Source organism: Lepidochelys olivacea (genome assembly GCF_965140295.1).
Source record: "Lepidochelys olivacea isolate rLepOli2 genome assembly, chromosome: 9".
In the NCBI taxonomy this organism is placed as follows: Eukaryota; Metazoa; Chordata; order Testudines; family Cheloniidae; genus Lepidochelys; species Lepidochelys olivacea.
The window spans coordinates 80,770,820-81,040,360 of record NC_140419.1 but is presented as its reverse complement, the minus strand read 5'-3'; the positions used below and the strand labels follow the sequence as shown (position 1 = coordinate 81,040,360).

Sequence of the window (269,541 nt, the reverse complement as noted above, 5' to 3'; positions counted from 1 at the left end):
AGTTGGCTGAGAAGTTACTTCAGGAAGAATAACCTTGTATCTATCCTACATATCCTGAAATGGTTACATCAAATGTGAAATTAGCAACTCTTCTGATCAATGAGCCAGCTGAGTTGAAAGATTTAGAAGCAAAAAACTTCAGGTTTTTGTTTGTTTGTTTTGTTTTTTGTTATTGTTGGGTTTTGGTATTTTTATGCACCTTTGGAAAGTGGGTAAAGGACTGAATTTTTCTACTTCCTCACTGCTTTTGCTATGCATGAATCTAAGTCACAGGTGATTTAATTAAAGGAGAAATGCTGAAATACCATATAATTTTCCAGTTTCTCTGACTAAAACAGATAGGAACCCCTGCAATTGTAATCTACCTTATTTATCTGGCAACCTAGCTGTGAGAGGTGTGGGGTGGGGGAAGGTGAGCATACTGATGTTCCAACAGGGAAAATACATTAAGCCAAATTAATCTCTGGTGTAATTTCCTTGGCTTCAGTGATGAATGTGAACCATTATCTCCCATCTCCTCTTGCTTCTCTGGGTTTTGGAAATGGTGCTGTAGATCAATCCAAATCTATTTTTGCTATACCCAATCCTGAGCTTTGTGGTGGTGTTATCTTTTATCATTATTAATAATAAACATTTGTACTAATGCCACTTAAATTCTGCAACCAGGCTGGTCCCTATTGTGCTAGGTACTCTACAAAAACATATAAATTTCAGTCTCTGTCCCAAGAAGTTTACAACCTAAAAGATGAGACATTACAAGAGAATGAGACACACAAGCAGACTGGGATGGGTAGCAGAGGAAATAGGTTACAAATATCACAGAATGGGCACATTTCTTAGCCAGTCAGCAGCAGTTATCACATCTCACCACCTGCCTATTCATTATCAGGTTGTAGAGGTGAGTTTGGGGGAAGGATTTATAGGAGGACAAAGTGATGGCTTTATGAATTCTGACTGGGAGCTTTTTCCCACTAGTGTGTAGTGGCATGGGAGAAAACACAAAGGTGGCTGATCATGGCTGACATCACTGGCAAAACGAGATGAGAAGAAGGAGATTACAGTGTCAATGTGTGAGATGACCAGGGGTTAGACAAAATATTATCTTGACACAGTGACTCACCTGTGGCTTCGCTAGTTTGCTAGAAAGCCAGGCTTTCAAGGAGTTGATCAAACTCATTGCTGAGGTAAGGCTGAGCTATGTTTCTTAAGATTAACCTGAGATCTAATCTGCATTAAATCCATCATAGCACTGGCTCACTAAGGAGGAATAATGTGAATGTTGAGATGAACTGGAGGCATGATCATGAAAGAAATAGTTGGAGTTTCAGGGTGCCTGCCAGAAAAGTTATTTTTAGAACAAGAGTTATGCTTAGTTGAGGCCTCCTGGTTCCAAGCAGGGCCATTGTGCTGTTGGAGCAAAGGGAGACATGCCACCTCAATATATCCTCCGCCAAAAAAGGGCTGCAATGTCACAGTAGAACAGAAATCATTTTAAGGTGTGTCTAAGGGTCCAGTCCTGCACACACTTAAGTCAATTGCAAAACTAGCTTCAATGGGTGTTTTGCCTGGGGAAGACTGTCATACATGACCTAAATAATTGAGCCTCATGATCCAGTGAGATAAGTACTATAACTTCCATTTTACAGATGGGGAAACCAAGATCGAGCAGCTAAGTGACTTGGCCGTGGCCACAGAGAGAGTCAGTATCAGAATCGTGATTCGACCTTCTTGATAGCCAGTCCTGTGCTCAGACCATAGCATCTTCAAACACAAATCCTTCCCTTCTCCCTTAAGGCTTCATTCATGCTTTGTGCTGTGAAATCACCATTGCATGCTATTTGCATCCTAGGAAAGACCTGCAAAGTCTTCATATGGGACTGATATTTTTATTTTAATCCTGCATTTCACATTATTAATCCTTGACTTCCACAGAGTTACAACAGGGATGAATTTGGCCTTAAGAATAGATCAAGATAACCTTTCCTAGGAGTCTTTATGTTTGCATTTTTTGAATAACTGAAATGGTTTTCTATGGCCATTCCACATTCTGGCATTCAGTCTGACTATCTCTGTTTTACTATGGGGGTAAGCTTGGAATTAATTTTGGCTACAGTATGTTACTCTCCAGTGAAATGCCTGTAACCTCATTTTCAATGTACATGCCCATACTTTGGGAATCTTATAAGCAAAAGCTAAGCTTTGCTACATACACTAGCCAAATGCCCATCAGTATAACAGTCAGGTTTGGGGTAATTGGACCAGTTACGTTTTGTGCAGGAGACACTCAGGAAGCATTTTATGATGCCATTTTTATGGAGTACAAAACAAGAGGGTAGTTTTCAGACATCTATTTCTTCAGACTCCTGTAAAGCATGTCCAAGTAGCTGCTGACAAAAGGAGCCTGATTTAACACTGGTAGCAGGAGCAAGTTGCCAAAAATACTGACATCAAGACAATGTGCTTAGATGGGATTAAAGAAACAATTTCAGAGAAAATGGTCTGAGTGCTGAGGAGATGCTGGGTTCTGTAGCTTTGCAAGTGGACAGCACATTGCAAAAACTGCTCTTGATGTGAAACAAAATTCCCCAGCTAATTGATTCTGCCTGGCTGATCCTGGTATTGCAGCCACATGCATTTTTGAAATGCCATTCTGAAAGACACTCATTTCAGAAATGAACCAAGTGCATGAAACATGATCTGTACTAACAATATGACACACTTTGTGTATTTAGGAGCCAACTTCATTACAGGTGCAATGACAGTTAATTCAGTGGAATGGCTAGGGTTGCCAGGTGTCTGGTTTTTGACCAGAATGCCTGCTTGAAAAGGGATCCTGGTGGCTCTGGTCAATGCCGCTGATCGGGCCATTAAAAGTCCGGTTAGCAGCAAAGTGGAGCTCAGGCAGGCCCCCTGCCTACCCTGTCTCTGCGCAATTCCCGGAAGTGACCAGCATGTCTCATGTAGGTGCAGGGGCCAGGGAGACTTCACATGCTGCCCCCGCCCTGAGAGGCAGGCAGCACACAGAGCCGCCTGGCCGCACCTCCACCTAGGGGCCACAGGGACATGCCGGCCACTTCTGGGAGCCGCCTAAGGTAAGCACTCCCTGGGGTCTGCGCTCTGAACTCCCTCTCATACCCTAGTTCCCTGATCCATCCCTGAGCCCCTTCCCACAACCAAACTCCCTTCCAGAGCCCACATCCCACCCTGTACTCTGAACCCAGCCCCAGCCCGGAGCCCCCTCCTGCACCCCAACCCCCTACCCGAGCCTGAAGCCCCCTCCCACACTCTGAACCCCTCGGCCCCATCCCCCAGCCCAGAGCCTTCTCCTGCACCCCACATCTCTGATCCCCCACTCCCCCCCAGAGTTCGCACCCCAAGTCAGAGCCCCCACCTCCTTCCGCACCCAACCCCCTTGCCCTAGCCCAGTGAAAATGAGCAAGGGTGGGTGAGAGCTAGTGAGGGAGGGAGGAGGGATGGAGTGAGCAGGGGCGGAGCCATGGAGATGGGGCGGGGCAGGGGAAGGGCCTCAGGGAAGGGCGGGGCAGAGCAAGGGTGTTCAGTTTTCTGCAATCAGAAAGTTGGCAACCCTAGGAATGGCACCAGGGATGAATTTGGCCCTAGATTTTTTCCCCCACTTTAATGACACTCAAGAAATATCTGTCTTTCCAGGAGATTTAAGTGCCTCAGGGGACAAAGTAATCTGGATATTTTCCTCATATTTTAGGATTTTGACTGTCACACATATATTCTTACATAGTTTCCCAGAGGAGAAAATTTCTTAAAAGGAAGTAGCCCAATCCAGGAAACCTGAGGCCACCCAGGAGCATGAAGGTAGACCTGGGTATAAATACCTGTAAACGCTGTGACCTCAGGAGTTCCCATTATTCTAAAGGGATCTTTGGTGGAAGCAGGTTTTAAAAAGGCATGAGCTTTAACAGGTGCCAGAGCTCTGTTTTGATGAGGCTTTGTATGATTTCAGGGCAGCCCTCCACAAAAGACACCTATTGCTATTTAACTTCTGGGAATCCTCTAAAGAAAAGCCCCCTCCCCCCGGTGCCCCTGAAGCTTTAAGTGGATCAATAGTGTGAGGAAAACCTTGCAATGTTTGTCCCTCTGTTTTGCTGGCTGGCCACTTCCTTAGTACAAGATGGCCGCATCAATTGCAGTGGCTCCAAAGACCTTCTACTGGCTGATGGGACTGAGATTCTGATTTTCATAAATGAAGTCTCGTGACATTAAGGGTTACCTTTTCCAAAACATGATGCTGGGTTGTAGGTCACTTCTCATTAATTTAAGGAGTCACACATCTAACATAGCATGCTCTGCTTATCTGAGATTTTATCCCTAAAGACACTCAATAATTGTGCTGTTTAAATAGAGCCCTATGCAGGCCCGACTCCCACCTTCAAACTGTTTCACTCAGCAGAAGAGGTTGCAAATGTAGACAAATGCGTAACACGCAATACTGCATGAAAAGACCACCCCTTTGCTAAATGCAGCACAGTCAAATGAGGAGGCTCAGGTGTTCATGGTATTTTTAGACTCCCCAATTACTTTTCTTCAGACTGATAATCTGCTAGACATGATGTGATGGGGCTGCGGCACAGCACCTCCAACCTGCTCAGAGTCAGAGGATTTTCAGCTAAATAAGGCATTGCTTGCAGAGACTGAAAATCACTAGGGGCTATCAGGGAGGAAAATGTTCAGATGAGGGTATTTAGTTTTATAGCTGCTGTGGCTAGGTATTTTTAATGGAAAGAAAACAAAAGACATCAATAGCCACTCAGATGAAATCTCCTGGTACTTGATCCACTTCCAGCAGAGTTTAGGAAGCTAATTGGTGAACCCTTTGTTTGTGATCTATTTTTATCTAGTTTGTTGCACTTGGAGCTAAGTGAATAATTTTATAATGGATAGTTTATTCAGTGAAGTTTCTACCCTTTTCCTATGAAGATCTGCAAATAGATTGTGATTTTCTTAGGTTCATTGGTTATTCAAAATTATTCCATAAAATTTTCAAAAAGGTGGTTAACTCTGTGTTTTACTAATCAAAATTTGAGCTGTGTTGCTTAGTTGTGAATTGTCAGACCCTCAGAACAGTTATTCTGGGTCAGATCAATGATCCATCTAGCCCAGTATCCTGTCTCTGACAGTGGCCAGTGTCAGATGTTTCAGAGGGATTGAAGAGAACAGGGAAATTATCGAGTGATCCATCCCTGTCCACCAGTCCCAGCTTTTGGCAGTTGGAGGTTTAGGGACACCCAGAGCATTGGCTTGTGTACCTGCCTATCCTGGCTAGTAGCCACTGATGGACCTGTCCTCCGTGAACTTATCTAATTCTTTTTTGAATCCAGTCAGACGTTTGGTCTTCTCAACTTTCCAAGGCAACGAGTTCCACAATTGCTGTGTGAAGAAGTATGTCCTTTTGTTTGTTTTAAACCGGCTACCTATTAATTTCATTAGGTGACCCCTACCTAGTTCTTGTGTTATGTGAAGTGGTCAGTAACATTTCCCTATTCACTTTCTCCACACTGTTCATGATTTTATCGACCTCTATCATATCCCTCCTCTTTTCTAAGATGAGCAGTCCCAATCTTTTTAATCACTCCTCATATATAAGCTGTTTCATAACCCTAATCATTTTAATTGCCTTTTTCAGCACCTTTTCCAATTCTAATATATATTTCTGATATCCCATATATTACATGGTATTGTTTCTATTTCCTGAATAGATTCACTTTCCAGGAGCATTATCAGGCATGCTCATATGAAATGCACTCTTTGCAAACGTTCAAGCTACTAAAACTCAGTTTCAGGAACCTTCATGGAATGGAAATGGAAAAGAAGTTTGAGGAAGGCCAGAGTGCACACATTTATGATTTCAAACAAATTTCTACAGAAAATGTTTTGCAATGGTTTCCCACCTCTAAGTTCACAAACCCCACAGATCATGGATTTTCCCTGGGGATGCCCATCTATCCTCTCTGGTCCCTATGGCTTTGGTGGGGTTTATGTGTATATGGTTTCTTTGGAACCCTTCCTTAAAGGAGATTCCATAGTGCAGAGGTATTCTGCTCTCATTAACCTCTGAATGAATTTCCTGTGAGTTAAGAGATGATTTGTGTTCCTTTTAGCACTGCCATTGGTTGCACTCGGGTAGGTAAAGGCTGAATTTGGCTCACAATTTTTAGTTACATCTGAAAACAGAGAGGTAACACTTATGGGTAAAGGACTCTCCAGAGCCATTTTACAGCAGTGGATAAAGGAGATCATGTTGCATTGGACCTAAAACAAGTAGGCACTTCCATATTGATCTGGCAGGTCACTCTTTGTGATTTTTCTCTAGCATAAATGACCATCTAACCAATGAGAAGAGGTTCAGTGCTTAAGAAACAAGATGTTGTAGAGAGACTGTCTCAAATACAATAGCTTTTTCAATATCAACAAGCTTTACACTAGTAAGCTGCTTGTTCCAATAATCAAAACTGTGACCTAAAAGAGTTTGTCAGCAGTGGCAGTTTTATTATTAACTTTATTTTTCATTGGGTGAATATGGAGTTGTACTTTTTCCAAAGGCAGGACTCAATCCACACTGACAAAGGATGGATTATCTGCCTCTCGGCAAGCTACTGAAACTTATCAAAAGTGAATTCTGATGTGAGTTTAGGGAAGCTATTGAAAACATGCCAAAGATTGCACTGTGTCGTGAAGAGGTGCGGGTATTGAAATGCAGTATTATATTAGAACACTGGCATCATTTGGAGAACTGAGTCAGAGACTGTTTGACGAAGGTACAGAAGGGTACATAATTCAGGACTACAGCCAAACACTAGCTTTATGTGGCTGGAAACAGAATTTCCTCTTGGGTTTTGCCCTGCCACATTCAGATAATTGGTCTTTCTTTTTCTGTAATGAAGCTTAAATTCCAGAATGGCTTCCAGGTGTGGTATCTTCTCTAGTGGGAGTGCTACCAGAGACCCAGACCTCATCCCGAGCTGAACAAGAGGACTGCTGGAGATGGCAGCTTGTTAAAGACTAAATCAAGGGGGATTTCTCTTGTGCCTACAATGCAAAAGGCACTATGGAACTGTTGTATACTAGACTCCAGACTCTCTCTCTCTATGGTGTGCATATCTGTGAACCTGGTTCTGTTTACTAGTTACATTTGTAGCCATCATTACTCACATTTCATTTCCGATTGTAAACAAAGAGAATTATAGGCTACAGTTTACCCATTTTTTCCTCTTCAGGTGGCTGCATAAATTTCTCTCTCCTTTTTTTTTAAGTGATTGATTATTTCATTGGCAAGTGATGTGTTTGCCCAGGGAGCCTTATTGAGTAGAAGCCTTCCATTGTTACAGAAGACACCTTAGGGCACAAAGATAAACAACTGCAGGTCATTTATCATCAACACCGGGCAGTATGCTCAGAACATATGAAGTGACGTAAAATACTGTGCTGTATAGTCAAGATGTGAAAGTGACATAAAGCAGTGATGTTGGAGTCCAGGTGCATAGTTCCCTTCCCCTCCCAGGCAGCTGTGCACAAAGGGCCCAATCCTGCTTCTACTGAAGTCATGGCAAAGTTCAAAGAAAGAAGAATCCGACTTATACTTGTTTTGTCTTGCATCTCACGGGCCATTCAGCAGATATGATCTCTCCGGTGGGGTCTCTAGTCTTCATGAAGTCAGTCACCAGAATGCCACATGCTCCTATTCCTGCATGCAACATTTCTTAAAGATACATGGTCAGATTTGGTGTCACACTCCCAGGAGGCACAGCACAGAACCTTTATGCCCCCTTTATGTCCTCCCACTCTGGGCTGCTGCAGGGGCCAAAACTGCCTGCAGCATCATTTAGGCAAGGTAGGGGGCTGCTCTAAGCTGCACATTTAAAAGGGGGACAAATTCCACTAGAGGCACGGAAAATCCCCCATTTCTCACCTATCCACCCCACCCCTCATCACACACTTCATTTTTAATACTGAATTTCAGCTACTACACTAAACAACAAGCCTATAGAAGATTGTACAGAACAGAATAGGACTAGATCCCAAGTGGGGTAGGGCTTACCTGAATATCAACACATACCACCCTGCTATTTATCAGTCTGGTACTTGGATTATATTTTTAGAAAAATCAGAACTGCTGATCACTTCCCATATTAAATACTTCAAGAGAGTGCAAACATGGCCATGCCAGTTGTTATCCCACATCAATGGAGGCAATGTAAGCAGGAGGTAAAGCATCTGACTAGGCAAGTGTAAGAAAACATTGTCAAAGTATAATGATAGGTTTCAGAGTAGCAGCCGTGTTAGTCTGTATTCGCAAAAAAGAAAAAGAGTCCTTGTGGCACCTTAGAGACTAACAAATTTGTTAGTCTGTAAAGTGCCACAAGTACTCCTTTTCTTATTGTCAAAGTAGACACATAAAGCCAAATTCCCCTCTCCTGAGGTTATTGGCATAACGGAATTTGTCCTGACACTTGAAGCTAGAATCTTTCTTCACTGTACTTTATAAATCAGTGGAACTACAGCTTTGCAATGCTGGTGAGATCATAGACTTTCTAGAAGAAGCCAGAGACCATTATGAGGTCTTGGAAAACAGAATACAGCTAGCACTCAGACCTTAATTATCTTTTTATATATCAGGTGCCCATATTCGACCCAGTACTGCCGAGCAAATGCTTCCCCGTTGGTCTTCACTGCAGATATTCTTCATTCTGTTTTCTCTGTTTCATTGCCTTTTGTGAACCTGAGCTAGATCTTTAAATGCCAAAGCCATTCAATTTCCCATCTGCAAAGGAGGCAAGAAAGTCTGCTGCTTGCCTTTAATTTTCCTGGACAGAACACGTTGCCCTTTTTGACTTAAAGGATATAGGCAAATCTGCAAGATTTAATTAAAAAAGAAAAGGATGTAGCAGGGCGATGGAAAAAATTACCTTTTAGCCCATGGGCGAGGGCTTTTTAATAACTAAAGATAATAAAATGTGCGTGGGGGCGGGGACTAATAAAGTCTATTGTTCATAGGAACTAAAACTGTTTCTTGTTTTAGTCAAAGTGTAGGTTTTATAAAAGAAAGGGCAATTTATCACATACTTGTTTCATTCAACTCTGTCACTCTCTATGGGCCCAGAAGAGGTATCAGGGCTGACTAGCAGTTTAAAAAAAAATGAATCAAGCAAAGGACGGTCCTGTTTAAAAGGCAATTCTAGCCCTCTGCTAGTGCATCAGATATGGTGCAATGTATGGCAAACCCTCCTTGGGGAACTGAATTCACTGGAGAAACAGTAGGAGGAATTTGGCTATTTCAGAAATAAAGCTGAACTGGGAGGCAAAAATAATCCACAATCCCTAAATCCTCTTACCAAGATGACCAAAATCATTTGTGACACTGACAGTTTTGCTTCCCTTTTCCCGAGGTCCATTCAGTTTGTGCATTAACCAGGCCTTCTCCTTTTTCTGCCCCTTATTTGTGAAGTGTGTAACCAACTCCCTGATAGCCTCTCCTCCCCACTCTCTAGTACCAGGGAGATCTTGGGCATAGGAGAAAATCTGCCGCTTTGTGGCTCTGTGTAACTGTTTCAATATCATCTAATTCTGAGACTTCCACCTGCAGAGAGAACTCAATATTTCTCATTCAATGATATTTTTGATAACTTTTGTAATTTTTCTGCCAATAATTCTGTATTTTGGAGCAATACCAAATGATTATCATGATCCTGCAAAGTCATCAACCTATCCAGAGCCCTATGTCTGTGTAAAATCCCATTTATTTCAGTGGGACACTTCCAGGACTGCTCAGGATTATCTCTTTACAGGATCAAGGGTTGTTTGTTCTAAGGACCGTTCTCCATTGCAGTTTCTCCAGCACCACTTGTGTCATCTCATGGACAATAGCCTGTACAACTGAATCCATATAATTTATGTTGAGCTCCCCTCAAGCTGTAGGTGGGGTCCTGCTGCTGGTATATTATATTATCTCATTCCATTCTTCCTCTTCCAAATGGAAATCAAAAGCTTTCCCCTCTCTTATCTGTATAAATTATTTTGTTAATTTTATTCAGATTGTGTACATTTTTATATATTCCATCTATAATCCTGTTCCATTGAGAATCCAGGAATGAAATTGTCTAAGTCAATTAATCTTTTATTTATTTATTTATATATTTCGTGGCAAAACTCCATAACTGAAAAAGTAGAAAGGGTAATTATGAAGTTTTTTCAATTTCTTATGTTATGATCTTTTGTAAAAAATTCTCCATCCTCAAAGCAGGTTCTGGAACAATTTGTGCTGCTTTCCAATTATTTAAACCCTCAGAAGCAAACAAATTAATTAAGTAATTAGAGTAAATGGAGTTGCCTTATTTGATATTACCAATTAGTCAAGTCCATCTCTCCAATGTTGCCATAATAAAGGCCCCCCCCAGTCCTGCAACTGTCAGTATGTGGGTGGACTGCTGCATCTGGACAGAGACCAATTCCTGTTCATCCACATGCTGTTAATGGCAGGATCAGGGTTTAAGTGTGTATTTCCAGTCTTGGCCTCTAGAGGAGAATAGGAAGACTTAATTTGGACCCATCTCTTTTTCCATCTGAATTTCACAAAAATTCTGTTTTCCATTATTCCAAGCCTCTCAATAATAGCTAGCCTTTTCTGAGGGTAACTGTACAATATTATTTTTAATTTGAGGGTTAAAGGCCTGCAATAATTGAACCTCAGGCTTTCCTAGCTTTATAAAAAAAAAATTGGATAACTTTATTGAGAGCATATAGAAATGGTGAAAGACATGAGGCAGCCAGTTCATACATATAGGAAATCATCTACCTACCAAAGTTGCATAGATTTATTTCAGGCTCTGGTTTCTCTTGGAATTTTTGCAGTCAAGGAGAGAAGTTAGCCCTGTGAAGTGAATCTAGAGTCTCCTGAGTTCTGTTGCATGTTCTCCTGCTATTTAGCTGTGTAATCACTTCGTGTAAGTCACTTATCTTCTGTGTGCATCAGTTTTCCTGTCTGTAAAATGGGGATAATAAATTATCATTACCTACATCTGAAAGGATGGACAGAGATTTGAGTGGGGGCCTGGGATAGCCCAAGATTAACGTAGCTAGAGGAGCCCAGAATTTTAAGGCTAACACTGCCTGTAGCAATCCTGTTATTCTTGTTTATGAGAATAATTTCTTACCTTCTTTTTACTCTCCAACTATATATTTGTTTTTTACTATGCATTCTTGCAAATTTTATCACTTGATTGATTTTGGCCATAGGAGCCCAAACCAGACCTACTTGGGGAGTGAGGGGAAGGAAATCAGATTAAAAACGTTGGACAATTGCATGTTAGTGTAGACCTGTGTTTGAGTGATGATGATTCAATGTGTGTGATCTGTGTGAGGCTGAGTTTCCATCCAGTTTGTAGAACCACTAACAAGGATTCCAGAGAGACTACCAGATATGTCAGTATTAGGTTGACCAATAACCCATATGTTACAGTCTGGAAGTCAATAAATACAACAGTTCTTCTGATTCACTGTACATATCAAACTTCATCCATCTTGCATGGAATTACAGGCAAAGCATTGGACATTATACTGTAGGAAACAATCCTACTCTGGAAGAGAGATGACCCAATAGGCCTTTCTGTCTGTAGTTTTTCTGACTGTATGATGTGATTCTATTTTATTGATCCCTATCCTCTGCCATGCCCAAGAAGGAGTGTGCTTTAAATCAACCTTTGCACTTCCCTAATCCTGGGCTGGTTGCGCTCCAACCAGTCCCCCACTGTAAGTTAGAGTAGCCTGAAGGCTGCTGTAAATTGCCTCAGCTACCAATTGCCCCCAAAGGACTGTCATGACAGCAACGCTTGACACAGGGAAACCCAGCCATGCTCTAGCAGGAGGAGGTAGTATAGGAACCACTACGACAGCTCTAAAATTGGGTGATCTTTTTCTGGCTACTCTGGCTTTCGGGCTACCCTGTGTACACCACAAAGCAACTTTAATGCAGGGTGATACTGGAGCATTAGGGTTACCTATTCCTCTGTCCTTCGATTTCCCTTTGTCCTGTCATGTCTGCCACCCTGGGTCCCATTATGTGAGACAAATTATCAGTGACATGTTTTTATTTAGTAAAACTGCAGGAAGTTCCAAGTTCAGTTTATCCACCTGAGTTGAAAAAAGGACTTGGCAAGATTTGGTTTTCAAACACCCGATGTTCATGTTAGAAACATCCTCAGAGTTATTAGCAATACAGTCAAATGTTGTGCTCTGTGTCACAGTAAGGCAATGTGCAAGTTGCCCCAACACAGCTCTGCCAATACAATTCCATCCTGATCTGCAACAACCCTTATTCCAGTCCTGAGCCTCAACAGTGCATTTTAGTCCTGACCTACAACATCACCTGCTACTGCAGCCAGGACTTCTCCTGTTTCGTCTGCCAACTGTTGATGAACTGTTCCAATTTACTGACACTTTTATGTTTTGGGAAAACATCAACTGAGACTCAAAACTTAGTTTCCATGTGACCTATGTGGCTATGCCTCATTTAAACTGTGTCTCCCATAGATTAAAACTGATTCTTTAGGACCATGATACCAGTTATCTCTGCCATTTCTCCCTATCTCATACCCTGGTAGATTGTCTATAAAGCAGTTATAGTGTAACCATATTTCCCAAAGGGAAAACAGGACACTGTGAGGGGCTAGCGTGAGCCCTCCCCCTCCCCCCACATGGGGCTGACCCGAGCCGCTCACCCATGCCCCCTCCGTACACCAGCTGCTCACTCAAGCCGCCCCCCTCCCCCAGTGCACAGTGGTGGCTTAGCTCCCTCCCCAATGCAGGGTTGGTGTTGCTGCTTGCCCGAGCCCTGTGTGAGCCCAGCCTCCTCCCCTGCACAGAGCTGGCATCACTGCTCGCCCCCATGCACATTCCTCTGCATCCCACTGATCAAGTTGGCAAGAGCAAACAGGACAAATGCCCACTTTTGCCAAATAAGTTGGGACATCTGGGACAGGGCTTTAAAAAGGGACTGTCCTGGCCAAAACAGGATGTCATATGGTCACCCAAAGCAATTATTTCAGAAGAGTAATGCAGAAGATCTGATTAAGATTCTGAAGTGCAATTCCACTCTGAAAAGTAACTTTGTCAAAACAAAAAAACAAAGAACTTCATCACGGAGTTACTCGTACATTGTGTCTCAATAATTCTATATCACACTTGCCAGTTAGCAAGTAAAAGGGTATTTGTTTCCTACCTGCTAGTCCTGCACACCCTGCCTGAACTTTTGCAGTCAATCTGGGTTCTTTCCTGCACATAGATCCTCACTAGTAAACATATGCAGGCCAAATAGTGCCATCCATTACACATGGGGAACCCTACTGCTTTTAGTGAGAGAGCGCAAGTGTAAACTGGTGGCTGGATTTGAAGACAAGGGGACTGCACAAGTTGCTTTGCAACTAGAATTTGAGCCTTTGCCATTCTAGCTATGCTGGCAGAGCCCCCTAGTGCAGACGCAGCAAAAGCTGACATAAGGAGTTCTGCACGCATAGCTAAACCACATCTCTGAATGACATTAGCTAAGTCAACAGAAGTACTCTTCGGTCAGCTCGTTGCATTTACACCATGGGGTTTGCTGGCATAGCTATTTTACACTCCTATATGACATCAGAAGTGGCCCTAGCCATTTTGGTTGGCCAGGGCAGAAAACATTTTCAGCATGCTCTCCCTCCCCACACACCCCCACATGCCCCTTGAGCAGCAGAGCAAAACCAAAAACCAAACGCCCCATACAATCAGCCATTCAACAGAAGGGGGAAAAAACCCAAGCAGTACAGGCTTCTGGCACCCCCTGGAAGTTGTCTCCCAGGGCAACTGCCCTGCTCACCTGTCCCTCGAACAAGCCCCAGCTGCAATAGATATGCAAACAAAACTTGGTAGTGTAGACTAAGCCTTAGTTAACATATCTGTTCAAAATGCACAAGCCAAAATAGACTCTAGCTCATTCTCCCAAAGCTGTTTTGGCTCAGAATGGCTAGCAGGAATAAAAAGTAGTAAAAACATGCCTTTGTCACTAAGCCAAGCAGGTGTGATTTTGAATATACAAGCAAAATAAATATGGCAAGTGAAAAGGTGCCACTTTTATATATGCTTTCAGAGTGGCCATCTGGCCAGATCCTCATCTGAGGTAAATCAGATTATACAGATTTACTCAAGATGAGGATCTGGCCCTTTAATTTTAATTTTTTCCCAGGGCACTGCAAAAAAGACCCAGTGGAACCTTTAATTTCTAATAATTCAGCGGGACCTGAACAGATTCATTGGGGGTGGATTCCCACATGACAGATGTGAACTGTGGAGTCCTAAAATACACCCGAGGACTGTTCTCCAGCTCACTCAATCACAAATATGGAGCTGCAGCCCCTGGAAACTAATGATTTGGACAGAACAGAGACCCAAGCCAGCTGTTCCTCTTGAATGGCTCTGTGACTGCTTTGGTATTTTATGGTCAAAGCCAGTGAACTCAGCCAACAAGCAATTTCTCTCCTCGTAGTGAGGAAGCTGTAAATATAAACAACTATTATGGCTGTTTTTTTATCATCAGGTTTTTTTATTTTGGAAGCTTGTGAACATATGAGTCACAGCCCAAGTCTCTTGGCAAGCTACTGCTGTGGTCCCCAGTCTCTCAATCAATGGCTCCCCCTGGTGGATCACAACACCCGCAGGATTTCATTGTTGAAATGCGTGATGAGAAAGAGCCTTGTCTGGAAGGAAAGGTTTGGACTAAGAAAAGGCAGATCTTGCTGAACTCCTACTGTGTTGTTACTGACCAACCAGCAGATATATCAGTTTTACTTTCTACAGCCTTCCCTATTTACCCTAAGGTTCTGCTGTCTTGTGTCTGTTTCAGGAGATTTATAAGATAATGAGACTTGGGAGTTTACTGGTTCTGTATTAATCCAAGAGAAAGATTAAAGTCTAGCTTCTCCTCAGTATATGCCTAACCCTTGTTGATGCTAATGGGAGCGGACATACACGTATTGAGAGGAGAACAGACATCTTTATAAGAGAGGGCTCAGCAGGGACTGAGGCCCCAAAACTGCAAAAAGCTTTGCAGCTTTGGCTGCTGGGCCCCTGTGCAGGGGAGAGGGAATTTGCTGAAGGTTCTGCATAATTAAGGATGCATTGTTCACACCTCTGCCCCTCCCTTATTTCCAACACCTGGGCATATGCTACTGTAGATGAACTGATGGCGCCTCCGGAAGAGCATATCTCTGCAGCTTGCAGAGGCTGTGGATGCCTTACATCTGTACAGGCTTTCTCCCATCGGGCTGCCAGGCTGTGCCAGCTCCATTGTCATTTGAGCAGTATGTGTCCCTAGCAGGTGGGGATGGGTTGCAGGATTTGCACTATTAAGAGTAAAATGCGGGGGAGGGATAGCTCAGTGGTTTGAGCATTGGCCTGCTAAACCCAGGGTTGTGAGCTCAATCCTTGAGGGGGCCGCTTAGGGATCGGGGGCAAAAATAAGGGATGGTACTTGATCCTGCTGTGAAGGCAGGGGACTGTACTCGATGACCTTTCAAGGTCCCTTCCAGCTCTATGAGTTAGGTATATCTCCATATTAAATTAAAAAAAAAATCCTTAAAAGAGGGAGAGGTGGATCACTAAAAGCAGTAAGGTTCCCCATGTGTAATGGATCATGGATTGCCACCTACAACTCAGAGTTATCTATAGCAGTCATTGTCAACTACACCAATTACATGTAAAAGGTTAGGGGGGGAGGGTGTTTGACAGTAGGATAACTAACACTTGTTACCTATCCTGCTGTAAAATCCCAATGGAGAACTGCAGTGTTTACAGCAAGGTAGCTAGGCTAGGTCAACACTGCAGGCCCCATGTGACGCTAAGACTTCTGGGGGCACATCCCATGATTCTTTGTACTGCAGTAAGCTGAACTGCTCTATGATTCTTTCCCAGCGAAAGTGTGGGAGAACTTGACTGTCTTTCTGAGAACACAGGGCATTGTGGGAAGGCATTGGAGGACAATCAACACCTCCATAGTTTAGCCCGAGTCCTCATTGCCAAGTGGGTGGGTTACAAACCCAAATGAAAGTGACTCACTCCCTAGCTCTAGCTTATCCAGCCAGGCCAGCAAGCTTGGGTTTAAAGCACCATCAAACCCAAATGAGATGTTTTTTGTGTGTGGATGGGAAGGGGGTTAGGGGTGACGCCCAAGTTAACTCTGCAGTGAAGACACATCCCAAGATGCTAGAAAAGGAAGAACAGTGGTAAGGGAACTGGGACTGAGCTTTCAAAAGAGCAGTTTAAATTGCTCACTTTTTTTGGCTCACAGATTATTTTGCATTATATCTGAGATCAGTCGGGGAGAAGAAGAGAGAGGCTTTGAGAATAAGACCAAAGTAACACATGACAGAACTCTTCGGCATTTTAATGTCTGGTGGATTTAGTCTCTTATCTCTGATACCAGCTGTGGAGGAAAATTAAAACATCACTTATAAGAAATAATGGTCAAACTGGAAAAGGATCTGAGGTCAGGTTGGTTTTCATTAAGCACCCAAAAGTGAGGATGCTTCTCTGAATGGACCAAACCTCTTGGTTCTATTCGGGGAATGGAAATCAAATTTCTAGAGTAATTTTCACTACCTCCTGCTTTTGCACAGGTGAGAAATATGAGACCAACTAAATGTTGGCACTTTTGCTTCCCATCCTAGCTGGAAGCCATTTGTATTGATTTTGTTACTCTACAAATGATTATTAGTCATGATTTTTACTGTGCCCATTCAGTGAAAAGCAAAAATAGTGAAAATAAGGTTACTAAACTATTCCAAACCTCTGGAAAGGTTTAGTTCATATGGGATAGTTGAATTTAGGGCAACAGTTTGGATCAATGTTTATTTCATACAAATCACTCTCCCAGCCCAAATCACAAATGCTCTGTTTTAATCTAGATGTTTTTGCTTGCAATTTAATACTGTTCCCAGCTGGCAGCCCTTTCCTTGCTCTACCATCTTGAATTGTTCCTCACCACAGAATTATGTGACTAGAACTGTGCAAAACTCACTGATTTTAGTTCATGTGGGTTTTGTCAGCATTTTAAAGCAATTTGTGCCAAATTCATCCCACGTGTAACTCTGGGGAAGTCAATGGAATTGCAGCCGGAAGGAATTTAGTCTTTTCTGCTCACATGGTTTTGTATCATGGTGAGTTTTGCTTTCGTCTAAACCCATCTGGTGAAGCTATAACTCAACACTGAAGAAGTGAGTTTCATTCAGCTTCACTGGTTTTGCTCAGAAGTAACTCTGGGTCCGTCTGAACTGGTGACGTAGAGGTGTAAGGTTCTATAGACCATATTCCATGCACTATTCTCTGAGTCTTCCAGTCACTCTGACCACATGCCCCTTTTGGTTTCTTTTATTACAGACTAAAGCCTTCATTGTAGTCAACACAGGCTAAGCTTTGTGCTGTGATAAATCTTATCAGGGAAATCATTAAAAAGGAATTAAAATGATGGATTATGACAAGTGGTCACAAAAACACAAGCAAATGAGGATACAGCTGAACTCCATAGTGAATCTATGAGTGGAGCATTATCTGACAGTAAATTCAAAACCGTTATAAGGTGACTGATTGGCGTGCAAAGTAGCTCTCAAACAAGCAATTCCAGAACTGCCAAGTAGATCACAACCTGTGTCTGCAGCATGTAAGAAAATGTCATGCAAAAAGATCTCAGGAGACACCAAATTCATTTCAAGAGAGAAAAAAAGCAGTAAACAGAAAGCACAATGAAGACTCACACCAAGAAACATCAGTTTGAGGTTTGCAACTGACATCTGCTAAATCACTGCTTCATTCAAGCCCCTGTGGGCTGAGTGCTTCACTGCAGCATCTGTCCATAAGCAGTACTGTCCTGGGTCAGTCACCAAGTACATCAACTCCGTTCTGGTGAATGCTTCTGCAATAACTCAGACAATATCATTGTTTAAAGACACTGACCCTCTGCGTTTTGAATTCTTGTCGTCTGGCTATCAAACCTAGACCATGTGTCAGGAGCTGCTCTCCCTTTCACCAGGGCTGAACGAGACCTAGAATCTGTGGATGGCAAGTCCCAAAGCTCCATTTACTTCATCCCATTGCCCTGTAGATGGTGTATCTCATAGAATCATAGACAATAGAGATGGAAAAGACCTATTAGGGCACCCACTCTCACCTCCCCAGAAAACAGTGCAGGATTGGTCCCTACATTATGTTTTCTAGTGCTTTCTCTAACTTAGTTTTCAATGTCTCGTGTGATGGGGCTTCCACCAGTATTCTTAGGGGAAGCTCTTGTTCAGGGTCTCCTCATCTCATGTATCAGTTACTGCAACACCTTTTCTCTGGCTTTGACAAATGCAATCTTGCCCCACACATACGCAATCAGAATGTCACTGCAAACATCGTTTTCCTAGCCCATCCTTTTGGCTGTGTCACCCCTCTTTTTGAATCCTTTGCTGGCCTCCCCTTCTGTATTGCACTAAATATAAATGGTTTGTCTTCACTTTCAAGGCCCTTCATGTCCTATCCCCACCCTAACTAACTTCTCATTGACCATTAAGATGTCAACTCCTGCCGCCAGTCAGCCCTTGCCCACTTGTTAAATTTTCAAACAAGCACCTTGGTGCTTTCTCCTTGCCTCCCTCACAGTTAAGAGGAGCACCCTATAAACATCTGCAAAGCTACCTCATTATCCTCCTTCAAACTCTCCTTTTTGTGATGCCTCTGAAAAACCAGACAATGGTGGCTAGCATACAGTGATCACAGCCTGGCACCCTGACCAGTATAGTCTCATTGTTTCCTCCATCGGTCTGCAGAGACGACTCGTGCCTGCCGATACTGGGGAGGGGCACAATGAAAAGGTGGGGGCCACCGCACTCTCCCCACCACAGTTACCTGTGGGATGGGGGAGAGCTTTGTCCATCTCCTGCTGCTACAAGGAAGACATGATGTGTATTGCAAAAAAGCTCCAAGCCTATGGTATCTCAGTGACTCCACATCAGGGCTCTCTGTTCTTAATGTCTGAATGTGGTCCCTGCTCTGGCATTATTATCCACAATTGCACCGATGAAACACAGCCAGGCACCAGCAAAAGGCAGCTCACCTAGACACACAACAGTGAAGCCAGCCAGGAGGTGTCTAATAAGGGATTAATGTAAGGGTATAAAACAAGCAGGAAATCGTGTCCCACTTCCATGCTATCCCCTTTTCCCAAACTAATAACCTTATCAGCCTGCTCTCACTCTGCTTCTGATCCAAGAGTCACACTGGCAGATATTGTGTCTTGTTGATTCTCTGATCCACTTTTACCTGGTTCTTGACTGAGGCATTTACAGAATAAACAAAGTCTGTTCCTTGCTGAGGGATTTTTTTTCCAGTGTAAGAATAGCTTGGCACCATATGCAGTGAGCTCCAGGGGAGGGGGCGGAAATTGGGACACAGAGACATAAGCAAATCAGACAACATGATTGGATCCATTTCTTCAGAGAATGGCACATGCTGCCTCCTCCTCCTCTACATTACATGGAGCAAGGAAGCGATTATCAGCTTATCCTGTGGCTTCTTCATTAAAGGAGCAGCACTTGGGCTCTGCTAAATTACTATCCACAGCACGCCTCCTTCTCCTAAGATGAAGCCCCTTCACTAATCAACCTCAGCTAATGATCTGCAGAAAGAGGTGTATACCTGCCTGTTGTCTCATCAGATGGGGCTCCTGGGTTTTAGCTTGCATTGTTATTATTTTATGCAGTGCAGTTGTAACTGTGTTAGTTCCAGGATATTAGAGGGCCAAGGTGGGTGAGGTGATATCTTTTATTGGACCAACTTCTGCTGGTGAGAGAGACAAGTTCTCAAGCTACACAGAGCTCTTTGTCAGGCCTGGGAAATAAAGAAGAGCTCTTTGAGGCTCGAAAGCTTGTCTCTCTCACCAACAGAAGTTGGTTCAATAAACACTATTACTTCACCCACCTTGCCTCTTTGTTATTGTTTATTTGCCAGCATCCTTTCCTTGAATAATAATGTCATAAGCACCATCCTCATCATTAATACTCTGACACCTACGTTAACTGACCCAACCTTGCCCAAAGCAATGACCCTGACTTGTCCTCAAGCATTTTACAGTGTGATAATTAAGATAATTAAGAATACTGATTCTTCACTTGCTTAGACCACTGTAAATCAGGAGTAGTTCCAATCAGCTGAGTTGCTCAACTGTAAATGAGTGAGAACCAGGCCCCAACTCTCTAATGAGACCAGAAACTGCTCAGAACTGATTTTAGATACAATAGCTTGAAGGCCAGCTAGACAGCTTTGCTCTTCAGGGCCCATAAAGCACACACACTGGACACACCCATGGTGAAAACCTTGCCTAACCAATCCCAGTCTCCACCTCATGGGCTCTGCATTCCCATCCCAGACTCTTTGCATGGCCAGCCCCGGTCTCCCATCCAGGCTACCCATCCAAGTCCCAGTCTTTCCTCAACCTTGGCTCCCCGTGCCAGTTTCCTTGTCCAGCTAGTCCCAGTCTCCCCCTGGGCTCCTTATCCAATCTCAATCTCCCCACTTCCCCCTCCCTCTCCAGGCACCTTGTCCCATTCTCCCCAACTCATGTTCCTCATGCAATCTCAGTCATCACCCATCTTTGTCCCAGTCTTCCCCCTCCCCCATACCCCCGCCAGGCTCCTTGTCCAGTCTCTGTCTCACCATCCCCACTCGCTCCAGTTCCTATTCTTGCCCCAGTAATTAAACCTGGACTCTGAACTAGCCCCTCATCTCATGGGTTGACCCCTCAACATGAGTTAAGGAGTACTGGCAGATCAGTGAAGAAGAAACCTGCGGTATTTCCACTTGTTCTTTAGCTAAGCAAAAAAATCCAGTGTCCCAGGCAGTCAAGGCAGCACTTTCACCAACACTAAATCTCAACTCCTCAGAAAGGATGGCGGTGTTGCAGCATAGTGAAGTATACCAGTGAGTTGTAGCGAGGGCCCCGCCTGGTGGTTAGCAAGTGAGGCAGATGACATTAATGGTGCACAGCCGGGGTGAAAGTAAGTTGAGTGACTTACCGGTATGCTGGGGCCAACTCTGGCCCCTGGAAGGGGCAGGGTGGAGGGGGTCAGAGCCCACCATGTAAGGTAAGTGCCCCTGTCATAAATATAAAGGGAAGGGTAAATCCCTTTGAAATCCCTCCTGGCCAGGGGAAAGCTCCTCTCACCTGTAAAGGGTTAAGAAGCTAAAGGTAACCTCGCTGGCACCTGACCAAAATGACCAATGAGGAGACAAGATACTTTCAAAAGCTGGGAGGAGGGAGAGAAACAAAGGGTCTGTGTCTGTCTGTATGCTGGGTCTTTGCCGGGGATAGACCAGGAATGGAGTCTTAGAACTTTTAGTAAGTAATCTAGCTAGGTATGTGTTAGATTATGATTTCTTTAAATGGCTGAGAAAAGAATTGTGCTGAATAGAATAACTATTTCTGTCTGTGTATCTTTTTTGTAACTTAAGGTTTTGCCTAGAGGGGTTCTCTATGTTTTTGAATCTAATTACCCTGTAAGATATCTACCATCCTGATTTTACAGGGGGATTTCTTTATTTCTATCTACTTCTATTTTTTATTAAAAGTCTTCTTGTAAAAAACTGAATGCTTTTTCATTGTTCTCAGATCCAAAGGTTTGGGTCTGTGGTCACCTATGCAAATTGGTGAGGCTTTTTATCCAACATTTCCCAGGAAAGGGGGGGGTGCAAGTGTTGGGAGGATTGTTCATTGTTCTTAAGATCCAAGGGTCTGGGTCTGTAGTCACCTAGGCAAATTGGTGAGGCTTTTTACCAAACCTTGTCCAGGAAGTGGGGTGCAAGGTTTTGGGAAGTATTTTGGGGGGAAGGACGTGTCCAAACAGCTCTTCCCCAGTAACCAGTATTACTTTGGTGGTGGTAGCGGCCAGTCCAAGGACAACGGGGGGAATATTTTGTACCTTGGGGAAGTTTTGACCTAAGCTGGTAAAGATAAGCTTAGGAGGTTTTTCATGCAGGTCCCCACATCTGTACCCTAGAGTTCAGAGTGGGGGAGGAACCTTGACAGCCCCCACCTCGCTGGGATAGCAGCAGCAGCCCGGGGCTCCAGGGGCTATTTAAAGGGCCCAGGGCTCCCCTCTTCTACTGCCCTGCCCCTTTAAATAGCTGCCGGAGCCCTGGGGAAGTGGGGTGGGGGTCCAGCAGCTATTTAAAGGACTGGGGCGGCAGAGGCAGTTGGAGCCCCCGCTACTCCAGGGGCTATTTAAAGGACCCGCGGCTCCCCTGCTTCTACCATCCCGGTTCTTTAAATAGCCCCAGAGCCCTGGAGTAGTGGCGGTGGGGCTCCGACGGCTATTTAAAGGGCTGGGGTGGTAGAAGCAGGGGAGCCCCGGGCTCTTTAAATAGCTGCCGGCGCCCTGCAGCCGCTACCCCAGGACTCCAGCAGCGGGGCTCTGGAGGCAATTTAAAGGGCCTGGGGCTCCAGCTACTGCTTGGAGCCCCAGGTCCTTTAAATTGCCCCCTGGGGAAGCCAGGCTGCCCCAGTACGGTGCACCGGCTCTTGCCAGTACACCGTACCAGGGCGTACTGGCTTAGTTTCACCTCTGTGCACAGCCAACATGGGATGGGACGAGATGGGCTGAATTACAGTGTGTGCATATACAGATACACATGGTGGTATGTGACTGGTTAGCTGTAATTGAATTTTGTATAATTTCTCATTGGCAAAATGTATTCAATAACTGCACTCATGAAATGTAAAGAGCTCAGTGACTACAGGGCACCAAAGACATTTCCCAAAGTATTTGAATGGGAATTAGCGAGACAGTTCTCCGTAGGCACAAGTTCTTAGGGGCATTTTGTCAAAACACATTTCATTGCTGCTGCAGGACAACTGCTAATAGAGAATGTTCTTATTAATGTACTTATTATGCTTCATGCAGTACCATGTATTTATTATGGGCCCAATCCTGAATGTTGTGAGTGACTGTTTTCAGGGAATTAGAATGGAATAGAATAGAATGGAAACTATTATCATTTCACATTTACTACAGCTACTTGCAACCAGCACCCCAGTCTGTCTGTATAGAGCTTTTCAGGTGCAAGGATCCCAAAGTAGTTCACAAGTTACATATGCACATACAATCTTTGGTCCATCCACACCACGTCTGTGGTGCAGCCGGCTCTATGGCAGCAGCCAGGTGGACAATGAGAGCACAGTCCACTGCACAACCATGTGAAGAGGGGAGATTTTGGACAAGGGCACTACAGCAGCCCCCTGAATTTATAAAAAATGCTCTGGGATGTTCATGTCCATGCAGAGCATATGTGAGCTCAGGTTTTAAGGATTTACCTGTTCACTGAATGAGGCAGGGGACCTGAGGAAAAAAAGTAATACATGACCATGTACTTAATGACTGTCATAATGCACATGGGGGTTGAACCAAGGTTGCACAGACAACCTTAATTCAGGCATTTCCTAACTTCAGAGTGCTTGATTTTGCAACCTCAATAGTGTACTTTCAATGTAACAGGTGTAGGGGGTTAATTTGATTATTATTATTGATGTTTATTTTATTGTGACAAACCCTAAGAAGTGCTGAGCACCTTCCCAGAGCCTCTCAGCATTTACTCTGTTCTTAATCATTAATAATAAAGATGGAAGTTAGTTTGGTTTAATATAGCTAGGGGTCTATGCCTAAATAAACCATCATTTGCTTTAAGACAAATCTGACAGCTTGTGACTGGACAGAATATAAAGCATCTTCCCAGTTGTTTATGGGACCAGTCCTGCAAGGTGCTGTGCTCACTCACCTCCCATTGTCTTCAGACTCTGTTCTGTACCTTGTAGGAGGGTGCTCAGCACTTTGCAGGATGAGGTCCTTTGCAAATCAGTCAACCTGTCTCTTGCAAAGCTAAGATGCAGCAGGGCAGAAAGTATATCTCCGTTCACTGAGCAGCGTTTGGAAATATCTCAAAAAGAAAAGGAGGACTTGTGGCACCTTAGAGACTAACCAATTTATTTGAGCATAAGCTTTTGTGAGCTACAGCTCACTTCATCGGATGGTGAGCTGTAGCTCACGAAAGCTTATGTTCAAATAAATTGGTTAGTCTCTAAGGTGCCACAAGTACTCCTTTTCTTTTTGCGAATACAGACTAACACGGCTGTTACTCTGAAAACTGAAATCTAAATAGAGTTTTCATTTAACATTTTGAACAGACAAGAGGAATCTCCATAAACATGTTTGCCAAAGAGCCAATTAAACAGTGATGCATGAAAGGTGACAGACTGCCAGAGGTGATGAGAGCTGAAATCTTTGGCAGATTGGAAATATGACTCAGTTGAATCTATGAAATTGTCAATACAGCATAAATGTGCATGCCGGTCTGTAAAGTTATAACAGGAGTAATCAGAGGGGAGATCATTTTGTGCTGTATTTCTGTGCGTTTGCAGAACTGGACTCTGTTCTGTATCCACTATCTGTAATTAATGGCAAAATTCCCTTTAAACTTAATGAGAACAGGGTCAAGCTTTTATGTGCATTAATGAATGCTGCATTCGTAATGAGCTTTACATCCTGGAATCTTAAAGCAATTGGCAAACACTGGTGCCAATTGTTCTGATCAGGGTGTGAAAGATGTTGCCTTACCAGCTGATTTTCTCAGGTGATAAGCACCACAGCCATAGGTACGGGAACTAGAGGTACGGGGGATGCTTCAGTACCCCCTGGCTCTGCGCCCAGCCCCATAAGCAGGGGCCCAGCTCCTGGGTCCACGCCCGGGCTCTGCTCCTGGCTGTGCACACGGGGGCCCAGCTCCTGGCCCCACTCCTGGGGCTCTCCTGCCGCCAGCTCTGCACCTGGGGATCCCGACTGCCGGCCCTAGCCTCGGCCCCCTTACCCCGTCTAGGTCCCCTCCTCCCAGAGACACGGCCCTGCTCCCAGCCCCAGCTCGGGGAATGGTGGGCGGGGGAGAGGGGCTGGCTTTTCAGCTCCACTATTAAAAATGTTCCAGCACCACTGACCACAACTTCCACTGAGGTCAATGGGAACTGTAGGTGCTCAGGATCTTGGCCCCATCTAGTTCCCTCCTCACCTATGACCATGTGTTTAAGTGTTTGCAGGATCAGGGCCTTGAAGTTTTGCAGGGCTTTAGCACTGTTCAAGAACATAGATCTTGTCTACGCTGTTTAAGTGGGATCTACAAATGTATTCAAATCAATGGACGTTAGGAGCCTAAATACCTTTTCGGATTTGGGCCTTTCCTACAAATGTAATTGCAGGGACAATGGCAAACACAAGAGGTTTACACCCATGCTCTATACCAGGGTTTGCTCTAGTAGAGCTACATCAGTGTAGCGCCACCGGACGCTAAAATCCCAATGACGACATGCCAGAAGCAAAGCCTGGTCTTTTCCTATTGACAATGAAAGACAGTGTCAGGCACTCCTCTGTTGTAAAAGGGTCTTGGCAACACAGTGACTTTTCCTATGTAAATATGACCACGGGCTTCTTAAAATATGCATCTTGTTCCCTTGAATGTGCTTTTGGATTCATGGATTGCTCTGAGCTTTGTGAGGCAGATTTGTGGCAGGCTCTTTGCAAGTTTCAGCCTCCACACCTTTAACTATGCGCAGAAAACAGCACTGCTTGGGTAGTATTCGGAAATATAGGCCTCTCAAGATGTATTTTGCCAAAACTTTTACACCAAAATCCTGTTCTGTATACTTACATACTTGATTATCCATGTTAAACAAGGCAAACAGTGGCTTTTCTTCCATTGTGTTATACAAATGTCCCTTAGCAATTTGTAGCAATTATACTAAAGAGCCCTCTGGAAGCTGGCAGTAGATGTGCTTTCCTTCTGCTTGTGAAATTTAATTTCTCACTTGTCATCATGCATTGTTTTTGCTCATTCCCCAGCTGCCCCCCTCTGACACCTCAGCTCATCTGCCTGCCCCTAAGGGAATGGATCTTTGGTACCAGGCTAGCCCTGTGCTTGCTGCATCCCATGCTCTTAAGTGTTGGCTAATTGTGCCCTTGTTCGGGACAGTGGCTAATCAAGTGTTTGAGATGTGCCGTCTCCAGCAGGAATCAGAGGCTCTTCCCTGCTGGAGTTTAGGATGGGTAATGAGGGGGTGAGAGAGGTTTCAAATTGAGTGGTTCCTTGTTTGTTGTTGGGAGGGAGGGGGAGAGAGAATTGGAGGCAGGTCACTGGACAGGGGATAAAACCTCCTGAGCCCTGAGCTGAGCAGAGCTTTACACCAGGGCCAGTGGGAAGGCAGTAGAAACAGCTCACAGACTGGCAGGAGGAGGAGGTGGCAGCCATACATCCTGGTGGGCTGATTGCAGGTGCAGAGGTACCCTGGTGGCTAATAGAATCGAGAGGGAGCCTGGTCTGAGCTGCTAGGGGGTGCCGTAAGCGACTGGGGAGTTCAGAGCACGTGGACTAACTAAGTGACAGGCTAGGGGGGTCTCCAGTCTGAGCCCTGTGAAGGAGGGGGGCAAAAGGCAGGAACGCCGAAAGTGTCTGTGCCATGGAGAGGGGGCCATTGTGTGTCCTGGTGCTGCTGCTGACTCCGGGGGGCACTTCTGGGCAGGATGGAGAGTACTGCCATGGCTGGGCGGACAGCTCACAGCTCGGGCACAGGGGCTTTCGGTGCCCGGAGCACTATGACAGCCCAGAGGCTACTCTGTGCTGCGGCAACTGCAACCTGCGCTACTGCTGCTCAACCAGAGAGGCCCGGCTGGACCAAGGCTTGTGTCCTAGTGACCATCACCAGACCAGTCCCAAGCCTCCATCAGGTAACAGGCTCCTTCTGCACCTGCAGGATATGGGGTGGACTTCATCAGAGACCTGGGTTCTGCTGTGCACTGTAGGGGGCTGGGGTGATTTTAGATCCATCACCCCAAAACTCTCCCTTTACAGTTCCACATCTTACCCAACCAGCCCATGCCTCCCTCTGCAGCTCCACATCTAATCCCCCCATTCACCACCTTCAAAGCTCCAGCTGCTCAACTCAAGCCTGCTCCCCCTTTAGAGCTCTAGACATCTTGACCCACAGTGGGACCCTGTTTGAAGGGGAGTGAGTAAAGAAGAGTATTTCTGGGCTCCCCTCCCCTATTGTCTTAAAATGGAAGTCTAGTTCCCTTGTAGAATGCAAAGTGGCCCATAGCTGGTATTGGCAGAAAACTGCCTCGGCATTAGGCTCTGCTAATTAAGGGCTGGTCCATTCATGGAGTTATTCCTGGTTAACTGCTCCTGACTAACTCTAAACTCTGTGTGCGGACACACTTATTCTGGAATGAGTGCCTTGTTTCTGTTCAGATTAACCCAAACTCCCTGGAATCATTCAGGAATAGCCATTGCACTTTAAATTCAGACCTTGCTTTAATCAGAAACACCTTCCAACTGCAGACAAGCCCTAAGGTACTGTCGGGGAAGGAGAAGGGAAATGGGTGATCTATCAGCAGAGCTGAGTGTGACATAACCAGGATGCCTTAGACTAAATTCTAGTGATGCAGGCCAGAGCCAATGGACGATGTGGGGTGGAAACCAGGCTTCAGCTGAGGTTCTTCTTATTTAGCATTTGGGGGCTTAATGTAAATGCGAAGGACTGATCAGGCACCATTGAGCCACAGCTCTAGGATTTATGTTCCAAGGTGAAGGAAGCATAATGTGGGCTGCTGTGACTGCTAATGTGCTGGGTGCTCAGAGGCCTCTGGTTCCTTACAAGTTTCCTAAAATGGTGAATTTTGAGTTTGTAAAAATTGGGATTGCAAGATCTAGAGCTGCTTAGCGACCATATCTAGACTCCTGTCCTGTAAAGGTAGATTCTACACGGCATTTATCACTAATTCTATAAAGTAAACAAGTTATGGGCTCAATTCTCTGGTCCTTTGCATCTTGTATTGTCGCTTGTACCTGAAAACAATAGGTGCGAAATGCTACCAGATCAGAATACTAGTCTCAAAAGCACTCTGCATAGGTGTAAATGACTATCATAATTTGGAAAGGGAATGGCGCCCACGTCTAACCGTCTACCTGGGCTTAGTCCAAGACTTCATTCTAGTTTCTCATTGGCAAGAGTCCATCTTGGTCTGCTATTCATTTGGAGAGTTAATGGGTAGGGTGCAAGACTTTGTGGTGATGCTTTAAAGGTTTAGTGAAACTGCTCGGTATGAGACATGATATAGCTAGGGAAACATCTGTAAATGATGACCTTAGTAAATACTAAATGACTGACTTATCTCTCTGTATTCTCCATTTCCAGTGCCCATGTACTTACCCTTCCTCCTTGTTGGGTCCATATTTGTGGCTTTTGTTGTCATTGGGGCCTTCATTGGTATTTGCTGCTGTAGATGCCTGAAATCCCAGGATGAAGAGCAGCAACATGGGCCTGCACCAGTCCAGAGTCGGCTGCTGGAAGCTGCTGCTCCTCCTTGGTTCTCCAGTTCCAGCTCCAGTTCAGCCACCAGATGCTCCTTGGGTAGTCTTCCTCAGACTAGTAACATCTGCCTGAGCATGGCTCCACCTTTTCCCATCATAGGTTCCTCTCAAGGAGCCCAGTTCTTGCCTCCTACATTAACCAATGGACCCCTTTTGCAGCCTGCATGTACTAATTACGGAATACCAGCTGATCATACTATCATAACAACTCCAGCATCTTTCCTTAATAGAGCAGTCTATGGACAAACTTCTTACTATAATTTTCCTGTAAGTGCCATGCATGGTGACCAAACAATGTACTCAGGCATTCATGTCTAAGATGACCTGTAACTGCAGAACTCCATATTGTAAAAATGTAAGGTGCTTTTTGGACAAAGTTAACAAACAGGAAGTAATACAAACTTCTGAAATCATTAGCATGTGTGAAATGAGAATCCGGTCTTGATATCTATTTGGGAAAAATAGGTCTTATTTTAATTGTTTAACCAGCTAATTTAGTACATACTGTACTACCTTGGGGCTCAGGTTCAGTCTCCATGGTTCATTCATTTCTTGGCATGTTTTCTCATGGCAGGGCTAATCTTGGTGGGGGTTTTAACTGTGGACAGCTGCCCACTGGGAACTGGAGCAATATTGCCATATTCCTTCTTATAGGCAGTGAACAGCCAGCAGATCTTGGCACTCCTGGTCAATTACTAGCTTAGGTTGAATTTGAACCCAGCTACCTAAAGGTTTTTCTTGCCCATTACCAAATGCCTTAGCCATTCCGCAATCCTAATAAGACTAATTTTGCATTATATTTTAAATGGCTTGTAGAGTACTTTCTCTGCTTAAAAACTTGTGGTTTTAACTTAAAGGGACATTGTCAAATCATGTCTTTGCCTGAATTTTTATCTACATCTGACTGTTACAAAACAAGCTTATTCTAAGCAAAAGGGATCAGAGGGGATAATGGAAAGTCTTGTTTTTCTCTCTTACTGTGACTATACTATGCATTTATTAGCATCATGCATAGTCAGTTTCACTGTTGTTTGTGTGGGCCCATACTGACAGGGAACAAAATAACATTCAGAAAATGTGAATGACTGTAAAAGCAAAAGTTGGCAGAGGGACTAGGGGGCAGGTGGAGTATCTGAAACTACTTTTTACTTTTTTTTTCCCCCCCAAATTGCCTGGATGTCAAGTTGATGGTGACTCTAAGACTGAACATGCTGCTGACGAGGTGTCAGTTAAGTGCTGCTACAGGAGCAGCTTTTAGGCCAAAACTTTTTGTAAAACGTACTTTGTATCTGTGCAGATTATTGGAGAAAATAACTTTGCGATGGCGTATTTGTTGCTCCCTGTCTTGTAATGGTTTAGTGTAGCTCTCGCTATGCAACATCGACAAAAAGAGACCTGCAGACTGATTACAAGACATCATGAAAAGGATTTTTTATAACTGGGTGGGGAAAAGGAGTGAAACGTGGCGAGAACCGCCACCTGTATAACACTACTTCCTTTTTCTTTAGCTTCTCGTAGAGAAGAAAATCCTATCTATTTTGACTTAAAACACTGTTTACACTCTCAACAAGGAATTATCTTCAGATGTGCATTGCCTAATTGCAGCCATCCTTCACAGCAGGAGTTAACAGCAGGATGCTAATGTGAAGAGGTTGACAAAATATGGTGATCCCGGCTGCTGGAGTGTCGAACACTTCCTTTGGTCAAAGAAACCAGAGAATAATTACACCAGAGGCACATTAAAATAACTCCACAGACATTGCCAGTAGGAGCAGGTGCCAAGGATTAAAGTTGTGTGTGTAAAAGAACAAGAACTTAATCTTCAGCTGATTGGTCAGGATCTTAAAATCTGCATAATAAAGAGGCTTTGATGACTTCCCTGGGAAGCAGATGGGGCTAAATAATCCATTCGGTAAACATAAAATCCATCAGAATATTTGTATTCTTATTGTATTGATGTGGAGGCATCTCACATCTAATGCTATTGTGTAATGTGTCCCATCATATAGATGCTAAAAAGGGCACACATTTCTTAGTATCCTGGCTTGTAGTAGGGGAAGCAATGCACCCTGGTAAAATAATAGGCTCAATTTTCTGCTCATTTGCACTGGTGTAAATCAAGAGTATTTCCATTAAAATTAATGGATTTACAGTAGTGTAAGAGAAGGGGAAATTGGTCCCAATATATCAAAGTTTGCTGTCAGGGATGTAACTTTGGGCCAATCTGTGTGCTGCACAGGGAAAGAAGTAATACATATTTACGTGACATGAAGCATTTTGAATTTATTCAAAATTAGTTATCTGATTTTTTTTTAAGTGAGGATGAAGACGGGAGACCACCAATGTAAAGTACCAACCAAAGCTTAACTGTGCTGAGGGAGACTGAGCCTAGTTTGTCATGTCACTCAATGCCCTGTCACTGAAAGTAATTGAGGACCTATTTATACTATGGATTGGATTTCACAGCACCCAGAGCTGGTGTGATAAGAATGGTAACAGGTAGCTGTGCATTTGCTTTAACTAAATGCCTATTTTTAGAGGAACTGTTGTCTAAGGTCCCACATTTTGGTGAATTTCATGTCCTTTTTCTTAATAAAAAGATCAGATAAGGACTAACACCCATGAGGACAGAACCTAAATCCAGTTATTTATGGAGTATTTCTGCCCTGTTCCTTCCTGTTTAGAGATACAAAGGTACGTTGCAATGAAAATGGATGTTACAGCTCTAGTTTTAGGGTCCAGATCCATTTTGTGAAGTGTTAACAGAATGCATAGCTTACAGGGGTGTTAAACAGCACCTTATTGGCAGCAAGCATTACTACCAGTCACTGCAAGGGAGCATAGATTGTATTTACCTTTCTAATTTGATCAAGTGTGTACATGCCAGACATTTGTTTTAAGCTGGTGATATTATATACCCTGCCTCCTTCGATTATAACTTAATTTTAGTCAATTAGTATTGCTAACCCTCAAACATTTAAAAATATGAGTCAGTCCCATCACAAGATTGATTTAAAGATCATGAGACTTTAAAAAAAATAAAGTGGGTTCTCTATTTGCCTGCCGACTCTTGAGCTTTCAGGGTACGGGTGGTTCATGTTTTCAAGATTTAGTTCAAAAAGCACGAGGGCTAGACATTTTTTCTTTTTACTGAAAGCTGAGATTCTACTGTGATCACTTGACTCCAGAAACTGAGGCTATAAGAAAAACAATGAATATTGGAAGATGTACAACACAGCTGTATGTTCTCAATTATAATATTGCCCTGAAACAACAAACCTTGTTTCTGAAGGCAGTTCCCAATAGCAAATGATCTCTCTAAGAAGAGAGGGACAAGAGTCTTGGATGATTTGATTTCTGTTCCTAGCTCTGCCACAAACTTGGTCAAGTTTTTCATTTGCAAAGTGAGGATAGTCCCTCCTTCAAAGGTCTGGGATGAGGCTTCATGCACTAATATTCATGAAGTGCTTTGCCATCATTGGGATGATGCTGGGAGTGCAACCTACAGTAGAAGTTATTAAAAAAATTAAGTAAACGTCTTATTTTTTCACTATCAACTTTAAAATGTTGCTGCTGTATTTTCCCCCACAAGTTTGCTTCTGCAGTTTCATAACTTTCACATATTTCCAGGACATCCTTTGTGTTAACAAGTTTGAGGTCAGTCTGGAAATGAGAACAAAAGAGACTAAAAATGAAAGACCCTTTGAAGACACTGGAAACTAACGGAAATCAAAGTTCGCCACACTTTCAGCGACACAGAAAAGGTTTAACAGCAGTTTTTTGGTCTTTGGAGGCTGGAAAAAAATCAAAGCATGCAGGGAAGCCAAGAAAGCAAAAACAAATGCTGATCCAAGTGTGGACATGCAAAAGTGATTTAAATTGTACGTCAACACTATTTAGGTTGACTTAATGTTGTAGCATGGACTTGCCCTTAGTATTTGTTATGTATAAATCACTTTGCAAACATTACCTAATTAATCCTCATTTAGGATTACCAAGGCAGCAGGTAAGTGTCACTATCAGTTTCACAGATAGGGAAACTGAGGCACAGAGCATCAAAGTGATTTACCCAAGAATACACAAATAATCACTGTTGGAGCTGGGATTAGAAGTCAGGAGTGTCTGACTCCTGACTACAATGCTTCCTCCATAATGATGGGGTATCATTATTTCTACATTATGGAGCCTATGTTGATGCAGAATGAGGTTTTCTGTCAGCGCAGGAATACTGCCTCTCTGAATAATGTCAGCTACATTGATAGCAGCGCTCTTCCATTGACGTAGCGGCATCTACCCTGGGGATTTTGGCATAGCTACGTTAGTCATAGTTGTGGTTGTCTCACTGCCCTGACCAATGCAGGGATACCAATATAACTTTTTAAGGTTAGACCAAGTCTTATAGACATCTAATGCGACTCCAGTGTTCAGTGTCATTTACTAGTACCGAGCAGAAAATGCTAGGAAGAGGAAAGACAATAACCAAATAGGAAGGAAAAAATAGATAACAAGCAGAAAATAAAATGCTTTGTACGTTCTTGAAAAGGCCCCATGAATAGTAATCAGCCGGACACACATTTGTTGGTCAGCAGAGTTAGTACAACACAGCAGAGGCAAATGCTTGGTTTGAACAAATTGATCGCTTCTAATAGTTCTATTTAAAAAATTACACCCCAGGAGAGAGAACAAGGGAAGCAAATGTCATTTCTTTTTCTCTGAAGACTGAGGAGATGCAGTGGTGCTGGAATTAGGGGTGCTGGAGGTGCTGCCATAACAACAATATATATATGGTTTCCATCATCTGCACCCCCACTATAAAAATTGTTCCAGCACCCTGAGGAGATGTATTTTCCAAGAGACAAGGCGGGCAGGATAATATCTTTTATTGGATTAGCTTCTGTTGGTGAAAGAGACAAGCTTTTGAGGTACCCTGAGAGCTCTTCGAGTCCGGGAAAGGGACTCAGAGTGTAAGTCTACACTGCAATAAAAAACCCGTGGCAACGAGTCACAGAGCCCAGGTCAGCTGACTCAAGTGCATGGTGCTTGGGATGTGGGGCTATAAAATTGCAGTATAGATATTCTGGTCTGCGCTACACTACAATCCAGTATCTGTATAACGACGTCGCTCATGGGGTGTGAAAAATCCATACCCTTGAGCGACGTAGTTATACCAACCTAACCCCGCCATGTATACAGCGCTGTCGGTGGGAGAGCTTCTCCTGTCGACATAACTACTGCATCCTGGGGAGGTGGATTAACTACACAGCCGGTAAAGCTCTCTCCCATCGGCATAGGGTGTCTTCATTAAAGCACTACAGCGGCACAGCTTGGGGCAGGTGCACCAATGCAGCATTTTAAGTGTAGACTTGCCCTTGGCCTGGAGCCCAGGCTTTGAAACTCCTCAGGGTCCAGGCAGAGCCTGAATGGCTACACTACAGTTTTATAGCCCCACAGCCTGTGAGCCCAAGTCAGCTGACCTAGCCCAGCTGCAGCCGCCCCTGTGGACTTTTATTGCAGTGTAAACATACCCAATGTGTGGAACAGACTGTTTAGCATGAGTAGTTAACACATATGTTAAGGGACCATTCAAGGTGAAGTGCCCATTAACACCTCTGCAGTGATGGGGGCGGGGGACAAAAGAACCTGCTTCAATATAGAAAATAAAACCTCCCTTACCGCACACCCCTAGTTGTCATCTATCACGCCACACCGGAACCTATATGGGGTATCATTAAACAATTGCAACCCATACTTGAAAGAAATCTTTCCCGGACCCCCTCTTCTGGCCTTCAAACAACATCCTAAACTCACCAAGCTCATCATCTGAAGCAAACTCCCCACAGATCAGGACCCACCAACTCAAAGCAGCACCAGGCCCTGCCATAACAACAGATGCAAAACTTGCAGACATAGCTCCATTGCTACAATGATCAGCACCCCCCACAACACACCTTTCATGATCCATGAGTCATACACATGCCAATCACGACATGTGGTGTGCTACGTGCTCCAATAACAACTATGTGGGTGAAACCAGACAATCACTACGCTCTCGAATGAAGTCGCACAGAAAAATTATAAAAGACAAAAACACCGTATCGCTCTTGGGTGAACACTTTTCACAAAAGATCACTCCATATCTGACCTTTCAGACCTCATCCTCAAAGGAAACCTGCACATCACCTTCAAAAGACGAGCCTGAGCTTAAATTCATAACTTTGCTAGACACTAAAAGAAATGGTCTTAATAAAGACACTGGATGGCTTTATTACAACATTCTATAACCCACTAGTCCCTCCACCCACCCCTACTTTGGCCTATGACTGCAAGAGTGTTAACCAGCCACTTCACCTTAAATTGTCCCATAGACTACATGTTAACTATTTATGCTAAACAATCTGTAATTAGCTGTGACTCTACTGAAGAAAAGCTTTCTGGAGCTCAGAAGCTTGCCTCTTTCACTAACAGGAGTTGGTCCAATAAAAGATAGTACCTCACTCACCTTGTCTTGCTAATACCCTGGGATCAACACTGATACCACAACATTTTCCTATAGACAATTTACTTTTAAAAATCCTCTACCAAGCAGCCTTGTAAACTGTGGCATGGTTCTGTGACCCAATTAGCATTTGCATTAAAAATGGATCAAATCATGAGGCTTGGAGAAAGAAACATAAGTGTCTTTTGTGGAGATTCCACCCCTTACTAATTTTGGAAGTCTTGCTGTTCGGCTTAGCATATCCTTAGAAAGCTGGGATATCTAATTGTCTATTTGCCACCTATCGCACCAAAGTGCTTTCTATTGTTTGACTAATGATAACTCCACCCCTTCCCCCAAATTCTAGTTTAGAATCAATTTAGGGTATGTCTACACTTACATTTTATCGTGCTTTAACTTGCTGGCTCAGGGGTGTGAAAAATCACCCCCCTGAGCGCAGCAAGTCTGAGCGCTTTAAAGGGCTAGTATGGACAGGCTCCGAGCACTGGGAGCAGCGCTCCTAGTGCTCAGAGCTAATCCCCTTGTGGAGGTGGATTACCAGGAGCGCTAGGAGATCTCTCTCCCAGCGCTCGTGCACGAACACTCTCGCACTTCAAAGCCCTCTGAAGTTTCCAGTGTAGACATACTTACACTATTTCCACCTTAATCTTCACTGATTACATGGGTGGCTTTTCTTGTTGGATTCTTTCTAAACACAAGAATTGAACTGAGCTAATAAAGAATAGAGCCTTATCTTCCAAACCCTTATACCAGTGGGTCTTAGGGTAGAACCCCTACATTTAAGTATAGGCCTTGTCTACACACACAATTGCACTGCTTTAGTTAAACCAGCTTAGTTAAACTGGTGCAACCCCCTCTGTGGACATTTATTTCAGTTGAAGAGGCTTATTTTGATTTATCTAAACTGACAGAAGATAAAGAACAATAAGCCTGGGTTAAACCAAAATAAGAGTGTCCACTTGCTTGTCTACACTTGAATGCTACACTTCAGTGTAGACACTACCTATGCTAAGAGGACGGGGTCTGACAATCAGCACAGAGTAATCCACCTCTCTGAGGCCTCACTCAGTGGTGTGGATTTTTTACTCCCCTGAGCGATGTAGCTGGGTTGACCTAACTTTTTAGCGTAGACCAAGCCTCAGCTTTTTGCACCAGTTTCACTAAATTGGTATAAAAATAAACCATTATCTTAAACCAGTGCAATTATGTGTGGGGCCAAGTAAATCCATAGCGTATAACTAACTCGTTCCTTTTGTGTATTCGATCATGGTATAGAAACAATGCAGGGCACTAACCAATCAATTCTTTATTAATAAAACCTATAATAATATTAATGTTCACTTTCGTTCCTATAATCCAAAGGTTTCACAATGCTTCCAAACCCCACAACCCCCTTGTGTGGGAGGTAAGTATTATCAACATTTTGCAGCTGGAGAAACTGAGTCCCAGAGAGGTTAAGTAACTCTCCCAAGACCACACAGGATGTCAGTGGCAGAACTGGGGAGAGAAACCAGGAGTCCTGGCTCCATATTCTAAACATTAGAGAGCACCCTCCTTATTGGTATAAACAGTATAATAAATTCCACTTGCTATAAACAGCTATTGGTATCTGCCTAGTATTAAGTTGTTTGCGTTTTACTTTTTTTTAAAATTTTTTTTGACAGCTTCACTTTTATTCATCATTACTTCAATTCTTTACATGTCACACAGTAAAGCGGCAGAGCTGAATGCTGCTGATGCCATATCTGTCTTTTCATGTTGACATTCAGTGTTTCAAAGGGGTACCATCTGCACCAATTTGTCTTAATCAAGTCGGTTCAAACATCAGCTGAAATGAGACATCTCCCTTATTTTCCTGGGAAAACTTCCTTGATTCACTTTTCATCAGCGCCTGGTTTTCTGGCAAAGGGTCAAAGGCCGTCAGAGTGGGAAAGCTCATCAGCACTGCAGACTTTTATCCACTCTGAACCAAGCGGTAACAATACATAGCCCACAGACAACATGGCACCTGGCACAGGTGCCGGCTTTTCCCTTTGCCCGGGGGTGCTCAACCCTTGCTCAGTCCCAGGCTCCACCCCCACTCCACTCCTTCTCCCAAACCCCCACCCCACCTTTTCCCCTCCCAGTTCCGTCCCCTCCCCCGAGAGTACCCCATCCCCACTCCTTCCCCCTCCCTCCCAGCACCTCCTGCCCGCTGCGGAACAGCTAATTGTAGCAGGCAGGAGGCCCTGGGAGGGAGGGGAGAGCTGCTGCCTGTGGGTGCTAAGCACCCATTAATTTTTTTCCAGGTGTGCTCCAGCCCTGGAACACCCACGGAGTTGACACCCATGGCACCTGGTTCCTAAGGCCCTTTCTGAAATACAGCAGACCTGGTTACAATATAGTTAAAAGCTGTAGTGTAAATCAGAATTAGCCACATCTTTTTAATGCTGTTTAGAGTCATAGAATGTCAGGGTTGGAAGGGACCTCAGGAGGTCATCTAGTCCAAGGTCCCATCTACACCACAACTTTTAACTGTGTTGCAACCGGGTCACCTAACTTGGTTATAGTAGTATGACAGATGGCTCCTAAACAAGGACTATTTTACACTAGAAAAGGTTTGCCAGCATAACTGTGCAGATGCAGCTTATACTGGCAAAAGAGTGTAGCTTGCACTGGTTCCCAGAGCAAAATAAAATATACCAGCAAATGGACTTTTATGCTGGTATAATTGCATGAAGGCTAGGGTGTGTGACAGCATCGGAACGTCATACAACCCCCCCCCCCCCACATACTCCTAACCAACGTTACTATACCAGCAAAAGTGTCTACTGTAGACCTGGTGCACGTGGGAGTGCCATAGGTTAACACCGCTCATGAACAGGGCAAATGTCAGGTTGTATCAGGTTCTCACACTACCCTTCTGCTGAAGGTCATCATCTAACCATGCCTCTGTAACTGGGTTAGGCAGTGTTCTTGCCTCCTACGTGTCTGTGCAGAAGTACATCCCAAAGGATTTGCCCCATGTGAAAAATACCCCCAGCCCTCTGACCTCAAAGCACTATGGGATAGCTGCCCAGTTTTCACCAGAATACACTGATGCAAACACAGGCATGGCCAGGAACCCTGCTGCTGTGGGTAGGTGCTGGATTCTGCTGGCTGTGGCCAAGCATCAGAGAACGGTTACAATGGACACGGCTCTATCTGTAGTACAAATAGGGCTGGACAGAGACTGCAAGCTGAGCTAATGGAGTGAGTTTCCATGAAAATAAATGGGACTCCATAGGCTGAAGACTGACGCCGATGTTCTGATATGGGATTTGTTGGGATGGACGGATAAGGATCAGAACACAGGTGGAAGGCTCTCTCACTATCATTTCAATTGCTGATTATTTCGGTGCACAGACACCACACCCATCTCTTCCTCCAGAACTGTTCAGGTCTCCACTGCCTGAATAGAAATGTCTCAGCCTGAAGCAGCTGTACACAGAGATAATGATGCTGCATTTTACTAAGCCAGGTTTTTATTTTGTCAGATGCCATCAAAATGTTGGTATTTAAAGTATTTGAAAGGAATGGATTTATCTGCCACTCAAATGCTAAAGCCCAGAAATGCAGGGGTCCATGTTTATTATTATTTCTATTGCTGTAAGCTCTAGGAGCCCCAGTCATGGACCGAAACCTGTTTATGCTAGGTTCTGTACAAACCCAGAACAAAACAATGGTCTGTGCCCCAAGGAGCTTATGTTCTCTTTGCCTGTATGGATCTGACAGTGCACTTAATCCAAGAGGTTTTCTCTCAGGCCACCTGATAGATTAACAATGTTTGAGGGCATGGGCTAAACTCCATCTGATGTGGCTGATAATTCCAGTTCCTTTGTACTTCATCTTTAGGTATCTGGGGAACACTGTTGGTGAGATAGCACCAGGATCCAATATTCATCTCATGGACATGCCACTATAGCTGGAGATAATTGTTTCAGCCTAGAGAGGGGTCTTCTGACCCAAATGCATCCCAAGTTTTGAAGAAGTTTGGATCCAGATCTGAACTTCACAAATAGCCCTTGGATTGTGTGCTGTCATGTAACTGTCACACCTGGGGCTCTCTACACGGCCCTGTGCCAGGTTGGACATTCACTTGGCAGCCCCTCACAGCCAGAGTTCACTCCGTGGTGCCTGCTACCCATTTCTCTCCTCTGCAGGGCCCCTGAATAACTCACCATCCACAGGCAATTAAAACATTCCCCTCCTGGGGTCCTATTTATTCAGTCCTTACATCCAGGTGCCAACCCCAGTTCAGTTGCTCTCTCCCTTTAGGCAGGGAATCTCCAGCCCCTCTTCCCATTTCAGCGTCTCTCAGGCCCTACCTGGCTGGAGCTCAGCCGTATGCCTTCCAGACCCCCAACCCCTTCTCCCACTTAGGGTCTCTAGTAGGAACTGGGCCCAGTACTCCCAGGCTTTACCTGGACAAAACTCAACATGCTCCCTGCTTCATTGCAATCTCCTGCAGCTCTTTATAGGGGAAGCGGTCTGCTCTGTCCCTGGCGTGGCTCATTCTGAATCACAGTTGGCAAGCCCCAGTCTTTCAGCTATGACCACCCTGTTACATTCCCCTTTAACCTCAAAACTCTGCTGTTTGCAGACATGCCAGCAGCTGTTTTGTAATTTGTTCAATACAGACTGTCACACAAGAGACTGGGACACTACTTGCTCTGTAATGGAGACTTTACTTTTGTTCTTTCATGTTTTGCTGGTCTCAATCTATCATGCAAGCCATTCAGAGTGAAACTATATGGTTGCTACTTGTATATGGGGAAAAAACAGCTCCTCTCTCTACAATTGGCTACCTCCCTTCCCCCAGTAAAAAACATCTCTGATGTTCAAGCCCATCTCCAACTTGCAATGGACATATGCCATGCTCATCTTTTAAGCTTTTCTTTCCATCCCCTCATCTCCTTAATATAAACAACGCCTTCTAATCAGGATTCCAAGCAGGCTATTACATAAAGAGCCTGCATGATGAGCTTCCATTTGAAGAGCCTAAGATTCTTTGCATATGCTGCTGCCCTAACCATTGAGAAAATTAATCCAAAATCTTTGCAGTGCCCACTTCTGTGATCCTATCACACTTGGGGCTCAGAGATAAATTAAGATAAAGGAAAGGCAGATTTAGAAACAAATTCATGTTGTTTTTGTCAAAATCTCTTTGCCTCACAGACCTAGAATGAACCTGCTGGATGGGGTGTTTTTTGGTGGGGTTTTGTGCCTCTTTAAAAAAATGCGTAGATAAAAGTAAAGACATTTCTCCTAAGGTTTCATGGATAATTTTTAATTAACTGCATTAAAGAAGATTTTCTTAATTTCCCTGGGTTGTTCGCTCACATTTTCTGGCTATCAGATTAATCTTTCACCTGAAGATATAATTTTCATGTCTGCTACACAAGTGCAACACTGAAAAGAAAGAGAGAGAGAGCTGAGAGAGCAATGCATGGAAGAATATGCATCAGAGCTCCAGAGCATTAGAATAATGACAGCAGAATTGCAAAGACTTTTTTTTTTTTCCTTTTTTTAGCTGTAGAATGTTTTGTGTCTATCAGTCAAGGTAGCTGACCCGTTCTGTGGTACAGAGTGTAGTAAGAGGAGTTGAATGTACTTAGGGCTTATATGATACTTTATTGCCAGGTTCTCTCCTCTGCCCGAGCACCATTCACAGCTCCCAGATTGCGAATTACATCCCTGGCCCTGAAACCACTTCGAGCTGCTACTTTTTGTGCCACTGACATAAGAACATTAATGGCTCCTGTGCCAGTTGAGGAGCTCTGCCTAGCCCCCTCCTTACTCGTCACTCAGCTCCTATGCCCTGGGGCAGACATTAATTATTCCTCACAAAATTCCTGTTAAGCACAGCACAGAGGTCACCATTAAAAAAATCAACATGTGCAAACAGATCATGCTTATTTCCTTCACTACACACAGAGGAAACTGTTGTAACTGGTGGCAAATGCTGATCTGTTTATGATGACCACTGTTAATATCTGTACCCCTGTTTAATGGATGGGGAAAGTCAGGCAGAGAGATCAAGGACCAAATTTTCAGACATGGCTACTGATATTTGGGGGTCTCCATTTTCGGATGCCCAACTTGAAATGCCTGGGGTCTGATTATCAGAGATGCTGAGCACTCACAACTCCAGCTGAAGTGAATGGGAGCTGTTGGTGTCCAGTGCCTCTGAAAGTCAGGTGCTAGGTGTTTCAGATTGGACACCCAAAAATAGAGACTCTGAAAATCAGAAGCCACTTATGAAAATTGGGTCTTAAGTGAGTTGCCAGGTAGAGGGTCCATTTCAGATTTCCGATTAGAACTCAGCAGTCCTCTATTGGGGCCATACCACCCCTTAATTTAGGTAAGCTAACAAATGAAAAGACTGGACTACAAGTGAAGCCCTTCGTGATGCTTTGGAAATTATATTGTTGGTTTTAGTAGGAATAAACATGCTCACCTTGAGAATTTTTATAAGTACAATAATCTAAACAAATGTATTTTGCAGTTTGGTATGCAGTGACCATACTCAAGGTTTGAACTAAAAAACCCACAGTCTCCACACCAAGCTTTTCCAGTGGGAAAGAATTTCTGCAGGGGGTTAACTGAATAAATTGTGAAAAGACTCCTATCACTTTGTGAGGAATCTGCACTTGTGGGAGCTTTTTTTCTCTCTCTCTTTGATAGGAGTGGTGTATGGATTCCTAAAACGCTAAAGTATTGTGCCTCAGGCAACCAGGTGGACAGGTAGCTGTCTAGCACTGCATCATGTACAAAAAATACACTGAAGTCTGTATAAAAGATCACCCTTATTAGGCATCTTCTCATCTTATTAGAACACACAAGAGCAGTGGTTCTCAAAGCCAGTCCGCCGCTTGTTCAGGGAAAGCCCCTGCCGGGCCGGACCAGTCTGTTTACCTGCTGTGTCCGCAGGTTCAGCCCATCGCGACTCCCACTGGCCGCGGTTCGCCGCTCCAGGCCAATGGGGGCTGTGGGAAGGGCGGCCAGCACGTCCCTTGGCCCGCGCCGCTTCCCACAGCCCCCATTGGCCTGGAGCGGCGAACTGCAGTCAGTGGGAGCCGTGATCAGCCGAACCTGCAGACACGGCAGATAAACAGACCGGTCCTGCCCGCCAGGGGCTTTCCCTGAACAAGTGGCGGACTGGCTTTGAGAACCACTGCACTAGAGAATCCCCTACCTGACTTAATACAATTTTGCTTCACTTGCAGTAGAAAATCTGCCTCTGTCAAGCAGCTAATTTTTTGTCAGCCCCTTTAGATAGTTTTCAGTGTAGGTCTGGTAGTTTGTAAGTAGATGGTACATCCCACCTAATGCATTAAAAGCCATTGGTTAACAATGCAGAAAGGTAGGGGATATTAAGTGGCATTGAAAAAAACTGATGCAAACAGGAAGAGCAAGTAGCCAGCTGATCACCAATGAAGGCCTCCGATGGACATCCACATGAAGAAAGTTTCCCAGAGTGACCCTTGCTGTTGTGTGAGCTTCAGCCCAAAGCACAAGTATAATCTGAGTGTTCTCCATTATATTGGTGGGACACAGGGGGATAGTCCTGCAAGTAACTTGGCCCTAGATAATGACTTTGTACATCAACAATGTGACCTTGTGGTAAAGCCATTGAATGACTGGTAGCCTGTGCAGGTCAGAGGGAGAACACAGCCACTTCCAATAGTCCTATGCTGAGGATTTTATTTCAAATAACCACCTTTTTTGTAATTTGACAGATGCCTAGTTACTCTGGAGCTTGGGGCTCTGTAAATACCTAAGATGGATAGAAAGGAGCAATCATACAGCTGGGTTCCTGACAATACTGCAGCTTCCTATCGACTTTAAGAGAAGCCTCAGAAGGAGAGGAAGCCAATAACCTGTACAATATATATCCCATCTAATTAAAAGTGCAGAGAAAGTACCCTAGAAAATATAGCTTGGTAGGTATTTCATAGGACTAAACCTGAAAGTAGAATTGTAAAAAGTGAAGGCCTACAGCTCTCATGCTGTATGCCCCTGTTGTTATAAGTTACATATAGATTGCCTCGGAGGGCAGCAGCAACAAAATATATTGTCTAGGGTTTTAAAATACTTCCCTATTGTCTGAAGCTGAAACTACATCATCTTTGGAGATGTGAAAAATACTGAGCCAGATCCTTGACCATGCTCCATCCCCTTTGTGCCAGAGAGAAAATTGGCTAAAACAGTCAGCTGCAGATGCCCCTTGTGCAGTCGCCCCTCCAAGTAGTGTAAAGCTATCTGATCCTGGCCCCACTTGGTGTAGGGGCATCTCCCCACAGAGAGATGTCGGGAACACAAAAGGAGCTGACTAAAGGGGGCTGTGCTTTAACAATACTGAGCTGGTAGAAAAGGTTAGGGCTAGAGCCCTTAGGCTGGGGTACCCACCCTACCTGCTCCTAGGATCAAGGAAGGTGGGGAAATGGGAGACAGACATCTGTGCTTTCCCTTTCTCACAAGCCATCAGATATGCCAAGTGCTGCTCACGTGCTGTCATAAATATAAAGGGAAGGGTAAACCCCTTTGAAATCCCTCCTGGCCAGGGGAAAGCTCCTCTCACCTGTAAAGGGTTAAGAAGCTAAAGGTAACCTCGCTGGCACCTGACCAAAATGACCAATGAGGAGACAAGATACTTTCAAAAGCTGGGAGGAGGGAGAGAAACAAAGGGTCTGTGGGTCTGTCTATATGCTGGGGTTTCTGCCGGGATAGACAAGGAATGGAGTCTTAGAACTTTTAGTAAGTAATCTAGCTAGGTATGTGTTAGATTATGATTTCTTTAAATGGCTGAGAAAAGAATTGTGCTGAATAGAATAACTATTTCTGTCTGTGTATCTTTTTTGTAACTTAAGGTTTTGCCTAGAGGGGTTCTCTATGTTTTTGAATCTAATTACCCTGTAAGATATCTACCATCCTGATTTTACAGGGGGATTTCTTTATTTCTATCTACTTCTATTTTTATTAAAAGTCTTCTTGTAAGAAAACTGAATGCTTTTTCATAGTTCTCAGATCCAAGGGTTTGGGTCTGTGGTCACCTATGCAAATTGGTGAGGCTTTTTACCAAACCTTGTCCAGGAAGTGGGGTGCAAGGTTTTGGGAAGTATTTTGGGGGGAAAGACACGTCCAAACAGCTCTTCCGCAGTAACCAGTATTAGTTTGGTGGTGGTAGCGGCCAATCCAAGGACAAAGGGTGGAATATTTTGTACCTTGGGGAAGTTTTGACCTAAGCTGGTAAAGATAAGCTTAGGAGGTTTTTCATGCAGGTCCCCACATCTGTACCCTAGAGTTCAGAGTGTGGGAGGAACCTTGACAAATACAAAAAGCTATTTGGGGAGCATTGTGTTTTCATTCACGGGAGCCTTGTGTCCTCATGTCCTATGCAAAGTGAGTGGTAGATTCTGGGTTAGAGCATTGCACACCCATTCTGCACAGGTGAAATAATAAAACCAGGAGTGAGGCAGTGAAGAATCAGGCCCGATGTGTTTCCTTAACTTTCTTCCCTGGGAGTCTGAGCCCTGAAGAAGCTGCAGGGGGATACAGCTGTTGCGGTTCAGTGATGAGACAGAACACAGCTTTATGCAAGCAAACAGGCTGGTCAGCGGAGATGGGCTGTTCTGCCCCCCCTGCCTTCCACCTTCTCCTTTTATTATATTTCTCCCCCTAGGCATTACACACTGCTACACAAAGGAATGTATGACGTTGATTCATATGCTTAGTTACCATCCTCTATCTACTACAATCCTGGTTCTCAGGCCTTGAGCCCAGGCTAAAGAAACCTCCCACAGTTGCTGTCCAAACAATCAAGTTCTCAGGGTTCATATCTAGCCCTTGTCCTTGGATAGAGCAATGTGTGCATTGCTCCTAGGAAACAGTCAGGGTGTGCCCCGCCTGCTTCCAGGTGGAATAGCTAGACATTAACCCTTCATACAGCTATGCTGGACAGGGCTCCTGATCCTTGAGTTTCACAAAACAAGAGGTAAATTGATCCTGACAGGGTTAGCATCCACTTACCTGCTGTCTCAGGGACAGGGAATGGTGCTACAGAGAATAGCCACCTCCTCCCACCAGCCTCTCTCTTCCTCCCACAGCATTGAGTCTGGTTGCTACAGAGCCCCAGATAAGCTATAGGTTTCAGAGTAGCGGCCGTGTTAGTCTGTATCAGCAAAAAGAACAGGAGTACTTGTGGCACCTTAGTTACTAACAAATTTATTAGAGCATAAGCTTTGTGTAGCCCAGGAAAGCTTATGCTCTAATAAATTTGTTAATCTCTAAAGTGCCAGAAGTACTTCTATTCTTTTTGCAGATAAGCTATAGAATCTGTGCATAGACTGATCATTTACAAATACATGTTATAACAAAATGCTTGAAAATGGCTTCCTGCTGTGTTTGCCTGCCCAGTGCTGAGTTCAGGGCTGAAGCTCCAGGGAGGACTGCATAGGATTCTGCCAACTTTTCGAAGGATGAATGAGCCCAAGACCTGTCTGTTTCTATCATGAATACAGATTATATTTTGGATGCAATGTAAAACCAAGGTCCTGAATCATTCCCATTAAAGATCCCACAGAACTTTTCATAAGAGTTGGGGATCTTAGCCCCAGTATCCTAGCCAAACAGCAACTAGGGTCATTTACAATCTGTCTCCCTAAACAGCTTTTTGGTATACAGTGTTCTTTGCTTCATTGTCTGCCCTAAACTGTTGTGTGGTATTGCTAAGGGGTGTTAAAGTTGTCACTATCCACCCAAAAGATGGTTGAACTATGGTGATGGGCAAAGCTACGAATCCTTGCTTAGATACTATGGTGAGTTGTGCCACAGTAAAACCTAAGTCTTATGGATAACTTAGGTAGCTCTTCCCTCTAATTTGCAGAATGGCTGAGGTCATTCAGAATAAAAGGGGCTATTGTACTGGTCTTTTTGTGGATTAATTTAAAGTGGCAACCACTGACAAATGTAGGCCTCATTTGTGCAGTCCCCTGGAATGATCACAGCATTTTAATGGAGATTAGCTACAGAATCCAAGAATATCTGCTTTGGGATTAGGTTTAGTGACCATTCCTGTAAATGGTCTCACTGACAATGTACTGCATCCTCTTTATATTTTTTTCCTTGGGAGCTACAATGGAATTGACAGTACATTGCTGTGAATCATAGAATATCGGGGTTGGAAGGGACCTCAGGAGATCATCTAGTCCAACTCCCTGCTCAAAGCAGGACCAATCCCCAATTTTTGCCCCAGATTCCTGAATGGCCCCCTCAAGGATTGAACTCACAACCCCGGGTTTAGCAGGCCAATCCGAGCCACAAGATTTATCACTGTAGGAAGGGGAGTCAAAAGCATCTTGAAGGAAGCAGAGATTTTCAGCAACATCTCTCAGAAGTATAACTGATGAGAGACAGTCCTGTAGTTGGAGGCAGTAGGGTTCACTAATCGGTGAGATAGTTTGCTTCTGTTTTACAGAGGCAAAGCATATGTGATTACTCAGTTCTAACCCCAGATGAGTTCTATAGCAGCGATACCCAAACCATAATCCTCATATACACACACAAGTCCCATCGGGCAGTAATAACATTTATTTAAGTGCCTTGACTACAAAAAACATAAATAGAGGCATAATACGTATGAAATGCATTTTGTCAAATAAAGTGTGATGCATCTCCTGGGACAACATTAGTAATTTTTCCTCACTGTTTCCCTGGCTTCTTTTGCTGAAAACAAGCACAAGTGATTTCCCTTCTCCAGATGATCTGTCCAAGCAAATCATCTTTTCATTTATTTTTCCTTGCCCAGGAGGACATTTTTCATTTCTATTAAAAGATTGTGGCATGGGAATTCTAGTCAATGGGCTATGAAATGAGAGAGAGAGAGAGAAATTCTCTGCTGATAATTTAGATAAAGAAGATATATTTTCTCCCCGTACTCCCATTAAGGCATGTTCCCAATTTGTCCTCATTGTAACAATCATTTCACAAACATAATGGTAACAACATTGTAGTTGCAATGGTATGTGTATATATGCACAACTTTCCTCTGCTGGATTGAATCAGAACTGTTCAGATGTGTGTCAGAGGTCCTATATTGATAAGAACTAATGGAGAGTCTCCTGTAGCGCAGGTGTTAAGGACCTGTGTTTTAGATGCAGAGGATACAAATTCCAGCACCATAAAGTTCTGAGTAGCCTCAGGTTCAGAGTAGCAGCCATGTTAGTCTGTATCCGCAAAAAGAAAAAGGTATTTTCCACTGCATGCATCTGATGAAGTGAGCTGTAGCTCACGAAAGCTTATGCTCAAATAAATTTGTTAGTCTCTAAGGTGCCACAAGTACTCCTTTTCTTTTCAAGTAGCCTCAGTATACAGCATAGTGACAACCATAAAGTGCCCAGGTGACTGCAGGTTTGTTCCAACGTAAATCAATGTTTTAAGGGGGAAAACGTTATGTAACACTAAACACATCTAATCCTTATTGTCTATTGTTGTTTTATTAGATTATAAACTCTTTGGAATGGGTGCTTTGTTTACTCCAGGTTCTGTACATTACCAGAGCTCCAAAAATAAGAATAAATCTATTCTCGGCACAACTTGCCCCATATCTGGTCTCATAAGATATTTAACACCTTTTAGCCAAGAGTTTTGAAAAGGATTATCAATTTTGGGTGTCCAACTTTTAACACATTTAAAGGGAGTTGAGTTTCAGAAAGTGCTGAGAACCCAGCGCTCTGAAAGCAGGACCCTTTAAGGTGTCTCTGGTTGTGTCCCTAGAAATTGAGGCACCCCAAGTGACTTGTTATACCTGAAAATCTTGGGCCATGTATACATCTGCCCCAGGCTAGCGGTGGTTGTGGGATTGCTTCTTTACCCTAGCTTGTGATCTATTCATGCCCTGAAGCAGCAGGTTTGATGGCATGTGTACTTTTATCCTACCTATTGTCACTGTAGAGGCTCTTCTTATTCATATAATTGTTTAATCCTTATTTGAAAGTTCCTAAACTATTTGCCTCAACAGTATTATTTTTATTCATATTCTGAGGTGTGTGGGAACAGAGCACAGTGTCCTGCAAGAAAAATACAAATGATGTTTTTCTCCCCTGGAATTTAATCTTTTCTAACTGATGCCTCTTTTCCCTAGTGCTTTGCTTACCAGAGCTTAGCTCTCCAGTGCTGTGTATGTATGTAGGAATGCAAATCTGCAAAAGTGTGGTGGTTCATCTAAAATAGTGCTAAAGGAATAGAACCTTCCATCTGAAGAGCACATGGTGCCCATTATTGTAGTGTCTCAGTGCCTCCCAAGCTTATGAAATGCTCATGTAACAGAATATTTCTCTTCCTTCCTTCCAGACAGCAGGGACTGGTCTTACTTTTCTTTTCAGAGGCGTTAGCGTGGACAGGCTCCTCAAAGAAGTAGGATTTGCATTTTGCTCTGAAGATGCTGCTTAAGTTCATGGTGATCCTGATGTCTGTGGGAGTGAATTCCAGACCCGGGGGCCAAGCATTCTCAAAGCAGTTTAGAACCATTATGATTAAGAATCATGGCCCTCCTGAAGGAAGCAAGGTGAAGGTACAGATGGAGAGATGGGGGTAAAGTGATTTATCCAAGGTCACTCAGTAAGGCAATGGCAGAGCTCAGAGTGCTGCCCAGGTCTCCTAATTCCAAGTCTGATTTAGTGGCCTGATTATTCTTCCAGATACAACTGTCAGAAAGAAAGGAAAACAACCAAACCTGCCAAGCACATCAGAGTGAATGGAGGTGGAAGCAGGTGGAAAGCACCAGTGGCTCCATGAAATAGAAACATTTACAATTAATAGGGCCAGGAAGGAGATGGACCATGGGTCTGTCCCCTCTCTCTATACCAGCCAGCAGCAGGGATGAGCCATTGCTTCATCCTCCAAAAGGGATATAGCAGGAATTGCACTTCCATCACTTGGAACATGGGCCTATGTCATGATGGTACAATCTGGCTTCAATTCTGCAGACCCAAGAGAAATAGAGAAGGTCAGGTAGAATATTTGAATTTTGGGGTCACATCTGAACCAAACCATCAAATTACCACTACGGTGCCTGGCTTCCTGATGTGAGGGATCCTGCAGTGCAAGTTAAGAACTGCCCTTCTCCTTCTCCACTGTTGTCAGAGTATGAACAGCCAATAATATTTTAAGGTAAATTTTAGATCTGAATAGAGTACTCTTCCCAAAAGGCTTCACTCACATAATTGAAAATACCTTTTGTTCTTGCAAAACCTCATAACTCCAACCTGCAGTGATTAAACTGAAATTCCCATCCCTGAACCATTGGAACATGAGTCATTAATAATAACTGCTGTGTCGCAACATCGCATCCAGCCATCCTAGTAAACTCTTTTAAGAAGCATCTGCAATCACGTTATTAAACCAGGAAAGGCCAGAGAGGATTTGTTGGTCTTGGACAGGGATTTTACTTAAAATAACAAAGTTCATGTCATCAGAATTAAAAACCCAGCAACAAGATAACATCCGTATTGTAAATCCCAGATACAGTAATAAACAGAAGCTCTGCGTTTTGTGTCTCTTTAATGCATGACCAGGTTACATTCAAATTACTCAGCAATCAAAGAGAAATTGGACGGGGATTTTTTCCTCTACTATATGCTGCAATACTAGTTTAGATCCAATGCATTATTCAAAAGAGAAAGCATTGCTTCAGGTTTATCTTGGTGAGACTAAACTCCTCTTCTGTGGCAAGATTCAACTAATACAATATGGGCCCCCATGTTATGAAGCAGTACAAAAAAAAATATTCCTAAGGAGTGACGAATGAGTAACTCTGCAGCACATTGCTCCTATGGGAGGACACCACAAAATCAGGATCAGGCATTTGAGAAAGTCAGGGTTTTCGTTTTTAATGAATCAGAGGGAGAAGTCAAGTTTTGAAGACAAACTTGCTGAGCATTTTCAGACGGCTAAGCAGAGAGTCCCTTATGTTATAAACCACACGTGGATAAATAGAAAGAGGATTCAGTTCATGCTCTTGACAATGTTGTAATATATGTAGAGGTTTCCATTCCTTTAGCAAAGCAAAAGCCCCCTTGGAAGAGCGCTATAATGACATTTGTTAACTAGGATCAATTTATGTGGGGTACTGATGCCCAGGCTTGAGGTCACAGATTGATCTCCAGCTTGTGTCAGTTCCAGCTTCCTCTTCTCTTCAGTGAACAGTTACTGCCCAGTGGGGTTTATTCTGGAGGTGAAGCAGGTGCTAGCTGCTTCAAAGAAGCCGTAAGCACATGTCACTGTCCAAGAATACCAGATTACTGATCTGTTTCAGCATGGCAATTTTAAAATATGTATAGATAACAGAACCTCATTGTTCCATTAATGTTCAACAAAACTCTCCCTTTGCTCCTACAGTGTAAAACTGTGTGGGACTATCATCCTGCAGAATTGGCATCTGGTGACTGGCACCAGATTCTGAGCACCTGCATTAGACTAACCTAGATGTCAGTAGCCACATTCCAATGCCCTGCCTCAGTAACTGTGTCCTCACTGGTGCTAAACTCCCCTGTGTGTGTCGCTAGAACTTCTGGAGTCTCTGTGTTACACTAAGCTGAGTTATAGGAGTCTTTTGAATTGTGGGAGAACTTGTTTGCTCGACTGGGCACCCTGGGCTGGAGGGAATTGTGGAAAGGCATTGGAAGAGTGGCTAGCCTGTGTTCTCACTGCAAAATGAGTGGGTTACCAACCCAAATGAAAGTTGAGTCCGGTCTCTAACCCAACCCCCGCAGCAGGCCAGCTAGCCTGAGCTGGAAGCACTATTTAACTCAGGTAACAGGTTTTGGTGTGGGTAGAAAGGGAATTAGGGGCAATAGCCTAGTAAGAGCCTGGGATAACTGCAGTGAAGACATACCCTAAAGGCCTGGTCTACACTAGAAAATTACGTCAGTTTAACTACATTAGTCAAGGGTGTGAAAAATCCATACCTGTCAGTGGTGTAATTAAGCTGACCTAAGACCCCATGTAGACTGCCTCTTGGGGAGATGGATTATCTCCGCCGCCAGGAGAATCCCTCCCGTCAGCATAAGCAGTGTCTACACTGAAGCGGCGCAGCAGTGCAGCTGTGCCACAGTAGCATTTTAAGTGTAGACAGCTCCTGCATCAACTCCATTCCCATAATGGAGCCTGAGAGAGTTGTGGATCAAGTTTCAATCTCCTGTGATGGCATCATCCAAGTCTTCCATAGATCTTACCTAAGTCCTCCTAAAAGACAGGGATCATTCCCCTTTTTTTTTTTTTTTTATAAAGTAATTTTTTAAAATCCTCCTGGGCTTTACAATTTCACTTTTATACATGATCAAGAAGCACAAACACATTTTTGTGTGTGTTTTGAAGTTTACCTTTGAAGAACCAAATCACGCAAAATGGCCTATATTTCTTTTCACATTGAGGTTGGTAGCTAGGCATTTAACCTCCATCATGATTGCTTTTCTTCCTTTTGATTACTTGTTGAAGTTACAGTAAGCACAGGGACTAGGTCAATAGGTCAGCGTCGTGTTTTGTTATACGGTTTCTGATAAATTACTCTCATTAAGTCTGCCGTTTCTTATTCTACAATGTCCTAAGGATAAGGAAGGCTTCAACTGTGAGATAATTAAAGAAGGGCTGCAGCCTACTTTCTGAAGGACTGAATTTAACATCTTTATTTTTCAGTAGTATATACAAACACACACACACACACCTCTCAATCAATTCTCACACAGCACTATCTACGGTTCTGTGCAGCAAAGAACACCAAGACATTAGTGTTAGGAAATCTTAATAGTCTCTGACACAACTGGGTGGGCCATCCATTAGCACCGTCAAATCCTTTAAAAACAAATATCAGTTCAAAGAATTAAGCTGTTAAAAATATGAACTGCCTAGGCACCAAGTGGGACATGATAAACTGACCTATTTGGGAAAGACCTACAAAAAGAATTGTTTGTCTTGTGTAGCTATTATTACTTCTATTTATCCAGTGCCATCTCCATTTAAGTTGTGCTGTGTTTGTCACGGATTTCCACGTTGATTGGCTGATGGTGACAGCAGTTGACAGGAGCTAAATTGCTATCTATTACAATTCTGACCTTCAGACATTTCTGTCATGTCATTCTCTGCTATTCAGTGCTACCCTGTGCGAGAATATCATACCACTTCCTTAGCCATGGAGAACTCTATCTGCAACTAGGAGCAGGGGTTTGAATAAAGTCCCTTTATTAAAAGAAACTTGCTGCTGTCTACTATCCAGGTAAGATGTGAAGAAGTTGAAAGCTTCAGCATAAAGATATAGATGTTCTAATAGGATTGCCTGGTCAGCACAGCATCAAAAGAAGTTCTCAAATCCACCAGCATGAATATTCATCCAGAACCTGGGTTAATATACAAGGAGTTTGCTGCTCTGATAGGAGTTGATCCTGCACAGTAAAGTACTCAGAAAAGTCAGGTGCTTTTTAAATTGTGGATATGCTATCCACAGATATTCAGTCTTCTACCCTTGCAAAGTTTGCGAGGGCGATGAGACACATGCATCTTCCTGTGGTTTGATACTTAGCACTGTATTATACCCAAGAGCAATACTCTTGCTAGTTTGCTCTGCATTTGCTTTCTTTCTCATAGTATAACAGATGCACGTGACACTATATTGGAGGAGTGGCCAAACTTACTGACCCTCCAAGCCACACACCACAGTCTTCAGAATTTCAAGAGCTGAAGCACAGCTGTCAGGGCTCAGGGCTTCAGCCCCACAGGAGGCACCTGCCAGATTGTGGGGCTTTAACCCCACTCCTGCTGAAGCCCCGAGTCCCGCCAGGCATGCCCTGTGAGGCTAAAACCCCAAGACCCCCCTCTCTGCTGGGCAGAAGCCCCCACCCCACCACTCTGCTGCAAGGCAGAGGTCACAAGCTCCTCCCTTCCCCACCAGAGTCTGGTAGGTGAGGACGTGCAGAGCTCCAAGAGTCACATTTTAATACTAAAGGAGCCACATGTAGCTCACAAGCCACAGTTTGGCCACCCTTGCTATATTGCATGATTTATAGTTTAATGAGTATCAGAGTTGGCACCACATTTCGAATTACACTTGAATACTTGAAAGCCTAAACAATTGATGGCCACTGGTAATGCGAATACTTCATCATGTGTTGACTTAAATAAGTTCTAACGCAGCAAGTCTGTTGGTCATTGTGCGCAGGGATGTGAATTGTGTTTCCCACATTTAGTGCCAAACTCCCTGTATCAGCAGCATTCAGCGCGCTCACTGCTTTTCACTTCTCCCAGATAACCCAGTGATCAGCCCTCCTCATCTGACCATCTCATTGTGGAGCCTTTGAGGACATGGAGGAAAAATTAGATGAAGAATCCAGGGACTCTTGGAAGCCCACCTAAAAGCAGATGCTAGTCAAGGTACCTAACAGAGGAACGGTTATAATAAGAATGCCCAAATGATGACTAGAGCTGCTCGAATAGTCAAATTCATTGTCTGTGAGGATTAATTTTTAAACTGTCAAGCAACCAAATTATTCACTATCTCTTCCCTGTCAATCATTGAACAAACTATTTGCTAATAATTCAACCAGACCCCTGAAACCATAGGTGAAATCGGAGGCCTAATTGCAGATGAAGGGGAAATTACTATTCTAAGGACATACAGCAAGATCTCGCACTTCTGACAATTTAGGATCTCATATGTCACCATCACCACATCTCAAGAACCCCACATTATACATGGTATAACTGAATATAAATGGGGAATGGTTGGATCTCTCTGTCATGAGCTGGTGTATGGACTACATAAACTTGCAGTTCACTCAGTCCACAAAATAGCCTTTTTTTCCTGACAGGGACTGTAAGATGGTGCAGTAGTGATGCCTCAATATGTAAGGAAATTTTAAAAATCTGCATTAAGCGTATTAGACTATGCAAATTAAATAATAAACAGGCATCTGAGGCCATTGAGGCTGCTGTCCAGAAGCAGCACTTCACGCAGTGATTTTTCTGGATTTTTGATCTTTTGACACTATCTTTTTTTCTACTTTGTAACTAAAAATACACATCTTAGTGTGCAGGAGTGACACTTAGGCTGCATTGTTGTAACAGTGTAAAAATGCCTGGAAAAGGAAGTGGTAACAGGTATGATATGCTTGCATAGACTAGCACTAAATGTCAGGATACGTGCCTTACTGATGGCTGTGAAGATCAGAATTGCCACAGATGGCAACTGTGCTCCTGTAAACAGCTGCTACAGTCAGCCAGTCACATGGAAATCCCTGACAAACACAGGACAACTTAAATGGAAATAGCACTACATAAATTATAGGGGGCCAGTCTCCAGACACTGGAAATAAATGGAGTTCTCAGTTATTTCAAGTTGCATCCAAATTAGAAAACAGTTCATATTTACCATTAAAAAATTATTTATTTTCTTTTAAAAAAATTATATAGGAAGTTTAGTGCTGGAAAAAGCTGACAGCCTAGGACAGAGCCGGGAAACCCTGCATCTATCACCAGATTAGGCAATGGCTGTGCAAGCTTTGCTTCCTGCCATCTAATGGGCTTCAACCCTAACATGATTCATGACCCTCTAGGGATGAAAGGGAATTTCAGTCTCCATGGCTCATTCAGTCCTTGGCCTCTCTGCAGAAACTGCCCACAGGAGGGCTAGTTAGTGATGGTTTCTGTGATGCAAACCTAGTAGTGTGCCTCATAGTAAGGAAAGAACTGGACTTGGTTGTAATGAATATGAAGGAGATTCTTCACTGAAGTTGCTGGACCCAGGCACTGTGGCTGCCTAATGTCACCACAAAATGTCTTCTAAATTCATAGCTTAGACTAATCACTTATGGAAGGGACTGGCCGCAGACCACCAATTCATTCCACTTCTACAAGTGAACCAGTAACAGTATTACATGGTAGTGGCTTTAGGTTACTACAGCTTTGACATGGATTCGCAACCCAAAGGGGAAAAGTTCCATACTCCATTACTGCATCTCATAAGCCCATGCACACACTGCAATAACAGAGGAGCTGGAACCAAACTTTCCCAAAGTTAGGAATTGTACAGAACTGGAGGGGTTTGGTTCAAGCCCACAGGGAGTCCAGGGCAATAAGACAGCTCTGGTAATTCAGCCAGTTGGTCCCTGTTTTCCAATCCACTCCAAATGTACATGGTGCCCCAAGTTCAGACAACTGAATTTTAAGTCTAGGATACTATCTACCCCACACACCCCTTTTGATGTAGTATAGTGGTAGCACTGAAACCTGTTGCACAGAGATCAGTATGGTGCCATGTCACAAAGACTATAATGCTTAAGAAGCATCTAAAAACGGAGAAAGATGATGAATCTCTCCAGTTGACATAACAAGACATTAACTGCATTTAATGGGATTTGTGAGCTGATCTTTAGGTATGCTGAAAATTTGCTTCCATGCACAGACATTGGCAACCCCCAGTGCACATCATCATTTAACTTGTCTGCCAACTGACTATTGGCTTTCTGCCATCTCCATCTTCCTGTAGGTGGTTCTGAGACCCAGTAAAGTGAAAGACATGCAATTATTCTTCAGAAATATCCATCATATTACATTGTGAGAAATAGTATAAGATATATATATTAGAGGGCTTATCCTGCTATGTACTCAAGAACTCTATGGTATGGTGATTCACCCTGCATGATAATGTATCCAACGTGAAAGGAATAAGAAAACCAGAAATGGGAATGTATTTTTATGATGAGATTAGGAATGTTATGAAGGATCTGTGTCTTGTCATAGCAAGGGATGAGGAGTCAGGACTCCTGGATTCTATTTCTGAGTGAACTTGGGTAAATAATTTAACCTCTGTGCTTCAGTGTCTAACTTACATGTTTTGTGAGAATTTAATTAATGTTTCAAATATGCTTTGAGATTCTGTGATGACTCAATGCAGAATTTGGCCCAATATCTATACATTGTACATAAAAAAGCAACCAATCTGCTCAGAACAATACATGACAGTATGCATCACATGAACTCTGCCTAAACCGTAAGAAATTAGATATTTTAATAAATTTATATATATTCCATAATCAAGCTACATGAATTTGAAATTCCTGGTGCTAATGGGAACTCACTTAAAGTTATTTTTTCCCCCAACTATCTCAATTTTTCCTACAATCAATTAAAATGCATCTGAGGGAATGACAACTCTGCTTGGTGGTTGCAATACCATTCAATTAACAGCCATTAATGTGTGCGCAAGAGAGGAGCTGGAGGTATCTTATTGATATCTGATGGCCGCAGCTAGCTATCAAAAAGGAGCTGGTAGCATCAGCTCAGTTTCTAGTGAACTACCATTCATATCACGAGAGAGAAGGATAAGTGAACAGATAATATAGTAATGAATACAGAGCTAGACAGACATACAGACAGAATATCAGATGTCTGGAATGTTTGCCTTAGTCTATCACCCAAAAATAAAAATATATCAGGAGTTTATTGCCTGTTCCCTGACATGCCCCCTATAGGGTGTGTATATGTACTGACATACACACACACTAACTCAGGGGTGGGCAAACTTTTTGGCCCAAGGCCCACATCTAGGTATGGAAATTGTATGACGGGCCATGAATGCTCATGAAATTGGGGGTTGGGGTGTAGGAGGGGATGAGGGCTCCGGCTGGGGATGAGGAGTTGGGGGTGCAGGAGGGTGCTCCGGGCTGGGACTGAGAGGTTCGGAGGGCAGGAGGGGGATCAGGGCTGGGGCAGGGGGTTGGGGTACAGGAGGGGGTCGGGGTGCAGGCTCTTGGCAGCACTTACCTCAAGCAGCTCCCAGAAGCAGCAGCATGTCCCCATTCTGGCTCCTAAGCCGAGGCACGGCCAGGCAGCTCTGCATGCTGCCCTGTCTGCAGGTGCCACCCCTGCAGCTCCCATTGGCCATGGTTCCCAGCCAATGGGAGCTGCAGAGGCAGTGCCTGGGGTGTGGGCAGCATGCGGAGCGGAGCCCCTTGGCTGCCCCTACACGTAGGAGCTGGAGGTGGGCCATGCCGCTGCTTCCGGGAACCATGTGGAGCCACAGCATGTGCGAAGCGGGGCAAGCCCCGACCCCACTCCCCGGCTGGCGTGCTGGAGCAGGGCAAACTCTGCACTTCTCCCTGCCCCCCCAGTGGGAGCTTGAGGGCCGGATTAAAACGTCTGAAGGGCCAGATGTGGCCCCCAGGCCGTAGTTTGCCCGCTCCTGCTCTAACTAAAGAAAACGTCCATCTGCTTGTGACCAGATGCCAAATTCAAGGTTCTGGTGCCACTTTTCAAAGCCTTGATGGGATAAGCCCGAGCTACCTAAAAAATTGCCTCTTCCTCCACAACTATGACCATCTGTAATAGCTAGTCTGTTCCTCTGGAACAGGGGTGCCCAAACTTGGTTTGTGGCTTGTTCAGGGTAAACCCTCGGCGGGCCGCGAAATGCTTTGTTTACCCGAGCGTCCGCAAGTACGGCCGCTTGCACCTCCCAGTGGTGGCCAGGCCACCACTTCCCGCAGCTCCTCTGGAACAATGGAATGCTGAACCACAAGGGTGAGACTCATGCTCACAGAAGACTTCTCAGAAACTGGACTGTGATTGTGTTCTTCATTTAAACAAGAGATTAGAAAGACCATGACTCTCAATGTCTTTGAAATAACATACAAAGTCACTTCTTCAGCTTGGATTTCTCTAATAACGATAGTATCCAATCAACAGAGGGATTGGAAGAGAGAAACAGAGATCCTTGCTAATGCTTTTAGAATCTGTAAAAAATTCTTAGATAACACGGTGATAAGCATGATATAAAAACCTAGTTAAATATTGTGTTTAAATGGTAGAGCGATAAGTTAAAACACAGTGTTTCCGTGGAAAGGTTTCAATTTCTAATAGGAGGTATTTACTGAAGTGTCAAAATGGCTCATCATTTTGAAACAGAGTCTGACAGAGTCCAAAAGGGAGCCAACCTATTATTGAGGAAAGCTGATTAGCTGCTTCCAGTTCTGATCTGAGCGAAGCCTGTGTTGAGTTCTGCTTTCCCTTGAAAAGCTCTCCCTGGAGAAGCAGGCTGGGAGTGCTTCAGAAAAGTCCATGGAAAAATGCCGAGTGAAAATAATAAAAAAAAGGGAGAAAACTCAAGCATTTACTATATATGTTCTGGATTCACTTCTCTTTCAAACTCTGACTAATTTCAAGGATACACACAACCCGCCTAAAGAAACATAACTACAGATGCACTATATTAAAGCACCTTGATATGCAAAGAATCTCCAAAAAAGCATTTGCGATATTTGCAAACTAACTATTTTGCACTGGGAAGAAATGCACATTACCTTGCAAACAGGTACACATGAAGGCAACTGGTTAAAAATCCACATGCTAATTAAAGCACTCTGTATTTGGGAAGAAATCTAAAAATGATGAAAATGGGAAGACAGACAATAAGATAAAGATAGAGGGCTGATTTTGTTCTCCCATTGGTGTAAATGAGGAGCAGGGCCGTCCTTACCCATACGCAAAGTAAGCAGCTGTGTGGGGCACCAAATTTCCTGGTGCCTTACGCAGCTGCATGCTGCTCCAGCCCCTGCTCTGGCTCTTCCCCAGGGCCCCTGCTACATCCCACCTCTTCCCCGCCCCCACTCCCCTGAGCTCTGCAGCAGGGCCGGGCCTGCACTCACTGGTGGCGGAAAGTGCAGCGAGCCGGCCCCAGCCACGTTGCCGGTGAGTGCTCGGGGGTGGTTCCACCCTGGCCCCCCACTCAGAAGACTGCCTCCTCGCCCCCCCATGCAGGGGGGCTGTGTAGGGCCCCAGAATAGCTAGGGACAGCTCCGATGAGGAGTGTCACATTTCAGAGCAATTGCACCTGTATTTCCCCTCAGTGGTCCTGTAAGGGAATCCACTCTCAGGCTTCCGGATTCCATGGCCATTTCCTTTCTTGGGTTGAGACCAACATCTCTCTCCCTTCTGACCAGGGTATTTCCAGGTTGTACAGTTCCCTGCCTTCACTGTGTTATCCCCAGCAAACGACAGTTTGCCTGAGCAGGCCTGCTTGTTTTTTATTCTGACGTGGTTAACCACACACTTCTTTCTAAGCACGGCTATTTTATCTTAAGGTAAAAGCATTAAGAGAAAACATGTTAAAAACAATAAAATAACCTACATGCGTGCAAATAAGCCTACCAGAGATCACCCCAACCCTAACATGGACTCTGGCAGGAGCAGTCCTTCCAAACCCCACCCAAAAGGGTTTCCTTGGGGTTCCAAGTATCTCACAACTTCAGCTCAGAACAAGCATACAGTCTTATATGGCCTCAGTAGGGCCAGTCCTTCCAACACTTCCCTAAAGATTGGGGCCCTCTGTGCTGGATCAAGAAGAAGGACCTGAGCCTGTATAAAACCAGGCTATTTATCCAAAAATCCTTTCTTTGTCGGTTGGTCCTTGGAGAATTGAGTTTAAACTAGTATGTGTGAACCTCTCCAGGGGCTGGCTTCAAAGGCACTGATAACCAGAGCCATTTGTATTAGCATCCCCCTCCTTCTAGAGGAGTTACATACAATCCACAACAACACATACACAATTGCATTTTTAATATAATGGACGCCAAAGGTATTAAACCTAATTCAATAAGGTTTAATTTAATTCAGTAAAGTTTATCTTAATTCCATAAGATTTGTCCAGGATGTTGCAGAATATTGTTCAGTCTGTCACAAGCAGTAACTCTTTTGAATTTAGTGGAATTATACCAGTGTAAGGTAGAGAAGACTCAAACCTAAGGAACCCAAGGACATGGAGGTGCAGGCAGAGACAATTATTTTGAAGACAGCTTAATACTGGAACAGGGAACTCACTGTGCTTTGTTATTGACCCAGTTTGGTTGCCAGTTGCTGCTTGATAAACAGATGACATATAGATTTCAATTGAACTTGCCAGAGAAATTGATACAATGTATAGCATGAACATCATGAATTTAGCTATGCAATTTCCAAAAGAAGAAGGCATCATACTCTCCGGAAATGTTTGGGATGCTGAAAAATCACTGACATTGCATTACATATTCTTGAGCTCACAAGCGTTACCATTAAAATCACTCTCTGAAAAACATCCTTTTTCAGATGTTGTTCCCCCCGCCCATTATTTTCCCATCAAGGTTTAAAAAAAAAAATTGTTTGATGGTGTGTTTATGTTTCCTCATCCAGAAAGGCGAGTCTATCATCATTTTGGAGTGCTGGTGGGAGGAAGTGGCTGCACTTTCCTATGGATTTTAATGAGCTCCTCAAACCAATTTTAGGACTGTCTTATTTGAATTATGATCTGCTTTGTGTCTCATATTTTGTTTAATTACACTGTAATCATAAGATGAGAAGGATCCAAAAGCATCTTACAGTCTATATATGCCCTTCCCATTGAAATGTAGCCAACTGTGAGGATGAACATGTGTGTCAGCTGTTTAACAGCATATAGGACATTAGGACAAAAAGTAAATAATATATCCACTTGAAAGTGCAAATTAAAATTAGGAAAGCACGATATAATTACTCAGCTTGGAATCTGGGGCTACTCACCAAGCCTAATACCCAAATCCTTGTAAAAACAGACTTGGGATCCTTAGTGATCAAAGTGGTAAAGTATCTTATTGTTTTAAGTCTCATCTAAAGTCAACGCTTTCAGCAGCTTAATGTCCTCTAGCACCACATGGAGGCAACAGATTTGTACTGACATGGAGCAAAAAATGCTAATTACTTGATCTATCACTTCCTTCAGGACCAGTGCTTTCCTTGGAAGTCTCTCATCCACATACTTACCAAGACTGATCTAACTTTGCCTATTGTCAAGGTTCCTTCCCCACTCTGAACTCTAGGGTACAGATGTGGGGACCTGCATGAAAACCCCCCTAAGCCTATTTTTACCAGCTTAGGTTGAAAATTCCCCAAGGTACAAACTATTTTACCTTTTGCCCTTGGACTTTATTGCTGCCACCACCAAGCACCTAACAAGGAAAGAGCCTGCTTGGAAACGTCTTTCCCCCCCAAAATCCTCCCAAACCCTACACCCCCTTTCCTGGGGAAGGCTCGATAAAAATCCTCACCAATTTGCATAGGTGAACACAGACCCAAACCCTTGGATCTTAAGAACAATGAAAAAGCAATCAGGTTCTTAAAAGAAGAATTTTAATTGAAGAAAAAACAAAAAGAATCACCTCTGTAAAATCAGGATGGTAAATACCTTACAGGGTAATCAGATTCAAAACATAGAGAATCCCTCTAGGCAAAACCTTAAGTTACAAAAAGACACAAAACATAGAAATATCCATTCATTCAGCACAACTTATTTTATCAGCCATTTATACAAAACAGAATCTAACGCATATCTAGCTAGATTACTTACTAAGTTCTAAGACTCCATTCCTTTTCTGTTCCTGGCAAAAGCCTCACACAGACAGAGAGAACCTTTGTTTCTCCCCCCCTCCAGCTTTGAAAGTATCTTGTCTCCTCATTGGTCATTTTGGTCAGGTGCCAGCGAGGTTATCCTAGCTTCTTAACCCTTTACAGGTGAAAGGGTCTTTCCTCTGGCCAGGAGGGATTTAAAGGTGTTTACCCTTCCCTTTATATTTATGACACCTATAAAAGCTGGCACGATCACAATACAAGACAGTAAGGCTGCTTCTAAAAAGGAAGTTTACCTTTTTCACAAAGTATTGTAGCCCCTCCCCCATCCCATTCTCTAGCTCAGTGGTTCCCAAACTTGTTCTGCCGCTTGTGCGGGGAAAGCCTCTGGCGGGCTGGGCCGCATCCGCAGGTTCGGCCGATCGCGGCTCCCAGTGGCCGCAGTTCGCTGCTCCAGGCCAATGGGAGTGGGTGGAAGCGGCGGCCAGTACGTCCCTCGGCCCGCGCCACTTCCAGCAGCTCCCGTTGGCCGGGAGCCGCGATTGGCCGAACCTGCAGATGCAGCAGGTAAACAAACCAGCCCAGCGCACCAGGGGCTTTCCCTGCACAAGCAGCAGAACAGTTTGGGAACCACTGCTCTAGCTCAATGGAAATAGCACCCTACTGTGTCTTCTTTCTGCCAGGCAGAGCATAATTAAAAACAGACACCTGCTAGTCACTCCATTACTTTTACTGTAATAAAATGATTCTTTTTTTATGTGCAGTGGCTCATGACTGGAGTTCTAAATATTTTTTACCATGGAGTCCCTATTCCCTTCTGCCTGGCACCAAATACTTATGCAATTAAGTCACTTAATTTTAACAAGGAGCATGTCCTTCAGCCAAATAGTCCAGCCAAGATGACATAAACTGCATGTTTCTATAGCCTCCAGAATATGAATAATTCCTTATTTTCAAGATTTAAATAATTCTATAAAATTCAATGTTTACCCATTAGAAAAATTCTTCAGTTTCTCACAAACACCAATCTGTAAAATTTTTGTTCCATTTCATCTTGCGGCACCATTTAATTCCTGTCTACTGAAACCTGTATAATAATGATGGCTATTAATATTTCATTTGTGTGCACAACTTCTGATCCGCCATGGACAACTGCCAGTCTCAAACAGCACTAAGCCGCAGACCAGTCCATTTCCTAATTGAAGATATGGATTAATGGGAATTGAAACCACCATTTTCAAATGCAGCAAGCCCTCTGCAGTAACCCCTCAGAGAGGGACATATTCCATATCATTTTCTGGGCAATATTTTTAAGTTAAGCATTCTGTTCAATGATTTACAGAGTCTGGGTGCTACTTGGCAGCACTTTCAATGTCTGTGCTGATAAAGAAAAAAGTATTGATATTTTTAACTCTAAACACTTATTTCTCAGATTTCAAATATTTGAGTTCTAAAGTTTCTGGGTGAAAACACCTGCATATATTTCATTAATGAGTTACATAAATTTTACCCATCATCAGAGTATGGTATAAGGCCAGTCCACCACTGGGTAATGAATTTCATTATGAGAGCCCAATTAGTTCTATCCACAAAGTTAACTGGATTACAGTTACCTAGGAATTGCACACACCTATCAAGTATGGATTCATATGCAGCCCTATGGTTAAAAGGGATATTGCAGTTTTAATGGATAGAGACATCAGAAAGCATTTACCTGTACTAAGACATTCAACAATTGTGTTAAATTTAAACATAACGTATGATGAAGAGATGAGCTGCAGTAAAAGCCTGTCAACGTTTCTCACACAACACTATTTATGGTTCTGTATAGAAACAACTCCAGTACATTAGTGGTAGCAAATCTTAATATCCTCTGACACAACTGGGTTGGGCTATCTATTAGCATCTTCAAATCCTTTAGAAACAAATACTAGTTCAAATAATATGCTGTTCAAAATATGAACTTCCTAGGCATCAAATGGTACATTACAATGATAAACTGACCTGTTTAAGAAAGACAAAAAAAATATTAAATAAATAAAAATTTGTACCCTGGACTTCAAACCATGTGAAGACCATACTTTCCCTGAATAAATGTCAAAGGAATAAACCTGTGAGAGTAATATATTTCATGCACCAAAATTATGAATTTAAAAGGGATTGGGTAGATCAGGAGATTGAAATGAAACTTCAGAATCTTTCATCTCTAGGAAATCAATTCAAATTCTGACCAAGTTAGTAACCTAAAGTCATTACCTATTTTTATAAAAATAGGTAATGATCAGTGAGAAAGTGTTGAATTGTGGGGGACAGTGTTTAGTGGTGAACTGCAAGGATCTATCAGTTTTTGTTTTATTTGACATCTTAATTAGTGATCTGGAAGAAACTGTGAAGAGGTTGGCCTAAGCTGGTGATGATTTATGTCCCAGAGCAAGAAAACAGGAAGCCTATCTTAAATTATTCCAGATTGTGTTCTTATTCATTTTGGAATCTTGCTATGCTCTTAGCTTCACTAAACTCCTGAGATGGAAAAACAATAAATAATAGTTGAATCTTTGGATTAGAGATGTATTAGCTCATGGTACAAATTTTCTTCATATAGATGGCAGACCTTTCTGAAATATATTATATATATTTTCTCATTTTCTCATAGTGGACCACAATTATGTGTGTGTTCTCCTTTCACTGTCACACCACCAACTTTCATTTTCTGTCACGTGGATTATTTCCCCTCCCATTCACAATCACACAAAATCTCTGTAGCATCTTTAGCAATTTCACAAATGGAAAATAATACGACGAAAGTATGTAATGTAGGTGTCGCTTTTTTGATTTGGCAGGCTGAGTGGAAAGGAGAAGGGCCAGCACAGTGTGAGCAGCCAGCTTCTCTGTACATGCCAACAAATGCTCTGCAGTCCCACAGCCTGAGAACCACTGCTCCAAAGCATTTCCCATCCATCTCCATCTTGCTCTTTACTGTCTCTCTCCAATTATGCAGTCATTAGCCACACTGCGTATCCTCATCTACAGTGGCTAACCTGTCTTTTCTACATTACTCTTTTGTATTACAGCCATGCCCAGAAGCTTCCTTCAGGATCAGGGCCCCAGGGCGCTAAAAGATGCCCAAGGCGAGACAAACATGGGCGAAGGCGAGGTCCCTACTTTGAGGATCTCAATCTAAACGTGACCCCAACCGCGCAAGCCAAACGCAGCGTGAAGCGTAGAAGGCCAGGCCCCCCCCAGAAATCCAGCATCTGGGGGTGTATTTTGTCCCACCCCAACCTCCTGGCCCGCACTCCTCTGCTTTGTCTTGACTAAAGCTACGTGCAAACCAAGGGCGGGTTTTCACGGTCAGCCAACTCCAGGGAGCCCGGCGCTGTCAGGCCTGTGCGGACGCGGCCCCGGAGCCAGCGGGGGCAGACGGAGGCCGAGCTCCATCCGCTGAGGCAGCCGGGGCCCGCGCCCCGCCAGGCCGCCCCAGGCGCTTTCTCCGTGCGTCGCCGGCCGGCTCGGCGTCCGGGGGGCCCCCTTGCCCCGCAGCAGCAGCGGGAGCGGAGCCAGTCGGGCGGCTGGAGAACCGCGGGCAGCGGCAGCGCTCGGAACCCAAGTGCGGGCTGTGGGGAGGCGCCGCCGCCGCCGCCGCACCCGGGGCGGGGAGAGCGGCCGGGCCTCGCTGCCGGGGCAACGGGAGCGGCCTGCAGGAGGAGGTGAGGCCGGGGCTTCCCAGTTCGGAGTCTCGTCCCCCAGACCGGCTCTCCCCGTGCGGGGGCGGGGGGACCCAAAGCCCCTCCCCTCCCCGGGTTCTGGGGGCTTCCTCTGCTAGTGGAGGGGGGATTTTCCTGCAGGAGCCTTTGCAATAACATTGGATGCCTCTTTGCCGCAGTACGTGCTGGCCTTTTACATCTCTCATGCCCGGTGGGATCAAGCCTGGCTTAGAACTCAAATGGGAGGTGGGCAAGGCAACACTCCAGTTTGCAGGAAGTTGGGTTAGCACTTGGCAGTTCCCTGCGGTATTGTCCTTCACTGTGTCCTTCTAGAAGTGCTGCTATGGAAGGGGGTGTGAGCGGGTTGGGATGTGCACAAGAGGATTAATGCAAAGCTTGAGTACACACTGCTGGTCTAAGTCCAGCAGTGGATGAGAGCAGCAGGCCACATTCATTATTTCTTCCTTACTCCTGCACTCTGAAGCAACTGGATGTAGGCTGCTTGGTTACATGGACAGAGGAGGCTCTGAAGTTTATCCTGAGCTTGAGAATTCCTGTCCTCGGCCTTGCTGTACTTCACTGTATTTTCCACAAGCAAAGTGCTTTCTTTGTGCTTTTCTCCAATTTTCAGGAATATTTATGCTATATAAAGATCCTTCAGCTCATTTAGGAAGAATTGGGATGGAAACAGCAATGTATTCCTGATCAATTTCCAATTTGGGTCACTGCATTCTGCCTCCCTGTATTTTCCCTTCACTTTCAATTGAGTACAGTGTTTATCACTTCATGTCCTAAAATGTTGGATAATTTAGCTGTGAATTGCCCTATCCCACCCCAGAGTCGGCTGCTTTTTCAGTCATGGGGCAAACGATCCCCTTATAGTTTGCTCTGAGATCCTGGAGAAAGTATATATTATGCACTGAAATTTTCAATTTGCTTTTCTCCTAATGGCACATCTTTTCCTTCCCTTTTTAATAGCTGCCTTTTTATTTCTAATAAGAACTACAGCTAGAATTTGAATAATCAGAATTATAGATCCCTAATATGTATTTTTCAGTGACAATTTAGTAGCTGTTATTACATGCAAATATATGGGTTGTTTTCCCCTGCACACACAGGATAAAAAAAATATTTGAAACATCATTATCTGTCAGATTACAGGAGTGTCTAGGAAACACCCCCACGTGACATGCCCTCAACTCTGTTCTTCCCCTCTCTCAGCTGCCAAACCTTCTTACAATGCCTAATGTAATTACCTCTCAACCATCTCCGCACTGCCAAACAGTTCTGCAGCCCTTATTCAGCCCAGGGGTACTAAACATTTCTGCAACACTTAATGACAAACACCCCCTAAATCCAGTATATTTTTGATGGTAACTTACAACACCAACTTAACCAGTAGAAAGCATCCCCATTCCTGACGGCCATACTACCAAATCCTGACACGTCCAAGTCCTCCTGATCACAAGCAGCCTCCTCTGCTCTTTGTCACCGTCTTTTTTCTATTGGGGTGTTTAGAATTGTACACGATATCCTAGGTGCAATGTTACCAATATCACACAAGGAAAAACTATGGCCTCCATAACTCACCACGTGGTACCTCTGCATTGTGTTTTGGTTTTTTTAAAGAACATCTTAATGCACAATGAGTTGCCAGTTTTCCATGTCTTTGTGAACTTATGTGATGAGCTCTTATTTCTATGTGTGACATAAGCCTAATTAACAAAAATGTGATCTTTGTAAAACCTTCCTTTGCTATAAAATTAGGGAGTGTTTTGAAAGAAGATGTCACTACTAGAATTCCAAGGGAAAAGAGAGCGCAGTCAAAAAAAGCTAACAATACTAGGAACCACTAGGAAAGGGATAGATAATAAGACAGAAAATATTATATAAATCCATGGTACACCCACACCTTAAATACTGTGTGCAATTCTGGTCACTCCATCTCAAAGAAGATATATTGGAATTAGAAAAAGTACAGAGAAGGCCAACAAAAATGATAGAGGTATGAAACAGCTTCCATAGGAGGAGAGATTAAAAAGACGGACCTTTCAGCTTAGAGAAAAGTAAGGGGGGATATGATATAGGTCTATAAAATCATGATTCATGTCAAGAATGTGAATAAGGAAGTGTTATTTACCCCTTCATATAACATAGCAACTAGCAGTCACCCAATGAAATTAATAGGCAGCAGGTTTAAAACAAACATACAGAAATACTTCACACAATATACAGTCAACCTGTGCAACTTGTTGCCATGAAATGTTATGAAGGTCAAAAGTACGTTCAAGAAAGAATTAGATAAATTCATGGAGATTAGGTCCATCAGTGGCTATTAGCCAAGATGGTCAGGGATGTAACCCCAAGTTCTGGGTGTCCCTAAGCCTTGGACTTCCAGAAACTGGGACTAGCTGGCGGGGAGTGGATCTCTCAATAAATAGCCCTGTTCCGTTCCTAGCCTCTGAAGCAGCTGGCTCTGATCACTGTTGGAAGACAGGATACTGCGCTAAATGGACCATTGTTCTGACCTAGTATGGCCATTCTTATATTCTTAGGAAGTAGACTGAAATGAGTGATGTAAATTTTGTTCCCTTCCATCCAACAAGTTACATACCCTGCAAGCAGAACACACTTAGGCCATGTCTACACTAGTGAGCTTACATCGGCACAGCTGTGCAATTGCTCATGTAGCTGCTCCGTACAGATGGGAGAGAGCTCTCCTGTTGACATAATTAAGATACCACCAGTGAGTGGCAGTGGCTATGTTGGCAGGAGAGCTTCTCCCGCCGAGATAGAAAACCCAGCGTGGGCAACACTGATGGTGTAACTTATGTCGCTCAGAGGGGTGTTTTTTCACACCCGTCGGCGACATAAGTGATACCGCCAAAAGTTCTAGTGCAGACATAGCCTTAGTCTATGACTGTGCAAGTTAATTTGCTGACAGTAGTTCATCATTGGAAACGTGCTGCCACTAAGACTGCAAGTGGTCCCGGTGCTGGTGCCAACAGAACAGTGTTGCTAAGAGATGTCCAGAGTAGTGCTGGGTGGTAAACAGTTTTCCTATTCTACATAGGAATGAACTTGAAATCTTTAGAAGCTTTTTGTGAAAAACAAGAACAAGAAACCCTCCTTCACTCATTAGCTAATAGCTCACTGGTTAAGGAACTACTTATTTGGTATGTGGGAGACCCTGGTTCAAATCCCTGCTCTGCTTGGGTCAAGTCCTGCTCTAAATTACACGGAGCAGAGATTTGAATCAGGGTCTTCCTCACCCTGGGTGAGTACCCCCATTCACTAGACAATTGGCTATTCTGGGGTTAAATTCCATCCTGGACCTGAAAAACCTTTCCTGATGAGTGTTTCATTGAAGCTGGTACATTCCTGCAAGAAAAATTTGATTTCAACAAATCAATATTTTTCAGTTAAAAACACTAAATCAAAAATTTCCTGAAGAGCTCTAGTTCAGAACATGTGGTTTGTGAAATGCATTTCCAAATGAGAAATATACTAATTATAGTATCATAGTTTGTGATAGAGCTTTAAAAAAATAGTTCTTCCTGCACAGGAATTCAGGAACGACAGGTCTTTGAATGTTTCTTTTTCTTTATTTCAAACACTAATCTACATAGCAAACAGTTTCTTCCCTGATTTTACTTGCTAGTGCTTTAAATAGTTTGAGAATGTGCTGGCCCATTTGTAGTGTGTATTACTGCCTGAGAAGAGAGCACCTCTTTTCCTCGGGGTTTCCTCTAGAATCCTTCCCATATTCTTTGGCCTCATGTTACAACACCTTTTATTGTCACTTCTGTAGCTGGCCAAGGGAGTTACTACAGAGCAGTTCAAACCATATCACCTCCATGATTCCTTCCTCCCAAAGCCCTTAATAGAGAATTGAGCCTGCTGTTTGCAAAAGCGAGTATATATCTGCTACATCCTCATTATACTACACAAGACCTGCTGTAGTAGGAGCACATTTACTTTGGTCTGAAGTCTGTTTAGCTGTAATTTCGGCTTTCCAGTATATTCCAGCCTTGTGTGAAAGGTTGCTGCTAATACTTAATTCAACTTGTTTAGTAACTTACCACTTTGTATTGTAAAGACAAGGTGATGTTGGTTACATCTGATGTTATGAAGTGATTCCAGCTCAGCCAATCCATCATTATGCTGTATTCCTCCAGTTCCTTCCCCTTCTACCTTCTATGCCCGCTGTGGCTGAAGCTTCTCTTAACACCAAGATATTAGGTAAGTGTGTGTGTTAGAGTACTAATTGACTTCCAGCTTGCATTTCTTATTGTTATCCTCCCGTGGTCTTGAACTCAATAACCAGTTTCAATCCTGCATTAATGCTGCGGTAACAAGCAGAAGAATTACATTAATGTGTATTAGACGTTTAGATCAGAAAGTTCTTTTGATTGTTGGACCAGCCTAAAAGCAAAATAGAAACCCTTTTACAATCTGACATTGAGACCCTATCCTATTGCCTTCATAACCTATTCATCATTATGGCAGCCACTAACAGATCCAGTAGATAATAGGCTGTGAAACACTAATTTGCACTTCCATAAGTAGCTCTTAAAGCTTAATTCATTACAAACCATCCTAAATTGAGCCTCACAACCTCCATATGTGATATTTTACAGATAGGCAGGCCAAAGCCTAGGGCTTAATTTCAGAGGTGCTGAATACTGGCAGTTTCTGTCAAAGTTAGTTGGAGTTGAAATAGAGCATCTTTGAAAATCTGCCCATAAAGGCCATACATTCAAAAGTATTTAGGTGCTTTAATACCCAATTAAGTGCCTAAGTGGGATTTTCAAAAGCACCTAAGAAGATTAAGTATCTAACATCAGTGGAAATTAATACTAGTTTGGTGCCTACGTTGCTTTGGCACTTCTAAAAATCCCACTGCATCTTTATGTGCTTAGATGCCTTAGAAATTCTGGCTTTTACCAAGCTTACAGTGAGTCGAGCATACAGAACTGCAAATAGAACCCAGGAGTCCTACTCTAGACACTAGGGCCCACAATGGGACTTAGGCAATGTAGCACTCAGCATCTTGGTGCCTAAAAGCTAGAAACTCACAGAAACAGCACTAAGAAAAGGAGTACTTGTGGCACCTTAGAGACTAACCAATTTATTTGAGCATAAGCTTTCGTGAGCTACAGCTCACTTCATTGGATGCATGCTGTGGAAAGTGTAGAAGATCTTTTTATACACACAAAGCATGAAAAAATACCTCCCCCCACCCCGCTCTTCTGCTGGTAATAGCTTATCTAAAGTGATCACTCTCCTTACAATGTGTATGATAATCAAGTTGGGCCATTTCCAGCACAAATCCAGGTTTTCTCAACCCCCCCCCCCACACACACACACACAAACCCACTCTCCTGCTGGTAATAGCTTATTTAAAGTGACCACTCTCCTTACAATGTGTATGATAATCAAGGTGGGCCATTTCCAGCACAAATCCAGGGACAGCACTGTGATCCACAAAGCTTGAGTTAGGTGCCTTGGCTTCCTGCTCACCAGGCTACAGAGGATACGTCTACACTGCAATAAAAATATCTGCGGCACCGTGTCTCAGAGCCTGGGTCAGTTGACTTGGGCACAAAGGACTCTGGTTGGAGCCTTGGCTCTGAAACCCCATGAGAGGGTAGCGTTTCAGAGCCTGAGTTCCAATCTGAGCCCAAATGTCTATACTGCTATTTTTAGCCTGCAGCTCCAGTCAATTGACCCTAGTTCTGGGCTGCGATGCCTTGAGTTTTTTATTGCAGTGTAGCCATACCCAGAGGCATTCTCACTTTCTTTCTCTCTGGTCTAATGACTATTAAAGTATTTATCTACAGTGGAACAGTCACTGGAGCAGAGAGAGATTGACTCTGTAGCCTAGAAGTGAGGGCAGCCAAATGGGAAATGGGAGACCAAAGTCCAGTCCCTAATCCCCCTTCTCCAGTCTCTCTTTCTTTAGAGACATTGGAACAGTGTCAATAGGAGAGATTGAGGGAGTCCCCACATCAGAATACCATATAGTCAGTGGTTAGAGTATTCACCTAAGAGGAAATCCCTCTTCAAATCCTTACTTCCCCAGTTAGTGGATTTCTCTGGGGCTTAGGCAGGAGATAGGCATCCAGACACCAAGAGCAATGCAGCAGCATGCATGTCCAGAGAGAGAAACTTAGGTGTTGAGTGAATTTAGGCACCTTCAAAGTTTGGCAAGAGTTTTGTGGATTGCAGTAGACCTTAAAAGTGGGACTAAGGTGCATAAACCTCAAATTTAGGCATGTAAATCCAGGGTTTGTGGATTGGGACCTACTGTCAGGAGCCACGGCATGGGAAATCATGTCCAATGGTTAGAGCCATAGGCTGTCAAGCCTGAGGGGTCAAGCCAGAATCAGTAACCAGGATCCAGAGCCAAGGGTCCAGTTGGAGTCAATAGCCAGGAATCATAGCCCAGTGTCCAGCCAGAGTCAAATAGCCAGGAATCAGAGAGCTGACTGAGGAGGTAGGAACAAGGGGATCTATTTCAGTAGCAGATCAGAGATTTGCCTTGATGCACAGACTGTTTCTTGGTATTCTCTCCAGGCCTAAATAGTAGATCTGGGCGAATCAGAGGTGACAGGAGGAGCTGCCAGTTATCTCTACCATTGGTGGTACTTCCCTGGATGTATGGTGCATTGACAGTAGCATTGCTGAGTCTGCCTGTTAGCAGGTGGAAGCACTGCCCCCCGAAGCCCTGTAGACCCATGGTTAAGTCCGACAAATCCCCACACCTAGATCATACTACTTCTCTGTTGATTTTTAATTTTAAAAGGAAGCAAACAAAATATTTCAGCAAAATTAAAACAACATTTAGAGTTTAGGGAAAGATATTTCTTGCCATATGAACTTTCAAGAGTCCCATATTGAGCTAATATAAGAACTGTTTTGACTGCTAAAATAATGTTTGGGGATAGTATCTCAGGAATTTATTGTCTATGGGTTTAGAACTATTTTTGCATTATTAGCTCATTCAGATTTGACAGTAGAAATAATGACAGACATGGCTGCAGGAGGTGGACATTTGTGTTCTGAAGTATGGGGGAACAGGAGCAGCAGCTATTATTGATCAGATCATCATTCAGGGACACATACCATAAACCAGTGCAATGCCATTGAAGTCAGTGTGTTCCCAAGTGGCAGAAATTGGCCCTTAGTGATATGTAGGGTTTGTTTAATTAGGTACTACAGAAAATTCTTTCCTGGGTGTCTGGCTGGTGAGTCTTGCCCACATGCTCAGGGTTTAGCTCAGGGATCGGCAACCTTTGGCACATGACCCACCGGGTAAGCCCCCTGGCAGGCTGGGCCAATTTGTTTACCTGCCGTGTCCACAGGGTCAGCCGATTGCGCCTCCCAGTGGCTGTGGTTTGTTGTTCCAGGCCAATGGGGGCTGCGGGAAGCAGTGCAGGCTGAGGGATGTGCTGGCCATGGCTTCCCGCAGCCCCCATTGGCCTGGAGCGGCGAACCACGGCCAGTGGGAGCCGCGATCGGCTGAACCTGTGGATGTGGCAGGTAAACAAACCGTCCCGGCCCTCCAGGGGGCTTACCCAGGCGGGCCGCATGCCAAAGGTTGCCGATTCCTGGTTTAGCTGATCACCATATTTGGGGTCTGGAAGGAATTTTCCTCCAGGGCAGATTGGCAGAGGCCCTGGGGGTTTTTCGCCTTCCTCTGGAGTGTGGGGCATGAGTCACTTGCTAGAGGATTCTCTACACCTTGAAGTCTTTAAACCATGATTTGAGGACTTCAGTAGTTAGACATGGGTTGGGGTTTATTACAGGAGTGGGTGGGTGAGATTCTGTGGCCTGCGTTGTGCAGGAGGTCAGACTAGATGATCATAATGGTCCCTTCTGACCTTAAAGTCTATGAGTCGAGGTAGACTCGTATATGTTTACTTTGGCAAGCTGATGATATTAGCTAATACCTGGATGTGACTTGGTATCAGGTCAGGTACTTTCTTATGTATGTTGTAACTGTATACTTAGGATTGAGGACAGATGAAAGAATCCTAGAGGATTTACATCACAAAGATTATTATCCAGCTTGTCTCAAACAAAATGCCATAGGTGATGTTATCAATACACCGTTCCGATAAGTTTTTTTTTTTGGTTTTTTTTTACATAAACTGTTCAAGGTACATGATAACATTGACAGAGGTAACACTTTTAGAGAGGTATTAAGTCTCTGATCTTGTACCCATAGGCTTGCAACATGACCCATATAAGATGGATTTACAAATATATTTCTGTTTAGAAATTACAAATGCCTGTATCTAGACGAGGTTGAGATTAATGTGTCACACCATTCAGCCAACTATAATATATCCTTTTTTTTTTTTTGCCCTGATCCTCTGCTATGGAACTCAGTGGGAGTTTTGCCATTAGCTTCAGTGAGAACAAGATCAAGCCCTTTGTATTCTGGTCTTCTGTTCAATGTTAGCTGAAGTTTAGGAGTATACTTAGAATATTGAATGCAACACATAATTTGGAAATTAAATCTCTATGTTGCAGACTTTTGCTTTATGGCATTGGGAGGGTATGTATTCAGCAGGGTTTACTAAGATCACTTTAGTTTTATAATTGTCAATGGGAAAAAAGAGTGAGCTATTGATTACGTGGGGTCTGATCCTGCAGTCCTTATGCAGGGAAAATTTCCATTGAGGTCAAAGATGGCAGTTACATGTGTGTCTGAATGCAAAGTTAAATAATATGGGTGAAATCCTGTCACAGTTACAGTCAGTGGCAAAACTCCTATTGGCTTTAATGGATCCAGGATTTCACCTTATGTACGTACTGCAAACTGAAGCATTCTAATTAGCTGTGTGTCACTGTGTTAGTTGTGTATCCGTGTTTTGCTCTCTTATTGTACCAACTTAATGTTTGTATGTAGTGTAGAGTTTAAGTGTAGGCCCTGATCCTGTAAATACCAATGCTAGTGCATAAATTTAAGCACCTGAATAGTCCTGGTGACTTAAAAAAAAAAAAGTGTCAAAAGAAAACAGCACTTATATACATAATTGGTCAAGGATACATTTTAAAAACTTGATCTTGCTTATTTTATCCTCTTCCACTAGGATAGTGACCTACCCACTATTTCCTTATTCATGAAAATCTTTGCTCCAGTATATATTTTGGGTACTCCGTGAGACTACTCATGCTTAACATTTAAGCACCTGCAAATTTGCAGGATTAGGGCCTTAGTCATTCATTCCAGCATTCTTCCTTTACAGGAGTTATTTTTTGTGAATCTGTTTTCAAATGTTGCCATCATTATAAAGACTTTGTTCACAGAATAAATCATTTTAACATGGGAGTACCTGTCCTCAGAACCTTTAGCCTCAGATAAAGAAAAATAATGACTTTCTCTCCAAGGAACAATTGTTTTGTTAAATTATAATCTTTTTTTCAATAAGAGTTTGAGCTGTATTTAAATAGAGATTTGCCTTTTTTTTTTATTTGACTTGGCCATTTGAAGTTTGGAACTGATCTGTTTTACATGAATGAACAAGAAATGTAAATTGGATCTAGAATGGATGGCAATTTTTATTGCTCAAGAAATGTGGGATTAATATTTTATTAAACAACCTAAATTAAAGACTAGGGAAGGAAGAGTACCTGTAAGTACTTTATCATGTGGAGACATTTGTAGGCATAAAAATACTCTGATCAGGCTGCTTCTAATTCCCTGTTTGCTATGCTATAACAGTACCTAAATTGAGCAGAGCGTTTCCATGATTAGAATAGAGGAAATGATGGTAAATACATAATCCTAATGAAAGAGGATAAAGTAAGCACATTTGATACTTTAAAATGTATCAATGACCAATTATGTATGTGAGTATTGTTTTCTTCCTGCAGTTTGGGTTTTTGGGTTAGTTTTTCTGTTTGTTCATTTTCTTTTTTCAGATCTGGAATAAATCCCCATTAATTTGAGTGTATCAAGAGTTAGTTTGAGTGTGTCAAGCAGTTGATGTCTTTAATGTTTTCTTTCTGATTTTCAAAACATAAAGCTGAGTAGTCCAAGGAAGCTTTGTATTTCTGAGTGGCCAGTGAGAGGGAGAAAAATTCACACAGCAACATAATTTCAATTTCTTGGTCACTTTTTCATATTCATATGAAAAAATATTACCCACAATTTAGTGTAAATTCTTAACATTAATTCTTAATACCACGGTTGCATGGTTTCTTTTTAAAGTCCTGTTATGAAAGCTAAACTATCATAAATTATGCTAGAGAAGGCAGTCATCATAAAGGGTGATAGCCTGAATTTCTTACTTAGGGCTACAACCTTGTTTACATTGAGTAATACATTACTCCAGGAATAGCGCTTCTATGAGTAAGGTTGGTAAAATGTGGTTTTCTGTTTCTACTCAGGCAAAATGTCTATTGATTTCAGTGGGAATTTTGCCTAAGTAAGGAATTCATAATTTGGCCTAAGTCTATTCAGATGCCTGTGAAAAGTATTAAAAATAGAAATCTAGCTAATTTGACAAATTGTCTGGTTCTGCACATTTTTAGAAATTAAATGGCATTTTCTTATGGTAGTTTTGATACCAATAGACTTCAAGTATATAGTTTAATCTTTTGTGAGCAACTACAGCGATAAGCCACATTTTGTACAGTTATGGCTAAAGTAATGAGCTGTACTTATCTGCAGTAGTAGGTTAAAGGGTAATGTACATCTGCAATGATGTTAAAATAAAATCACTTAAATTTTGATATATTGCAAATTCCTGAAATAACTATTTCAGACTCATATTTTGAGACTGAACTATACCTTGTGCACGCACACACACACAGAGAAGACTGTAACAACTATTTGTAACTTGACTGAGTAAATTGCACAGATGATTTACAGACCAGTAGTCCAGTTGAATCTTTCTAAGAGCCATGTGTTACCAAATCTGTTATGGGTTTTTCTTATTATTATTATTTTTAGTATTCCACTTTGGTGACCATCCGGATTGAATACTCAGTGCTTTGAAGAGGAGTACATGGACTCAGGCCAGAGTTACAGCACTACTCTTTCAGATTATTCTGAGGATACATTTGAATCCTTCAGTGAGGAGGAGGAGGAGGAGGAGGAGGAGGAGGAGGAAGCCTGCAGGCAATATGAGAGTGAACCGTTTGAATCTTATTATTCCACAGTGGAGTTGGAGTGGCCTGCTGCTGTGTCAGATATATCTGAAAGCGCAAGGCAGTCAGCAAGCCAGGATGATGAAGGTATGCAAGGTTTCTGTGCATTTGAGTCAGTCCTCCATTCAATTTTGAAATTACACAGAAGGGCTCAGATCAGGAAAAATAAAATTAAAAAATTAAAATTACATCCAATTTTCTTGCTGTGCACAGCAACAGAAGCTTCAAAACATTGGCTTCCTCAGCCAGATCTGTAAATTTTGCTGAAACAAGACTTAATCAAGGTGTATATGAGGAGGTATAATGTACCAAATTGGTTGTTTAGGTATGGAAGCCCTTATTCAATCTTTCTGTGTGCTGGAGTATTATTGGTAGGATAAATCAGTCTTAAAGATACCTTGACTGAATTTCCGTATCAGAAAAATAGCTAGACTGTAAAATAGTTTCCCAAGAGAATTATGGAAGCTCCATCACTAGGGACACTTAAAAGTAGACTGGAGGAAGACCTGAAAATGTACTGTTGTTGTAACCATGTTGGTCCTAGGATATGAGAGAGACAGGGTGGTTGAGATAATATATTTTATTGGACCAATTTCTGGTGGTGGAGCAGAGAAGCTTTCGAACTTTACAGAACTCTTCTTCAGGTCTGATCTAGAGAAGAGCTCTGTGTAGCTCGAAAGCTTCTCTCTTCCACCATGAGAAGTTAGTCCAATAAAATATATTACCTCATCTACCTTGTCACTCTAAAACTATATGTAACATTAACAAACCTACAGCAGGTAAGGGTAAAAGAAGCAGAGGGAGGGGGATAAAACAACTGAGCTAATAGGGGTGTCTTCCCTCTTTGACATTTTGGTAGTGTTCCCCATCCTCTTGCAGTCTCCTTTTCTACCCTTTTGTTTAGTCTTGGAGATACAATGATGACTTCAAGCCATTGATCAGCTGCTATTTTTAAACCTGTCACATTCTCTTGGTGTAAGGGTTTGTCCACTCTAAGATAAATAATTTTTTTTAAAAATGTGTTAGCTAAAGTGGTTTAACTAACATCTTTTAAAAACTAATATAGACAGAGTAAGTTGCTTTTTAACTTGTAGTTATTTATGTCATAACCCAGCCTCCCACTTTGGGTTCACCTTGTCCGGCTAACAAATGTTAAAATATCGTTAACCCTGTCTGAACTAGAATTTTAAAGTGTGTGAGTTTAAAACATTAGCTAACATATGCCTTTTATCCTAGTGCTCCTTAAGGTACGTCTACACTGCAATAAAAGATCCAGGGCACAGCCATGGCTGGCGTGGGTCAGCTGGCTTGGGCTTGGGGGACGCAGGCTGCAAGGCTAAAAATTGAAGTGTAGACGTACAAGCTGGGGCTGAGGTTAGAGCCTGGGCTTTGAAACCCCTAGAGAGGGTGAGTCTCAGAGCCCAGGCTCCAACCCAAGCCCGACCATCTACACTACAATTTTTAGCCCTGTAAACTTGAGTCAGTTGATCCGGGCTCTGAGACTTGGGGGTTTTTTTGACTACGGGTTTGTTATTGCAGTATAGACGTACCCTTAGTGTCTTTCCTTCCCTCCCTGACCCAACAATACGTTTGACCTTTCTCTTTACAAAAGTAATTTGCACTGCTACAGTTAAGGATCCAGCATAAAAATTATTTAGGCATGAAAGCTCCTTACTATAGGCCAATTATTGCCCTTGGATTCACATCTCTTAAATGGATATCGTGCACCCAAGGGCAGAATTTAGCCTTATAGATCAATGTGTCAAAGATCTGCGTAATGAGATAATGTTTGCTTTGGTGACTTGTTTATGCCACGTTATGTAAGTGTCGTCTTCTTCTAGCCTTAGTTCCATATGTTTAGGGTCAGCTCTTCTAGTCCTTCCATCTGGGAAATGCCCTAGTTCATATGGGGCATATTAAGGACTCATTTAATTGATTTATTTGGCAGTTTTACAGCCAGCTGCCAGCCTGACACCATTCCTCGTCCTTTTTCAACCAGCCTTGGGACCAGATACAGTGGAATTTAAGTGAATTGTCTAATATGTTACATTTAGTGACTTGGTTCTGGATCTCTGTTTTCATAGTGTATACATTTTAATAAACTATTTCTTTTTCTGCAGAAGGTTTTTTTTAAAGTACTCTTTATACAGCCAGAACAGCATATCTAGAGGAATCATCATCCAGCACACAAAAGTAAAATATGGCAGAAATTGACTGGTTAAAGGAATACATATAAAAAGTGAGACAGCCTTTTCTTTTAAAGAATACTTGTTAAAGAGGGGGGAAAATATGCAAGATTTGACAGTTTTCAGCTGTGCGGTATACATGTTTTAGGGCAGGTCTACGCTTAAACTGCTGCATTGGCACAGCTGCGCCATTGTAGTGCTTTAATGAAGACTCTCTGCACTGACGAGAGAGAGCTCTCCCATTGACACAGTTAATCCACCTCCCCAAGAGCTGATAGCTGTGTTGATGGGAGAAGCTCTCCCTCCGACATAGGGCTGTCTACACCAGGGATTAGGTCGGTATAACTGCATTGAATAGGGGTGTGGATTTTCCAGTGTAAGTCTGTAGTGTAGACAAGACTTTAAAGCAGGGTTAGTTTGCAATGTTTTCCATGTAGCGGAGGGAGGGCCTGCTGAGTCAGATTCTCAAGTGTTGTAACTCTACTGAAATCACCATCAGGTCCCATTGAAAACAGTAGTATTTAAGGGAACTCAGTACGCTGCAGAAGCTGCTCAGCATTCTGCAGATTTGGCCCTAAGTTTCAGTCTCTGAAAGTTTCTCTTTGTGTATCCTATACCAGATTTTTCTGATGTATTTAGAGAAGAAAAATTTAAGATGTTCTTAATAGTCTGTAATAGAAATTAGGTAATTTTTGAAGGTGAAAATCCACAGATTTCCTTCATATGTTCCTGTGGCTTTGAGTTTCTTTTCTTACATTTAGGTAGTGTTCCATTTCACAGAGTGAAATTCAGTAACATCCAGGCAGAGATTTCTTTGACTTCTCCATTTGGTTTTACTTTGTCTCACTTCTGTTCTTTCAGCAATGCATTATTCTAAGCTAACTTATTTTTATAGGTGATCAGTCTGAGTTGTCAGAGTCTGCAAATATAGAAAAAGAGTTGACTGGAAAATGGATCAGCCGTCTCAAAAATAAAGAAGATAACACTAAGCAAGGCAAATCTATCATCAAAACACATACAGGTGAGTTCAAAATCTGTATTAAAATCATTGCTTTTTAAACCTGAATTTTTAATATTTTAGCATGTATATTTTCAAGTCCTGTCCAATAAATGAAAAAAACCCACATTTTTTCTTTCATTCCTCCTGTAAGTTTATGTTTTAGAGACACCTCTTTGCCTTCTGCATCTTGTATAAATTTATCTGTGAAATAGTAATATCAGAGACCCCCCAGGCACATTAGTCACTAGAGCTGCATGACTTTTTTAAATTGAGATTTGACAAAATTTCAATTTTAGTTAAAAAAAAAAAACCTTCAAAATTCTAATGCATTTTTTTAACCAGCAGCTATAGATCGGGTTAGAATTTTTTTGTTTTTATTTTTTTCAAAAAATTTGTTTCCGTTACATTTTGTTTAATGAGATGTACATTTCCCCCCACCCCTGCAATGGTTATTAGCTGCTCCTAATCTGTGATGTTTTTATTCCTCTCCTGCACTACAGGAGGCAGCAGTGTTCTTGCTTTAAAATGAACAACATAACGGCTTTAACCAAGACAATGAAGTATTATATAAATAGAGAGAGAGGAATGCTATTTGTATGTGTTTGGCATGCCTACAAGTGTGCTCTCTTCAGGGAAAGGTGTTTAAGTCCCTCTCAGATTTTTCTATGGAGGTCAGAGCCTAAGTTCCCTGTAAGCTGCACGGCTGCACAGCAGAATATTAAGCACTGTGCAGGCGCTCAGGGAACCCGCCAGGGGACCTGCCAAGGGAGGGGTGCCCCTCGCCCAGCCCCCAACCTGCCACAGCCGGAGCGGCCCCCTGGCTCCAACTATGCTGCAGCCTGGGGGAGGGGCACCTATCCTGCAACCCCAGACCTGGAGCTGCCGTGCTGGGGAGAGGCGCCTCTCCTCTCCAGACCAGACCAGGTGCTGCTGCTGGCAGAAAGGGTTGGGGGGAGTGCTTTCACCCCTCTGTAGTCCCAGAGCACCCTCCTGCACCCCAAGCCCCTCATCCCCAGCCCCACCCCAGAGCCCACAACCTCAGCCAGAGCCCTCACCTCCTGCACCCAACCCTCTGCCCCAGCCCTGAGCCCCTCGTCCTCATCCCCATCCCAGAGCCTGCACCCCCAGCCGGAGCCCTCACACCCCTGCACCCCAAACCTCTGCCCCAGCCCTGAGCCCCTTCCCACACTCCGAACCCCCTCCCACACTCCAAAACCCTTGGCTCCACCCCCACCACGTGAATTTTGTTATGTGCACTGATGTGACGGTGATATGTCGCACATCACCTCCATATTGCTGTACATAACAGAATTCATTCCGCACATGGGTGGGAAAAATTAGAGGGAATACTGGTCAGAGGCACTGTTTTTGAATTTTAAAAAAAGGATGAAACAAGGACTTTGCCAACAACAATTGAAGTAAAAATGGATTTTCTTGAGTGAACGAACTCAGAAGTTTTGTGGGTCATCCCTAAGTCCCTGATCCAGCAATCGGATCTCTGCAAAGTGAAGTCCTATGGTATCTGGGTCCCCAACCCTTTTTAAACCCTCTTTATTCACCTTAAAGAACCAAAAAAACACCCCAAAACAAAATTACAAAAACGGGGGGGGAGGCATTAAGGGGCCACAAGGCCAAAATCCTTTTAAAATCACTCTTAAGCATTTGGTCAGTAGCCACAGAGTTGTGAATTCCTGACTTCCAGTCTGCAGCTCTGACTGTTCTAGTACAAAGCTCAGGAATGCCATATAAGACAGTGTGATGGTGTGTATCTACCCTATGACACTTGGTGTAGAATGCTGGCAACGATAGGGACCTACTAAAAGGTCCGGATAAGGAGGAACAGGTGACAAAACCCTCATGGCTGATATGGAGACAGAGAAGCTCCTGAAGTGGATGCTGGAGAGCCAGCAGCAGCAGCAAGTGGCCCAAGAACAACAGCAGCAGGCCCAGCAGATAGTCACCCAGCAACAGTTCCAGATGGCCCAGCATCAGGAGCAGCAACAGCAGCTGGTCTGGGAGCTGGCCGCCCAACACCAGGCGTGGAAGGAGAGCCTGGTTCAACAGATGGTGACGCTGTTGCAACTGACCAGGCTGCCTAGACTTGCCCTGGCAGGACCAGAAGCAGGGGACTTCTTGGCGGGTTACTAGGTTGACTAGGGCCCAAGTGGCGGAGGCGGTAGCCTTGGGAACAATTCACCCAGATCCTCCCCACCGGGGGAAAAGAGTGGGTGCAATGTCACCACCTGGCAAACGTTGCAAAGGTGGTATCTTTGATGGAGGACTATCTGACCGCTGAAGGCAAACAGCAGAACCCTAAACAAGGGAAGTCGGAGGGGCAGGGGCCAGACCGCCAAGAGAGGGACGCATAGGCCCCAAATGGAGAGGCCCCAGAACAACGTGGGCTGCTGCCAACCAGCTCACAGCGGGAGCCGAACTATACATCCACCCTTCTTTGAGAAAGAGTCCCATCAGGTGGACTTGGGGTACTGAGACCCGACCCGGGCATGGGAATACCCAAAAGCTGATGCTATGAGTGTGGTCAAGAGGGGCACTTCCGGTGTGATTGTTGTTTTATGGACTGCAGCCATGGCCAGGTGTGGGTGGCAGGCCACCAGGTCCAGAAAAGGGGCTCATCCAAACTCCTGGTCCCTGTATGGGTGAACAGCACCCCGGTGACAGCCCTCATCAATTCAGAGTGCAGTCAAATACTGATCTGGACTAACCTGGTGAAGTCTCCGGACCCGCTGGGGGCTCCTGTCCACCTGCAGTGCATCCACGGGGATGTACCACCATGCCCGACCGCCAGGGTGTGCCTTGATGCAGGGTGCCACGGTGAAGTATGCTGGGTTGGCTTAGCTCCAGCACTGGTGTACCCAGTGATCCTGGGACATGGCTGGCAAGGTTCAGAGAAGTCCTGCGTGAGTGGGAAAACCAAATCTAGGGGAAGGGAGCCCTAGGCCAGCAAAGAGGGGACTTCTGGGCCCTGAGGGACCTGAATGAAGGTCCCCTGAACTGGTCAGAAACACCAGTATGATGCCCCACCAAAACCAAGACATTGGATGAAGCTGAACAGGAATGCTTGGCAGTTGATAGGGACTTCCTAAGGGAGAAGAGGGAAGACCTAACCCTAAGTCAGGCCTCGAAACACGTCACAGACCCTGAAGAGGAGGGGGGCATACACCAACGGCTACCCCAGGGGACACATTTTGGGGTCCATAACGACCATCTTTACTGGCTGACCAAGGACCCTCAAACACAAGAGGACCTGTAATAATTGCTGGTCCTCTGGAGATTCCGACAAGTTCTGTTACGGCTGGCCCATTCGGTGTCCTGGGCTGGGCACGTGGGGTGAGAAAAGACCTTGCAATGCGGGGCTGTGACTAGGGTTCCAGGGAAGCCACACTGAGATTGTTCAATTAGGGCAAACTGTAAAGAATGGGACAGACAATCCCCAAAACTGGTGGTTATTCTAATACTTGGATTTACCAAAACAGCTTTTACAATACCTTACTGGTTGCACAGAAGCCAAAACACAGTTCCCTTAAAGCAACCCAGCCTTGGGCTTCCATCTAGACAGCCAAGTCTAATATGATGAGGATTATTGAAAATCTTGTTCATCATATAAAAAGTTCTACCAATCCCAAAGGATCGGACATATTACCTCCAAGGTTAATGAATATTTCAGATCTTACCCAAATACACGCTTACAGCCAATTCTTATTAACTAAACAAAAATTGATTAAAAAAAGAAGAGAGAGAGAATATTGGTTAAAAGATCATTATACATGCAGACATTAATACAATCCTTAGGTTAGTTACTGAGCAGATATGGTGAGCTTTAGAATGGCTAAGAGTCCTTTTTAGAATTAGTTCATCAGGTTATAGTTCAATGTCCAAATATTCAATTTCAGGGTTGTCCAGATGGGACTGGAGACCTCAGTCTTATGACTCAAACTTCCTGTTAATGAAGCTTAAGCAGATGTGAGATGAAAGGATCAGGTCCCAGAGCCCTTTATACATATTCCGGGCATCCTCTTGACCCATGCAGTGCTTGGGTGAACAATAGGCTTTTGAAATAACCTTCTATTTCCTAAGCATCACCAGTAATTAGCTACATGGATTAACATAAGGCAATTGCCTATCTCTGCCATTTGCAGGTGGTTTGCTATATACTTCAAATGTTAATGTCATTTAAATGTTAATATCTTCTTTTTATCTCTGAATTAAGAGAATACAGCGATAGACAGGAACTATTTGATTACATTCTAACAATATATATGTAAACACACAAAACCACAAACATCTGTCAATATGTCTCTAAAGGTTGAATCTGGATCAATTAGCGTGCAAGTTGATTAACCCTTTCTGGCCCCTGTCACAATGGCACTTCGATTCTGGCCCGGCATGCACAGGGAGGTATGAGACTTTTGTGCCTCATGCCCATAGTGTCAGCAAGCCGGCCTGAGGGGAATACTGAGGGCACCCCTGATCCCACTACCAGTGGTCGCAATGCCTTTGAGAGAATCGGCCTGGACTTGGTGGGATCCTTGGAGAAGAGTAGTTCAGAGTTCTGTTACATACTTGTAGTTGTTGATTATGCGACCTGGTACCCGAGGCTGTCCCACTATATGCGACCACAGCCCCCACCATAGTTGCTGAGGTCCACAAGATCTTTACCAAGGTTTGGATTCCCTGGGAGATACTAACAGACCGGGAAACAAATGTGTTGTCTAAAATGATGGCAGAATTGTGCTGCCTATCAAACATCTGAACCTTCAAAGTGGTGTACCACCCACAAACCAGTGGCCTGGTAGAGAGGATCAACAGAACCCTGAAGGTCATGCTCAAGAAGTTTGTGGATGACGACCTTTGGAAATGGGACAGGCTGCTGCCCACGCTGTTATTTGCGGTGCGTGAGGTCCCCCAAGCTTCTACGGAATTCTCCTCATTTGTTCTCCTTTATGGGAGACAGCCCAGGGGAATCCTGGACCTGTTCTGAGAGCATGGGAGAAGTCCAGGGTCATGGGGTCGATCCCCTATATCTTATAGGTTTAGGAATGTCTCCAGAGGCTCAAGGGTTCGCACAGGAGAATTTACTTCAGGCACAATGAACCCAAGAAGTCAAGTACAATCGGGGGACCAAGCTGTGGACCTCTGAGTCCCGGAACAGGGTCCTACTCTTATTGCCATTGTCAGTGTCCAAGTTACTTGCCAAGTAGCAGAGATTATTTGAAGTAGTTCAGAGGGTGGGACCGGTGGATTAAGAGATCTGGCTACTGAGATAACGAAGGGATCTCCGGACATATCATGTTAAGCTCCTGAAAGTGTATGAAGGCCTGCTGATCACCCCTTACCCTCCCAAACCCAATTTGGGGCCGCTGTATTGGGAAAGACCTTGACCGGAGCAACAGCTACAATTACAACAGCTGGCCCAGGCCTTCACCACCATGTTGTCATCTCCCCCAGGCAGACGGATGTAACCAGCCATCATATAGTCACCAGCATAGGGCAGAAGGTCTGAGACCACCACCGTCTACTTCCCAAAAGATGTGGGAAGTGGTCTAGAAGGAGCCTGAGGTGATGCTTGCCCTGGGAGTCATGGAAGAGTCTCAGAGTGAAAGCCTTGCGGGACAGTGAGGTTCTGTATAGACTTCAGAAGGGTCAATGCCATCTCATGTTTCAATGTCTACCTGATTCCATAGATAGATGAACTGCTGGAATGGCTGGGAAGCGCAAAATTTTTATCGACACTAGGCTTGACCAAGGGATTCTCGCCCTCTGACCCCGACATCCTGAAAGAAGATGGCCTTCCCTACATCGTTCAGCTTATACCAATTCGTTGCCATGCTGTTCGGACTGCATGGGGCCGCAGCCACATTCCAATGGCTGATGGATTGACTGCTGCAGCCCCACAACTGGTATGCAGGAACCATTCCTATTTTATCTGGACTTTCAAACCCTTCATCCTCCAGACGGACACCTCAGAAGTCAGAGTTGGGGCAGTACAGTCACAGGAGCTGGATGGGAAAGAACATCCCATGCTCTGCCTAAGCCAGAGACTGTTCTCCTGGGAGACTAAATATTCAATAATCGAGAGCGAGGCCTGGGCGGTGAAGTGGGCATTCAAGGCCCTGAGGTATTATCTGATAGGGAGCCCCTTTCGCCTCATTACGGACCATGCACCCCTCCGGTGGATCAACACCATGTAGGACACGAATGCCCAGTTTATGCGGTGGCACCTCTCCCTCCAACCCTAAGAGTTCAGTGTACTACATCATCCAGGCAGGGCCCATGCTAATGAACACTTTTTCTCCCTGGTGGGAGGAGAGGATGAAGAGGGAGGGCCCTCGCCAGGTCCTATCCTGAGGGGAAGGGTGTGTGACGTGGTGTATCTACCCTGCGAAAGACACTCACAAATACAGACTCAGGTTTGTGGATCATATATCATCAGTAGGGGAGAGGCACTGAGGATTTATCTGGGGAATCCCTCTAAGACCACTGTTTTTAAAATACGTCAGAATAATATAATTTTCTCATTTAGAAAGATCTTTATACTGCTGAGCCCACTAATTTGCGCTCATTTAAGGAGTGATAAACAATGATATAGCATTAAGGAAATCTTTCGCCTTTGATTTTTTTCCCCTCATGGTTTAATCCTTTGCATCCATAACTATATTATTACCGGTGCAGTGAAGGGAAAAAATGAAAGGAGGCGAGAGCGAGGGGGGAGAAAGAGTTTCATATGCTGTGGTCTAAAAATGTCTATTCCTCTTGGAGTTAATAAATGCTATAGTCTGTAGCCGTGAGAGCCTCTTATTGTTCTATCTACTTGGAGACTATCTTGATTACTTCTTAATTGTTTTTTTACATAATTGAAGATGAGCTCATCTAGTACTACACTGCTGTATAATTAATGTCCCATCAGTAAACTTAGTGAAATTCTCTCAGTATACACACTGAAATATTACTCTTCTGGTAGTGCAGCAAAAATTTTCCAGATCTTACCAGTGACATTGTTAGATATGAATAAATCACATGCCTACCTATGGGAATACCCTGGAATAATCTTTTATGTTTTAAGTTGTAGTTTTCCTTCTTTCAGGTTCCAGATAAAACTGGGATATTTGCTTTAAGAAAACAAGAACTCTTCTCTCTTTATTATTCTTTCCTTCCTATCTCCTTAGCCTGTTTTATTGAGTAGATGCACTTCAGAAATGTCTGTATGCTAATTATACATAAGAAGATGTCATAGACCTATAAAAAATGACTAACGTTAACTATAAAATTTACCACGAAAAGCAACAATTCCTAAATTGCAGACATCTGTATTTCTGAAACTTCAACTGGGAGAATTTAATAAAAACGTTTAGACAAGTGCTTAATTTAGAAGTCTAATGTCACCTCTGTGGGCTCGTCTACGCTAAGCTTTTTCTCTTAAAATTTCTCCCATATGGTACCACTGCATCAGTTGAAGCAACAGCGAGAGGTCTAATACATCCATTTTAGCCGCTGGGCTGTCTAGAACTGTTCTGAACGGAGTTTGATGACATGGTGGTTAAAATACACATCAACACTAGCACTTCCAGCATCACTGGTGTGGAGGGAGCTGCACCAGCGGTAGCAACACAGGGAAATTTTAGAGTAAAAAAGGCTAGTCGAGATACAAGCAGTGAGTACATGTAAACTTCTATTGTCAGTGAGGTATACGTGTTTTTGTATGTGCATAGCGGAGAACGGAGAGACCTATTTCTGTGCATCTGAGGATTTTTTTTAACCTGGCCTCATATAGCCCTGTCCGCTGAATAGATCTAGTTTTTCATTTTTGTGTGCACAGGTTTCCACATGCCCAAAGACAGTAACTATTGACATATTTAACACACTACCCAACTAGGCTTTAAGGAGCTGTAAGGTTGAGAGGCAAACAGTGATCATCTTGTGCTGGTTGATAGCCTCTTTCATGTGAGGACCTCTCAGCATGTAACATGCATTAATGAATTAAACATCACAGCATCCCTGAGTGGTGGGTGGGTATTAGCTCCCATTCTACAGAGAGAGGAACTAAAGCACAAAGAGACTGAATGACTTTCCAAGGTCACACAACAAACCTAAAGTAGTGCCAAAAAGAGATCCCAGACCTTTGGACTTTGCCTTTGCTGTAACAACTCATCCCTGCTTCCTGTCCTCTCTGTGCTCTCAAGAAAAGCAAGACAATGCAGAATAGTTAAGGCTGACCCATTCTGTTGTACTTAGATCTGACAAATACATGAAGGGTTATGGAATACATAGAAACATATGAAGTGTCACGCCAGAGTGAACTAGTCAGGTACATTGCCTCTGGCTGATATTCTGGTTCTGATGTCAAACCTAAGTAAACAGGCTTGTCATAGGAGGGGATTCAAGAGGCAGGTTTTGGTGATGGAACCCTCCCCCCCGCAGAAGCTGTGGCATGGCAGCAGCCTGCACTGGAGAAGGGAGAGTTTGGACAGAGTAGATCACACATAGGCAAAATCCAGTGGCTGCATATCTGGACCCCCTGTCCTCTCCAAAACCTCCAGCACCATGGATTACAGTTCTGCAACATGTGGGGTGTGTGTGTATATAATTACTGCATGAGCCCCCAGCAACCTGCTCCCCTGTGTGGGAAAGGTCAGGGCAAGAATTCTGTCTATTCCCGTTTGAATTGCAAGATTTTTGTACGGCATTGGCTTACAGTTGACACTCAGAGGAAGGGAGAGGCGTCCCTCTCATAATGTTCTTGATTGTGCAATATGATTTCAAGGATCTGCTTCTTGACCAGACTCACCCTACCCCTTCCAACATGGACAGTTTGTTCCCTGAAACACGAGGGATATATATACATTTGAGTTCCCTGCAATAGCTGCACACAATTGACCTAATTAAGAACACAGAGCCAGTCTTCTCTTTTAATCTGCCTCTTATTAGTTTGCTCAACAATTTTACTGTTGTTAGGTAAGATAATAATATATGGCACCTTTCCTCCAAACAGATCCTAAGACACTTCACAAATATGTACAATGCCACTGAAATCTGTCCGCCTCTGAGGTAAACTTCTAGTGCACAACCATGGGCTGTAAAGGAAAATGAGGAACTTTTATGGCCTTTGCTATAATGGAGGTCAGACTAGATGATCACAGTTGTCCCTTTTGGTCTTAGAATCTATGAATCTATAAACCCTCACCCTTAAGAAAAGTGCTACTAAAGCGTTAATGTCCACAGAGAGCCAATAAAGCAAAGATAAATACCTTTGTAATGTCTCATCTGGAAGACCTTGATCCTGCAAGGTGCTGAGTGCCCTCAATTCCTGTTGACATCAGCCTTAACTTAACCAGGCAGGAGGCATTCACTCCTTACCAGATGTGGCTCCAAATGATCAAATACCTATATTTAATAATAGTAACCTGATTTACAAGCTAGCCTGTAGCTGCTCTGTATTATATACTATACACAAATATTGTGAACTCCTTTTTTGTCTATTAGGCATGCAGCCTGTTAATCCATATCTGAACTGTCTACATATTTAGAAAATTTTGAAAATCTATCTTGATATGCAGAGTTAAAATCCTTCTGAACAGCACTTATCATTCAAGCATGGGTGCTGCTTTTCACAATTAATTTTCCTTTACCCATTTTCTTTTTTTAAAATACCAGAAATTAGTAGAACAAAATAACAACAAAATGCTTGCCAAGTTTCTAGTATTAAATCAAAGTCTGATTTGAATGACAAAAAGTGCAAAATAAATCAAACACTGGAAAACTATACATTTCCTTTTATTTTATTTTCACTTATATAACATTCAAACTGTTTTTTCTAAGTGCACTTCCATGTGAAAAGCAAAAACCATGTAGGTCAGTGAGTTATAAACCACAAAGCAGGGTTTAAAATATAAACACAGCGACTTGCTTATCTACTTGGTGTGTGTTCAATGCCATTATAATGAGAGCGGCTGGGTGATTCAGTTTGTTGGGCTTGAATTCCCTAATGTTCAATGTTTTATGATCTTATGAAGTATGTAAAATACAGTTCTATTTTGATGCCCTTCTCCGAGCCCCTGAAAATAAGGACTTGGGGATGACCCAACATGCAGGGTTCTGGGAAACCAAGCGTCAGTGAAGCATGTTTCTGGAACAGTAATCAGCACTGTCAAGGATTGTCTGTAGAGAGATACACAGTGACATTTACGTCTGCCACCACAAATGGAGAGTGAGCATTCAAGCATGTCTAGCCCAAAGATGGAAAGAAGAGAGAAAAGACAGAGAAAAAAATTGTATTAAAACCAAACACTCTGTGTATGCCCTTTCTTAGCATGTGAAAGACAGGCAAATACTGTACATACAAGTAGGGGTCTGAAAGGATTAGAGATTAATAACAATATACAATGGTATGGAAGACCAGGTTTTACAAATTTACAATTTGTATAACTTCACTCATTCCTTTTTATTAGCTGCCTCTTGTTTCAGTAAAATTTGAGTCCAAGGTTCTCCAACTGTTAATTTTTAAAAAATAGTCTGACGTTGATTGTGTCTGCTGAGACATTAAATCAGTGACTTACGATACATTGTGCATCTAAGAGTCAAAGATCCCATTGCTTATTTAAAGGAATAAGGGACAGTCTCACTGCTCTTGCCAACCTTCTTTCTCACAATACATTCGATTCTTATTTCCAGATTCATAGTTTCCACATCCAGAAGGGACCATTGTGATCATCTCTAGTCTGACCTCCTGCATGGTGCAGGCCACAGAATATCCTCAAAATAATTCCTTTTTGAACTAGATCCTATCATCTAGAACAACATTGTCTTGATTTAAAAATACCCAGTGATAGAGAACCCACCACAATCCTTGGTAAATGTTCCAGTGGTTAATTACCCTGACTGTTAAAAGATTATGCCTTATTTCCATCTATATTTGTCTAGCTTCAACTTCCAACCATTGGATCTTGCTGCTACAGGGTTCTAAAAATCCACAGGTGAGCATGAGCTTTTGCTGGGTTCATGGCAGCTGATGTGTTTGCATAGTCTGAACTAACATGTGCTGATGCAAATCAGATGTAATGCCATTTAAGTTAATGAAGTTAGGCTGGTTTTAAAATGGGGTGAGATGTGGATTGAACACCTATATTTTACTTTATTAAAATTTAATATATAACTTGGTAAAGTGCTACAACAGAGCTGGCATATGGAAGGCCATTTAATTGAAAAAAATACATTTAATTCCATTTTAATTCAAATGAGCCATATACATTCATGCAGGCCATCATTTTAGTCATTGCTTGACAATGATTCTATGCACCACCTCCCACCTAGAATATTGCTTCTAAGAGGAATGTGAAAGTTTTTAGGGCAGCCTCGCAAAGTGGTGCATATTTAACAGCCTATGCACAGAATCTTTTTACCCAGCCTTAACATGATGATGAAAATATATATTTTACATGCCCATAAAAAAAGACAAAGAAAAAAGAAGACTCCCCCTTACCCATGCAGTTTAGTAGGTAAATAGATATTGGCAAAGAAGATGTAGATGTATTCCTAGGACAGGGAATAAATGTTCAAAAGTGTATGGGCTGTGTTTCTGTCTCTAAGCCCTGCCTGAGAAAGTCCTCTATTGCTCCGATCCTCAGAGGTTCTGTGAAGTTACCTCTCACTTGATTTTAAAAGGAACTAGGTTTGGAAAAGAAACCCTTTCTAGGGAGCTTGAGCCTGAGAGGTGCTGACCACCTACAGCAATTCTGAGGATTATGACCAGAATTTGGTTGAGTGACTTAAGCCATAAGCATGTGGGCTCAAAATCAACCTTAAACTTGCAGTTTCCTGTTAATCATTTGATATTGGCAGACAGAACACCAGATTAGGGGGACCTGATCGGGCATGGTATTTCCTATCTTCCTATAATTTCTGTGCTTGACTGAGAATTAAAGACTATATACATAGACTTTGGGAGAAGTTGCTTAAAAGTGACCCGAAGAACTTTTTACTTTTCAGAAACTTCATTCAGGATTCTGTTTTTCTCTTGCCATCAGGTGATGGTAGAATTAATTCCAAAAGTGGCTGAAAGAGCTGTAATTCCTTATGGTGTTTTTGGTGCTTATGATGCTGTTAGCAAAGGAAGAGCTGAGTTTTCAACTGTTTTGCTTTCGGCTGTGTTAATTTGTAATTTTTAAGTCTGAACATACTATCTGTTATTGATTTGGGATTCTGTAAAAAAATTTCAGTTCCTTACTAACATGTGTTAAAGAAAGTATGTGCAATGACCGGGGAATGTGTGGGTCAGGCCTAATGGTCAGAGCAGAGGGTCAAAACCAAAGACAGAGTCAGGTACCAAGCCAAAGGTCAGAGTCGGAGTCAGGTGCCAAGCCAGGGGTCAGAGCCAGAGACAGCGTCGGGATAAGGCAGAGGAGCAGGGGCCTGGAGCAGTACCAGGTTTACCATGGCGCCAGGCCCAGAGTCAGAAGGGAACAGAAGGGGCCCCGGCCAGCCCGATCCCCTGGCCAGTTGAGCCAACCAGGAAAGCTGCCCCCACCCCTGCTCCGCCACTGCCCCACCTCTTTCCCAAAGCCCCCAGCCCTGCCCCCATTCCACCCCTGCTCTGCCCCAGCCCCGCCCCCATTCCAGCCCTTCCCCTGAGCAATGGCCCGGGGGACTGCAGCGGGGTCAGGCATGCCCTGCACTCACTGGGCGGTGGGAAGTGGAGCGACCTGGCCCCAGCCCGCTCTGCTCCGCTGGCTCCCAGCCACACCACCAGTGAGTGCTGGGGGGCGGTTCCCCCTTGCCCTCCAGTCCCAAGGCTGGGAGCCAGAGGAACAGAGTGGAGCGGGTTGGGGCCGGGTCACTCCACTTCCCGCCGCCCTGTGAGTGTGGGGTCGGGCCCACCAGGCAATCACCGGGCGGCAGGAAGTGGAGCAGCCCGGCCTCAGCCCGCTCGTGCTGGGGGACGGTTTCCCCCCTGCCCCCCAAGCCTGGGGAGGAGATGGAGCGGTGGGGAAGGGGCATGGGATAGAGAAGGGGATGGGGGAAGAGGCAGGGGAGAAGGAAGGGGGTGGGATGGGATGGGGAGGAGATGGAGTGATGGTGAAGGGCCATGGGATGGGGAAGAGAAGGGGTTGGGGGAAGTGGGGGCAGGGGGAAAGAGGCAGTGGGGAAGGAAGGGGGTGGGATGGGGAGGAGATGGAGTGATGGGGAAGGGGCATGGGATGGGGAAAAGAAGGGGATGGAGGAAGTGGAGGCAGGGGAGAAGGAAGGGGATGGGATGGGACGGGGAGGAGATGGAGTGATGGGGAAGGGGCATGGGATGGGGAAGAGAAGGGGATAGGGGAAGCAGGAGCAGGGGGAAAGAGGCAGTAGGGAAGGAAGCGGGTGGGATGGGGAGGAGATGGAGTGATTGAGAAGGGGCATGGGATGGGGAAGAGAAGGGGATAGGGGAAATGGGGGCCGAGCATGTGGATCCTCTTGGCAGCAGCTGGCACTCCCCGTTAAGCAGGCCATCAAACCCTCACCCTGACAAGCCCTACCTCCCCTGCATCTGTACCACCCTGATGAGCCCCTCAACACCCTCCCCACTGAGCCCCAACCACCTACACCTGGATTCCCCCCCAAATAGCCCCCCCCACCGCTGAGCTCCAACCACTCTCACTTGGTCCCCCCGCAGATTCCCATTGCCCCTGCACCGGGAATTTCCCTCTGCATCCAAATCCCCCACAGAGATGCCTGCACCCAGACTGCCCCACACAGAACCCTCTTACCCCCATCTAGATCCCCCCACACTAAGTCCCTTTGCACTTGGATCCTGCTGCCAGGCTGAGCCTCCCTGCCCACATCTGGTGTGCCTGGCGCAAAAGGGGTAGGGCCCCAGGGTGTTTCTGTGGCAGGCATGGCCTTAGTGCGGTGTCAGGGTCAGATTCAGCCTCACTGCCAAAGTCCCTGTCCCAGGGGGGCGGGGGAGGCTGCAGGGTATTCTCCCACCTCCATGCAGCCAGTGGTCTGTGCTCCCCACTGCCATGGTGGAGCTTCCACATTTATTTATTGTAAAAAAAAAAAAAAGTAAAAAAATTGCAGAATTTTAAAATATTATGCACAGAATTTGATGCAGAATTCCCTCAGGAATATGGGGCTCTGTACAGCTGTGATGGTGAGACTGTGAAGGGGGTGCTGGACAGTATCTGTGGGTGGGGGAGCTGGGCAGGGGTATGGTGTGAAGGGTGCTGTGCAGCTGTGGTGGAAGGTCAGCGGGAGGGGTCTCTGGGCAGGGGGTGCTGGGCATAGCGGGTCCGGGGGCATTGAGCATAGGGATCTGTGGGGGAGGTCTCTGGGAGAAGGGGCGCTGGGCATAGGAATCTGTGGGGGAAGTCTCTGGGTGAGGGGGTGCTGGGCATAAGGGCAGGGCACTGGGCAGGGGGGCAGTGTGGAAGGGGCACGCTGGCAGCGCAGGACTGGGCGGGCTAGTGTACGTCTAGCAATTGTGGGTTTGTAAACAGTGCCCTTGTGCTGGGCTAAATGGGGCCACTTCCGCTGCGCAGCGCTTCATTGCCCCCAACCGACCCCTCACTCTGCAGCCCGCCCCCCATCACGTCTTATTTCCCCAATGGGGGCCCACAGTTATGTTTGGTGCCCCGGCCTGGAGTAGTACAGGACAGCAGGAACTGGGAGTAGGTGGGGGTCTGGAATGGGAGGACAGGAACCAGGAGCATGCAGGGAAGCAGGAAACAGGAGCAGATAAGAATGGAGGGCTCAGGAGACAGGTAAGCAGGAAGCGTCCAACATCACAGCCAGCCAAAGGTTCCTCTTGTGCAGACAATTTCCTGTTGTTACTTCCTGGTTTATATAGTACTCCTTAGCCAGTCGGGGGGGCTGTATGTTTCCCCCAAGCAGGAGATTTGGAGACGGGGCCCTCTATGAGCTAGTCCTTCCCTGGACCCTTCCCTAATTACTCAGGTGAGCTGCTGGGTGGCCGTCCTGGCCTGAGGGCTGCCTGTGGGCTTGGGTTTGAGGCCTGTGATCCCTCACGGTATGTTGTAGATGTTAGGGGGCTTATTCCTTCACCCACTTACTTCCCTGGTCCTTCTCGCATGAACAGAGAGCAACAATACCCGAAGTCCAAAGGTGCAAACAATTCGATGTTTATTGGGGTGAACTTCCAGCAAGCATGATTCCAGTTTCCTTCCTTAGTATCCTCCTTCCCAGCTCTGACACCACAGAGCCTTACACCTGTGTCCCTGTTCCCATTACTACCCTTAGCCAAACATGATTCCAACTTCCTTACTCCCATTCCCTGTTCCCATTTTCCCCTTTAGCAAAACATGATTCCAATTTTCTTACCCCCATTCCCTGTTCCCATCTCCCTCACCCACATGCCCATGCCCATGCCCACCCCCACCCACACCCAGTCACTTCCTCATTGACTACAGATTATATAGTAAAACTTGAGTTCTGCTTAGCTATACCTTAACCAATCATTTTCCTGAAATTTAACTAACCAATCCTAACATATTGTAACATGATTATGTAACCAATTATATCCCACCACCTTAATTAGTTTACACCCAGCAAAATTAATTATACAGCAGACAGGAACAATCACAGAACCAGAGAGAGATTATACCGACAAACAATAGCAAAGTGGGAACTACAATGACAGGACAACACAGAAGCGAGGATTTCACATCCCAGCTATTGATAAGTGAGTTCTTGCCAGACAGGATGCTATCAAACTAAGTTTCCTTTTACATTTTCTAGGCACTTCCCTTTCTCTGGAGGTGATAGGAACTATCAGGACAGGATTGTATTCCTAACAGCCGAATAGCACCTTATTTCAGGGTATGTCTACACTACGAAATTAGGTCGAATTTGTAGAAGTCGGTTTTTTTGAAATCGGTTTTATATATTCGAGTGTGTGTGTCCCCACAGAAAATGCTCTAAGTGCATTAAGTGCATTAACTCGGCGGAGCGCTTCCACAGTACCGAGGCAAGCGTCGACTTCTGGAGCGTTGCACTGTGGGTAGCTATCCCACAGTTCCCGCAGTCTCCGCTGCCCATTGGAATTCTGGGTTGATATCCCAATGCCTGATGGGGCTAAAACATTGTCGCGGGTGGTTCTGGGTACATATCGTCAGGACCCCGTTCCCACCCTCCCTCCCCCCGTGAAAGCAAGGGCAGACAATCATTTCGCGCCTTTTTTGTCTGCTGCCAGCCAAAGATGTAAAGGATCGATGGAGTGGGTCAGAACAAGACATAGACCAGATTTGTTTTGGACTCATTTTCCTCCTCCCCTGTCTAGATCACACTGCAGTCAGTCACAGAGAAGGCGCAGCGAGGTTAATCTAGCCATGTATCAATCAGAGGCCAGGCTAACCTCCTTGTTCCAATAACAACGATAACTTTGGTGCACCATTTCTTATTGGAACCCTCCGTGCAGTCCTGCCTGAAATACTCCTTGATGTACAGGCACACCCTTTGTTGATTTTAGCTCCCTGAAGCCAACCCTGTAAGCCGTGTCGTCAGTCGCCCCTCCCTCCGTCAGAGCAACGGCAGACAATCGTTCCGCGCCTTCTTTCTGTGCGGACGCCATACCAAGGCAAGCATGGAGGCTGCTGAGCTCATTTTGGCAATTAGGAGCACATCAACCACCACACGCATTATCCAGCAGTATATGCAGCACCAGAACATGGCAACGCGATACCGGGCGAGGAGGCGACGTCAGCGCGGTCCCGTGAGTGATCAGGACATGGACACAGATTTCTCTGAAAGCATGGGCCCTGCCAATGCATGCATCATGGTGCTAATGGGGCAGGTTCATGCTGTGGAACGCCGATTCTGGGCTCGGGAAACAAGCACAGACTGGTGGGACCGCATAGTGTTGCAGGTCTGGGACGATTCCCAGTGGCTGCGAAACTTTCGCATGCGTAAGGGCACTTTCATGGAACTTTGTGACTTGCTTTCCCCTGCCCTGAAGCGCATGAATACCAGGATGAGAGCAGCCCTCACAGTTGAGAAGCGAGTGGCGATAGCCCTGTGGAAGCTTGCAACGCCAGACAGCTACCGGTCAGTTGGGAATCAATTTGGAGTGGGCAAATCTACTGTGGGGGCTGCTGTGATGCAAGTAGCTCACGCAATCAAAGATCTGCTGATATCAAGGGTAGTGACCCTGGGAAATGTACAGGTCATAGTGGATGGCTTTGCTGCAATGGGATTCCCTAACTGTGGTGGGGCTATAGACGGAACCCATATCCCTATCTTGGCACCAGAGCACCAAGCCGGCGAGTACATAAACCGCAAGGGGTACTTTTCGATAGTGCTGCAAGCTCTGGTGGATCACAAGGGATGTTTCACCAACATCAACGTGGGATGGCCGGGAAAGGTGCATGACGCTCGCATCTTCAGGAACTCTGGTCTGTTTCAAAAGCTGCAGGAAGGGACTTTCTTCCCAGACCAGAAAATAACTGTTGGGGATGTTGAAATGCCTATATGTATCCTTGGGGACCCAGCCTACCCCTTAATGCCATGGCTCATGAAGCCGTACACAGGCAGCCTGGACAGTAGTCAGGAGCTGTTCAACTACAGGCTGAGCAAGTGCAGAATGGTGGTAGAATGTGCATTTGGACGTTTAAAGGCGCGCTGGCGCAGTTTACTGACTCGCTTAGACCTCAGCGAAACCAATATTCCCACTGTTATTACTGCTTGCTGCGTGCTCCACAATATCTGTGAGAGTAAGGGGGAGACGTTTATGGCGGGGTGGGAGATTGAGGCAAATCGCCTGGCTGCTGGTTACGCGCAGCCAGACACCAGGGCGGTTAGAAGAGCTCAGGAGGGCGCGGTACGCATCAGAGAAGCTTTGAAAACCAGTTTCATGATTGGCCAGGCTACAGTGTGAAAGTTCTGTTTGTTTCTCCTTGATGAAACCCCCCGCCCCTTGGTTCACTCTACTTCCCTGTAAGCTAACCACCCTCCCCTCCTCCCTTTAATCACCGCTTGCAGAGGCAATAAAGTCATTGCTGCTTCACAGTCATGCATTCGTTATTCATTCATCACACAAATAGGGGGATGACTACCAAGGTATCCCAGGAGGGGTGGTGGAGGAGGGAAGGAAAATGCCACACAGCACTTTAAGCACAGCACTTTAAAAGTTTACAACTTTAAAATTTATTGAATGACAGCCTTCTTTTTTTTGGGCAATCCTCTGTTGTGGAGTCGCTGGTTGGCCGGAGGCCCCCCCACCGCGTTCTTGGGCATCTGGGTGTGGAGGCTATGGAACTTGGGGAGGAGGGCGGTTGGTTACAGAGGGGCAGCAGTGGCAGTCTGTGCTCCAGCTGCCTTTGCTGCAGCTCAACCATACACTGGAGCATTCTGGTTTGGTCCTGCAGCAGCCTCAGCATTGAATCCTGCCTTCTCTCATCACGCTGCCGCCACATTTGAGCTTCAGCCCTGTCTTCTGCCCGCCACTTACTCTCTTCAGCCCTCCACCTCTCCTCCCGGTCATTTTGTGCTTTCCTGCACTCTGACATTATTTGCCTCCACGCATTCGTCTGTGCTCTGTCAGTGTGGGAGGACAGCATTAGCTCGGAGAACATTTCATCTCGAGTGCGTTTTTTTTTCTTTCTAAGCTTCACTAGCCTCTGGGAAGGAGAAGATCCTGTGATCATTGAAACACATCCAGCTGGTGGAGAAAAAAAAAGGGACAGCGGTATTTAAAAAGACACATTTTATAAAACAGTCGCTACACTCTTTCAGGGTAAACCTTGCTGTTAACATTACATACATAGCACATGTGCTTTCGTTACAAGGTCGCATTTTGCCTCCTCCCACCGCGTGACTACCCCCTCAACCCTCCCCCCTCCCCGTGGCTAACAGCGGGGAACATTTCTGTTCAGCCACAGGCAAACAGCACAGCAGGAATGTGTCCCTGAAGAAAAGCACCCTATTTCAACCAGGTGACCATGAATTATATCTCACTCTCCTGAGGATAACACAGAGAGAGAAAGAACGGATTTTGGTTGAATGCCAGCAAACATACACTGCAATGCTTTGTTCTACAGTGATTCCCGAGTATGTGTTACTGGCCTGGAGTGATAAAAGTGTCCTACCATGAAGGACGAAATAAGGCTGCCCTCCCCAGAAACCTTTTGCAAAGGCTTTAGGACTACATCTAGGAGAACCGCAAATGCCAGGGCAAAGTAATCCTTTCACATGCTTGCTTTTAAACCATGTATAGCATTTTAAAAGGTACACTCACCAGAGGTCCCTTCTCCGCCTGCTGGGTCCAGGAGGCAGCCTTGGGTGGGTTCGGGGGGTACTGGCTCCAGGTCTAGGGTGAGAAACAGTTCCTGGCTGTCGGGAAAACCGGTTTCTCCGCTTGCTTGCTGTGAGCTATCTACAACCTCCTCCTCCTCCTCATCTTCTTCGTCCCCAAAACCTGCTTCCGTATTGCCTCCATCTCCATTGAAGGAGTCAAACAACACGGCTGGGGTAGTGGTGGCTGAACCCCCTAAAATGGCATGCAGCTCATCATAGAAGCGGCATGTTTGGGGCTCTGACCCAGAGCGGCTGTTCGCCTCTCTGGTTTTCTGGTAGGCTTGCCTCAGCTCCTTCAGTTTCACGCGGCACTGCTTCGGGTCCCTGTTATGGCCTCTGTCCTTCATGCCCTGGGAGATTTTGACAAAGGTTTTGGCATTTCGAAAACTGGAACGGAGTTCTGATAGCACGGATTCCTCTCCCCAAACAGCGATCAGATCCCGTACCTCCCGTTCGGTCCATGCTGGAGCTCTTTTGCGATTCTGGGACTCCATCATGGTCACCTGTGCTGATGAGCTCTGCATGGTCACCTGCAGCTTGCCACGCTGGCCAAACAGGAAATGAGATTCAAAAGTTCGCGGTTCTTTTCCTGTCTACCTGGCCAGTGCATCTGAGTTGAGAGTGCTGTCCAGAGCGGTCAGAATGGAGCACTCTGGGATAGCTCCCGGAGGCCAATACCATCGAATTGTGTCCACAGTACCCCAAATTCGAGCTGGGAACGTCGATTTAAGCGCTAATCCACTTGTCAGGGGTGGAGTAAGGAAATCGATTTTAAGAGCCCTTTAAGTCGAAATAAAGGGCTTCACTGTGTGGACGGGTGCAGGTTTAAATCGATTTAACGCTGCTAAATTCGACCTAAAGTCCTAGTGTAGACCAGGGCTCAGTGTGACTAGTTTGGAATGTGAGGATGTGACTGTTTGCTTCCCAGCTTATGGCTGCCTCTGCTGCTTAGCCAAAGGCCTTAGCCTAAGAACAGGGCCTCAGACTGTCACAGTAAGAGAAGGCCCTTACACCAGCAGACAGTGATTTTGATTCTTTCTTTTATACCTCTATCACTAGCCAAGTGATAAGAATACACCTAAATTCTTAGAGTACAGGCCTTTGCAGACAGGCCTGAATATCTATATCCTAACAGTAGATATGTATCTCTGCGAAATAAATACACTCAAGTACTGAATTTTTGCACTGGTAGTTTTCTTTTTTGCTTTATCCATTCTGAGTGCAGTACATGTGAACATGTGCACAGTTGATTAGTGTAATTAAAACTCGATGCCTCTCCAGTGTATCAGTCCAACTTTGTAGCACAGCCTATGTGCTGCACTTGTAGGGGAAAGGACTTGATGGCTGCAATTATCTTTTCCAGTCAAACATCTATGATCTTACCTAAGAAAAAGGCAATTTTGTTGTATTGCTTTTAAAGTGAGGATCATTCTTATTCATGTAAGTGGGATACGAGGTAATACCATTTCTTGCTTTGTCATTAGTGGAATTGATACACTGAGTCATAAGGAGGAATAAATTACCTTGCTATAATTGATTCTGAACTGTGGCTGTTACAGTTCACTCACTTTCTTTGTCATCCATAAAGCAGGGCTTACTGATTTCAACTTCACTTAATCTTAAATATAGATCGCTTGTTTTTTATAAAAATAGGCTGCATTTCTGAAAGGATGTTCTGTTTCCTTCCATGATTCCAGAGCTACATCTTATAGACTTCACATTAAATTCATCACAACATATTTAAGAGGAATTTTGTACGATAGCTTATTATTTTTTAATATTTGTATTGTGGGGATGCCCTAAGGCACCAGACAGAATTGGAGCACTACTGTGCTAGGTGCTAGGATGTAGCTCTGCAGTCTTGGTGTTTGTCCCTGAGGAAGACTTGGTGTCTGCCCTGAAGAGTTTACAATCAAATTTTAGACAAGATTCTACAAAGGAGTGGAACAGCCTATAGGAGGGAATTGTTACAGTGGTACAATTACACTGTCATATAGACTTGGCAGGGCACAGCTTGACGTTTCTGAATAATATGAATTTAAGCCCATACAGTTGGGTTTTGGTAATCATGGAAAAGCAAGTGGAATGTGGATATAGAGAAATACTCTTTATCCTCCATAAAACACTTAAAAACAGTGCAACAGATGAAAGCTGCATGGAGCCATCACTCAACAAAGCAATGCTGCTAATGAAATACGCAAATAGTAACAACAAGAAATTTGTTACTCATTTTATCTGTTCTTTATGGGCTGGATCCAGTGCACATTGAAGTCAATGGAATGACTCACAGTGACTTCAGTGGGTGTTGGGTATCGCCTTAAATTCATTATTATGCTTCTATCTTAATTGTAATTTCTCACTTTTTTATTTATTATTAAATGCCACCTGAAAGGAAGAAGGAAATGAGAGAGATGATGTTTAAACAGAATCAAATAAAGAATTTATTAAATGAGCATTGAAACTTGGGAGGAACGTGTTTGCTAATGAAATAACATTTTCCTTAAAAAATGTGTGAAGATGAACTGTAGATTATAGAATATATTTTAAGTGTTTTCCAGCAGTTGCTTTTAATAGAACTGTAACTAATAAATATGTGTGTGGTTTGCTATCGGATCTGGAGTTCTTACTTCAAATGGTAATGCATTTTGCACTAGCAGATTGCAGTTCCTGCTAAGAAGGGGTTAAATCCAAATTAAGCAATCATATGGTCTCCATTAATGTATTTAGTGTCTAAACTAAGGGTAACTTCTGTATTGTTTTATTTACCACATTTACTTTTTCTCTTCAGTAAATCTGCATTTGTCTTGTGTGCTCTACATGAAGTACTTTCTTTGCACGTGGTCTTTGTCTTCTCCCCTTCCTTTTGGACTGTGTTTCCTTTTTGGTACATCATAGAGGTGTTTATACTTTTCATTTTTTCTAAATGGATTATACCAGATTTACATGTAAACATTGCATTGCTATTATGAACGCAAATACCTTCATACCTGATGTTGCAGGGTTTTTTTTTAACTACATGATAAGAGGTCACAATAGTTAGAAGACTTGGGATTCTTCTCTTCTCTGATATAGTAATTGCGATTTTTGTTTTGATGTTGACAGAAATTACTGAAGTATCAGATGAAGAATTGGATGCCCTGCAGTCTTTTTGCACCATTAAAATAAGCCAGATCCATCATAAGTTGAACTCTAAGCAGTCAAACAGCAGCAAACATAAACATCTGCAGCATGGATTCACTTCAGAGAAGCCTGTGACAGGTGACTTGAAGTGTACTATTCCTGATCAGCTAGTGAACAGAATCCATCTGAAAAATATCAGTGAGACAATGAAACAGGTACTGTAACCAAAACATAAATCATGCCAGTTTGTTGGTTGGTTGGTTGGTTTTGGAGGGCTGCTAAAGAAAAATTTGAAACTATACGGGCCAAATCCTGCTGTCCTTACTCATTCAAAACTCCCATTGACTTCATTGTGAGTTTTGCCTTAGTGAGGACTGCAGGATTTGTGTTTCTGATTTTCTCATTAAGACCACGCTGCAGAAACGCTTTTCGTAAATAATAAAATTATATAAAACGTTGCCTACTGACAAAATGCTGATTTTTCATTGAGACATTTCATACAATATGAGTAATTCACAGAGGCAGGGATGGATAGTTATTGTCAACCTCTATGAGCGTTAGGTTAACTGGGGAGTAGAGTTGTAAGTGATGCTTGTCAAGCTGCCCTTGCCCGTTGTGTACAGAACTGTTCTGGAAGTGACTTGTGGAGTCCGGGGGCAGCATCAGAGAAACGTGCTCACTGTCCAGGAGAAGGTTTGGCATCTCCATTATAACAGTTGGTTAATGTACAAAGTGGCATTGGCTCTGCTCAAAAGAGGTCAGAAGCTGTCTTGCTACTTCAGCCACAGAGAGTTGATAGGATTTCAGTCAAAAGAAGTGGTAGATGACTGAAACCTCCCAGGCAGCCTGGGAGAGTAAAATATGAGAGCCCTGCCTCTCCCCTTTTGTATAAACTCTTTGTTGTAGTCCAGAATTAGGACTGGCTATCAGGACACCTGCACAAAAACAGAAATATGTGTAAATATATAATACATTCTAAGCCAGATTTTGCCTGGCTGCAAGAAGGGAGGGCACAAAAAAGCTCACCCCTTATGCCTCTTCTTTGCCCTGGGTACAGGGACCGGCCACAGTTGCAGTCCCTGGTCTTTCCTGAGGTCATGCTTCTCTAGGGAATATATGAATGTGGGCAATAGGGGAGTGTTTTTTCAGAAGAGTAAATATTGCTGCATAGATCTTCACCTTTTGGTCACTTGGCTATGGACGTATCTGGCCTGTGGCATGGTTTAGCTTTTGATTGGAAAACTGATATCCGTGTTCCTAGATAGAAAAGATAATATCCACGGAGACAAAGGTAAAATATTTTAGAACATAGGTATGACTTTAGCCCCTGTCACTGTGAATGACACATTAGCAAAATATCTTTTAAGCTAAGATTACGTGGCAAATAGTTGGCTTTTATTTGTCACTCTTTTGCACGAAAAACAGGAAGTGTTTAGACATATTTTAATAGAAACATTCCTAAATGCCTGATCTTTTTTTTTTTTTTTTTTTTGCCAACCTTTAATTTTTAACACTTCCCTAAAGAATGAAATGTGCCTGATAGAATCTGGGTTGCATCAGTGAGTTTGGTAAGATGTGCATGTGTCATTTTAACAGTTTGAAGAGCTTTTCTTTTCTGCCAGCCCAGTGCTTTCCCATAGGACACGTACACTGAGACAAACAACGCCTCTTTCCACTCTGTGTGTGTCAGGAATCACAAAACTGTTGTTTATTCTCCAATGATCCTTGAATTCTAACTTTGTATTTGTAGGGGGGTTTGAATATGTTACTGTGACAGTCATCACCTACAGATGCCTTTACCCATAAATCTTGGTGTTGGAAAATATCTGTGCCTCGTTTGAAATGGGTACAGCATGTCTGCATCGGAGAATAATTTTGATAGAACCAAAAAAATGAGTGGTGAATAATAATTGCAGTCATGTATTTTGCTTCAGTTACTATCACATACATTTGCTTTAATTGACTGCCATACAGCATGTAAAAGTAATTGTTAAACCATTCATTGGCTAACCCTGTGCCAAGTGAGCAGAGAATACTGGGTTTTTTTAATTTGTTTCTTTCTTTTTGGTGTTTTTGAAAGTCAGTTCCGTGACTGTGACAACCTAGCAACCTAGTGACAGAGGATGTGGAAAAAGCTAATGTACTCAATGCTTTTTTTGCTTCTGTCTTCACGAACAAGGTCAGCTCCCAGACTGCTGCGCTGGGCATCACAACTTGGGGAGTAGGTGGCCAGCCCTCTGTGGAGAAAGAGGTGGTTAGGGACTATTTAGAAAAGCTGGACGTGCACAAGTCCATGGGGCCGGACGTGTTGCATCCAAGAGTGCTAAAGGAATTGGCGGCTGTGATTGCAGAGCCATTGGCCATTATCTTTGAAAACTCGTGGCGAACGGGGGAAGTCCCGGATGACTGGGAAAAGGCTAATGTAGTGCCAATCTTTAAAAAAGGGAAGAAGGAGGATCCTGGGAACTACAGGCCAGTCAGCCTCACCTCAGTCCCCGGAAAAATCATGGAGCAGGTCCTCAAGGAATCAATCCTGAAGCCCTTAGAGGAGAGGAAAGTGATCAGGAACAGTCAGCATGGATTCACCAAGGGAAGGTCATGCCTGACTAATCTAATCGCCTTCTATGATGAGGTTACTGGTTCTGTGGATGAAGGGAAAGCAGTGGATGTATTGTTTCTTGACTTTAGCAAAACTTTTGACACGGTCTCCCACAGTATTCTTGTCAGCAAGTTATAGAAGTATGGGCTGGATGAATGCACTATAAGGTGGATAGAAAGCTGGCTAGGTTGTCGGGCTCAATGGGTAGTGATCAATGGCTCCATGTCTAGTTGGCAGCCGGTATCAAGTGGAGTGCCCCAGGGGTCGGTCCTGGGGCCGGTTTTGTTCAATATCTTCATGAATGATCTGGAGGATGGTGTGGATTGCACTCTCAGCAAATTTGCGGATGATACTAAACTAGGAGGAGTGGTAGACACGCTGGAGGGCAGGGATAGGATACAGAGGGACCTAGACAAATTGGAGGATTGGGCCAAAAGAAATCTGATGAGGTTCAACAAGGATAAGTGCAGGGTCCTGCACTTAGGATGGAAGAACCCAATGCACCGCTACAGACTAGGGACTGAATGGCTAGGCAGCAGTTCTGTGGAAAAGGACCTGGGGTGACAGTGGACGAGAAGCTGGATATGAGTCAGCAGTGTGCCCTTGTTGCCAAGAAGGCCAATGGCATTTCGGGATGTATAAGTAGGGGCATAGCCAGCAGATCGAGGGACGTGATCGTTCCCCTCTATTCAACATTGGTGAGGCCTCATCTGGAGTACTGTGTCCAGTTTTGGGGCCCACACTACAAGAAGGATGTGGATAAATTGGAGAGAGTCCAGCGAAGGGCAACAAAAATGATTAGGGGTCTGGAACACATGACTTATGAGGAGAGGCTGAGGGAACTGGGATTGTTTAGTCTTCAGAAGAGAAGAATGAGGGGGGATTTGATAGCTGCTTTCAACTACCTGAGAGGTGGTTCCAAAGAGGATGGTTCTAGAATATTCTCAGTGGTAGAAGAGGACAGGACAAGGAGTAATGGTCTCAAGTTGCAGTGGGGGAGGTTTAGGTTGGATATTAGGAAAAACTTTTTCACTAGGAGGGTGGTGAAACACTGGAATGCGTTACCTAGGGAGGTGGTAGAATCTCCTTCCTTAGAAGTTTTTAAGGTCAGGCTTGACAAAGCCCTGGCTGGGATGATTTAATTGGGGATTGGTCCTGCTTTGAGCAGGGGGTTGGACTAAGATGACCTCCTGAGGTCCCTTCCAACCCTGATATTCTATGATTCTATTCTATGATATCGAGAGCTTCATTGTTTTAACTGTTTTGAAATTACAGCTACTTACCTCCTTTCACTACACTAAAATGTAATAAAAAACAGCTACTAATAAATTTGTTACAGTCTCTGAGCCTGACTCTTCTTTTGCTTACATTGGTTTTACTCTGGTGTGATTCCGTGGAGTTAGTCCTGATTTACATCTGTGTAAATGAGATCAGACTCAAATCCTATATACATATATATATTCTGAGATTTGTGTATAGCCTTTAAGCACTCTCAAGATTTTGTGCTAAATAAACTAACACAGACTTTAATAAATATTGTTATTCAACACTTAAAGGAAACTGCTTGTACAATTTTACTTTGGTTTTAATTCAGAACTGTATATACATATTTGAACCAATATCGCTTTAGGGTTCTTTTTCTTCTTAAAAGTTGTGGGGATATTTATTATCTTTTAAAAGAGGGCATGTAGGTTTCAGTTCGCCTACTACAAGAAAAATCTGGTGTATTACCAATCCGCGATAGGATGGCTGAAAAAAATCAGATTAACCTTAAATGAAACAAAGTTACTGCTGCTAGAAAGTGTAGCACATGGGGGAAAGCAAATGTAATTTAGTGTAAAAGTCATTCAGACCGGCTCATCAAGATGATATTGTGAAAAAGATTATGAAGTAATTTATGGCTCCCTAGAAGAGCAAATCTTTCTCTTCAAAATATCTGTATTTTTTATTTGTTATTTTTTAATAGAAGCAATCATCTTACTCGTTCATTTTTTCAACTTCTCATCTTACAGCTGACAGAAACTAAACTACACCAGCCTTCACAATGCCATGATTGTAAGAAAAAATGGACAAAACTGGCCAAGAATAACTTTCTCAGACAAAAGAAGACTTTAGTGGAGAAAGCTTTACTCCAAGATAAATTAGAAGAACAGATTTATGTCAAAGTAAGCAAATGTTATTAAAACAAACACTCCAGTGCATTTTGTACACACTTGCAGTTGTGGAATCCATGAGCCAAATTGCATCCTGATTTATGACCATGCACTCACATAGACTTGCATGCAATGTGAGTCAGGGTGGAATCTGGCCCCATGTTGTTACTAACCTGCATGGGGCTAGATTCTCACCTTGTGCTGATCATGTTTATGGAGCTAGTCTGATTTACATCAACTGATAATCTGACTCACCATTTTCCAGAGGTTTTTTATTTTGAGCATGTCTGGATTGATTTTCCATGATCTGTTTTCTGATTGGCTAGCCAGGAACAAAGTAGTAAATTATATCATTGTTCTAGGATGCCTGCTGGTTACATCGACACAGGCTTCCATCCCATTTTCGTGCTTTTCAAGGAATGGGGTGCAAGGTGACTGCCGCATTGCATGGATGCAGGGCAGTTTTACTGTCGCAGAGGCTGTTCCTTCTGCTCTTTCTTAACCATTACTGTATTATGGTGCTGCCATAAAAAGTGTTCTCATGGGGTTTCAGCTAGAAACCTTGTCTATTTTTCCTTACAGCTTCAATGAGCTCAAGATGACAGCCACCTTGTGGATTGTAGATTTGGAATGCAGAGGTTTTTCGTTTACAATATTCTCCTGCTTGGCATGCACACTTCATCCCTTATCTTATGGATTCTCAAATCATCTTGTCTTGTACCTGAAGCCAGTTTTGTAGTTGCTAGTTTTCCCACTACTCTTCATTCTAAACTATCTAAGTATTTACACCATGCTCATCATCAAGGTTCCTGCGTACCTGATGTAAGGGAGGGGAGTTAGACCTAGTGAAAACTGGCCATAGACTCAGGGAAAGAGGAGGAAGAGTGGCTCTGCAATATGCTCTTTCCATCTGTCAGTGTTACAGAAGCCCTTCCAACCCCATATTCTGCTATTCAGACTTTGTTTTTCTGTATTATGCCTGGGGAGATGGCTAGTCTACAGCATCCTTGACAAATCCAAAGGGATTTCCTCTTGGAGGATAATGTTGACCTGATTGGCTTTCTGTCCCATGGATTCCTACTTTCATGCTAGGAAAGCCTTCTGGAGCATAGGCGGTAAGTTATATCTCCACGTGGTGCCTTGGCACCAGCAATATTCAGAGACCAGGGGCCCAGCTCCACCAATATTTGGGGCTGGGTGTCCCCCCTCAGCCCCACCTGCTGCGTGCGCCTCCTCCCCTGCTGTTGCCCCTGACTGTAGCCTCACTGGGGGTGAGGGGTGGGGCTCCCTCCTATGAGTGTCCCCTGCCTCCCCTTGCGGATCAGAGTGTCCCTGCCTCTGCCTGCAGCTCCATGCTGCCTCCCTGCAGCAACTGCTGCCACAGGGTCCTAGCGCCCCCCATCTCGACTGCCAGGGCAGACTGACTCTGAGCCTGCCCTTCCACCTCAGACCCTTCCCTTTTCCTGCGGGACCCTCCACCAGCACAGGGGGCCACCCCATGCCCGCAGTCACCGCTCCTGCCCCATGCTGGGCAAGGAGGCAGCCCCATCCCTCACCCCCAGTGCGAGGCTACAGTCGGGCAACAGCAGGGGAGGAGGCGCACGCAGCACCCACCGGCACCCACCACGGGGCAGGCGAGGGAGATTCCTGGACCTGAGAGAGGCCCTAGGGGCACGTGCAGTGACAGTGGTGGGGGTGAGTGTGCTGCTGGGGAGGCAGTAAAGGGCTGGGCGAAGTCCTTCTTTCTGGCCCCTGTCCCGGAGCAGCCTGCCTGCACCCCAAACTCATCCCCAGCCCTGCCCCACCCCTGAGCCCACACCCCCAGCCACAGCTTTCACCCCCCCGCACCCTCAACCCTCTACCCTAGCCCTGAGCCCCTCCAACACCACAAACCCCTCATCTCCAGTCCCAGCCAGAGACCTAATCCCCCGCACCCTAACCCTCTGCCCCAGCCCTGAGCCTCTCTAACACCCCAACCCCCAACAGAGCCCTCACCCCCTACACCCCTACTCTCGCCCTGAGCCCCTCCCACACCCCAAACCCTTCATCTGCAGCCACACCCCCCAGCCCTCACCCCTGCACTCCCTCCCTCTGCACCCCCTCCCATCCCCAAACTCCCTCCCAGAACCTGCACCCCCTCCCTCCGCACGCCCTCCCATCCCCAAACTCCCTCCCAGAGCCTGCACCCTGAATCCCAATCCCCTGCCCCAGCCTAGGGCCTGCACCCCAGACCTCCTCCCCCACCCAAACTCCCTCCCAGACCCTTGGGCAGGTGGGGGACGGACTTTGGGCAGGGGCGGGTTCTGGGCACCGCCAAAAATTATACAAACCTGCAGCCCCTGTAATCTGGAGTGGGTTGCAGTAGGCCCTGACAGCATGGGCCATGACATGTACCTAGGGAGCTGAATAAAGGCAGTGAGCCTCTCTGTCCCTGTCCCGTCCGTCTCAGATGTCCTGAGATCGCTGGGATTTCTCTGGTTTGCTGGCTCTCACATCCTGTTCACTCTGATGTGGGGAGAATCCTCGTTCTCTGATGCAGTGTTCTTCAGGATATTGTGAGCTATAACTTATTAAATTTGCTGGCCCTTCTATGGGTAGCTCTGCACAAGGGATAATTTGGCCCTTAAGATGGCCCGTATCATTATAGTACGTGACAGATGCATACTCACTGCAGTTTTCTTTTATTTCAGGACTCGCTTACACTTATAGGAGAAATACACAAAAACCTCCCCAAGCTTTCAGAGGATCCAAGGAGCATATGGCAAAGACTGAATGAGAGAGGTCAGAAAGTGTAGGGCCTGGTTGTGATGAGCATTAATCAAAGAATGTAAGAGCTGGCAAAAATCTTCTGGTGACACTCATGTGCCTAATGCCTCCTAATGAGAACTGTTTTGTTAGTGACAAACTGATCAGTGGGTAAATATCCTTGCAGGTAGAACCAGATATTCACAGAGCACAAGATTCCAACCGACAGTCCTGCTATGTGTCCTTCCCGAATGCAAAAGCTGCAATACAGTGTCATCCAACCAAATACATTTTTCAAATTATGGAAGCTGACATTTTTTTATTATTATTCTGACAAGGAATAACTATTGTTTTTGTGCGTTTGCTTATGGGATTTCAGAGCAGCTCACTGCTTCTTCCATCTGTACAAAAAATAGATGGTTCTGTTTTTCTGGGTGGGGAGGTGTAATTATTGGGCTTCAGCTCAATCTTTGCGTTCTGCCTCCTGTTAAATTGAAAGCTAGAGCCCCAGGTGGAGGAGAGAAAGAGACGGTTGCAGAGTAACTGTAAAAGGAATAAAATGAAACTGGGCATTTATAGAACTGGAATAATGAGAATGTGAACTGAAATAAATCAGTAACCCTGAGGATGCCAATAGGACAAGAAATGGCATTAAATTAATCATAGTACCTGTCTGGGGTGGATGTTTAGAAAGAGAAAGAAAACAAAATACAGAATAAAACTGGAATAAAATATCAATTAAGATAATATTTTGACTGTTTTCTGAACTTGCTGATGCATTTACTGTCACTGTCTATCGATTCCTGAAAAGGAATGTCACTATCTCATTGAGATTATCTCTGGGTGAAAGTCTGGTACGACATAGGAAGTCCAAGTAAAGAGGCTTTGCACAGGAGATCTCTGGGGGCTGGAAGCAGTGAAATCCTTCTGCTCACTCCAAGCAGGGCATGTAGACAGCAGAACCATGACCACTACTATGGTCATCATCATGGCTTCCACTGACAGCCGTAGCACATTCCATCATCCCACATTGGCAATGTGTAGCCAGTGGATCCACATGAGTTGCAGACTCGCTGGCCTCTGTAACCTCCATGTTTTCAGCGCATTTGGGCCTTCCACAGCAATTGAGGATCTAGGTAGACATTTGTCTATATAATGTGTATATGAAGGAGATCACTGCCTAATAGTTCAGTGGCTTGTTAAGACATTAGAATGGTACTTTGGTGTTGCATTTTTTTCCCTTTTGGTAAAAGAAAATCTATTGATGGGGTTGATTTGATGTTCTGTTTAAACAAACTACAGGTATGTAGGTGTTACATATACTATGTACTGTAGTTATCAGATCAGTGTACGCAGGGTTGTGTGTTTAGCCACATGGTTTCACGATGCACACATCAATATAAAGCATGAAAATAAATTAGGATGGAGGGAATTAGAGGTTCACTTAGATTATCCTTGATCTTGTGGTATGAATAACCTCCATGAACGATTTCATTAGTTTTGCCTGAGTAGGTGAGGCCTTCACGGAATCTCTAGAGCAGTCTTAAATTCTTTAATACTAGCCGTTCTCATTCCTTCACTGGCAGCTTATTCCACCTTTTAGCAACCCTCTGGGCAAAGTAGCCCATCCTAAGAACTCCCATTAGCATCACTTTCAGTTTTAGATCACGACTGCAACTTATATAGCTATCTTATATGGTGAACAAGATGCCACTGGATTTTTTTGTTAATGCACCATCCTTAGGTATCTTAAAATCCCCCTCCTATCTCCCACTTCTATAACCCTGTTCACATTAGACATTCCATCTCTGCCCCATTTGTCTTGTGACTCCACTCCCTCTCCCTTCCCAAACTCTGCCTAATTCTTTGTTGACCTTTTTGGAACTCCATTAGCAAAAGTTCACCCGTTACTCAACATAAGGTCTCATAAGAGCTCTGTTATGGAGCAGTGATAGCAAAGTACACACACAAAAAGGGAGGCCATGCCTAAGACCCTCTGAAAATTTACCCTTGCATAACACAGTGCAAAATAATACATCTGTGTAGCTTTGTTTCACTACTAAAAACAGGGAATATTAGATACAGCGTTCTAAATACATGTGGACAGGACACAACAGTGCATTTGAGCTCTGCTTTTGGTGTTTAGATTGTCACTGGAAATCTTGAAGTATTTCTTTTTAACTCTTAGTTGTCAACTCTTTGTAGAAATACACTGAATTATAAGATCTTTGGATCAGGCACTTACCAATTTTATTTTCCCACAGTGCACCATGCACACCCAATTTAGAGAGGCAGTTCAGAAAATTCATTTAAAAATTCACCAGCCGTATGGTCTGTGGTGTGTATCTTTTTCTGCTACTCAGTACTGCAGGCTTAGAACAGTTTTGGAGTTCTTCTCTTTCATATTTTAACTCTGGGATCTGAACACATATTTTCTGTTCCCAGGTTGCAGTTATTGCTGATGTACAGTATGAAGCAAATGAGAGAGCTTGCCCTGTAAATTACTTATTTCATACTCCTGCAGGGACTGAGACTAGTAACCAAAGAATTTTGACATGGAGACCACAGAAAGGCGCCTAGATCGGTGCTCTTCCTTTTATACTCCCCACAAGCCATTTATTTTTCTGAGAGAGATTTTTGGTTTGATCTGGAAAAACATCTTTAAAACTGTGATCAAGAAAAATTTATTCATCTGGTTTCCTTGTCTGTGCTGATTGGGGTATAAAAGGAGCAAGACTGATGAGGGGCGAGTCATACAGTAAGTAGATGTGTCACTGAAACAAATTAGTCCATCCATTGTGAAGTGTCATTTAGAGTTTTTCTTTTTTGGTTTTCATACTGCACACTGTTACCCTTTTTTAATCCTCTGAATGATTCGTGAAGTACTAGAGTTTATTGCTGTGAACATCTTGCAAATGCAGAAATTATTTGTTTTTGTTGCATACACTGATTTATTTTACATATTCATTGGTAATGGTTTTTGTGATGCTGCACTTTTTTTGTTGCTAACCTCACCATGAATGTTGCTGAACTGACAACCTGAAAGATTATTATCCTGAAAGTAGCACCAGACTGATACAGCATTGGCTACTATGGCAGTGCAATCTCCCCCTGAACTGTCACACCTCTCCCTGAAGAGATAACCTCTGAGGGGATGAAGTTAACTCCAAGCCCATTTATTCCTTAGCCTCTTTTCTGAGCACCAATTATAGGAGTGGACTCTATGATATGGATGCTTGCCACTAGGAAATAGGCCAAAATGTCCATTTCATTCCCCATAGGCCACTGCAATGCCTTTAGATGGTTATGATGTTCGATTGCTACTGACCTGGACTGGATTTAAACAAGGGCAGAGGTGAAAAACTGTATATCCAATTTCGGATCCCTTGTGCTATCTGCGGCTTAGCTAGTTTCTTTACCAGTAAGCCTTATAGCAGTCTTAAATTTCTTCATTGTGTGCAGGCACACTCACTGGGAGAGAAGTTTAGAAGTGCCACAAGCTCTCTAGTGCCCCCTGCCTTGTCAGAAACTCATCCCTGATCAACAACCTACATAGCTTCATTGGTGCCAAGATTATACAAATTCACCTTTCCCTCCTTGAGATACCTTTCTCCGTAGCCAGTGTCATCAGTGCCGATGAAGCCAGTCCAATCCCATTCATTCAAATTGAAAGTTTGTCAGGAGCGTTGAACTGGTGGTAATGAAGTGAAAGGTTTACTGCTTTAAAGAATAGTGCCCTCCTGTGGCGATGAATCATCATATTGACACAGTGCCCAAATTCTACGCCACTGCAAATCTGGACTATATCTGATTTCAGTGCAGTTAACCCAGAATATATACCCTGGTATCGAATTTGAAAGTTGTTCTAATATGTATATATTTTTTTAAATAATAATGTGCCCTGTGTCTTCAGGTCACAACTTAAATATTATCTCGTAGAACAAAGAAATTACCTTTTATTGTCTCTGCTAAATAAAAACTTAGCTGGACACACAAACATGCGCAAATTACTGCTGCATACAGTATAGGTGTTATAGTAAGTGGCACTTTGTTAAAAATGTAAAATGTTTCAGAGGTTTTTTTATTTTCACGAATGTATATATCAGTAATGTATGGATTAGGTTTTCATTTTTGTCCTCCCCAGTCTACTGTCCCTTTCTCTCACATAGTTGATATACTGTAGGTCTTTACCTACACAGACTGGAAAATGGGATTGATGAGTTGTGCGGGGTGGTGGGGGGAATGCCACTTTGCCCGTTCCCCAAATAAGTTAGTGGGTACCTTGTTCTTTTCAGAACATGTCTTTCAAGTTGCTAATAAAATAGATCAGGGGGCCCTATGAAAGCATTATCCACCTTCTGGACATGGGCATTCACTGCTTCTTTATTTATTTATTTTGTAACAAAATAGTACTGTTTGTTCTCACATTGAATAGTGTGTATGATCCATAAATACATTGTAAAATAGATCTGTAGCATGTAACAGAGTCTGCCTTTAGAATATCCCATGAAAATCCATATTTTTGTTGTTAGCACTGTTAAGAACATTTACATCTTTAATCTTCTTGCCAGTTTTTAAATTGAACTTTTTTGCCTACAGAAGCAAGTGTACAGCATTATCACAGTATTACAGCTTGTTTAAAAATACATACAGCACCAGCTAATGGTAATTGCAAGCAAGCTATATACTTGAGCAGGGTTTTTGTTTGCATTTTTTACATATTTTCTACATTTTAAAACAGCTACTTATACTGATGTTATATCCAACACTTTGTTAGAAAATATTACTTACATATGTTACCCACAATAGAGTCGGCATCTTTTGCATGACATAACATTACAGGCGTCAAAAATAGAAACACACCATTGTAAGCCTGGTTAAAAATAATAGCAAGCTTTAAAAAAGTGTGTTCAGCTTGCATGCTCCTTAATAAGTCTGGGCCCATCATGTGAGGTGCTGAGTGCCCTCAATTCCCACAGAAGTAAAGTGCCATCAGAACTTTGCAGCACTGGACCCTAAACAAAATAAATTGAATGATTATCAACATACAGTCTGCTAGCAAACATAGGGCTCAATCCTGCAAGCCCTCTGTGCATGGAACTCTTCTTGAAGTCTTTGTGAGTTCTGCCCCAGAAGGCTTTCAGGACTGGGTAGTAATTGGATAAAATCCTGTGGACCTTACTCAAATAAAGCTCCCATTAACTTCTCAAATTTTGAGCCGGATCATCTGCTAATGCAAATCATCATCGCTCTATCAACTCCCGTCAGCTATGTTGATTGGAACGAGCTGAGACTCTGGCCCTTTGACTGCCATGGGAATTTTGATAGAGTAAGGACAGCAGGGTTTGACATACTGTTTTTTAATAAATAAAATGCAGATTAAAATACATGGTTGCATTGGTTTTACTTTGCACAAATGAGACAACTGAATATTTTTGACTTATAATAAAGCTGTTGGAAATTTCCAAACCATTAATAATTCTTACAAATTAGGTAAAACCAGGATATATTTAGGTGGATATTTCAATATGTAACTTCCAATAGTTAGTTATTTTTCACTTTCAGGTGAAACTGGGATGAAGGGATTTAAGACCATTAGGAACTGCCTGTCTGATTTTCAGGTAATGCAGGAATATTTCATGTTCGATTGATTTCTTTTATGAAACAAGTCCTGACATGCTTTGGAACATGCTCTTTTCATGGTCTCGCTGATATTCCTCTTGCGCTTTCTGCAGTCTTTTACCCCTCAGTTGCCACTTGTGGAAACAGTAGGTCACTAGGGATGTCATTATCAAAGAGAAAATAATGATCAGCACTATTGTCAGTGCAACCGTGGATGAGAGGGACCCTTCTAGCTGTTTAGATTCAGTATCTCCTGTTGCATTCAGCTTAGCAAAGTTTTCATATTCTGTCAAAGCCAAAAGTGCAGGTACAGGAGTTTCATTGAACTTGGGCCTCATTGGGATTCAGTAGTTGCCCTCACTCACTCAAATTTCTGAAAAAACATGAACTAGGATTCCCACATAGCCCACGTTGTCCACAAGAAATTTTTTTCTCAGCGTCTCAAGGCATAGATGGGGCTCAGAAGTATTATTTGTTTATGAAGCCATGCAGCTTATAAGGAAGAGGATGTGTCAGAAAGTTAACAATGCATGTTATCTATATCCAAACAGTGTATAAGTCAGAAACTGGTGCTCACTGTCATCTCTGTCAGAAGAAAAAGCTGTTGATCTCACTGCCAGTTTTTGAATCTTTGTTTTCTTGAATGGATAACTGGAGAAAATCAAATCAATTTTCCTGTAACATTGTGGTGTCAGGGCTCCTCCTCAGGCTTAAAGGAAAAATAAGCGCTACAATGAGCACAGTTTACATCTTATGAATTTGCTTCACAATGAGTGTTTTCTTTCCCCCGAAGTATTCCCCAAAGAGAGTAAAATCCAAGGCAGATTTTTTGCTGAGAGGCGGACTTGGTTTTTCTAACATTGTAGTTTCTAACAAAATCAGTTACAGAAAAAAATCTTTCATTCTAATGAAGGCCTTTCTTTCCTCTTCTTTAATATTTGTTCTCACATTCACCTTGTCTGGAAGAGATTTTATTTTTTGTTCTTTTTAAACTGGAAATTCAGAGATGTCATCACTGATTGCAAAGCTGGGGTCTGGAAAAATTACCTAGGTTAAGAATGACATAGGGTTAGATAAGAGTTTTGCTCTCGTCAGCTGTCACCTGAGCTAAACGCTAGAATCTTAAAGACTTGATTTTGTATACTGTGATATAACTTAAAACCACAAGAATTGTTTTATTTCTGTTTGCCATGAATATTGGCATAGAGCCCAGTCCTGCAAAAATTTAATCATGTGAGCAGTTCCATTGAAGTCAAAAGGGGCAAGTCTAGTGAAGGACAACTGGGGTGAGGAAGGGTTTGCAGGATCAGAACCTCACTGTGCTTCAGATGTCATTCTGAAGTTCAGTTTAAAGTCAGGAGGGACCATACTCTGCTGTCCTGACTCTGGCAGAACTGCCATTGAGGTCATTTCTTTCTCCCTCCAGTCAGGATAGCAGGATTTGGTCCCATAAGATTTTCTTTTGGGAAGGAGAGTGATGAACATTTTTAGAGCTATTTATTTGAAATAACAGATTGCTTCAAGCCCCCTCCATCAGACTTCCAAGTGCTTCAAGGCCAAAATTAGGTCTTGGAGATGTTGCATCACAAGCATTTGTTCTAAGATTCTCCATATAACAAGATGCAGTTGTAACAGATCCTGCTTCTGGAAATCTGTGGCTCATCCCACTCAGGCTAGCAGAGAACTGATGGTCTGCTTTACTAATTAACAGCACTTCTAAGCCATTCTTGACTGTAATAAAGACTGTTTACTATAGATTAGCATTCTATTGATGTTATAAGATGTAAATGAGCAGTTCTTGCCAGTTAGAAACAATATGTTCACAGAGTGAAAAATAAATGTCTATTTTAAAGAAAGTTTAAAAGCCAGCATTTAGTTTAGCTTAGGACAATAAAAAACTTGTTGGTAAAGCTGATTGCAAGTTTATTGCATATAAGAAAACTATAGGCGGGGAACACCTAGCTTCTTTAATGAGTAAGTCTACTGGTTGCACTGTTCAGAAAGGCTATCTCAGGAGGTTTTGAGCAACAATGTTATTATAATGCTATCCAGCTCCACAAACAGCACCATTGTCAAGCAGCCGAAGGCAGGAAACTGGGATGAAGGGATTTAAGACCATTAGGAACTGCCTGTCTGATTTTCAGTGTTGCTGTAAGCCCACCACCCACTCTGAAGTCCATGGGCATGGAGTATGCTCAGTGCCTCTGAAAAATTAGGTCTTGTCATACCTTACCCAGCCAATCATCCATCTAACATAGTATCCCCTCTCTAACCGGCTTTTACCAGATACGTCAGAAAAAGATGTAAAATCTTCATAAGACACCCAGCCAGGTGTACAATACTATAATGTGAAGATGAGTGGGGATTCTTCCCGGCTCCATTTGACAGTGAAGGTGGCCATGTTTTCAGAATCAAAATTGGGGTGGTTTTATGTCAAGATATTTTAGGACTGTGAAATAGAGCTCTGAATTCTTGCTCCTTTCTTTGGTTGAAAAGTAACAATGGTCTTGTGGTTAAGGGGAAGTTCTATGGCCTATATTAAGGATGTGGTCAGACTAGATGATGACAATGGTCCCTTCCGGACTTAGAATCTGTTTATCTGTAAGGCAACTGGATTGACAATCAGAATCAGGAGGTCTCAGCGTTCAGTTCCTAGCTCTGACACAGTTTCCCTGTGTAATTTTGGGCAAATTACGTATAAGAAAACAACAGGTGCCTTAGTTCCCCATCTGTAGAATGGGGATGTTAATGCTTCTTTTGTCTGTCTTGTCTATTCAATTTGTAAGCTTGTTGGGGTGAGGAATATCTCTTACTACATGATTGTGCGTGCTTTGCAGAGTGGAGCCCCAATATCAGTCAAGGCCTCTAGGCACTACAGTGATAAATAATAATCTGCTTCACCTGCAGCAGTGGAGTAGCTCAAAGAAAAGCTTTTCTTTGCCTCTTCCCCCTGCACATCTCTATCCATTGCTGCCCTCCCATTCATGCTTCTGGCAACCATAGAGAGGAGGGAAGTGAGAGACAAAGGGACCACAGGGTAACCCCTCCTTCCCAGCCGGAGCAGAGCTTTTGCACTGCCTAGACTGGAACGTCAACTCAGACACAAACTGCAGTGTTGTCATCTGACATGTCATGACAAGAATTGACCCTGAACACTGGTTGAAGCAAAGCCAATACTCCTTATATGAAGAGTTTGACATGTTAAAAAAATGTATAGCAGTAAAACTAGCTCTGGAACAAACACCTAGTAATTATAAAAACCTGCAGGAAATACCCTTTCACACAATGTTTAATTAGACTGCGGAACTCAGAGCCACAGCATGCTGAGACCAAGGATGTAGCAAGATTCAAAAAAAGATTGGACACTTTCATGGATAACAAGAATATCCAAAGTTATAAAAAGTTAATGCTGAAAAACAATGTTGGAAGGAACATAAAATGTCACGTTTCAAGGTTTAAGCCAATCTCAAACTTTAAGAGAGCAGGAGGAGACCTTCGTAGAATACCAGATTAGCCCCCTTCAGACTGCAAGGTTTCTCGTACCTTCTTCTGAAACACGTGGTGCTGGACATTGTCAGAGACTGGACTAGATGGACCACGGGTCTGATCCAGTCTGGTAGTTCCTATGTCCCTATTAATGTTTTGACTGATGAAATTAAAGCACAAGATATTTCAGGGATCCCTGCAGACACTGGGACAACATGTGAAAAATCAGAATTGTCCCAGGATGTATTTTACAATCAGTTTATGTTCAAAACATGAGTATTGGTAGCTCTGGACTTTTATTCTAGCTCATACTTTTATTATTATTATTATATTTTATTATTCATCAAAGTGTTTAATCCTTTTTTAAATATAAAAGAACCTCAAAACCTCCTCCAACTGAGGCAATTTCATCGTTTTTCTTATTCAGTCTGTATTTTAAAAGTACAAACTATACTGTGTTGTTAATCTGTAATTCTCATCAGTCTTTTAAGTAAAATGGAGTACTTTAAAAGTAGTGACCTTCAAAGATCCCAATCTCCACTTAGCAATTAATCTGTGTCCATATGATCTGTTCTTTTGAGCAGAAGGGTAGCAGTTAAAATTTCCAACCACCTGTAGTATTTTGTGAAAACTGTTGGAGACTCTTGGAAGGTGAATACATTTTCTGCATGGTGAATGTATAAAAGAAGAAAGAAATCCTAGCATCTGCTTCTATTGAAGTAACTCATATTTTTGCACCTGAAACCTCTGGTGACAGGATGGGGCCCTTAGTGCTATGTTTAAATTTAGCCCAGGGCTTTTAGGGTGCCTTTAAATCAGCATATTAGCCACACACAAAAAAGTACACATTTCAGATTGTGAGTGTAAGGTCAACTGCTCTTCCCACTGAAATGTAAAAGTCAACAGCCTCTCATGGGAAAACTTCCCTTTTAAAAACCATTTAGTAGGATCTATGCCCTTTTTTAATACCTAATTTCATTCGCACAGCCATTTAGGACCAGAAACAGCCATGGGCCCTTAATATGTAGGCGAGTTCTGCTGTATTTATCATATACACTGCTAAACTGTTCCTCAGACGTTCTTGTCAACTGCTGGAAATGGCCCACCTTGATTATCACTACAAAAGGTTCTCCCTCGCCCCCCCCCCCCCTTGCTGGTAATAGCTCACCTTAAGTGATCACTCTGGTTACAGTGTGTATGATAACACCCATTGTTTCATGTTCTCTATGTATATAAATCTCCCCACTGTATTTTCCACTGAATGCATCTGATGAAGTGAGCTGTAGCTCACGAAAGCTTATGCTCAAATAAATTTGTTAGTCTCTAAGGTGCCACAAGTCCTCCTTTTCTTTTTGCTGCTAAACTTGTACCAGAGGAGAGGAAAAAAACACTTCCAAGTGGAGAGTTTGCCTGCCCCTGCTGGTTTCTCACCACCTGAACTTTTTAGAATTTAAGACTCAGGGTGAAATTCTGGCTCCATTGAAATCAGTGAGAGTTTTCAAGCAAGGAGCGGTAGTTAATTACAGTGTAAATGGGGAAAAAAGACAAAGGCAGATTTGTTTCTAAATTAAATGGTTTTCAGAGGGGTTTTTTTACTAGTTATCAATGCATCTTTTGAATGACAAAAGAATCTTTAATGTGGAACATATATTAAAAGCTAAAGTATTTCATAGTAAAAGCTCAAACAAAACAAGAATGTCCCTCCTTGAAGTTGACCCTCAGGAATAAAAATGTAAATGTATTTGGTTCATTCTGAATACTGGGCAACAAATTATTTCTTATGTTGTTCGGTTGTTTTCATGTATCAGTGAAATGTCTTTGGTGTCTCTTGCTTAAGCATTGCTGGAGTTCACTTTCGTAGAGATCTAATACCCCAATAATGTGTACACCTAAATTCCATTAACGTTTAACAAGTATATTGAGCACATTACAATGGAGTGAATAAAACCTGTTAATTTTAAGGTGACAGAATGTCTTGCACTAAGGATGTATAAGGTGGCTCAGATTGTTGATCACAAACAAAAGAGTATGGTATTGATACAATATGTAACACAGTTTAGAGTCAGATTCTGCCACCCTTGCTCATGTTGAGTAGCATCTTCTTATTCTGAGCTATGATACTACTCAATTTGAGTTAGGGAAGCAGAACTGGATTTTAAGATCCTTAGTGGAGGGATTGTCTTTTCTTGTGTGTTGGCCTCTAATAATTTTATTTGATTGAACAAATATACATTCCTGAAGTGTGTTCTCTGTACTTCTAAATGGAATTCTCCAATAGGGAGCCTGCAGGTGGATTTTGAATTTTCTTCCAGTTTTGGGGGAGAGAGGAAGAATGGAATGTTTGATTATAGTTTGCATGAAAAGCATTCTTGGTCCTCCCCTACCTTGCCCTCTCCCCTAATAAAAGAGAGCCTCAGACAAAGATAAATTCAGATTAGCTGAATCTGATAACATGATTTATAACTGGAAACAAGATAACTTTGTTTAAAGTTAATCAGCAGCTTTGTGACTTCGTGTAGGAAGTTGTCTGCCCTGTATGTGAGAGCAGAATATGGCCTACTCTATTTATCACTGTGCTTTTTATTAATAAACTAACAATTTGCATTTGACTCATTTGCAGAATCCTTTAAAATTAAACACTGAATGGGAGACAGAGCTTACCTCATGTTTTTTTCCTATTTCCTTTTTGTATAACTAGGTTTCGCCCATCTTTATTGCAGTTAAATTAAGAAGGGCTGAATACTGTGAGGTTCTGATGACCTTTATCTCCATTGGAAGGATTGGGCCCAGAATTTTCAGGTTAGGTATGAGAAATGTTAATGAGTCTATTAACATATACTGTGCATTTTTGTAATTGATCCAGATCTTCCTTGTCTGAATTTCAAATTGTATCAGTTGAATAGGAATGAATTAGAGGGTCTTATAAATCACCAACAAATGTGAGAAGTGGTGTCATCCGCTAGTGGCCAAAAGATCTTCTCTAAGGCTGTTGGGGTGGGCTATAATTCTACTCCAGTGAAATCAGAGGCAAAATTCACTTTGGTTTCAGTACAAGCAAGATGTCTGGCCGCTGAGTTGTAACATACACATCCTCCATTTTTAAATAAAATAGTATTACCTCTAGCAGTTGTAGCATCTTAAATATGTATTTGGGGATTTTTGTATATCTAGTTACAGGGTGTCATTCTTCCTTCAGATACCTTGTAAATTTTCCTGCTGCCTTTTGAATGGTATATTGTGTTTTATTGTATTATGAAATAGTGTTCCTGGTTTTTCTGTACTCACATCTGTTTGATGTAGGGATATTTGTAGTAAATATATCCATCATGATGTGAGCCAGATATGTAAATGTTACCTTTTATTCCTTCAAAGCCTGTGTGGCAAGACAATGAATAATACACTCCTATGCAAAACAGCAGCTGAAAACCAGAGAGAGAACAAATAAGGAGCAGGGAAAGACTTCAAGAAGCAAGTAATATGAGGTTTCTGGGTGGTGACTGAATTTTGTTTGTACAAGGGATTTTTCATAGTCTCCGGCATAGGACCAATGGCCATATTTTTAAAGGTAATTAGGCACCCTACGATGCAGATAGGCACTTTAGTGGTATTTTCAAAAGTACCTACAGTGCCCAGGCACTTCTGAAAATCCCACTAGGTGCCTGCCTGCATCTTTAGGCACCTAAATACCTTTGTAAAACTGGCCCTCCGTTCCTGAACATGCGAAGAGCTGAGGAACCTGAACTCCCACTGATGTCACAGGGAGCTGACAGTGGTTCATACATCACAGGAGGTGCTGGACGCCTTTTAAGATCAGGACTTAAAAGTAAACTTGGGGATATTACAGAGCAGAAGCCTCATCAAGGCATGCTTGTGATGTCACTAAGTGTAGGAATGAACACCTGATCAGTTTAGTTGAGAAGTCCAGAAATACCACGCACTTTTATTTTAACCTTCCTGATCTTGTGTCCCAAAGCAAAGCCACAACCTGTGCTACACCAGACTTACGTTTATGCACACACCCCTCCCAAAAAGAACATTTTGCATAAAAAAGCCCTTTGCTGTTATGTCCTGGGACATAACAGGACACTTAGATGAAGATTTAAGCAAGTCAATTAGTTCTTTAATTACATCTATAAAATTCCAGCCCTGATCTCTTAGCATACTTTACCCTATTTTTATCTTAATGAGAGAGAGAACTCAGCTTTTAACAGTTTTCAGTCTGGTGACTCCTGTTTAGCTTCATTAAACTGTATTCTGAAATATGACTTTGCTTTTCTAGCTGCTTTAATAGTTATGTTTTGTGGAAGGAGAGTGTTTATTTCCTTTCTCTTTCTCTGTGTTGTTGTCTTCTCCACTGCAAAACAAGGCTGCAGTCTTTAGTGTTGCTCATAATACTCTTTTGAGCATTGGTGTGAGATTCATGAACTCAACTGAAGACCCAGTCTGTTCCTATAGACACCAACTCTAGTGAGACTAATTTCTCCAAGAAAACACTATAGTATGTTCAGGTAGCTTTTAGGAACAGATTTAAATTGACAAAAGCAAGTTACTTCAGAGCTGAAATGGACACTGTCCTTAAGAACATAAAAATGGCCAGTGGTCCATCCAGCCTAGTAGCCTGTATTTGACAATGGCCAGTTCCAGATGTTTCAGAGGGAATGAACAGAACAGGACAATTTAGACTGAAGCATCCCCTGTCATCCAATCTGAGCTTCTGGCAATGGGAGGTTTAAGAACACCCGAAGCATGGGGTTGCATCCCTGACCATCTTGGCTAATGGCCATAGATGGACCTATCCTCCCTGAACATATCTAATTATATTTTGAAGCCAGTTATACTTTTGGCCTTCATACCATTCCATGACAGCAAGTTTCACAGGTTGATTATGCATTGTATGAAGTAGTACTTCTTTTTGTTTGTTTCAAATCTGCTACCAATTGATTTCATTGGATGACCCCTAGTTCTTGTGTTATGTGATGGGGTACATAATACTTCCCTGTTCATTTTCTCCACACTGTTCATGATTTTATAGACCTCTGTCTTATCTGTCCTTCCTTGTCTCTTTTCTAAGATGAACAGACCCAGTCTTTTTGATCTCTCCTGGTACTGAAGCTGTTCCATACCTTTAATCATTTTTGTTGCCCTTCTCTGTACCTTTTCCAAGTCTAATCTCCTTTTGGAATTCCAATTCTAATGTTCTTGATAGCTTAGTGAGCTGAATTCTGAGATGTTAAGCGCACACAATACCCAATGATTTAGATTTAGTGCAGCACTATTCAGCATGTGGCCTCTTTTGCCTATATATGGCAGAAGTTGCTAATATGTGTTTTTATGCACCATATTTGCTGCTCATCTTAGGCAAAATAGAACACGTTAAGGATTGCTGAATTTCCAGTAAACCAGTTTTTCTGGTTTATATAAAACTCTTAAGGATTCATTTCTGATTTTTAAATTTTTTTTATTTTAAACTAGCCAATCCCAAAGTACAGGAAAGTTGAAGCAACAGACCTATTTTATTGTTTTGTGTTTCACCTATTCTTGACATTCATATTTATCTCATTGACCTTAATGGTTTCTTCTCAGCTGTGGTGGTCTAACATGTACAGTGTGCAGCTATGACTTAATACACATCAGTGTCTTCTTAGGCATGATTACTATCTTTCATGCACTGCATATTTGTCTGGATTAATGTCCAAATCAGTGCTGTTCCAGTTATACATGTGCAACACTTATTTTAACTTCAGTGTGTATGTTGGGGTGAAAGGGTGGCTGATAGTCTTAACCTCTGAGAAACCTGTTTGCCAATATTTTACAGTGCAGTTGTGAACCTATAGGATTAGATGATGATAATGGTTGTGTTGAATAACCCTTACCTATAGCAGCCCATCTGAGCTGTAATGCAGAGTTTTAGCCACTATCATAGGGTATTGTTCCTTTTAGGTGTCCACATTCAGTGTATTTAAAATACAAGGTAGGAAACCAGTATATGGAGAACTATGTTGTATTGTAATGTTATTCTCTGAGCATTTGAACAGGTGTGTTCCTTTAACCTATGCAGTTGGAAGTAGGCTTCAGTGCATTGTTAAAATTGTTTTGATATTTCTGGTCTTAAAACTACATACAATATATTTCCCCTCAAAGGATGGATCTTTCAGATAAGCCACAATTTGTTTTCCCTGTCAGAAAAATAGTCTTACATAATCAGATCCAAAATGTCCCTCACACAACCAGGTGCATCCTTTCTTCCTTTTTGGACAACTTTTTTCTTCTTTTTGTTCCACACTCTTGTCCTTCCATACCTGATTCCAACACTGATTCCCACCTCTCTCATCTTTCAAAATCAGGGGGAATTATCAAGCAGCCTAGGAGATCTATAAATGGTCTAGATTTGTATGATACATTATTCTATGAAAACACAATTCTGAATTCAAAACCGACCTTAATGTCTCTCCGAACTGGCACATCCAATGCTTAAAATCTCAGTGAATGTATGCTAAATATTTTAAAGATCAGTTTGTCCCAATGCTTCATCTTACATCTCTCAGAGTCAGAGGAAATGCTCACCAGCCCAGATCCAAGTGGATTGTTTTAGTCAACCCGTAAATTGCGGAATGGATTAAAAACCTGAGAGCTGCTTGGAACTGAATTTTTTTTTAAACCGGAAGCAGAATCCTCAGAAAATAAATTAAAATCTCAAAACCTTCATTGCCCTTTCCATTAACTTCTGATTTTCTTTGCAGATTCGGGAAGGTTCTGGTTCAGAGTTAATGGATTGGTTGTAAAAGGGAAATGAATGAATGAGTGAGTCTCTCTTCTCCCCCACCCTTCCCTTTTTTCCTTTACCATGCTCATGATAAATATAATTATAGATGGGATGTTTCCATGGATTTTAGATGAAAATGAGAAACGGCAAGACTGAAACTCCTACAGGGATAATATTTTTTGAAGTTGCCAAAGAGCAGAAGATAATGTTGTGAACATTCAATTGCTCATATAACTCATTTAGAAAAGAAAGACTCTTTCACATACCAGCCAGTGTGCCTGTTCTGGATGAATAGATCTGGCATAACACTGTAATGTATTCAGCACTGTGGGAATTGCACCTTCCAAGATGTACAGGAAAAATAACAAGTTGGGGAGAAGAAGTGGAGCGGGGGCAGTGATGGATGGTATTTTGGATGTATATGCAGAGTATCTGTGGATTTCTGGAAGGAGATCATATTTCTCCCCCCCCTCCCCCAACTCCCATCCGTGGGCTGAGTGTTGTCTGGATCCCTAACAATAAAGGGTGATAGAGGAGGAAAAGCATCAAGCCTCCTGTTTCCCCCACCCGCACTTTACTTCTGTTTTAATCTCCTTTTGGGGATAGAAGGACTGAGGTGCAGTGGAGTTGGGCTGGGTCTGAGCTGAGGCTGAAGAGCAATGCAGTGAAGGAGAGGGAGACAGACTTTCCTTTCACATTCTGGATATTCTAGTGGGGGCTGACTTTGCCTTTAACTTGAAAGAGCACAGTCAGAGAACTGAGAAGTTATATGAACTGCATTACAGATCAGTGGGCATGACATATATTAGTGTGTGTTACATGTTACATGTATGGGTGTAGGCGTGTGAAAGGAGGGTTACATGTTATAGGTATGTGCGGAAGAGAAGGTATGGTGTGTGCGTGTAAGGGTGGGCTACATGTGTCTGTGTGTGGAAGAAGGGTGCATGTTCCATGTGTGGAAGGGGGTTCCTGATGAGTGCATGTGTGTGGAAGGGGTGGGGGGACAATTACCTGTGTGGGAGGGGTAGGGTGCCTGTTATATGTATGTAAAGAAGGGGCGTGTGCATGGCATGTATGTGTGAAAGGGGTGCATGTTATCTGTGAATGAGCAAGGGACTCTGTGTGTGTATGTATGTGGGTGGGGTGCATAGTGTGTGTATGGGGGGGGAAGGGACTGCACGTTACATGTGTGTGAATGCATCACGTATGTTTATATAGAGTTGGGTCACATAAAAGGCGTCCACTAAACCGCTCAAAGTGCAGCAAACCGCCACGGTTGCCTCGTAGCTTAGCCATCATCGGCAGTGTTTTGTCTCTCCAAGTCAGGGCAGGGCTGTGCCGTGCCGCTCTCGAGCTGTCCAGCTGCTGAATTTCGCTCCAGCCGGTTTTATGCAAAGAGGCGACGGCTTGCGGTAGCTGACTAAAGCAAAATGCAACACTGCAACTCCCTGCCCGCCGCTCGCTTTGCGAGGCGGCCGCCTGCCCCTCCGGACTCAAGGCACGGCTGGGGCGTGCCTTGTTCAGCGCTCCGATCGCCTCTCGCTTCCCCCTTCGTCCATCCCCGGGTGGTCACAAAACCAGCTCCCGAGCCAGGTTTCCCGGGCACAGGCCACCCCTGCCCTCTGCCCGCTTTGCACAACAAGGGGTTGGAACGTGTTTAAAAACACCCCAACACACTCCCCGCTGAACCCGCCGCGCCGCCCGGGGGAAACAACTGGATTCCTCGGAACCGTGCAGCACTTACCTTGCCCGGCCCCATCTTTCTCAGCAGCCGGGGCGGCTTTGGAGAGGGAGGGTTGCCAGGGGCTGTGGGGCTGGCAAAACGGAGCCCCACGCCTGAAGCCTGCCCCAGTGCTCACTAACCATGCTCCTCCGCCGCGGTCTCTCAAAGGGAGAGTGCGCGGCTGGGTCGCGCTGCAGAGCCCGCGAGGCCGGACTCGCTGCCGCCACCCCAGCAGCACTCACTGATCCCAGCCAAAATGTTCAACTTTATTGAGGAGGGAGAATGGATCACGTGAGGCGCTTCCCCGAGCTGGGAGGAGCCTGGTAGTACAAAATCAGGTCACGAACATAAAAAGCCAGGACTTAGTCATAGACACAAAGATGAATCGTGTGAGCATAGTCCAGGCATATAAAGCAGGCTGAGACAAAGCCAGGAGAGACTCTCAGGAATTAAAAGCATCGCTGTTTTCCTCTCTTGTCTATGTCATTTATCAGGCTAATCTATTGCTCTTTTGAACAGGTGACTTTTACTCATTTAGTCAAAATAAATTAGAATGGGAAAGAACTGTTTTCGCCTTCCAAGTGCTGTTGGCACTTGGTTTTTGTTTGTTTGTTTGTTTGTTTTGTTTTACTGGCTGTTAGTTAAAGATTTTTACAGGTTTTAGTTGTTTGGTTTGTTCTATTTTGGACAGGGGGTTTTTTTAAGCAAGGACTCAAAATTATTTACCTCCTCTATCCCTTTGTCTGTATCCTGCATATTTGGAGGGTTTCCTGTATGATCTAGTCACAGATACACCCCCAAAACATATCAAAATCCCACAGGGAATAATATCATTTTTACAATGGTGTCCCTGATTCCAATTCCCAGTTTACATCTGTTGATCAAACAAAAGAGAGAGGCCTGATAGCCAAGATCACACTGTCCCATTGGCTGAAGCTCCCATTGAAGTCAACAGGAGGAGGAAGATGGTGGCCATGGGCCATTGTTCTATACAGGACACTGCAGACACTTCAATGGGAGCATAGTTAGGAAAAGAGCTATCCATCAGTTCTAAAGGATTTGTAACAGCATGATCAGACATGTCATTGCCTTGTCTGTTCCACCACCAAATACACATTCAAAACCGCACACAATCTAGTATGAACTTAGATAAGTTGCATTTAGATAAATTAAACTTAGTGGCCAAAATGTTCAAACTCGGATGCCTAAAGCTGGGAACCTAAGAACCTAACAAATTTAGGTACCTGTTTTCTGTAAGTGGCCTGATATTTATAGATGCTGAGTAACTGTTGCTCCTTTTTTCAATATGCTTTAATTTTGCACCCTTCCCCACGCCACCTTCCCTTTGTCTCCATTTTATTTTAGATTGTAAACTCAATGGAAAAGGAGAGTGCTAAGCACCTCTGAAAATCAGGCTACATTTTTATGTGCTGAAATAAATTCCCTGTCCCAAACAGGTTCTAAAAACAAAATACAGACAACAGGAAATCAGTAAGGGAATGGATATGTAGGACTGAGACCTGATCATCCCCCCCTTCCCCTGCCCCCATATTAAACCAGCCTTTGGTGAAACTCAGGGAGTTAACCATAAAGATGTACCATAAAGCCAAAATGATTAGCATATATTCTGTTAAAATAAAATTATTTGGGAAAGGGCTATGCACTCCAAACATCAAAAAATGACTCTGCCAACCAACAGAGTGTGACTGTCCACAGAGTAGCATTCTTTCTTCCAAACTAGCAGTGTGGCGGGGCGACTGCCCTACACAGGGAGAAGAAGGGGTTAAAAGCAGCACCAGGGAGGCTGCACAGAGCCCACTAATCAGGAAAGGGCTTATTGAGCCCACCAAAAGGGGGAAGGCTTGCTGGACCAGCCAAACAGGGCCAGCCAGGGCCATATATAAAGGGCTGCTCAGCAAAGCAGAGGGAAGTCTCTCCTTAGAAGACAAGAGAGGAGAACTGGTTGCCTGAAGAAGAGGGGGCAGGGTGAGGGTGAGCTGCTGGCTGACCGACCGACCGACCACTGCCAGGCTGGGGCCTTGCTATTAAGATCTGAGAGGGTGCTGGGGATGCCGGGGAAGTGACTCAGGGAAACTAGACAGCAGCTTGGAGGAGGGCAGTAGGTGGCTGTTGGCTATAGGTGGCCTGGGTCAGGACCCAGAGTAGTGGGTGGGCCTGGGTCCTCCACCCCCTTGCACCCCATTTGCCAATGAGGAGAGTGGCTGGTATCCAGACTGCACTTTACCCCTGAAGTGAAGGGCTGGACCTTGAACTGCAGTTGGATGCTGAGGCAAGTGGTGGGACTAAGGACTGCTGGTCCCCTAGAATGGAGAGATACTGGAGTGGGAGCACAGCTGGAGGACAGTGCCCAGAAGAGAATGCTGCAGTCCGGGGAGTGACATGCGTCCAAACAGTGGAGACAGCAGTAACATCAGGTGTGACGCCATTAGCTGAAGGTGGACTGGAAGAGCTGAGAGCTAATTTTCAGGATGGCCAGCAGGAGGTGCTGTGGTGGTGAGTTCTGCTTGTTACAAGCAGAAAATAAACCAGCTTTGGCAGTTACACTGAAGCATTGACTAATCCCCTTTTCAAATTATTGTTATACACACACCTTATACTGAAACGTCTTTTTCAGTTGAAAGAGCTGTGTGACCAGCTTCAAAGCTGTAACAATTGAAGCTTCTACTAGGTTGGATTAATGCAAGTGAGTTTTTTCTCCATTTTATAGCCTTCCCTCCCCCTCCTGCACCCTTCCTCATGCACTTTTTTGAAAGAGGTGGGTTTTTTGCCTCTGAATACTATTGGGCAAAGGGAGGACATCCTTGTATCTGTGGGAGTGTTTGAAAGTATTCTCATTATTTTTATGCTACATAGACTCTTATTTTCTACAACATTTGTTTTTAGTCTAGCAACATGCCTAACAAGCTAAAATGGTCTGCAGACCATCAGAATTGCTATTTGCTGAACTTTCTTTATTTCAAGTCAGGTATCTGGTCATGTGACCAGACTCAGCCAACCTGAAGAATATCACTGTGTAAAAAGACTATCGACCCACTAAAAGAACAATATGGAAAAGGTATTTGTGTGGCATCACCCTGTCTCCTTCAGAAAGATGATCTTAGGAAATCCAAAGGTGCAATAAATCTTCTATATCATAGTTGTGCCTGTGACAAGACACAGTGGACATGGGCCTGATCTAAAGCCCATTGAAGTCAAAGGAAAGACCATATTCTGTTCTCACAGACGAAGGCTTGAAAACGAACAGCTCAACAAGATCTTCAGGCCCTGAAAAATGGATTGAGAGATTCTCTCCTAATCTGCTGTGAAATACTGTTTATCATGCAAATCTTTGGCATCCCAATCAAATTATTGACATTTCAGCTGCTCATTGTGTCTGTAGCATTTTATTTTGTTCAAAGTGAATTTTGTAATGGTTTATTACACCACTGTGGGTTTGGCTCCGGCGGCTACAGTTTCAAGCTTAACAGAGTGAAAGTCACCACTGCTACTTGCTTCAGAGTTAGTCTCTAGGAACATCAAGAACAAAGATAGTGACCACACATACATTCACAAGTACAAGGTCTAGACTGTTTTACAAGTTTTATTAAAGTTACAGTTGAAGTTATGATTACCCAAGCATATAGAAATTCTATATAGACCTATGCACAAGTTACAAATATAGTTATACTCACATCCTTAACAATAGCATTAGGGTCTGATGGGTCTCTCATGGCTTGATCATCAGTAGAGGGATGGTTCCTGCTGGAGTCTCCCATAGGGAGCTCAATTTTTCTGTTCTGGGCATCCCCTTTTTATAATGTATTTCTGTCTATACCTACATTCTGCGCATGTCCATAAAAGTGTCAACCCTCTCTTCTCTTACTGGTCTGTGTCCCCTGGAAACTCAAGGGACCCCAATTTTCTATAGGCTGTGTAAGTTCCCTTTATTCTCATTGGCATTGACTGTGTATCCTGTGGTTCAGACACACGTTGGAGACAGATGCGACTTTACAGTATCTTTATGATGTAATTATCTTCTGGGTAATTTTTTGCAATCTTACCAGTTGGTACCTCTTTTCCTATAATCTTAGGGCATCAGGTTATTTTCTGGTCACTTATGTCATCATTTCTTGTCTCCAAGGCCTAAAATAGCTAAGCTAAAGTCTTGCAGGCCTCAACCTATAGATTCCTGCGTTTCAGCTTGTCTTACCCAGGTCTAATACTTTGATCAGTATTTAGAGGAACCATCTTATACTTCTGAAATTCTACAAATTCATTCTCATTAACATACAATGAAGATATATGATATAACATATTGATTGATCATAACGTCAAACAATAAATGGATAATAAACTAAAATAATTGGCTACATGTCTTAAATTATAATTAGTAATACTTCACACCTCTAGATTGCCTTTTATATAAGGATTTAAAGTGCTTTATAAACATTAAGCCTGACGCTGCCTGTGTGGCATAGGTAAGTTATATAGGTATTGCTTTCGAGGTAATGTTTTACCCTAGCTTATCTTCAGCACTTATTTTGTTGTCAAGGTGATCTCATTATGTAAAAATTTCAGCAGAAAACCCTTTAGGTGTAATGATTACTGTTTCACCTTCCTACAGAGAGAGGAATGTAGCATTACTTATGATTTCTGCTTAATATGGAAACTATTGGAATCTAAAACTTAACAGACTTAAATACAGTGATTAAAAGCTAAATTTCTCATCAAAAACAGGCCATCAGATCTTCTCTTCGTGTGGTGAAGTTATAAATATTGACTGCATGAAAAGAGGCAATTTTTTTGCCAAACTTGATTTTTTCATTGTTATGTAAAAGGCTTTAAGGACTTATATTTGTTCTTTCTGTCCAGTATTTCTGTCCATACAAAAAAGTGTGATTTTATTGGACATAAAATTTATTTTATTGAAAAATCAGTTTATACTTTACTCCTGGAAGAGAACATAATACAAAACTGGCTCACATCAGTGCTTTCACCATACATACTGTTATCACTAACTTTAACTTGCTCATAAAACACAGAGGTTTGAAAGTAGATTTCAAATAAATTGTTTAGCGCTATCAGCAAATTGTTCTACCAACAGGTGTAATGTTGTACATGGGTATTCATAGAATTCTGTATGACGGCAGATTGAAAAGTTGGGAACTGTTTTGTTCAGAAAGGAAACAAATGAGAAACGGACATGATAGAGGTAAATTAAATAATGAATTATACAGAGAAGGTAAATCAAGAGTTCCTATTTTTCCCGTCTCAGAATACAAGAACAAGGAGGCACTCAATGAAACTGAAAGGCAATATATTTAAAATTGTTAAAAGGGAATACTTTTTAACATAGTACATTGTTAACCTGTGGAACTCATTGCTACAAAGATAGCACCAAGGTCTGGAGCTTAGTAGGATTCAACATTCATAGGGGAATGAGAGCATCCATAGTTAAATATAATAATGTGATAGGGTAATTTAAAAAAAATGAATAGGGGACATAAACCCTCATGCTTCAGGCCGTATTACAGCCACTACCTGACAGGGTTAGAAGGAAACCTCCTCTTTGAGCCGGTTAGTCTTTAATTTTCCATTAGATGGTTTAATTCACCTTCCTCTGAAGTGTCAAACTGGCCAGTTTCATGGCCAGTGGACTAGATGGGCCATCAGGAATAGTGGACTGGACGGACCACTGGTCAGATCCATTGAGTCAATTCCTATGTGCCTACCATAAAAATGGTTCTTTCTGGCTTCTCCTTATCGCATCACCTGTCACCTCTCCCAGACAAAAGTACAGACTCTGATCTCAGTTACATCCATATAAATCTTGAGTAACTTCATTGCGGTCAAATACTAGGATGCAACTGTATGAATGCACACATGCATAATTTTCTAGCCCTGATATTATTGACTACAAAATCAATGCTGCTTTGGGAAGACTAAAAAAACTAAAGGAAATATCAAATCAAATAAAGATTCTGGAATACAGAAATCTAATAAGGGTATTCTAATGCATGTAAGACAGGTATGTCTTGTTTTACACTGCTGTATTGCAAAGGTCAGAACTGTTAAAGAATCCAACATGCTTTCAAAATAACCCCCAGTAATCTCAGAATAGATATCTGCCAGCACCAACCTTGTCATTTCTTGGAGGTTCTTTTGTTGTCTGTCTTCTCTCTCAGAGAGCCAGTTAAATTTAAACACTGATCACATCTCTGGATGGCAACTCTCACTTTACACAGAAGTAAAAGCATTTTTCTGTAAATGAAGTTTCAGGCACTGTACATATCCATTTGTTTTGTATCTGCAGTTGACTTTTTCCTCTCTATTTTCTTTTTTAAATGAAAATCAGAAGCTTTCAGAGGGGAGGAAGGGCCCATCCATCAGTTGGCAGCTCTAAGGTTAACAGACTCGTGTTCTTTCAATAGGGAAGCTACAACAACTGCCTGTCTTTACTGCAGGGATTGCTTGGAAGCTTATCCATGGAGGGAATGTGCCTGGGCTTTTCTGCAGGGAATTACCTAGTCTGATCCTTCTGTAGGAGAAGGAAGCTCTGGTAAGTCTGCTGCTATGGTCTGCATTTATCTGTCTTTCTACCTGTCTCACACCCATCATAGTATTTGAGTGCAAGGGATCAACATTTTGACTTCCTTTATTTGAATCCCCAGATTCCTAGGCTCTTTGCTCTTTACCTGACCTTGGCTCTCCTGACCTGTTATATGCTCTCCGCAGCATGGGACACAACCCATTCATTTCCCCTGGATCAAAAAGAAATACTTTTGTAAAACTCCCTATTGAGCGTATCGTTGTTGTTCAAAAGCTACAGACTGTTTGTGTATGATTTTTGTCTTGGCTAACACATCGTCATTATGTTCCATAACATCTGGTGGCGTCAGCCGTGTCATGCTGACACAAATCGGCTTGTGTTGACAACCCAGAATTTTTGGAAGGCAATAGCAAATAGTTGGATTGCACTTCTCTTTAGAGAGCCACATTTTTCATGAACAGCTTGTGATGTCATTACATAAATCAGCCTGTTAGTGAATTCTCAGCAAGAACATTCAATTTACAGCCACAGAGTGTACTTTAGACCTTTCAGCCATGTTTTGAGTGCCTGTGATGCACGCATTTAGCAAAAGAACTAGAACGCTCTAGGCCCGCTTCTGCCACACTTTCACGTAGAGTACGTCATCACTAGATTTTTTTATACCTGCAGTTAACTGACTGCCAGTTAACTCAAGGTAATTAACATGTTTGTAAAAGCTAGTGTGGACACCACCCACGTGTTTGGTCTACAACACTAAAAACTCTTTGTTCTTTACCCTATGATCCCTAGCATTAAAAAAAAACAAACGTTTGTAGCCTGGATGAAATGTGTGGAGTATGTCCATACTAGCTGTTACAAATGTGTAACTACCTTGAGTTAATTTGCAATCAGCTAGTGAAGACTTACCTTCAGTAGCACCATACTTCTCAAGTAGTTTCACTGAATTCTAGAAAGCTACCTGAAGAGTAAAGCCCTTCTGAGAATTAGGCTCTTTGAAGTGTATTCAGCCTTCTGTTTCCACCAGAAATGTATATGTTCTCTAACACATTTTTGTGGTCAGTTAGAAATTGGAGTACTTCATACCTTGTCTCCAACTGCATTGTGAAATAAAATAGAAACTGTAGGTGCAAGAGTCTAATAGAATTGCAGGGAAATTAACATTTTCTATCCACTCCACAAGGTGTTGAGACTGTTCATTAAAGTTTGTAACCTGTTTTGATGCCCTTAGATAAACTTGCAATATATACATGCAAATTTAATATTTTTGCTCTCAGAGTGTATATACATATACACCTACTCAAAGCAAAATGTAGTAGTAGTGTGCTAATAAAATGTCTGTCGTGTGTATTTGTGCCTCTATATATGTGATGATAGAGATGCATGCTCCACCCTCACACTATTTTCTGATTGACACATTGATAGCTACTATAAACCATTTTGATTTCATTTTATTTAATATAGCATCCCAAACTCAATGTTGGATTTGACCATCTCACCCAGTAAAATCCAAACCCCTTTGGTTCTGATAGCAGCCACTTTGAATTTAATGTGGTTCAGGAAGAAAGCCCGAGTGTCTAGGAAATCCTGATTTTTTTTAAAACAAACTCTTATTTTCACCTATTTTCTGCTGATTCTGACTTAGGGCGGTGTAGTGTGCTGTGGGAGGAGGGACAGGCATAAGGACAGAAGATGCTTGTTGGGGATGGGAGGGAAAGGGCTGCAGTGAATAGTGCAGTGGAGACTGTGGGTAGTACTGTGACCTATGTGCAGCTGGGCAAGGGTTACATATGTTGCAGTATGGGCCACACCAGCTCCCAGAACAGTCTAGATTTGGGAGGATGCAAAAGTGGATTAAAATCAGTTTAGCCTCCCCGCTCTGGACTACTTCTGTCCTGTGCATGTATAGGAGGGTCAAACACTTAATTGCTTCTGTAGGCCAACCCCATTAAACCCACCAGGGGTTCCTTACGTTCCTCCATCTCCCCCACCCACAAGCTTCCTGTATGCTACCCTCCCTTCCCCTCTATTTCAGGGACTCCCTGCAACCCACACCTCATCCCCTTCCTCATGCCTGGGGCTTTGTGTCCCACATTCCCCCTTCCCCTATACCCTTCTCTGCCCTCTTCCCCTGATGCCAGGGGTTCTGTGTGTGCTGCCATTGCCCCCTTCTCCTTGTGTCCCCCCCGTTCACCCCTTCCAGGATCTCTCATTCTCCTTCCCACCCCCCATGTCAGAGGCTCCTTGTGCCTTCTCATTCCCTCTTTTCTGCCCTAGCAGGAGCTCTGTGTGCCCTCCCAGCCCTGCCTCCACCACATGCCAGTGGCTGTGACCCTCCTCACTCCCCACATCCCCCTATTCTTCCCCCTCAGGGCAGAGGTTCCATGTGCCTTCATTTCCCTCTTCCTACCACCTTTCTTATTTTCTTTTAGTCTGGGAGATAAGTCATTCAGGGTGTCAACTTTTAAACTATACTGGGAAAATGAGCAGAGGTGAGATGTGGGGTACTGTTATGCTGGGAGGTGTTAATGAGATCCTTGGGTCTTTGATCTATAGACAGTTACTCAGGTTGGTTGAACTTGTTGGGCCTGTTTACCAGTTGTCAGGGGCATCATGTGTCCCCCATTCTCCCTTTCTGTGCACTGCATGATACAGTGGTTCAGTGGGGGGAAAAGTGTATAATCATATAATTAAAGACTGTAGCACAGAGCATACACACAAGGGGGTCAAATTAAGTTTGCACAAGCAACTTTACTTATGGCATTTCCTAATTTTTTGAGTGCTTGACTTTGTAACCTGAATAATTTTCTGTTAATATCTGTGTGTGTGTGTGTGTGTGTATAGTTTTATAATAAAACTGGCTTGTCTCCAAATCATGTCAGTTTCACACTGCCTGCTGTCACCATATTCAAAGTGGAAGCAGCTGGTATGCTAAAATGAGCTATGGACTTTGGAATCCTTCAAGGTTAGGGACTGAGTGGGTAGAGTGAGATATTTACACAGAATGGAATCTTTGTTGGCCTGTTGGATTCCTCCCACCATTTCTCCACTGTATTTTATAGAGCAAAATACAAAAAAAAACCACTCTGAGGTATGCTGCTATTCCGACAAGTGACTCTAAAAATGCCATAGTGGGGTTTTGTGGTTAATGTGTCTCTGATGTCTCTATCAAATGTGCCCAGTTCACAAGTAAAAAGATGCTTTCTCCCCCCCCCCGCCACCCCTTCATGACTGCCAGCTGCAAACACAGCATGGGATCTGAGAGTCAAGCTGAGCTCTGCTTTGTCACATATCACTAATAACTAAGTTCTGACTGCAGAATCTTTTAAAACTATTCTGTTAATGCTAGAGCCAGAATAAAATCTAGCTTCCTCTTTCATTTCTGGGTGGGCTCTGCATTGCTAACTGGAGTTTAAAAAAAAAAAAGCAAATGTATGCTAGTTATTTAAATGAGCAAATCTATGTTTAAATACACACAGGGACCAGGCCTTTTGAATAGGAAAGTGTGGTTTTTACTTACACTTCAGAGCAGAACCACATTTTAAGGTACTTCTTTAGTGATCTTAGGGACTACTTCCTGATTATGCAGACTTAAACAGCAAATAGCTCATGTATCACACTTTGAGACCCTGCAGTACTACTGGTACAGCAAATATAACACATGCCTTCTGATACAAGCAGAATAAACAAAGCTACCTCCAAATAAAGAAAACATGGCAGGACTGCAGAATGACTTGTGATTTCTCTATTTCTCTCCTATTTCTCTCAGAAATCAGTCACTTTGCCTGGTCTAACCTCCATCCATCTGAAGAGTACTCAACTAATGAACCAGACATTCCCCACATAATAAACAATGGAAATAAAGTTCCCTATCACACATTAGACTGGACAGAGCACTAGAGAATATACTGCAGAGAACAATCCTGTACTTAAACACCTGAGGACCGATTATATGGCCTACTGAATGGCAGAATTTAGAGATGGAAGAGATCTATTAGATTATCCAGTCCACTCCCACGTGCCAGTGTTCTGTCCATTCTAGTTTAAAAGCCTCAGGCATTGATTCGTTCAGTGATTCCCTTGGGAGATTATTCCATAGCCTAATACATCTAACCTAATAGCTGTATCAGTTATAGGAATCCTCTATTGCTGCTTTGATTCCATGGCATTTCAGCATTTTCTTATCTGGACTCAAGCTGTAAAATTTGGATCTGGATTTCAAACACTCCACCCCCAAATCTGAAGTTCTTTAGTATCTTGACTTGGGATTTTGGCTCAGCGCATTATAAAGGTAGGGATAATTTGGATCTTGATTTGAATATTGGCAATGGTGTCGGACCCTGAGTTTTAGTTTGGGCCTATTTTTCCTGACATTATATACAGGTCACAGAGTTTCTTCAAGTGATTGCACATATCCTTTCCAGTGTAGGTGTGTGCATGTCCCAAGCACAGTCCCAGGAAAATTTTCCCTGATGGTATCCATCATGTTGGCTCTGGCACCCTCTGGTCCTGCATGTGCATAGCACCAGTATAAAGAGGCTGGCTAACCCCACGGCCCCTCAGTTCCTACTTTCCAACCATGATAGTCACTGAAGCTGTTCTCCTTGCTCTTGCTTTCTCCATGGACTTTGTTTCTCTGTTATATGTATATAATTCCCAATATAGTGGTTGTACATAGTTGGTTAAGTCTTAGCAGTTAGTTTCTCCATTATTAGTGGAGTTTCAACCATTCCCAGTACTGAGGATGCTCTTTGAGTAAGGAGAAACTATACTTTTCTGACAGTACACTGAACCTAGCTCACATATGTGCCCTGGTCTATGTAGTCAGAATCATAACTCCTTCCTGTGAATAAAATGAATTTGCTCCCAGGAAAAAATAGAGATCACGTGGTTAGCTCCCAAAACAGCTTGTGATTTAGTGTTGACTTGTGAAAAGTTGTTTACTCATATGTGATCAGAGCACTGTCACTTTTCCCATTGCAAAGACCCTAGTATTTCTTGCTCTTCCAACTGGTTCAGGAGGGCTTTGTTCCCTTCTTTCTACCAGCCCGTTGCTACTGGATCTCATGGCTCTCTTAACCCTCCATTCAGTAGCTGTCATTTTCTGTACCATAGCCATCAGCAAAGGCTTGGCCTACACTTAAAAGTTTTGCTGGCATACCTATGTCAGTGAGAGGTGTGATTTTTTTTTTTTTTAAAAACCCTTATAGCCATGCTGGTAAAAACCCTACTATAGATGCAGTTGTGGTATAACTGTGCTTACACCAATGTAGCTTATGCAGGTTTCCAGCATAAGCATTTTTATATTGCTGTAACAGCATTCATGCTAGAGAGTTTTGCTGCTTTAACTATATATAAATATATCCATAAAACCTTCCTATTATAGACAAGGCTTAAAACCCAATTTTTCAGAATATTTTTGGTATGATTAAAGGTGCTGTGAAATTCTGATACGAAATTCTGCTATGTTGTGCTGTAGATTCTATATTGTACATGGAATGTGGGAAAGCTCCCTCAAAAGACCATTAATAATTTAAAAAAAAAAACCCTGTCAAATATGCCACTTCTCAGAAGGCTGTTTCTCCAACCTTCTGTTTTAGTGGCTTAAGTTTTATTAGCAGCTAAATCTGTCTTCATAATGACAGAACTGCTTAAAGTTGATATTTCACATGCACATTTCAGGTCCCAGACACTCAGCAACTGCTGAACACCCAGAATAAATGATCCACAAATACACATCTTTGAGGCTGTATCTGTGGGATTCTAGACCATCTGTTGCTTAAAGGAAGCCAGTAGCCTGTTCTCTTCATGTTTCTCCCTTTCAAGAGCTACAAGGCTCTGAACTTCCTCTTCCCACTTCCCCTTTTAACTTTAAATCACTTGACAAGTTAATGGGCACCTCCTCATTGCCTGGAGCTATGGTGCTTTTAATGAAGTCCAAACAAATTAACTATTAAACAAGTTATGAATCAGCTCAGTGTGAATTGACTTGAATAAGCTAAGGATCAAAGCAAGTGGCTGTAAAATGAATCCTGAAGAGCTAATAATGTAATAACTTTTAAAGGCTTAAATGAGAGAATGAATTAAACAGGAGGGTGGGTGGGGGATGTTGTGTTGAATTCTGCTTATTTAAAAAAAAAAACACATACTGTGGATATGTTGTGGTTGTGTTTTGACAGAAGAAAGCTGGTAATGAGAAGGATAGTACTGCATTCTATTTCTAATGCAGTTTATTCCAAAAGTGACAGTGTACAAATGGCCAAGCCTGGCAGATCTGTTCCCTGTGCATACTAAGTCATATCTGCTTCATTCATTGACAGAAATAACTTTTTTACTGCTTTATAGTCTCATATGCCCTAATGAGCCAGCGCCACCTTGGGAGACTGAGCTGGAGTCTTCTTTCTTGAGCATCAGTATTATACTAAGTTCAAATCTGATTCACCTGTGCAAACCCATGGACGGCAATGTGTTTACCCAGCTGTGAATGAGGGCTTAATTTAGCCTGCAGGATCTTTACTACTGCTGCTAATATGTGAGAGAGTTGAGTTGGGTTCTTTCTGATACCTTACAGAGTTAGAAAACAGCATTTTTATTTTTTTCTGAGCATGTTTGGTAACACAAGATACAATCAACATGCAAAAAAAGCCTGTTATGACATTTTTAGCCACTTTTCAGTCAAGAACCACTGTGACAGGTTCCCTCACCTTGAACTGGGGTACCACTGAGCTCTCTGACCCACCAGCCTGGGTTCCCTTTCACACTGCTGCTGTGACAAGCTGCAAAGGCCTCCAGCCTGCACTTTCATGAGCATTCATACAGGTAGGGACACACCCATCTGCAGTTACACACAGGATCTCGAACCACCAGCTTCTCAGGTTGGACCCTACAGCAGAACCAGCCTGTCCTGGGCAAATCTGGCCAGTATATGGGTTTAATACACGGTCCACCTCTCTCTCAATCTAAAGAAAACAATGCACACTTGTGGTAACGAAACTGAGATTTTCCCCCAAGCACTCCAGTCAAAGCTTACTAGTTTAGATAAAGCAAAAAGCTTATTAACTAGAAAAGGTAGATTTCAAATGATAGCAAACAGATCAAAGCAGATTATGTAGCAAATAAAGAAAAATGTAACCTAAGCGTAATATACGAGATAGGTAGGGTGCGAATCTGCTATTCATATCCAAACTGATGGTACAGGCAGACTTGTAGATTTTTAAGGCACAAGCTACACTTGTTTTGCAGCTTCGAATCCCCAGATGTTTCATACACAGGCTAGAAATCCCTTTAGCCTGTGTCCAACACTTCACCCAGGTCAGTCTTTGTTCTTCAGATCGTTCTAGGAGTTGTCTTGTGTGGGGACTGAAGAACCACAGATGTCACTCCATGCCTTATATAGCATTAGCATATGGCAGGAACCCTTTGTTTCAAAACTTGGTTCCTACACCAGTTTGTGTAAAAATACTGACATCCCAAGATGGAGTCAGAATCATGTGGCCTGGTCACATGTCCTTGTAGAATCATAGCAGCCATTACTCACAGGCTGTCTGGAGTGTTCTCAGGAAGGCTCCCCAGGTGGGAGATAAGCTTCTCCTAAGGCCTACTGTTTTTCCAAATGGCGAATGGGCCCCTCCCAATGAGCTGTCTAGACTGAAAGCATCTTGTCTAGTGGGGGTTACACTGATGTAACTACATCTGAAGTACAGATACACAGTATCTATAACTTCAGGCACAAGAAGCATAATTGTATACAAATAGGATATTCATATTCAGCAAATCATAACTTTTCCAATGACACCTCACATGACTTATCTTGCATAAAATACATCATAATTATGATTAATCCTATCATAATATCACTGAGGAATATGGGGTGCAGTGTCATAACCAGACTTAAGGTTAACTCAAAACCTGTAATGACTTTCCATCCTGACTTTGGGCCTCCATCTTTTCTCTTGTCTTGGCTCCTACTAGTGTTCTCAAGCAGCTTGTGTTATTAAACACTTTGTGTCCTCCTTATTAATGCAGGAAGAGATTATATTTAACACTTGATTATTTTATTGTAAACATTACATAACTGTAAAACAGTAGCAACCAGAGACTGGTGTTGGTTGTATCCTCTGGGCTCTCTTCTGTCCTAAGCTCTGTCTTCCAAAATGGAGGCATGGCCTTGGTCTCTGCAGCAACACCTCACATATGTACATAACGATAAGTCTTGCCAATCCCAAGCATTCAAAAATCATGAGATTTTTAAAATAAGTTTGGTACTCTTTTTATTTGTCGTCTTGTTTATAAACCCCTAAATGCATGTTTCCCAGATTTTTTTCCACAGCCACGAGGGCTAGAAACACTTTTTTAAAATGAAAATGAGATTCTCACAACTCCAGCATCTGGGGCCTTAAGAAAAATATCCGATATCCCAAAATCAGAGATCACAGCTTGTGATAAAATTGTGGGAGTTGGCAATACAGCAACAGCATCTGCTCAACACAGGTATTGCATGTACTAACTCCTGCTTCTTTCAATTGCCTGAAGCTACAACAGCTTCCTTCTGCAGACATGGACTGCCCTGCTTATTAGTGCTGCAAAATTAGAAGACATAAAATGGACCTGGAGGTTTGTGTGTGTCTGTGAATCACTGGATCAGTTCAGTAGATGCACTGTGTAATTCAGGATGAGAACACCAGTTTGCATAAGCTCAAAAGACTTTGTCCCAAATTTAATTCAAACTTGAACGGTTTTTAAGCTTGAAAAAGTTGTTAGCTTTTTGTCCCTGTAATGGGGTGGCACCTGCCTCTCGTGTGCCCTTTTTCCTGGCCAACCGTGCCTACAAACAGTTCTTTTCATGCAGCAGGGGGTGCACCTATCTCTCACAGAAGGCCCCCTTTCTCTCGATTAGGTGTGAACCTGCTTTTATTTTTTTGGTCTTACATCAGGGTGGCACTTGCCTCTTATAAGCACCCCAGGCCGCTGGTTCTCTTAGCTGGTCTTTGGCCCCTCAGCCCTCCAGCCAAGCCATACACGCTGTCCCCCCTTCCAGGGTATCCAGCCCACATTCTTTCTCAGCCCTGGTATGGGCCCATAGCTCTCAGGCTTTTTCCCCAAGTCACTGCCTTCTTCAACCACCCAGCTGGGGCTCATCTCAGTACCCTCCACTGGTGTCCTTTTCAGCAGCCCTCCCTTGGCTCAGTCTGCAACCATACCAGCAGGGCCCATCTCAGTACCCTTGCCTGGTCTGGCCAGGTCCTAGGCTTAGTCCCCTGAGCTCACCCCGCCCACATTGACCACTTCATGGTCCTGCTACTATTCTATCTATCCAGCCAGCCAGGCATCTGGTCTTTAGTAGCCTTCCCTGGGCTCAGTTCTGCCTGGTGAGCTCTCTGTAGTGAGATGTCTATGTCCTGTTGCTCATCTGGCCAGCTAGGCACCCAGTCCTCCCTCATCAAGCTCCATACAGCAACTGAACTTGTATGCTCTGCTGCTTGTCTCCTAGAGGGCCCTTCTGATCTGGAGGGATTATGTCACAAGGGCAAGCCAAACAGGAGAGCTTGCATTGCTGAAGCCTATACTGCAACTGTTCTGTGGCTAAATGTTGCCTAAATACCATGTGAAGAGTGCATTAGAAATTGGATTGATAGATTCGATCAGATAATTGGAAGTTTCTCAATTTGGTAACCATTACCTGTACCGTATTCACTAAAGAAATTAAAAGACATTTTAGTTATAAAAAGATTGAAAATAGGCCCAGAAAGAAAATTAGTGGAAGGAGCTCATTAGGTCTCAGTGGATCACTTTGCACCAGCATGCTGATCCTGAGCTGATGTTCGACTGGGAATCTGGGTAGGTTTAGAGCTGCTTGGTTGGGGATGAGCAGTTCTCTGGTGTTCTAGTCCCCGATGGGAAGGAAAGGGGAGCCTTCACAAAAGCACATTTCACACAAACTGCAGCCCGCAGCACTTCAGGAGGGAGTGAATGACAGCTGAACATTCCATGCCCATGTTGAGTAGCATATTTTCTAATTACCACCTTGCTCCTCCCACCTCTCCACAATACTATCTCTTGGATTCTGTCCCTTTGAGTTTTGCATTTCTGTCTCTCTCAGTTAGGTCACGGTTCAGTGCAGGTTGTCACTTTGGGTTACATTTGATTGCGCTGTCTGGAATGGGATCCAACATAATGTAACATGACATGGTTATAATGGAATTTAACCTGTCAGAATTCTTCCAGCAAACCTTTCACATTGTGTCATCTGCCTACTATGGAGTTGGGTGGTGAGTGCCTGATGTGAAAGTCTACTGCATCAAGGAGGAATAGAATAGAGAACAAGATGCCCCTTGCTGAATCCATTCTCTTCTGAATGCTTGGGCACATTGCTTCTAGCTTCACTGTCACTTTATGAGGGGGCAGACACTCTTTCACACATTCAAACCCATACACTGCAATTTTACTTTATATGAAACAAGAATGTCAGTTTTCTTCTTTTAAAAAATTCATTAATATTATAGTGCCTTTCATGCAAGGATCTCAAGGTGATTTACAAACATTAATTAAGCCCCTCAGCTGCCCCATGAAGCAAGCATTTTTATCTTCACTTTACAGGTAAATGAACTAGAGTACAGGGAGACTATGGCCTACATTATCAAAGTGCACATTCATTGTGGGGTTTCTCACTTTTTGGGTGCTCAATCTAATAAACTAGAGCTGGATTTTCAAAGATACTGAGCACCCACAATTCCAATTCACTTGAGGGGGAACTGCAGGTGTGCAGTGTCTCTGAAAATCAGATCCTCAGTGTCTAAAAGTTGCTCATCAGAAACAGAAGAACCCATGATTACTGGACCAATATTTTCAAAAGTACCCAAGCAACTTGCTCAAGGCCACACACTGAAGCAGAGCCAACCATGGAACCCAGGAGTCCTGGCTCTAATCTTGTGCAGTTATAGCTGGACCATGTTTCCACAGTTGATGTGGTCAGATATGCTGTGCAAGTTTTCCCTGCACAGGTGGAAATGCATCTTAATTCTGACTTTCTGATCCTTTTTTACTGGAGCTTTATGCCTTTCCTAAGCAAAGACCGGGTGGGTTGGTGGTTTGTGTGATGTAGACAGACCAGTATGAAATCAGCAAGGGTCTGATTGTCCTCTCACAGTAGTTTTACAGCTCTAACAGAGATGATTCACACCACTGTGAGAGACGAATCAGGCCCTATATTCATATATAGAAGGCAAAATTGTGGCCTGTTATGCAGAAAGTCAGATTAGATTATTATAATGGTCCCTTCTAGCTGTAAAAATCTATTAATTTAGCTGGAACCTAAGATGGATCTGAATCCACGTTTTCAGGGATGGAAAGCCTAAGGCTTGGGCTACACTAGCAACTTATGTTGGTATTGTGACATTACACTCCATATTCCTTATGGAAATATGCTTATGGTATGGATATGGCATAACAGATATACTTTATGCAAGATGGCTCGTGTAAGATATCATTGGAAAGGTTGTGATTTACTGAATGTGACTATCTAATTTGTATGCCTGTATCATTTCTGTATCTGAAGTTAGAAATATTGACCATGTATCTGTATTTCAAATGTGTTACTTTGGGTGACACCCACAACTAGCCCTTCAGGTACAACAATGAAAAAGCTAGACAGGGCTGATGGTCCATCAGCAAAGACAATGGACTGTGAAAGAGCTTAGTCTTCCTGTGGACACTCCAGACAGCCTGCGAGTAATAGCTGCTGAGACATGTGACTGAGCCACCTGGTACTGGACCCGCCCCCTTCCCCCATTGGAATGCCAGTGTTTTTCCACTGGAAGACAAAGGGTTCCCGCTATACACAAAAGCTATATGAGGCAGGGTAGTGACATCATCTTGTGTCTCCTCTGCCTCCCCACCCAAAGAGACATTGAAAAACACCTGGAAAGAAGAACTGAACTGAGGGGAGAAGACTTGAACCCAGGCTGGAAGAGCATCTAGCTTGTTAGTAATAATACCAGAAGTTTCAAGCTGCAGGCCGCCTTTAAGACTCTCTGTAATCTGCCTGTGACAATATTTAGGGTGAGAAATTACTATTTGTAGCCAATTTCTTTAGTGAATCAAGCTTAGTTTGCGTGTTTTGTTTTATTTGCTTAATAATCTGCTTTGTTCCGTTTGCTATCCCTTATATTCATTTAATCTGCCTTTTATAATTAATAAATTTGTTTTGTTTATTGCTAAACCCAGTTTGTGCAATTTCTAAATGGGAGGGGGAAGAAGTTATGCATCTCTCTCTTCACATTGAGGAAGAGGGCGAATTTTTATGCATTTGCACCGTGTAGATTTTGGTATACAGCGCAAGACAGTATACGGATTTACCTCCCAAAAGGGATGTGCATGTGAGTGCTGGGTGAGTCCTCTCACACAGAACTGACTTCAGTCTGTGTCTGCAGTGGGGTGTGGCCCTACATATGTGCATGCATGTGCTGCCAAGTGGCCGGAGAGCCTAATTCAGCAAAACAGAGAGAGGAAATCCAGACTGTTGGAGCAGGAGAGGCTCAGTGAAACCCCAGTACATCAGGTGGCATCCCAGACGGGGATCCAACCCGTCACAAGTATAACTACATTACTCAGGGGTGGGGAAAATCCACACCCCTGAGTGACGCTCTTACACTGGCCTAACTTCTGGTGTAGACAGCTCTATGTTGACGGGTGGGCTTCTTCCGTTGACATAGCTACTGCCTCTCGGGGAAGTGGCTTACCTACGCCAAGAGGAGAAACCTTCCTGTCAGCATCTTCACTGAAGTGCTACAGCAGCACCAGTGCAGCTGTGTCATTGCAGCCTTTTAAGTGTACACAAGCCCTAATTCATGAGGCATTTGCACTATCTATCCCATCCACCAGCCCTAGTCAGGCTAGTCTTGCTAGTGGAATTCTGGGCAGCTGGCTAGGGATACTGTCTCCTCGTCAATGAAATTATTTTGCCAATAGAGCAGATGTATGATAGTTTGGATACTTGGGGTCCAGTTATGGCAAAGCAGATAACCCAGATTTAACTCTACACACTATGTGCAAAGCCTGATTCTGCTGTCACTGAAATCTGCGGTAAGACTGGTGCAGGTTTGGGCCCAAAGAGATAAAAGTGGCAGCTCGTGCCCAGTATTTGTAATCAATGACCTCTTTGCTATGCAACAGCTCGACCGACAAAAGAAAGCACATGTTGAGGCAGCACCCTTGCAGCCTGCAGAATGTAATGACACTCCAGTAAAAAAATCGTAGCTTGGTAATGTTTCATTAGCCGGTCAGTCGTAATGAGCATCCTCCTTTGAGAGCTATGCCCTGAAATGCTCTGGCTGCCCTCAAAGAGTTTGGCTAAACAAGCTGCTATAGAGATGAGGGGACCCCGTCTTCTACAGACTGAAAGTAATAGTAAATTTACATTATTGACATTACTGCAGGATTGTGGCAACAAATTAACGAGCAGCAGAAATGCAATTCATGGGCACAGAACCCCTCTTTTGTTCTCTCCACATGATGCCAATCACTGCATAAGTTAATGATACCTTCAGTGAAACACGGTGTTATTAGGAAATCAAGGTTTCGTTTGTGCCATGTGTGTTCCTAAACTACTGTTTTTTCAATGTGACCATAGGGGGATGACTCAAATCACTGTGCTGCCAACACCTCTGTTTCCTATATAATTTGTTGTTGCATTAAGTTATAACAAGTTATTTTAACAAGTACTGAGGCAGCCATATTAAGTATGAGCACTACAGAGCTTTCACTATAGTGTCTTCTAACAAGACACATCTGTTATTTATCTTGTACAGTTTAACATGGGCTTCGTGATAAACTATTCAGATAATGCTGGACTTGCCAACAAATAGGATCTTGTATACTACAGAGATCAGGCCCAGTTCAAGCACTGTGATTTTAACACTTAGAGTTAAGCCAGCTTCCAGCTACTACCTGAATTCCATATCCTACTGGATGCTCTGCACTCCTGAAAAGAAGCTGTTTCCCCTCATTGCCCAAGAGAAAAGGGGAAATGGCTTCTCGCCACTCTGACAAGTCATCCAGATGGGGATCTCACTTTCTCCCAGCTGCAATATTCAACCCTTAACAAAGCAGCTTGGTAAAGCATGCATTGAAAATGGTGCTGTTGACTCGTGTTCTAGTCATGGAATTCTTTTCTCCGATCCATGCTTCAGAACTTCTACTAATGCAGGAAGCATGGGCTGAGTTTGAGAGTGCTTTTTTGAACAGCAAGGGGCAGCCCTCATCCAAGAAATGGGAGATTTGCACAGAATTTAAGAAATCCAAGGATTACCACTCATCCCTACCTCCCGTGTGTGACGTTATTGACATGAACTGGGACCGTATAGATCATTGTTGCAACTAAAGTCCTATAGTGGCACCAAATCTTGTATAAAGGGGGTCAAATAAGGTGTCTAAGGCAAAGTTATTGTTTGCTGGTTATGATTATGCTATCTGTATATGTGTATAATTTTTGTAGTTAAAGTTATGAATATTGGCTCTATGCTGTCTGTATTTCAAATCTGGGCAACACCCCAGAAAAATTGGTGTCAGCTCTGCCTAGCCTGCTTGATTGCCCATTAAGGACCATCAGTTATACAACTGACCCATTGAAAAGGCAGATACACCTTTTGTCTCAGCAAGGTATGCAGGGACATGCCTATGGACAGAACTCTGAGGTTTTTCCATGCCATGGGATGGACAGCTTGTCTTTGGGACAAAGAAAGCAGAGACCACATGGCAAGAGACTATAAAAAGCTGCTGCAGCTCCTCCATCTGGTCTTCAATCCTGCTTCTTACCTCTGGAGGAACCTTGCTACAAACGGAAGTTCTGAACAAAGGACTGATGACCCATCCCAGCTGTGGATGTACTCCAGAGACTTGATTTAAACCTGCAGTTTATTCCATCACTGCTACAAGCCTGAACTAAGAACTTTGCCATTACTGTATGTGATTGATTCCATTTAACCAATTGTAACTGTCATCTATATCTTTTCCTTTTAATGAATAAACCTTTAGACTCTAGATTCTAAAGGATTGGCAAAAGTGTGATTTGTGGGTAAGATCTGATTTGTATATTGACCTGGGTCTGGGGCTTTGTCCTTTTTTGATCGAGAGAACCTTTTTTCTTTTACTGGGGTATTGGTTTTCATAACCATCTTCCCCATTATGAGTGGCACTGGTGGTGATACTGGGAAACTGGAGCGTCTAAGGCAATTGCTTGTGTGACTTGTGGTTAGCCAGTGGGGTAAAACCAAAGTCTTCTCTGTCTGGCTGGTTTGGTTTGCCTTGGCGTGCATAGAAACCCCAGCCTTGGGCTGTAACTTCCCTGCTTTAAGCAATTTGTCCTGAATTAGCACTCTCAGTTGGGTCCCTGTCATAAATATAAAGGGAAGGGTAAACACCTTTAAAATCCCTCCTGGCCAGAGGAAAAATACTTTCACCTGTAAAGGGTTAAGAAGCTAGGATAACCTCGCTGGCACCTGAGCAAAATGACCAATGAGGAGACAAGATACTTTCAAAAGCTGGGGGGAAGGGAAAAACAAAGGGTCTGTCTGTGTGATGCTTTTGCCGGGGACAGAACAGGAATGGAGCCTTAGAATTTAGTAAGTAATCTAGCTAGATATGCGTTAGATTATGATTTCTTTAAATGGCTGAGAAAATAAGCTGTGCTGAATAGAATGGATATTCCTGTCTGTGTGTCTTTTTGTAACTTAAGATTTTGCCTAGAGGGATTCTCTATGTTTTGAATCTAATTACCCTCTAAGGTATTTACCATCCTGATTTTACAGAGGTGATTCTTTTTATTGTTACTTCTATTAAAATTCTTCTTTTCAAGAACTGAATGCTTTTTATATTGTTCTTAAGAGCCATGGGTTTGGGTCTGTGGTCACCTATGCAAATTGGTGAGGATTTTTACCAAACCTTCCCCAGGAAGTGAGGTGCAAGGGTTGGGAGGATTTTGGGGGGAAAGACGTTTCCAAACGGGCTCTTTCCTAATAAAATAAACCCGGATAAAACGTTTAGTGGTGGCAGTGGAAGTCCAAGGGTAAAACAGTTTGTACCTTGGGGAAGTTTTAACCTAAGCTGGTAAAAGTAAACTTAGGAGGTTTTCATGCAGATTCCCACATCTGTACCCTAGAGTTCAGAGTGGGGAAGGAACCTTGACAGTCCCGCCAGACCCAGCATCATTACACCATGTTTCTGTTGTACATATTAGAGTCTTATCCTCATTTCACAGGCACAGGAATACAAAATGAGTCTTTAGGCAGTGAGATTGTCTGACATGAGCACTATGTCCAGTTTTTTTTTTCAGCAAGGGTCTCACTCCTGAATTGTTGGCCTTGCTGGTCAGTTTGGTAAAATCCAAGAACTGTAAGAATCGTATCAACCAGGTGTTTATGAGCTTCTTTCTAAGGCAAGGTTTTCCAAAAATGTGAAGCCTCAGGAGTACAGAGACATTCCTACAAGTTCTCTCTCCCCTGCAAAGTCTGAGATGGATATAACACAGACTGATTCCTAAAATAACATTGTCAGAATAACATACCTGGACTGGGCCCCCAAGCCAAATATCCCAGAGCTTTGGGCAAGTTTGGATCCGGATCCAGAATAAGAGTCTTGGGCCTATTTCTTTGTTATAGCTTCCTCTCCAGAAATCATCGGGGTGGCTGCAGGAGTGGCTAGAAATCAAAGCCCAAAACAACACTTAAGTTTTTACTCACCCTCACCCCCTGAGAAAAGCACAGAAGAATGAAGATGAGGGCTGACCTTTTATTTACCCAGTGATTCCTTTTATTCCATGACCTGCCAGAGACCTGATCCAAGCAGAGAAAACCAGACACCTTTAAGATTCCCCATACACACTTCTTTAAACACAGGAAAAAAACAGCCCTTTCATGTCTGATTTTCCTGGGAGAGGTGGGAAATGGGGAGAGGTGATTTTGTGTTCCTAAATCTGAACTTCATCAGGTAGAGAGAGAAACAGAAGGAAAAGGTTTACTGATTTGGAATATGGACCAAAGTTCAGTGAATCACAGTCCAAAAGACACAGAGAAAGGGAAAGTTAGAAAAGAGAACCCTGTGTTACCTTACAGCCAGGGTCCTCACCACTGACTCTGCAGTTTTATGGTTGTGTTGTTGCTATTAGATCTCTCTGTCCCACATACTGCAGAGCTAAAGCTTAGTTAGGGCCTGATCCTGAGAGTTGCTAAGCATCCATAATCCTCACTTTAGCTAACAGGAGTTTTAGGTGCCCAGCAACTCTCAGGATCAGGCCCATAGCTCAACAGAGTCTTCAGGTTTACATCAGTATAAATATCCTATTGTTTTGGGGGCAGGAATGCTACTTACTTCTACCCCTTGGCTACAGTCTTTGTTGCACTCCCTGCAATGAGATGAGCAAGAACAGACTCTCAGATACCATGATGGTGGGCATAGTTAAGAACCACAGATAAATGGGTCTAGATAGATTGGACAAGTCCTAGTGGCAATTCAGGGGCTCCTGTTTTCTGTAAGCCATGCTGCTAGTGTACACAGCAGTGTGCAATGCATACATGCAGTACAGGTTTCCCTGAGGGGATGGAACAGAAATGTCACCACTTTAGACCTAACTTCATCGCTCTGTTATACAGTGGGGAACAAAAGGTTTCAGAGGAAGGAGTGCAGTTCCCTGAGTTGCTTTAGGTGTTAGTGATTGCAGAACACAACACACAAACACCCCAGGGGTTTGGTTCAAATCCTTTCAAGTTTACTTTCAAGCACTTTTGTGTGTGAGGAACTAGCCTGCTATCCCAGAGTATCAGTTTCTTTGTACACTTTATACTTTAGCCTGTTTACTCATGCAGCATAACTGGGAGCTCAGCCTGTTAGCTTCATATATCAAGTGTGTTGTTGATCCATTTGCTTTGATCTGAAATGGATGTGAGCTGTCCTCTGGCTCTTCCCATTTCGGTGGAGCACTTTGTGGTCACACCAAAAAAGGGAGCAGTGAATGATTTCCTTTCATGCAAGGGTGAGGGAGCCGGTGGCTGAGCCCCTTTGCTGGATTAGTCAGGAGTGAACAAGCTCTGCCTGCTGGTGTGTGAGTAGAAAAGGCATTTCCTGGTGTCTTATGGACAGACTTGGGGGGAGGGAAATCCTAAATCCCGGGAGGGTGCAGGGTCTTTAGCAGGCCCAGGCTTTTTCCAGGGCAAATAATCTTTTGTAGGGGCAGATTATGCTATTGAGGTACACCTACATTGGTATTGGGAGGGGAACTTAGTGAAGCAATCCATGAGATGAAGAGAATGATGGAGGAGAAGAGGCAGGTGGCTTCCTGTGCAGCTGCACAGGCAGCAGGGAAAGAGCCCTCCATTTGCTGAGAATTCCCACTGTTACTGTCTCCTCCCATTGCCAGCTCTGCCGCTGCTTCCCCTCCTTTGGGCATCAGAATCCTCCACCTCATAGGGACATCAGTTTTCTTTCATCTATGTAAAACATCTTAAATCACAGCAGATTCTGAAAGGTCACAGTTGTCTCTTGGTCATTGCGCCTGTCATCTCCGTAGCCCTTACAGACAGACCTAAGGGTTCTCTTACCTCCTCTTAATTCTGCTCTTTCCTGGCTCCTGGGAAAGGCATCAAATGTATCCTGCTTTCTCACAGATGGCTGCAGAGAGGGGACACCTGGCACTTTGTGGCGCTCTTTACACAGTTCAGATAACATTAATTACATCCCCGAGGGAAATGGCCACCTGCCAACTTTTGACTCAAGATTATGTGCACAGTGAATGCGATGCAGCTCCACTCTCTCTCCGCAGACATGTAGCTCACCCTGCTGAGAGGAATTAATTGCCACTTCCCAAGCTTTCATGCATACCCTCGTCCACATCCGCCAAGACACATCAGGAGCATACATCTAAGTAGGGGAAGGGGTGGTGTTGTGGTTAAAGCACCAGGCCTGGAATCAGAGGCTGAGAGTGATGACTCTGGCTCTGTCACATATTACTGGCCTTATCTTGAGCAAATAAATTAACCTCCATGTGCTTGAGTGTCCCCATGGGTAAAGAATATTTGTTTGTGTCACAGAGGTGTTGCAAGGTTCAGTTTATCGAAGTGTGTAAAGTACTTTGAAATCCTGGGATGGAAGGTAGTAGGCATATTTTATTCATGATTCTTTCCCTCTGTGATTTACAAAAGTATGTCTAGCTTTTTCCATAGGCAGGGAACTAAGCATTCTCCCCACCCCATCCACTACACTCTTGCACACTCGCACAATCAGGACTTTCCTCCATGGGAGGTGTTAGGATATAGATATTCAGGCCTGTCTGCAAAGGCCTATACTCTAAGAATTTAGGTGTATTCTTATCACTTAGCTAGTTATAGAGGTATAAAAGAGAGAATCAAAATCACTGTCTGCCAGTGTAAGGGCCTTCTCTTCCTGTGATAGTCTGAGGCCCTGTTCTTAGGCTAAGGCCTTTGGCTAAGCAGCAGAGGCAGCCATAAGCTGGGAAGCGAAGGATCACATCCTCACATTCCAAACTAGTCACATTGAAATAAGGTGCTGTTGGGCTGTTAGGCTGTTAGGCATTATCAGGACAGGTTTGTATTCCTATCGCCTCCAGAGAAAGGGAAGTGCCTAGAAGATGTAAAAGGAAACTTAGTTTGATAGCATCCTGTCTGGCAACAACTCACTTATCAATAGACACAGCTGGGAAACCTTTATGTCTTTATAGATGTAGTTGTGAAATCCCCACTTCTGTATTGTTTTGTCATTATAGTTCCCACTTTGTTATTGCTTGTTTGTATGGTCTCTGTCTGGTTCTGTGATTGTTTCTGTCTGCTGTATAATTAATTTTGCTGAGTGTAAACAAATTAAGGTGGTGGGATATAATTGGTTAAATAATCATGTTACAATATGTTAGGATTGGTTAGTTAAATTTCAGTAAAATGATTGGTTAAGGTATAGCTAAGCAGAACTCAAGTTTTACTATATAGTCTGCAGTCAATCAGGAAGGGGGGAAATTGGAATCATGTTTTGCTAAGGGGGGGAATGGGAACAGGGACACAGGTAAGGTTCTGTGGTGTCAGAGCTAGGAAGGGGGACACTAAGGAAGGAAACTAGAATCATGCTTGCTGGAAGTTCACCCCAATAAACATTGAATTGTTTGCACCTTTGGTCATTGTTGCTCTCTGTTCATGTGAGAAGGACCAGGGAAGTGAGTGGGTGAAGGAATAAGCCCCCTAACAGGCAGACATAGCAGGAGTGCTCTCCATAGGCAGCAGAAATGAGAAGGCACCAAATCAGGGAGATTCAGCAGCCCTGCTGCACCCTGGGAATGGGAGTAAATGGATTCCTATTCCTATAACATTCAAAGGGGACAGGATTCGCTGGAACCATCCAACCTGTCTTTCCTCCTTCTCCACACCCCTGTGTTAGCCTTTTAGCTACATCCTTTCTGAGTCATAATTTCTTGTACCAGCTTTCCAGTCACAGATCCCATTAGCAGGTCACAGCCATTTTGCAGTTATTGTCCACTGGGATTTGATAAGTGTCTCACTGTGGAAGTGTTTAGTTTTTCTCCTGCAGAATGCATTTGCTAGGTCTGCCTGACATGTCTGTGACTGTGATTGACTTAATTGCTTGGGACCCCTCTCAGTTGCAGTATGGGACATCTCAAGAGGCTTATCCCAATGGGGTGGAATTTTCATAAATAAATGCTCCAACCAGCTTGTTTTCTGCTAAGTGCCTCAGAGCAGCATCTGAAGTTGTCTGTGCATTTCTCTTCCTTGAGTAATCAGATTGTTCCTTTGGCAGGAAGGACAATTGATGGATGTCTGCTTGGTTCCCTATAAAACACTAGGCAAAGGAAGAAGCTTCCAAAGCTCAGTTATGATGTCTGGGGAAGATTGGTTGATTCAGGGCTTTGTTAATAGATTATGGAACAAATCCTCAGTAGGTAAAACTTATTACCATTTTGTGGCTCGTGGATATCTTATGTGCAATGAGTGGCTGATCTCTCTTCAGTTCCTGAGGTGTCTTCATTACAAATGACCCTTTATTTGGCAGTTTCAAGAGAAAGTTGAACGGAATGGGCCCCGGAGATGGAGCTACTCTTAGAGTATTATTTACACAGCCGCGGCAGCGCTTTAACATGGCTGTGTAGCTACGGCTCCAGCGCTGGGAGAGAGCTCTCCCAGCCCTGTGATAAAACCACCTCCGTGAGGGGAATAGCTCCCAGTGCTGGGAGCACTATCTACACTGCCACGTTACAGCACTGAAACTTGCATTGCTCAGGGGGGGTGTTTTTTCACACCCCTGAGCGAAGAAAGCTTTGGTGCTGTAAGTGGCAGTGTAGACAAGGCCTCAGCCAATGACATTTCCAGCACATGCGAGGCCTTCTGTCAGGAACTGAAGCATGGATGGTCAGGTTCAGTGGTTAGAACCACAGGCAGTGGGACTTGAGGTGTTGAGGTAGCAAAGGCCACACCAAGGTCAATAGCTGGAGTCTAGGGTCAAGTTGGAGTCAGGAGCCAGGGGTCAAGCCAGAGTCAAGAGCCAGAAACTTACAGGCTGGCGCACCCATGGAAAAAAAATAGCAATGCTGAGCACCTACCGGCAGCCAGCTCTCCCTTTCCCCCCAGCACCTCCCATCCACCACAATCAGCTATTCCATGGGGTGCAGGAGGCGCTGGGGGGAGGGGGCAAGAGCAGGGACAGGACATGCTTCAGGGAGGGGGTGGAACTGGGCAGGAAGAGGCAGGGTAGGGGTGGAGCAGGAATGGGAAGAGGTTGGGCAGGAGCTTGGGGCAAGGGGTGGGGTTGGGGCAGAAGTTGAGCACCCCTGGGACCCAGAGGAAGCTGGCACCTGTTCACTGGAGTGGCCAACTTGGCTCCAAACACAGCTCTGTGCCTGGGGTTCTGGTTTGGACCCATCTCTGCAGGGCAGTAACAATTCATCCCTGTTTCTCTGCTGTTTGGCCATCAAAAGCAAACCTTACCACTTAGCACACAAACCTCTATGTGTGGGTAAAAGGACTTACCCAAGGTCACACAGTGAGTCTGTTGCAGACCTGGTAATAGAACCCCAATCTCCTGACTGTCCTGTGCCTTGATCACAACACCGTCCTCTCTCTTTCATATGTTCCACTAATGAAAAAGAACAGGAGTACTTATGGCACCTTAGAGACTAACAAATTTATTTGAGCATAAGCTTTTGTGAGCTACCGCTCACTTCATCGGATGCATTCAGTGGAAAAAAGTCTGAATCTGTACGAGTTGTCTCATGAAGTTAATAGATTTCTACTATTATTAACCTGTCATTATGCAAGGCTAAATTCAGTGCCTTGCATAATGACAGGTTTCAGAGTAGCAGCTGTGTTAGGCTGTATTCACAAAAAGAAAAGGAGTACTTGTGGCACCTTAGAGACTAACACATTTATTTGAGCATAAGCTTTCGTGAACTACAGCTCACTTCGTGCGCAAATAAATTGGTTAGTCTCTAAGGTGCCACAAGTACTCCTTTTCTTTTTGTGAATACAGCCTAACACAGCTGCTACTCTGAAACCTGTCATAATGAAAAATAGTATCCTATTCCTAGAATTTCCTCCCTTCTCTTTGATAATCTGCATTCTGGAGATCGCCTTAATAGAGCTGTGTAGCTGACTCACCGGCATGGCACCTTCTGCTGGTCATCTGGAAATTAGCTCAATTCCAGCACTCAGAGCTCCTGCTGGCCAGTGTCCCTCCCAGACCCTGGTGCCCCTTACCTTGGGGTTCTGCCCTGCAGTAATACCCCCCACACTCTGGGTCTCCTCTCCAAGGGGAACCCCCTCCTCCTATGCCCACCTTGCCTCAGTGGCTACTGCCAGTCATCATCTAGCCCCCTCTCACTGGGGCAAACTGCAGTCTGTAATGGCCACTCATCATTGGCAAGGGCGTTGGACCTGCTGCCTTTCCCTGCAGCCGCAGTACCTCCCCGGGCCTCAGCCTGGTGAGTTGCTCCACTTCTCTTGCCCTTCTCAAGCACCACTCTGCTTCTGGTACCCTGTGCTCCCAGGCAGCCAAGTCCTTCCCACTCCAAGGCTGGGGTGAGCCTGACCTAGCTCCTCCCTTAGCCCTTATATCAGGGCCAGCTGTGACCTGAGTGGGTGTGGCCACAGCTGTGGCTGCCTCCCCAGTCAGCCTCCCTTTTTCCCTAGAAGCAGGGTAATTACCCCACTATAAGCTGGTTGAAAATTTTCCAACACTTTTCAGTCAGAAAATGCTGATTCAGTTAAATCAAACCATTTTACGAGACTGTATCAATTTAGTTTCAATTTTAAAAATTATCAAAACATTTGTTTCTATAAAGTCAAATGACTTCATTTCAATTTTATTGATTTCACTATGTATTAATTATATTATTATAAGAAATGATAAAGTTGAAACAAAGCATTTTGATAGGTCCTTTCACTACTTCCTAAATGAAATTTTTCTGAATTTTCATTTTGCAGTAAATTTTGAAATTTCAATTTTTCATTCAGATCCAGGATGAAAGAAAATTTTGAAATGTCAAAATTTCCCATGCAATGGAATTTGAGTTTCAAGCAGCTTTAGGTCCTATGTTTTAATATATTATACTTAAAGAACTACTAACATGCCTAGAAAATAAGCAAAGCTTCTTGTGATCTTTCACTGCAGTATCCCTGTCTTCCCATCCACCCTTACCCTATTGCCTTTCCTTGCTATGTTCTGTCTATCTGTAACTCCTTGAGGAACTCCTGTGTTCCTGCCATGCACACCTATAGTGCTGTACAGATAATCACACAGAAAGCATATTGTGTGAAATGCTCCAGTTCACTGCTAGTTTTAAAAAAATATACACATGACACCAATGATTAAATCACTGGGTACTGTCCTCCCATCAGACCGAAGGAATCTCAATTTCATATCTGTCTGTCTCTCCTGGCCCTTCCAGGTGGGAGTCAGAAACCCCATGACTCATTTAAAGAGAGACGGGGATAACCTCAGCATCCTGGCCAATGTGGCCATCATCTCCAGTTATAGCAAAATGGGTTCTAATGTTCAAGATATCTGTGAGTGAGTGAAGGCTAAGCACGTCAGAGTTTCTCGTACTGCCTGCATCAGTCATTGAGCTGCTGATATTTTACTCATTATTATGTAAAACGATGTGAAATACCTTGTCTGAGTGGCACTGTACTTAACTCTACATTTTAGTCCACATCTTCACGAAGGGCTTATTGGGAGTGGAAGAATCCCAGTACTTTGCAAAAGGGAGACTCAGCACCTGGCAGGATCATGTTCTTAACTTTGGACTGCTATATGTGCTGTATTCAAAACCAAAGCATTTCACAGTTTCACAAGTGCCACAAACAGCTTCTAAAAAATAGTGATTCCTGACTTTCTGCTCTTTCCTTGGTACAAATTATTCATCACTAAAAGAGAACAGGCATATAGCACTTTGGAGATGTGGGTCTCTCATCACCAAAAGTGTGTTATAAATTTGAATGCATCTCTCTCTCCAGGGCTGGTTGGCCTGCCACTTGAAGCACACTCCTTGGCAATCAGCTGAAACATAATAAAGCAAATGCCTGATAAGCCGCTTACTAATTTATTGGACCTGACATCAGGGGGATGCAAGAGCATTTCACTATGGTGAAAGATAAAGGCAAAGAAACCAAACACCAACTTATAGCAGCCTGAGCAGCTGGCAGAGCTCTTTTTAAGCATTTACATTATTTCATCTTTTATAAGCATTTACATGGCACTTTTGTTGTCTTATACTTTCCAGATTGCTTGGCGTGCCTTTATTCTCTCTGCCAAAGTGCATTGCAGAAATGAGCATTGTACAGTCCCACTTTTAGTAATGATTACTTCTGTTTGTAGCTGCATCAATGGGTATGAGCCCATTATATAGCTAAATCTATATTACACAGGGTAAACAGTTGAGATTGAAATTCTTTGATGTTGCTGTTCAACTAGGTCTGAATGCAAACATTGCCATTTAGCATAATTAGTTTTACTTCCTTCCCCACTCCCTCCCTTCCTTCCATCTTATTCCTTTCATCACTTTCCTTTGGAAGGATGTCACACTTTGCTATTCAAATGACAGTTCCATTCTCTGCAACATTCCATGAAACTCTTAGGGGACCAGAAAGGAAGGGCAAAAAGTTAAAGCTATCAAGGAAAGTAACAAACGAGCATGATAGTTTTACTATATATATATATATATATATATATAAATCTTTGTTTTCTGAAATTTCATCTGCTTCCCACCACCGTAGTGATTACAGGTGGAAGACCCCATTGGACTCATCCCTAATATGACCCTCAGCTGAGAATGTTCTATACAGGATTGGAGAGCAGATATAGTCAATAGTTACCTAGGCCTTACACTCCATTAGATCAAAGGCATGTCGAGAGAGAGAGAGAGAGAGAGAGAGAAAACACACACGCACGCACGCACGCACGCGCTCTCGCTCTTTTTCTGAGAATCGCACATTATTTTTAGTTATTGTTCCCAATGGATCTGTTCCAACTTTCTCTAGTAAAGGAGAAAAAAATATTGATTGCCTGCTGCAAGTTCTCCTGGAGTCCTGACAGCAGAACTTTTCTTTCCTGCCTTATCTGTCTGTTAGGAGAAGAGTTGGGCAGGCAACTTTTCTTCCGTCCAGTGAAAATCTTTGAGATATCAAAACAATTTCCTGTTCTGAATTGGAATGTAAAGTTCAAATCTGAAAAATTTTCATGAACTGAAAATCAAAAAAGAAAGAAAAATAGTTTGGTTTAATTAAAACATTTCATTTTGATAATTTTTAAATGTTTCATTTAAATATTGACCATTTTTAATTTGTTTAAAATTTACTGTGTTTTGTTTTGAAATTTAAGCAAACTATTTTGAAATGAAAAATGAGAATTTTTCATTTTGATAATGTGAAAACATTTCATTTGAACAACTTTTTTTCAGGACAAAATTAATTGAAACTGACACTTTCCCATAAAAAGTTTAAGTTTTGGAAAATCAGCATTTTCTGACAAAAAATGTTTTGTCAAAAAATCCATGAGCGCTCTAGTCAGGAGTTTTTGATGAAATTAGATTTTTTGTTTCTTTTCCTTGGTAAGGGATTTGGGAATGAATAGCTTCTCTTTAAAATCCCCATTGTTTGTAGGAATGTCTTTACAAATTGTTACAAGTTGTAAAAAGACAAGTTGTTCCCAAACTGTTGTCTGGATCAGTTTAAAGGGACATGGATTCTTCTAGCATCATGAGAGAGGATGCGTCCACAGGCATTTGAAGATCTGCAGATGGTGAATCTCCAGCACTTAAGAGCCAAAGAACGGACTGGAGGTGAGTCACTGGAGCCGTGTCATCCAGAAAACATTTTTTTTTTTTTTAGGAAAATTGCACTGGAGTAGATCCATGGATATACGGGACTCTACAGGCCTCACCATTTTGCAAGCACTGTATCCACTTGTAACTTTGTGGCATTGATGAGGACTGGACACCTACCTCTTGATCTAAAGGAGAATCTCTGTTAATTCTGCAGCATAGAGGCTACGACACAGACACGCTACATTGCAATAGGTTAGAAAAACAAAAGAAGGTTGGGGAAGGGAGACACTCTGTCCTCCAAACTGTCACTTCCCTCCTTAATGGTGTACCCCTCAAGGTCATCCTGTTGACCAGTCGGTAGGGTTTTGTGCTCTCTGCATTGCCCCTCTTGTTCCTTTCTTTCCCAATAGGAATTTCATGCTGCGGCTTCCTGGCACCAAACTATTAACCCTGCCTCTCCGAGAAAAGCTAAAGCTATGTGTGGTTGTCTGGACATAGAGCAAGTTTTGGCCTAAGTCTGTATCTGATTCTGGACTTGAATTTCAGTGTCAATATTAGTGGTGATGAAATGTTCATTTATATTTAGACTCTGTATGTATTGCTTTTTTTATTCCTATTCACTGAGATTTTTTTTATCCACCTAGAACCCCTTTCATATGAACAGCCCATTTTTCCCTTTAATTCTGCCAGACCTGGTGTCTTATTGATTTACTGAGCGAAGGAGAGTGGTGGATGTAGAGGGCAATGGATGTTTCCTCCCCTTGGGAAGGCTGATAAATTCTACATGGAGTGCTTCTGTGGGAAATGTTTTCTCAAAGTGCTATTATAGTGGCATTGGAAGGAAGTATCATTCGCTTCAGGTTCATCTCAGATATGCATAATCGGAGAGATTCTTTGGTCTCAAGATTTCTCCTGTAACTAATGCCATAAAGGGGAACTGCTTATGTATGAAAATGGCTTAGCCTTAAAGGGATACACAGTAACCCCAGGCCTCAATCTTCAGCTGCTTCAAGGAATTGCTCCTTTGTGGCTCCTTGATACTGAAGCCATTATGAACTAGAACTGACTGGCTGTGGTTCCAAAGGGCCATCTAGGAACTGCCAGAGCCCAGTGCACTTCCCTATGCTCCTTCCCTTCACATGAGGAATCTCCAACTAGGGAAACCTGCCTGCTTACCAGCCTCTTTGCGCCACGAGAGCAGGGGTCAGGCTAGAGTACAATATTAATTTTGGAGCTTTCAGACTCATAAATTCATGGACAGATTAAGGCAAGGCAAGGCCATTGGGGTACCCCAGGGCTCCACCCCTGCAGCTCCACTCCCATGCTGCCGTCTTCTTGGCCAACACATGAGGGATGGAATCAGGGACCTCCAGAGCTAAACACTGCTACAATTTGAGCTAAAAAGCCACAGCTCCTTAACTGGGGATGTAACAAACTCATATCCTGTATGGATCGGGCACTGAGGGCGACCTGTAACACTTATTCACCAGTGGGTTATACAAACTTCCTCGCATACCCTCTCTAGCCAGTATGACTCATCCTTGGCCTGTCAGGGGAAGAACAGAGTTCAGGCTCCATGCTAGCCCCAACTTTGGACTCTGATGAGACTGTGAACCAGGGGGCTGGTTAGTGATGATTATCATGGTGACGTAGAACTTTGTAATCTGTGAAGTAGAACTTTGTTCTCTAAGAACTGGCCTGAGATCCATCACTCACTTCCCATGGGCCACTAAGCAGCCATCAGATACTTCAAGTCACTTGGTTCCATTTCTTATGGTGCCATTAGAAAGGCAGTACTGAGTCTGCTTTCTGGTGTGTCCACATGGAGAACAATACTATGTCCAGTATATCTAGAATCCTTGGCTGTAAAAGCATTACAAGAACTAAACAACAATTTTACTCCCAACCTCCTACACTTTTCATTGCCTAGTATAACTCATAACTGAAAGACTGGAAAATAAGGCGCATCAGACTTGCCCTCAAGAATTCTCTTTCCCTTTCTGCTTTGATGTGAACTTGAGAGAACCAACTAGTACCCTTTGATGTTTACAACTACTTTGTCAGGAGAAATCTTGCCTTTGGTTTGGCTCTGACCCTTTGCAGGCAAGAAAAAGTACCTTGTCTTTCTTCTGTAAAGGGCAGAGAGCAAATCTATGTGAGCAAAGCACTGGAATAATGAAGCAAATGGCAGCATATCCCACTTGAAACAAGGACTAGACATTGACACTGACTCTCCTCTTTCACTGGCTTGGCACATTGGAGAATTGGGCCCATCATTTTAGCCTGGTAAGGAGGTTGGAATATATTGAAATGAGTTCCAGGTGAGTCAGGCAATAGACCTTAACGTTTCCTTAACATTTTAACAGGACACGATTTGACTTCAAACCTCTTTTGTGTGCAGCTTTGTTTAAAGTCTTGCTAAAGTTTCCCTTTGTTGATACATTCCCTTTCACACTAATGTGAAGGAGTGAGGGCGGAAAAAGAGACTGTGTGTAAAACCCTATAGGCTCCCACTTCCAACCTAATAAAGCTCTGCAGATCTAAGCAACTTGTTGCCTTTCCATGTTCCATGTCTTGGCTGGCTGGGTCATGTTGCTTATGAAACGCCTTGCTTAGTGAGGGCACTGACTGAGATGATTGACAGTCTCTGCCTGTCAAAGGACCAAACTGGCACAATCCGCTGCAGGGAGCTTTAAAGCCTTTAAAAAGAGCCGAGTCTCTTCTGCTCACAGGAGCCCATTAGTGATTTTCTGCTTTTGAATCTAAGTTTAGGATGTACCATTAGGATCCCAGATAGCCTTATCATCAACTTCGAAGAGATTTACTGAGAAACACTAGCTGTTTGAGTCCCTTCTCAACACAGTAACCAAAAAAAAAAAAGCAGTTAGAATGGAAAATATCACCTCAGTGAGGATTCTGTGGGACTCTAAAGCTTTAGCATATAGCATTAAGAGCGTGAGATATTGATTAGTAGATACTAGTGGACAACACATTAATAACAGAATATCACTGTTTAATCACAGTGTATGATAGATGAAGTGTCTGACCACAATGTGATAGCAAGTCCCTGTAAAGAAGTGTCTCAAATCTGCAGTGGATTGTAATTAGATCTCCTGCCACCACCCCTCGGTCTGGTGTGATACTTTTGCCACTTCTACAATTTTTGCTGTCAGGATTAAAGAGTCAAATGAGGCCATTTCTGATCTTCCACCATAACCAGTGTTCCCTGGGTCTTGTTAGCATTGTCAGATCTTATCAGAAAAGAGACACAAATGGCTGCATCAGCCCTCTGCCTGACTGCTTCTGCCACTACTCAGAAGCACAGGAGCAGAAGAATGTGGCATCATTGCCTGTTATCTTTAGCTAGCACCAGCCAAGACACAGAAGTTCTATTAAATTTTTTTCCTTATATGCTACTGCAACTTCCAGGGTTCACCTAATGTCATAACATAGCAGAGAGATTTTTTTTTTTTCCAATTACATGTTGCCTCTTTCAGGTGTTCATCAAGATAAACTGCAGCTGCTGCTCTGTTGCAGTGGGGTACAGTTTAACATGGACCAAGCACTCCTGTGCCACTGTCAGAGTGTCGCTGTCAGGGAACATTGTAGGTTGTATCTCAGTTTCTCATTTCCTGAGAGGTTGCGTGAAAAAGCCTCATCTTATCCTCATTTCATCACAGAACCATGACTGTAACCTGGTTCTCAGCCCTCCACCCAGATGCAGTGCAAAGCAGTCAGGAAGTTACCCTAATGGGGCATTTGGGGAATCCCCAGTAGCAGAAAATCATTCTAACTGTCTATAACACGTACTCCTGGGCACAAGAGGGCATGTCAGGGCCAGAGCTGCAGCACTTTGTACTCTTGGGATCTTCAACCAATGGAAAGTTCTTTTGGGCTTTCCTTTGTAACATTCAAAAATCAGTAGGAGAACACTTCAACCTCCCTGGACACTCAATAACAGACTTAAAAATTGCAGTTCTTCAACAAAAATACTTTAAATACAGACTTCAATGAGAAAATGCCGAACTGAAATTAATTTGCAAACTGGACACCATCAAATTAGGCCTGAATAAAGACTGGGAGTGATGGGTCACTACAAAAAGTAATTTTCCTTCTGTTGATACTCACACCTTCTTGTCAACTGTTGGGAATGAGCAACATCCACCTTGATTGCATTGGCCTGGTTAGCACTACAAAAGTAATTTTCGCTCTGATATTCACCCCTTCTTGTCAACTGTTGAGAATAGGCCACTTCCACCTTAATTGAATTGGCCTCGTTAGCACTGACTCCCCACTTTGTAAGGCAACTCCTGTCTTTTCATGTGCTATGATATATATTCTGCTTACTGTATTTTTCACTCCATGCATCTGATGAAGTGGGTTTTAGCCCACGAAAGCTTATGCCCAAATAAATTTGTTAGTCTCTAAGGTGCCACAAGGACTCCTCATTATAATTGTGTGTGGCAGGCTGCAGGCAGGGATCCTTGAGTGGCTGTACATGCCTCGCTCTGATTTGGTGATCCTCTGAGCTGGGGCTGAATAAGCTTCTGGGACAACGCAGGCTCCCTTTTTGATGTGAAAAGTGTGTTTCATGCTAATTTTATTAGGGTGACCTCCTTTCAGGTCTGCAGCAGGTCCCCAAGTCTTTGCAATAATTATTACATCCATGAAGTTCTTAAAGAAGGAATTTCTCCATAAGGCAAAGTTGAAAAATAAAATCAGAATTTGTGCAGGATAGAGCTCCCAAAGCACCTAACAAATGACTGATGCTGTCTCAGTAAACAGTAACTTCTTAGAGCCATGTTCTGCCACTCTTGCCCATGCTGAGTAGTACTTTATTCCATGAGGAGGCCCATTGATTTGATGGAGCTCAGTGCTGGGACTGTGTAAGCTTCCAGGATAAAGCAGCTTCCCTCTCTGACCTCACAAGGGTATTTCAATGCAAGGGTGGCAGAATCCAGTCCTTACATAAAGCTGCGAGGGTCAACTGTGAGAGAAGATCTGAGTAGCCCTGATTTTCCTGGTGCTGCAAACTTTTTCATTTTTGTCTCTCTTCCTATCTTTGAGGATAGAGTCTTATCTGGGACCTTCAGTCTGGGTGTGAGGCAGCATATGCAGCTTTTTAAATGTTTGCACATACTGCAAGAGTCTCTTTTTGCTGTTATCCTGCCAGGGTACAGCTGAGACTCCAAGAGAGAATTTAAGATCAAAACAACTTTCATGTTTGTTTCCTATTCTTCATTCAGTATCCTCTCAGGCCTTGTGGGGCGGGGTGTGGGTGTATGTGTACAAATTTCACACTGGAACAGAAGGGGTTAAAGAGCTGCTCTTGGGCCCAAGTGGCCCCACCCCACCTGCAAAGCCTGTACAGGCCAGAGGAGGAGCAGAGTAGCTCAGAAGCAGGCAGATGGTGGAGGTAAGCTGCCTGACACTCTGAGCTCCTGAGAAGGAGCACTGGAGGACTGCTTGTTGCCTGGCTATAGTGACATGTGTTTTAGTTCCTTACTTTACTCTGTGGGAAGAGAGGGGACTGGTATGAAGTGATCCAGGGGGACAGCTGCATAGCATCCATGGGTGCAAGACTTAACTGCCTACCACTGGGTCCTTGACTGGAGTGTGGTGGAGAGGGTGGTTCTGGGCTCCCCTACAAACTGCTCAAGAGGGACAACTACAGAGGCCTGTTCTCTGATGAGGGAAGAAACTCCTGAAGAAAAAAGGGTCTGGGCTGTGAGATCTTAACCAAAGAGGAGGAGTCCTGCGTCCTCCTGCTTAATCCTGAAAGCTCCCACATTGTTGGATTCTTTAGGCATACCCTGAAAGGGGCAGGCTTGAATATGTGACCTGGCTGGAGAGCAAAGTCACTGGAAGGACAGACTACTGCAGAGTGGAGTAGCAGTGAGAAAGGGGGTTGCCTGGGAAGAAGACAACTTGCCACATACCCATCTAACCAGTAGGTGGTGCTGTGGGTGAGCATCCCCCTTTGCAAGCCCCTAAGATAGTGATTTTTTCAGCAGCCAATACAACCCACAAAAGTTAATGCCCAAATAAATTTGTTAGTCTCTAAGGTGCCACAAGGACTCCTCATTGTTTTTGCTGATACAGACTAACACGGCTGCCACTCTGAAACCTGTCAGCAGCCAATGAACCTTTACAAAGCGTTAGGATAGGATAGAATGAATTGCTTCATCCTCAGAAAGTAACAGAGGCTAAAAGTTCACTCACCTGCCCAGCAAGGAGAGTCAGATGCAGCTATATTAGATTCTAAAACAAGAGAGATACACACACCGAATGGGAAATTCTTTGCTTCTGCTTGGTTTTAGGCACTTTAATTCAAACTGATCCAGACTGAAGCACAGTGTTTTCCTGGGGCTGTGTAGTGGTCCTATTGTTCTGATGGGAAAACAGCCCACGCAGATGTATTCCCATCTGAATCACATCTGCTAATTACAAAACACTGTCCCCAAATATTTTATTTGATGTCATGAAAGGTCATTTTGGGTATTGTACGAGGGTCCAAACATTTTGATAACAAGCATGATAACAGAATACAAATTGGTAAATGCTGGTTTAAAACACAATTTACTAATCAGTATTGTTCTAGCTGAGATTGTGCTAGGATTTCCACTGTAAAACGTTCCTTTCAGGATCTCTCTCTCATTATTGTGCCTCCATACTTCAATAGAAACTTTAAAATCACACATTCTGCAAAGATCCATTTCCCTGATTTCCCCCTGCCCCCCTGGGGCCAGTTCTATGCACCAGCATTGGCTCCGTGATAACACTGTTTCACAGAATGATACAGTCTATGGCAGTGGTTCTCAACCAGGGGTACACGTATTCCTCGATGTACGCTGAGGTCTTCCAACGGGCAGGGGCGGCAGGTTTGTATAATTTTTGGTGGTGCCCAGAAAGGGTCTAGTCCCCCCCTCCTCCCCACCCGCCTTGTAAGCCGATATGTATTTTATTAAATAATGTAAAAACGGACTGGAAACCGTAAGCGTTTAACAGTTTCCCTTTATTGCATAATATCACCATCGTAAGAAAAAATTATTTAACTAAGAATATCAACGTTATTAATACTCTTTTGAATATGGAAATAACCAAGCACTCTTTGATCAACAACCCTCAAAAGCAAATACTTTCTAAAAGTAAAACAAATATAGGGTTAAGGTTAGGGTTGTTGATTGTTAGTGGTCCTACAAATCAAGAATTTGTTGCTGAGATAAAATGAAGCTACAACATGCCGGCGCCACAAGATTTCAAGAGTCAATTAAAAGTGGAAAGTCAGAAGCAGCACTCGCCTGCTTCAATATATTATATTTTGTTGTACCTGTTGTGACGAAGTGGGAATGTTCTTAATGTTTTTTCTGAATATTGTGTGGGTGCCTCAGTTTTCCCTGTGCATTTCTTAAGGATCTAGGTGGTGGGATAAGGGTGTGTGATGCTGTCTGCCACACCGTGCACCCCCTGCAGCGAGTCTGCCCGGGTGGGGCTCCTGGGGAAGCCAGAGGGCCCTGCACCCCAACTCCACTGTCAGACGTGACTCTCAGCCAGCCGGTAAAACAGAAGGAACACAGTATAAAACAGAGCTTGTTGTAGTTACAGAAAACAGGACCCCTCAGTCAGTTCCAACTTTGGGGGGTGGGGAGCCCAGACCCAAGTTCCGGGCCTCTCCCCATTTCCCCAGCCAGCTCCAAACTGACACTGCCTCCAGCCCCTCCTCTGACCTTTGTGTCTTTTCTGGACAAGGAGGCCACCTGATCTCTTTGTTTTCCAACACTTTCAGTTGGCACCTTGCAGGGGAGGGGCCCAGGCCATCAGTTGCCAGGAGACAGAGTGTCGGCCATTCTCTCTGTAGATAGCATCACACTGGTCCTCTAGGGCTCTACAACAATCACACGCCCTTATCCCACCACCTAGATCCTTAAGAAGTGCATAGAGGAAACTGAGGCACCCACACAGTATTCAGAGAAAACGTTAAGAACATTCCCACTTCATAACACCTGTATACAACCAATTATATACTTTAAAGGGTGTAAAATAATCAAGTATTGTGCTAAACACGATCATACCCCAAACTGATTGCCAAATTTAAGTTGCGTGTTTTTTCCCCTCAGGTGAGGGCTCTGGGGTAGGGCTGGGGATGAGGGGTTCACACTGAGGAGGGGGCTCAGGGCTGGGACTCAGGGTTGGGGTGCTGGGGGTGCAGGCTCTGGAGTGCGGCAGGACCTTGGGATGCAGACCCAGGGCTAGGGTCAGAGAGGACTGTTCCCCTCCCCCCCCACCCCACTGGCAGCAGAGAGCTCCGGGTGAGGGACCCCTCCTCTTCCCCCACCCCGCAGCACACTCACTCTGCACATGCTCCTAGGGCCCCACTCAGGTCTAGGAAGCCCGCTCGCCTCCCCTGTGGTGGGTACTGGGGGGCGGGAGGGCTGCCATCATGTGTGGCCTCCTATGCTGCTGCCCCTGACTGTAGCCTCACGGGGGATGGGGCTGCCCCTTGCCCAGTGTGGGGCAGGAGTGGTGGCTGCGGGGTGGGGGGAGAGCAGGATGTCTCAAAATTCACCCAAGCCCCAGCTGCTCATGTTCAGGAATCTGCCCCCACCCCGTCTCCCCTGCAGTGGGTGGGTGGGTGAGTGCTGGAGGTGGGGAGGGGACTGCCATCATATGTGGCTTCCTTCCTCCCCTGCTGCAGCCTGCTGCCCTTCACCGTAGCCTCACTGGGGGTGGGGGATGGGGCTGCCCCTTGGGGCAGGAGTGGTGGCTGCGGCGGGGGAGGGGGCAGGTCACAGGATCAACTACTCACCGAAGCCCCAGCAGCTGCTCAGGTGAGTGAGGTCCCCTCAGGATGATCAGGTCTCCAGGAAGTCTCCTCGGTGTCTCCTCCTGAGGGGGGAAAGGGGGGAGAGGAAGAGGTCTGCCAAGCACGCGGTGGTTGGCAGCCCTCCCCTGGTGCAGCAGTCAGCTGCCTGCCTTAAACTGCTGCCAGCGTCTCTTGTTACCAGGGGCAACAGCAGCTGGCAGCTGCGTAGGCAGGCAAGCTTTCCTTCCGGCGGCAGGGACGCTTCGGGGAGGAACGCAGGGCGCTCCGGGGCCACGGGTGGCAGGTGGGGGCCAGGGCCCACTCCAGCAGGGCCGTGGGAGAGACCCAGCTCCAAATATTGGTGGAGCAGGGCCCCCAGCTCTGAATATTCCTGGTGCCAGGGCTCCACGAGCCCATATAACGCGCCGCCTATGCTAACGGGTACATCAGCTCATCTAGATATTTGCCTAGTTTTACAACAGCCTACATAAAAAGCACTAGTGAAGTCAGTACAAACTAACATTTCAAACAGACAATGTCTTATTTATACCGCTCTCTATACTAAACACTGAAATGTAAGTACAATATTTATATTCCAGTTGATTTATTTCATAACTATTTGGTAAAAATTAAAAAGTCAGCAATTTTTCAGTAACAGTGTGCTGTGACACTTTCGTATTTTTCTATCTGATTTTGTAAGCAAGTAGTTTTTAAGTGAGGTGAAACTTGGCGGTACACAAGACAAATCAGACTCCTGAAAGCAGTACAGTAGTCTGGAAAGGTTGAGAGCCACTGGTCTAGGGATTTAGGATTTGCTGAGCAGGACAGAGGGACTTTATGGGAATGGAAAACAATTGTAAATATTGTAGTGCTCAGGTTTTTTTGTTTAGTTTTTTTTTTATGTGCTGAATGACCCTTCCTAGCCAGGTGGGTGTGTTTGAGGGGAGGGGCCAGAATATTCCCCCTCTTAGCCAGGTTTGTGGGGTTATGCTCCCCCCCTTAGTCTGGGGTGTATGTAGTTCCCCTTTAAGCAAAGCCAAGCACCCCATCTCTTTCCCGACTTTGAGGGATCTGGCCACCCCCACCTTCTCCTCAGTGTCTGCCTTCTCCCTGTGCTGTTGTCTTCTCCCCTCATTCCTGGAGGGGAGTCAGGTCTTGGCTGACATTTCTGCTCATGGTGCTTAGGAAAGGACCAAAACCAGGTTGTCACCTTCAATTATCAGACAACTGCTAGGAGCAGAAATGGACCAGGAGACTTATTGGACCTGTCTAATTGTCCTAGTGTTCACTAGTAGGTGCAAGTGTCACAATTCAGGACAACTGCACTTTTATTCCCCTTCAGTAGTCCACCCGGGGCACCCACTTTTAGACTTCTGGCTTCAAGACATCACTTCTCATGGGAGAAAAACCCACATCTTTCTCCCTACTGACAAGGGAATCTTTAAGGCTGCACAGTTTCCTGTTGACACAGATATTCCCCAGCAAGTCCGACTGCCTAAAGAAGCCAGCATCTATATTTTGCTTTCTCTCTGAAGAGTATGAACTCTGTAAGTGCCAGCAGTTACAAGTTACCACACAGCTCTTTCTAAGTAAGCTAATTTATTCTTAAAATGAAAGCATTACAGAGAAAATGTATTAAAATAATAAAACCATAACACACGCTAATAAACTTAGCAGAGGTCACCCCAGCTCCAGCCTTAGTTTCTAGTAGATGTCAGTCCTTCAAAACCTACAACTGAGTTTTCCCCATGGTTACAAGTTCATAATTATCTCAGATTCAGAACCAGAACACAAGCTGGGCAGTTCAGCCACTTCTTTATACTGCTCGGGCCTCTGATTTCTGGTCTCCGAGAACAGTTAATTAGCAGACAGTGATCCACTTCTCAGGGCATAGCTTCAAAAGGCTGGATTTTTGCATAACCAGAGGTGTGGAATTTGCATTAATCTCTCCTTAGGTATTTGTCCGGAAAGCCACTTCATACTTATTGTTCCAAAAGTCTATTCTTATCTAGCGCACTTTCAGTATAGTCCTTTGAACTCCCAGACCTCACATCACATCTTCCCCTTAGACAGGATATATGCAATCCCCTCCCACAATAATACTTAAACTTTGCAGTTAATAGATTAGACCCTAGAGATACTTAAACTTGATTCAATAAGGTCCTAAGGATATGCAGGACATTGCCATGTCTGTCACAAAGTGCACTTTGGTTCATATTCAAAAGACCCATTATTCAAAGCTAAGGGATTTCTGAAGTCCTTTCCATCCTCTTAAGGGTGTTAATCATCCTTTCCTTGAGCTTGTGTGTTATTACCAAACAAATTTCATCATGATGAAAGGCTCTGAAAAAGATTTACCTGGCCCTCATGCAGGGATTTGAGTTTGGGTCCTGATCTCCTGTACCGTTAGGCCTCAATCCCTGGGGTCCTCCATGAGGGGGAGCCATTTCTGATGAAGAACTCTATTGACAAATAGGAAGGACAGAAGGTCAATATGAAAAGCCTTTGAAAGGGACTTTTTAAAGTGGGAGGAAATGAAGGTATTGTGGAGGGCCTCCCCCTTACCTTCCAAAAACAAATGATTCAGAGTGGAAACTCACTATACAGGCTAATTTTAATAAAACATTTCCTTTCCTTTAAAGAGCACCCCACTTCCATACAAGACACAAGGCCACTCCCATGGGAGTGAGCGCTGCAGTACTGGTCCCACACTTTTCAGAATGACTTTAATTGTGATACTTATTTTAAATGAAGATTTGTATGGTAAATTCATGTCAGTGAACACGAAAGCACATTCCCAAAATTCAGTAAGGACCTGATCTAGGAAAGCATTTAAAGCAGCTACTTAACTTTAAGCACAGGAATAGTCCCATTAATTTGAAATGGATTTAAAGTTAAGCATTGCTTAATTAATTGCTTAATTGCTTTGCTAATTTGATGGAGGGGCTATGAGAGCAGTTCACCTTTGGGAGGACTGTACCATTATTGCTGGATCCTTCCCTGGGGCCAGTGATGCAGGAGAAACGTGGAATTCTCTGTGTGAGGTCTTTGTTCACCCATAGAAAGAGTGAGTGAGAGAGAAATAGGGAGGAGAAGGGAAGAGAAAGAGGTGGGAGGGACAATAAACTCATCAAGTCTGTTAAATGCTAATTCCATTGAAAGAGCCCTCAGTAATTTAGACAAAATTGCTACAGTATTACCTTATTGTAAAGACATGTTACTGCAGCCTCCTGCCATCCCCAAACCATCAGCAGGAGGGTGGATCATTAAACCTCCATCATAAAAAGATCTTGAACATCTCCTGCATTCCCTAAGGGACCCCTTCACACTCTGTTCTCCTCACAGCCTCATTCTGGTTGGTCACTCTCACTTGTGTATAAATAAAAATATAATAATTCAGGAAGAACCATAAACCTCTTTCTGAAATAATAACTTGCAGATACAGTTGAGTGGAAATAGGAAGCCTATATACCCTAAATTTGATGTTTGGTTATCAATGCGGCAGGTATATAGAATTGTTCCAGGCAATTACACTGTCTGGAATGCCTATATGGGTTTCCTTAAGTATCTCCTAGGTGCATCTTAAAAACTATGATTATTAGATGAGATTCCTGAATTGATACAGTATAATATAACTCAAGCTAATATAATGCCTTTAATGCATTGCATCGCCTTTCTTTTTTCAAAGGAGTAACACAAAGCTACACTCATTCATGGGGGGGAAAAGATGAGGCTTAATTAAATTTAGGTTCCAAAACTTGAGATACAAAGGCTGACGTGTCTGCAGATGGGCATATAACGAACAGTTACACAATGAATGCAGAGTAAGGGAAGGCATGAAAGAAAAAGTAATTTTTAAAAAGATCTTCAAGTTCCACTTCAGATTTGTCTAAAAAGGAAATTGAGAATCCAGGAAAATGGAATTTTCTGTTGCTTAGTGTCATTACATGTAACATTCACATGATGTTACAATAATATGCACCAGACTCCTTTAGTCCTATCCTGAGTGTACTGAACCTGCAACTGAAAGATTCCTGAAGGTTCTGCTTCTCTCCTGAATGTTGCCATACTTGTGTAGCTTGTCATGCCAACAGTATATCATTGACCTGTGTGTGTAGCTGCTTGTGAAGCAGCAGGGGCAGATGGAGGGGTTGTGCAGCCGGAGGGGCAGAAATGTCAGCAGAAGCCAGGAGCAGATTCATGAGTGGCAGCAGTGCAGAAATATATTCAGAAAGAGCAACAGCATGGGCAAGGGTAGGAATCGGAGCAGGAACAGTGGATGAAGCAACTGTCGGCAGCAATGTTTTCTCCTCCCAGTCTGCTCTCAGACCAGCTGCTACAAGCACTCTTACCTCCCTAAGCCAGCCCCTACATTGAATACATGAGGCCCTGCTGCTGCTCCAGCTGTTATTGATGACATTACTAATTTATTTAGCAGGCAGGAGTATTTGGAATGGGAGAGAGCATTCATCTGTAATGTTCACATTCCCCCTCTGATATAGGCTGCCCTTGGCAATGGGCCTGCTGTTAGTTTGAAGCCTATTACAAATCGTCATTTGTTTCGTTCAGCTGTTTAATCCACTGCTTTGGTTTGAATTGCTAATTCGTGGTGTGTAAGAAATATAAAACTATTGGTTTGGTATGGTCCCTGAGTTGCCATCTCTGCACAACACCTGAAGTGCCTGCCATCTGCCAACTTGTTTTTAATCATTTTTAATCATTAATCATTTCATTTACACCAACATATGGATCTGGGGGTGAGGGGAAGGGGTTGTGTGTATGTTGTTGTGTATGCTAGTGTATGTTAACTGCTTGGGTGTGGTTGTATTTGTCCAGTGTTTGTGAGCAGGGTATGTATCTGTGTGCTTAATTTCATATACTCATCTGTGTGTGTGCTGTTATGTCTACTTATGTCTGCATGTATTGGACTGTGTATGTATGTACCTCTGTGTGATTGTGTCCATAGCTGCTTGTGTGCTAGGCACATGGAAACAGTTTTTTGCTCCCAGTTACGTCTTTCTTTGGTTTTGTTTCAGAGTCTGTTGATCTCGGGAGCAGTAGCTGAGCCTGTGCCCCACTCATAGGAGGGCAAGGGCCGGTTATCCCCTGACAAAGCTGTTTCACTGTCAGTATTCAGGCCCAGACTAGGGGCCTTACAGTCACTTAATTATTTTAAAAAGTTACATGATCCAATATTGTCAGGAGTCAGTTGATGTTACAGGGGTAAGCCAATGCTTAAAACGGATCCAAAGGTTCAGTCATGTTTGGTGGATGCAAAGGGCTGGGTAGAATAAAGTTCTGTCCTCTAGGTTATAAGCCCTAGATGGAGGTGTCCTAGGAGATGATAAAACACTGTTGTGTCCTATATCCACAACCTCAGAGATGGAAGCCACATCACCTCTTAATAACACTAATAATAATAGCTCAGACGGTATGGACCCAGTCAGTTCTTATTTGCAGACTGCCAAGAAAAATGTAGGGACTTCAGGAACTGGTACCGACGATTCATTTGGCAGCAATTTTTGTTTATTCTCATAGCTCATGCAAGTAAGAAGTACTGGTTAGAGAGAGGTACTGTCCTTCAAATGTGGCATAAAATCAAGGTCCTGACCACTTGCACTAATTGAAGATCTCATGATAGTTTTTGCAAGTGCAATTTTGTCACTCCCAAACATCTGACTGAGCCCAAACGTCTACACTGCAACTAAACAGCCCCTTAGCCTGAGTCCCGTCAGCCTGAGTCAGCTGGCACAGGCCTGCTCCAGGTGTCTAATTGCAGCATAGACATATCCTCTGAGGCCAGAGGAGGGTTTGAGGATCCTCTGTTTGTCAAATATGAGTTAATTCTTCTGTCAGAGTGTTTATTTGAATATTTGTGTCTGCTGTTAGCATCAGAATTTCTGTTTTGTTCAGAAACAGATAATCTGAACTGACTATACCATCAAAGGTTAAGCATGGCTCCATGTCTAGTTGGCAGCCGGTATCAAGCGGAGTACCCCAAGGGTAGGTCCTGGGACCGGTTTTGTTCAATATCTTCATTAATGATCTGGAGGATGGCATGGACTGCACCCTCAGCAAATTTGCAGATGACACTAAACTGGGAGGAGTGGTAGATACGCTGGAGGATAGGGATAGGATACAGAGGGACCTAGACAAATTAGAGGATTGGGCCAAAAGAAATCTGATGAGGTTCAACAAGGACAAGTGCAAAGTCCTGCACATAGGTCTGAAGAATCCCATGCACTGCTACAGACTAGGGACCGAATGGCTAGGCAGCAGTTCTGCAGAAAAGGACCTAGGGGTTACAGTGGATGAGAAGCTGGATATGAGTCAACAGTGTGCCCTTGTTGCCAAGAAGGCTGTCATAAATATAAAGGGAAGGGTAAACCCCTTTGAAATCCCTCCTGGCCAGGGGAAAGCTCCTCTCACCTGTAAAGGGTTAAGAAGCTAAAGGTAACCTCGCTGGCACCTGACCAAAATGACCAATGAGGAGACAAGATACTTTCAAAAGCTGGGAGGAGGGAGAGAAACAAAGGGTCTGTGGGTCTGTCTATCGTCTGTCTTTGTCAGGGATAGACCAGGAATGGAGTCTTAGAACTTTTAGTAAGTAATCTAGCTAGGTACGTGTTAGATTATGATTTCTTTAAATGGCTGAGAAAAGAACTGTGCTGAATAGAATAACTATTTCTGTCTGTGTATCTTTTTTGTAACTTAAGGTTTTGCCTAGAGGGGTTCTCTATGTTTTTGAATCTAATTACCCTGTAAGATATCTACCATCCTGATTTTACAGGGGGGATTTCTTTATTTCTATTTACTTCTATTTTTATTAAAAGTCTTCTTGTAAGAAAACTGAATGCTTTTTCATTGTTCTCAGATCCAAGGGTTTGGGTCTGTGGTCACCTATGCAAATTGGTGAGGCTTTTTATCCAACATTTCCCAGGAAAGGGAGGGTGCAAGTGTTGGGAGGATTGTTCATTGTTCTTAAGATCCAAGGGTCTGGGTCTGTAGTCACCTAGGCAAATTGGTGAGGCTTTTTACCAAACCTTGTCCAGAAAGTGGGGTGCAAGGTTTTGGGAAGTATTTTGGGGGGAAAGACGCGTCCAAACAGCTCTTCCCCAGTAACCAGTATTAGTTTGGTGGTGGTAGCGGCCAATCCAAGGACGACGGGTGGAATATTTTGTACCTTGGGGAAGTTTTGACCTAAGCTGGTAAAGATAAGCTTAGGAGGTTTTTCATGCAGGTCCCCACATCTGTACCCTAGAGTTCAGAGTGGGGGAGGAACCTTGACAAAGGCTAATGGCATTTTGGGCTGTATAAGTAGGGGCATTGCCAGCAGATTGAGGGACATGATCATTCACCTCTATTCGACATTGGTGAGGTCTCATCTGGAGTACTGTGTTCAGTTTTGGGCCCTACACTACAAGAAGGATGTGGAAAAATTGGAAAGCATCCAGCGGAGGGCAAAAAAAATTATTAGGAGACTAGAACACATGACTTATGAGGAGATGCTGAGGGAACTGGGATTGTTTAGCCTGCAGAAGAGAAGAATGAGGGGAGATTTGATAGCTGCTTTCAACTACCTGAAAGGGGGTTCCAAAGAGGATGGATCTAGACTATTCTCAGTGGTAGCAGATGACAGAACAAGAAGTAATGGTCTCAAGTTGCAGTGGGGGAGGTTTAGGTTGGATATTAGGAAAAACTTTTTCACTAGGAGGATGGTGAAGCACTGGAATGCGTTACCTAGGGAGGTGGTGGAATCTCCTTCCTTAGAGGTTTTTAAGGTCAGGCTTGACAAAGCCCTGGCTGAGATGATTTAGTTGGGGATTGGTCCTGCTTTGAGCAGAGGGTTGGACTAGATGACCTCCTGAGGTCCCTTCCAACCCTGATATTCTATGATTTTATGAAATAAATGAATAGTTTAAGCCATTGTGTGCCTATATTGGAAATATTAACTCAGGTGTTTGTTAATCAATTAACAACATAACCACTATAGATAAATGCTGATTATGAATAGAGAGTGGGTTGTGGTTTGTTGTTTTGTTTAAAGCTAACAGCTGCTAGACCAATCTGTAGACCAACTTCCCTCTTGTTGAGAGAGAGTCTGGAGCCACAGCTGAAATATTTTAATTAGAACTGGACAGGAAATGACTTCCCTGTCTTGTGGAAAAAATTGGGTTTTTGAGAAATTCTCGCATTCTGAATTGGGACAAAAATTCAAAATCACAATGATTTTTGTGAACTAAAAATCCAGAAAACCTTCAGTTCAGGTCAATCAATGTTTTGTTTTCATGATTTCAAAATGTTTCTTTTCAAATTTGACCTTTCTCTTTTTTTAATGTTACTCTAAGCTAACTTTCAAAACAAAAAGCCATTTTGAACCCCAAAAATGGAAATATTTGTTTAGAAAACATCAAAATGGGATGTTTCAATAGCTTTGAAACTTTTTTCATTTTTTTTTCAAGACAGGAAATTTGAAAGTGACCCTTTTCCACAAAAAAATTGTTTTTGACCAATTGAGAAACCCCTTCCCTGTTTAAAACCACCGAATGTTTTTGAAATGCCTTTTCCTGGTTGCTTAGCTCGGTGAGCACACCTAACATCATTCCCTTATTGTCTGAAACTGCCCAATCGACCACGCCAGCTACACTCTCTAGAGGTGCACCTGCCCGGCGTAGAAAGGAGGTATTGGATCTTCTGGGCCTATGCGGACAAGAGGCTGTGCAGGCACAGCTACGGACCAGTCACAAAAATGTGGACATCTCTGAAAAGATTTCACACAGGATGCAGGCAAAAGGGTATGACAGGGATCAGCAACAGCGGCATGTGAAAACGAAGGAACAGCAGCAGACATATCCCAAGGCCAGGGAGGCCAACAGTCAATCTGATATCAAACTGCAGGCCTGCCACTTTTACAGTGAGTTGTACATCATACTTGGCGGAGATCCCACCAGCACCCCGCAGACAACCATGGATACCTCAGTGAAGCCCTTGACAAAGACCCCTGCCATGAACATCAAGGAGGAGAAGGGACATGCAGCGGGGGACAAAAGGTGGGTCCAGCTATGTAGTGAGCCAGGATCTTTTCAAGACTCCATCATAGTCTAGTGCAGAGGTGGGCAAACTATGGCCCGCAGGCCACATCCGGCCCGCGGGACTATCCTGCTCAGCCCCTGAGCTCCTGGCCCGGGAGGCTTGCCCCGGCCCCTCCCCCGCTGTTCTTCGTCCCTCGCAGCCATGCCACCGTGCGGGCAGCGAGCTCCTGCCACTCCAAGCAGCATGGTAAGGGGACGGCAGCACGCGCGCGTGCCCAGTGGTGGCAAGGTTGGCTAGGGGGTCCCAGGGGGCAGTCAGGGGACAGGGAGCAGGGGGCGATTGGATGGGGTGGAGTTTCTGGGGCGGTCAGGGGTCGGGGAATAGGGTGGGTTGGATAGGGTGTGGGAGTTCCGGGGGGCCTGTCAGGGGGCGGGGGTGTGGATAGGTCAGGGAAGTCAGGGGACAGGGAGCAGGGAGGGTTGGATAGGGGGTGAGATCCCAGGGGGGCAGTTTGGGACAGGGGGGTCCCAAGAGGGGGCAGTCAGGGGACAAGGAGTGGGGGGATTGGATGGGTCAGGGGTTCTGAGGGGGACAGTCAGGGGGCAGGAAGTGGGAGGGGTGAATAGGGGGCGGGGGCCAGGCTGTTTATGGGGCACAGCCTTCCCTACCCGGCCCTCCATAAAGTTTCACACCCCGATGTGGCCCTCGGGCCAAAAAGTTTGCCCACCCCTGGTCTAGTGAGTACTGACAGCTGAGCACAGGCAAGCCTGATGCAGGGCAAGGAAAGTCAGGGAAATGTGTATGCACTCTCCCTTTAAATGTTTAAATGTAGATAATGTGCCCAGCCCAACCCCAAGTTAGCAGGACATAGATATCTACTTTTCATTGTCTGTCTTGTGCAAGAAGATGTAGAGATACAACAGAGGGAGAGTTACCTGGTTTTCATTCCCCTCTAGGTTTAGGCGGTGGAGGCAGGGAGGCATGCAAAGCAATTTATGTACATAGTGATGTCCCTTGAATCCTCCCAAGAGAACTTGATGAAACTTTCACGGAAGTACTCTGCAATCCTCTCCTGACGGCTTCTGGTGATGGCTGCCTTATTTCTTTGTGGTAGGACACTTTCCCATGCCACTCTGCAATCACTTCACCAGGGACTGTTGCAGTGCACAGGCCAGGGGCATGTGGCTAAAGATGGCTTTGGGACGCCAGCAGCAGCTATGTTCTGTGCCTTTGTGACCCTCAGGAGTGAGATCAGCTACAGTCACCACCACCTGTGGAAAATAGTTCCAGTAGTCCGTGCCTTTGCCTTGTACTCATACCCATGGAAATAGGAGCTGAAATCTTCTTGATGTATGCAACTGAACAATTCCCTCTTCATTCCCCACACCCCCTCAGTGGGCCACATTCACCACGGCAGTGTCTGGAGAGCGCTGCTATGCAAAGGCACTCTGAAGCTGAAGTGTCAATAAGCATATCTTATTTATAATTCTTATGGAAATAAGGGAAGGAAGTTCTGAAACTTAACTCTCGCTTTCCATTGTGACTGTAAATACAGTTATACATGTTTCAGAGTATCAGCCATGTTAGTCTGTATTCGCAAAAAGAAAAGGAGTACTTGTGGCACCTTAGAGACTAACCAATTTATTTGAGCATAAGCTTTCGTGTAGCTCACGAAAGCTTATGCTCAAATAAATTGGTTAGTCTCTAAGGTGCCACTAGTACTCCTTTTCTTTTTACAGTTGTACATGTCTGTTTTATCTGTAGCTGCTGCCATTGCAGCTTTGAGGGGTGCCCCCTCCACACTTGTGGAGTGCCTGGCTCAGAGGAGGAAAAGAGAGCAGTGGACGAGGGAGGACATGTTCACTGAGATCCTGCATGCCAGTGCTGCATTAGACTGTGAACAGAGGACCTGGAGGGTGAATATAGGGCTTGGCTACACTTGCGAGTTACAGCGCACTAAAGCAGCCCCAGGCGCCCTAGCTCACTTCCCTTCCACACTGACAAGGCACGTAAAGCACTCTGACTCCGCGGCTACAGCGCTGTTGGTACTCCACCTCGACGAGTGGAACAACGTTTGCTGCGCCCCCGCTGGAGCGCCACAGCGCTGGTGTGGACGAGGTGTTGCATTACTGCGCTCTGATTGACCTCTGGAAACGTCCCATAATCCCCTTAAGTCAACTGGCCACTCTTGTCGTTGATGTGAAATCCGCTGCAGGAATGCGAAAATGCCCATTGAAAGCTCCGTTTCGCAGAAGCCGGCTGCTTATCAGCTCCAAGAAAAAGCAACCATTTACTGTTTGCTTTGAGTGAGTGAGAGAGAGGCGGTGGGGGGACGGGAGATGGGGTCTGAACTTACAAGACAGCATGCTGACACACTCTCAGCACCCCAAAACCCCACTCTCTCTCCCCCCACATACGCACAACACACTCCCTGTCACATTCCACCCCACCCCATTTGAAAAGCACGTTGCAGTCACTTGCATGCTGAGATAGCTGCCCATAATGCACCATTCCAATGCCGCTGCAAGTGCCGCAAATGCAGCCACACCAGTGTGCTGTCAGTGTGGACAGACTGCAGCACTTTCCCTACTGCGCTCTACGAAGGCAGGTTTAACTCACAACGCTCTACATCTGCAAGTGTAGCCATGCCCTTAGCTACAGCCTGGAGAAGGAAAGAGTGGACAGGAGAAATCCTCAGCTGCAAAAGGAGAGGGAGATGTATCAGTTCGTAATGGGGCTTCTCAGGCAGCAAACTCAAATGTTGCAGACTTTTGGGGTATGTCTACATTGAAATAAAAGATCTGTGGCATGGCCGTGGCTGGCCTGGGTCACCTGACGCGGGCTCACAGGGCTCAGGCTTCAGCATGGGCAGCAGGTGAAGCTCCCCCTTGGGGAGGCTAGTCCCCCCTGCCCCACCTCTTCGGCCGAGCCACACCCCTGCTTGCTGCTCTCAAACCCCCCCACCACCGCCCGTGGCCCTGAAGGACGGCTGAGAGGTCAGTCCCTCCCCGCAGAGCGGGGGTGGTGGTGGTGAGAGCTCAGTCAGGGCCATGGAAGGGGACTGAGAGCTCAGTCATGGCTGGGGTCCAGCTCTTGGCCCTGGCCAGGACCATGGCGCCACCCCATGGCCACCACCCCACCCATGGCCTCACCCCATTCTGCCCCTTCCCTTGTGGCTCTTCCCCACTCTGCGTCTTCCCTCTGAGGCCCCATGCCCTCTCCTTTCCACATCCCCTTCTCCTGCCCCCACCCCACCACCACTGTGGCCCCGAAACCAGAAAAGCTCTGTGCTCCCACCACAGCCCTGGGCCAGGGCAGGGAGTGAGAGCTCCTCCAGCCCTAGGGCCGTGGTGGGAGGAGATTTTTTCCAGGGCCCCCAAATTGGCTGGAGCCCCTAGGCCTGGGCCCTGTGGGCCTGTGCCATAATCCATCACTGCCCCGCCTCCCTAATGGCACAAGGTTTGGGGAGGTTTGGCCTCCCCTAGCCTCTATTACGCACTGCCTATTGGCCACAGGGCTAAAAATGGCTGTGTAGATGTTCAGGACTCTGGGATCCTCCGTTCTCATGGGGGTCCCAGAGCCCTGGCTCCATCCCAAGCCTGAACATCTACACCACAATTAAACAGTCCCTTAGCCCAAGGCCTGCGAACCCAAATCAGCTAGCACAGGCCAGCTGCCGGTTTTTAACTGTGGCATAGACATGCCCTAGAGCACTGCCCAGCACAGGACATTACAGTGGCTGATCATTAAAGTGCTCTTTCAAGGCCTCCTTCAGCCACATAGCTCTGCCTTGAGCTCTTCTAATGGCCCTTGTGTCTGGCTGGTCAAAGTCAGCAGTCAACCCGCGGGGTAGCAACTTTTCTCCTTTTACCTCACAGATATTATCCAGGACACAACAGTCATCTATAACCACTGGGCTACCTTCTCACTGAGATCTAATCTAGTGTATAAACACTGTTAATGCCCTGTCTATCTGCCAGAAGCACCTTCACTTGTCATTCTGCACCTGCTGAGCCAGGAGTTGAATCTTTTCTTACAGCTGCCAATGGGGCCAGTATATAGCTTCGTGAGCAAAGGGTCCTCTGGGTTCCCCTAAGATCACTATTTGCATTTCACCATTACCAATGGTAATCTGCCAGTCGGGGACAAAATGTCCAGCTTGCAGCTTTCTGAACAGTCCTGTGTTCTTAAAGATGTGAGCATCATGCACCTTCTCTGACCTGCCACACTGATATCAGTAAAGCCCCCCTGGTGATCCACCGATGCTTGTGTAACCATAGAAAAGTAGGTTTCAGAGTAGCAGCCGTGTTAGTCTGTATTCACAAAAAGAAAAGGAGGACTTGTGGCACCTTAGAGACTAACCAATTTATTTGAGCTACAGCTCACTTCATTGGATGTGATAAGAAAAGTAGCCTTTCCTGTGCTCTGTGGAAGCTGGGCTGGGGCCAAAGCAGGGATATGCCTACTCTCTGTTGCCCGCCACAGTTCAGGAATCCCATAGCTGCAAATCCAGCCATGTTGCCTAGCATCACAGTCCTGTGCAGCAGGATACAATTAATGGCCCTACACGCTTTGATGACAATTTGACTGTGGATTTTCCAGCTCCAAAATTATTTCCCACAGACTGGTAGCAGTCCTGCATTACAAGCTTCCACAGAGCAATCAACACTCTCTTCTCAGCTACGTGCTGGAGGCCTGGGGTGAGCTCAGCACACAGATCCAGGAATCAGAGTAGCAGCCGTATTAGTCTGTATTCGCAAAAAGAAAAGGAGTACTTGTGGCACCTTAGAGATTAACAAATTTATTTGAGCATAGGCTTTCGTGAGCTACAGCTCACTTCATCGGATGCATTCAGTGAAAAATACAGTGGGGAGATTTATATACATAGAGAACATGAAACAATGGGTGTTACCATACACACTGTAACAAGAGAACACCATTAGCCATCACCTTCAGCCCCCAACTAAAACCTCTCCAACGCATCATCAAGGATCTACAACCTATCCTGAAGGACAACCCATCACTCTCACAGATCTTGGGAGACAGGCCAGTCCTTGCTTACAGACAGCCCCCCAACCTGAAGCAAATACTCACCAGCAACCACACAACAGAACCACTAACCCAGGAACCTATCCTTGCAACAAAGCCCATTGCCAACTGTGTCCACATATCTATTCAGGGGACACCATCACAGGGCCTAATCACATCAGCCACGCTATCAGAGGCTCGTTCACTTGCACATCTACCAATGTGATATATGCCATTATGTGCCAGCAATGCCCCTCTGCCATGTACGTTGGTCAAACTGGACAGTCTCTACGTAAAAGAATAAATGGACACAAGTCAGACGTCAAGAATTATAACATTCAAAAACCAGTTGGAGAACACTTCAATCTCTCTGGTCACTCAATTACAGACCTAAAAGTGGCAATACTTCAACAAAAAAACTTCAAAAACAGACTCCAACGAGAGACTGCTGAATTGGAATTAATTTGCAAACTGTATACAATTAACTTAGGCTTGAATAGAGACTGGGAGTGGATGGGTCATTTCACAAAGTAAAACTCTTTCCCCATGTTTATTTCCCCCCTCCACCCGCCACTGTTCCTCAGACATTCTTGTCAACTGCTGGAAATGGCCCACCTTGATTATCACTACAAAAGGTTTCCCCTCCACCCCCCCTCTTCCCCCCCCCGCTCTCCTGCTGGTTATAGCTCACCTTAAGTGATCACCCTGGTTACAGTGTGTATGGTAACATCCATTGTTTCATGTTCTCTATGTATATAAATCTCCCCACTGTATTTTCCACTGAATGCATCTGATGAAGTGGGCTGTAGCTCACAAAAGCTTATGCTCAAATAAATTTGTTAGACTCTAAGGTGCCACATGTACTCCTTTTCTTTTTGTAACAAGAGAGTGATCACTTAAGGTGAGCTATTACCAGCAGGAGAGCGGGGGCGGGGGGAACGGACCTTTTGTAGTGATAATCAACTGGCAGATTTATGCCAACATAATTTGGCGCCACATTTACGCCACCAAAAGTTTGAAGTGCAGACGTGACCTCAGACCTTTTTGAAGTTTAGGCGTAATGGCTGGCTATATCATCTGGGAGCAAATCTGGAAGCCCCAAACTTTGTTGCTAGACCAGTTTAGAATGTCCTCTGAATTCCACTCCACAATACACAGCTTCTGATCCCTAGCTAAACTGATAGGCACTGTGGTGTTCAGTGATTATGGTGCTTGCAAGAGATCTGCTTCATTCTGTGTCCGATTCCAGCTGGCTATACATAACATGGTCTCACAGTGTTCCACACAAACTCTCTGGGAAGCTCAGTCCTTAAAGTCTCAGTCCTCAATACTAAAGAGACCAGAGTATAAGTGTTTCAGGAATCAAACTCCTGAAAGAATGTTCTGGGACCCCTATAGAAGCACCTTTGCATAGTTCCAGATGGCTTTCTCCACCCCTGCACACTAACATAGCTAACAGAGTGATCCATATGGCTGAATGTTTTTAGGTGCTTTGAAATAGACCCTGTCAATGTCAGCCAGTGGTTTTATTCCCATTGTCCTATGGCTGTTCTTGTTGGTTTATATGTTAGTGGGAAGGAGTGAATTCCTTTGTCTTAATCTGCAGCCTCTTACTCTTAAGACTCCTTAGAATTATCTATCTTTATATCCATTACAAAGAAAAAGATGTCCCATCCCCTGCAGAGATCGCATCCAGATGAATGTGTTTTTATTCATGAGCAGAGCAAGTTAATTTACAAGGGTTCCCAGTACTCAGAACACAGGGGCACTGGTACTTTTGAAACATGCCTTGTGTATGATGGATGGGGCACATTATCTAAATGCTAATAAATACTAAGCCACAAATTTGCTTCATTTTTCTTCATTCTTCTGTTGCCTGTGGTCTTTGAATGACACTAAATCTAACATCTGACACATTACAATACTAACTAGTTCCAATTTCTTTCTTTGGTTCTTTTTTTTTTTTTTTTCAGTTGGACAATACAGATGTGACTGGGTTTGTATTACAGCCTCATAGTCTTAGATCCTCAGATACAGCCTAAGAGCAGATTGTGTAGTTTGGCATGGAGGGTGGAAAGGGGACATAAAGCTCACCTGGTACAGGAGTCTGTAGACTAGTTTATAAAGTCTATAGAAAGTTTCTTATTCACTACTAAATTGCATAGGACTTTTCCATAAGGGCAGTGTCCTTTAAAAATACACATTTGACCACATCTGTGTAGCATAATCTACTTTAGCTGATAACCACTTTGTATAACGTTTTCAGTTATAACTCTTTAAGGTGTTATAGCCTGCTCGATATTAGGCCCTTAAACAATGGTAGGTGAATATAGGATTTTTAAAAATAGGAATTGTCACTTGAATTTTGAGACAAAATTTCAAGTGCAGGTATCTGAGCTGTCTCTACACAAATCTGCATGCACATCTGCTGCACCCATGTAACGCTGACAATGCAATGTGCAATTAACCATTTTACCCAGGATCATGCTCATTTGCTTGTGCAAAAGGTGAACTTATGGGTGCACCCAGGGCCGGCTCCAAGCACCCGCTTTCCAAGCAGGTGCTTGGGGTGGCATTCAGAATGGGGCAGCAGTCCATGTCCTGCGGTGGCAATGTGGCGGCAGCTCCGCCACTGTTATGGTGGCGGCAATTCGGCGGCGCCTGCTTGGGGTGGCAAAATTGGTAGAGCCGCCCCTGGGTGCACCTCATGTGCAGTTTACAAATGCAAGGAAAGTGTATCTTTGAAAATCTGCCACAGCATGTTCCCTGTGTTAATATACATTTGCAGTTGTTTGTGTTAAGAGCATACTCAGCTGTAGTATCTGCTGGCTAGACATGAAGCAAACAAGCCGTACAGCAATGGATGCTGCACATTCATCCTACATGTTACTGCAGATGAGATTCAAAGCAGGAGCCTTGTGGTCCATAGGCAGAACTAAGGGGCATCTTCTTCAAACAATAGGGACAATGCTGAGTTCCTCTCAGCTGGAAGCTGCCCTTTAAGTATCTTACACTAGCAGGTGATTTAAAATAAATACTAGAAAATTGCTTGTGTCCTTTTTTTTTTTTTTAAGAAAGACCTGATCCTACAAGGTGCTAGGCTCCCTCAACTCCCTTTGGGTATACCAACACTGCAATAAAATATCCATGGCTGGCCCATGTCAGCTGACTTGGGTTCACTGGGCTTGGACTGCTGGTCTATAAAATTGCAATGTAGATCTCTGGGCTTGGGCTGGAACCTGGACTCTAGGACCCTCCTCCCTCACAGGGTCCAGCCCAAGCTTGGATATCTACTCTGCAATTTTATAGCCCCACAGCCTCAACCTGAGTCAGGTGACATGGGCCAGCATGTGTGTTTTATTGCGATAGACATACCCTTTGAGGTCAGTAGGCGTTGAAGATGCTCAGTACTTCACAGGATTGGGCTGTGTGTTAGGTAAGTGTGAAAGAAGCTACTGTGGAGATCAGTGCAGTGGGATAGGCTGTACAAAACAGGATTTTTCATAAGTAAATTAATCTATTACATTTATAATGTGCATACCACTGAAGTATCATATATTCAGTCTCTGAAATGCAGCCAACAGTTTATTGATTGGATATTGGTTTTTCATTGAATGTTAACAGGCCATCAAATATATTCTGTGCCCCACAGAATGAGAGAGCCTTAGTGGGTTTGCATTCCAGTAGTGTTGGAGGCGACTGGCCATTCCTCTTGCACCAAGCAGTTCATGGGACAGTAGTGAGTTGTAGATGGGCTTTGGTGAGAAGAGATTCAGTCATTAGCACTATCAGTAGATGGGTGTGTGGTTGCTATGAGAACCAATCAAGGTCTTGCCTGCTGGGTGTGAAGGCAACAGTTCTCCCAAGACATCTAGGCAGACTTCTACCAAGTGCTGGGGAGGAGGCTGTGATTATGGTACATCTACCAAGTGCTGGGGAGGAGGCTGTGATTATGGTACATATTTGTACCAGTGACATAAGGATGTGTAGGAGAGAGGCCCTGGAAGCTAAATTTAGATGGTTAGAAAAAACACTTGGTTCTTTGACCTTAAGCCCTACTACAGTCTCATAGTTCATGAAACGCCCAGATCTCTTTGAATTTAATTTGCCCTCTTAAAAAAGGGGGGGTGGGTGGGAGAGAGAGAGGGGCAGGAAATGTCCCGTTCTTCACCATGTTGGCATTTAAATCACCCCAGATCTCGCAAGAACAGTACACTGATGATATTCGCAAAAAGAAAAGGAGTACTTGTGGCACCTTAGAGACTAACCAATTTATTTGAGCATAAGCTTTCGTGAGCTACAGCTCACTTCATCAGATGCATACTGTGGAAAATACAGAAGAACATGCAGAGTATGCATCCGATGAAGTGAGCCATAGCTCACGAAAGCTTATGCTCAAATAAATTGGTTAGTCTCTAAGGTGCCACAAGTACTCCTTTTCTTTTTGCGAATACAGACTAACACGGCTGTTACTCTGAAACCTGTCATTATGCAAGGCACTGATGATATTGAAACTGATCCCAAAGTCTGTTCCTGATTCAGACTCCAACTCAGTCCATGGCCAAAACCCGACCCCGATCTGAACACAGCCTACTTGACCCATGTTTAACTTGTATGTCGCTGCATTGTTATTGGCGTCTATGTTTGTTCTTTTAAGCCCCATCCCATTGAGACCATTGGTTTCGATGGGATCATATCTGGTTATTTTTTTGTTGTTCATTTCATTCAAAAAGACTACTAAAAAGCACCTGATGAAGGAAATAACTGTCCAGTGGACAGAGCACTGCACTATTCATGTGCCATTTGTAAACATTGACGAGTTGACCCCAACAGGCCTCTGATTTGACCACACTCTTCCATGTAAAAAGACAATCTCATTAAAAAAATGGAAGTGGCATTAAGTTCCAGTCTTTCACATTTAATGCTATTCAGCTTTCCTGCCATTTATTTTATTGCTCTTCACAGAGAAATTATGTTTCCAAGTTTCAACGCTTGTTCTCATCCGTACCACTGGCTCCCAGCAGACCCCCCTATTTCAGCCAGTAATAGCACAACGTGTTTCCATAGAGACTTGTGTAAAGTGATAAATAAATGTGGTTGGGAAGAGCACGCTTTCACTTTGTGTAGTAGCTGGGACAGAAACAGTGAGGAGCTCACCAGCACATCATAGGCTAGATTGGGACTAACTTTGGGTATGGGGTGGGGGGCCATGAAGAGCCTTCATCTGCACCCATAGGTGCTGACTCTGTGGGTGCACCGAGGCTGGAGCGCCCATGGAAAAAAATAGTGGGTGCACAGCCGCACAGATCAGCGCCTCTCCCTCCCACCCTCTGAGGTGCCCTGCCGGTCAGTGCCTCCCACTCCCTCCCAGTACCTCCTACCCTCCGTGATCAGCTGTTCAGCAGCATGCAGGAGGCGCTGGGCGGGAAGGGGGAGAAGTGGGGGAAGGAAGAAGTGGGGGGATGGGGGTTTGAGGGGAAAGGTGGAGTGGGGATGGGGCAGAGGCAGGAAGAAGCAAGGCAGAGGTGGGGGCTTGGGGGAAGGCGTGGAGTGGGGGCAGAGCAGGGGTGAAGCACCCCCTGGGAACAGAGGGAGTTGGCACCTATTTCTGCACCCCTCCATTTCACCCTGAGCAGGGGCTAGTCAGGATCACAGTCCTTGCACTCCCAGAATGCAAGAAGGACTCTGTAAGGTATTAGCATCCCTCAGGAGTACAGAACAAAGACAAGGCATGCCGGTGCAGTGGGACCCCGGTATACATCGGGGTTGTGTTCTTGAAAAGGGTGACGGATACCAAAACGACAGATACCGTGGACTTACTGGTACAGCAGTGGCATAGACAGGAGGGAATACTTGGGTGGGCTCTGGGAGGGTGGGCAATGACGGGGGGGTGGGGCGGAAGGGTAGGAGTGATCTGGCAGCCTCTCCCCAACACCAGCCAGCTTTGCGGGGAGGGAGGAGACAATAGTTGCTCTGGCCAGGGGCTCCCAGAAAAATAGGGGGCCCTGTAAAAATGTGCACCCCAGCACCCGCTCCGCCTGCCTGCCGGGGAGTGGGATTGGGGAGTGGGGGCTTGTCCCATTCTGCCCGGCGCTCCAGCCTGCTCAGCACTCCAGCCTGGGAGTGGGGTCTGGGCGTGGGGGCTTGCCCCACTCCAGCCAAGGAGCGGGGGTTGGTGGCTTGGAAGCCCGCATTTTCCGACCCCGCTCCCCAGCAGGAGGGCTGGGCGACTGGAGTGGGGCAAGCCCCCAACCCCGCTCTGCAGCTGGGGCAGGAGCAGAGCCAGGACTAGGGGGGTAGGACTGGATGTTAAGTCAGTGGGCCACGGCCCACCTGTGGCTACACATATCTGTCGCATATCCCTCACTCATCAGTAAGGGAACATATTCCGATTCATGTCGGTCCTGTCTGCACGTCCATCATTTGCAGTATGTACTGTAAGTTGCAAATGACGGATATGTACAGATCGGGACTGACACAAATCGGAACACGTTCCCCTATTGATGAGCGACGGATATGCGAAATAACGGGGAGATGTATACTGGGGACCGCCTGTAACCAGACCTCCCTCTGCACTAGCCAACGGAGTCAAGCTGTGTGCTGGGTGCATGTGCATGCTGTCCTCTGTCCACCGATGTAGCATGGGTGACTTCCACTGGGTTGTGTTCCTCCACAGTGCCAGCGTGCAATGCCTGAAGAGTCATGTCTGATCTCAGTGTGCACACAGGGTGTACGGTATAGAAAATATTTATGATGATATAGGACTTGGTGTGCTACAGTGGATGTAGCACAGCCTGGGAGTCAGGAAACCTCGGGTTCAAGTCTCAGCTGTGTCACTGACTAGCTGTGTGATCTTGGGCAAATTGCTTCACCTCTCTGTGCTTCTGACCTTTCCACGTTTAATCAATTTAGATTATAAGACCTTTGGGGCAGGGACTTTCACTGTGGTCTTGGGTTGGGGGCCCCTGGTCACTACTGGAATACAAATCTATATAAAATTCCAGGATTATCACTGTGTGACACTTTGAAGCCTAGAATTGCTGTTAAATCAGTGTGATGTGACGGAAACAGCTGCAAGCATGGCTGAGAACTCTTTTTGTTCAGAATATCACTAGGTTCAATCATCACTGGGATTCGTGATTTATTACCATCCAGTTCTTAAGTTCTCAGTCATTTTGATTTTATAAATTACACCTGTTTGTCAGCAAGGCATGTATCTATGTCATCATGCCAAGATCCTAAACCATTGTGATATCAGAGTCACTCAATGGACCATCCTTACGTGACAGCTCATTTGCATGCAACAATTTCTTTGGCTGGATGAGGAAGACTGCACAGATGGATTACTTGGCCCAACTGCCACATCTTTTGTAAATCACCCATACAACAACACGCCCAGCACACACAATAACCCCAAACAGCCCTCACTGCAGCACACACCTCTCATTTGCCACCCACACACTTTGACACAAGTCTCCTTGGACTGTCACTCTGTCTGCGTGTCACTGTGTGAAGCCTAGAATGTCTGAGTCAGTGTGGTGCAACGGAAACAGCGATGAGCATGGTGGAGAGCTCTTTTTGTTTAGAATAGCACCTGGGTCAGTCACCACTGGGCCTTGTGAGAACCAGATGGCATGTTGGAGCCCAAAGGTTCTGTGGCAGTTGGAATGTGATGGTTGATCAAAGAAGGTGGGAGTAACAGCTCCATGGGACACTAACAAGGTGGCTGTACCTCCAGCCAGGGGGCAGAGCTGGGCACAGACTTAGGGGAACATGTGCAAACAGCAACATTGCTCACCACAACCCAGTGCCTGGAAACAAGAGCCCGTTTCTGGCTTTTTTACATGAGACATTATGAATTACACCCATGTGGCAGCTAGGCTTTCAGCTACTACTACTACTAATAATAATGAAAGTTAAATTCAGACATCCTCCTTAGGGGAAAATAATCTTTTTGTTTCATCTGCACACGCCCAAATATTGCTGTTACAGATTCTGCCCATTAAAGCTCTGATTTCCAAGTGCAGCAGTAAACTCTAATCTAGTGAAACTGTCTTCGTAATGAAAGTAGAAACACAGCCCCCAAATACTGAGCCTTGTGTGGATTAGAATTACCCTTATCAATCCCTACTTAGAAGGAAATTCTTTTCAAGATGAGAATGGCCTTGGCTTTTGGAGGTTTCCACTTTATTTGTGACATGTCTGTAAACATTTGCTCTCAGTGTAGAGCTGGTGAAATTTTTCACTTTCAAATATTGTTCTTTAAACTTCAGATGGTCTCCATACAAAATCCAGGCCGAACATACCTCAGCTATTGGGAAGTTAAAATGTGAACCCAGATTTAAGTTTTGTGGCTGGCCCATCTCTAATTCAAAGAAATCTGGTTGAAAGTAGAACTACCAGATTGGGGAAAAATTTTCCTTGTGTCAGGTGTGAAACATAAACCTGTTTACCTTTCACCTTTTCATCACAGCCTCTTAATCTTGCCACATTTGTTAATTATTGAAGATACTGTATTTGTCTGTAAACAAGAGTCTGCTCTTTCACATCATCGCCTTATTAATATTGTTCATATTCATTATTTGTATTACCCCTCTGGCCCTTCTTATTTGATTCTGCTGTGAAGTCACAGTGCTAATTTGTTTGTCATCTCATGAATTTTTCAAAGTAGTGAGCACTGGATGATGGTCACTCCAAGAAATTAATGCTTCAGTAAGAGACTTACTTCTCTGTGAGCTAGTACTGACCTACTACTGCAGCATGATGCTAGGTACAGCATGCTACTGAAAGTTCCATCTTTAACATGAGATTTCAAACCAAGGTATTTTATTTTCCCATGGCACTTATGGTGAGGGTGGGGGTGGTTTGCCTGATTTCCGTTTGGGTATTTTCATTCTATCAGCCTAAAATTCCCCTCTAGTTTTTCCCCCTGGTTAAGTCACAGAGTGATGTGTAGTGTTCCTCTGCACGGTGAAGCACCCACAAGTGGCAGTATTTCATATAGGTGGTGGAAGAGATTCATGTACATAATTTATATTGGGATGAAAGGCATACTAGGATGGGACATAACAAACTGTTGCTTCACTAATTGTTCCCAGGATTAATGGATTGTGTCAGCATGTGCACCCCTTACAACACTTGCCACTGCGGTCCCATGCATGTATTGAAATAATTGTGTGATATAGGCCCATCTCCTACAGAAACTTATGCTGGTGTATAGCTTTACACATTACAAGCAGTCCCTTTGGGATTTCTAATGCTGATGGAGGGACTAGAGACCACAAGCCCATCTGATCTGAGGACAGAAGGACCAGAATCATGCCTGGTGCCTATAGTGTAAGTGAAAGGAAGAAAAGCCTCTTTGAACCCTCTTCTGTTCCCCATAGCCTCCTCCTCTGCTTAGGACCAAGCACTATTTGGGCCCCCAATTTAAAAGGATACAGAAAATTAAAGTACAGCAGGGACCTTCATGTCCTTTCTAGACTCCTGTTTCATAGTTAGTCCCATTAGCCTAAGGAAGAAAGGATCATCATGGTGCAGTCCCTGGAAGCATAAGGATTAACAACCCTGGAAGTAATGAAAAAAGATGCATGCTGATGTGAAGAAAAAAGATGCATGTGCAGTTCAAGTTCATCTTGGCAGAGTCGTATGGAAAATGCCAATCCAGCAATTTGAACGCTGTCTGGAAATGAAATGGATGAGAGGGCTGCGAAAGTAATGGCTCATTCCATCAGTGAGTGTGAGCTACAGCCCAGGAGGCTGCAGTCACTAATAAACCCTCCCTTCTCCCCTCCTCCCTGCTATGTGCACAGGGTGACTCTCCTCCACAAATACACATCAAGGTGACAGAAGACACCAATAAAGAGAGATTTGTTTATCTTGCTGGGCAGTTACTGCTTTCTGGTGAGAGACATGAGCTGAGATGTTCATGCTGCTGACAGCAGTGGCTGAGGCTAATGGCTTTACCTATGACTTTGGGGCCAGTCACAGTTACAGACTAAAACAACAAGGAGTACTTGTGGCACCTTAGAGACTAACAAATAGTCTCTAAGGTGCCACAAGTTCTCCTCATTGGTTTTGCTAATACAGACTAACATGGCTACCACTCTGAAACCAGCCTAGGGTCTGATCCTACAAGGTGCGGAGCACCCTCAGTTCCCCATGAAGTTAAATCACAGCCAAACTAGGGCAGGTGTCTTGGAAAGGAGACAGGGGGGCCAAGAGCAACTTCCCTCTCCTAGCCTATGCCTGGCAGGGGTAATGGTAATTTTTCTGGCTGCCCTTGAGAGTACAAGTGGGGGAGAGAGAGATGCTAGCGTTGCCAAAGGGAGCAGTCTGGTTAGGGCCGTGGCACTGGCTATGTTGGCTGGGAGGGGAGGGAGGAGTCCAGGGAGAGCAGTCTGTCCTCATGGTGCAGTTCCATTCTATGCATCTGATGAAGTGAGCTGTAGCCCACGAAAGCTTATGCTCTAATAAATTTGTTAGTCTCTAAAGTGCCACAAGTACTCCTGGTTTTTTTGCGGATACAGACTAACACAGCTTCTACTCTGACACCCAGTACTTCTGGAGATGTGCCTCAAACAAGTATAATAGCTCCAGGAACCTCTGGAATGTCAAAGCATCTCCTTTCCAGCTTTAAGCTGTTTCTGTCTCTGAAGTGGCACAGTTTGGCCATGCACCTGTTGGCACCATTTCTGCTACAATACTGATGTAACATGCTGGCGCTGTGTGTGTGTGTGTGTGGTATTGACCTCTAAAGGTTGTACCACAGAGGTGATAAAGGACCTATTACTAGTACCAACTAAGGAAGATCTCCACTAGTTTATGTGATAGATTTTGTAAATCCTCCCTGCCTCCTCAACTTTTTTGGTTTTGTTTTGTTAAGCCAAAAGTTTGGGCCTCAAGTATTTCTCTGTGTAGGTTTTCAGTAACACCCATCATCACAGTACCTGCCCATCTGAACACTAATACTATGCTAATCAGTGTTACAGTTAAGCGTCCCTTTACAAAAGTTGGTGTTCCACGGTTATATGCATCTCATTGTCACCTTCCAATAGGTAAGGGTTTCCTCCATGGATACCCAGAGTGTTTGACCCATTTTTACTCTTCATTCTCAAACATGGTGAGCTGTAATAATCACTTCCATGGCAGTTAGGTTATCTAGGATAGTAGTTCTTAAACAGTGGTCCATGAAAGGCTTAGCCTGAAAACTGACTGAACAGAATTCAAACTATATATACAGACAATAGAGTTCCAAAGGGGTCTGCACCTTCGTTCAAAATTTTTGGAGGGTCTGCAAATGAAAAAAGGTTGAGAACCGCTGCTCTAGGGACTTGTGACCAATCATGATGTTTTTCCTCGGGTTAGCCAGTGGGGGTCACCGAAGAATAGTGCAAAAAAATCTTTTATCCTTACCCTCTTCCCCCTGAAACACACATATACGAGCTGTGCATGCTGACTCTGACTTGCTCCCAGACTGGACTCCTGAATGTAGATGACCCCAAGACATTACATTAGCAGTAATATATACAGTATACAGTAGCTTCTGCTCTTTTGTGTGTTTTCTTTTCAGCTGACAGAAGCATGCAAACAGAGCCAAGGAAGCCCTGAGCCCCAGAGCAGGAGCCTGTTCACAATTCACTTTGCCCATAGTCTGCCTTGAAGCTGCAGAGGCAACAGGTTTTCCTGCTCAGGAGAAATGGTTGCCTCAAGTAATTCCTGATGGGATAGTAACAAATGCTTATAGATAGTGGACCAAATTCTGTTCTCAGTTTCACCTGTGCAATCCTGTTGACTTCAGTAGAGGTTGCGGGTACATATGTGGCTTATCAGTTATTCATGTGCAAAGTTCTCAAAACTGGGAGTTGTATTTCAGCTTAATGAGTGGAAGTGACAGGTCTTGCAGAATGCTGAATAAGAGTGCAGGTAGAGTCAGGCTAATAGAGACAAAAGTTCATTGCCAGGTAAAGGGTAAGTAGCAGGGACAAATGCAGCATTAATAATATTTTGGCCTTCTATGTTATCTTTCATCTAAGGATCTTAGAGTCATTTTTCAAAAATTAAAGAAACATTACAATGCCCCTGCAGGGTAGGTAAGTATCATATCTCCATGTTACAAATCAGGGAACTGAGGAACAGAGAGGTATCAGTAACCTGCAAAGGCTCATATGAGTCAGTAACAGTGCTGAGAATAGAGGACTCCTGGCTACAAGCCCATTGCTCTAACTTTTAGACAACATTTGTAGGGCAAAGAACATTGATCAAATCTATAACAAGGAGAAAAAGAGATCTGGGGCAGTGGCTGCATGCTTCAGCCCTTCAGTCTTAACTGGCCCATTATAATTCAGGTGCCTGGTTCGGTTTCTGTTATTGCAAGTCTGTAATTAACCCAGTAAGGGTATGTCTACATTGCAGGTGGGAGATGCAATTCGTAGCATGGACAGACAAACTCACACTAGCTCTGCTGGAGCTACCATGCTGAAGTGAGCTGTAGCTCACAAAAGCTTATGCTCAAATAAATCTGTTAGTCTCTAAGGTGCCACAAGTACTCCTTTTCTTTGGGCAAACACAGACTAACACGGCTGCTACTCTGAAACCTGTCACACGGACTTTGTGGCACAGTCAGGGGCTCAGACTAGCCACCTGAGTTTAAAGCCAGGGATCGAGCAGACTTGGATGCTGCCAGCTAGCTCAAGCTTCCACCTGTCTGGCAACATCCACACTTCTATTTTTAGTGCATCAGCCTGAGTCTATCTACTTGTGCTGGGAATCACACTTCCCAGCTGCAGTGTAGACTTACTCTTAGAGCAGGGTTGGGCAAACTTTTTGGCCTGAGGGCCACATCTGGGAATAGAAATTGTATGGCAGGCCATGAGTGCTCACAAAATTGGGGTTGGGGTGTGGGCGGGGGTGAGGCCTCTGGTTGGGGGTGCAGGCTCCGTGGTGGGGCCAGAAATGAGTTCAGGGTGCGGGAGGGGGCTCCGGGCTGAGGTGGGGGAGTGGGGTGTGGGGGAGGCAGGGAGGGCTCCAGCTGGGGGGTGTGGGTTCTGGGGTTGGGCTGGGGATGAGGAGTTTGGGGTGTAAGAGGGTGCTCTGGGCTGGGACTGAGGGGTTCAGAGGGCAGGAGGGAGATCAGGGCTGGGGCAGGGGGTTAGGGTGCGGGAAGGGGTGTAGGTTCCAGCTGGGAGTGCAGGTTCTGGGGTGGGCTGGAGATGAGAGGTTTAGGGTGCAGGAGGGTGCTCCTGGCTGGGATCTAGGGGTTTGAAGGGCAGGAGGGGGATCAGGGCTGGGGCAGGGGGTTGGGGCATGGGGAGAGGCTCAGGGGTACAGGCTCTGAGTGGCGCTTACCTCAAGTGGCTCCCGGAAGCAGCTCCTTCTCTGGCTCCTACATGGAGCTGCGGCCAGGAGGCTCTGCATGCTGCCCCGTCTGCAGGCACTGCCCCTGCAGCTCCCATTGGGATGCCAGAAGGGGTCACTGGTGCGCGCAGAAGCCAGAGTGGGGCCATGCCGCAGTTTCCAGGAGCCCTTGCACCCCAGCTGGAGCACTGGAGTGGGGCAAGCCCCAGACCTCGCTCCCCAGCAGGAGCTAACGGGCCGGTTTAAAATGGCTCACAGGCCGGATCCGGCCCGCAGGCTGTAGTTTGCCACCCCTGCCTTAGAGTCTAATCCTGTTTCCAATGCAAATCTCCCACTGACTTCAGTGGGAGTAGCTTGAGGCCCTAAGAGAAGAGCCAGCAGGTTTTACTGGACACATTTGGCATGACCTGTATCTACCTAAAATGCTTTGGATCCATTTCTATCATTCCAAAGCCCTGGGCTGAAATACTGAAGGAATGAGACCCATTGCACAGGAAAGTAGGAGGGCTGAGGAAAGTAACAAATACTCATCTGAAGGTGTGATTACAGACGGGTACCTTACATTAACAACCCCTCTAGCAGTTTCAGAACAAGACAGTGCAGCCTTTCATATGCTAGTAAACAAATCCAATATTATTATTGCAGCAACAAACTAGTTAAGTTTTCAAACTGATTTCCAGTACAACCCCATTTTTATCTAGCAGAATAATAGTATTCTTATCTCTGTAGTCCCTTTCATCACGAATCCCAAAAATGCTTCACAAACCACATCTTACCAGCTACAAAAACTGGCCATTTTAGCAGTTTGTTTTTTTAAAAAAGATTAGTTGAGAATTGAAAAATATCCTTCAGAGCCTTAGAACAATTCTTAATAAGGGCTGTGTCTGAATCCTCTTATTGTTCCCTATGGTTCTCAGAAAACCTCAACAAAGAATATTTACCAGAAAGACTAAAATAATCCTGGACTGGAACATTCCTTCTAGAAAACAGAACAAAAATTGCAATAGCAACTTATGTAAAATACAACTTTATTTTGTAACCTTATCCGAAGATATTTAACAGAACTAAATAGCTTGCTTACAGAGTCACACAGAGGGAAAGAGAATGATGAAAGTATAGTGGGGTTTAAAATGAGGAGGGCAGTTTTGAACTGGGTCCTGAAGGGATTATCTTTATGAATTATTCATGTTGCAGTTGCTCCCAAAGTGTACTGGGGGCTATATCAACACATTGGGGCTTAGACATTGTCTCCCTAAGAGCTTATTGTCTCTGAGGCTGAAGGGGGAAGAGGAAAGGACTGTTAGAGTAAGAGAGGGGAGGGAAACTGAAGGGGAGGGAGGTAGAAACTGGGAAACAGAAAAGATGAAGAGTGGGAAACACATGCAAAGCGGGGACAATGAAATTAGGCAGTTTAGGGGCTGTAGTGGAATGGGAGAGGAGGGGAGGGATGAAGAGGACCAACAACCAGTGGCAATACATCAAATCAGGACAATCCAGAGTCAGAAGTAAGCCAACGATGCTGCGAAGACTCCTCTTGGCTTCTACTTCTCTTCAGGTGTCAGGGACACTGCTGGGCCCAGTGTTCTAAGTCCAGTGTGGAGATTGGGAGGAAATGCAAGTTCCTGACTCTACCCACTACATCATTGGTTGTACATAGGGCTGGCTGCTTTCAGGAAGGTGCCCTAGGATCTGTGACTTTTTTCGCCTTATAAGCTCTTTCTGGCTGCTGCTGCTGCTGTTCTCCATATAGAGGGGCTCAGTCTGGTGCCCTGATAAACCCCTGTTGACCCGTGGCGGGGAGGGCTTTGTCGGCTCTGACTTATCTCCCACACCCTGTGCTGGTATAAATGGTAATAAAATGGATGATGTGACTCATCACATGTCTTTGTGTATGTTTGTGCATATAAATATATACATCAAAAATTGTGTTAAAGATTATTGTTAAGGTTGCAAAGTCAAACACTCAAAGCTAGGAAAGGCCAGATTTCCAGTTGCTTGTTCAGCCTTAATTTGGCTACCTTGTGTGTCCATCCTGTGCACTGAATGAGGCAGGAGTCCTATGTAAAAAATAGAACATAATCACGTAATTAAAAACTGTATGATAATGCTGATGCACAAGGGGGCAGAATTAAGGTAACATGGGCAACTGTAAATTTGGCATTTCCTAACTTTTGACTGCTTGACTCTGCAACATTAATGATGTTCTTTCAACTTAGTTTTACTTGTGTGTAATTTCCTCGGTAAAAACAAATTTTGTTAAGTTGAACTGTAGCAAACCCACATCCACAGCAGGTTTGAATGCTGAACTTTCAGCATGGTGACAGGTTTCAGTGTGGTAGCCGTGTTAGTCTGTATCAGCAAAAATAACGAGGAGTCCTTGTGGCACCTTAGAGACTAACAAATTTATTTGGGCATAAGCTTTCGTGAGTTAGAACCCACTTCATCAAATGCATGGAGTGAAAATACAGGAGCAGGTATAAATACATGAAAGGATGGGGGTTGCTTTACCAAGTGTGAGGTCAGTCTATTGATTTATCTCGTTAGACTGACCTCACACTTGGTAAAGCAACCCCCATCCTTTCGTGTATTTATACTGCTCCTGTATTTTCACTCCATGCATCTGATGAAGTGGGTTCTAACCCACGAAGCTTATGCCCAAATAATTTTTTCAGCATGGTAGCACAGACTGCTACCAATTCAGCTACAGGACAGGCTATGTAGAAGGAGATGAGGATAAGGCTGTTATCCCAAACCTGGGGTTTGGGTTGCTAGATCCAGGTACTGAATCCAGGGAGTGGTCAGAGGCTGGCTCTTTCTCCCACTCCCTGAGTTGGGGGAGCTGGCACAGTGACAGGATAAATGGGCCATGCGTGTGCGGAGCCTGGCCCAGCTGTCTTCTTCAGCAGCTCCCTAGCGTCCCCAGTGCAGTGCTGTTGACTTAGCAGCAGCGCACCATGACTCCAGGCCAGCCTTGGAATGTTCAGGGATTTTTGGCAGGCTGCCAAAATGTCCCTGAGGTACAAAAGTGGGGCAAGGGGCATGGGAGTTTTCAACACTTTCCGTCTCAGCCAGATTGGGATGGGATAAATTAGTAGCCTGAGAGGATTCTCTTTGCTGAAAATCAAAGACCTGCGACGAAAAATCCAGGTCGCAAGAATCCTTTATAAAGGAAACTGTTGGGTAACCTACATACAGAGGTTGCTACCAGCCCTGCTATAATGGAAGACACTGTGACAGGGTCTAAAGGCCTTGCCGAGTGCTATCAACTAATGCCTTGCTTAGGCCTCACCCACAGGTGCCATGAGTGCAGGGGCCTGGACTAGATGACCTCTTGAGGTCCCTTCCAGTCCTATGATTCGAAATAGTGAGCTAATCAGGGGAGGGAAAGGTGGAAAGGGGATGAGGGGGTCACCCAAGCCGAAACGGGTTTCTAAAGGGATCTCCTGCAACCAGTGTGTTCTAAGCACCTCACGAATGAAACCCTGAGGAAGAAAACGCTGAGGGCAGGGCTACACTGCAGCAGAGCAGCTGCTGTAGCGCTTCAGTGAAGATGCTACCTATGCTGACAGGAGGGCTTCTCCCATTGGCATAGGTATTCCACCTCCCTGAGAGACAGTAGCTACGTCAACAGAAGAAGCCCTTCCATTGACATAGCAATGTCTACACCAGGGTTAGGTCGGTTTAACTGTGTCACTCAGGGATGTGGCTTTTTCACACCTGAGCTACATAGTTATACTGATCCAATTTCCTAGCAGTGACCTGGCCTGAGTGAAAGACTATTGGGGTGGGGTGGGTTTTTTGAACTGGCTGTTCCACCCCATATGAATCTTCCACATGCTGGAGAGCTGCAAAACAAGAAGGTCCTTGAGAAGGGAGTTTCTGTACTGGAGGCAAGAGGAGAGGAAGACCTGTATGTGGATCTTGACAGGGATGCACTAATTATTTCATTGGCTATTTTTACAGGGTAAGCAGCCTTCAGGTGTTTTTTTGACAGAAATGTTTTGAGTGAAACTACACTAAAAAGTGCCAGTTGGAAAATATTGAAATGTTGTTTGCCACCATTGCAGTGATTGAAATCACAGAGAGACCCTTGAGTCCAATATAATTTTGGTTTGCATCTGTGAGCCAGATGTACGCTCCCAAAGGAAAGACTATTTGGAGGCAATGGGCTAAACTCTGTTCTCAGTTATGCTGGTGTAATCTGATCATTGTCAACTGTTATTGTGCAGCTGTTAAATAGTTGTCATGTTCTTCCCCAGAGGTGGCCGCATCTTATAGGGCGTTAAGGACATTCAGTGGGATTGCATCTGTGTAAATGAAAGCAGAATTTGACCAGAATTTAAGGGTGGGTTTCAGATAGTGAGAACAGATTTTTTTATTAAAGGGACACACTAATGATGTAGTTTACTTTTTTTTCTGTACCTATTAAACCCTCTGAAGCTTGAAACTGAAATCTGTTTCTCTGTTATCTCTTTTCCGCACTCCATTGTTCACATGCACATGTGTGTGCACACACAAAATTGTATGACTACATAGAAGAGGCTAGGATGGCCAGATAGCAAGTTTTTTTTAGACACTTTTTTTTCTGGGGTGGGGATATAGTTGCATATATAAGACAAAGCCTCTAATATTGGGACGGTCCCAATAATATCAGGATATCTGTTCACTATAGAAGAAGAGGACACTTCAGAGTCAACGTCACAATGACAAGCCGGTTTCATTTGGTTGTTTAGAACATAGCCAGCTCTTGTGAGTTTAGCATCACCCTCTGAGCTATTTTCCCCATCCTACCATGAACTACACTGGTGTCTGCTTTATATATGACTTGCGTACACTTAGTTTTGTAAGGCTGACTCTCCATTTCTAGCTCTGTGAAAGAACGGATCTATGTACCCAGTTAGTGCTTCACAGACCATGGACAATACAAAAACAGACCCCTTTTTAGGCAATTTCTTGCACTGAAAGACAATGTGAAGCACACTGAATACAATCATCTTACACTTTATTAAATTTATTTATCGCTAGTCTCTCATAAGACAAGTTTGCCTGCATTGATTTTCCTCTCCAGACCATTTGAGCTCTCAGACACTTTGAACTGGTCCCTGTGTGTTTGACATGGTTTGTTAGCTTTGGATATACAACAGCACAGGCTGCTGAGTCTCTGAAGCCAATTGTTTTGCATTTGAACTTTCTTGGTCTTTTCATCGTGAGGCTGACATGCAAGAGCAGCTTCTAGCTGAGAGAGGTTTTGCAAACCTCTCTCATATGTGTCCTAGTCAAGCTGATTAGCCCATGGCAGCAAAAGAAAGTCTGGCCACATAGGGAAGAAGCGTGTGCTGGATGCTGACTGGGGGTCGGTTCTGTTCTGTTACACTAGTGCAAATTTTGGAGTAACTCTGGTGTAACGGAATGGGACCCCATGCCCCCAGTTTCCTTGGCAGGGTTTGCAGACACATTGGGACAAATTCAACTCTGGTGTCATCAATGGAGTTACACTAGAGATCATGCTGGGCCAGTGTCTCTTTCTTGTACCCCATATGGTGAGACTTGAGCCCTGATTGTGGATTACATGTGACTCCAGCACAGGGTCTACCATTTGGGAATACCACTCATGTAAGGAGCTACCCCAGACAGCATAGAGAGAGTGGAATATCTTTATGCTGCCCCCTGCCCCTTATCATCATGCAGAAGAGGAAGTATAGCTGCAGCAGCCAACTCTAACCATTCTGGCCATTGCAGGCTGCTCTAACCCTTAAGGCTGCTCTAACCCTTAATCTGGAGACTGGAACAGTGACATAAAGTCCCTTGACTCCCTCAGCCTATGAGTTGCACCGAGCTTGAAGCCAGAGCCTTTGCATTCAGTTCCTGGCACGTTAATACCAGAAAGATGTAGACAAATTGGAGGAAAGGCAGAGAGATAATAAAAATGATTAAGGGGCTGGAGGGACTGACTTGGAGAAAAGACTAAAATAACCAAACATGTATCACTTGCCTTAAGGGCAACTCAGGAGCCTATGATAATGGTCTGGAGGATTTCATTACTAAGGGTGGGGTGGAGGAGGTGGGGGTGGGTGGGGAGGAATTGTTTAGGTGATCCAGGGGCAGTATGTCCTAGCTCTTGTATAGCAATTTTCATCAGATCTCAAAGTGCTTCACAATGGAGGTCAGTATCATCATCCTCACTTACAAATAGGGAAACTGAGGCACAGAATGGGGACGTGACTTGCCCAAGGTCACCAAGCAGGCCAGTGGCAGAGGCATGAACAGCATCCAGATCTCAAGAGTCCCAGTCTAGTATTCTATCCAGCAAGCAATGCTGCCTCCCTGAAGCAGCATTTTCTAGTGAACAGGGCAAGGATCACAGGACCAGAAGTGGGTTCTCTTCCCAGCTCTGCAACTAACTTGTTGAATGATCTTGCACAAATTGCTTCATTTCTTTGTGTCTCAGTTTTCTCCTGTGCACTGCTTTTTGCTTTTTATGTATTGCAACTTTCTGTTTCTAACAACCCGTGTGCAGAAGCCATTTTGTTCCCAGAGATCAGTGCAGGCCATTGGAAAGGACACCGTGTAAGCTCTCCCAGGGAGACTTTACTTTTGTTCTTTCTTATCATCTCTTAATTTAAGAAAGTTACTGTTTTCTCTGTGCACAGAAAATAAGTACCTTTCTCCTCACCCCTGGATAACTGAGATAATGAATTTTTGTGGGCTGTGTTGAGATCTATGGATTAAAAAGCCCTAACATTATATTTAAAAGATATTGACTGTTAAAAGTAATACAAAAGGAGTATTGCAGTAGCTTGCGTGTCTAACATAGAGTACTATATAGTGCTCTATATAGTACCTCATCCAAATGGTTATAGGTGGGAGTAATTGAGCAATGAAATATTGTAGGCTTGCCACAAGAAAATTCTGACTGGTGAGATGCAGCTGACATAGCGATGGTCTCCCAAACGAAGCTGGAATAGTTTCAGCACTTGAGCATACTTACAACTGGACTGGTCAGTGCACTTGAGAATATACTGTAGGGAATAGTTTCTTGTAACCTCCCTGCCCTTTGGCAGGACTGTGTGAAACAGGCCTTTCTGTGTCTAATTTTTAAGACTCTTGCTAGGGGGTGGAAAAGGAATGGCAAATGTGGAACCTCATTGTCCTGCTCCAATTGGTTTGTGGTGCACATGAATCCACAGCACCTGAGTTCTTGCTAGTGGGAAGCCACACACTTTTGCATAACCAAGTATTTAAAAGCAAGAGGAAGAATACATAGTTCTTCATAGTGCCTGTGTACTGAACCCATTGTTCATCATGCTAGACTAGAAGCATGTGCAGCAGATAGTTTTACATTTGTATGAAATATACACAGACAAGCTACACTGAAAGTATTAAGGGTGCATGGTTAAGCGTTTAAGTCACACATATATTTTTAAATAATGGAAATAATATTTCTGCACTCTCTTGTGCTGACATGGCTGAAATTTTGGCTAAATAAATAAATAAAAGTAACTTTTTGTATAGATTGAGGCCCAGATTCTCAAAAAGTATTTTAGAATCTATTGACATCCAACTTCCATTGGCATTGGTTTCAACTGAAACCAGTGGGAGTTAGGTGCCTAAATGCCTTTGTGGATCAGGGTCCAACATTTACACATGACTAACATTATTCACATGGCTATTTGCAGGATTGGACCCCCTAAGCATGGAAAACTTCTGCCAAAAGAGCAAGAGTTTTAGAGAGGCCTTTGAATGGAAATTGCTATGCAGCCTAAACTAGAGAGGTTTTTTTTTAAATCTATACACACACATTTTTGATGTGCCCATTAGTGTTTTGGAGACTATTTAACTTCTTGACCTGGTGAGGTGTTAATTCTTTGATGCATACATCCCACTGAGACATGTTTAATTGTTTGTGAGGAACCTTGGCCATAAAGATCTTGCCTTTGAGATCAGGGCTTTATTGGGAGTGTCTGTCAGAGACCATCTCCTCTCTGGAGTATGGGAATCACAGAACCACAGAATCTTTGTGAACACCCACACTAGCATTTTCAGAATAATTTTAGCCACCTCATCTGACTGTACCTGAGTGCAGTATCTGAGCTGCCTGTCATGAGGCTTCACTCACTGTACTGTGATGTTGCAAACAAGTGTCACAGAACTCCTGCTATGTGACGGAGCTGTGGAAAACCTACTGGGGTTTTCGCACATAAGCAGAGATCAGCTGGCTATGCAGTGGCTGGCATTTAACCTGCTAGCTGATACAGTTGAGAAAAAAACCTAAGTAATATTTTTGAATTATTTCTGGTATCAAATACATAAGACTTCATATTTTAACACGCCCATGGCCACGTAGGACTTCAGGGCAGTCACTATTCTGCCTACATGGACAGAACTTGGATCGTCCTGTTCCAAAAGCACAGGACCCTACTGCTTGGCCTAGTGGAGGAGACTCTCTCTAAGCTCCTCGCTGTATAAGTTCTATGACACAGTTGGGCTCCAGTTCTATCCAGTAGAGGGCAGAGCCACACATACAGACTAGTCACTTCACAGTCAGTCACCTTAGAAGTTTCAACTTCAAGTGAGAACAGCAACTCATTTGCGAGTCCCATAGGCAGGTGACAAACAACCGCCAACTTCAGTCAGTAAAATCATGTTTGTCAGGAGACTCCATGGTGACAGCTTTAAATAGCCAATTAACCTTAGCAGATCTCAGGGTCTTTCCTGAGTGCACACTGATTACTACAGTGCCTTGTAAGATATATTCTGGTATTGTGGGGTTCTTCACTTATTTGAAAGTCCGTGTTTTGATCCCTACTTGGCTATCAGCATGGTTTGACCATGGAGCTTTCAACACTGCAGCATAGATCTCTACTCTTTGAGCTAATGGTGTAACTTCATTGTCTAATAGCAGTAATAGGATGTTATCCTTCAGTGGGCTGTGGGGGGGATGCAGGACACACTTTGCTTGTTTGTTGCCTATGTCCCCTGTCCGAGGAATCCGAACAAGGCAAACTAATGTGGCTAGGTTGCTATGGGTATTGTCCCATGGACTACTATGGTATATTAATCTCCAGAGCTGATTAAAAATATTTTGGAAACAGTATTTCTGCCCTTCTTCAACCATTGTACCACCAAGAATTGATGCAAATAGTGTGGTCAGCACAGAGCAAATTGATGTCAGAAATCTCCATCATAAGTTGCTTGGCTTAGGAGCGACCATGCGTAAGAACTATGAGACAGGCACAGAACATTGGTCAAATTAGTCTAACGTCCTGTCCATTAAAGGGAGAGTGAGATTCCGTGCACAGAGTGGGGTTCCTTCTTTGACTGATCAGCACTTCAGCTCGGGCTAAGAATGCAGGAAGATGCCCCCTCAAAGAAGGAAAAAGGAGGGACAGGGTCAGGGAGGGAAGTGAGGAAAGAGACAAGTGCAAAGTTAGTTCTTCCTAAGGGGGAAGCTACTAGTTTTTAAAGCCATCCTATTCTGTGTTAGCTCGAAATATAGTATCTTTCTGGTTACACTTGGAAATGCTGTCTTGTTGATGATGATGAAGGTAATTATCCAAAAGAGGGCTAGAAATAGTTAATTAAAATTTGTATTCTCAGGCATTCTGCATAAATAAATGGATCAAGGATGTAGGATGGCTTAAAGGATTTGAAATGGATGTCAAGCTTTTATTATGGTGCTTTGAATCCAACCAAAGCTAGTATATTAGTGACAAAAAGTTATCACCCTCTGATGGCTGTTTGGCCCAGGTGAAATGCCACGTCTCAATCTATTTCCTAATATACAGAAAACCCCACTATCGCTGATGCCACACATTGCTCCCTCCTTCATGACAATCTTGGTGGAGAGATTAAGTAACTTGCCCAGTGCTACAGAAGGAATTGGTGACAGAGCTGTAGATGGAATCCAGGAGTGCTGGCCCAATACGTGATGAAGCCCCAGCCCCAAGCATGTTCAGCTGGTGGAATATGTCATTGCTCTTTCTGTTTAACATTCTTTGGCTCTTCTCATGTTAGATATTTACTGAAGCTAGGCCTTTCTAACGCACTTCAAGAAAAAAGGAGATCTATTTCTGTGGATAGCACACCTCTCTGCTCTTCCATTCACAGAAAACTTCCCTAAGCCTTTAGTAATGCAGAAAAATATTGCGTGTACCTGCATCTCTGTTTACCTGTATGTCATCATATGTTCAGTATATGCAGATTTGAAACTGTCATGTCTTTTATTTCCTGTGTACTCCACCCTTCAATTTCTACAAACTCTCCCTGTGTACATCCTTTAGGAGCTATTGTGTTCTTAGAGCTGCTGCAGCCTGTTGCAGAACAGGACACAATCTGTTCTCAGACTTGACTTTTGTTCTTTCTCGTTTTCCTAAACTTTTTATAAAAAGGTACGTGTGGCTGAAAATTCTTTTGCTCTTTCTATATTGAAACATTATAGTATGACTGTGGACATATCTGTTTCTGTTTGTATAGCAGGTGAGCATTAGTGGAGAGTGGGACAGAGAGAGCAGGTAGTAAGCTGAAGAACAAAACTGAACTGAAAAATTTCCTACAGCTTTTGCCATTGTCTGGGTTGGGCTCAAGAGAAGATGCTGTTGGTAGGGATGTCAAGGTTTTCAGAAAGAATCATCCAACTTAAAATAACTAAAGCAGCATTTACCCATGCCCAACACAGAGTGGGGGAATTCGCTCTGATTTTATACTGTATTTACCCAAGGGGTTTCTTACTACAGTTGAGGTGTTTTCTTGTTTCCTCTTAAGTGTAGTTCACATCTGTTATGCATACACAGATAAAACACACACACATACACATGAAATCAGGCAAAGATGCTGATGTGGGCAGATAGAAATGGACATTCAGACCCAGACGCACATGTCACTCATTTGTGTCTTGTATATATAGAAATGTTCTTCCACTATGGCAGAGCTTTGTAAGGCAAGATTGAAGACAGATTTAAAAGTAGATTGTACCCCAGGGGAGCTCATGCCTCTGAAACATTGGAGATGCGATGGCAGGGTTTCCCAGACTCCAGAATAATGGTCCTAAAAATGAACTCTGACACATTGGACGTGATACTGCAGGGCTTACTGGGCAGGAGAACAATTTCCATATCAACATTCAGAGAGACTTCAGGTGCAACAGCCTATGCAGGGACAAATATTCATTTGACTTTAGGTGGGAAGAAGAGGCCTCACTTTATACTGGGGCTTCTTTTCAAGCTGAGTCAACAAAGGGTCAAGAGCTCAGCATGTGCCAATATGAAACCAGGGTTCTTCAGAAAATCCCAGTGCCACTGCTGAGTTTAGGAACGTGAACCAAGGTATCAGATTCATCAACGTTGTGATGATGCGATGTATTAGGGCTCTAGCCTTTCTGTGCTGGAGACCCAAGTTCAAATTTAGGCTTGTCTGGAAGGTCCCATTCTAGTTTTGTTTGTGTAAACCCCCAAATAATGACAAATTGACACAACTGGAATTCTCCAGTCAAGGGGCTACAGAGTAGAATAGGCAGTAGATAGTTCATGTCAGGGCTGAGATGCATCAGCAGAGCTGTGGGAGGGCCCAGAAGTAGAGTGAGCAGAGGCTGTAACAGCTCCGGATTGAGGTGCATTGATAGAATTGGGGTTGGAAGCAGGATTTGTGGTAGGATGTGTTGCAAATCTGGACTAAGATGCATTGGTAGAGCTGTGTTTTGAGAAAGGGTGTCCATATTACTACATCAGGGGTGTTGCAAGTTCACCTAAGTTCCACAGAGAGAGTTGTGGAAGGGAAGTTCGGATAACACCCCTGTCACAAACACTACGTTTATTCACTTGGAAAAAAAAAGTAACATGTGTTAGTAAATATATAAGAACAGAGTTTTCCAGTGGAAAACCAAGCCACAACTGCCTGAGTAAATCTGCCTTCTGGGTACTCTGTCCACTGTTTTCTTTCCTATCCAGCAGCACAATAAATAATAAGGGAGAAGAAAGGAACCAAATTTTTGCATACTTCCAAAAACAAGAGTTGAGCTATGGCTGGAACATGGCTTTATTCCTTGACAAAGGTTCATTGAGGTTACCTAGCAGCACAGGTGTGCTCAGCACTCTCCAAAACACACAGCATTCTGATTGTAACAGAATTGGTCGTGGCTTTCAGTTGAAGCTAAAGGTGTAGCATGACTCCATTCCCAGTGGGTTCATCTCAGAACCAAGGCATTCTGGGACTTACAGTTCCCAGGATGGTTGGAGATGTCGGCCTAGCAGCAACAAATGTTGGGAAGGAAAGCTGTGTGAGAAATTCACTTTACTCCATGTGGAGAGACACCTGATGGGTTTTGCTGTTGGGTCTTTTCTGTCAAAAGGCTTTGGAAGAGCCTTGGACCAGGGCTAAAGGGAGAACAAAAGCACTGGATAAAGTTTCTTGAGAAAGAGTTGGGGGTTGGCTAAAAAGCCTGAGAGAGCTTATCCCTGAGAGGGGAATTAAGGAGCAACTGGTGGTGTCATTATTATAACTTGGAAAGGAGAGCATAGCTGGAGAATTTGTTTCATGTGGACATCTTTTTGCATTGGTTCTAGAAAGGAACGGATGATTATAGTTGTTATTATTATTATTATTAGGTTTGGCTAGAGACCTAAATGAACTCCCAAGAGCAAGGGAAACTCAGGAAGGGACTGTACCTGATGGCAGAAAGGTAAGCAACTGTTACACTACCTCAACAAATACTAAAATTTGGTATTAAGTGAAGAATTGGCTACTTTATTGAATACATACAGCATAACAGGAGTGTACATTAACCAAGCCTTCTGAAAGTTCTACTTACCTATTAGCTTGGGATGAGTTTCTCTTTTTTTAAGGCCAAGTAAAATATCACTTTAAAATGTTTTTCCTTTTTCATCATTGTAAGGGGTGGGTGAGGAGATTGTGCCCAGGCTGGTAAGTTTACTCCAGCCTTGTGAAATAGTCACAAAAACTCTCTGGTAGTGTCCTGAAATAATGCTTATTGGGTCTTATTTGAAAATGGGGAGGGACTTTTTTTTGGAGAGTATCTCTACTACTACAGTTATCTCAGAGTCCATTTCCTGGGTGTTACATCCTAGAGATTGTGAATTATAACTGGGGTTGAAAACAATATATATCTGGATAGCAAAACCTTCCCCCTGCTAGAAGCCAGCCCTCTTTCCTGATGAGAGAACCTGGTAGGTTTTTGTGTGAGAAGATCTTTCTGACTGCCTTGGCTTGAACTGAGCTGCAAGAAGGCTGTGTGATTCCCCCCGACCCTCCCACTTCCCACTGAGAAATTCAGGCTGCCTCATGCCCTGTGGGTTTGACAACTCTGCCTATCGGTAGCCCTGTCTCTTTCTCATTTTTACAATACTGTACACATGGGGTTGCTGACTTGTCACACAACCTTCAGGTATCAAAATGGTTTCCAAATTCCTGTTCCCCTTCTTTCCACAACTATCTTTCTAAGTTTATTAATAACAAAACTGAGACCAGGTAAAATATTTGCATGAAAACGAGTACTTATTCCCAGTACATCAAAACTCTGAGCTCAGAAAAGTAATCTTCAGTCCTACCCTGTTCCAAGAACTCTGAAAAATATATCTTCCTAGCCCACTAATAATAGCAAGTTCTTGGTAGCCCTTATTTCTTATTTCCCTGCTGGCAGATTCAAACTGCTTAGTGGAAAATAAATGATCTGAATTATTTTTCCTTTATAAATTCTGAATGACTCTTTAAAAAAAACAACTGCAGGTATCTTGAGGTGACAGTTGCAGCGATACACCATGTGGATATTTATTCACGGTCTGTGTAAAGCAAAGGCATGTTCACTTCTGTAATAAGTGCTGCTAGCCAACAATGATTCTGAAGTATCAGCTATCTTCCAAGACCAGATAACATCAGCAACACAACATTTAATATGGACTCTCTTTCCAAAAGCAGAACCATAGAAAATGATTACTAGGATTTAAAACTGGCTTCCGTCCAGTACAATCTTTGTAGAGCTAAGCACACATTGCATCCTATTGATTATGAAGTTTAGTTAAGTTTTGCATGGACTGTGAATAAGAGAAACTTTATATGACTTACAGGCATAAAGAGAGACTTAAAAAAGCCAGAGGAACGATTGTCTTCTCAAACGGATAATTGAATATATCCATAGTACCTTCCATTAGAAGATCTCACAGTTCTTCATAAACATTAACAAATTAAGTTCTCTGAGGGAGAACTGATCCCCATTTTACAGATTTGGAGACAGGGGCAAGAGTAGGCGGTACACTGAGAGAAGTGACTTACTGCAGTCACCCAGGAAGACCTATGCCAGAGTTGGGACTAAAAGCTGTAATATCTGCACTCACTCCTATCAATATACTACCATGGCTATAGGTCAGCTCTCACAGAGGTATACCTTGGACCACTGAAGTCCATGGCAAAGCTCTCAGTGACTTCAAATAGAACCAGAATTGTTTTTTCAGGCTTGCCTAGGAAGACACAGCACAGGACCGATGTATGAAAAAAACACACCAGGTCCTGAGAGATTAGAGAGCAACCCACAAGCAGCTATCCTGTGCAAAGAAATAGCTTAACACGTTTGAGCTAAACATGGTGTTTTGTGACGGGAGAGTAGGAGGGAGCAGACGGTGATAAAAAGGAAAGAGAAATGCAAAGGGGCAGAGCATTGGGGCAGATGGAGTATGAGGAAGGAGTAGAGTTATAAAGGAAGGGAGGGAAGGGTGTGGGAGTAGAAGGAAAAAATGGGACAGATGGAGGCAAAGGAGAGTGGGAGTAAAGTGGAGGATTAAATTTGGTAAGGCAGGAAGATGAAAAGGGAAGAAAGGAGCTAAGAGCTGAGTAAAGGTAAGGGAGAGCAGAGAGGGAGATGCAACTTTAACTGCGGGTGGTCTCTCATGCACCCATAATACCAACTGTGGCTTTGCCTATTTCAAAGTTTCCTAAACAAAAAGGGAAAATTCAAATCTAGCCTCCTGTGACTTAGTTTGTTGCTCTGTATCTTTTCTTTTGCCTCAATCTCAAGGGAGGGAGCGGGAAACAAAGGATTTACGTAGTTTAAAAAAATTAAAATACTTGGTCTCTTCCAGGGTTAGTTTGAAGGCTCATTTAATAGGAAAAACTTTGCATTTAATCCACAGGCCCATTAGGGCAAAAGACACAGCAGGAGCTAGTTAGACTGTCAGACAAAGAATAGTCTTGCTTATAAACCTCTAGTTCTCACTATAATCCCAAAATGCTAAATCCTGTATTTTTTTAAAGTTTTTCTACAATACAAAAACACAGTTTTTCTTATTTTAATTTAGTGCAATAGTAAAATGTTCACAAGCAGTCCAACCCTGCTCCTGCAGTTGTTAATGGTGATTTTACTACTGGCTGCAATAGTGGCAGAATCAGATTCTTGAGAGAGAGGTTTATTTTCATATGGATATATACTAACTCCCCACCCCATCACAGGCAAAAACAAAATAAAACAGAGACAATTAACTTTTTTTAAAATGGACCATATTCTTCTCTCACTTACATCAGCTTTGCTTTGTTACCTTCACATTCTGCTACATTCTCGTATGGGGTGAGAGAACCAGGTCCTGGCAGCTATCTTACTCATCATTTTGTCCTTTTGTCTCATCTGTGTTTGTTCTACTGTGTGTATCTTTAGTCAGGCTTCAGTCCACTCTTGGCAGCTGGATATGCTCTTTCATATACTGAGGCACATGTTGTCCATAGTGCAAACTTTGATAACTCCTCAGATCAAAGACTGTGACTCAGAGGGCAGTTGCATGGGCTTTCTTTAGGAGATGAGAAATAGTGAGCATGATTTGTTTCTCTCTCTGAGCTGTCAGGGCTTGTCTACACTGGCAATTTACAGCGCAGCAACTTTCTGGCTCAGGGGTGTGAAAAAACACCACCTGAGCGCAGCAAGTTTCAGCACTGTAAAGCACCACTGTAGACAGTGCACCAGCGCTGGGAGCTTCACTCCCAGTGCTGGGAGCTACGCCCCTCATGGTGGTGGGGTTTTTTAGCACCACGACCGCACAAGGCACATTAAAGCATTAAGGATTAAGGCGCAGAGGGTGGGACTCCCAAGAGATTTTTGTGGAATTCCTTGTCTGATACAGGATCAGGACAGGGAGAAAAATATCAGTGACTTCAACAGGGGTTGGGATATGCTCGCCAAACACTGATATGAACTGGAGCTGTGTGTGTTCTGAAAGGGGAGCCTCTGCAGACCCTGTAGGCAGCAATAAACCCCTGGAAACTGGCCAATTTTGAAGGTCTGAAACTCCTCAGGACATTGTCTTATGGGCTAACTGTTTTCTCCAACACCACAGTGGGATTCAGTGTCTGAGACAGAATTAGAACTTGGAAGGTCCTGGCATCCAGACCTATCTGTAGACTACTCCTCTTTTTCTCATCTTCTCTGATAGATTTGGGGAGTATATAAAATATGTGGATAGAGCCTGCATGCATTTTAGAAGGTAAAAGATTGGCATGAGACCACTGAACTTGCTACAAATGGCCCTAAGATCAGATTGTGGGCACTTGGAGGTCAACAAAGACTTCTTATTTCTCTGTCAGTAATGAAGAGTTTTTTACAAATGGGTTTTATATATAGCCTACTTATCAAACAAACTCTGACTCAAAGTGGCTTCCCCACAAAGCATAAAGCCTTCCTATATATCAGAATCCCAAATGTTAGCAGAGCCCACAGCTCTTGAATGTCAGCATTGCTTTACAGGAGGAGATACTGGTGATAAAAAAAAACCCTGTATTCACACACTGGACGTTATTGTAATAATCTTTGTGTAAAATATGCCTTGTGAAGTATCATTTAAAAACTAATGATACACACTGATCATCAATATTCTTGAGTAATGTATGTACAAAATGCATATTGAGAGTTATGAACATATGCTGACATTATCACTACGATGTGCTTATCAGACAAGTCTGGGGAGGGTAAAGCAGTTTCTCAAAGACAAAGGACAAACTGACACCTTAGCCAGGTATCATCAAAGTTGATTGATAATCACCTGTCAAGTGGCCATAGTTTGGCAACGAAGAGGGGCAGGAACAGATCAGTTTGTATTTTAGCAAACAACCACGTGGAACCTCTTTCACCCTAGATTCCATGTCTCCTTTCTCACAGCTGGAATGAACTTTATCTAGGGGTAAACCTCGGGAAAAATGCATTTCAGACGGTGACTGAACTATACAAGTGAAGGGCAAAAATACCACTATCTCTCTCTCTCTCTCTCTGTATATATATATATATATAATCTTACACCTAAGAAAACCAAGGAACCAGACCTTTGACTTTGGGGTTTCATACTGACCTGAGAATTTGGTCAGCCATTTTGCTGAGTAACCTGTTGTAAAGATTTTACCTTGGATCAAGTCTAGCTTGTTAAGTTTTAGCTACTAGAAAGTGTCTTATCTTTATTTGTCTTGTAACTATTTCTGACTTATACTTATACTCACTTAAAATCAATCTCTCTGTAGTTAAATAAACTTGTTTTATTTTTAATCTGAACCCATCCAGTGCTGTGTTTAAACTGAACTGTTTGGTAAGCAAACTGTGGAACACTGATCCTTTACAGGGGCAATGGACCTTTAATCTCTGAATTGTCCAGGAGAAGGCTGGACAGTGCAGAACACAAATTTTAGGGAAAATTTGGGACTGGGAATGTGTTGAGGTCACCCTACAAGTAGTAACCCAGGCTGGTGAAAGCTAGAATGTGATTGGTGTGTTGTTGACAGGTTGCTGAGGTCAGAGTTGCTGGACCAGGGCTGCAGCTATACACAGACACTCAGGGTGTGACCTTATGCTGGTAAGCTGTTTGTGAGTGGCTCTGGTTGAGAGCTACAACAGCAAAGCATTATAAGACACCCAAGGTTGTGGTGCAGCTGGTGACAAAACCCCTCACTGGTCTGGACTGCGCCCTGGAATGTGACAATACTATCCTTAAGATGCCTCAAAGTTCTTCTTGCTTTGCCTGCCAAGACACATCTGAGAGGTTAGGTATTTGAGAGGGGAGGAAGTTGGCAGCTGTCCTTTGTGCAATCCAATTTCTCTCTTTCGAATTTCAGTCTACTTGCTCTGCTGAGATATGGCCTTTTGGATCAACTGAGATACAGTCTGGAAAATCAATAGCTTTTCAGCCTTTATGACAAAATGCAGCAACATCACATGCTTGTTTCTTATTATTCTGAATACTGTTCTTTGTTTTGAGAAGAAAAGCATCTCTACCTGGCTGTCAGATTTTGGGCACTGTGTCAAAGAACATAAAATAATTATCTTTCACTATAAGTAGGACATTTATCTGTCTCTCTCTTCTTTTTTGTGTGTTACACTCAAATCTAATATAGGAAATGAGGGACATGTTAAATGTCTCTCATTTGTAAACAACAACGTAGTCACTTTTTGAACACACAGACAAATATGAAGAATATGAACGATGCCTTTCAAGTCATGGATTCATGGGGGAGGAGGGGTATAAATTGAAGCAACAGCTCCGTGTACCGGGCTTGTTTATATAGAAGACTTGCATTCTTTGGGTTTTTTGATGTCTTACTTTCTGCAAATTATTTTGTCTTTTAAGCCATAATAATCAGCATTTTAAATAATACCTACATATGAACAACAAATTGGTGGTACTGTGCCATAAATTCAATATTTCTGCAACAGAATTTGCAACTGATATCAAAGGGTAACTTGCCTTGTTATTTTTCTGATATTTTCCTGTTGCCTGTATACTCAAATAATTTAAAATCAAATTTATAATAAATTTTGTGCTAAATTCAACAGACTTAAAAGTGGGGTGGAATTGGTCATTTGACCCATTTACTTGCTAGTAAAAGGGCTACACTTCCAGTGATGGACATTTGTATATGCTCGGACCTGCTAGCTGAATGTAGAGGCAATTGACTACCTGGATTCTGCTTTCTCCAGGAACTGCTATACTAAACTGGGCCAGTCAAATCACCTCATCCAGTATCCCATCTTCAGCAGTATACAGTATGAGCTGCTTCTCAGGAAGATGTAAGGATCCGTGTAATAGACAATTATAAAATAACCTGCCCAAAGGGAAAGCTTCTTTGCAATGCCAGCAACTATGGTTGGCTTATGTCCTGAAGCAAGGGAGTTTATACCTTTTTTTTCCTCTCCAGTGTAACTGTAGATGTTCACACTGGAGCAGCTCCTCAGCTAGTGTAAATTGTCATAGCTCCATTGCAGTCAATAGAGCTATGACAGCTTACACCAGCTGAGGATCTGCCCCATTAGCTGTATAAATATCTAATCCATTTTTAATCTTACTTTTTTCAGAGTAACAGCCATGTTAGTCTGTATTCGCAAAAAGAAAAGGAGTACTTGTGGCACCTTAGAGACTAACCAATTTATTTGAGCATAAGCTTCGTGAGCTATAGCTCACTTCATCGGATGCATACTGTGGAAAGTACAGAAGATCTTTTTATACACACAAACCATGAAAAAATGGGTGTTTTCCACTACAAAAGATTTTTTCTCCCCCCACCCCACTCTCCTGCTGATAATAGCTTATCTAAAGTGATCACTCTCCTTACAATGTGTATGATAATCAAGGTGGGCCATTTCCAGCACAAATCCAGGGTTTAACAAGAACGCCTGGGGGGGGGAGGAGGAAAAAACAAGGGGAAATACGTTACCTTGCATAATGACTTAACCACTCCCAGTCTCTATTCAAGCCTAAGTTAATTGTATCCAATTTGCAAATGAATTCCAATTCAACAGTCTCTCGCTGGAGTCTGGATTTGAAGTTTTTCTGTTGTAATATCACAACTTTCATGTCTGTAATCGCGTGACCAGAGAGATTGAAGTGTTCTCCGACTGGTTTATGAATGTTATAATTCTTGACATCTGATTTGTGTCCATTTATTCTTTTACGTAGAAACTGTCCAGTTTGACCAATGTACATGGCAGAGGGGCATTGCTGGCACATGATGGCATATATCACATTGGTGGATATGCAGGTGAACGAGCCTCTGATAGTGTGGCTGATGTTATTAGGCCCTGTGATGGTGTCCCTGAATAGATATGTGGGCACAGCTGGCAACGGGCTTTGTTGCAAGGATAGGTTCCTGGGTTAGTGGTTCCGTTGTGTGGTATGTGGTTGCTGGTGAGTATTCGCTTCAGGTTGGGGGGCTGTCTGTAGGCAAGGACTGGCCTGTCTCCCAAGATTTGTGAGAGTGTTGGGTCATCTTTCAGGATAGGTTGTAGATCCTTAATAATGCGTTGGAGGGGTTTTAGTTGGGGGCTGAAGGTGACGGCTAGTGGCATTCTGTTATTTTCTTTGTTAGGCCTGTCCTGTAGTAGGTGACTTCTGGGAACTCTTCTGGCTCTATCAATCTGTTTCTTCACTTCCGCAGGTGGGTATTGTAGTTGTAAGAATGCTTGATAGAGATCTTGTAGGTGTTTGTCTCTGTCTGAGGGGTTGGAGCAAATGCAGTTGTATCGCAGAGCTTGGCTGTAGACAACGGATCGTGTGGTGTGGTCAGGGTGAAAGCTGGAGGCATGTAGGTAGGAATAGCTGTCAGTAGGTTTCCGGTATAGGGTGTTGTTTATGTGACCATCGTTTGTTAGCACTGTAGTGTCCAGGAAGTGGATCTCTTGTGTGGACTGGACCAGGCTGAGGTTGATGGTGGGATGGAAATTGTTGAAATCATGGTGGAATTCCTCAAGGGCTTCTTTTCCATGGGTCCAGATGATGAAGATGTCATCAATATAGCGCAAGTAGAGTAGGGGTGTTAGGGGATGAGAGCTGAGGAAGTGTTGTTCTAAGTCAGACATAAAAATGTTGGCATACTGTGGGGCCATGCGGGTACCCATAGCAGTGCCGCTGATTTGAAGGTATACATTGTCCCCAAATGTAAAATAGTTATGGGTAAGGACAAAGTCACAAAGTTCAGCCACCAGGTTAGCAGTGACATTATCGGGGATATGGCCCAACTTGATTATCATACACATTGTAAGGAGAGTGATCACTTTAGATAAGCTATTACCAGCAGGAGAGTGGGGTGGGGGAGAGAAAACCTTTTGTAGTGGTAAACACCCATTTTTTCATGGTTTGTGTGTCTAAAAAGGTCTTCTGTACTTTCCACAGTATTCATCCGATGAAGTGAGCTGTAGCTCACGAAAGCTTATGCTCAAATAAATTGGTTAGTCTCTAAGGTGCCACAAGTCCTCCTTTTCTTTTTAATCTTACTTTGTTTTCTGACTCTTACCCAGTTTCCGATCCCTGACAATACAAGGCTCTTGTCTCCCAGTACTTAGTCCCCTTAACTTCTTAAAGGCAAAACTTATATCAGACTTTTTCGAAAGTCCAGATAAATTATATCAATCAGCTCTTCTGTAGACACTGTTTAGTTTACATGTTCAAATGAATTCAAGTAAATTAGATAGGTCTGACTTTTCTTTACAGAAGTCATGCTGGTTGGTCCCTCTCACCCTGTTCAACTAGGTGTTCTATAATGTTCTCTTTAATCATTGTTTCAGCCAGTTTACCTGGTACTTAAATGAGGTTCAGTGAGCTGTAATTCTCAGGATCACCCTTTTGTGCCTTTTTTAACGATTGTTGCCACACTTGCTATTCTCCAATATCAGCAGCTGATTTTAACGGAAAGTCAGCATGTATTTGTTAGCAGCTCAGTGGCTTCATTTGGAAATCCCCTTGAATTTTTGGACATCCTGGGGATGGAGCACCCACAGAAAAAAATTAGCAGGTGCTTAGCACCCACTGGCAGCCAGGTCCCCTCTCCCCCCCAGCACCTCCCATCAGCTGGCATCCCTGCTTATCAGTGCCTCCCCCTCCCTCCCAGTGCCTCTCGCCTGCCTCAATCAGCTGTTTTGTGCAGGCAGGAGGCTCTGGGAGGAAGAGGAGAGGAGCAGGGATGGGGTACACTTGGGCAAGGGGGTGGAAAGAGACAGGTCGAGGTGGGGACCTAGGAGAAGGGATGGGTGGGGCGGGGCTTGGGGTGGAGCAGGGGCGGGAAGAGGCGGGATGTGAATGGGGGTTTGGGGAAAGGGGTCAGGTGGGGGCCTAAGTTCCCTTTAAGCTGTGTGACCATGCAGCAGGCTATAAAGGGTCACGCAGCCACAGCAGCCTAGAGAGGAGAGAGGTAGAGGGTGGGTGGGGCTGGAGAGGGGAGCAAGTTGGGACATGCAGGGCTGCCATGGGCCTCTCCCCCAGCCCCAGAGCTCCGTGCTGCCATCAGAGAGAGGGGGCCCCTTTCCCCGGAGCTCCATGCTGCCAGCAGGGAGAGGGCTCAGGGGAGTCCTCTGGCCCTAGCCCCAGGGCTGCCTGCACCCCAAACTCCTCATCCCTGGCCCCACCCCAGAGATTGTATCCTCAGTTGGAGCCCTCACCCTCCCCCGCATACCCCAGTGCTCTGCCCCAGCCCTTGAGCCCCCTCCCTCACCCTGAACCCCTCATCCCTGGCCCTACCCCTCACCCCCCTGCACTCCAACCCTCTGCCCCAGCCCTGAGCCCCCTCCCACACCCCAAACCCCTCATCCCAGCCCACCCCAGAGCCCGCACCCCCAGCCAGAGCCCTCATCCCACCACATCCCAACCCTCTGACCTGGCCCTGAGCCCCCTCCCATACTCCGAAACCCTCAGCCCCGCCCCCACCACACATCACCTCCATATTGGTGCACATAATAAAATGCATTCTGCACATGGATATAAAAAATTAGAGGGAACATTGTTGGGGCTGGGCTTGGGGCAGAGAGGGACGTTGCGCACACTCCAGACCTGGAGGAAGCTGACACCTATGCCCAAATAAGACAGATGCCCTAGTCAATAATTGTTGACTTGCAGAATAACATACCCATTCATTCTTTGCTCTAAGCATGCTCCAGATAGGTCACTCTTCTTGACCAGATGTAGTAACAGCCCTAACTTCAACCCTTAGGAGAATTTGCTGTTCATCAGGAAAATTTGCTATGAAGCTCAAGGACCTGACAACTCCTTTTGGAAGAGGGAGAACTCTAGGAAGGAAACTTTAAGACTGTATTTGTACTGTTAAAGGTGACTTACAGTAGTGTACTACTGATCAGCAAATCAATGATTTGTTGGATGCATTCTGCCTTGCAGGGCACGAGCATAAAGATTTTGGAATTGGAGGGACTGAAGCAGCTAAATGTATATAATTTAGAAAAAAAGACTGCTTCAAGGGGACATAAGCAGAGACTCTAAATGTCTTCAAGATAACAATATGAACAAAGTAAGGGAAATATTCTGTCCTTAAAGATTCATAGATCCCAAGGCCAGAAGGAACCATTGTGATCCTCTAGTCTGACCTTCTGTATAATAACAGGCCATAGAACTTATGCAAAATAATTCCTAGAGCAGATCTTTCAGAAAAACATCCAACCTTGGATTTAAAAATTGTCAGTGATGTAGAATCCACCACAACCCGTGGCAAATTGTTCCAATGGTTAATTACCTCTCTGTCAAAATTTTACACTTTATTTCCAGTCAGATTTTGTCTAGCTTCAACTTCCAGCCATTGGATCATATTATGCCTTCCCCTGCTAGACTGAAGAGCCTATTATTAAATAGTTGTTCCCCAGGTAGATACTTATAGACTGTAACCGAGTCACACTTTAAGCTTCTCTTTTTTAAGCTAAATAGATTGAAGTCTTTGAGTCTATTCCTGTAAGGTGTGTTTTCTAATCCTTTAATCATCCTCATGGCTCTTCTCTGAACCCTTTCCAATTTATCAGCATCAGTGACTTGAAGCTAAGGATGGAAAAGTTTGGGCTAAACATGAGGAAAATATTCATTTTAACTCAAAAAGCAACTGAATCCTGGTGGTGCTGGGGGGAACATGATAGTCAGATATCATCTTATGCAAATTACAGGCTAATGGTTAATAAAGAAGAAAAGGTTTCAGAGTAGCAGCCGTGTTAGTCTGTATCCGCAAAAAGAAAAGGAGTACTTGTGGCACTTTAGAGACTAACAAATTTATTTGAGCATAAGCTTTCGTGAGCTACTGCTCACTTCATCGGATGCAGTCAGTGTGAAGTAAGCTGTAGCTCACGAAAGCTTATGCTCAAATAAATTTGTTAGTCTTCAAGGTGCCACAAGTACTCCTTTTTTAAAGAAGAAAAGCTAACTCCCCACTATTAATTAGATTGACTTATAGAGGTCCGATACCAGCTGTAGTTTAGCAAGTCCATAGTTGGTGGTAGGAAAAAATATTACCAACATTAATAGCATGGGTAAGGGTTATATTGAGTTGGAGAACAAAGGGCTTGGATCTGTTTAAATAACATGTTTATCATTCCAGTAAGTGTTGCCAGAATTAGCATTATTTTGATTGCCATTATATGGCCAGGAAATACTCTGGATCACAGCCAAACTACTAAAAGCATAAACAGGGAAGCCCTTGATTGGTTGTATTCCTGGAAACAAGCAAAGTCAGGTAGAGACCAGGTTTTATTTACTTCTATAAATAACCCACAGAATGATTTTAGTTATTACCATGCAAGAAAATAGCAGTTCATCTTAGTGCTGATTAATGCTATAGTATGGGATAGTAGGGTATCTTTCCTACCAAAAAAACCCTGTGTTAAAGTGTTAAGGTTGCAAAGTCAAGAACTCACAAGTTAGAAAATGCCAGAATTAACATTCCCATGAAACTTTAATTCAGCCCTATTGTGCATATGCACAATAGAACACAGGTCTATCAGTTCAAACCAACAGAAGAGCCTCTTTCACCCACGATTGGCCCTAATTAGGGTCAGAAGAAACTGTTATGGCTAAAGCAAGAATTAGCATAAAAGAAAACTTTACTGGAACTAAAACATTTTTGAAGTTCCGACAAAAAAACAGCAACAACAAAAACAACTGGTGTGTTTTGTTTTGGTTTGTTGGTGGGGGTTTTGAGCTGTTTTGTTTTGTTTGTTTTGTGAATCTGTCAGACTGAATGTGAAAGTAAATTGCTTCTTATGCTTCATGTTTTTAGTCAGTTTTGCACTTTGGGTTTCTTGCACTAATACAACCTTTAGGCTTTGTCTACACTGGCACTTCATTAGCAAAACTTTTGTCGTTCAGGATTGTTAAAAAAAACACACCCCTGAACAACAAAAGTTTTATTGACGAAAAGCACCAGTATGAACAGCGCTTTGTTGGCTAGAGTGGTCTAGTCTCATGCGGGATGGAAGTTTTTTGTTGGCAGGAGAGCTTTCTCCTGCCTGACAAATAGCAGCTACACTGCACACCTTTTAGCGGCATAGCTGTGGCAAGGTAGTGTAGACAAAGCCTTAGTTCTAGAACGCTGCAGGAGAATGTTTACACTTAAAAAAAGGAAAAGACAAACATTTCTATCCATACCAGATTCAGCAGTTTGCATGTGTATACTAAAACTAATTTTTTGAGAGCATCCCTTTTAGCTGTTCTTGGCTAAAACAATATTACTACAAGAGCAAAGTATGCCAGAAGAGCTCAGGGCTTTGTCTTCATAGTGGAAGAATATGGGATACTGATGGAGCTAAAAGGATTTGTTCAAGGGATGTAAAATCTTCTGGGAGTTTAAAGTATCTACAACTCACTTGGTGCAGTTGCTCAGCAGCACTAAAAATGAATTGTTCTTTAATATTTTATTTACAGGCCTATTCATCACTATAATTCTGCCATTGTCAAGGTATACAGCTAGGAAGGGACTCAGTCTATCATGATTTCCTATTGCTATTTTCTAAAGCTGCTTTGCGCTGAGGAAATCCTATATCTTATAATATACTAGAGTAAAAAGGACCCAGTAAATCAAAATAATGAAATAGCCCCTTTTGTTTTTTCACTTAAATTTGTGGTAAATATTTTTGGAGTAAATCCAGCTCTGCTGTCCTGAAGTTGGAAGCATGAAGGTGCAGCTGATGCATCAGGACACGCTTAGCATTTAGGTGTTGTCCTGATGGTAATGCTTAATGCACCTAATATATACAAGCCTTTTCTTCAATGTACATCACAATCACTAGTTAAAAAAACTTTTTGAAAGTGGAGCAAGCCTATATCCTGTTTCAGTAAAAGCAGCATTTGTGGGCACAGAAGGAGGGGAAGAGATAAATATTTCCCTGCAATGTTTAAAATCCCAAAGCTACAGTTTTGAGTTTATGCATGAAAAAGGAAGTGAAATTGACTATAAACAGGAAGTAAAACTGACAAGGCTAGTTTTGTTCGCTAAACCAGGGTGGATTTATTTAAACCAAAACTATTTGAATTAAATATTTTAATTGTGATTTAATTAAGCAAGCGGGAACCTTGGTGTAAATCATAAACTTTAATCATGTTTTGCATTTGTACTTCAGTTATTTTCTTAAACAAAGGTTGAGTCTCATTAGTTAATCACCATTTAAACATGTTATTTGCAACTAAATATAGCCTTTACACTAAATTTGGTGCTGCTTTCTGCTAGCCAGAAGGATACACACTGGCTATACATATTTACTTAAGCAATTTTATAGCTTAACTTACATTTATTCAGAATCTTAATTTTTACATTCTTTATTATGTTAGAAAATGGTAAGTGATACATTTCTTATTTACTCAATTTATTAATTTTTTACTTGTGATGTATCAAGCTCTATTTGGATGGAAACTAAAAGTCAATTAAAATGCACAAAACAGCATTTGATTTTTTATTAAATAAAAAAACTGCCTTAAAAGTGCTGATACATAAACTTATCAAAACACATTTTGCATTTAAAACTGGTTTAATAAGCAAAGGAAATATTTGTAGTTAGTGAACTGAAGTGATTGTTTCTGGTCACCATGTGCTTCAGGGTTTTAGAATTAGTAGATCTCACCCTCTCACCTAGTTTTTATTCACAGATTGGAAGAGGAAAACAAGCTTTCCTGCTTTTTCTGTTTCCAGTTAGTTTCTTAACTTTAAATGAACTAGTCACTGAACTGAACTAGTTGACTAAACTGAATTGAAGAAAATATATATATTGCCCCTTCAGAAGAGGTGACTGCTCTCAAAGCTGGTTTAGCATTTCAGCAAACTCTGGTTGCAGATGCTTAGCCATTAACTTCCACTAGTTCAGTGGTTTAACTTTCTTTAAAAATTGGCAGAAAAAAATATACTGCTTAATATGATTTTTTTTATTTAGTTTCAATGATTTTAACATATTATATTTTTGGGCCTTAACATAGGTTATCAATTTCAAATTAATTTTAAAGAGGCCAATTTTTAAAAAATAAACCTGTTTAAATAAAATCTGATTTAAATTTAAAAATCAGATTTTTTTTACTATAGATTTTTTATCCATCCTGCTCTGAACTGAGTGACATGTAAAAATGTGAATTAATATCAGTGATAGGGAGGGAAATCAAATTATCATATTTTCCACCTCAATCAAAGGTTTTGCTGGTACAAGAAATAAGGAGTTATTAAATATGTCTGTCTGTTTCCCTTTCAGGTTTTATGTGACTGGTTAGGTAATTCCAGATTTGTCTTACTTTACAATAACAAAGGCACAGAAGGAGCAGGTAATATATCTCAGCATATTCCAGGCCCATCCCTTTATTAAAGCTATCAAGGATACTTGGCGATCTTTCCTTTTCAAAGATCCCAGAAGACTAGCTATTCCTTCTGGAGACCTTGACTAGGCATTGCGTGCCAAGCAGAATAAGCAGCAAGGAACAGTGTGTGTTTTTGTCATTTTGCTACTCTTTATTTGTCCTCTTTGTTGATAGTGCAGTTCCATTTAACATCTGACTCAGCCTTGCACTCTTCCTCTGGAACACTGCTAGCAGGTAGTCAGGTCCTAGTATGAGCTTAGATTTTTTTCCCTCCCCACCCCTGCATAGTTATTAATTTAATGGATACATTTGTACAGGGTTGCAGCTGTTCTGAATACAGTGATGATTTCTCTCAAGGAGTCTTTGTGCCCATACAAGGAGTGAAGGGAAAGAACACTGCACTGTAGCCTTGCACAATATTTTATAATATCCTACTGTTCTCTTCTGTCCTGCAAAGATCTCTGATTTGTCAAAGGATAATTAATATTTTTCCTCTTGTTTATAATTTCATAGAATCATAGAATATCAGGGTTGGAAGGGACCTCAGGCGGTCATCTAGTCCAAACCCCTGCTCAAAGCAGGACCAATCCCCAACTAAATCATCCCAGCCAGGGCTTTGTCAAGCCTGACCGTAAAAAACTCTAAGGAAGGAGATTCCACCACCACCCTAGGTAACCCATTCCAGTGCTTCACCGCCCTCCTAGTGAAAAGGTTTTTCCTAATATCCAACCTTAACCTCCTCCACTGCAACTTGAGACCATTACTCCTTGTCCTGTCCTCTTCTACCACTGAGAATAGTCTAGAACCATCCTCTTTGGAACCCGCTTTCAGGTAGTTGAAAGCAGCTATCAAATCTCCCCTCATTCTTCTCTTCTGCAGGCTAAATAATCCCAGTTCCCTCAGCCTCTCCTCATAAGTCATGTGCTCCAGCCCCAGAATCATTTTTGTTGCCCTCCTCTGGACTCTTTCCAATTTTTCCACATCCTTTTTGTAGTGTGGAGCCCAAAACTGGACACAGTACTCCAGATGAGGCCTCACCAATGTCGAATAGAGGGGAATGACCACATCCCTCAATCTGCTGGCAATGCTCCTACGTATACAGCCCAAAATGCCATTAGCCTTCTTGGCAACAAGGGTACATTGTTGACTCATATCCAGCTTCTTGTCCACTATAACCCCAAGGTCCTTTTCTGCAGAACTGCTGCCTAGCTGCTCAGTCCCTATTCTTTAGTAGTGCATGGGATTCTTCCGTCCTAAGTGTGGGACTCTGAACTTGTCCTTGTTGAACCTCATCAGAATTCTTTTGGCCCAATCCTCTAATTTATCTAGGTCACTCTGTATCCTATCCCTACCTTCCAGCATATCTACCACTCCTCCCAGTTTAGCATCATCTGCAAACTTGATGAGGGTGCAATCCATGCCATCCTCCAGATCGTTAATGAAGATATTGAACAAAACCGGGCCCAGGACTGACCCTTGTGGCACTCCGCTTGATACCGGCTGCCAACTAGACATGGAGCCATTGATCACTACCCGTTGAGCGCAATGATCTAGCCAGCTTTCTATCCACCTTATGGTCTGTTCATCCAGCCCAAACTTCTTTAACTTGCTGGCAAGAATACTGTTGGAGACCGTATCGAAAGCTTTGCTAAAGTCCAGGAATAACACGTCCACTGCTTTTTCCTCATCCACAGAGCCAGTTATCTTGTCATAGAAGGTAATTAGGTTAGTCAGGCATGACTTGCCCTTGGTGAATCCATGCTGACTGTTCCTGATCACTTTCCTCTCCTCTAAGTGCTTCAGAATGGATTCCCGGAGGACCTGCTCCATGATTTTCCAGGGACTGAGGTGAGGCTGACTGGCCTGTAGTTCCCTGGATCCTCCTTCTTCCCTTTTTTAAAGATGGGCACTACATTAGCCTTTTTCCAGTCATCCGGGACCTTCCCCAATCGCCATGAGTTTTCAAAGATAATGGCCAATGGCTCTGCAATCCCATCTGCCAACTCCTTTAGCACCCTCGGATGCAGCACATCCGGCCCCATGGACTTGTGCTCATCCAGCTTTTCTAAATAGTCCGAACCACTTCTTTCTCCACAGAGGGCTGGTCACCTGCTCCCCATGCTGTGCTGCCCAGTGCAGCAGTCTGGGAGCTGACCTTGTTCATGAAGACAGAGGCAAAAAAAGCATTTCATAAGTTTGAACATGAAAATTGTTTACAACTTTCCCCTTGGTTGCTTGTGGGCAGATGATGGTTTGATAGTATAGGGTTACTTACTAGGGTTAAAGGCACTGAGACCTTTTTTATTTTTCAAAGGGAGATAAAACAGTTTGCCTCTCAAATAGGCACATAATGAAGTTTTATGTGGCAGTTGTGGACAAAGATCCTGTTTTTAATGCAAATAAGAAAGAAGGGAAATAAAAGGAGCATGTACTGCAAAACCATGCTTGCTTCTAATGAGATGGCTTTAGATAGCCTTCCAGGAGGCCTATCTGAGCCAGAGACATAAGCTACAGGACACTAAACAACAAGAAAAATTAGGGGAGAAGTGTTGGCTTCAGCAGAGCATCCTCCCCAGCAGGCTTACCTGGGAATTCGTTTGCCTTTAAATTTCAGACAGTTCTCTGGACAATTTAATTTAAAGCTCCATTACACTTTCAGAATTCGCAAAAAGAACAGGAGTACTTGTGGCACCTTAGAGACTAACCAATTTATTTGAGCATAAGCTTTTGTGAGCTACAGCTCACTTCTTCAGATGCATGCAGTGGAAAATACCTTTTTCTTTTTGCGGATACAGACTAACACTAATACAGCTGCAGCGGCACAGGAGCTAGCAAACAGAGCTGTAAACAGGGGAGTTTGAGTCGAGTTAGTTTGTCTTGTGGTGCTTGTTTGGGGTTTGTTTTTGCTGTGGGTGGTGGTGTTTTGGGTGTGGTTTGTTTTTCCCAGATTATAAGGATTTAAGTGGGAAGGCTATGACAGATACAGAGGCAGCAGTGGGAGTGACCCATGTAGTGGAAGACACAATGAAGATGACTGGATGTGGAAGCTGCGGTATGTACATGATCCTGGAGGGGGTACCTGGTAAGAGTTTTGTCTGCATGAAATGCCGTCTGACAGAGCTGATGGAGGAAAAGATCCAAGGTTTGGAGATGCAGGTAGAAAGTCTGGTTGAGTTTAGGAAGGGGTTTGAGCAGATTATGGAGCAAAGACATGAGGTATCTGAAGGGAAAAGCTCAGACTTGCAGATGGAAGCAGGACTGGGGAATTCTGAGGGGAGATTGGGTGAGGAAAGTGGTCAGTGGAAGCATGTGACTAAAAGAACCAGGCAGTGAAAAGATGGGCTAGTGAAGGAGAAATCGAGCTCAAGAATAGGTTTGCAGAGTTGGAAAATGAAGAAGGGGCTCAGCAGGTAATCACTGAAGATGGAAGGGCAAGGAAGAAGAGAAGAGCGGCTAGTCCTATAGGAAAAGGGGAAGAGTTAATGGAGGCTACACCAAATATGAGCCCCAGGAGGATACAGGATGTGTTGAAGAGGATTACAAGGGAGAATAGGAATGGAAAGAACTTGCAGCCAGAGGGAACAGGGGATAGACTGGAGAATAGCACTGTCACCAGGAAAAGGCAGGTCTATGTGATCGGGGACTCTTTACTGAGAAGAATAGACAGGCCTGTAACCAGAGCTGATCCAGAGAATAGGAGGATGTGCTGTCTTCCAGGTGCTAAGATACGGGATGTAGACCTGAGGTTGAAAAGGATTCTAAAGGGAGCAGGAAAGGATCCCCTAATTATCCTTCATGTGGGAACAAATGATACGGCTAGATTCTCGCTGGAAAGTATTAAGAGAGACTATTCTAGGCTGGGGAAGATGCTTAAGGAAATCAAGGCTCAGGTGATCTTTAGTGGGATTCTGCCTGTTCCTAGAGAAGGGCAACAAAGGTGTGACAAGATTATGACTATCAACAGATGGCTTAGGCAATGGTGCTATAAGGAGGGCTTTGGGATGTATGGCCACTGGGAGGCATTCATGGACAGAGGACAGTTCTCTCGGGGTGGACTTCATCTGAGTAGGGAAGGAAATAGACTTCTAGGATGAAGGCTGGCACAACTGATTAAGAGAGCTTTAAATTAAGAATTTGGGGGAGATGGTTGGGAGATGTCCAGGTAATCTCCACGCTGGATTTTAGCATTGAGAGGAAAGAAAACGAAGTAAGAGAGGATACAGCCATGAGTAGGAGGAAGGGCAGTGTAGATACCAGTCTAATAGATTATACTGGCTGTAGAATGACCAATGCCTAGGGTACAGAATGTGAGTGAGGTCAAACAGCAAAAATGAAGATGTTTGTACACTAATGCGAGGAGCCTAGGTAACTGTTGCCGGCACCCAGTGCCGAGAGGCTGAACAACAGCTTGAGTTGGTTCGTTACACGGTGTGCTGCACCCAATAATCACAACGGGGTGGAGAAGCAGAAAAGTTTATTTGCAGCTGCAAAAAGGTACAGGGAGAATAAAATCTCAAATCCTGCACACCAAGCAGGAAGTTACACAGGCTTTTATACATCCTTTTTCCCAGCATACTTATCCAATAGCAAGCTGCCCCAAGTATCCATATAGCCAGCCAATCCAGTTCCCAGCTAGTTCCCTGATTCTCTGAATTATTTGTTAAACTATACATAAAGCTGCTTTATTCAGCATTGTTCTTCCATATCTCCCCTGTTTGGCCTTGCTTAATTTCAGGCAGTCTGACTCTGCAACATACTGTTGCAGATTCTCAGCATAACTGCTGTGTGTGCCTCCAGGCGGGGGGGCCAAGGACACTTGGGCCTAGTACGCAGAGCTGCTGCGAGTGCCTCCAGGCAGGAGGGGGGGCCAAGGACACCGGGGCCTAGTGCAAGGGGGCTTCATCAACACTCGTGGTCTTCCATCCCCTCGAGTTACCTAGTGGCCATGACCCAGTGTCCCCAACAACTCCCCCCTTTGAGAACACTCAACAGCCTTGGCTATGAGTTTTCTCACTTGGGCTTGCTACATTGGAGATGTTAACTTGACGGCAAGTTACATTTCCAAACCCCTTTTTTGTGGTAAGATTATTTGTAAGTGTTTCCCTAAAAGGGGAGGAACCATTACACCCACACTGTTGGCCACCCCTGTTGGTCTTTATTTAATACCCATCAGCCCACTGTGTAATAACACAGGAGCTCTTTCCCACAGGATGCCCATAGTGATCAGATTGGTTTCGGGTAAAACATAATACTTCCTCAGTGCGTACAGCAACTGAATACTCCTGGTCCTGACAGGTGGCCTGCTGTAAAGAGGTCTTATTCCAGAACGGCGAGTCCGTTCTTTCCTGCTCTTTGGTGGTGGCTAATTTTGCTAGGGTCAAGGGCAGCATGTCAAGGGGCATTCTCGTTTTGGGGGATAGTGGAGTTGGAGCACATACCCAGCAATCAGTCTGGTTTGTTAAATTAGCAACATGGTGCGCAAGCAAAACAAAGGAGTTATGCTCCCGATATGCACAGTTTGGAAATACCAATACAGAGAATAACAATGTTACCCAATTAATTATTACCAGAGTCTTCCCAACCCAGGGTCTCCAGTACCTGGGTGGGCCCATTTTAGCATTAAAGTGCCCACTATTTGTGTCTTTTAAACAGTAGCTTTAGCCCGAGATCGTCACTAGATGAGGAGTCAGCAGGTTGGATGGTCCACTGTCCTGCTGACGAGGGGGCGGTTACTGCCTTCAGACGAGAGTGATGGATCCAGTTCTTGTGTCCCTTGATCTTTGCCGCTGTATGGGAGATCAGCAGGACGGTATAGGGTCCTTTCCACTTTTCCTGGAGAGGCTCGTCTTTCCAGGTGCGAACAAGCACAGAGTCACCGGGCTGTAAGGAGTGAACGGGAGAGTCCAAGGGGAGAGGCTGGGAATCCTTGGTATACCTGTGAAGAAACAAGAGAACAGCAGACAGGGAACACATATACTGAGACAAAAAGCCATTACCCAACTCCCATTCCCCTGACAGAACCGGGGTGCCATTCATAGGCCATGCCCTTCCAAACATAATTTCAAAGGGACTGAGCCCTAATCTACCCTTTGGGAGAACGCGGATATGGAGTAGGATGAGGGGCAAAGCATCAGGCCATCGCAGTGAGGCTTCTTGGCACACTTTTGAGAGATGCCGTTTAAGGGTCTGATTGGTACGCTCCACTACACCACTGGCTTGAGGTCTCCAGGGCGTATGGGGTTTCCAGGGGATCTGTAAGGCATGTGAGATGCTTTGAATGATTTTTGACGTGAAGTGTGTCCCATTGTCAGATTCCATCCACAGGGGGAGTTCAAAGCGAGGAACGAGCTCCTTAACAAACTTGAGGGCCACTGTCCTGGCAGTGCAGTTACAGCATGGGAAGGCTTCTGGCCATCTGCTGAACCGATCCACTATGACAAGGAGATATTTGAACCCTTGGGTCCGGGGAAACTCAGTAAAGTCTATTTGCCACACTTGTCCAGGGCCCGGAGTGGGTTCTAGGGCAGCTGGTGGCACAGGATGTCCCGGTCGAGGGTTATTCTTTTGGCAGACTAAGCAGTCCGCTTGTACCTGGGCAGCCAGGGGTCGGAGTCCGGAAGTGATAAAATATTTTCCCATTAGTTGGATAAGTGCTTCCCTGCCAGCATGAGTGGTTTGATGTAGTTTCTGAAGCACTGGCCGGATTAGGCCCTTTGGTAAGAGGACTTCCCTTCTGGGGAATGGAGCCATCCCTCCTTTCACAACAGCATAACCCGCCCTCTTTTGCCCATTTATTACAGTACTGCTACCATCAGTGTACCACTTATAATCTGCATTTGCGAGGGGTACATCCTTTAAATCCAGGCGGCTGGAGTACTGGACATCTATGATCTCTAAACAGTCATGTTTCTGTTCCTCTGTTTCTGGCAAGAGGGTGGCTGGGTTAAGGGAGGGGCAAGGCTGTAAGGTGACTTCAAAGTTCTCTAACAGCTTAGCTTGGTACCGAGCAATCCAAGCCTGGGTGAGCCAAAGCCCTCCCTTTGCATCCAATAAGGCTCGGACCATGTGGGGAGTATAGATTTGCATAACCCCTCCCAATGTTAGCTTCTCGGCTTCCTCAAGCAATAGGGCAGTAGCTGCGACCGCCCGCAACATAACAAAATGGAGGAACTAGAGCTACTGTTGCAGGAAGTGAAACCAGATATTATAGGGATAACAGAAACATGGTGGAGTAGTTGTCATAACTGGGCTACAGGTATTGAAGGGTATGTGCTGTTTAGGAAAGACCAAAATAAAGGTAAAGGTGGTGGAGTAGCATTGTATATCAATGATGAGGTAGAATGTAAAGAAATAAGAAGCGATGGAATGGATAAGACAGAGTCAGTCTGGGCAAAAATTACATTGGGGAAGAAAACTATTAGAGCCTCCCCTGGGATAGTGCTTGGGGTGTGCTATAGACCTCCGGGATCTAATTTGGATATGGATAGAGCCCTTTTTAATGTTTTTAATAAAGTAAATACTAATGGAAACTGTGTGATCATGGGAGACTTTAACTTCCCAGATATAAACTGGAGGATGAGTGCTAGTAATAATAATAGGGCTCAGATTTTCCTAGATGCGATAGCTGATGGATTCCTTCATCAAGTAGTTGCTGAACCGACTAGAGGGGACGCCATTTTAGATTTGGTTTTGGTGAGTAGTGAGGACCTCATAGAAGAAATGGTTGTAGGGGATAATCTTGGCTCAAGTGATCATGAGCTAATTCAGTTCAAACTGAACGGATTAAAAAAATAAATCTGCAACTAGGGTTTTTGATTTCAAAAGGGCTGACTTTCAAAAATTAAGGAAATTAGTTAGGGAAGTGGATTGGACTGAAGAATTTATGGATCTAAAGGTAGAGGAGGCCTGGGATTATTTTAAATCAAAGCTGCAGAAGCTATTGGAAGCCTGCATCCCAAGAAAGGGGAAAAAATTCATAGGCAGGAGTTGTAGACCAAGCTGGATGAGCAGGCATCTTAGAGAGGTGATTAAGAAAAAGCAGAAAGCATACAGGGAGTGGAAGAAGGGAGGGAAAGGAAGGAAAGCTACCTTATTGAGGTCAGAACATGTAGGGATAAAGTGAGACAGGCTAAAAGTCAAGTAGAGTTGGATCTTGCAAAGGGAATTAAAACCAATACTAAAAGGTTCTATAGCCATATAAATAAGAAGAAAACAAAGAAAGAAGAAGTGGGACTGCTAAACACTGAGGATGGAGTGGAGGTCAAGGATAATCTAGGCATGGCCCAATATCTAAACAAATACTTTGCCTCAGGCTTTAAGACTAAAGAGGATCTTAGGGATAATGGTAGCATGACAAATGGGAATGAGGATATGGAGGTAGACATTACCATATTTGAGGTAGAAGGGAAACTCAACAGCTGAATGGGACTAAATCGGGGGGCCCAGATAATCTTCATCCAAGAATATTAAAAGAATTGGCACATGAAATTGCAAGCCCATTAGCAAGAATTTTTAATGAATCTGTAAACTCAGGGGCTGTACCGTATGATTGGAGAATTGCTAACATAGTTCCTATTTTTAAGAAAGGGAAAAAAGGTGATCCGGGTAGCTATAGGCCTGTTAGTTTGACATCTGTAGTATGCAAGGTCTTGGAAAAAATTTTGAAGGAGAAGGTAGTTAAGGACATTGAAGTCAATGGTAAATGGGACAAAATACAACATGGTTTTACAAAAGGTAGATCGTGCCAAACCAACCTGATCTCCTTCTTTGAGAAAATAACGGATTTTTTAGACAAAGGAAACGCAGTGGATCTAATTTACCTAGATTTCAGTAAGGCATTTGATACCGTGCCACCTGGGGAATTATTAGCTAAATTGGATAAGGTAGGGATCAATAGGAAAATTGAAAGGTGGATAAGGAATTGGTTAAAGGGGAGACTACAACGGGTCCTACTGAAAGGTGAACTGTCAGGCTGGAGGGAGGTTACCAGTGGAGTTCCTCAAGGATCGGTTTTGGGACCAATCTTATTTAATCTTTTTATTACTGACCACGGCACAAAAAGTGGGAGTGTGCTAATCAAGTTTGCGGATGATACAAAGCTGGGAGGTATTGCCAATTTAGAGAAGGACAGGGATATCCTACAGGAGGATCTGGATGACCTTGTAAACTGGAGTAATAGGATGAAATTTAATAGTGAGAAGTGTAAGGTCATGCATTTAGGGATTAATAACAAGAATTTTAGTTATAAACTAGGGACGCATCAATTAGAAGTAACGGAGGAGGAGAAGGACCTTGGAGTATTGGTTGATCATAGGATGACTATGAGCCGCCAATGTGTTGTGGCCATGAAAAAAGCTAATGCGGTCTTGGGATGCAACAGGAGAGGTATTTCCAGTAGGGATACGGAGGTTTTAGTACCGTTATACAAGGCACTGGTGAGATCTCACCTGGAATACTGTGTGCAGTTCTGGTCTCCCATGTTTAAGAAGGATGAATTCAAACTGGAATAGGTACAGAGAAGGGCTACTAGGATGAGCCGAGGAATGGAAAACTTGTCTTATGAAAGGAGACTCAAGGAGCTTGGCTTGTTTAACCTAACTAAAAGAAGGTTGAGGGGAGATATGATTGCTCTCTATAAATATATCAGAGGGATAAATACCAGAGAGGGAGAGGAATTATTTAAGTTCAGTACCAATGTGGACACAAGAACAAATGGATATAAACTGGCCACCAGGAAATTTAGACTAGAAATTAGACGAAGGTTTCTAACCATCAGAGGAGTGAAGTTTTGGAATAGCCTTCCAAGGGAAGCAGTGGGGGCAAAAGATCTATCTGGCTTTAAGACTAAAGTCGATAAGTTTATGGAGGAGATGGTATGATGGGATAACATGGTAATTAAATATTCATGATAAATAGGCCCAATGGCCTGTGGTGGGATATTAGATGGGGTGGGATCCGAGTTACCCAGGAAAGAATTTTCTGTAGTATCTGGCTGATGAATCTTGCCCATATGCTCAGGGTTTAGCTGATCGCCATATTTGGGGTCGGGAAGGAATTTTCCTCCAGGGCAGATTGGAAGAGGCCCTGGAGGTTTTTCGCCTTCCTCTGTAGCATGGGGCACGGTCACTTGCTGGAGGATTCTCTGCTCCTTGAAGTCTTTAAACCACGATTTGAGGACTTCAATAGCACAGATATAGGTGAGAGGTTTTTTGCAGGAGTGGTGGGTGAAATTCTGTGGCCTGCGTTGTGCAGGAGGTCAGACTGGATGATCATAATGGTCCCTTCTGACCTAAATATCTATGACTCTATGAAACACGGCTGCTATTCTGAAAACTTTCAGAATTGTCATTTGTGTCTCATTCAGTAATGATTTTCTTTTCCTTATGATCCAATTTGAGGTTTTCTTTCCTAGGAAACAAAGTTGACAGATGATATCAATTATTACATTTTGCATATGTTAAGCAGGTGAATTTCCATCTTAAGACTGTTTGAAAATTGCTATATTAGAAATCCAACCATTAGGTGGCAATTAGAAGGGAGTGAGTTATGGCACAATCACTGACATGAATGAAAGTGCTGATAAATCCTATCGATCTGAAACAGGGATCCAAGAATTCAGTTCTCATTGGGGCAAATGTTAACTCTGTGACCTCTTTGTAGTTAAGGACGATGCAGCAGAACCAAAGTAGTTACATTGCTCCAAAAGTCAGGATTCAAGGAGTCCTTGCAGTAAGTGTGAACTCACCACTCCCTCAGAAGGGATTCCTTCACCCTAGTTCATAGACAAGCTTTAGAGGTGGGGGAAGACTGGCAGATCCATGACTACACAGTCTAGGGGGCAGGGCTCAAATACAACTAGGGTCACTTCACAGAGCCACTGCACACAGTCTGTTAAAGGAGATGGTGGTACACCCATATAACAGTGGTGGGAAGGGGAGGCCCAGGCCTGAGAATGCTGTAGTCCTACAGCCCCATTGAAGGGGTATAAATAGGACTCTTAAAAGATGGGGGAAATGCTCCATTTCTTCCCCAGCCCATGGTTGAACTTATGCCGGGGGGGGGGGGGGAATGCCTTCCTCACAGGCCCCAGTATCACTCTCCTCTACTCGGGTGGTATGGATAAACAAATATTTAGCCAATGGTGACTACAAAGATGATCTAGAAGCTATCAAATCTTCTGATAGTAGTAATGGTAAGTCTGCTAGCTTGCAAAAAGTCTTTCTGGATCATTCAAATGAATTGGGAGACATCAGTCCTTTATCCAAATCTACCCTTTGTTAGAAAATCATAGTCCTGAGATGAGGAGCAGGATTGAAGAGAAGTGATATCACAGTCTCCTTTTATACTTTCAGCCCAAGTGCATGGAAAGTTACTGGCAAAAGATGGAGTCTTAGATCACATGTTCTTAACATGCCTTGCTGAATCATGTGACTGCCCTTGCCTCAGTGCTCTTTGAAATGGCTCCAAGAGGGACTCACTGGGCAAGCTGATTGTCCTTAATGGGCCATCAAGCAGGCTGGCTAGCCTTGACGCAAATCTGTCTTGGGGCGTCACCGAAGAAAACAACATGTTGAAGATGTAAACACTGGCTGGCAGTGGTGAGGATGAGCTTGGGCAGTCTGAGTTCTGGCCAACTAGCAGAAAGAGGGAGGGCTGCCAAGGGGAAGATTAGGAAAGAGGATTTGCTTCACTCTTGTTTTTCTGTGAGCAAAGGGCTGCAGGGACCATTGCAAACGCTGATGTAATGGCACATGGGGAGCCACTTAAGTAACCATTGGGAAACCCAAGCAATCCAAACTCCTCCACACTTTAATGCAGGTTTGAGTTTGAATTTTTGAGCAGCAGCTCAGATTTAAGGTTGTCAGCTCTGAGGATTGGAATGAAAAAAAATGGAACATCCCTGCGCTCATAAAACTGGACAGCGGGCAGTATGCACTGAACACCCCTACATATTTTCTATGCAGCTACCTCAAAAAAGGGATGATCCTCCCAAAGTTAAGCAAAGATTGCTAGCCTGCTGAACCTCACCCTGATCCTTGCTCGAGCACCCCTTCTCTCTGTCTCCTAACAACAACAGCAGGTAAGCTCTCCTGGCCTGAAGTATGATTTCAATATCAGGCCTGTAATGTTGTATATTGAGGAAGTCTTTCTTTTTAGCTGTTGATGCTTTTAAAAAACCCAGCACCCTCACAGTTGATTGTAAAATCCTGCGGCCTCCCCCCAAGATGCTAACACAGTAGTATTTCTGGCAATAGGATAGGCCAGTGTTTCAGAGCACTTGTCTTTAATTCACATTATGCTGAGAGCCACCTGCAGACTTTCATGAGTCCTTTGCTTCTGAGAGGTTGAGTGGTGGTGGAATGGGAGTTGCATCTCTCTTCATTCACAAGTTAGAAGACATTGCTTTCCCTTCACTCATGTACTAGAAAGGGGATTGTGCATAGACGGCTGGCCAGACCTGAGACTGTTAGCTTCAATTCTTAATTCTCTCTTCAGCTCATGGACAGTCAAGGCAGCAGGCATATGACGTTGCTAAACTGCCTGAGACCACAACTGACGTTAGTGGCTGGTAATAAATCCTTGTGTCAGGGCCTTTATCAAACTGATTTTGACAGGGTTCTTCTTTAAAAACAGTAATAAATGAAAGTAGCTGTCTCTTCCTGCCCCAGTTCCACCACCCTTCCTTCAGTGAACACTTTGTGGCCACCCACAGGACTCTTTGCTCTTAGCCTGGATTCACATTTCAAAGTAATTAGATTGTCATCCCTATCTCAGTCTTAATTAAATAACAAGCCAAGCATGGGCAGATAGAAGATTTAACACTGCCGAGCTGCCAGCTCTGGAGAGGAGATCCAGGTAATTTGTCTTAACTAGACAATGTATTAGCTTTTTATTCTTTAAATGGAGAATCGCAAATCTTTTGACTATTATCAAATGAAAAACCACTTTTGTGAATGAAGAACTGTAGATGTTGGGAAGAAGGATGGTCCACGGGTGTTGTGAGGATAAACATATATTAAAAAGATGGTGAAGTGCTTTGAGATCTACTGATGCAAAGCACTGTATAAAAATAGGCATTGTTATTATTTATTATGTTCCCCAGGACCTGTTTAGAAATACACCCACACAGAGTCTACTCTTAGTAAGCCAACTGCTGCCAAAATGGTACCAGCAGTGGAATCAGGCTAAGGTGGGCCCTTAAGGAGAAGCCCCTGATGATTGTGTAGTGGGAGGTCATACTAAGAAGTAAATTAGTCTATTTGGTCTCTCCCTAGTGGATGCTTGGCAAAACCCTGCAGAATTTGGCCCTTCTCAACAACTTGCCGTTGAGTCCCAGGATTGAAACAGCAGGAAGGGCTGAGGGTCTGGGGTGAAATGTGTCAACAATGCTGAGTGGGGAGGACCAGGGCTGGATAGCAGGCAGGGCTGCGGTTCCTGGGGTGAGGTGTTGGCAATGCTGAGTGGTGGGGCCCAGGGCTGGAATAGAACACCCGGGGTGAGGTGTGTCAGCAGTGCTGAGTGGGGAAGTCCAGGGCTGGAATAGGAGACAGGACAAAAGGTCCTGTTGTTCATATTGCAGTAGTGCCCCAGGTGTTCTAGGTGTTGCACAAACTCACCACGGATCAGATACCAGCTTCAGCTTGTGTTCTCATAATGACCCACTCCTGATTTTCAAACATCAGGCCTGACTGTGCAGATTTCTGCTGGATGAGGGAGGGGAAAGAGAATGTTGTTAGAAAACCTAGGCAATGTTCAAAACCCAGATCTGAATTTTGCGAATGATTCCTGCCTTTATAGCAAGCCTGGGATCTGAAAACCCATGCATTCAGAATGAAGAATCAAACTTACCTTGTGTTGCACCTCTGTAGGGGGAGAAATCCTAGCTCTGTATCTTTCCTGTCTCTTTCAGCTGTGTGACACTAGAAACTTGTTTACAGCCAAACAAAACCTATAGAGGAATTATATGGACTTAGCTTAATAATGCAAGGCAAGAAGCATGACCTAAGTAACAGCCTTATGGTCTGATTTCCACCCAGCAGCTTCCTCTGTACCTCACACTGCTGCACAGCAGAAAATGAGGGATAAAAGGTATTAATAGGAACGCAGGCTGTGAGGTCAGTGTGCTGTTTAGGGGAGGATGCTGGTGCATGGTGCATCTTCACTAATAGATCAGGATCATTATCACTCCAGAGAAGAAAGAAAAAAGCCAAAGTAAAGGCATCTAGTGTGAGTTATATCTCTGAGCCTGCTGGAACTCTCCATCTTCCTGAAGTACTTGCCTCCACTAAGCCTCACAACTCGCCAGCAGCCATTAATCCAGCACATGCCTGCCAGGAAGCTGACACTGGGCAGAGTCAAATATTTCTTGTCTCTGACAGGCTGAATTTTTTTAATATATATTTGCTGTAAGGAGTCAGAGTCCAGAAGTAATGAGAGTTGTTCAGCAGAGTCCATTGGCATGTGTGTCAATAGGAGAAAAAAAATATTCCAGGCCAGCTTGCTCTTCATAGCAAGTTAGAATATGCTCCTGTGCTGGCAGCCAACAGGATAAATAAAGGAAGGATTTACAGCTGCTGGATAATAGGTCTAGATTACAGCAATGTATGCCTCTATAATAACCCGTTCATACACAGTAGCTCCTTCAATATAGTAGTTTCCATTCTTCATGATACTAGGAGTGAAATAGAAGTCAGTGGCAAAACTACTATTGAATTCAGTGGGGCCTAAATTTCACTCTAAATGCCTTAAAGCCAACTCCCGAAAACATTTACTCATGCACTAGACCCATTCTGGTTTTCTTTGTGTGGGGGTTTCTTAGATTGCAGTTTTATTGGGCAAGGACAATGCCATCATAGTATTAGTTGGAATGTGTACAACCCATGGCAATAGGTGTGTTTTTAACACCGCTCTGCTCATCCATGTAGAATGGTTTATACTAATTGTTTCCAAATGAACACACCCAACAGCTGGGCAGGGTCTGAAGCTCTGGCTCTCAAGGTGCTCTGCTTTGCATGTGGCATGTTTTGAAGAATGAGGATGGGTGGCTGGATGAATGAATGAAATATCATCCCAGAAATGTTGATTTGCAAAACCTGATGGCCAGTGTTCTTGAGGAGCTGGGAAAGAACTGGATGTGCTGGATGTTTACCAAAACACACCATCTGGATAATGCCGAGGAGTGAATCACACACACAGATTTCTTTACCCTTTTCCTCCCATTGGAGAACTACCCTAGGCAGCATAACACCAAAGGCTCCTTGGAGTTTTGGCATAGCCAACCTCAGTTGCAGTTTAAAGCTTTCTGGATCCCATTAGCTGCTTCCAAGTATGACTCTAAAACAATTGCCAACTAACCTTTATGTAAGACAAGAGATTATGTTGGACTCAATAAATAAGCAAAATGAAATGAAAATCCCAAAATAGGTGGTTCCAGAGGAACTTCTGTGGAAGCATAAAACAAGCCAGTGAAGATCTGCATTTTGGTCCTTAAACTGTTTAGAAGTGAGATGAGTCTGGAATCCCGTATGATGTCGCATGACAGCCTGACTTGGTTTTAATCATGAGACCAAATTCAGCTTTCTTACACCAATGTGACCTACAATTCAGGATCTGATTAAAATAAATAAATAAAAACTACAGATACCAAATGACTCCAGGGACAAGGAAAGAGAGACAGATTTTTTACTTTAGGTCAAGTTCTGTCCATGACCATTGAGTGAAAGCCATTACCATCTCCTGGCAGTTTGGCCAGTGTGAACTGAGTTTGTGTATCCTGTCACTAGTGACAGAACTACATAAGGAAATCCACCACCAAAACTGGCAACCTTAGCAAAGAGGCGAATGACTGAGCGCGATGTGGACTGAACTCCTCTCTCATCCCTAACAGTTAGGGAGGGCAGTGTGGGAGGGCTTACTCTGCTGCTGTCCATGCTAACGATGTTCTATGACAATGTCAAAGACCTTAGTCCCCAGAGATGTCTGGCAGACACCTTTCACCAGCATTTAAATGTGCTTCCAAAAACAAAGTAAAAGATTAGTAAAAACACTGTGGCAATCCCACATTCTTTCATTTTCCCTAAATCCCAAACTCGGTAGACACTGAATTTATTTTATCTGAAACTCCAGTTATCCAAACATTTTTGATCTTCCGTCAGACATTCAGATGATGGGCCTAACCTTTAATCACCCTGCACTTTGTGTAGTCATTACACCAATGAAAACAGTACCAATCCTGATTTTACAAGAGCTGCAGGGCAGCAGTGAATTGGGCCCAGTGAGTTTACCTGTAAATAATATCTGGCAACTCAGGTTGCTGGAATTATTGGCTGCTAAGAATCATGAGCTCTCCTGCATCCACCTGCATCTACTGCAGCTTTTCTTTTAATTTCATAGTTCTGGAATATAATAAGAACCTGTCACGCAAATAGTTTAATATTAGACACACTAAACGTTTTACATCAACATATACAGGTATTATGGTGGTAGGTAGTGAATAAAAACCAGAGTAGGTAAGTATGTGCTATGAATAAGCATATAGTACCTTTCAACTTTGATTCTTAAAGCACAGTACAAACATTAACTAATGGTCACTTCTAGTCTCCCACACAGTGTGTGTGTTTATTATCCTCCTTTTACAAATGAGGAAATCAAAGCTGCATCTATGGCAGAGCCAGGAAGAGAACATGAGTACCCTTACTGCGAGAGAGTGACTCTCCAGTGCTACTAGGTACCCAAGCTATACCCTCTGGTATGCCCCAGGGTGGAGTATGTCTCATGAAATGCACCTCCAGTGACAAGCGTACTAGAACTGTTTGTAAGTTGTCGATGAAACTCTTTATGGAAATTGACAAAATCAAACTGATTTTTTTCCAAAAATTTCTGTTTTTGTTTTTCAGCCAGCTCTATTGGCTATCGCCTATTTCCTGATATGCTGTGCTTCAACTGGACTTCCATACACTTCAACAAGTCATGCAGAGGACTAGAGCATGGGATGAAATTCATCCCTCATGTTATAAAATTGAAATGATAGCAAATTTGTCCCCTGGTCGAACTGCAGGCCATGTAAAGTGCTCCTTCTGCTCAACACAGTTAGTCAGAGTACATTCTTGATAAACTCTGGTAAGAATGGGCATTTTGCCTTCTAAAAGCAGCTCCTAAATTCCCTAGATCCCTCTGCAGGCTTGATCCCTCACATACCTTTCATTGGAGGAATCATTCATGTTCATGTTACTAGCTATTAATAAAAATAATTTTGTAGTCCTATTATTTTACATTATATTTTTCCATCCAAGAAAAAAAAAGATGGAAAGAATAAAAGGATTCCTTTTTTATAGAGAAGCCCCCACACACTGTATTTCTCTGCATTTATGTCTGACTTGTCCTACAGAACGTTAATTTATACAGGAATAAAGTACTAACAACAGGTCTTACTCACAAGCAAGTCCTCGTGTGAAGTCATCAGCCGTGGAACAGATGCTAATAACCAAGATGCTGTTTCAGCCTAGTGAGCATCATTGGTGATCTTGGAGCACCTTTGTCTAAATAGTACTAAGAAGAAATTACAAATGAAGACACTTTGTGCAGCTGAGCTAGAACAAATGTCATCCATTGATGGCAATAATGCAACATCTAGAGCTCAAAGCGACTCAGGAGGCAGGATTTTGGAGTCTTGCAACCCTGCCCAGGTGGGATAGGCTACCTACTGTTATTACTTATACTGCACTGTAGCTGGCTGTGGTGCATTACAGGCAAAAATAAAACACAGGGACCCTGCCTTGAGGCACTTACTATCTAATCCTTCTAAGTGACTGACAGCGGGTGTGGGTGGGTTTGGGCAGGAAAATGGTAAACCAAAGGAGAGTGATAGTCACACTAATTTTGAGTTATTTAGACTGTATGTATAGGCAGGGAGTGGGTCTTGTAAATTGCTATATAAATGAAAGATGCTGCATAAATGTTTTATAATAACAATAATTAATGCAGCCCTTTGGGTTGTGGGAAGGACAGAGGGTGAGAAGAAAAAGCTAGGAGTGTTACACATTTTAAGTTGCTTTTTTTTTTTTTATTTTACACTAGGGAAATTTTTCTTAGCTTGTGCATGCAGCTGAGAAAATATAGGCTGAATGTTGCATATTAAAATAATCTATGCAGAATCTGAGTTCTAAATGCATAATTCATTTTCTATTAAATCAGGCTCAAGAAGGGGTTTCTGTTGCCTTTGTCTAAGACTGATAATAGAATTAAAGAGATGAATTCCCACCAGAGACTCACAGAGCTACTGTTTAAAGTCTGAGATTTCATCTAGGCAAAACTGTATGCTCTAGTCCAGTGGTGGGCAACCTGCGGGCCGCACACAGCACTTCAGGATAATCCACTGGCAGGTCGCCAGACAATTTGTTTACATTTTCACGGCTGCCCGCAGCTCTCAGTGGCTGCAGTTCACCATTCCTGGCCAATGGGAGCTGCGGGAAGCGGCGCAGGCCGCAGGGACGTGCTGACCGCCACTTCCCGCAGCGTCCATTGGCCCGGTACGGCGAACCGCGGCCACTTGGAGCTGCAGGCAGCCGTGCAAAGGTAAACAAACTGTCTGGTGACCTGCCAGCAGATTACCCTGACAGGCTGTGTGCAGCCTGTGGACCGCAGGTTGCTCACCACTGCTCTAGTCTTAGTAAAATGAATCTCAGAAACCAGATAACTTGGCAAACTGAAACACAGGCTATGGAGACAGTGCAAGAGTGATTTATTGAATAAATATATTTCAATTGGGGTGAGAGGCTGCTATCATAGCTCTATAAACAAATAGGATGAAGTCAGTGTGTCTGCTTCTGTGTTTGTGTGGTCCAAGCAATGTGTTACTTTGTTTGCACTGATGTATCATTTCAAAAGCTTCTGAGAATTCAACAAAGATTGTTCATTATGCAGAGTGATGGGAATGTTATTAGAAAACAAACTTATTGTGTGTTAAAAATAACCTCTCTGTATCACATGGGATTTGCTGATTTGGGGAGAAATTACAGCAAAATGCAGTGGGCCAGATTCTGCTTTCACTTTCACAGCTATAAATGAGGAGTAACTCCATGTCCTTAAACGCACTGAATCTGGTTTTACACTGATGTCACCAGATCAGAATTTGGCCCAGTGCTTTGGCTGTGTACATGCTTTGGTGTCTCAAGAAGGTGATATTCTGCACCTGCTATTTACAGACTTCTCTACTGTGTCACAAAAACAAGAGCAATGCTTTCCAGCAATGGGTTTTCTGCTTTTTAAAATCTGACACAATGCAGGTTACATTGAGATTTTGGATTCTGATATTGTATGCCTTCAAGGAGGTAGATGAAACAATAACTGTACATCAGTGTAACTCTATAAACTTCACTAATTTACCCGGCATAAAACTGAAGTAATGCAATGGTGAATAAGGCCCATAGTCTTTAGCAGCATTTGCACTGAATTGTTTTAATTCTAGCGCACAGCCTGGTCAGTGGAGTTCTGGACTCCAGGGGACTGTCTAAAAGCTAATAAAAAGAAAAGGAGTGTGGCTGGACACAGTTCTATCACCCTAACCCTTCAGTAGTAGTTTAAGGTAATTCCAGTAGGTTGAGATAGTTCTGTCTAGTTATAAATAGCTTTTTGTTTGCAAACTAATGTCATGGGAACTTCAGAACTTTTAATGAGAAGTTGTTCTCACTCTAGCCTGGTGCAGAGGTGTGTGCTATGAAGCAAGTGAGAGAATCCATCCATCTGTTTTTAAAGTTCAGTATCACAGAATAGATGATGAAACCAGTCAAATAATTCTGTGTGCACCAAAAAAATTAATCCCCAGTACCTCATCTTAAATCCTTGGTGACTTTTGGATGTTTTTAGTTCGGTGTTACTTGGTTTTAGTAAGTTAAAGGTGATTTCTGTCAGGTCTAGCTTGGTTAAGAAGGTTGAAGGTGGCTTGGGCCCCACTGGGCCTTGGACATGTTGGTGTTATTTTTAGCTGGCGACGGATTTAGAGTGGCACAGGCTCTGGCTTAGTTTTGGCAGAGTTAAGGATGGTTTTGTAGTACATGAGCTATGGCATGCTGACTTTTTCCACAGGTTAAGGTGATCTAGTCTAGTTATTAAGGCTGCTTGCTGCTGGTGATGGGCGGTGGCTTTGATTAGGCCATAGACTATGTTTCTGATTCAATTCCATATGTCTGTGATAATGACAAGAAGTTAAAGGTGTTTAGTAGCGGAGTCAGGAGATGGTGGCAGGTGCCTGGTGTGGAACGTTCCAGAAGCTTTGAATTATTCTGGCTTAGTACAGGCAGCTTGTGGTTTGGGTGCTTCCAGCATTTGGCTGAAATTCCTGCTTTCCTTCAACCCCCTTCTGTTGTGCTTCCTCAAGGTGTAGATCAGATCTGCAGTTCATGTAAATTGATGAAGCTGTATGGATTTCTGTGGAACTATGCTGATTTACTCCAACTGAGGATCTGGCCCAATGTCTACAGACTGATCTGACTTTTTCCACTGAAATGCTATTGTCTGTCTGGAGAGCATGATGGGCTTCGGTCATCAGTTCCACAGAGATCCTAAAAGAGCTTGTACAGCATATTTTAGCTAAGTGAGAACTTACAACTTTCAGCAGCAAAGTGATTTTTCACTGACATAGGACTGAACTTTAATCAGTGGACCCATAATTACTGTTTTAATCTTGAGAATTAATTCACCTTCAGACATGACAGTAAAAATATAGCTTGCAACAAAAGAAATCCATGCAGAGATTCAGGGAAAGGCCTGCTACTAAAATGTGATCTAATAACTTTATTTTGCTTCCTAATGTGCTGCTGATCCAGAGATTTATAGTTCATCCCCAGCTTGAACTCTGCAAACTAATCAATCATAACCATAGTAGGTCTTGTCAAAAACTCCCTCTGACCTATATTAAAATAGAAATCCATTACATGCAAAACCTGAGTGCATTTTTTTTTTAAACAGACCAATCCCTTTTGAAGGATTTTTTTTAAAAAAGTCATCTTTTCTGTGTCTTGGAGAGAAAGTGCATCCTTGAGGGCCAGTCTGTATGCAAAACAAGTCAACTTTCTGTTTCCATTTATTTCCCCATCCAGTCATGCTATCTAGCTCCCACTGAAATAAGCAGCAAAATTATCCAGCTTCACTGGGAACCGGGTTGGGCCCATAAGTGCAGTATTGCAGACCATGCTGAAATCCTTGGATGGAGGCCTTTGTGATTTTCTGCAGGAAATCTGAACTCCAGTTACAGATAGCCTGCAATAAAACTCTTTATGCCAGCAGCTTGATCTGATATTCACAGTGGATATCTATCTATAAAATGGGCCAAAGCAAACTCCCCAAGTTTGTTGGAGGTTGAAATCTGGATACAGAAATAAAACTAGCTGCTCAGGCCCATCTGTAACTTATTAGGGATCCGCTTGCAATTCTGTTCCTTATTCATCAAAAGAAAACTTCATTCATTGCAGTCCGTCTAGGAAATTACCCTGAGGGAATTTCATTCATCACAGTTTACTTGTATCTTATAGATTCATAGATATTTAGGTCAGAAGGGACCATTATGATCATCCAGTCTGACCTCCTGCACAACGCAGGCCACAGAATTTCACCCACCACTCCTACAAAAAAACCTCACACCTATATCTGTGCTACTGAAGTCCTCAAATCGTAGTTTAAAGACTTCAAGGAGCAGAGAAACCTCCAGCAAGTGACCCGTGCCCCATGCTACAGAGGAAGGCGAAAAACCTCCAGGGCCTCTTCCAATCTGCCCTGGAGGAAAATTCCTTCCTGACCCCAAATATGGCAGTCAGCTAAACCCTGAGCATATGGGCAAGATTCATCAGCCAGATACTACAGAAAATTCTTTCCTGGGTGACTCGGATCTCACTCCATCTAATAGCCCATCACAGGCCATTGGGCCTATTTACCATGAATATTTAATTACCAAAACCGTGTTATCCCATCATACCATCTCCTCCATAAACTTATCGAGTTTAATCTTAAAGCCAGATAGATCTTTTGCCCCCACTGCTTCCCTTGGAAGGCTATTCCAAAACTTCACTCCTCTGATGGTTAAAAACCTTCGTCTAATTTCTTATACAGGCTTTCACTTAAATAATACACTGTAAGTCCTTGGGAAATACACTAGGTGGCACATGGCTGCGTGTTGTCAGTGGAATCTTAGTGAGCTGCAGAAAAGTCTGCCTGTATGTGCTGTAACAAAGAAGCAGTAGAGTTATACCATGGTCATCTGCTTTTACCTGGCTAATCCATTTGATCAGACACTTGTTGAAATGCTGTTTGGTAAAGTAAGGAGCAGGAAATCTGTCTCAGGAAGGTCTAGGTCTTCATCAGCTTTTAGTGCTGCAGGTTGTTATCAAAGGCTGTTGAATCGTCATGGAGCAGGGCATGCATACAGTGATTAAGGCTACTTCTTTGACATAGCAACATATGCAAAAGTAATAGTTCTATAAGAATGAAAAGTGTTGGCACATTATTTTGATATTGTTTCTTTTTCATTAAAAATGTGATATAAAGAGACGTTACCGGTAGGTTAAAAGCATATAAAGACAGCAAACATCAAAATCTATATAACATATATAAATGTTATCAAACACTTCCTAGTATGTCTTGTTTTGACAAAGTATGTTTCACATTTCTAAGTATAGTTTAAAACCATTTAGAAACTGAAAGAACTCTCCCATATTCCGCTATATTGGGCATGTCTAAAGCCAAATATGAAAAAACTCATGGAGTCTTGCTCTGTAAAGGTCCGGCTGAGTGACAAACACCAGGAATTTTTGTTTTGGGTTTTTCAAATATATTTATTTCTTTTAAAGGTTCTTGGTTTTGTCATAACAGTGACACACATGCAGCATTAGTAATGGGTGTCTATTTCATCTAGGTAAATGCTATTCTGTTTCAAATATCCCAAGCAGTGCTGGATGTAGACTATCTAATGCACCTAGTTTCTTAATATTTAAACCCCAGTTCTGAAGCAAAGCAGAATTCTGTGTTGATATGTCCATCATCCTTACCCAGCATTAGAGATGTGCAGGGGATGGAAGTTCTGTTTTGCAAAGGAGTTTGAGATTTCAAAATTTTCCTTCTTTCCAAATCAGAACGAAAACAAAAAATTTCAAAATTCTCTAAAGGAAAATCTGTGGGGGGGGGGGAAATCATTTTAGTTCAATCGAAAGATTTAGTTTTGACAATCAAAGCATTTCTTTTCGATTCAGCTTTGTTTTTTATTTAGTATTATATTGATATAAAATTTAAAAACATCCATTTCAAAATAAAATAATGAAACATTTCATTATGAAAAAGAGAAAATAGGATGTTTCCACATTGCTGGAACTTTTTTTCCCCAGTTTTCTTTCAAAACACAATTCCCGTGAAATTTAGCACTCTCGATTTTCAATGGAACTGCAAAATCCAATGGAATATGGTTCTGTTGAAATGTTTCTGGCCAGCTCTACCCAGAATACCTTTTTAACTCAGCTCCTTCATGGCAGGCCTGGTAACTGAGCTCTGAGAACAAACATAGAGGGAGTTTTGGTTGAACTGAATTCTTTCTGGGTCTGATCTGATGCTCACAGAAGTCAGTGGAAAGCCTCCCATTGATTTCATTTAGCTTTGGTCAGGTCCTTCCAGCATGCTTTGAACCAAATCTTTCCAGCCACAGGATGTTCCTCTGAAATACAAAGGGAGAGAACTTAAGCAAAAGTTCCCACTTTCTCTGTAACATGTTCTCTATACCTCAGAGTCACTGCTTTGATTTTTGCACCCAAACTTGCTTTATTACAATCTCCTCAGTGTGTGGGCTCTTAAATGCTTGAACCTGTGTCTGCTTTCCACCCACCCAGCCTAACAAATACCCACTGAGCTTGAACAAAAAGAGACCTAGCAGATATCCTCAGATGTACCCTTACTGCAACAGAAGGTATCTGATGAGATCATTCACACATTACATAAGAGATACTTTATATTCAGAGAAAATCCAACCATGGACCAAACTCATCCTGAAAACCAACATGCAATCCCCTAATCTTCTTACCCAATGTGGAAATTAGAGGAATTTGACAAAGAATGGCATGGTTTAGAGCAAGATGTGTCAGGAGAAGAGTAAAGAGACTAGAAAAGATTTCCAGTATGACATGCCTAAGCATCAGCATTAAGAGTCTTAACCTAATGAGTTTCAGGCACCATTTGATTTATAGCCTGACAGCAGCTGCTGCTATTCTTGTTACTGACCAAAATCACTTTCAGTTCATTCTATCTAATCACATAAATAGTAACAGATTACATTTATATAGGACCTTTCATCTCAGTCTAATGGGCCAAGATCCATTTGTATCTCAGAGCAGAGGGCCAATAACGTGGCTTATGCCCTATTTAAACTCAAAGTTAATGGCCAAATCTTCATTGCAGTTCCTAAGCAAAGTTGGTGGGCTGGGCAGATGCACAGGAGGGAGAAATCCAGTTGCAGAGACACTCCATGAAGCATGCTTACAGACCAATGGCTCAAGCAGCCCTCTGCTTCCCTTATGCACTCCCAGTATGAAGAACTGGAAAATGGGTGCAGGGGCAGAGCTGTTGGCTCTTCCCACAGCCAGCTCCTCCCACAGCCAGCTCCAGCCATCCCCACTTGTACACTGCTGCTCGGGAAACCCCTTGAGAAAGTGTACCACTTTGTGGCTGCGACCAAATCCTCCACTTTTCATGTAGGAGAACCACACAGGAGCTTCTGCCCAATGATCCTCCAAAGCCATGGAAACCAGGGCAGGGTCTGAAGCAATGCATGGCACTTCATGGAGGCTCATTGTGCTGGGCTGAATTTCTCTCCTTTTGGGGGCAACTCCTGAATGAGTCAAAACTTGACACTGCTCAGTATTTTGATACCCCAAATTATATCCAAGGTAATCATGACCTTCATTTATGGACTTGGAACTCTCCCAGGGTTTTCCTGTCTGTTAGTGCCTGCACCTTCTCAAAACTCAGGAAAGAATCTAATGTAGCACTATAGATCAATTCTCCCTGCTGCATGGCCGTGTCACACAGTGCAACTGTTATTAAGCTTTCTCGGAGCCACATTCTCAAGCAGCATGGAAAGCTTCCTCCTCCCCCGAGCTTAAAGGGGAGCTGGAGAGAGTCCAGCTCTCTCCCTCTTTTACTAAAAGCTAAAAGAGATGAACAGGTTACCCCAGGAGTCTGTTCTAGCCCCAACCTTGTTCAATCTATACATCAGTGACCTGCCACCAACCCAGTCATGGAAGTTCATCTAGGCAGACGACATCCGCTGCGGGCTACAGACTCTGACTTTCTCTGAGTTGGAGAAGACCCCGAGTTACGACGCTGCAAAGCTTGCCAACTACTGCACGACATGTCGCCTTCAGCGCAGCACCCACAAGACAGTCTCTAGCACATTCCACCTCCACTATGCTAATGCTAAGAGGCAACTAAAAATCATAATGAATGGGCAGACGCTGAAGCATGAAGCTTACCCAGTTTACTTAGGCGCGACCCTTGACCAAATACGGACATATAAAAGCCACATGAGCAAGATAGTAGTGAAGATCAAGACATGCAACAACCTTCTCAGCAAACTGATAGGTTCTTCATGGGGAGTGGATGCTCCAACCTTAAGGATCTAAGCCCTTGCCATCTTGTACTCAATATTAGAGTACTGTGCACCAGTATTGAGTCGGTCAGCACAAACCAAACTTGTTAAGGTGCAGCTCAACTCAACAATGTATATCATCACAAGAACTCTCCGACCAACTCATTTTCCTGGCTTCCAGTTCTGAGCCACATTGCTCCCGCTTCCATCCGGAGGGAGATTGCAGGTGGCAAGCTGCTTGGGAAGGTATGTGACAACCCAAGCTTGCCCATATTCAGTGACCTTCTTAGCCCACCAGCTACATGTCTTTCATCACGACACCCACTGTGGTTGAGGCTGCCACGCCAGCACGTGACAGTTGAGTCCTGTTAACATCAGTTCCTTTTCACAGGTCCTACTTCTCGCCCGCCTGGCAAGATTTGTCCTGTTATATCTCACATAGTTTGAGAGGCAGGTTTTCACCCTGCGGTCCACAGACCATTGTGGTATATGAAGAAATCTGGGGAAAGGTGTCTGGTTCTCATCCACCACTACATCACTTGGTGATGTGGGATGCCAGGCCTTTTAAAAAACTAAAACAATTGCAATGAACTGGCTCTATTGCCCTCTGCTGGGTAACATGTATACATCAAACCTACTGAGAAGCTTAACCAAGTTGCCTCTTCTGGCTTAAACTAATCAAGCTGCTCACTTGAGAGAGCCAGAGTGGGTGGAGCTGAATGTGATAGGTCCTATTTCCGCTTCTCCCTTTATGTGGTTGTAGCAATGGCTTGTGACAGTTCGGTAGGTATTTACATTATCTGTGCATAGCAATAATGGATTCCAATATGCCTTGTGCATTTGACTGCTCTGTTACACAGTACTTTTCCTGTAACAGAAACTGCTACTCTCTTATGCCCAGAGGTTCTGAAATAAAGCAGGCAGGAGAAGTAGCCTGAGGAATGCTGAATTTGCCAAGGCCGTATCAAGAGACAACATAACTCTTCCCCCACTGTTGAAATGTATTCAGATTGTCCAAATAACTGCCTCCCATCTGCCTATATCTCTAATCTCTCTCACTTAATTTATTAGTTTTCAGCACACCAAGAAATAGTAGTGAAGGTCATCTCTGCTCAGCCGGCTCTGATTGGACACATTTGTCTCTCTGATGACAGCCTGTCAAATGTCAAGCATTTTCCTGATTGAACGCAAGTCAGTTTTGACAATCAGCTTTGGAGAACAGAATAAATATCAATTGAGGTACCTTCCCATTTACATTTTCTGTGAGACAGCAACGGGCCAAGCAGATGAAGATAAGAATGTTTTTTTTTCTTCTGCCTCTTTTTCTGTAATGATCCAAGTATTATGCACACATAGGGACCCGTCGGAATAGCATAGCTATGAAATTCATCAGAGCATTTGGTTTGGAAAAAAAATCCACCAGACTCCAGAGCCTATTTCCCTAGATCATTGTGTGATTTTTATTTAAACTGTAACACAAACCAGGAGCTAATTTAAGGTGTCAGAATGTTCTATGCTCTTATTTGGCACATACGTTTCTGCTGAAAATAGATTCTTAGAAACTTAGGGAAAAAAACAAGAAAACTCTCAGCACAGACAGTCTTGACCTTGCACCTCTTGTTAATTCCACTGTATTTGAATAGCACTGTTCAGACATGTATATCCAGGTGTCCCAAATGCAAATCAAATGAAACCCAATACCTTCCCTTCCAAAAAAGCAAAACATACACACAATACAAACTACTGTGGAGTTTCTGTAGGTCTATTGGCTTGTTGAAATTACTCCAAATATAAGGTCTGATAGTGCAAGGTGCTGAGTACCTGCTGACCTGAGAACTTTCAACTTCCTTTCACTGAAATGAGGTTACCTGCATGAGTTAAGAATTGGTTACCTGAGTAAAGCTTACAGGATTGGTCCCTAAAATCATTTTAAAATAATATTTTAGTGTTTTAAACTGTTTTATTTTTAAATATATTAAAATAATACTCATGTTTTCAAGCAGCCTTATTCATAGTATTTTAGTTAAAAATGTATTACTATCAGCTGGAGTTGCTGTCTTTCAGATGATGCATAAAATTAAAAGTCATAATAACCTGTGATCATTAAAGATCCCCTTCAACTTTCAACATGAGTTAGGTTATTAGCCAGCGTACCTTGGCCAAATTCTAGCTTAGATAATTTGCCCTCCTTTTATTCAACCTGCAGTTTCAATTAGATACAGCGGTTCTCAAACTTCATTGCACCATGACCCTCTTCTGACAAAAAAAATTACTACACGACCCTGCAGGGGGTGGGGACCTAAGCCTGAGTCCACCTAAGCCCCGCTGCCCAGGGGAGCCAAAACCCATCCTGGGGCTGGGGGCAAAAGCTGAAGCCCAAAGTCTTCAGCCCCAGGCAGGAGTCTTGTAATCTGAGCCCCACCACCCAGGGCTGAAGCCCTTGGCCTTCAGCTTTGGCCCTGGGCAGTGGGGTTAGGGCTTTGGCTTCAGTCCCAGGTGGTGGGGCTCAGGCTTTGGTTTCAGCGCCGGGCCACAGCAAATCTAAGCCAGACTTGGCGACCCCATTAAAATGGGGTCCCGACCCACAGTTTGAGAACTGATGAGATAGGACTTTCTCTTTCACTTCTTGCCTTAAATTGTAGTGTAGTGTTATGACCTCTCTATGGTAGAGCACAACTATAAACCTCAGTGGTGGCTGCATTTTGGGTTGGGTAGTGATTTCTGTCTATGGCATTTATGAACTGCTTTAGTAGACTTCAGGATAAAAGATGCTATATAAATATTTATTATTGTTATGTGAATTTAGTTTGAAATTATATATTTAAAGACAGCATTTCCTTTTGGTGGTTACTAAATGCATGAATGTCCCAGATCTTTTCTGCTATTGGTTTGTCTTGTCAATAGGATCATGACTACACAGTTCAATGATTGTTGGTTTTACCTCAGTATAAGCCCTCCTTGGGTGAGACAAAGGTTGCTACACAGAATTAGCTTTTCCGATGGTACCTTTGATTCTTCTCTTCCCTTCTCTCTACAAACTTGTATAAACACATTAGCTCATCTGTATTGAGCTGTTCCGTTTGCTTCTTGCCTGAATTATCAAGTGAGCTGACGCTGTGGTGCTCATGCAGCACTGCACTTTAATTATTGCTCATGTTTCTTGCTGACCCAGATACAGTTCTTGGTGGGTGACAGGCAGTGCAAAAGCTACCGCACATCTTGGCTGCGACCAAAAAATAAACTGAAGTTCTCTAAAACACAGGCTTCCTTCTTTGGATGTCTCCTGGGATTTCAGATGTATTTTCCTCTATTTAAAAAGATGCCATTCTTAATGTAACATAAATTCTCCTTTAAAATGAATGTACCCACTATAGCTCACTGGTGATTTTGCTGATATAGTACAAATGGTTTGCAAATGAATCCAATAAATATAAAAATGCTACCAGATATAAGAATCGTTTAAGTGGAACATCGGTTAGTCTCAGTCCAGTTCTTAGTGGATAAGTATTGACAGTACAAAATTCACCCTCACAATTGGCATGTTCTAATAGAGAGGTCATGGACTGAATGGGCCATGGAGACTGAATTCACTTTCCATCCCAAGAACAATTTCTGCCAGGTTAGAGTTGAGGCCTCTTGGCAGAGCAGAATGAGGAAGCTGCCCTGGCAGTTATCCATGTTGTATCTGTTCTGTGGATAAACAGAGATCTTAGATCCCTCAGGCTGTCAATCTGGCTTCTTTCCCAAACACTCAATTCACACACATATAAGCAGAAATGTTGTCCTTGTTTTGCTGCTTCTTTGTCCTTGACTTGATCTGATATTAAGAAAAGGAAATATCTATCCCATCTATCTAGGGCTGGATTCACTAGTATGCTCTGGCTCTTTGTGCTGCTCCAGCAACACAAAGCAGCCATAAACCTGACTTAACAGACCAGTTATAACAAGTTTATGGCTGCTTTGCATCATTGAAGTGGTACATAGTGTCCAGAGCCTTACCGGGAATTTGGCCATTAGTATTTATATCGTACCATCACTGTCATATCTGAGTGCCTAATTTAGGCGGCTATCAGGAAAAACCTCTTGGCAGGGAGATTAGGCTGTGATAGTCTTGTAAGGGCAGTGGTATCCCTTCACTCGGGACGTTTCAAACTAGACTGAACAAAGCACTAGCAAATGTACCATAGGGAACAATCTTGCACTGGTAGAGAAATGAGCTGGCTTATCTAATGGCCTCTTTCATTTCTAACTTGTGATTTTGATGTCTATGTGAGGACTAGTTAGGCAGCACCACCTGTCTAACAGAGTCTTATAATAACTTTAGAGATCTAAAAAGAACCATTGTTAATACTCGCACACCACTTTGCCTTTTCCACGTCATTGCAGAGAAGTTAGTTCTGGGTGAATAATTAGTAATGAATAACTTATTGGATGAATGACATCTCCTTTTCAGGTTAGAAGTTAGTCTGTGAGCAGATTGTGGTTTTCTTGAATTTATAACTATTCTACAAATAATATGAATTATTCTTGGATCTGTACCTAGTTTGTGATCAGTTCACTAGAGTATTCAAAATTCAGACTGCTCTGACTCGTTATGTGTAGTAGGTCACATGGAATTGTTTCTGTTCCTGTTGGATGCAAGTAACTCTTTCAGGCCACAGGTCAGGACTTTAAGCATGTGCTTAAGGGCTGTACTGAAGAGGGAAGTTTACCAGACTTGAGGCAACAGTGAGGTTTCTGGTGCAATTGCAAATACTCATGTTTACGAAGCTGTAACTTTTTCTGTAGCTATTCTGTAATATTCACTAATTCCACAAACATTCTTGCCAGTAAACATGTACTCTAGAATATTCTCAGAAAGCAAAAGGGTCATGAACGTGGCTGGAGCCAATTTGCTTAAAGATTTTTTTTTTTTTATTCACTGAAAACATTTTTCAGTCTTCACCCAGCTTTATTAATGAATCTTTACAGCACACTTGGAGGTAAGTTAGTGAGTATTGTTACCCCAAACTTATTGTGGGAAACTGAGACATGGACAAATTCTGGCCTGAGCTTCATGGGTGCAGCATTAGAACTGGCTTGTGCCACAGAGAGATTAAGTGACTTCTCCATAGCCACACAGTCATACAAACAGAATGGATGTTCATCCAGTCCTGTGCTCACTCCACTGTACCATGACACTACCTCTGTTTTTCATCTTTGGGGATAAGGCAGAGAATTAGCCTTTTCTGAAAAGATATCCTTACAACCATCCTATACCTTCTGCTGACCCAAATGCCCTGTAATTTCAGCAGGAGAAGCTATTCTTCATCCAGGAAAAATCCTGTCTTAAATTGCTGGGTAGGATGGCTTCTGCATGATGGCGGCATTGCATTGGTGGGTGAAGTAATCCATGTATATACCATCTGCAAAAGTATTCTGAGGCCCTTCAAGACTAAAGTACAATACAAATGAAAGACTGCAATTACCAAGGATGTCAAAGCCTTCCCATTCATCACCCAGGGGGTTTACAGTTCGCAAAGCTATATGTGCCCCTCAAACTGCTAGCCTCAGGCAGGCATGGAATTCCCTCTCCCCCTAATGCACGGCCCCATTGGCCTAGGCTGGATTAGAGCTGCCTCCCTAAATATAGAAGACAAACTGCACCTGTGGTGTTAAGTAAGCTTTAACTAACTAACCTTTGCAGCATTGCTGTGAGATATTATTCCCATTTTACAGATGGGAAAACATAGGCAATAAGGTTAAATTACTTTCCCAGTGTTACATAGGAAGCCTATATGCTAATCACATTGCTTAGGCCACTGCTGGCAGGCCCGCAGATATCATGGTGTTGGGTATGGGATAGACTAGTAGAGGCAATCTTAGAACTCAGGCATTCGTAGCTCCCAGTCCCATGCTCAGGTCATAGCCCAGGGCTTTCTATATTACCTTTCTCTGTAAATACATACTTTTTCCTCAATCCATATTTTAAAGGCACCTTTCCAGGGCATGTGACTTATTTCTCCGCTTCTGCCCCTAGAAATTTTTAACAAGGTATCTTCTACTAAAGCACTCGGAAATTGAATCTTTTTCAAAAGGACTTTGCCATTCTCCAGAATTGTTATTCATCGTCTTGTTGCTATTATTACTGTGCAGAGCTGTAGTTTCTGGCTTGAGGTATTTCAGCTGGTGAAACATTAAGCCCAATTGGAATGAACTTTCGTGAAACATGTAATGAGACTCACCATGACCCTAATTTAAGAAATGACACATTTACATTATTACACAGCTAAGATGGGAAACAATAAGCACAGCCTCAGCAGGGGAAAAAAACCTAAAGTGGCCTCTTTCTGTCAGCAGTCCTGAGCTCCCAGTCTTAATTTCTTTCCTTTTCTTTCATCTCAAGAAAATGTCCTTTCTGATTTCCATTTGCTCTTGATCATTTCCAGGTGACAAGCCTGTCTTGTTCTGCTCTGTTTTCTCTCAGCCTCCGTGTGTTCAGTCATTCCATAGGTGAAGCCAGCTCAGTGTTAACCTTCTCTTTTGTTTCAGAGTAACAGCCGTGTTAGTCTGTATTCGCAAAAAGAAAAGGAGTACTTGTGGCACCTTAGAGACTAACCAATTTATTAGAGCATAAGCTTTCGTGAGCTACAGCTCACTTCATCAGATGCATATCGTGGAAACTGCAGCAGACTTTATATATACACAGAGAATATGAACCAATACCTCCTCCCACCCCACTGTCCTGCTGGTAATAGCTTATCTAAAGTGATCATCAGGTGGGCCATTTCCAGCACAAATCCAGGTTTTCTCACCCTCCACCCCCCCACACAAATTCACTCTCCTGCTGGTGATAGCCCATCCAAAGTGACAACTCTTTACACAATGTGCATGACAATCAAGTTGGGCTATTTCCTGCACAAATCCAGGTTTTCTCACATCCCCCCCACCCCCATACACACACAAACTCACTCTCCTGCTGGTAATAGCTCATCCAAACTGACCACTCTTCAAGTTTAAATCCAAGTTAAACCAGAACATCTGGGGGGGGGGGGTAGGAAAAAACAAGAGGAAACAGGCTACCTTGCATAATGACTTAGCCACTCCAAGTCTCTATTTAAGCCTAAATTAATAGTATCCAATTTGCAAATGAATTCCAATTCAGCAGTTTCTCGCTGGAGTCTGGATTTGAAGTTTTTTTGTTTTAAGATAGCGACCTTCATGTCTGTGATTGCGTGACCAGAGAGATTGAAGTGTTCTCCGACTGGTTTATGAATGTTATAATTCTTGACATCTGATTTGTGTCCATTTATTCTTTTACGTAGAGACTGTCCAGTTTGACCAATGTACATGGCAGAGGGGCATTGCTGGCACATGATGGCATATATCACATTGGTGGATGTGCAGGTGAACGAGCCTCTGATAGTGTGGCTGATGTTATTAGGCCCTGTGATGGTGTCCCCTGAATAGATATGTGGGCACAATTGGCAACGGGCTTTGTTGCAAGGATAAGTTCCTGGGTTAGTGGTTCTGTTGTGTGGTATGTGGTTGTTGGTGAGTATTTGCTTCAGGTTGTGGGGCTGTCTGTAGGCAAGGACTGGCCTGTCTCCCAAGATTTGTGAGAGTGTTGGGTCATCCTTTAGGATAGGTTGTAGATCCTTAATAATGTGTTGGAGGGGTTTTAGTTGGGGGCTGAAGGTGACGGCTAGTGGCGTTCTGTTATTTTCTTTGTTAGGCCTGTCCTAACAGTAGGTAACTTCTGGGAACTCTTCTGGCTCTATCAATCTGTTTCTTTACTTCTGCAGGTGGGTATTGTAGTTGTAAGAAAGCTTGACAGAGATCTTGTAGGTGTTTGTCTCTGTCTGAGGGGTTGGAGCAAATGCGGTTGTATCGCAGAGCTTGGCTGTAGACGATGGATCGTGTGGTGTGGTCGGGGTGAAAGCTGGAGGCATGCAGGTAGGAATAGCGGTCAGTAGGTTTCTGGTATAGGGTGGTGTTTATGTGACCATTGTTTATTAGCACTGTAGTGTCCAGGAAGTGGATCTCTTGTGTGAACTGGACCAGGCTGAGGTTGGTGGTGGGATGGAAATTGTTGAAATCATGGTGGAATTCCTCAAGGGCTTCTTTTCCATCAGTCCAGATGATGAAGATGTCATCAATATAGCGCAAGTAGAGTAGGGGCTTTAGGGGACGAGAGCTGAGGAAGCGTTGTTCTAAATCAGCCATAAAAATGTTGGCATACTGTGGGGCCATGCGGGTACCCATAGCAGTGCCGCTGATCTGAAGGTATACATTGTCCCCAGATGTGAAGTAGTTATGGGTAAGGACAAAGTCACAAAGTTCAGCCACCAGGTTAGCCGTGACATTATCGGGGATAGTGTTCTTGATGGCTTGTAGTCCATCTTTGTGTGGAATGTTGGTGTAGAGGGCTTCTACATCCATAGTGGCCAGGATGGTGTTATCAGGAAGATCACCGATGGATTGAAGTTTCCTCAGGAAGTCAGTGGTGTCTCGAAGGTAGCTGGGAGTGCTGGTAGCGTAGGGCCTGAGGAGGGAGTCTACATAGCCAGACAATCCTGCTGTCAGGGTGCCAATGCCTGAGATGATGGGGCGCCCAGGATTTCCAGGTTTATGGATCTTGGGTAGTAGATAGAATATCCCAGGTCGGGGTTCCAGGGGTGTGTCTGTGCGGATTTGATCTTGTGCTTTTTCAGGAAGTTTCTTGAGCAAATGCTGTAGTTGCTTTTGGTAACTCTCAGTGGGATCAGAGGGTAATGGCTTGTAGAAACTCGTGCTGGAAATGGCCCACCTGATGATCACTTTAGATAAGCTATTACCAGCAGGACAGTGGGGTGGGAGGAGGTATTGGTTCATATTCTCTGTGTATATATAAAGTCTGCTGCAGTTTCCACGGTATGCATCTGATGAAGTGAGCTGTAGCTCACGAAAGCTTATGCTCTAATAAATTGGTTAGTCTCTAAGGTGCCACAAGTACTCCTTTTCTTTTTGCTTTTCTTTTGTTGTTAGTCAGCGACTCAGCATCCAAATTCCAAGGCGGTGGGCACCCTAGCTGGCTGGCGTGTGATGGGAAATTGAAGAAGGTAGAGAAGGCAAATACCTTTTGAGTCATCTAGCCCATTTCCTCTCACATGCTCCAGCTCATGCATAATTGTTCTCTTATTCTGCATGCTTTGTCCTCTTCATTTTTCAATGACCAGCCTCCTTAAGAGACTGTTCTACAGTCCAACAGATCTTACAGTTAAGAAATATATCCTAATATTAAACCTGAGTTTTCCTTTGCTTGTATTCATTCTTTTACTCCTATTGATATGCCCCTGGAGTGCCCTAACTAAGTCTTGTCATTCCTTGGCCTCTCATGTTCTCGGATAAGGTTATAATTTCCACTTTTTAATTATTGTTTAGTATTTCCTCATTAATCATATGAGTTCTCTTCTCTGAATTCTTTCCACTATACTAACATCTTGCTGGTACTGAGATAGTGAGAAGTGAGTGTACTACAGCTGGTTTGGATCCACTAGGCCACGGGGAGATGAATTGTCACCTCCCTGCTCCATGATGATGCCTTTGTTTATGCAGCCCAGAATCACACAAGGCTTTTTGGTGTGTTTTTGCTGTGTGTTGTGTGTTTTTGCTGTGTGTTGTGTTGCACTGCAAGCTCACAGCTGGTTTTCCTACCACCTGTTTCTCCTAGGTTTTTCCAGCATTCCTGCTCTGCTTGTGTCTCCTACTCATTGACAGTCCATATCTCAGTTTATCTTTCTCCAGCTGTGGAGGCGCTATACAGAATAGTATACACTTCCTGCTATTGGTTCATTCGATTAGAGCCCATATTGCTCATGTGGCACCCAACTCTCACATCACAGCCATAGTGCGTGCTTTACACCAAGAGTTTGTGATGGTATGAAGACACTTGTGGTACTTGGGCCATCTAGCTAACTTCCATGGTAACTGACATCACTCTCCTATGAGGATTCAGATATGAGATAGTGTGTGGTTGTGAGTGTCCTTTCCATCTTCATACCTCCCACAGCCATTTCTTTACATAGCACCACAACTCCAGTCCCGTGAGCTAAGAATCCATTCCAAAGTATGATTATAACCGTGACAGGTTGTCCCACTTAGGATACCACCTGATGTGCTGAGATACCACTAAACCTGCCTGTTATGCCAACCTGGGCACCCTTTTTACCTGTCTTTCTGAGCCAAGCTATTAAGCTTCCTCCAGCACACGCACAGGCAGGGCCACACCAAACTGCAGAATGAAACAGACACTGAGATCAGTTCTGGGAAGGCTCAGCTTCGGGACTTGCCCCAGCACTCAGGTGTCCACCTCTCTTGGAGTGCAGACCCAAAAATATATTATGAAATCCACCCCCTCCTTCAATGTGAAGGAGGGTATGCACAGCCTCTCCCCTCCCTCCCCCCGCTTCAATTATGAATTGTATGCACGGGGTTATGTTATATACAAGAAATAAGTTTATCAACTACAAAAGGTGAATTTTAAGTGAATATAAGAGATAACAGACAGAACAAAGCAGATTACTGAACAAATAAACCAAAGTACGCAAGCTAAGCTCAATATACTTAAGAAACAGGTTACAAAATGTAATTTCTTACCCTAAATGTTATTTTAGGCAGGTTGCAAAGTTTCTGTGGTTCAGAGTTCCAGTTATATTTCTTTTCAGACTGGACTCCTGTCTCAGTCTGGACTCCCCCCCTTCTCACCTTCCCTTCAGATGGCTTTAGCAGTCTTTCTTCTTGGGCCGACAGGCCATGGAGAGGAGGAATCCCATTTGCCTTCTTCCCCACCCTTAAATAGGATTTACATAAGGCGGGAATCCTTTCTTTCTCAAACTTGATCCCCCTTCCCCCTTCTCTGCCAGTGGAAAGTTAAAAGAAGTCCCAGGTAATGTTTAGTATCAGATGACAAGACCACCTGACTCTATAGTGTCACGGTGTCCATGAGTCAGTGGCAGTATGGAGCATCTGCAGGAAGGCCAAGCCTTTTCACAGTCCATTGTCCTCTCTGATGGACTGTCTGGCTTTTCTATTGTTTAACCTGAAGTGTTAGCAGTGGGCTTCACCCAGAGTAGTATAGTTGAAATACAGATACATAGTCAATATTCCTAACTTCAGATACAGAAATGATACAGGCATACAAACTGGATAATCACATTTAGTAAATTATAACCTTTCCAATGATATCTTACAAGACCCATCTTGCATACAGTACATCTCGGTTATGTTGTATTCATATCATAAGCATATTTTCATAAAGAATATGGAGTGAAACATCACAACAACCACTCAGTACAGAAAGTGTAGGAATGGGCAATGTGCCTATCCAAGTAGTAAAGCAGTTAATCCCAGCAGCTCTTAATAAAGCAATGATTTTGATGGTTTGATCTCCTTTCTGTTGTCTTTTCTCAGTCACAGCAAAGATGGTGGCATGCCCCAAAGGCCAGTCCTGTATGCTGTCCTAGCTGGGAGTAATGCATGGGGTCAGATAGCAGGCCCAATGGATTGAAATATGGTGACCAAAATGAGAGAAGAGGAAAAGCAATGGCATTCTTTTCATGTCTTTATGTAATATTCTGAAGGGACAGTTCTGTGGACTGTACCATATATGTCATTGGATCAGGGAAGCTGGAAAAAAACACATTTCAGAAGTCTGGTGGACAGTGCTTCATTTGTAATGAAAGACGTTCTGGAACTCAAGCTATTTTTTGCCCTTATGTTCAAAACTGAGGCAGCAAGTCCAGAGGTGCCAGGGCTATGAACTGCCAAGCCGAGAGGTGCTGTGACTCCGCCTTGGCATGCCCTGGCACAAATTAAGCACTGCTGGTGGAGGACAGGAAAGAAGAGGAATCAGAAGAGATCTTTGTAACAGAAGGGAAATTCTGGCTATCCTCATTGCACAAGCATTGATATCTTTCATTCATTCATTCATTCACAGAAAGGGTGTCAAGTGAAACCTTCTGAGACTTTTTTCAAAAAACCACCAGGACCTTGATAAACAATAAAACAAATCTTATTGTTCATTCACAAGGTGAAATTTACTGCCATTGACATTACAGTGAAAATTGCAGTAACTTCCATGAGTGGTTGTGTGTTACCCAAATAATAGGGTCCTGTGTGCTTGGCATAATTTTACCTACACAGTAATGTCAATCTAATGAGTTGCTTATTTGCTTTTGTAAAGCAAGAGCTTCACATTGATGGTTCAATAATCAATTTGGTCTTTTGCTAAAATGAAGCAAATAAAACCCACTTTAAAAGCAAAATCTTTGTTAGCAGCAGGAAGCCTGAGCATCTTTTAACTTTAATACGTTTGCTAGCCAACTTTTGGAGTTAAAAATAAAGTTAAGAAATTGGAGGAATGGATTGTCTAAAGCTAACAGCTGTTGTTCTGCCAACAAAATCCATTCTCTTCCCCCGTGCATGTCTCTCAAATTCCTCAGACAGCCTGAAGGGTTCATCCACTTCCAGCAGTTTTTCACACTTTACCTCAAGGTGATTAAAGGTACTATTCTGGTCAAAGAAGACTGGATGGGATTCCGTTGAGACCTGGGTAATACCTGCCTTTAGTCATCAGCTGTGGTGACTGTGGGCCCTGCCTCCATCTATGGGCATGGACTGGATCAAACAGTGAGTCTAGGGGAGCAGGAGGTAGAAGCACAGCTCACAGCTGAGGGCAGCCAGCTGGCTTCCCTTATCGGGGGAGAAAGCACAGCCCTCAGGAGTGACGGGAGGCAGACAAGGGACAAGCTGGAGGCTGGGATGAAGAATCTATCTGAAGTTGGTTTACAACCATATGCCATTCTGGTAGATCCAGTCCATAGCCTTATATACCCTCAATTCACTCTTGTCCATTCAAGGTCTGTTGTGGTGCTGCCTTTAGCTCGGAGCATGCCAGTTCCTTCCATTCAACAAGAGGGGAAACTCACCACTTGTGGGGGAATCCTTGCTGAGTCCCACACAGCCAATGCAGAAGGCTGACTTTCATCTATTGTGGGTCAGTGCCCATGCCTACGGAGGCTCAGTGATACAGTGGCCTCACTTGCTAGCTTTCCATTTATGGAGACTAAAAGGCTCAAATCCTGTTTTGGTTGCATCTAGATATTGCCAGCCATTTATCCAGATGCACCCCTACTGTCTACTTGAGAGAAGCCCAGAAATAAAGCAGCCAACGTTTCTGCACGTTGTGATTGAGGAGTTATGGCAGAGCAGCATTGGGAGAAGCCCTTGCCTTCTCATTCTCCAGCTTGTGTGATCAATCTCTCTTTTATTAGCCTTAAATCCACTCTGAACATTTTAAAGAAAAAAAGACACTTTTTGCTCGTTATGACGTGAGCAAATTAATTTATTTGGGGCTGTGGGGGGAAGTTTCGTTGCCAGAAAATGTAAGCTTTTAACTGATGCCAGTAATAGTGTCTGGTTAAGCAGCAACTTCAGCATATGGGCTAGTTTGCTGTGTTCTCTTCCCTGGAGAAGAACTCCATAATATTTAGACCTGTAGGAGGGGTTGGAAAGATCACCTCCTGGTGAACAAGTGCTCTTTTTGCAAAATAATAATAACAATAAACAGCTCTCCAAGCTCATAAACCCCAGCAACAGCCTAATTACAGTTACATGTGCTTGCTGCAAGGCACGCCTCTGCCCGTTTGGATGCTGCAGTGCATGATGCCCCCGTGAGATGACTGAGGAGATGGGGAGGGGTATTAAAGAACAGCAAAGGGCTGTCTATTAGAGCATCTATTTAATCTCAAGTGACCTTTTCAGCACCTCAAAGATTAACCAAAGAGGCTTTTGAGTAGCATCAGGATAAACCAGCCTACACTTCACCAACTTCTTTATCCACTGAGGACTGAAAACTTCCCATCCTAATACCCAGTTAAGAAATCAGTTCATTTAAGATAAAGGTAACAATCCTTCCTTCTTTAAGTTAAAGATAAACAATCTTTCCGTCCCCTCACTCTAATGCCCTGCAGAATCCTCTCCCTGTCTCTCATTCTACCTCTCATCATAGGAACATCTCCAACCCCTTCCAGGGTTTCACATCACACTTCATGATGATTTCAAGGTCACCCTCTTCCCCCCTTGAAGGGAAGGATGGTCTAATGCAGTGGTTCTCAGGATACGCAGAGGTCTTCCAGGGGGTACATCAACTCATTTAGATATTTGCCTAGTTTTACAACAGCCTACATAAAAAGTACTAGCAAAGTCAGTGCAAACTAAAATTTCATACAGACCATGACTTGTTTTTATTGTTCTATATACTATACACTGAAATGTAAGTGCAATATTTATATTCAAATTGATTTATTTTATAATTATATGGTAAAATGAGAAAGTGAGCAATTTTTCAGTAATAGTGTGCCGTGGCACTTGTATTTTTATGTCTGATTTTGTAAGCAAGTAGTTTTTAAGTGAGGTGTAACTTGGGGGTATGCAAGACAAATCGGACTCATGAAAGGAGCACAGTAGTTTGGAAAGGTTGAGAGCCATTGGTCTAGTGTTTGAAGTGCTGGTCTGGAAGTCTGGAGATCTGGATTATTTTCTTGGCTCATTGTGGGCAAGTCACTTCTCTCTGTGTCTCAGCTTCCTTATCTATAATAATATTTACACACTTCATGAGGAGCATAGTGGGGGGAGGCTGAATATGTTAATGCTCAAAGCTGGTGAAAAGCATCATAGAAAACACAGTAAGAATATTAGATAAATAGCAGTGCTAGAGGCCTGAAATGAAGACAGTGTTGTTACTAGGACTAATTAAAGCATATGCCCATGGCAGAGCTGTTGCTTTGATATCTGAGGGACTCTGATTCAAGGAGCTGAGGGTCTGATGAGTGGAAGACTGACACCCAGCAAGGCTGGCAGCAGTAATGATTTCTGATAAACTAAGTCAGGACTTGAATTTTTCCCTTATTCAGAGTTATTCATTCTATTGTTTATGCCAACATATTCTAGCCTCGGGGTTCCTCTCAAACTGTTTTGAATATTTGCTGTTCATCATCTATTATTCATGGATTTATTCCACTACTTAGATTGTATATTCTTTGGGGTAGGAACCATCGTTTGGTAATATATTTGTACAGTGCCTGGTACAATGGGGCTGGGACCTCCAGGAGCTTGAAGAGATGTCATGATGGCCATGAATAGTCATGCAAATACATTTGTATGCATGCACACCTGAAAATCAATATTGGCACAACTACTTGTAATGCTGTCCCATTCTGTGAACATTCTTGGGAACATAATTTCACTTACATGAATGTTTGTGAAAGCTAATAGAAGCGGGGTGCATCTGCAGTTTCTGTTTGAACAAATGTTTTTGCAAATACTTTTTGGTAGGATTCACTGCAGTCCCAATTTCAGTGATATTACCTTTTTCCTCAGAAGAATATTATTATTGATTATTTTTATGATTGATTATTATTTTATTTTTATGACAGTACTAGCTGGGGGCCAATTGGACACTGTACAAACATAGAATTAGAAACAGTCCTTGTCCTGAAGAGTTTACAATCTAAGTAGACAAGATGGACAAAGGATAGGGGAAAGGGATATAAGATATGAGCAGAGTGATGGTTTGCAAACATGCTCTGCATCTCCCCCTGGGTTGTATTGAAGAAGTTTCTTGATGCTTATGCTTCTGAAATTGAAACAGTGACTAACAACACCAGAGAGATTTGTGGTGTGTAAGTAAATCAAATCTAACAATGCCCAGCAATTGACTATGCTCTTTGCACACATCATTCCAGCAGGGCTATGATGTAGGGTGCAATCTGACACTAGAGACAGATGGCACATGAGTCTAACTCTGAAGCATAATTCTATTGTCCGTCATGCTCATTAACCCACTTGCAAAAGTGACCCTTCTCCTTTCCCCCGTGTTAATTAGTTCCTCCTAATTAATGCCAACTTCTTGCTAACTTTACCCTAGAGGATTCAGAAATAGCAAAGCCACAAACTCTAACCACCTGCTGAAGTGAAGAAACAGATTGACAGAGCCAGAAGAGTACCCAGAAGTCACCTACTACAGGACAGGCCCAACAAAGAAAGTAACAGAACGCCACTAGCCATCACCTTCAGTCCCCAACTAAAACCTTTCCAGCGCATCATCTAGGATCTACAGCTTATCCTGAAGGACGATCCCTCACTCTCACAGACCTTGGGAGACAGATCAGTCCTCGCTTACAGACACCCCCCAACCTGAAGCATATATTCACCAGCACAACAAAAATACTAACCCAGAAACCAAACCCTGCAACAAACCCCACTGCCAACTCTGTCCGCATATCTGTTCAAGAGACAACATCATAGCACCTAACCACATCAGCCACACCATCAGGGGCTTGTTCAGCAGCACATCTACCAATGCAATATATGCCATCATGTGCCAGCAATGCCCCTCTGCCATGCACATTGGCCAAACCAGACAGTCTCTATGCAAAAGAATAAATGGACAACAATCTGACATCAGGAATTATAACATTCAAAAACCAGTAGGAAAACACTTCAGTCTCTCTGGACACTCAACAACAGACTTAAAAGTGGCAATTCTTCAACAAAAAAACTTCAAAAACAGACTCCAACAAGAAACTGCAGAACTGGAATTAATTTGCAAACTGGACACCATCAACTTAGGCCTGGATGAAGACTGGGAGTGGATGAGTCACTACAAAAACTAATTTCCCCCTGCTGATACTCACACCTTCTTGTCAACTGTTTGAAATGGGCCACCCTGTTTACATTGGCCTCATTAGCACTACAAAAGTGATTTCCACTCCTTCTTGTCAACTGTTGAGAATAGCCCACTTCCACCTTAATTGAATTGGCTCGTTAGCACTGACCCCCCGCTTGGTAAGGCAACTCCCATCTTTTCATATGCTGCGTATTTATACCTCCCTACTGTATATTCCACTCCATGCATCTGAAGAAGTGGGTTTTAGCCCACAAAAGCTTATGCCCAAATAAATTTGTTAGTCTCTAAGGTGCCACAAGGACTCCTCGTTGTTTTTGCTGATACAGACTAACATGGCTACCACTCTGAAATATGGCTAATTTATAAAATTGATCCCCTTTCATGCTTATGGTTGTCCCCTAACCTGATTCTACTGTTAAAAATCTTATTACAGATGGTATCTAACTGTGTCCCTGTAACCAGGTTAAACCTTGGGCAGTCCAAGGCTATAGCTTAGTTATAGGGACAGTCAGATTCTATCTATATAGGCAGTACCAAACCATTTTATAACAGGATTGCCTTGGTAGACTGGCCTTAAAGCTACAGTGCAGAAAGCTGTCAGATATGCAAGAACAACTCCCAGCTGAGCCTATTTTGGCTTTTGGACTCACTCAACAGAGCTGCTGTCCATAGATCAAGAAGGTCCCTGATTTCAGTTTGGAACTACAGTAATATGCAGGACACACACATGTATAAAGAGTCTGGCTGCCAGATGGGACATCCTCCGCTAATCACACAAGTCTGTCCCTGAGTCTGGCCACCATTCAGCAGACACAGCAGCAGTGAGTGGTGAAGACAAGCTAGAGAAATCACTTTTTCCCAGAGAACACAGTGGACTAAAAATCTATTTGTAATGCTTTGTTGGTGTTTTGTATCTGTTTCTCGATACAGATGGAGCTAAGAGTGAGAAAGATATAGTGACATAAGATCCTACACACACCCACACACCAAAAAATATCAGATTAAAAAAAGAAAGCATCACTGATTTGATTCTGTCTCTTGCAGCAGGCAGATCTATATAGTTTTTACAAGCCGTCTGTCTTCTGATGCCAGGCCATGCCATGCATCACCTTTAGGAATTGAAGGGCGAGGTGCATGACTATAAACAAGTGACTATCAAATGCGTGATTGCCATAGGAGAGGTAATGGAAGGAAAGGCCATCATCACTTCGTCTCAATCCAGTGCTCCCATTGTTTGCATTTGATTTTACAGTTGTTCAGAATAGGGGAGACGCAGGATTGCCAAGTACTAAAGTCATCTTGTCTTTGCTCTCTGGTGGAGTTCTCGTCAACGAAAGGAACTGAGATGTGAAAGGTTCATATGTAATAATACTTCTGTATTATATTTGCTAACATTATTGCTGAAGTTGTCATGAGATTTCTTCATCATAAACCCAAGTGAGCCTTTTCCAGAGCAAACCCATTTTTAATAGGGTAACACCGCAGAAATGCAGGCACTTACATACCACAGTGATAGGTACTGTATAAATCCCAGGAAAAAACTACATTAAAACGGAATTAAGGTTGAGAGTATATCTCAGTAATTTAGGGTAATAAACTACAACTTCCCTGAAATGTAATCCCAAAGCCAAGCACTACAAACCCAGGAAAGTCAGAGTTCAGGTTACACATTGAAAACAAACAAATTAAGGTAAGGAAATGCACAGTCTGGGCACCCAAAAAACTTTTATCTCTGCCCTGTAGTGACACCGCACAATAACCATACGATTAAGGCATTTTAGCATTTGTAGTATCAGATTAAATTAGACTAATTTTAAAAACACAGAATTTTTCTTCCCCCTGGTATGGAAGCACAATATTATTTTTCCTCTCCAAATGTTTTTGTACAATGCCAAGTACATAATCAGCACACAAACAACTAAAACTAACTAACTAACAACACAGGGAAGTGCTTTCTTTTTTTTGATTGTCTCATGAGATGATAGTGTAACTGACATAGTCAACCACTGGCCACTCCTATAGTTCTTTGTGACAATCTGTAATTTTAGTGTGTTCATAAAAAAAACATGTGATCATCCACAAAAAGAGTAGATCACTTTACTCCCCCACGTAGCAGTTTATGAGAGGCTGATATAAACACGTTTCCGGTGTACCAGGGGACTGTGCAGGTTGCTGTTAGCAGCTGTACATTGAGAACTTTGGATGCCAGCATCCTGGTCACAAGGGGTACGTCTACACAGGCACAGCCACAGCTCACCTGGGTTTGTTAACTGGGGCTCGGGCTGCAGGTCTAGAAATTGCTATGTAGATGTTCAGGATCATGCTGGAGCCTGGTCACTGGGCCCCTCCCCCCACGCAGGGCCCCAGAGCTCGGGCTCCAGCCTGAGCCTGAATATCTACCTCGCAGTTTTTAGCCCCGCAGCCCGAGCCCCAAGAGCCCGGGCCAGCCGTGTGTGTTTAATTGCTGTGTACCCTTAGAATACCCAGGGCATACTCCTGGGTGTAGCTAAAGTAGAAGGGACTTAGGTAGTTTGGGTTTCGAAGGGTAGGAAGGATCACTTGCACGAATGAGGTAATCAGCTCACCAGAGGGATAGCTCTGAGAAGAAAGCAAACAGTATAAAAGGCTGAGCCAGAGAGCAGGAAGGGAGCTCCACATAACTGCTGCTATGTTGTGATGTACCTGGATCACAAACAATAGTAAAGACACTTGGTAGAGGCACCCTGGTGGACTGTGTGTGATGCTTAATTTACAAAGAATGCTTACCAGCCAGAGTTTCCAGAAGCTGAATGCAGAGCCTGTCACTTACTACTTATGAATGATCCAAGGTATTGGGCATCCCTTTGAGATGCCACTTCCAGCATTCCTGTGGAACACAGGGAAAACAGCAGCTAAAAGGTTAAAAAACCCCACTAGTAAAAATGAGTGTATCCCTCCAACTATGTACTTGGCAGACACATTGACAAGGGAGACTGGAAAATCTCTGGTGGTATATTGCTGCTGTTATGGTGTATTGGGATTAATAACTTATAAACAACTAAGACAGATTTACACAAGAGACTGTAGCATGCCATCCACATGATTTTGCAGACTGCTCCTGCCTGCCCATCAAAGTGCATGTTTATCCCAGACACTATAACGTCTTTGCTCTGATCAATCACACACATACCAGAATAAAGAAAAGGAGTACTTGTGGCACCTTAGAGACGCTGAAGTGAGCTGTAGCTCACAAAAGCTTATGCTCAAATAAATTTGTTAGTCTCTAAGGTGCCACAAGTACTCCTTTTCTTTTTGCGGATACAGACTAACACGGCTGCTACTCTGAAACCTGACATATCAGAACATGTGTTTTACAGGAAAACAAGAGGGTTGTCTACATTTTCTCATTAAAAAACAAAACAGACTCCTGCAATTATGTAATTAGGGTTTGAAGTTCCTCAGTGCACGGGCACAAAGGAGCAAATGCACACTCAATTCTCCTATTGGATGACTTCTGTGTGGTTCATTTGGCCGGTGGCCTGAAAGCCCAGGTCTGATACAAATATAGCTTTCAATGTTTTTTAAAAACAAAATCTTCCTTGTCTGGGTATTTTTCAGTCT

The 269,541-nt window shown here is 43.6% G+C and overlaps 2 protein-coding genes and 1 long non-coding RNA gene across 6 annotated transcripts; all 3 read left to right on the top strand.

Moving 5' to 3' along the window:
- Positions 1-26,578: 26,578 nt before the first annotated feature.
- On the top strand, positions 26,579-65,262 carry LOC311526317 (protein shisa-1-like; the record flags this gene model as incomplete). The annotated part of the gene is made up of 3 exons (XM_084639222.1): positions 26,579-26,846; positions 28,316-28,758; positions 64,723-65,262. The coding sequence occupies 3 exons, from the start codon at positions 26,579-26,581 to the stop codon at positions 65,260-65,262; spliced, it is 1,251 nt and encodes a 416-aa protein (XP_084495348.1).
- Positions 64,090-110,121, top strand: LOC311525839 (uncharacterized protein C8orf48). Of its 4 annotated transcripts, XR_014712874.1 has the most exons (8): positions 64,090-65,109; positions 69,206-69,348; positions 76,076-76,359; positions 79,354-79,479; positions 101,860-102,092; positions 106,489-106,641; positions 107,212-107,744; positions 109,320-110,121. XR_014712874.1 is itself a non-coding variant. In XM_084638239.1 (7 exons), exons 3-7 carry the CDS (start codon positions 76,131-76,133, stop codon positions 109,422-109,424), a joined length of 846 nt encoding a protein of 281 aa, XP_084494365.1. In that variant the 5' UTR covers positions 64,105-65,109; positions 69,285-69,348; positions 76,076-76,130; the 3' UTR covers positions 109,425-110,121. The 4 variants fall into 4 exon arrangements, 3 of the variants coding, with proteins under 3 accessions (XP_084494365.1, XP_084494363.1, XP_084494364.1); XM_084638239.1 differs by lacking the exon at positions 107,212-107,744 and having other exon boundaries at positions 64,105-65,109; positions 69,285-69,348; XM_084638237.1 differs by lacking the exon at positions 107,212-107,744 and having other exon boundaries at positions 64,105-65,109.
- An 11,057-nt stretch (positions 110,122-121,178) lies between these two features.
- Positions 121,179-148,814, top strand: LOC311525838. The gene is made up of 3 exons (XR_014712873.1): positions 121,179-121,286; positions 133,433-133,527; positions 147,321-148,814. It is a non-coding gene; the product is annotated as an uncharacterized lncRNA (long non-coding RNA).
- Positions 148,815-269,541: the final 120,727 nt, after the last annotated feature.

Excerpts from the sequence above, each read along its gene's own strand:
- LOC311525839 (XM_084638239.1), top strand. The coding sequence starts at position 76,131 with ATGGACTCAGGCCAGAGTTACAGCACTACTCTTTCAGATTATTCTGAG. Across the intron at positions 79,480-101,859 it reads TATCATCAAAACACATACAG|AAATTACTGAAGTATCAGAT; the intron begins GTGAGTTCAAAA and ends TGATGTTGACAG. Across the intron at positions 106,642-109,319 it reads AAGAACAGATTTATGTCAAA|GACTCGCTTACACTTATAGG; the intron begins GTAAGCAAATGT and ends CTTTTATTTCAG.